Source organism: Panicum hallii, chromosome 2 (genome assembly GCF_002211085.1).
Source record: "Panicum hallii strain FIL2 chromosome 2, PHallii_v3.1, whole genome shotgun sequence".
Lineage (NCBI taxonomy): Eukaryota > Viridiplantae > Streptophyta > Magnoliopsida > Poales > Poaceae > Panicum > Panicum hallii.
Window position 1 is genome coordinate 49999515 of NC_038043.1, and position 253269 is coordinate 50252783.

The following is a 253269-nucleotide window of genomic DNA, read 5'->3' on the forward strand; positions in this document are numbered from 1 at the left end:
AAAGCATTCATCTTTCGTACCTTTTGAAGCCTTGAAGGTAGCAGGAGTGCGCTCCACCCCACCGGACTCTTGATCTTGGGTGACTCCACCAAAGAAAGGCAAGGAACCGAGAGCTTTGGCCGCGCCGAGTATCCTGGAGCTGGAGCAGGAACCGCGCCTTTCCGCGGCACAGATCTTGGGACTACCGCCGGGCGCAATGCGGCACGCGGAAGATGCGTCGCCTTCGCCGCAGCTTCCATCCGATCGCCCCGCGGCGTCGCTTGAGTTTTTAATTCTCGAGACTTCTTCCCTCCAGCGGGGGTGGCCGGCGAAGAAGTTAGTTGTCACGAAATTCTTTAGTTGACGTGCCGCTTATCAGAATTCACAGTCAACCCTCTGCACTTGATGCTTCTATTTTTTTTAAGCAGAAGAGGAATGATGTGCAAATATCGCTTTCCAAGAAGTCAAACTATTTCAATTTTAACCAAAATTATATAAAAAATCACTAACATTCATGTTTTTATCGTGTGTAGAAGCTGAAGCTGAATTGGTAAACTTGCTGATATATCATGGCTTCTACGATATGTTGTCCTCATATGAGAAAAATCCAGATGCATCAAACAACAGATATGTAGGGAATGTTTGCTTAGTAACATTTGCAAACCATTGCCACTTGGAGTCTTGTACCATGGTTAATATCGTTATTTTTGAAATGCAACTTTCCTGATGAGATATGCTTTTGAAATGTAACATAAGCCTAATGACAGGGCAATTAAATGTACTAACTTTTTGTCACGAAAATATATAACTTATATATATAAATAAGACAGGGGTATGCTCTAAGAGTATCTGAAAAGGTAGTAGCATATCTGAAAATGATAAAAGGTATTATTACAAAACAAAATGATTGTTTTTGACTCCAAGTTGTTACATTGAATATAATGGCGCGAAAGATAATTTGATCATGCCAGCACGTTAGCACCTCTTCAAACTGAGCAGCTCGACGGCACCTCCACCTGCGCACGGTACGGCAAAATGGGGCACGGCGGCCACACCACACAAGTTGATCGTGATGCCACGGCACATCAAAACGCATATTTTACAAAATCACATTTAGCACACTCTTACACATTTTATTTTACAAAATCACATTAAGCACACTCATACGTATTATATTATGATCATATATTTTTGCTATTAAAAAGAAAAACTCATTGACCGCATCTTCCAGCTTTCCAGGGGAGGAAAGAAAATCATCGAAGTCCACGTCAGCCTCCAGGCGCATCATACGACGCGTCGGTACACGTCATCCACAAAGCACCAGGACACCTTCCTCCTCTCTCCCCACACCCCACTTCCGTTCGGCGAAACAGAAAACCCAACGGGAGAAGGAGATGGAACCAGCCACGGCCGCCGGAAAGTCCCCTGATCCGATGCCGTTGCCGCCCCCGGAGGGTCCATCGCCGGTGGGGACCTCCTCATCCTCCGCCTCTGCCCCGGGTACGCAGGCGCCGGCACCGGCGCCTCCGGGGGCGCGGGAGGTCGCGGCGGCGATGGAGGCGGTGGAGCGGGACGCCGCCGCCATCGCCGAGAGCTACGCGTCCCTCTTCGCCTCCCTCCGCGTCGCCCTCTCGAATGTACGTACTCTCTCTTCGCAGACCAAAACGCGGCGAGCCTTCGAGCTCTGTTCGCTGCTCTGCTACTCCTCCTTCACATTCCCAAACGCGACTGATGGATTACGATGAATCTTACTGCTGCGACGCGCGGAAACGAAGGTCACCTCGACGTCGGCGGAGAACATGGAGTGCTTGGGCGACGTCGTCGGCCGCCTCCAGGAATCTGGTGAGGCCTCGAGACTGTTGGGGAATCTACTAGGCTCTCTCGAGTGTTCGCATGTATTGAGGTCGCACCTCCTTTACTTGTAGCAATAGTGATTGCAAGGTTTCCATAGTTTGATGTGCGAATTTCTATTAGATGTTACTTTTTGTGTTTCTTATGCGTTTTATTTCCATTAGAGTGGCTGATTTTTACGCTGGTTCGCCAAACCTAACACAACCCTCCATATTTTCTCATCGCGGGCTTGGGACCGGCAACGGCAGTGTTTCTTATGGGTCCCGATGGGTCCCGATGGCATCCCTACTGAGGTGTGGAGATGCCTAGGCGAGAGGGCGGTAGTATGGTTAACTAACCGTTTTAACCTAATTTTCCGGTCAAACAAGATGCCGGAGGAATGGAGGAGAAGTATTTTAGTACCGATCTTCAAGAACAAGGGAGATGTTCAAAGTTGTACTAACTACCGGGGGATTAAGCTGATGAGCCATACGATGAAGCTTTAGGAGAGGGTTATCGAGCATCGCCTAAGAAGATTGATAAGGGTGACCCAAAACCAGTTTGGGTTCATGCCTGGGAGGTCGACCATGGAGGCGATTTTCTTAGTACGACAATTGATGGAGAGATATAAAGAGGAGAAGAAGGACTTACACATGGTCTTTATTGACCTAGAGAAGGCGTATGACAAAGTACCGAGAGACGTCATGTGGTGGGCCTTGGAAAAACACAAAGTCCCAACTAAGTATATTACCCTCATCAAGGATATGTACAAGGATGCGATGACTTGTGTTCGAACATGTGATGGCGATACCAGTGACTTTCCAATTAAAATAGGACTACATCAGGGGTCAGCATTGAGCCCTTGTCTATTTGCTTTGGTGATGGATGAGGTCACAAGGGACATACAGGGTGATATCCCTTGGTGTATGCTCTTTGCTGATGATGTGGTGTTAGTTGACGAGAGTAGGGCAGGAGATAATATGAAGTTAGAGCTGTGGAGACACATGTTAGAGTCGAGGGGGTTCAGACTGAGTAGGACCAAGATCGAGTATATGATGTGCGACTTTAGCCCGACTAGGCATGAGGATGGGGACGTTAGCCTCGAAGGTCAAGTGGTGGCCAAGAAGGATACTTTCCGGTATCTAGGATCAATGCTTCAGAAAGATGGAGACATTGATGAAGATGTTAGACATAGAATTTCAGCCGGTTGGTTGAAGTGGCGGCAGGCTTCGGGCATTCTCTGTGACAAGAAGGTGCCACAGAGGCTAAAAGGTAAGTTCTATAGGACGGCGATTCGCCCGGCGATGCTATACGGTGCTGAATGTTGGCCTACAAAAAGACGACATGTCCAGCAACTGAGTGTAGCAGAGATGCGTATGCTGCGTTGGTTCTGCGGGCATACAAGAAGAGATAGAGTCCGGAATGAAGAGATTCGAGATAGTGTCGGGGTGACACCTATCGAGGAGAAGTTGATTCAACATCGGTTGAGATGGTTTGGACATGTACAACGGAGGCCTCCCGAGGCGCCGGTGCGTAGTGGAGTTTTAAAGCGGGGCGATAATGTAAAGAGAGGTAGAGGTAGACCTAGACTAACTTGGGACGAGACGGTTAAGAGAGACCTTAAGGAGTGGAATATCGCTAAGGAATTAGCTATGGATAGGAGCGCTTGGAGATTAGCAATTAACGTACCTTAACCGTGACCTTTGTTACTTTTTGTTTAACCCCTAAATCTTCCTTTGGCTTGTGCCCTTTTTGTGTTTCTTATTCTTATTTTCCGTGGGTTTCATCTCTAGCCTACCCCAACTTGCTTGGGACAAAAGGCTAAGTTGTTGTTGTTGTTGTTGTTGTTACTTCTTGTGTTTGGGGTTGTCATATATGATTCCATGGGCTGAGTCTCTAAACATCAATTATTTTGCTGGGGCTCCAGATTATGATTGTTACCCTTTTTATGTTTTTGCAGCACTTGAAGCATCTTCAAAAGGAAATAAATACATCAATTCGTGCTTGAGGTGATCAGTTTGACCAAGACGTTCATCTTTCATCTTGCCATGCATAGTGTGATAGTACAGTGTGTGGACTGTGGACTGCTTATTCTAGTGGGATATCTTGCTAACTAATAGCAGTTCTGGAAGTATTTGTGAACTGCACATTTCTGTAGTGACTAAAAGTCTTGCTGCATTTCATGATTACTGTGATCCTTGAAGCGAAAGAAGATATTATATGAAAAAAACTGTATTTCTTTTTCAGAATAATGTTCTTTATATGTATTTACAATGGTTAGCACATTTTGTGTTTCTTGATTCTTGCTAGGCTTTCCTGATAATATATTTCTGCAGGTTAAATGAGGAAATGAGAGGCTTGGAAGGCCTTGCTATGCAACTGTATCCTTTTGTTAGTTGACAACATGTAGTTCTAGTCACTATGGAATTGGTTAATGGCCATCTTAATATGATGGTCTCAATGTGTGTTACTTTTTCATAGTAGTTTAACTCTGTTTATTTCTGTCTTGTTAAATCTTAATTTTCTGAAAGAAAGATACTACGGAAGAATGTTGATTCATTAGATTTGGCTGTCAATCAGTTGCTCCGCCTCCCCTAGTCCATGAATATTATCAGTAGTTCATATAAGGTAACTACCACTGGAAATCCGTGACATGTTTCTTGAGCCACATCGAATTGTTTTTTTTTTGGTGGCTCATATGCTCTGAGAGTGCTTCAACGCCTTATTCAAGGAAAAGCTAATAGTAATAGCAAGATTTCCAAAGTAAAGTGTCAATTACCCACTTTAGGCTTTGGAAGAATTGATGCCCTACTGTACAGTACAGGTGCTTGTGCATCTTTTTCTTTTTTGGAAACTGTACAGCGGGGGAAGCCCCCGCCCTTGTGCATCTTTCGGTAGGCTCATTGAATTTATGTTTTTTTATATATACCTACGATCGCTAACTTATTTTGAAATGTTTGATGTACTCGATACTTCACTATAAGATAATACCTCATGAGTTATTATCCACAGCAGGTGCACATGTACTGATTCTTGCCACTATTGTGCTGCAGGTTGTAAGGAAATTGATACACCAAATACATGCCAAGTGTTTTAGTTCCGAGGCAACCAGGTGGTGGAATATGAAGGGGCTTATACCAACAAAGGATGACTTTTCCCTTCCATGGCATGATAAAATACTCCTAACTCTTGATTTGATTTATGCTTCCATCTTATGTGTATTTGTAAAAATACATGCCAAGTGTTTTAGTTCCGAGGCAACCAGGTGGTGGAATATGAAGGGGCTTATACCAACAAAGGATGACTTTTCCCTTCCATGGCATGATAAAATACTCCTAACTCTTGATTTGATTTATGCTTCCATCTTATGTGTATTTGTAAACAATGCTATGCAAGTATGCATTTATTGAAAAATATCTTTGTCTTCTTGTGATGTGTACATGGAGTTATGTTTGTAAATGGGTCATTCAGCCCATGGACTATCTCTTTAAATTGGGGATATATGGCACCAAAGGTTTTCCTGTTATATCTTCGCTCTGCCGTTCCTTATCTTTGTTTGCTCATCCTTGGATTTATGACAATGATCCCACTTGTGATAACATTAAAATATGTGTGGTATTTAGATCTGGACTTAATCTTTCTATTTTGCCAACAATTTTAACTACTCTCATTTGTTAGCGAAAATTAATAGCTTAAAGAGACAGATGCCTTGTGAGGTTAACATGAAAATGGTAACTTTCTCATTACCTTTCTTAGGCACCACAAAAATTGTGATGAAGAGTAACTTCTTATTTATTCCAAAGACCTTTGCTATTTTGTGCCTATATTCATACAATTGCTCGACCCTGACTGGTTGCTGGATAGCCTGATTACCAGCCATCTCTCGAATTTCTTTATATTTTCCGGAGTTTGTAGCACCAGAATACATATTAGAATGTGTACTCATTAAATCAGTAAAAAATAGCTACAAAACATGTCATCACCTGGTAGCAACCACAAGTAATGCCAGAACAAATGCACATTTTACTTTACCTCTTTTTGTACTGAACATAACTTGATATTTATTTTCAGTGAATGTTGAGAACCATTTTCTTTTCAGGTAATGTTTTGAGCTCCTTGATGGTTTGATTATACAGAAAAACTGATAGCTTGAAAGTATCAGATGTCCTGTTAGTACTTTTAACAGAAAAGCAATCAGAAGGCCATATTGATAATAATTAATAAGGTAACCGATTGCTTCATCACTCTCTGGAGGGCTGAATGTACTTCAAAATTTGCCCTTAGATGATACCCGATAAGGCGATAAATAACTGAGCTAGATATGTTAGAAACACTTTCTGGATTAGTTCTTTAGTATTGAATATTGTGGATTTATGTTAGGGCCTCCTTGACTTTTATGTTCTTCAGGTCCTAGGCTGCTCCTTCAAAGGAAGTGCAAAAAATGACATCCAGTCCTAGTGGTGCTATTAACTGTTTTCAGATACAGTAAGGTTCTGATTCTCATCTTCATAATGCAACACGGTTTTGATGCTCAGACATGGATACACTATAATAAGTGTTTATTTCGTTGAACATATATATTCACATCCAGATGGCATCAAAAGTCCCAGCATGAAAATTTTGACTCATTGGAGAAACTGTTGTTGAATCAGACATCTGACATACATTTCATGATATACAAAAGTTTGAATGTATTCTTAACTTCTAAGGCATGGAAGTTACCTGACGAAATTTACTTAGTTTGTTCTGTCACATGAAGCAGCAAATTGCATTTTATCTCACTTAGTACTATTATACAACAATAAATGGGACACAAGAAACGCATACAGAGAGGTACATTAGCTATCATCAATAGCTGTTCTCCAAGGAACTTTACAGCAAAGAATCTGTCTTTGCAGGTAGCCTCCTGAAGAAGTTTACTGGTGCTGCCGGCACCTTGTGGCGAAATCGAGGATGCCTCATCCAGAAGAACCCAAGGCAGAGTGCAATCACTTGGAATGGTGTCACATATAGTATAATGGCTGTGATCAGGCAAAATATTAGGAACATAGCCGTTGCCCTTGGGTCCCTCCAGCTCAGCAGTGACTGTAATCTCTCTCCCTGAGTGGCTATGTCTCCAACAACTGTCTGAATTCTCCCAGCAACATGTCGTAACCTATCATACCTCATCCTAATTAGATCTGGGCTTTTTGAGGTAGGGAATGTGTCAAATTCCTCATCAAGCTCATCTGGATGGGCAACATCAGCATAAGATATTCTTGTGTTCATGTGTGGTGGGAAGCGTGGCCGGAAGCGGTAATTCCACAGCCCTATCAAGAACATGTAGAGGAAGATTGTTGGCAGGATAAGGTCTGGATAGAACACAAGCATGACAAAGAGCACATGAACCAATACTGTGGTGACTGGGTTTTTCCACTGACAAACATCGCCAAACCACTTTCCCGCAGCAATGACTCCAGAGAAAACTTGCATAAGACGGAAGAAATTAGCTTTGCTCCGTCGCATGCTCCACAAGTGAGAGCGAGCATCTGACATGAACTCAACAACTTCCCTGCGAACTGGTGGCTCCATGCGCCCCAGGCGCTGCGCAACAAGCTGCACAGCCTGGTGGCGAAGCATTTCCTGCTGGACTATTGACAGAGGCTGCGTGTAATGCATCTTGGGCAAGAGGGGCCTAGAGTATGTAAAGAGCACATTGATCAGGGATGTGGCTGAGAACCGGATGGCAAGGTGGAGTTCACCCATCTTTTTAACTCCTGATGGGTGGAGGACAAGTAATGGGTATGTGTGTGTGTACACCCGGCCAGTCTCAAGTGTTGAAAGCCGAATTCGCACTTTCCCAATAGGTTTATCCATGTGGCCTGGGGAACCGTGGTTACTGTCTCCACTTATGTGGCAATTGTCAAACAGACCAATTGTGAGTACAGTTCCATGATCATAAACTTCCCATGTGTACTGCTCATTGAATCGAGGGCTCAAGTTGTCAACGATTGTGCGTGTCCGCACCCATTTTGAACCATACTTGGCAACACAATATGCATCACATGACCCTCGGTCGTTTCTGGTTTTTGTTGGATTGAGACCATTTGCACTTAAAATGCCAACTTCAAGCATGCCAATTGGTGGCTTCCACAACTGCTTCATTGTTGGCCGGAGATCACTGCAATATTGTGTGGACTCATCAAGCACATGATAACCACCTTCAAGGCAAACACGGAGGTTTACCTTTGCATAGAATTTGTCTTCCTTTAGCTGGTTCGCATCAATCAGTCCTGGTCTTCTCAGATCAAACCATGCTGGCCGTACTGGCTTGTGATCAGCCCGCTTTGGAATCCTTGTTATTGGTATCATAAGTTCACCAATCACCTCGTCTTTGTTTTGTGCTACACGGTCTTCTATTGTTATGATCAAGTCTTCCTCAAAAGGCTCTGCTGCGACAAACATCATCTCTTCATTCCACATGAAGTTTTTGGTTGGTGACCGAACTTGCCTTGTCTTCAACAATTGGTGGCCCAGCCTCACTTTTACAAATACATCAGGTATGTGGTTCTCCATTGGGAATATATCCTGTGCCTCAATTACATTGACCCTCACGTACCACATTCTTGGTGCAGGGTAGACCTTCCCACGGATATAGTTGTGAAGATGGGAATCTACTGGTGTTGATCCTGCATGGATGGCGCTTGGGAAGCATTCATCTGCTTGAGTACCATACCAGACTGCAAGCATCAGCTCTCCTCTGTCCCTCATGCCATCCTTTCCCACAAGACGATACCACTCTGGCGCCAATGGGCTGTCAGGAGGGACCCTTACAGGGACCTCATTCAGGTCAAGACTCACTCGACCAACATAGTCATCCCGAATGACATCCTTGTCCTTCACAACAACTTCAAGTGTTGTTGACTGCATGACTTCTTTAGGGAATGCAAACACCTCATCCCATTCGGGCTTCTGATTCTTCTCAAAGTACTTTGTTTTCATTTTGTAGTTTCCAAGGTGCACCTCGACATAAGGGTCAAGACTCCCAGTGATGTCCATGTTGGGCAGATCTCGGGCCTTGACCACTCGCACAAAGAGGTACTGCATCTTCTCAACGAGGTCGTAAGCCCCGGCCTTCTCACCAGGATACACCCGGCCGCCAATTACACGACCACCACCAAGCGTTGGGCTTGTCTCCTTCAGCTGGAAGTCGATAGGTTGCTGTGAACCTGGAGCATACATCCTTGATACCTGAGGCGGAGGGGCTCCAGCTTTATTTGCAATTGCAGAAAAGCTTCTTTGTTGCTGGTCTCCATATGAACCTTCATTGTAGTATGGTTGTGCCATTGGTGCCGGACGCTGCTGGTCTCTTGGCAAGTGCTGTAATTGTCTCACTGGATTTGGTCTGGTCTCTTGGAAAGGATTTGGAATGGAGTTGGCTGCTGCCTGCTCTTGCGCAGTGGTAGGTGTGCTTAACATATCGAATTCCGGACCTGGTGCAGACACCCTTACTGATGGATCATTTGTAAGGAAGACCCTTAGTCCAAGCTCACCACGTGCGCGCGATAAGATGGTGCGCTTCTCCAGGGGGTAGTGCAGGGGTGAGGCATCTGGTTGGCTGACAAAGGATGTACCCGATATGCGAACCTTGCCCAGACAGGCCTTGGAATTGTTGGCACGGTTTGCATGGTACACATAGGCCTCAAGGTGTAGCTCTGGGAGGCGGGATGGATCAGATATGTTGAAGTAGAACTGCTCATTCCACACAGGGTTGAGGTCCCCATCTTTGATGGCTGTGCGGAACTTCTGGTCATCAAACTCGACCTCAACAAAGGCATTGGCTGTGCCCTGTTCTTTCGGGAGGAGATCGTGAGCACTGAGAACCTCAACACCAAGCTTAACATTGCTCATCATGGTCCGCCACTGGATCTTGTAGCACAGAAGAGATGCGCCTTATTCTGAAATAAGAACGAAACAAAGGTTAGAAATCTTCTGTTTGATATTCTGAAATAAGAACGAAACAAAGGTTAGAAATCTTCTGTTTGAAGAAACTACAGCGACAGCTAGCATTATAACTACCAGTTTGGCCAATATTCCAGTTGAAGCAAGTGATGGAAGAAAGAAAATGTTTGTACAATGGACAGTTGTATCAGTAGGTTGGAAATTTTTTTCCTGGGGATGCCCAAAAGTTTTCCCATGGTCCCCAGGAATCAAATGTTGTTTGGAGCATGTCAGTTAGACAAGAGAGGTGCTGACAACAACAAAAGTAAAAGTGTGTTTTATTTTCGCGGACCATTGGATACACACATGTAGCAGTAGATAAGAAATTTGAGGCCCCAACTTCTGTTCTAGATTAGACATATGTACAGCTGGAAGCCATGTATTGTGACTGGAGTTTTCTGCTTCAAGCCTCTGAAGGCCATCACAACTTCTTTTTCTTTGGAGGATAGATTATTGCAACTTGGACGCACTTTAATCTATAATGAACTATCCTACGCAGGCCATTACTGAACAATCATCAGCTAATGAACCTCGCCTTTCGCAATACATTTGTTGGTGCACACATAGTCAGCAATCAGAGCTCAGACTTAAGAACACATTTTAAATCCAGTCCAGATAATGGCATGCGTCAACATTATGTGCCGATTCAATAAGCTACAACCATCGGCCACATTTTGCAGGCCAGATGCTGATGCGGAGAAAGAGAGAGGCCACCAGCCATCCCTTTTCCTGACTGTGACCGCCACCGTGACCACAAAGGATCACAATTATTGACGACGCTTGTTAACCGAAACTTCAGCTCAATTCCATGACAGAGCACACGTCTAGTATGAATGTGATGCTATTTATTTCCCTTGTGCCGCTTGTTTGCGCAGGAGACGCAACGCTAACAGGGAAAGGAGATCTGGAGGCATAAATGAAGCGAGCACGATCCTAACGTCCGAAAAGTGGCAACTGAATCTGTTCAGTTCCATCAAGAGATTAGGAGGGACCACGGTGCAGCTCCTTTGCTGAAGAAAGGTAGGTAGGCAGGCAGGTGATGGGAGGATGGGATGGGGGTGTCAACATTGAGGCAAGTGAACAAGTGCTCCATGATGTTGCCTGATTCCATCCATCCATCGCCCAGATACCAGAATAGAAATCAATCCACAAATATCCTATCCATTTATTTGGAGCCCTGTCTGTGGAAATCCGTCTGCTTCATTAATTACATGATTAATTGCTAAACTTGGTGTTGATCAACAAACTTGGACTTGGCTTCCACATTTGCCTTGTGATTTTCTTTCAGTTTATGCTCTGAATTTGGGGGGGTGGGGGGGGGGGGGGTGGAGTCAAGGACAACCATGTACAGAAGAAAGCAGATACTCGTAGCAGGTAAGATGCCAAATTCTCAGCGCATAAAAGTGATTCCTAAACGCTTTTGGTGGTACATCCCTGAACCTAGGATCTTCTTGCACCCGTTTTCATGCATCACATCAAAGAAAGGGGAATAAAAAGTTTGGTTTTGGATCCAGAAATCATCACCGAGCTGTCAACAGAATCAGCAAGGACGTCTTTTTTTCGAATAAATCAGCAGGGATGTCAACAGAGAGGATTCTGAGGAGGGAAGGGGAGCGCAGGAAGCAATCTGATTGCCCAATTCGCCCTCCTCCATCACCAGACAAGAACTTGGAGGAGCACACAAGAAACACACGCAAGAAGCTCTGCAGAATCCAGAGGTAAACAGCACAAGAGGATAGGACACGAACCTTCAGAAACTCAGAAGGCAGTAGCCTCGCTGTCCTTCAGCCGTTGAACAGGCAGCAGCTTCAGCCCTCGGTGGTTCCTCCCTAATCCCGAGAAGAAAGCGAGGACGACGATGACAACGAAGAAGACGAAGATGGAGACGAGGACTAAACTATCTGCCTCAGGCTCTGCTGATAGGAGAGAGGACAAGTGGCCACCACGGTGATGAGGAAAAACTCAAGAGGAGGAAGAGGAGGAGGGGGGGAGCTGCAAAACGTGCAACAACCTATCGCACTAGAAGAAAGAGCGAGGATGGAGAGCCGGAGCCTGTGGAGCGAGGAACACATGCATCTGCTGCTACTGGTGGTGGTGGTTCTTGTGGGGCGCGGTGCCGTCAGCTGCTGGTGCCGTGTTGGGCCTTAGAGCTTTCCGGGGGCAGGAGGGACCGAGAGATTAATCAACCGGAAAGAGGGGAGAACGAGCGGGAGCGTGTGAATTCGAGAGAATAATTAGAATAGTATCCAACCCATCCCACCCACGGGATAACAATAATAATATTCAGGATTTGTTAGTATTAATTAATTAAAACGCGTCCAGAAAACAAAAAGGATTTATCAGAGTTTTTTTAATGAAGGATGACCAGGTTAACAGCGACGGGTGAGTAGGAAAGACTGTGATTGATGGTATGGTGGGCGTTTTGCTGTGCTGGTGGCATCGCCTTCCTACATTGACAATTCAGTGAGGGTGCGGCCACTTATAGCACAGCGCTGCTGTTTTGGTCTCTTCCCCTGTTATCCCTTCTTTTCCTCCTCTCTTTCTTTCTTTTCATCTCTGGTGTCTTTACATTTAGAGTCCTTTTGCAATAATTGTTGTGTACTTGATTCTTTCTTTTTTCCTGGTCACGTTTACTCACCATGGCTGAAATTCCCAGGTCAACCTCGAGTCGTTTTAACGTTCTTGTTTGGATGTTGGAAAATGGCCTGGCTCAGTAAGTTGCCACACGCCAAAAGGAAAAGGTAAATTACTGTACTTGTCATCCTTTTGTTTTCTTGACTCAGCACCAGTCTTTGCATGCGTCAGCGGATGTGGATTAGTGTTTCTTGCTCTCAGTTTTGTTATGTGCTTGCTTAAATTATGCTCCCTCAATCAGCACGGTGATCATTAACTTGCTCTAATTTACCTAATCTCTGCACATTTTGCCAATAGACTGAATTGAAGTAGCTGCTGTCTACTAACAGTACGGCTGCAGTGGATGGCTGGACAGCTTGTGACTTTGGCAAGGAAAAAGAGGTCCCAAGGACTGGGACACCCACTTTTCCTGTTTTGCGAGGACAAAGAAGCAGCAGGAGTACGAGGGTGTGTTCGTTTCCGGGGGTCTAAAGTTTATAGGGGTCACATCAAAGAGAATCTTATCATTTAGAAATATTAAATAAAGTCTAATTACAAAATTAATTGCAGAACCCCGGGGCTAATTCGCGAGACGAATCTAATGAGGTATATTAGTCCATGATTAGCGGATGATTACTGTAGCATCATTGTGGCAAATTATGGATTAATTAGGCTCATTAAATTTGTCTCGCGAATTAGCACCTAGCTGTGCAAAAAGTTTTATAAACAGATTTTATTTAATACTTTTAAATAGCAAGATTCTCTTTGATGTGATGGGTCTAAAGATTAGAGGGTAGGAAACGAACAGGCCCTGAGTCCAGATCTGAGCGACGAACTTCTTCAAAAAAAAAATCTGAGGGATGAACACTGCAACTGCTACTGCGGTTGACGTTGACCTGGATAGACTCCACAACAATTAGCAAGGCAGGACATTTACTTGTTTATTTTCTTGGAGTTAAGAAAACACACAAATCACATGTCAGTCAGACGCGTTTAGAAAAGAAGACGGAGTTGTTGCAATGTCTATTTTTATTTTGAAAAGAAGTTGTTGTCATGTCTAAGGAAAGGGACAAACAAGGAATATTTTCCCTCCAAAATATAACATGCCTTCCGGTCTCAACCTGCCTGAAGAAAGCCGTTGCCAATGACCCAAATGTAACCCATGAGCCACTTTGCCCTGGTAAAAATGTGCTAGTCAGCATCATGTCTTACTGGTATTGCAGAGAAAGCAGAGAGCTGGTCAAGAAAATAGTTAAGAAAGCGGAGAGACTTTTCTACGTCAGGTTTGAACAATTTTTAAAAGAAGGGAATAATATGGCAAAGTGGCTTCTGCAGCCCTAAGTTCTAAGGATGGGACACCGAAAACACCACTTTTCCATCCCTGGAAACTTTCCCACTGCCATGTGGCACCGGGGCTAGATGATGTACATTCACACGTTGTTTCTACAAAAGAGATTCATTGATTGTTAGAATAATCCACCCATGACATAACACTTAACGCTTAATTAATTACCTCGCAGCATAATGCCACAAAAAAGTTCTTTTATAAGTAGTTTAGTTACATTTAGCCATACGTAATGTGTAGCTCGCAAGAATTTAGAAGAAGTGTTCGGAATGTACCGGCATCGCTTTTCTTTCATATCTTTACCAATTAAGTCCACCTGTGTTTGATTATTTCTGCAAAATTTTGCCAATTTGACTAGGGAGTGATCAGGTATAGGCTGGTGTGCAATTCTAATACCGCACATGTCATTTTCATTCCCTCTTTGCTGCCCTGTCGTCCTTTCTTCTCCTCCTCCCCTTTGATATCTCATCTTTATATGCTGTCCTTTTGCAATAATTGTTTGATGATTTTTCCTCGTGGTCATCCTTGCTTATCATTGCAAAATTGCTGTCCGTCAATTTACATCGAGGTTCCAGCTCTCCTGTTTGTATGTTGGAAAATATAAATGACCTAACCTTGCTTGCAATTTTTGCAAGTTACTATAATTGTTTATGATACTTTTTACTTTTTTCTTTTCATCTCTGATCATTATAGATTTAGAGTCCTTTTCTAATAATTCTTATGGTACTTTTTGCCCATGTTTACCCTCACTTACCATTTTCCAAAAATTGTCGGTCAATCTTAGATTCTTAGTCATTGTAACGCGCCCTTGTTTTCATAGACTAGTCTATAACTCTGCAGTTTTTCTATGGAAAAAAAAAAGAAATGTGGCTGTCCCTTTTTTAACAAGAAGATATTTGCTAGACACTTGCTCTTAGCCTTTCCCCCTCCTTGGCTCGACACTGGTCTTTGCATGTGTCGGTCCCTGTAATTATTAGTACTCTTGTTCTTAGTTTTGTTGTGCGCTTGTTTAAATTATGCTACCTCAATCTTCGCAACTATCTCCCATGATCTGTGTCGCCGTCTCTTCATGTGCACTTAGCTTGTAACGTAAACAAGTCTGCAACAGCTCTTGTTCTCAAAACTAAAAGGAAATACGAAATATCGTTCTTAGTTTGCCCAAATTTGATCAATCACTCTGCATTTTGCACTACTAAATTAAATTGAAACAGTAGCTGTCTAGCAACAGTGCGACTGCGGCGGATGGCTTGACTTTAAATTGCGAGGAAAAAGAGGTCTCGTGGACAGGACACCCACTTCCGCAATGGCAAAGAAGCAGCAGGGAGCATGGACCCAGATCCGAGCCATGAAAACGCTGCGGCTGCTACTGCGGTTGACGTTGACCTGGATTGACTCAACAGCAATTAGCAAGAGAAGACATTTATTTATTTATTTATTTCTGGGAGTTAAAGAAAACACATTAGTCACATGTCAGTAACACGCGTTTAGGAAAAAAAAAATACTATGGTGTTGTTCTAGGAGTAATGTCCAAGGAAAGGGACAGACGAGGAATATCTTCCCTCCAAAGTGTTGCATGTCTCCGGTCTTCACCCTGGCTAGGGATGTCAATGGGTCGGGTTCGGGTCGGGTGGAACCAAAACCCGACCCATGAGAAAATGATATCGGGTCGAAAACTAAACCCACACCCACACCCATGGGTGAAATTTTGCACCCACGCCCGAATCCGTCGGGTTTCGGATCGGGTGCGGGTGCCCATCGGGTTTTGCAATCAAATATGCAAGAGGGGGGGGCAGAGCAGGAGGCCGCCGGAGCAAAGGGGCGCCGGGGGGGGCCGTCGGAGCAGGGGGCACCGGGCGCGGGGGGTGGGCCGGAGCAGGGGGGCCGCCGGAGCTGGGGGGCGCCGGGCGCCGGGGGGGGGACCGCCGGAACAGGGGGCCGCCAGAGCAGAGGGGGCCGCCGGAGCAGGGGCCCGCCGGAGCGGGGGGGGGGCGGCGGGGGCCGGCGGGCCGCCGGAGTAGGGGCCCGCCAGGCGGGGGCGGTGGGGGCCGGCGGGCCGCCGGAGCATGGGCCCGCCGGAGCGGGGGGGCACCGGGAGCGGGGGCGGGCCGGAGCAGGGGGGCCGCCGGAGCTGGGGGGGCGCCGGGCGCGGGGGGGGGGGACCGCCGGAACAGGGGGCCGCCAGAGCAGAGGGGGCGCCGGGGGGCCGCCGGAGCAGGGGCCCGCCGGAGCGTGGGGGCGGCGGGCGCAGGGCGGCGGGGGCCGGCGGGCCGCCGGAGTAGGGGCCCGCCAGGCGGGGCGGTGGGGGCCGGCGGGCCGCCGGAGCGGGGGGGGGGGACGCCGGGCGCGGGGGGGGGGGCGGCCTGGCGGGTGGCGGCTGGGCAGTGGGCAGGAGGGCAGCTGCGAGTGCGAGGGGGTCAGGGGGCAAGGGGGTAGGGAGCAAGGAGCTAGGGCTTGTGAAGGTTTGTTGGGCCGGGCCAAAACATGTAATGGGCTGAATTTCGGACGCCCGATGGGCATCCATGGGTCTCATTTAAAACCCGAATCCACGCGAAATTAAACGGGTCAGGTTCGGGCAGACCCATGGGTGTAAAACAGCACCTACATCCACCCCCGTCGGGTCCGAAACCCGACGGGCACCCGAACCCGTGGACCCGATTGCCATCCCTAACCCTGGCTGAAGAAAGCAATTCCCAATGACCCAAATGTAAGTATGTAACCCACAAACCGCTCTTGGTATTAAAAAAAACTTTTGTAGTCAGCATCATTTCTTAATGCCGTTGCAAAGAAATCAGAGAGCCCGTCAAAAGAAGAAGAAGAAAGAGAGACTTTTATACGACATTGGTTTTGATAAATTTGAGCAAAGGGAAACGTGGCTTGTGTATTTCCATAGTACTCAAATTACTCAAATTGTAAATCGTTTTAGCAAATTTATAGATGCATAATTTTTATTATGAATCTAGGCATGCATTGCTATGCATCTAAATTTACCAAAACAACCTGCATTTTGGAACGGAGGAAGTACGTCTGAATGCACCGTCGTTTTTCTTCAATTTTGTTAACCAATTATGAGTCCACTTGTGTTTGATTATTGCTCCAGAAATTTCACCAGCTTGACTGGAGGTACAGGCCGGTGCCGTGCCGCCATAAAATTGTGCAATCCTAATACTAGCCCATGCCCATGTCATTTTCCTTCTCTAGTCTTCGCCCAACAAACTATGCTAATAACAATAATAGAAGAAAACTCTCCTGGCTAATGTTGCGGCTCACATACGTACTTACATGGGTAACCACACGATACCAAGATGAAGCGATTTTGTCGTCCCAGGCAGGGACGTGGACGCCCCCCGTACACGACGGAGCCGGCGTGGGGCCCACCTCCTACGCGCATTCGGCCGTATACGACGCGCTCTGCCTGTTCTCTCCCCGATTCCCTCTCGTCGTGACGTGTGATGAGCTGCCGGCCCATTTGTGGGGCCCACGCATGGACCCGGCCACGCCAGCGCGACACCGACTGCAGCCCCGCGGACTCGGACTCGCTCAACCCGACCCGACGACCCCACGAGTCGCTGCTTGCGGCTCCGGGTGTGGCGTCAGGCGTGCCGTGCCGTGCGCCCGTGCCGGTGACAATTTTGGACTGCCCGACCGAATTGACTTGGCTAGACAGGGTGTAAACGTAAAAACTTATGATAATATACTTTTAGAGAAATTAATGGCTATAAATAGTTTTGGAAGATTTTTTTCTTAAAAAAAATACGTGTTACGCTATGGAGTATGGACAGTGTGTATTGCAGAGGTCAAGATCTATGGGACTAGAGCAAGTGGGCCTAGCCCATCTCGACCAAGCTAACGATCTCCTCTCTCAATCCAACCAAGTAGCGGTGAGCCGGCCCAGCTGGATTAAAGAATTTTATTAATCAACTTCTTACATTAGCTTCCATAAAAAAAAACTTCTCACGTTAGCTAGCCTGTGGTCTTGGCTCTGTTGGGATACCAAGCCTTTTGTTATAAAATAATAAGGAAATGTTTTTTTTAGATTTTCTCCTTGTCGACTGATTTGGATGTAACAAGTTTCACAATTTTAGAAACAGTAAGCAATCCTTACGGACTCTGAAACTAAAAAAAAAAAAGCTGTTCTCCCCTGTTCTATGGAACATGATTTTTTTGAGCAGTCTAATGGAACATGAATTAGGAAGGGGCACTGTTGTCTTTTCTGAAACAAGGTGCAAATCATGGTGCTGCATGACTTGTGTTTGCCAGCATGCGTATTGCAAGCAGCCTAAACATAGATGAGCTCAGGCAAGGAGGGGCGACCAGATCAAAGCATCGCCGGCCCCGCAAGACGTGGCGCCAAGAAAGTGCTTCCTCTTGCCGTTCCCTCTCTTTCCCGCCCTTCCCTCCCGTCCTCTCCTCCCCCGCAACAAACACCCTGGTCTCTTCTCGATCTCCGATCCCTCCTCCGCCATCCCTCTCTCTCTGTTCGTGTCTCCTTTCGCAGGGCCGGGATCGGAGGAAGAGAGCTCGATCGGAAGCAAGCACGCAGCAGCCATGGTGACCGATCGATGCCCTCCCTCGATCTCTCCCCCTCCATTGTTAATAATTCCTCACCTCGCTCATGCGCGTTCGGCGTCGTGGATCTCGATCGATCGATGGCTCGATCAAATGTGTGGTGTGGACCGTGTGTGTGCAGGCGAACTCGGCGTCCGGGCTGGCGGTGAGCGACGAGTGCAAGGTGAAGTTCCAGGAGCTGAAGGCGCGGCGGAGCTTCCGGTTCATCGTGTTCAAGATCGACGACAAGGACATGGAGATCAAGGTGGAGCGCCTCGGCGAACCCACCCAGGGCTACGGCGACTTCACCGACAGCCTCCCCGCCGACGAGTGCCGCTACGCCATCTACGACCTCGACTTCACCACCGTCGAGAACTGCCAGAAGAGCAAGATCTTCTTCTTCTCGTGGTAACTAACTAATTGATATATGCTGCTGCATGACCTAGTTCCTTAATTTTACTCACAATCTACTCACGGATGAAAATGGCAACTGATTAATTACGATCGGATCAATTAATCACAAATCATTACTCATCACCATGTATACTTCATTCTCCATACAGGTCCCCTGACACTGCACGGACCCGCAGCAAGATGCTGTACGCCAGCTCCAAGGACAGGTTCAGGAGGGAGCTGGACGGCATCCAGTGCGAGATCCAGGCCACCGACCCCAGTGAGATGAGCCTCGACATCGTCAGGAGCCGGACCAACTGATCGCCGCCCATCACCAAGCAACAAGCAAGACTCCAAACAATGCTTCGCATGCGTTGTTATTATTTCACTATTTCAGACCCACCCACTACTAATTACCGTCCATGATGATCTGGACTATATACCCTTTTTTTTCTTCCCGTACCATATATACATTTTGAAACGTTTTCATTTTTTTTTCATCCTGATTATTCCATGCATGTTCACTTCTTGTAATCGTTCAATTCGTTCTTCTTGTAAGGAGCATATATATGGTCATGCCATTCGTTGGGCATAAGAATACATTCTGTTCCTGTAATATAGAAAAAAGAGCATTTTAAAGCAATGGTTCTCAAGTTACGTACTTTGCTTATGAACATTATTTTAGACCCATCCACTACCAGTTGTCCATGATGTTACCCCTTTTTATAAGGATAATGTATTCTTGGTGTTTTACCGCCACGCCCTCCGAGAGATACCGCTGAGACGGTAAGTTTGTAGATAGGGTGTCGCCGAGATCAGAACTCGAAGGTGCAAGGAACATAAAGTTTAGACAAAGTTTAGACATGTTCGGGCCGCCGAGAGCGTAATACCCTACGTTATGTGTGTGGCTTGTACTGCCTTAGGTGTTGATCGGGATGATCTTGGGTGTCTCTGCTCGCCCTTATATAGTTTTGGGGGATAGGGTTACACGGAAATTCTAAACGGATACGAGCTTAGGAGTACTGCCCGAGTACTTTTCGGGTAGTTTCCTTTTGTTCCGACTAGTTCTACTATGTTACGAGTAGTTACAACTGGTGTAGAGTGTGGACCATATCCCACCCCTTATCCTGTAAGATGTATGCCATGTGTACAGTCCCGTGGACCCGGATCTGACAGTACGGATCCAGTTAGTTAGGTCTATATAAGAATGCATTTTGTTTCTTGTAATATAGGGGGGAATTAAAGGAATATTTTAAGCAATGGCTACTATTTTAAGCAATGGGCTACTATTGATGTTACTTACTACCTCCGTCCTGTAATATAAGCCATTCCAGCAATTCTAAGATAAATTAATGGAGAGGACAAAAGGCACATGTATCCATATTTAATACCTTATTTTGTTGTCATTTTGCTGATTTCATGGCTGGCTGTGAATAATTAGTTATCAAAATATCTTAGGATGCCTTATATTGGATACTAATTTTGAATCCTTCAATACTTTATATTTCAGGATGGAGAGAATATCTTGGGAATAATTTTGTACCTCAAACTGATTTGTGTTGCCTTTTGTACTTGTCCTTAATTGTCTGGTTCCATGCATTGTTACGTAATTTTGAAATGATTTAACAGATCATTTCTACAATAAATTATCTTTTAATATGTCGTATAGAAATTGCTAAATCCTTTAATTTGTGCATAAAAAATTATGAGCTGCATGGGAACTACAACTCATACAATGGTGAGGAAATTATTAAATAGTCCTTAATTCTAGTTTTGTTCTTTGTCATCTCCCCTTCTGTTCCACGTTATCAAAAATTTTGTGTAAAATTGTATAACATAATCTATAAGACCGCTAACATATATCAATATATATATCAATATATATACATATACCCCAAGGAAGAAGAGAATTACCTAAACTTGAGAGAGTCACTACACGCCCGCTCATGATGTGCGTGTCGCTCCTCGCGCCGGTGCCGGCAGTGGCGAAGCCATCAGTATGGCGAGCCGTGGCGGCAGCCATATATCACACTTAGTACTTGTAGAATATATTTATCCAATCATCATTTACCACAATGCTTAATATTTTCATACAATTGTGACTCACAAGCTTATCAGTAATATATTTACGCATATTTGATGACAATATCTATATTTTATTGCATTGTAACCTCTTATCACATGTACGTGTTTCTTTAAACAAATTAGTAGCAGTAGATTCGCCATAGGTAAATTTTAATTCTGGCTCCGCTACTGGGTGCCGGTACATCTACTACAGGAGCTGCGGCCAAGGTTAATGCAAGCCAAGCGTGCCAACTGCCGAGGTTGCAGGTGAGTGGTTCCAGGGGCCAAGATTGCAGAGCATTTAGAAACGCAACTACGCAAGGAGTGATGGCGGCCGGCGAACGTCAGCTCTGCCATCCCAGAGGCCAAGGTTTGGAGGGAGTCTTGGACGGCGGCTTGGTGGCGGCATGTTGTAGCTGCAGGCACGATGGTAGGAGCCGCTAGCAGTGGACGGCGGACGAATACACTCTGCCTGCCACTCTGGTTGTTGGGGATCGTCAATCTGTCTGCCACTCATCGGGTTGGTCATGAAAGGTTGAAACCGCGCGGACTGGCTGCGGACGTAGATGGACAAATGGGCCGGGCCTAATGGGTGGTACGAGGTCCGACATAAAAAAACACGACACTAACACAGCCCAGCCTGATAGCTATAGTGTTGTGCCAACCCAGCACGATGAGTCGGGGCGTGCCTGGGCCGCAACCTCAGCATGTAGTGTCGGTCCAAACACAACACGATTTTTGATCCGGCACGATCTGGCCCGTTTAACAGCCCAACCCATCTCCATCCGCCATTCCTCTCTCTTGATCTCTCCCTTCTGTCTCTTCCCACAACTTTTCCCCCTTCCCAATCGCCAATCTCCCCTCTCGCGGTTTCTCCCTTCTGCTCTCCCCCCGCTGCCTCTTCCCTTCCCCCGCCGGCGGCCTCCTCCCCGCGCGTCTGGCCGTCGTCGCCGCCTCCTCCTACCCGCGCGCCTTCGCCTTCGCCGCCTCCTCCTCCTCTGTGCGCCTCGCCGTCGCAGTCGCCGCCGCCGCTCCTGCTGCAGCCGCCACCGCCGGCATCGGGCTCGGGCTGGCACGTCACGGGCGGGCCGACCGTGCTATCATGCCGGCACGGCACGACCGCGTGCCCTTCGTTCCGTGACTGGGCCGCGGCGGCGGCACGGCACGACACAGTTTGCCGACGGTACCTCGTCGTGCCGTGTTGGGCTGTGCCGTCCATCTGGCCATCTATAGCTGCGGAGGGAACGAAGAACCGAGTATCAGAGAAGCGGGGGCCATTCTTCAGTCACATTCACCTGATGGAGATGGATTTTCTCTTTCTCTAGATTCTTTTATGAAAGATTCCAACCACCCCGTTTTTGGAAACCTCCTGCGGCCTTCCTGCGGTTTTTCCTATTCTACTGTTCTCTGCTTCCGTTCCAAACGGCGCCATAGATCTCTCGGTCTCTTAACATCTCAACCAACACTGCGAGCGTCTGCGTCTCAACCACCGATTCCGCGTCTCAACAATCGCCGGCCGGCGACATGGCGGAAGCCATAGCCATATCCCTCTCCGCTAAGCTCGCAGTGGCACTGTCCCGCAGCGCCGCCCTCGGCCTCTCGCCCCTCTTCGGCGTCCGCTCTGAAATCGCAGCCGCCGCGCGGGACCTAGATCTCCTCCGCGCCTTCCTCCGGTTCGTCGACTCCCACCACGGCGCCGACGCCCTCGCCGCCGCGTGGGTCAAGCAGGTCCGTGACGCCGCCTTCGAGCTCGAGGACGTGGCGGACGAGTGCTGCTACCTCTCCGCCCACGGCCGTGCCTGGGGCTGGGTCAATGTCAGAGCCTGGTTCGCCGTCTTGCGGCAGCTGCGCAAGGCCCGGGAGAGGCTCCGCCAGCTCTCCGCCGCCAAGGAGCACTATGGCATCCGCCCAGCCGCTGATGGCCCCGCGCCCGCCGTCGGCGCCATCAGCCAGATGCTGGCGGAGAGCGCGCACTTCGTGGAGAAAGAGGAGATTGTGGGCTTCGCCGCACACGAGAGGCAACTGCGGGAGTGGGTGGTCGAGGACCCGGAGCCTCGGCGGACCCTGGTCTCCGTGTGGGGGATGGGCGGGGTCGGCAAGACCACCCTCGTCACGCGCGTGCTCAAGGAGGTGGCAACGCCCCACTTCGACTGCCACGCGTGGGTGGCGGTGTCGCAGCGCTTCACGGTGGACGATCTTCTCAGGAAGATCATCAAAGAGCTGCACCACGGCGGGGGCGACGCCGACGCGGACTACCGGTCGCGCGTGGAGGCCGTGCGGCGCCATCTAAAAGGGAGGAGGTACCTTGTCGTGCTCGACGACGTCTGGGACGCCCACCTTCTGGACAAGCTCCGCCACGCGTTCCTCGACGACGGGACCGGGAGCCGGGTGGTCATCACCACGCGCAGCAGAGACGTGGCCAACGCCGCGGCCCACGGGAGGACCATGATGCTGGAGCCTCTGCCGTGGCGCGAGTCATGGACGCTGTTCTGCAACGTGGCCTTCAAGGAGGCCCCCGGCCGGTCCTGCCCAAGCCACCTGCAGGAGATTGCTGCCAGCGTGCTGGAGCGATGCCGCGGCCTGCCGCTGGCGATCGTCTCCGTGGGAAACATCCTCGCGCTCAAGGATACGACAGAGTTCGCCTGGAGCAATGTCCGGGACAGCCTCGTGTGGGACAGGAGCAGCAGCGATCTTGGGATAGGGGAGGCAGCCAGCATACTGAACCTGAGCATCGATGACCTGCCGCACCACCTGAGGACATGCTTCCTGAGCTGCAGTATATACCCTGAAGACTTCCTGATCAAGAGGAAGATACTGATCAGGATGTGGGTTGCGCAGGGCTTTGTTGACGACAGGTTAGATCATCGTACAGCGGAAGATGTCGCTGATGACTACCTGGACCAGCTAGTGCAGCGCAGCTTGATGCAGGCTGTCGTCCGGAACGAGTTTGGCCGTGCCAAACGGTGCCTCGTTCATGATCTCATCAGGGAGCTGATTACTCTAAGGTCCAGGGAAGAGCAGGGATTCTTCCAGTTTGTAAATTGCAGGGTGACAGTTGATTCCAGCACCAGAATCCGAAACCTTGCACTTGACAGATGTGAAGCGGTGGACAGTCGGTCAGTTCCGAAGGTAGCCTTACTTCGCTCCTTCTGTGCATTTGGGTCAGAACTAGATGCTGCATTCCTGTCTCGTTTTAGGCTGCTTACCGTGCTGAACCTCTGGTTCATTGAGATGAACAAGCTGCCCGACTCAGTAACCAATCTTCACAACCTACGCTACCTTGGGATCCGCTCCACTCTTGTTGAGGAGCTCCCAAGAGATCTGGGGAAGTTGCAGAAGCTGCAAACACTGGATTGCAAGTTGTCCATGGTTCGAAGATTGCCAAGCAGCACAACCAAACTGAAGAGCCTGCGCCACCTGATGCTTTTCACGCGCGAGGCCGCTGACTTCTGGAAGGCATTTGCCGGCACCGCCGTTCAACTTCCTGAAGGCCTAGAAAACCTGACCAGCCTGCAAACACTTAAATATGTTCAGGCTGATACAGAAACGGTTAAATCTTTAGCAAGTTTGGAGAAGATGAGGAGCCTGGACCTGTCTGGATTGGATCCTAGCCTTACCGCTGATTTGCCATCGTCAATTTCCAGGATGAGATGCCTGCTGCGCTTGGGTTTGGAAATGGAACCTGACGCAGTACTAGACCTGGAAACAGTAACTCCACCCCCACTGAAGCTGCAAAAACTTGCTCTGGCAGGCAGGTTAGCAGGAGGGAAGCTGCCATCATGGACCTTCTCCCTCACTAGCCTCACACAACTACGGTTATCTGGCTGCGAAATTGCAGAAGATTCACTTTTGCTCTTGGCGGCACTCCCTAGGCTGGTAAATCTTAGTCTCATAGCTGCATATCACGGGAGGAATATGACTTTTGCCAGAGGTAGTTTTCCTACCCTTCAGAAACTCACCTTGCAGGACTTGCCTAACCTTGACCTCGTGGTCTTTCTTCAAGGATGCCTTGTAAACCTGCATGATCTAGTGCTTGCCCTGTGCCCAGAGCTAACTGAAATACCTCATGGCATGGAGAACCTCGTCCTTCTCCAAAAATTTGAAACTTTTGGAATGACAACTTTGTTTGTAGATAAGCTGAAGGAACAGAATGGTGATGCTGGTTATTACAAGCCTGCCAGTTCGGAGTTTCTTAGGGCACCTTGGCTTTCTAGATATTTGAGATGGGTTGGAAGAAACAATTGAAAATGACGAGGTGGTTGTTTATGTTCTTTGTCACAGCTGCTCTGAGTTTCTCGGTGCTGGAGCAATTTGCCAATTTGTACCCAAAAGTTGAACTTTATGGATTCAAAAATTCCTAAATGGCAAGAATGGACATTAATTGTAGATTTATCATGTGACATCCAGTTGTTCTTTTCGGTTATTACCTTGTCTGAAGTAACTAGCAGAACTAGGGACTGACCAAAGCACAAAGCTCTTCCACTTCCAGACAGCTGAAATATTTCATCAACACAGACAAACTGTATACTAGCTGGTATACCGCGCGTTGGTACGGAAGAACAAGTCTACACCACATATTGGCATTTCTATGCATAAATAGTATGAATCATTCTTCACAGATCGCTGGGTAACAATACAAATCATCGATGTGTTTAATGAACTCAGATAGGGATATTACACGTTAGCTGGATAATGGCAATAGTTCAAATAATGCACAGGGCAGTTTGCATCAGTTTACTGAATAGAAACAGCATGGCCTACAAATGGATTGAAAATGAATCTTAACTCGTGAAACAATTGTACCTTACAGAGGAAGGCAGTAGAAAGGCAGCAGAAAGTACTCCCTCCGTCCTAAATTATTAATCATTTTAAATTTTCTAGGTTCGTAGTTTTTGCTATGCATAGCAAAACTACGAAACTAGAAAAGTCAAAATGACTAATAATTTAAAACGAAGGAAGTACCACGATGCACTGCCCCCATGATTGTTCAGCTGTATTCAAACTCCAACGAAAGCAAGCACGCAGCAGCCATGGTGATCGATGCCCTCCATCTCCCCCCTCCATTATTCCTCGCATCATGCGTGTTCCGTGTAGTGAATCGGGATCGATCGATCAATGAATGGTGTTGCAATAGGGAAAGAGAACACAACACCACCTACGAGACGATTATAAGATCTACGCCTAACTTGGAAAGAGTAACTGCCGCAGGTTTGGTGCTGTGACAACACCACAACAGGCACATCACCAATTCACCATACACTTGGAAATGTTTTAACTGAATTGTATGGCGTCCCTTTTCGATCTGGGAGATGCATGATCAACAGGGACAAACATGCATCCACATAGCAATAAACAGTACGCCGACCTATTCAATCTTCATACAGCAACATTAATCTTGTTCAATGCAGGCATTAAGCCCGACTCTATGCAATTCAAGTACCAGCAGCCCAGAGCTGCAGAACTGCCAACTTTGCAGCGACAAACCCATTAGTTTCTCTTCTGCGGTTCCGCCAAAGGCTCGTCATATAGCTGCAGCCTGCAGGTTAAACTCTGCATGCCCAAATAAAATGCTGGAAGAAACAGGGCATGGCCGAGCGTGACCATTTACCACTGCTTTTGGAACACATGCTGTATATCCCAAAACAAATTTTATTACGATGGTAACATCTTTCTACATACACTAACCTACAGCATATCGAGCATGATATTATACAACTATGGTTGCTATACAAACCACTGGTAACAAAAAATAAAGGGGAAAAGGGGCCTTTATTACAGAACCAAAGAGTGTTATTACACCCATGCTCGCCTTTAACTATACAGACTTTTCTTGTAAGCTTTTATAGCCAGTAAACATCATACTTATATGTAGTATTGCCGATGTCTCTACTATTGCATCAGCAGAAGATTATTCACAGTAGCGTTTATGTTGTTTGTCCTCATCAAATCCTACAGTGAGAAGTATCAGTGCATGCGAATTGACAAGAATATCAGCGACCAGAAGTGAGGGAGATAAGACATGTACCTCTATAATTAGCTCGTCAGGGATATGAGGTAAAACTTCCCGTACTCTATCTACCATGGTGAGTACCTCCGAAAGACTTCCATTGCGAGTAGTGCCTGCAGCGCCTCGGAGCCGCAATCCAGCGGCAGCTGCATTATCAGGTACCGAGGAAGTGGATGGAACAAGAGAGGACCCTGCCATTGTCTCAGGCCATAGGTTCCAGGTGCCATCAGCATGACCGTAATTGTCGGTCACAGAAGCCAACTGCCTCATCATCATCTGAACTCCGGTTAGACCTACTGACCTCACTGCACTAGAGGAGCTGGGATTGTCCATCACAGGGCTTGACCATGGTGGAACCCAGCTAGCATCGAGACCTGCACCTCTGCATCACCAAGAAAGGAACATACAAGGAGCCAAAGATTAACATAACTGACGCAAAACTAACCATTATTTTTTAGTGAGCATGCTAACTAGGTATTTGATCAATTGCTGTTTGGGCATGTTGCTCAAGTTCATTCACTACATCAGCAACATTCTAATCCAAAAATATAACATGATACGCCTAATGCTGGCCCTTGGATCCTTGCTTCATGTTGTTTGGTCAAAGATGGAGTGAAAGCAAGCAAAAGACAAATATCAAGATCAGCTACAGGTTGACCAAATCATGTGATTTCCTCATAATCTTATATTGACACTGAACTGAAAGAAAAGAAAGTTATTTCAGCTAGGGTACACATGCTTTGCCACAAAAGACTATTACCAGCCTGGTTCGAATTCCCAACCATTTTTTGCTAAGAATTGGAAATAAGCCATCCAGTTACATTTTTAACTAAAATTTTGAAATTCACAGCTTGCAGGAAATGGTTATAAAAAGTTGGTGACCAAATGGAAACATAAAGCAGGCTTTAGGGTGATACACTGATACTTCTTGGTCGCATCACCTATTCATGCAACAACCGCTCTATTATGGCCTGTAACTAAACAGACATTTACTGTGGGGTATTTTAAGTAGCATGGTAACTGTATAGAACCAGCACACTGCCATTCATTATGTTTCCCTTCTATTCATTTCGATACATTGTAATTTTTAACACAAAGTTCCAATGTATTAGAGTCTCCCTTAAGTGCAATGATGTGGTCCTCCATCCCATTGCCCATGGTATTTACCATCCTGCACTAAGGCCATCAAGTGTAAAATAACATGCAAGCCACCAGAACCAATTGGGCAAGTGAGGAATTCTCTCTAAACAATTGGAATTAAGATACTAAGCCATCAGACCCAAATAGGTGCAGGAAATTACAAAATCCATCAACTAGCATTGACCCAAATGCTCATGCAGCTACGTGTCTGCCAAGGCAATCTTCTCTAGAACTGATGTTGGTTGGGAAAAAAAAAGATCACATCACACATATGTTCTAATCTTTATAATACATTTCTCAAGGGTAGTAAATTGCATATTCCGGTATGCTCTGATGAACTAGCTGCTAATGGCTAAGGTAAATAGTGCCATTCACACCTTTAATATATTGTGGTGAATAAAGTGAACACATAACATGAAACAACTGAACAATCCAAGTACTGATACCTACCTCCAGACAGCATCTGAAGGGTTCTGCTGTTCAACAGGATGTTCATTACCAGGAACTCTATGCTGATTCAACCCCATTGTAAGCTGTTCCGCAATTCGCTGAACATTCGCTACCTCAGCAGTTGTGGGCCTAGTATGCCCTTCAGACGACACAGAGAGGGGTCTCCGACAAGTTGGGCAGGAGTAACCTTCCATTAGTCCTTGATCCAACCTACGCATAACATGTGATTTCAGGAAAAAATCAAAAGCAGGATTCTTTACATATAGATACTACATACATTAGATGCCATGACATAGAATTCTTCAGCCAATGTCCTTTTCTTTAGAGCGAAAATTTTCCAACGCTACACCTTTCTAACCTCGATCTACTAATTCACTTTCCCCCTAGTTCATATACATGCAAAGTCAAATTTACTTCGATGAAGTAATCCCTGCTCTGAAATATAAGGGCTCATATGCATTATGCTAAAACCACTCTTGTCAAAGGGTGGTCAGATCGATCCACCAATGTTTTCGCAATAAAAATTAACACCTCTAGTTTACTCATTAAATAGGCAAGAATTGTAAGTGGACTGAAAAAAATTCATAGGTAAACATTAGGCCCAAAATTTTGGTAGCACACTAAGCTACACCATGGACACTAGAAATGGCCAATTTTGGATATTAAGTCCCTACCCAAACATACCATAGAAGTTTTTTCTTTCTTCACATATCTCATTAAAGCATGAAAACTCATAGGCAAATCAGGAGCATCAGTCTTGCAAGCCAATTTTAATCATAACATCAGCTAACCAGTTACAGTAATATACTAATACAAGTGGCACCTCCTCATGCAAACAGGAACATCATGAGCTTGCAGAAAAATGAGTCGAAAGGTTTCCCTTAAAGGAATACAACCTATGATTTCACTGCAAACTATTAAGTGGCAATTGCACCATATCAAAAGGTCAATAAGGGCATACCATGATCGCAAACAAGCTAGATGAAACAGATGATTGCAGGACAACTTTTTAGCTCGAGCCATTGGTCCCTATTGCAGGAACAAGAAAAAATTTCAGATACACAGGCAATGAAGCCCCATGTGATTCTATAGATCTAGGCAATTACCCTGCAGATGGCACACTCATCATCATATTCGCAAATTTCATCATATGTAGCATCTGGAAGTGCTCCATCGAGTGAACTAAGAGCCTTCCGTAACTTGATATAAGTCTTAATCCTCTTCAAAAATGAAACAATAAGAGCCTGGAAAGTTTTAAATGAATGGTATCAGCCCATCATATCAAACACTATGCTATTTTTGACAAGTGCAGTGTCACTTACACGCAAGTTCAGTAAGAGAACTGCATCAACCAGATGAAATGCCATACCACGAAGCCAAAAGATCATTGAGTAATGACCAAGTGACATCAACAAACTTATCAAGTCAATTGCAAAACCAAAATTCCTGGTAAGCTTTCCCCTCCATTCAGAAAAAGATCCTGCAGTGATGAAAAATGATCAGGTTCTGGTGAAGCAGTAAGAAATCAACAAGTGATGCACAGCATTTGAACTGTAGTCATACTCAACTTGAGCTGACATCTTCCAAAAGATAATGAAGCACAGTTTTTTTAAAAAAAAACTCGACCCGCCTGGGTAAGACCTCCCTGAAGGCATTGTGGATTAAGGTAGAAGACCTTCTCACGCAGGCCGAGAAAACCCCCGAACCCCTGCCCCACCCTTACACAGGGCACCGTCACCCGGGCCGTAACCCGTGCGAGAGCGGGCCAATCCACGGGCCGTTGCTATTTTCCATGTGCTTTGGCGTGTAGGCAGGCGAGGGGATTTTTTTAACCTCAGCCTGAAATTCGCTCCCACAGGGAGTCGAACCTAGGACCTGAGGAGTGCTACTGAGGCCACCTAACCATCTCAGCCAGGCACCTGTTTGCGAAGCAGTTTACAAATAGATCGAACCAACAAACCAGTAAACAACTGTTTTATTTTAACTTCATCCAATCATGAAGGTGCCATGTTGGCTACTGACACAGCCTCCAGAAACCAACTTCGAGTAACAATTTGCATTGCATTTATATGTAATATCAAGTAAAACAATATAGTAATATGAAATTATCTTTCAGACAAATGCGCCCATATTTTCAAAGGCAACCTATACTTCAGAAAGATATTGCAAGTTAAAGTTTAAAACCTGCATGCATTCCAGGATGTGACCTTTATTTAGTGGTCGTACCAATATTCCTCTACTACAGTTAAGAAGCAATCAACCACAAGATTTGCACATCAAATAATCTGTGCACCGCATTTGTTAACTAACTGTAGTAATTTAATCATCAGCTAATCACGGAAGAGGATATAGCGTCTTATCACCTGCTGCTTGCTTATAAGATTTTTGGAAATCAAGAAAGTCTGTGCCACTTTCCATTAGATGTCGCTGCGAGATGTCAAAAAACTGGAACCCATGCACCATGATAGACTGCCAACAAAAATTGCATGTGATAAGGCATGAGGAGATTCAGAAGTACTAACTGTATGCAATATGCATTTTTAAATTCATAGTTTATCTTTACTACTTAAAAAATTGAGTAGGTCATGGTAGGTTTGCCCAGATCCATCTTCAGCGATTTGATATGCATTAATTTGCTATATGTGTGTCTTTATGTGCAGGATGTGGGCTGATGATATGAATCTCTGTGGCTTGGAGATCTGCTGAATGTTTTACATGTTTCTTTATTTAAAGATAATAATTGCAGTGATAAAAAGGTGCAGAGATGTTTTAGATTGTAATAATTGTTTATTTGAGGTCCGTACCAACAAGATGTTACAGATGGGTACCTAGCTAGTATTAATCAATCTCAAGCTTCAAGGCTAAATGGTCACAGGAAAGGAGACTCAAGAGTGAATTTTCCAACAACCCTGATTGAATTACCTGCAGTGTATCGAAGGCAATACTAAGTGGCTCAAAGAACAGGAGCCAAAATAACTTGGAATTACAGGAGCTGCAGAACCCAACACAGAACTTCATCCTGGATAAGATAGATAAATAAAGCACGGGTCAGTCCATTGAACAGAAAGAATTTACTCAAACAAACACGCCTAAAGCTTGTAAAAATACTAAATACTACAATGTATAGAGACAGCATCAACAGTTTGACGTGGTAAATTGTCCAGTGGATAACTACAATATACAAGAAATAAAACAATAAAGCATAGGCAGTAAAAGGACTCTCCACTAATACATTTTTTTTATCAAACATGCAGGAGAACTGCGTGTCATTGCATTAAGAAGAAAACGAGTTTGTTACAAAACAAGGTCCCTAGAGCTCTCCATTAATAGATGATATTGCTGGTTACGAAATATGAAAGGGTGTGAGAATAGATAAAATGTCATGAATCTAAATAGTGAATGATCTTGTATGCTTGATGAAATCCAATACTCAAGGATTACCTTGTGCATATCTTTTAAAGTACCCACCGTACTATATGCAGGTTATAAATAAATGGATGAATACAAAATAACCAGGGAATATTACCATAGTAGATCAGCTGATAAAACCAAAAGCAATGCAGAGTACACACGAAAATATTTTGATGGAGTCGCTGAGGGAGACGCATTGAGCTGTTCAAGACGTTCTCTGGCCAATAATTGAAACATCTGGATGTAACATGCATTTCAGTTAAATGTGATCGGTAGAACCTCAGCAAGCACAAGTTGCAAACTGTACCTTCAGTGAACAAAGAATGACCAACCAAGTTGACCAAAGGATAATTTGTTGAGAACTAGGAGGCACAACCAGTGGGAGAAAAGTTCCCTGTAACAGAACATTAATTAATTGTGTCACAGAAGGCATCCTTGGCATTTAGTTAAATTACGGACAAGAACATAAATAAATAATTTACACATCAAAGAAAGAGGATGACAGCAAAGGAAACAAAAAATATCCAAAGGAGAACCCACTGCAGCTTAACGTTAGGAGTTGCAGAGTATAAAATATTTGGTGCTGCATGTCAAGAACAGCTGTTAAGACTTAGGATTGGTTACGGACCTCATTTACTGTTAAGACTTAGGAGCAAATTTAGCAGTCAAGAACAAACGTAGCAACCCTTTTAATCATCATAGAAACTCGTTTTTGTTCTTTTGTTGAAACTCATTGGTTGACAACATGAACTATGAACAACAGTACTAATGCAGCACATGCTGACATGATTATAAAAATAACATTTGCAGTGTTAGAAGTGTAAAATTATAATTAAATTGTAACCGGTACTTCCAAAGGCACTTTGATATAAAAAGAATACTAAAAACATGCACAATGGTGACTGGCCGATTAGGCAAATAATATTTTAGTAAACTGTATATTAGAAAAATTATGTTATACTACAGATATACAGATATGTACAACTGTACTGCCACATTTTTTTTGGTTGAAAGTCATAAACAAAAGTAATGTTACATTTTATTAGTAGTGCACTATCATGCTGTTTGAGTCTCATACTCACTAGGGTATTAGATGGAAGTGCCATCTTATCAAACATACATGGTTGAAGAAAGTGACTACATATAGTATATGAAGCAATGTTGTACTTCTATACAAATAAAAGAATACAAGGCTCAAAAATTTTTACTAGCAGGCAGATTGTTGGAAGCAACAAAAATCATTCAACTAGTCCAGTGCAATAGTTCTATTACGACGCACAGAAGAAGGGCAGAAAAAAATACAGGAGAGAAAGTACCTTGTATATTACATAGTTAATGATGTGCTCCAATACTTTTCTTGTCTCTAGAGAAGTTAGCTGAACAAAAAATAGAGTCTGCATGGAAAAAAGAAACAACATTAACGCTGCTGCATCATAAATAATGAAAGGCAGAAATATGCTTGACATATAGCTGAGGTGCAGCATCCAAAGAAAATCTATATAGGGGCTTGTGCACTAGCAAAATAACAAGAAGATTTCAAATGTTCAGCTCTCATGCTGAAGTCCACTTTGTATGAATAAACTTAAATCGTGAAAAGCCTAAAGGTTGTTGTGCTGGATCCAATAACTGATACTCCAGTTTTTGTTTTTAGCTCCCTACTGACTACCGCTTTCATGAAACAGTGACTGACTTGACCCTTCGCATAAGACTCTAAACTCAGTTCTCCAGTACGGTGAGCCAGCAGTTTAACCTCCTTTGCAAAATGAGAATAGATAATTACTTCTGTTGTACACCATGCAGCATATGTGGCACAAATGCTTCTGGACATAGCAAATGCTTGAATTGAACTAGAATAGGATTCAAAATGGTCCCTTCTGAGATACCTTCATATTGTACAATGCAAATCACAAAAATTGACCCAACTGGTACTCAAGTCACAGAGTTTGAAAGGGTCAAGCCATTGAGATTACAAGAAAGCTTCCAGTGCGCGAATTATAAGCCCTACAAGTTTCTGCTTCTAAACAGTCATCTATCAAAGATGATGCTTAGGGATCATTCATGGAATTCTTACATTAAACTCAAATATCTGGCACAAATTGATCTTGATGGATCACAGTTCAAAGATCTAACTTAGTTCTTGCTCATGTTATCTAACTTAGTTCTTGGTCATGTTATCCATCCTTCCTGACATTGCACTCACTATGGTCAAAATTTGGATACTGAAGTGCTCCCATTGCCCTAATATTTCTTTACTAATCAGCATTGCCACATGACTAACAACTAGCACCCTCCCAACTACCATAATGGTATGGCTATCGCCCCAGCAATAAAAAACAAAACATGAAGCTATCCAACTGCAAGAGGGAGTCCCATCCAGTGAATGGACGATAAGCATCCCATTACAATGACAAGCATCTGTCATTCAACTATACCATCAAAATTACATTCTAGAAACTTCCCCCTTTATGATTACTTAACTTTAATTCCCAATAGCACATGCATTTAGCTAGTTCGAACATTCCCTTGAAACAGGAAAGAGTACACCAATTCAACCAGCACAATGTTCATTCAAAACACCTCCACTCAGTGGGCCACTCCCAACTCTCTCATTAGGCAAGTTAAACAAATGGTACGATGACCACTAGACAACCAACAGAGGCTTTTCTAATCAAATTTGACACGTTAAAACAATAACATAATAGCCACTACAGCAGTATTAAATAGCACGCAGGTAACTAATGCGATTAGGCCCCCGGAACATGTAACCCAGCTCAATGAGCTCGATCAGTCACCTACACCATAACAATCCAATCTCCTTCATTCGAACCCGGGAAGGCATCAAATCGGGCAACCCCACGAAACTACCCCAAATGGAGGAGGAACAGCGGAGCCGAGGTCACCTTGAGCGCGAGAATGATGACAAGGAACGCGTTCGCTGCCAGATTCGCGAGGAGTGCGATGGTGACCCGCGACCGCAGCACGGCCCCGAGCCAGTCCCCGTCCCCGCCCGCCCCGGCCTCGCCGTCGAGGAGCGAGGACGCCCACCACTGCAGCGCGGCGGCACTGGCCGCCGTGGAGGCGGCCGCAACGTAGAGGCAGTTCACCGCCGCCATGCGCCGCGCATCGGTCGCCCGCCGCGGGAACGAGACGGCTGGGAACCCCCTAGCCTAACCTGCCCTAGCGCGCAGCTTCTCCGCCGCGGCCCTCCCTCCCGATCCCGCGCGCGGGGGAGACTTTGCTTGGTGCGCGCGTTGCCTCCGGCGCCTTTATTCGCGTGGGGAGAAAGGGGAAGGGAGGGGAGGAGGCGATGCCGCGAGGCCGAGGAGCGATGGCGAGGAGAGGGGGCCGTGACGGGACGCGAGGCGGAGCAGGACGGACCGGGGCAGGCGGAGGGGGACAAAATTATTGCGGCAGCGAGGGGGATATTTTTATTTTATTTAGGTTTTTTTTTCTCCGGATCAGATTAATTACCGGATAGAGATACGTAGACTAGATTTAATCCAGGGTTAGCAGTATTTATTTGACGGGGTTTGAGTCCGGACCTTTCGCGAGACGATCCTTCCAGACACGCGTAATTGCGTTCGTGCTCGCGCTCCGCGAAGCAGTATGGGCGTACGGCGCGAAACTTGCGCAGGCAAAGGTGGTTTCCGCAAATCCGCTGCTTCTGGAAGGCGTTGCCGGTACGGCGCGCGCGTGACGACGCGCCTGCGCGCGGTGGCGGGTCTCGTCGGGCGGGCCCCGCGCGTCAGCGGGTACCGGAAAAGGCGGGTTGGGTAGGTGAGCCCGTGCGGATGAGGCAGGCAGGCGTGGCAGGGGCCGTGGCCGTGGCGCGGTGGGTTCGGCGGCGCTGTCGCGAGCCGTGACCCGGTCCGGCCGCCGAGCGCCGACGCAGGGGGGACTTTTGTTCCGGTCCCTCGTTTGTTGGGGGGGCGCTTTTTCTAAGAATGGATAAAGCTTGTGCGTGTTTGATTTGGGAAGAAGAAATGGTCGCCGAAAGGAACATTTGATGTGCATGTACTTACCCTGACACACTTTGACATCGTGCTTGCTGTGGGTGCACGGCTAGATTAACTCCCCCTAAAGCGTCCTGACTCTATATTTAGAGGAAAGATTCCGTTCTCTATTGCTCCAGCAGCGTTCTCTAAATGGTACTCTAAAATAGAGAACGCTACAAGTTTCCTCTATATATAGAGATTCTCTCTCCTCTTCTCTATTTTTTCTTTACGTTTCAAACACTGAATTAAATAAAAATAAAATATGTCCATAGCGTTTGAGGTATGATAAATACGTACGTACAAAAATTTGGAACAAAATACGTTTCTAATATAGGGTTTAATGTATAGAGAACGAGATTTAGAGAACGTTGTTGGAGAGAAATGAGATATAGAGCAGAGAATCTTGTAGAGAATTCTGTAAATGAAGGATGTAGAGGATGGGATTTGGAGGATATCGCTGGAGACAGCCTAAACCAGTACAATGATCATCAGCAGGTGTAAATAAAGCACAAATTAAGAGCTAGGCCTTAAATCTAGGGATGTACCGACTGCTGCTGAAAGGAACATTTCGTATGCGAGATCTCACGAGTCACGATCACTCTCCCGGCGCACTTTGACATCATGCTTGTACTTCGTGATTTATTTAGAATTGCGGATAGTTATTGTTCATACAATGGTATATTAGGGTACTGTACTAACTAAAATTGACTTTTTGACAGGAAAAACGTGTATGGGTATAAAAGAAGACTTCTCACACACCAAACCACGAGTTAGCACTAGAGTCATGATCCGTTACCACTCCTAGTGCTAACTCGTAAAATTGAGACGTGACGTGTTGGTGACAAAGTGAAGCCTTTGCTAATTTACCAGTTCAAATATGTGGCTTCACCACTTTACCATCTCAAAGAATGGATTTTCCAAATTATCATGGTAAGCATTGCAACTTTGATTTCCATAGTATTTTGGGCTTTCTTATTCGTTTTATTTCCTTTCCTCAGATAATCACCTAAAAAGACTGTCCGTCGCGATATGAGGATCCAAACCAGGGGCTAAAATGTAAATCATCCCTTGCCTTAGTCCGTCGCCCGTCGGCGCCGTATTCCAGCAGCATCGGACCTCAACTTCATTTCCCGCCCAAACCCCCCAAACCGCTCCTCCCCACCGCCCGCCGCGCCGCCCTCGCCGCCACCCATCTCTCCCATGGACGCCGGCGACGGGAGCCCCGCTGCCTCGCCACTGGACGCAGTGGCGGCCGCCTTCAAGTCCCGCGTCGTGGAGCTTCAGGACCTCGTCCTCGCCCGCAGCAGTACGCTACTCCTCCCCGAATCCCCGCTCCCTAAACCCTGGTGGGTACGGAGTACTGACCCCACCCCCGTTCGCAGTGTTCCCGGCGACGGCGCTGCCGGACCTGGCCTCCGTGAACGCGTCGGTGACGGCGATGGAGTCGCGGGTGCAGGACATCCGCCGCCGCCTCCAGGAGGAGCTTGACGCCATCCCTAAGGCAAAGGTACGGCTTCTTCGCTCGATTCACCGCGGAAATGCCGGGGATGGAGCTTCTTTGAGTCTTCATGTGCCTCCGGATGCTGATCCGCCGGTTGCTTTAACAGAAGCCAGAACGGGTGCGATAAATATGCCATTTTCAAATTGTGTAGAACTGTAGAAGTGGTCGCCCTGAGTTTAGACTCTAGATTGGGGATTTCTTAGCCTTCTACTGTATCTGGTTGGATGATAGGTTCAAAGCTCAGGTTCGTGTCTGTAAATGGGGAAACGGGATCTTGATTAGTAGCAATTTTTGTGCTTGGAGAAATTGTTGCAGGAATTGGCCTATATTGGGGAAAATGGAGATATTCCCTACCTCTTCTATCTATTTTGTGCTTGCTCCTAACCTCCTAAAACCAAATTCGTTCAGTCCGTTAGCAATAGATGGTTGTTTTCTCAGTACTGACTTCATTGAATCCATATGCAGAAGCTAATCGAGCGGTCCTTGAAGCAACAAGAGAAGCTGCAGCACATGCTTGCCAACGTACCTTCTGGGATGCACGAGGGTGTCTTTGCTACTCATCTGGAACAGAGCTCATCAAGGTATCTGCTGAATAAGGTTGTATCTTCTGTTTCTGCCTTCATTTGGCCGTAAGCCCGTAACAACATGCTGTTTGTGTTTCAGGATGCTGCCTGATTGCTTCAATTACAGCTCATCTGTTCGTGAATATAACGAATGTGAGTTGAAGATTAAGGAGGAGCCAGTTGCTGCTCCCAAGGTAAAGCTACTTAAATCTTTGTGCGCTATTCAGGGATTCTAGTTCTTTTCTTCTTCATGAAAGTTCTGATTTTTGCCTGAACTTATGCTTTCTTTGATTGCTGAGAAGAAAGGAAGAGCACCTGCACCTCGCTGGTACATCTCAACAGAGGAGCTTGATTCGTTGTCATCGTTAGTTCTCAATCTGCAACCTTTTCCTTTTTCGGATCAAATTCAGCCATCTGTTATTATGACTGGATATGAAATATGTATTCCGTTGTTATTGCAGGTACATGAGGGGAAGACTGACTTTGGAAAAGGTTAATATCGCAATTAATGAAGTGGCTTCATATGCAGATGCCAATGCTCATCTTGTTACATGCCCTAAGAAAAAGGTTTGTTTAGTTTCATTCCACCTTTTGGCAGTGACATCTGTTTTTATTGTATGACTAGATGTTGACTATGCTGTCAGTGTTCTTGCAGTTGTCAGATGACATGTGGGATAAAGCTTTGGTAAGCCCAATCTAGATGCCATCAACCCAATTCATTTCCTCATTTTGTTCGAAAATTCATCCATTTGGATATTGTATTCAGGAACTAAGGGACATTGCAGCGACTGAGGCAGTAAAGGGGAAGCCTTTCTTCCTGGAAGTCGACATAAAAGGACCTGGTCTAAAACTTGACAACACAGGGAAAGCTATTCTTACAGTGAGTGTATACAACTTTAGCCACTTACTGTAACAATATGTAGAGCATTTTGCCAAATGATATATTCTTTTATCAGATATATTCTTTTACCATTTTACATCACTGAAGATGACTAATGATGGAATGTTTGGCCTTCATGCAAGCTGTTCTTTGTGAAATTTTGCATCATTTTGAATATATAACCAAATAATCTATATATGGACTGTCAAACTTGAACCGTCACTGAACAAGATAAGATACACAAGATAATATACTTTTGCATTGAGCATTAGATGAACAAATACACAAACACTTTTCATGTAACCTCATGCTATAAACCATGTGAACCCTGCATTACAGTCCAGTACCCTTCAGAACAGTAGTCCACAAGGTGCACTTGAAAGAGCGTTGATCTTGCAATATTGTTGTTTAAGTTCGGTAGCTAAAGAGATATAAATATATTTAATATGTGTTGCAATCATATTTCCTGGTTGTGACCTGCTCATTTTACTAGCAATGTAAGTCACTCTGTTACATTCATCTGCTACTGTCCTCCAGGTCCTTCGCCATCTTGGACGCATCCATGAAACCCGGATTGGGCATCATCGGGTCTTTATACTCTCAAAGCAGGCCTGAAGGAATCTCATTCGATTAGAATTGGTGCACATTCTGCAATATGTCAATATCCAGTAGCCTCCTTGCTTTGATATCGCAAAGACGCAAAAAGCATTTTGCATGTGCTTCCTGGATGATTCAGAGATTGCTGTGCTTTCATCAATATCTGTTTGGCTGCATGCTTTCGTTTGTATTGTGCTTGCATTGGTCCAAAACTCCCATGGCATCTATATGCTTCAGTCGCAAGCTTATCTGTGCAGTAGAAACTCAAATTACCGGAATGAAGAGTTTGCAAGAGCAAGCTCTAATTTTGGCTTTCATTTTCCCTCTTTTTGGAGCAGCTGGTTAGGAGAGTACACATGTGCAGAGATACCTGGATTCATGTGATGTTTCATTGATTGTGTACCAAGGTTTTTCCTGGGCAACTTATCAGTTCCTGACATCTTTGCTTGGAAGTGAGAATCCAGTACTGTCAAAGGTTTATAGAGGCAGCAGAAACTCGTTGCATGGCTGCTAGAAAAGAAGTAAAGCGAGAGGAAATGCCCCTTTTGTTGTTGATTTTTCATGTGCTCATTTGGCAGACCAGTCCACTTTCTTCAGCTGTTATTTGGCTTTGAAGCTAAACTTCTGACCAGCAAACTTTAGCTTTGCATTTGGAGCGAGAGAGTGAAAATTGAGAGACAAGCTGGAGCAACGAGCAAGTCATGTTTTCTCTTTTGGATTTTTTGTTTGTTCTTTTCCATATATGCAGCTTCCTGTATTTTGATCCAAATCCATCTCATCCAAATACTTTAATCGTTTGGCACAAGTTTGAGCTCAATAAACCAAATTTGAATCAAATTCACTGCAGCAATCAATCGGGTTTGAAAAGATCAAATGAAGAATAAATATGTATGCACCATCTTGGACTTTCTCAGTGTCATCCGTTCCTAAACTCTCAAAATGCTTATTTGTGTGGGCTTTTTAATGGTGCCATCCACGATCCAAAAATAATGAAGTGAATGATGGATTAACCAGCTGTGATGTCCTGTGTTCTAGTGAGAGAAGTGACAACACAGAAGAGAAGAGGGGGCCGGTGCGTCCACACACATTGTTCATGGGGGTCAGAGTACAACCCGTAGTTGGGTAGTAGACAAGTTTTGGCTCAGTTAGAGCAAGACGGTCACAGGTTGTGAGCCTAGAAGTGAATCGTGTTGTGCAGAGCCAACCTATTTTCCTAAGTGAAGCAAATGAAAGCGTGGATGCAGATTAGACTTGTCAGCGTATAGCGTAGTGTGGCTAGCAGATAGGGGAGCTGAGATTTGCGAAAATCAAAATTACAGGGAGGAAAATGGTGGTCCAAAACTGATCACAAATTGCCAAGATTAGTGAACGAGCTTTGTCTTTCACATATTCTCCTCCTGGATAGATCTTTCTGAACAGATCAAAGCAGATGTATCTGGTAACCCTGATGCTTAGTTTTCACTGAGAAACTGTCTGTGACTGTGATGCCAGGAACGCACTGAAGGTAGTTGTTCTTCAGGCTATCTCCAACCGTCGTTTTCTATATCCTTCTCTATATCTTTCATTTGCAGAATTCTCTACAAGATTCTCTCCTCTATATCTCATTTCTCTCCAACAACGTTCTCTAAATCTCGTTCTCTATACATTAAACCCTATATTAGAAACGTATTTTGTTCCAAATTTTTGTACGTACGTATTTATCATACCTCAAATGCTATGGACATATTTTATTTTTATTTAATTTAGTGTTTAAAACGTAAAGAAAAAATAGAGAAGAGGAGAGAGAATCTCTATATATAGAGGAAACCTGTAGCGTTCTCTATTTTAGAGGATCATTTAGAGAACACTGCTGGAGCAATAGAGAACGGAATCTTCTCTATACATAGGGTACAGAACGGTTTAGAGGGCACCGTTAGAGACAGGAAGCGCTAAGTGCTCTGGGCCTTTGCTCGGCTGCTCTTCGACAGCTTGGAAGAAAGCGAAACATCAGCATAGGCTTCTATGATTCTATCCTAATGTTCATCTTTCATCAGTGCGTCGGAGGCGCTGAAAGAAGCAGCTTCGCCTCTAAAACTGATGATGCATCACAAGCTGACCCCTGCTGAATGACATGAAGGACTAATCACACTCTGCTATCAGTGTGAATGTTGGTAATCTAGGCACGATGTGTTGTCCTGTAGTAACTGAAATAATCCCTTATTTTGGGTCTATGAAAAGGATTGTTATGAGTTGCATGGTAAAGATAATTTGTACAATGGTTGGGATCCTATGATCTAGCTTATCAGGTTGTCGACTCCTTCCTCAAACATGCTTCTCCACATAATCAATTTACAATCTCTCATTAAAATTTCCTTAATCTTCTCTTTGACAATTGCAAAAAGATATATTTCTCCTAAGCTAAACCATTTTAACATTAATTTTAATTAGAAGGCACTAAGGGCCCCACCCCGGTGTGTGTGTGTGTGTGTGTGTGTTGAACGGACACAACATCCCGCTTAATTTTCTCGTTATTCAACTCTCTATATCTATATATAGTCACCTTCTATATTCCTCTTCCTCTTTTTCTTCTTTGGTTAGTCATTACATGCAAAGCTTTCTCTCTCTTGCGCGATCTCGATCTCTCGATTGACACAATTCTAGCTGTGCCTCTCCAAATCAGGTGAGAATCCTCTACCAAAAATGTAAGTCATAACAACTAGATGTTTGCACATGAGGGATCTAATTCGATGCAATGCATGCAAAAGAAACTCTCTTCTTTTCCCTAATCGATTCCATTTGGTTTAAACCTACAAAAGATGATTGTATCTGGTTACGTGCATAAAATTGGGTCCCTAATGTACCAAATCAAGTCATTGACATGTTGCATGCTCATTTGGTTTCTAGTTATTGATAAAATGTGTAGGATCATCAGTGGGCGTGAATCGGTTAATATGTGCAGGAGATTGTGAATTTTAGGCCAAGTATTTCTTAATTGCATGGATATGGACGTCTGTTCTTGTTTACTTTGGAGCCATTGAGCACAACTCCATGCCTCTTTCTTTTTGATCATCTTGTCAAATTTCAACCTTATGGCATCACAGAGAAGAGAGAACCTAGAGCTTGTAGAACCGGTCCACTGTGTATGTGGTAATATATCTTTTAGACTCAATCAGGTGGACTTTTACCCAGCCAATAATTATATTGAGTCTTTGACTTGCTACTATTTTCTTGGTGCATACAGTTTCAAATGTTGTGATAAATGTCATGTTATTTTGATACCCTCACGCCATCTTGTAGTTCATCAAGCTATGTCTGTGTCATGCCTTGACCAAGCTGCAATTTATTTTGTTGCTTGTAAGTGCACCCCATTGCTCTTCTAATAGTCCTTTGAGTTTTGCCTCATGTAACCAAATGCTTCTTTCATTGGTAACCAGAAGTGCACTCCATGATTGTACTACTAGTCTATCGGGTTCCATAGAGAGGATCCTTTTTAAGAGTGAAAACGACCTTCCAATTGAGATTGTGTAACGCACCTGAAGTTTCAAACCCTGACATAAACTCGATGTCGACGCACGTCCACGTTCCTGAATTTTTGTGCCTTTTTTTTCCAACTTCTTTTGCCGAGCGACCAAGATAGATAGAATCTTAATCTGTTTCTTCTCTTGGAGTTATTATGTACCTCATTTTCCTCTTTGAGACAGTCTGAGGATGTGATTTGACCATTATAAAAATGAAGCAGTAGGGAGTTGCAAACAATCAAAGCAAACTAACAACCAACAAGATACCCTAACTTGTATGATTCTACAAGAACATTGGAGGACAACTTTGGTTCTTCGTCTCAAAATTGGAGAACATGCCTTGTATGATTAGAATTTCATCAGAGCATACCAATTGCCGAAGTTACAGCAGATGTCAGCGCTTACTGCATTGTCTCGGACAAGAGTGGTCACAGAATCCCATTCCCTCACTGATTCTGCCAATTGCCATTGATCTTCCTTGGTGCGTCTAAACCTCTTTAGTCATCGTTGTTGCTTGCTCGTTTCTTTTGCATAATACGCAGTACATTACTGCAAATCAGTATAGTCTTCATGGATGCCCACAGAATATTGGTGCGTAGCCGACCATGCTGTCTTGGATCCTAATTGACTATGATTAATTGAGCTACATAGATATGTTGCTGCCTTGATGTGTGTGTACGGAGGATTCTGTTGTTCGTCGTAAGACTTTGTCTCATTGGTTGTTGTTGACCTGAAGGCTGAAGCCACCCGTTTCATTAATCCCTGATTGCTAGCGTAAGCCTGTCTTGACTTCTAAACCTATATGTTGCTTGTTGCATCAGATTCCTCTGCAAGTCATTAACACTTTTTGATGTCTATGTAGACTACATATAAACATCGTTGCCTTTACTTTTGCCTGGTGGTGGTGATCTGGAGATTCAGGGCTTTTTGAAGTACGTATATGAACATCGTTTCCTTTAACTTTTGCATTTGTCTAAACAGGGAGCAGATGTATCTGATTGCTCTGGTGCTTTGATTTCATTGGAAATGGGCTGAGGCACTGAAGACAGGTGTTTATTTGTAGAAGGGAGGGACACTCTGACTAACATTCTGTGAACAAGAACAAGGTCTTCAATTATTTGGCAGCTTGGTAGAGAAAAATCAGCATGGGTTCCTATGCTAATGGAAGCACCTGTGCAAATGAAGACCCTCCATCAGCTGAGGAGATGAAAGAGCCGGCTTTTCCTCCAAAACCAATGCCACTACATGCCAATGGCTGGTTGAATGACATGAAGATATCCTCGCCTACTGCTGTCCGTGTGAACATCGGTAACCCCGGTGCTTTTGATCCGATCTACCGAGCTTGGACTGTGAGTTTTTGCCTTCTCTCTGAACTTGTTGCAGTAGTTTTGATATTGTAGGAGCTGTGATATTTGTCAATTCCTTGTCATTTGCAGAAGAAGTATCCTTCAGCAATGAACGCATTTGAAAAAATTGTTGCCTATGGCAAAGGCAAGAAGACAGTGTTGTTCTTGGACTATGATGGAACCCTCTCACCAATTGTCGATGAGCCAGACAATGCCATCATGTCTGATCAGGTAATATCATTGCAATATCAATCTCTGAAAGAGTTCCCTTCTCTTTGCCGAGTTTTGCTGAGTGAAAACATCTGTAAAATATCATATACATTTCCACAGATGCGCGAGGTGGTGAGGAATGCTGCATTGCATCTTCCCACGGCGATTATCAGTGGAAGGTCTTGTGATAAGGTGAACAAATTGTTGATTATCCTTTCCAATGGATTATAGTTTACTTCTAAGTATCTCATTCTAGGCTTTAACTCTGTTGAATCTGTTTAGGTGTTTGATTTTGTTAAATTAACCGAGCTGTACTACGCTGGTAGCCATGGAATGGATATCATTGGTCCAATGGGGAAAACTGGTTCTGTCACTGATAATAGAAGCTGCACTAACTCCGGTGCGAAGCAGGTGAGCACAAGCCTTTACCAATGGAGCCAATGAGATAGAATTTTGTCAGTGTTCACTATGCTTAGTACAGAGAACAACGGATGTTTCGTCAGTTTGGAGAATTTTCTTCTTACTATCTTTTGTAGGACAAGGAGGTGAAGATCTTCCAGGCTGCTAGTGAATTCAAACCAATGATCGATGAGGTATAAAATTTGCATGGTTTACAATTCCATATGATGCGATTCAAGATATTCAATGCAGCTCCATGTGATGCAGGTTTTTGGATTGCTCATCGAGAAGATCAGGGGAATCGATGGTGCAAAAGTTGAAAACAACAAGTTCTGCGTGTCAGTACACTACCGCAATGTCAACGAGAAGGTGGGCTCTCAGTTTTCTCAAAAATGATCTTGAGAGAAAAAGAACCACCTACTGACGGTGCTGCTGCTTCTAATCATTTGACTTTCAGGATTGGCCGATCGTTGCACAGTGCACAGATGATGTCCTGAAAGCCTATCCTCGCCTCCGACTGAGTCATGGACGAAAGGTATAAGCTGTAAATGAAAACACCAGCACAGCGACTCTTGAAAGGTGATCAACGGATGGATCTGGTTGCTGCAATGCAGGTTTTAGAAGTTCGTCCGGTGATAGACTGGAACAAGGGAAAGGCTGTGGAGTTCTTGTTGGACTCCCTAGGGCTAGCTGATTCTGACAATGTGCTCCCTATCTACATTGGAGATGATCGTACTGATGAGGATGCATTTAAGGTGCATAATATGGTTTTGATACAGAACAACCTTGTCTTTCTCTCATCTACATAATTCACTTGATGGTTTAAATCTGCAGGTTCTACGGGAAGATAAACAGGGTTTCGGAATTTTGGTGTCATCTGTACCCAAGGAATCTCACGCAGTTTATTCTCTTGTGGATCCATCTGAGGTAAATTCACTACTTTGTGTAGGGTGGGCTGCTACCATTTGCTGCACATCAAAGTTACACAATTGGATTGTTTTTATATATCGAACTGTTACATGATGCAATAGTTTTCAGGAAAAAAAAAACTCGCCTGCATTACTTGACTATGTGCTATTCCAATTGCAGGTGATGGACTTCCTGAAGAGATTGGTGAAATGGAAGGAGGAAGAAGCATTAAAATAACAATAAACTAGTTGATAATGTTTGTTGATGGTTTTAGGGTTAATTTCTGACAAAAAAAGGACTAGGGAACTGAATTGCGTATAATATTTATCGTAGACCCTGTAGCCAATCTCCTTATTTTAATCTGCAGTAGATTTGCTAAAATGCTCGTCTTCATGTAAAAGAATGCAAAGAATTCTGCACCAGTCAGTCTTATGAACAATAAGCTTCACCAATTAGTCCAACATTATGTTTGGTGGAGTTTCTTAGTTATTTTAGGTGGTTTAGAAGTTTGTTGAATTTCTTCACAGAGCAAACCCTTGCAAATTGCAATGCAAAACAAAGCAGACATTTATGTTTCCAATATTGAGTAAAGTCAGGTTGAACAAACTTCAGTGAATGTACACCAAATGCTTTTTTACAAGATGTGAAAAAAAGGAAAGTAAAACAGAGACTTCCATCTGCACCTTCAAAGAGATTATTCTGCTAAACTGTAAACACGTGCTGTTGAAGTCCCAGCACAAATGGCCTCCTTTTAAATCCAGGTAACCTCAGTCTTATGCCCTCTTGTTAGTCAAGGGATCGACAATGACTTGAGGTTTATAATCTGGTTTCAAGTACTCTGATAGCAAGGAAGCATACATATCGTAACGAGCAGTCATGCGGAAGGCCCACTTGTCTTTGATCTGGCGGCATAGGTTGAGATTCATATCAGAGATGGCCAAGCCATCTCGGTAGCGTGATAGTGATGGGGTGCAAGAAGCGTCCGGTGCTGAGAAATGGCTAGATCCATAGAAATGGCCGAAGTCTGCATGCTGAGGTTTCCCATCACCAGATGTGAAAGGATTTGGGAATACTTCTGTGCCAACCCGGTTAATTGATCCAACGAAGTAGCTGTTTGCAATTGCGGCGTTCCTTGCCTGAGGTAGAATAACAAAATATAAAAGATAATTATGCACTCCAAAGTTTCCAAATGCATTTACCAAAAATGTGTGTTATTATAGTGAAGAAAAGAGCACAAGAATTTTCTCCAACCTCAATAGGCCACATTGGTTCGCTGAGTTCACCAACAGTTGCAGATGGGTTGAACACTATTTCAGCTCCGTTGAGGCCAAATGCAAGCCAATTAAGGGGGTGATGTCTTCCATAACAAATGTTGACTCCTATTTTGCCGTAAGCTGTTTCAAACACTGGATGCCCAGTGTTACCCTCCATGTAGTATGTACTCTCATTGAAATCACCAACTCTGGGGATGTGATTCTACAGTAGTGTTTATTTAAAACTTTCTGCCAGAAGGGAGGAATAGAAAATGCAGGTTCAGAAAAAGAAAAATAAAGTGATGTGCATACCTTTCGATGAATGCCAATTATGTTGCCATTATTTCCAATAATGACAGCAGTATTCCAAATAGTCTCCCCATGGTTTACATCCCTTTCGAGGATTGGGCTCACAATTACCATGTTATACTTTTGTGCAAGTTCTTGAAGGAAATGAGTTGATTCTCCATTAACCGGTTCAGCAAACTCACACCATCTTTTCTCACGTGTGCAGAAGGCAAAAGGCATTGTCCAGGCTTCCTGAATTTTGCGGTATATATCATTAGAAACGTTCTTCCTCCTTTGGGGATATAACACAGCATCTTGAATTGTATACTATAATTTCAAATGTTCCAAAGAAATAGTACAAAGTACTCACTTGTAAGCACAAAATATTGACACCAGAAGCACCAGCTGCATCAATGATGGGTCTAATTTTATCCATGATAGCCTTCTTTTGCTCAGAAAAATGACAAGTGGTGGGAATAGCAATTGAGTTCTGAATTAGACCAACTCGAACAACTCGTGGTTGCCTAAGAAACTCTTTATCTGCACTAAAACGGAAGGCCTACAGAACAAGTAGATCACAGTTTAAATCTACCACCCAATATAATTTAATTTCTAAATGCTAGCACCTGACGTATTGAATAAAGATGCTACATCTGGCAATCCCACAATCAATTAAGAAAGAATCACTACTAAAGAAAACGACAAATTAGAGATAACCTGCACATCAAAATTATGCGTTTCTGCAAGAGTCATTGTGGCTTCAGGCAGTGCGATAGCCTCAAGAGGTCGTGCACAATTCAGCCCCAACAGCAACCGGCTTGCTTCCTGTTAACATGAAAAGATTGACAATATCAACAAAGTGAACATAAATGCCATCTAGATATCCTTATGTCTCAGTGAAATGTCTCAACTGGGAACTATTCGCTGGCTCGCTCTTTCCGTGGATACAGACATATTAGAATAGGGAGCTCTTTCTTTAGTCTAGTCATGAAGGAGAAAGGCTTTGAATATAAACAGCACTCTGACACGATTCGTGGGATTTTCACTACTAGAAAAGTCCGTCCGCGTGCCAAACCTTGTATAAAGATCAAATACTGGACATCAGGATCCCTCTAACTCATTTTAGTAGAAAACAGGTGAGCTCAGCAGGGTATAGCATATGTACAATTCGAAGTATCTACAATTCTGAAGTCAGACTGTACATAAATTTCACATCCATTGATCTTGCTAACTACCAATCAGTACCTCTGATACTCGCTAGGAACACTAGTTAAAAAAGGCACACAATTTCAATTGACACAGCTAGGTTACATAACCATCAGTAACATCAGTACGGGTCTTACAAGAATCATGTTTTAGGTCCACATCATAAATACTTAATTCAGTAGTACATTATCCATGGAGAAAGTGACTAGTTGTCGCACAACACAACCTTAATCATGAGGCCAATCAGAGCAACAAGACTCGTTCACCCGATTTTCTCGATTAACAGTAGTTCGATCACTCTTTCCGGGCCGTAATTTGGTTATCCAGGAGCTTGCCCGCGCACAAGGAAGCAACTGAATTTGGATACGGCATCCAATCCAAGAACCAAGAAACAGGCACGGACGACGACACGGCGGGACGAATCTAGCCGCCCCCGCCCGGTGGAGGAATAGAGGGTACCTGGAAGAGCTCGGGGGAGAGGTTGGCCTCCAGGAGCCTGTGCAGGGACTCGTACCCGCCGATCGACCCCTCCGGCGCCGCCTTCCCCTCCTCCGCCTGCGCCGCCTTGCCGTTGCTGCTCGCCATCCTCCTCTGCCGAATGACCACTCTTCCACCCAACTCCTCCGGATTGGACTGACTCGAGGGAGAGAGAAGCGAGCAGGACTCTTCAACTAGTGAGACGAAATGACAAAACGCATGTGATGATCTTGATTGGCTTCTTGCTTTGCTTCATCGTTGGATGATCAATCAACCAACCCACCCCATCCCCATGTGATTTGGATTGGCTTTTATTAAAATTGGACTTTAGAATAGATAAACTAATGATGTGCGTAATAACGTCCGTCTGATCCTGCAATGGTCAGCAACCATAACAAAAAGGCGTGCCAGCTATTAATACGTAAACAAGATGTGAAGGCGGAGTCAGAGGAATACGTTATCGGCCTCAAGAGACGCGTTCACCCCTCGATCCTAAACGGACGGCTCCTAGGCGGAGGAAGCAGATAGGCCCAACGCGACAGGCGATAGCTTACAGGACAGGCCCTGCCGCCGCCGCCGCCTAGCTGCCGATGGCGGCTGCCGCGGCCGCCCGGCTCCTCCGCCTGGCCCCGCGCCGGCTCCAGGTTAAGACCTCCCCGCTCGCCGCACTCTCGTTCCCACTCCCGCGTACGGCGCCGCTCGCCGCCGCCTCGGGGCGGCGGCAGAGCTTCTGCGCCGCGGCGCAGGCCTCCGCCCACGCCCCCGCTGCCGCTGCGGCCGCGGCGACCGGGCCGGCGGGGGAGGCCGTGGGGGAGTTCAGGAAGCGGATGCGAGTGGCGGATGTGAAAGGCGGGGAGGACGAGGGCGCCGCGTGGGTGGGCAAGGAGCTGGCCGTGCGCGGGTGGGTGCGCACCTGCCGCGCCCAGAGGACCGTCACCTTCGTTGAGGTGAGAGTGAGACATTTGCAACCCCGTTTTTGCTATGGCTCCCATCAATTGGAATGGCGCAGGGGTAATGCGTGCCGTTAGCAGATTTTACTTTTGCCGAAATGCTGGTGCATATGATTATCAGCTGGGTTAACTTGGTGATTTAGGACTCTGGAAGGGTGGAAAAGGTGCTTCCCTTTCGGGCATTGTTGGCATTGCTTCCCATTCTGGTTAATGTGAACTTTTGGTCATCATCACTTAATATTTCAGCAATGTTGGCCTAAATACTCTGAGTGAAATCTGGGGTTGGACACTTGCATTCAAATAGTTGAGGACTGTAGCTACCAGATCGTAACACCATGATCATGGGCCAGTGGAACCATTATGCTTATGCATGTCATGAAAGATTTTGTGATATTATGGACTCAAGTAGCTCTTGTCTTGCGTGCATGCATAGAATATTTATGGGGATTGGCTATTTGGAGGAATGATTATTAATAGTATTTTTCCTTTGGGAGTCTAATGCATTCTCAAATTTCAACTTTTAGGTCAATGATGGCTCTTGCTTGTCCAATATGCAATGTGTATTGACTTCTGACACAGAAGGCTATGACCAGGTACTATGTTTTACCCATTTACCGAAGGTTGAGATTGTTTACTTAATTGAACTTGTCTTAAATTGCATTCGTTGCAGTTGATTGACATAATGCTATAATACATTTTATTGTTCATTATTCCAATGATGGCTATCAGATAGACTCTGTCACTACCGGAGCATCTGTACTAGTTGAGGGAGTTGTTGCAAGCAGCCAAGGCGGTAAGCAAAAAGTGGAGTTGAAGGTTTCAAAGATCACTGTGGTAAATTTTCATTCTTTATAACTATTTTTAGTTCATGCATTCTTATGTCTGTAATATTAGCTTGTAAGATGTCAATAAGTTTCTTTCTGTTTTTTGCATATAAAAAATACAAGGAATACTTGTTGCATAGTGAGTTAATGTCTCATTTTGTGTAATATACAAGTTATGGTACTTTCTTTCCTATGCTACACTTAGACTAATTGGTCATAATTAAGCACGCTAGACGGTTAGAGAAATAACTTGCAGAGTCTGACAGCAATATTCTTTGTGCCTTTTATTTCTTTTCTTGTGTTCTAATGTTTCTTTTTTACTTTTCTTCTTGCAGATTGGGAAAAGTGACCCTACATCTTTTCCTATACAGAAGAAACGGGCATCAAGAGAATATCTTAGAACTGTAGCCCATCTCCGTCCTCGGACAAACACTTTTGGTGCAGTATGTTATTACTCACTGCTTGCTCCTTTTTTCTCCCCTTTCCTGGCATTCTGAACTTGAAAAGTCGCCAATTTGATATTCTTTTTAGTTCCTCATGGTGTAAAGGTGCATATGTTTTTTGACCATAAGATTGGAAATGATACATCTTCTTTCCTTCCATTACTCAACCAGAAATTGAAAAGCACTTTATCCAGTGTCATCCTTTATCTATTTGTATGATTAGTTCCCCAGGGTAGCTTACAAGTTAGTACACAATCTGTAAATATGGTTGCCTATGCAAATTTCTAGATTTGGCAATGGTATGGTTATAGAGGGTTCACTTAGTTTATTGCAAATGAGGGCCACTTGGACATTGAATTTCAAATTAATAGGTTATAAGCATTCTATGCTGATGATCTAGCTACACAAACCACTCGTAAAAAAATTGATGTGCGAAAAGTTAGTACTGTTGAGTGTTGACCATAAAAATCATTTGTCCTGTAATTATACACTCCTGTGGATTGCTTACTGTATCTGCGGGTATTTATTTAGGTGGCAAGAGTGAGGAATGCTCTGGCATATGCAACTCATAAATTCTTCCAAGACAATGGATTTGTTTGGGTATCGAGCCCTATTATTACTGCTTCGGATTGTGAAGGAGCTGGGGAGCAGTTTTATGTGACTACTTTGGTTAGTTTTTCTTCAATATGTTTCTTTAGATAGACTACTTGATTCCCTCAAGAACTTGATTGCTGTATAGAAAATATTCTGCTCATTTATGTGAAACTGAATTTATGCCTCGTTTCTATGTTTATCCAAATATTTCAATGGAGCTTATGCTCTGAATCAGAAACCATACAGCCTAACGAGCTACCTTATCCAGCTGTCATCAATTTTAGCATACACGTTGCATTTTTTTTATATTTTTTGGGACCTATGTGGCTTGTAGAACTTCCTTAAGTCCGTGCCTATCAAATATTTGGTGTATGGAAGTCATAGAAACATCCGCAGCAGGTTTAATGTTAGATCAGGATTCAGGTCGTACATATTATTTGGTGAATGCAAATGCAATCATTGAAGTTATGCCATGACTGTGATATCAGAATCATACTATCATTAGTCCATATGTATACTTTCATGCATATATTTAACAAATTCATTATTACTATTGGCATCTATTATCCTTTCACAAAACTTTTCATTAGAATGATATGTACCTCTCCACTTTGGCTCCTTGTTTTACTCCAAAAAAAAAAACTTTGGCTCCTTGTTCCTTGGTTTTGCTTATTGCATTCTGGTTTGAATGTATTTAATATTTCTGTCCAATTCTACAATTTAGCTTTCAAACAGTGCTGAAGGTGGTTCCCTACTCAAAGATATTCCTGCTACCAAGGATGGAAGGGTCGATTGGTCACAGGTAGCTTTTCCCCTTCTTAGCATGTTACCTGACTCACTCTGGTTATATGAATTGCTGCCCTATATTTAATTTTATTTGGTTTCTCAAAACTGTTCAAGTAATGTGACTGTTTCCTATGTTACTTATGTTAGGATTTCTTCTGCAAACCAGCATTTCTGACAGTTTCCGGACAGCTTAATGGTGAAACATATGCTTCGGCATTATCTGATGTAATTATTTTGCCATATTCATTTCAAACAGCTAACACACTGTTTGATAGCTTTAATCAATTTATTATTTCTTCACATTCATTTGTTGTTCCAGATTTACACATTTGGTCCAACATTTAGGGCTGAAAATTCAAACACAGCAAGACATCTGGCTGAGTTTTGGGTATTTGAAATTCTTGCTCCTGTTTTTCTCTCAGAATCCTACATAGACACTGAACTCACAGCTTCTTTTGCTGTTTTGTTGTTCTGAGTGAAGATGATTGAACCTGAGCTTGCCTTTGCGGATCTGAATGATGACATGGCTTGTGCAACTGCATATCTCCAGTATGTAGTAGGTGCCTTCTATTGATTTTTGATTGATGCTCAAGTCTACTGCTAGCCATTCTGCAGTGTAGCTTTATCAATGTTTTGTGTGTATTAAATCAGGGAAATTTCGAGCAGGGGTTTAGACTCACCTAATTATTGCTGTTTCATGCAGGTAAAGTATATTCTAGAGAACTGCAAAGAAGATATGGATTTCTTCAATACATGGGTTGAGAAAGGCATAATAGATCGACTAAATGTATACCTTCAATTTATAGCTTTCTTTATTTATCATTCCATGGCAGCAATGTAGCTTTGGACTTGGTGGCACATTTTGATTAAGAGGAATCTGACATACTGAAATCTCTTCTGCTTGACCTAGGATGTAGTAGAGAAGAAATTCGTTCACTTGTCATACACTGATGCTGTTGAGCTACTTCTTGGGTCCAAGAAGAAATTTGAGTTCCCGGTAATGCACACCTGACAGCTTTCTATGAATAACTTTCTCATTTTTGTCACAGGAAAATTTATCTGATGCGCTTACTTACAATTTAACTTTTACTTGCAATCATAATGGAGATTCAAGTATATAGTTTATGTATGAAATCATCTCTGGGCTTTCTACTACTGAACTCCACATGCCAATGTTCTTTTCCTGAGCTAGCATGGTGAAGGCAGAATTTGAAGTGACAATGATATGGAAAAAATATCTGACCTTTTTTTTGTACTATAAATCAACAGGTGAAATGGGGGTTGGATCTTCAAAGTGAGCATGAGAGATACATCACAGAAGTTGCTTTTGGTGGTCGCCCAGTTATAATTACAGATTACCCAAAGGTTTGCATTGTGCACTTTTCAGTGTTTAACTGGTCTTGAAACAAACTGGCGTACATTAAGATCCCTCTTTTCAACTTTGTTAGGAAATCAAGGCTTTCTATATGCGGCAAAATGATGATGGGAAAACAGTTGCTGCAATGGATTTGTTGGTTCCTCGGGTAGGCATATACAATCAACACAACATATATAAAATTCTTAGCTGTATGAATCAATGACATAAAATGGAACAACATCTTTTAGCTATTGCAAACAAACTGTGTTTCTGTTCAATGTCAGGTTGGTGAACTTATTGGAGGAAGCCAGAGGGAAGAGCGCCTTGATCACCTTGAAGCCCGGTTGGATGAGCAAAATCTGAACAAGGAGAGCTACTGGTGGTATTTGGATCTACGGCGATATGGATCAGGTTAAATACGTTAACCATGCTTGCTAATATTGAGGGATAAAAGCTGGATAATATGATTTTCTCTGTTTTTTCTATAATTACCATCAACAGTAGAAACTTTTGTTCCTGTGAACTGCCATGACAAACTTGTTCTTTTTTCTGCTTCAGTTCCCCATGCTGGTTTTGGTCTTGGATTTGAACGGCTCGTACAGTTTGCAACTGGAATTGACAACATTAGAGATGCCATCCCGTTTCCCCGAGTTCCTGGCTCTGCCGAGTTTTAGCGATGTGAAGATGTACGCAAATATATATTTTACGAAATTCTTGCCTGGGAGTTAAAGGAAAACACACCCGCATGGCCCATTACTATGCATTGTACAGAGTTGAACTGACACGTGCTAAGCTGAAGCAAAGCTATACCGTGGCATATTTCATTGTTTTGTGTAATTGACTTATATTTCATCGTGATAGTGATAGGTGTAGGATTTTTATTATTATTTTGTAATCTGAACACCAATTATTTTGTGAAGGGCAATTTTGTTTGTCCGGTGGCTTGGCATTTCGCCCATGCAAGCAATTGTAGCGTCAGGTCGCTCTGCATCAGGCCCCTTTTGGACCAAAGAATTTGTGGAGGAATTTTATAAGACTTGGCTGTTAGATGGTACTTATCTGGATGCACGGAACTATGGAAGGAGAACCATCTGTATGGATGCCATAGAGTAGCTTGGCTTGGTGTTAGATGGTGCCTCTGCGAGAACTGGTCCTTCCCTGGATTCAATTTCGATATGCTGCTAACAAGTAGCCTAAATTGCTGCATTACACGTTTATCTGTTCAGATAATTTGAGTAATTTGTGAGCTCAGTTATATCTTTTGCTTTAGTTTTTGACGTGTATTTACTCTTTTCCCATGTGACTTCAAAGAGCATCGTATTACCATGCTGATCTCGAATGCATGGTATCTGAATATAAGAAAGAAAGGGTGCTAGTCATCACCACCAAGTTTATCAACGTCTGCACTATATGTGACAATATCTGCTGTAACCTAACTGGCAAACAATTATAAGTCTGCTCCATGCGCACAAAGCCAACTACGTTCATGATGTTTTCATTATACTTGATGAGCTGCACAACATAAAACTAAAAGGAGGAAGGAATTATAGATTCAGTACCAAAGAGATTGCTCACTTAATTATTTTTTTACATTTTCACTATTATTCCAATTATCCAATAATTAGCTTAATAAACAAATAAAAACAAAAGTTCTTCAAAACTGGTACAAAGGCAGGTTCTTCATGGCTCAATGTGATATTGTGATGCCTACACCGGATCGGAGCCCCAAGTCAAAGTGACCCGAAAGATTCAAAATTCAAACGACAGGGGTCTCGGAAGTTAGTTGGTCCGGTGACGGAGCAAACGGAGCGTCCGCTGCTTCGCTCCCCGGAGGAAAATTCAGAATTCAAAATTCAAACCGTACCCCGCTGCCGCGCTCCCCGGAGCAAACGGATCGTCCGCTCGTCTGCCATCCGCGTCGTCCGTCGGGTACAAATTAATCCAGATCGGGGTCCATCTGCGCCCGCGCGAGCATTTCGTCGAACGCCTCCTCGACGGCGTCCAACAATCCGCTCTCGCGGAAGGCGCCGAGCACCCGCTGGAACTCCGGGAGACCCGGGCGCACCCCGTCGGCGTCCATCTGCTTCGCCGCGACGTCGTACGCCTCGGCCGCCTAAGCTGCGAGGTGAAGCCAGGTATGGTGCCTCTCCGCCTCTCGCTGCAGTCAGCTAGCCGCCGATCCCCGCCTTCTCCGCTGCAGTGATCATCGCTCGCGGGGGTTGTGTCTCCTCCGCCCGGAACGGCCCGGTCGACGGTAATGTTCCTGCTGCCTGCAACCCGATCATCCTCTTCTCATCCTCTGCATCTTGCTTTGCGTCGCAGTTGAAGAGCCACCGCCATGCGGCTGCGATCTCGGATGTGCACGCGAGGCTGCGCGCACCAGCGTGTTCTCGAGCCGGTGGCGGGGCCTCTGGACAGAGCTTCGTGACCTGAACTTCGACGGCGCGAACCACAACTCGCTCGACGCCGCGCTCGCCATGGTCTGCCCCGAGCTCGACCGCCTCCGCCTCCGCGGCAGGCGCGCCGCCGCGAGAATCTCCTTGCTGCTACGCGCCGCAGACCGGCTCGCGCCAGCTGAGCTCCAAGTCTGGCTGGAGTATGACTGCTACGACTGCAGCCTAATCGAGATGCCATTATTCAAACGCGCCACCTCGATCGATCTGTTCATCGGCAGGTACAACATTAGGCTGCCTCCCGCTGGAGACTTCGACAAGCTCGAGCAGTTGGCACTCGCCGGTGGTTACTGCTCTGTGAACCCCAGTGACTTCCTTCCCCGTTGCCCGCGACTGCGCAAGCTCGAGATGATGCGCAGCTAGAATTACTTGAAGGTCAACACACTCGCCGTTGACTCCAAGTCGCTCGAGGAGCTCAGGTGGGAGATCCGGCAGACTCAGACACACTGGCAACTGGAGGCTGTTCACATCGTGGCCCCCGAGCTTAGGAAGTTCACGTTGACAGCCTTAGAGGGTTCCCCGTTCCCCGTGTCGCTCTCGGCGCCGAAGCTAGAGGAGTTCTGCATACTGTTTAATTGTACACATTCTAGGATCGGGCCGGGCGAGACGTGGCTCCTCACCAACTTGCAGCTGGAGATGGCGAAGGGGTCGAGCAGCAAACACGGGCAGGGGCAGCTCCCTCGTTTCCATGAATGCGTGCTGTCTCTCTGCATAGGCCCCCACAAGGTACGGTGCACATACCTCCTCAGGGGGCTGCAAACCGTAACTTCGATTTAGAGCAGGAAGTAGCGCGGCTTCCGGTGACGGACTTGTGCGCCTTGGACCTGCGTCTCCGGACAGAGGGCCATGTCTTTGGAGCACTTGCGCTGGAGCTTCTCCGGATTCGGACCACCATAAAAAGGCTTAAAATAGTGGTGGAGGACAGGGTAACCATCCACCTAGCTTTCTCATGTACCTTCTGCAAATGCATGCACATTCTTTCCATATCTAGTCCCTTAACTCTTTCAAGTGTTAGTAATAACGAAACGTGCTTCCGTACTTTCTAGTTGGAGACATGCTCAGATAATTGTGACTGTGATCAAGACAGCAGCTGGAGAAATGAACAGATCTCCTTGCCAGATCTTGGAAGTGTTGGAATTTGAAGGCCTCCATGGGGCTGATCATGAAGCCGATTTTCTGAAGCTTCTATTCAGATCGGCGCCAATGCTAAAGGGAAAGAGAATGATCATTTATTAAACAGTCTGATAAGGTGCCACCAAGTGACAGAGGGTGCCAGGAGCTCTGCAGCATCTATAATTACTGTTTATCTAGTGCGATGCCAGATTTCATTACATCGATTGCCATAGTTCTCTATGCATGCTTTACTCGCTCCTAGATGTGTGAAAAGAGACTTCATTATCAATCCCTGCCTCGTTCAGAACTAAAAAATTAAAGAAAAGTATCCGACATTAATCCTATAGAAATTTAGGGCCTCAAGTGAAGTTCAAGCAACGCTGGTGTAATTTTTAGATGCCCAAACAGAGCCCAATAAGGCAAAGATGGTTACAATTATACATGGGCTAGAAGTCCAGCAGGGTTGGAGCTGGGCGTTTGATACAGTGATACCTGTGATCACGTGATGACACCCTTGATGCCAAGAATCCAAGAACTGCTGAGGAAAGCCTGCCTAACAGTCATTTTCTTAGACACGTTTTGACTACATGTTTGGTTTTAACACAGCTCGTCCTTAGACACACGTTTTGACATGCCAATTTTAACTTCAAAATACTTCTTTGCTTTTAATATAGCTCGTTCTTGCTTGCTTTCTCACGGAGATTTGCCAAATTCTTTTTATAAGTTCAAATAAATGCCTATTGTTCCCTTAAATCTTCGGCCAATGTTACGCAAAAACTAGATTATATGGATGCAGCACAGCTCATCTTTTCTTGATTGCAGATGCTGTACCATTATCCAGTAAGCATGATTCAGATGCTCTGTTATGTTTCTAAATTCTGACAACTCCCGCAGTCCCGCTAGGCTACACAGTCGCATTACAGTAAATTTTCACTACAAAAACAAGCATCCAGGTGCTACCTAACAAAATGCAAATGGAGAGGACTGCACCACTATACATTATGAGGAAGAGCTGATGTACCCTGACTGACATATTTGAAAGCACACTAATACAAGGGAAGCAAAACTCTGCTCAAGTTCAGAACAGCAGCGGCTTGTGCATGCCATTGTTCGCCGTTCCATCCATTTCCTTCCTTTCTGCAGCAAGAACCTGCCCTTCTTTCTTCTTTGCCCAAAGAACCACATACAGTCCGGAGAAGAGGAAAACCATACCCAATATGCTGCATTAAACATTAATACATCAATCCATTCTACGCAATCTATTCACATTTGGAGTCGGAAGACAAGCTGGGAGCTAAAATTCAGCTATGATTCGCAATGTTAAGCATGGATGGAATCTGGAACCTTCTAGTACCTTCCTGGCTGCATGACCCGCCCGAGGAAGAGCACGGAGAAGATGGCGGTGCCGACGGTCTGCGTGGGGCTGAACATGGAGACCATCACGGGGCCTTTCTTCTCCAGCGCCCACGTCTGGAACATGATGCACGCCGAGCTCACCACCCCGCCCTGCACCACCGACAAACCCCGGTCACGCCACGCTGGCCGAGCTGCGCCCACAGATCTATCACCATTTCGGCAGTACCACGAACACGAGGGAGAGGACGATCTGGAGGCTGATCTGGGGCGTCCCGGGGCTGAACCGCCCCGCCGTCGCCACCTGGAACGCCGCCGTCATCGCCGCGCCGATCAGCGACGTCACGGAGCACAGCGTGAACGGCGCCGGGAAGTGGAGCATGGTCGCCGCCTGCATCACGATCGTGCCCGAGAGCACGAGGACCGCGCCGAGGAGGAACAGGCAGCCCGCCACCCATTTCGCGGCGGCAGCGCGGGCCACCGACCGCGGCAGGAGGTGCCCCGGCGGGGCGTCCGGGCTCTGCAGGACGCTCATGGCCACGGCGCCACCCAGGCAGACCACGGTGCCGAGGATCTTGGCCCTCGTGTACCGGCACTTGAGATCAACCCTCTCGAACCTGCAGTTGCAGACACGAACAAACTAATGTACTGCAGCCGCAATGCAATTCAGTATTCATCTCACGGTGTGGATTGGATGGGCCACGGCCGGCGGGAGCTAGTACCCGAGACAACCGGAGATGACGAAGATGAAGCCGGGGGCGAGGTTGGGCATGGCGGAGGCGATGGCCGGGGACGTCATCTTCATGCCCTGCAGCAGCAGAGCCTGGAATCCTGTCACCCTGGAACACACCAACATGGATCAACAAGCTCATTTGAGATCGAGCAACACTTAATAATTGCTAGAGTTTCTTACCCTCCCAGAGCCAGCAAGACGAACTGGAAAAGCAGCCGGCTGGTCAGCTCCGACGGCCATTTCTTCCTGCTCCATCCATGCGCGCACGCATCGTCGTCAATCGCAGATTCGCAGAGCGATCAAAGAATGTAAAGAATAAAAAAGTAACGAATAATAATTCAGGGGGATGCATGCATGATCATTGATAAAATCAAACCTCTCGAGCTTGACGGCGAAGGGGATGGTGAGGACCGCGGTGCAGAGGCTGCCGAAGGCGACGAGGAAGAGCGGGTCCAGCCCCAGCGCCAGCACGGGCGTCACCACCACCATGTACGCCGCGCCGGCCAGCTGCACGCCCACCAGCCCCAGCGAGATGGCGCCGTCCTCCCAGCACCCGCGGCCGCCGCCGGCGGCGTCGTCGAGCGGCAGGAGCAGCGGCACGGCGACGGCGTCGGCGGTGGCGGGCGCACCGGCCATGCACGCGGCGGGTCTCCCGTAGCTTTTCCGATGGCGCGCGCGCGCTGTGGTGTGGCCACTCCGCACGTCGCGCGGGCTCTGGAAGAGTTTGCTATTCTGAGGAGCCGAGGGGGCGAGAGGGCTCGCTATGGTAACCGTCCACTGCCGAACTGAACAAGAAATGTCACAAGGGAGCAGTACCCGGCTGAATGTTGAATCGCAAAGACGTGATTGCCGGAGGGGAGGAGGAAGAGAACACACCGGGCCGGAGTTGGGGAAGAACGGGACACGGAAAGAGAGCTCGTTCGGATTGTAGAAGCAGACGATTTTCATACAAAATGGCTGGATTGCTACAGCAGTAATAAATAACAGTAAGAGAGGATGACACGGGCATGGTGACAGACTGACATGTTGTTCAGCTCATGGGCACTTCCTCAGTGGCCTTTTCGTTTAAGCTCCCTAGCGATTCCATCTCTTTCACGAACAATTCGGCATTCTAATTTCTAAACTGAGAACATGACGATCTGTTCTGAGTCGAGACATGTCTGTTCTGCATTGCTCATTTCTACAATCATTGATTAGTTGAACAAATTAACACCCACTGATTCACATTGCAAGCTATCAGACTTCTAATGCAATCAACTTCAAAGAAGAATCAAAGGTGCAACCTCGGTTCTACTTGAGGCAGGGCAGAAAGACACTTTGAGGTATGCGCACCTGTCTTTTCTCTTTTGAACTACACTGATTGTGCCACAATGTCACAGCAAATCAGAATTCAGAAAGCCGAACTAGCTGCAGTACAACCCAACATCAATTCGGAACAACCTTTTCCAAGTACTAACAACCATGCCCAATTTTTTTTCCTTTTGACACGAAAGGGACCATATATACAGGAAAGATCCAAGAAAGAACATTGTCGTCTGAAACAGTTGACGATTCAACCCAACTGATACTTCACTTCAGGGCCCTGCACAAGCTCCCCTCCCTCCCGTCCTGACTTAGGTGTGTCCGTTAGGCTGACCAAGGATTTCACAGTATCAGCACCAAATCTGCCTGCAAGGGCGCCTTTCTCAGCGATCACAAGTGATTTCTCCTTGACAAAACTTTGCAGTTTCTTGGTATCGATATCCAGGCGCTCTTGGTCTGCACCAGTTGAAAATGAAACAAGCAATTACAGTCATCCCTATTGTCTCGAAGAACTACCAAAATATAAATATTGGACCAAAGTTTTCTTGTGCACAGAAAGGAAAACAATGGCTTCAACAAATATTTCTTTCAATCTGCCAAAAATGAAGAGCACGTCGGTAAACAAAAGAATCTAGTGTATTCAGACTTCTTTACACCAAAGCCTGCATAACATACTGATTTTAACAGATTGTGTGCAAAAAAAGCTGCAAAGGTAATGCAAGATTTACAACCCAAGCATGATCTACCTGAATTCTGAAATCAACAGTAGATCCAGGCGTACCTTTTTCCAGAACAGTGTGCGCCACATGAAATGGAACACGAGCAAAAATATCTGATCCAGGAAACATTAGCCAGGTATGTTCTTTGGGGTCGTGATCTCCACAAGTCGGGCATACCTCCTTTATCAGCTGCTTGCCAGAGCTTCCTTCCATCTCTTTCATTATGACCTCAAAGGGTGATGGCACACTAGTTTTGGTTGTCCTAGCTTGTTTTCGGAGGGCTGTCAGGGACTCTCTATTAGCATTTCTTATTTTATCATTTTCCACCAACTGGCAGTAACAAAGAACAACACATCAGAAGAGTAACATCAAGACTCCCATCTGGTATGAATAGCTCAAAGCCAATAACTCATATGAACCTGATGCCTAGCCAGAAGAACTTGTTCTGCATCAGTCTCAATGTCAACCAGAGCCTCTTGAAGCTCCTTCATGTTGGGATCCATCATAGAGCTGAAAAATAATGGCAACCATTTTTCCATTATGTCAGTAAATTACACTACGAAGAACACGACATCGTCATATTATAAACCATCTGTGTAAATACTCAATCTTCACTTCATCATAGTCTCAATTCTATCTATTCGTCTTCTACACAATTCTGAAAACCTGAGTAGTATGTGCTTGTACAAAAGTAACACTAAGTTGAGGTAGCATCAAAAATTCTATTTAGCACAATACATTGGCCACATTGCTCCTAGCTGGTGTAATAACACACCTCACGTCTATATTATGATTTTCTAGCTAGTAGCTACTTTAATTTTAAATTTGATTGAAGCATGGAAGGGTATATCAAATAAATTAGAGAACTTTGGCTGCACAGCTTAGATTAAAGGAGGTGCTGCGCTAGGACCGACATGAGCTTGCAGAACCCCCACTCCTTGACCAATGGCATCCCACACAGCACCTGCTCATTTGACTTAACATGTGCCATCTAAATCCAAAATTTCACAATCCCAGTGATTTCATAATTCATCCTACAAGCTTCATTGATCACAAACAAGCTAGCCATGCAAGTGAATCTATGAGTTCTACAAGCACAATCGATGGAACCAAAGAAAATTACGAACCACTGGTTGCGTTGGACTATTCAACAGAAATGCTTTCCTAAATTGATCTCTAGTTTCACTGTCAAACTCATCAATTGATCGGCCAATTGCCTGATGAGCCAATCTCAGGACTAAAATAAAATGCACTGGAGGCTTAATTTGTTCAGCCATGCTATCACTAGCGCTGGGCACCATTCTATTTCTGGAAAATATGTACTCAAATCTATATATAAAATAAGAATAGTTGAACTGCTGATTACAACTTTAGAACTGCAAAAAATTGTGCTTCTCAATATTACAGTCTTACAGAGAGTCTATTTAGACCTGCGGGAATCTGAATCTTAGAGCAACTCCAGCAATAGCGCCTACTTTCTGAGTAGGGACTTTCCCTACTTTTTAGGGGCTAGTTTTTTACATGTAACTCCAGCAAATGTCCCTACTTCTTAGCCCCTACTTATTTTTCTCTTTTAATTCCACACCTCCTCTTGTATACTATTCATTTCACACAACAATTCAAACTCAATTATTTGTATCGCATATCAAATAAACTGTATTTAAATTCAAGATTTCAAACACAACAATTCATATTCAAATTCAATTTTCTTTCAATATAAAAATCACATAGGTCATCATCATCCTCCTCTTCCTCCCAAAGTATATGAAGAAACTGGTATGCAGGCCCTCTGATCATGGTGTTAAAAAGAACCTAGCATGCACAGTACTTTGTAGGCCTCAAAATCATGAACTACAATGTCTGTGGCACTAAAATGCTGGAACACCTTATCACAATCTATCAAAAGCAATGCAAGTGGGGCAGCAGATGCGAGTGGGGCAGGCAGCCGTAATGGCATCTCAGGCCTCTTGGCACAGAAAAACAATGCAATCAGCTCTAGTTTCTGGCGCAATTAGCCTCTTGGAATTCTCCACTCTCTTTGTGCTTTCATTCTGCCGCAACCACCACCTTCTTCAGGTGAACAAAGATCAAAGCTCGATAGCTAGTCTGACTAATTCTTGGTTATGGATGCTAATTTTTTTTTCTTTTATCTGGATTTTGTATTCAGCTGTTTGGTCGCCCCAGTGGCTCACTGTCAAGGGGCAGGTCCCATAGCTATGTGCACATTGCAATGAAAAAAAAAAGAGAAGAAAAAAAAAATTACCTTGCAAGATGTGGCTGTCGGCGTCGGGCCACCGGTGGTGTTGTCGATGGCAGCCGGCCTGCCTGGCGTCTGGCCGGCGGCGCGGCGCGACGAGACGTAGGGTTTCGGAGCGGGCGGCGGAGGGGAGCGGCAGAAGGAAGGGTAGGGGGAGTGGAGGGCAGCGGAGGCCGTCACACGGGAGGGAGGAGAAGCGGCGCGGCAGGGAGCGCCGGCTCCCCCAATATGCTGCTTGGTGCCGCCCCGCCGCAAGTCCGCTCGCCGGCGCCGCCTAGGGCTTTTTTTTTTCTGATTTGAGAAGAAGGGCTATTCAGTTGGGCTGGGCCACTTATGAGTTCGGAAGGTGGACACGACAGCGCCTCATGGGCCTGGGTTAGCCCAGCAGTATATAATAGGTCAAGCGGCCCTTCATTCCGGCACAAGCCTCTCCCGGCCCCGGGAAAAGCGCACACTCGAGGACGAGGAGTCGCGCGGCGCAGCAGAGAGGTGCTTGGCTCGGAGCGCGGCGGAGAGATGGAGGCCGCCGACGCCGCTGGAGCCGATGCAGTGGGCGGCGCTGGAGGAGGAGGAGGAGGCGGGGAGCGATCGAGCTTCGTGATCGGCCTCATCGAGAACCGCGCCAAGGAGGTCAGTCACGTCACGCTCTAAAAAACTCTCCGCATTCCCCCGGTTGTTGGATCAATCCGCTCGAATTGAGTTGATTTCTCTTGAGATTTCCGTTTCGTTCCCCGTCCCCTTCCCTTGACCAGTTCGTCCTTCAGGGGCTGGGTCGGGGTGTTCCTAGCTCGTGAGCCCGCGTGCGCTGCATGCCTGCTTCGTTGCAGTGGCGGAGGCAGGGGGTGGCCAGCAGGGGCCATGGCCCCTCCCAAGGTTGCAGACTTGAAGCAAAAATATAGCAGTATTCAGTAAAGGGGAAAAAATAGTTAAGGCCCAACTACCCTGTGGCCTCATCCGAGTCCCAGACAACTGCTAGATGGGAGCTCTTTCATTCGTGCATCCATCAAGCAGTGCTAGCCTGCTAGGACTTCTCAGATAGCGAACGATTATTCGAGCTCGCACGCCAACGATGTGCTTCCTTTTTGCAATTTGCAGCCGGGCACCAACGTTTGGCCCCACTAACTCAAAATCCTGGCTCCGCCCCTGCTTCGTTGGATCGCTTGCTCGAATTTGCTCTTACGGGATTTTCCTCGAACCGGTTCGTGTAGGTTTTTTCAGTTGTTTGTTCGGATCGAGCGTCCCATTCAGCATCTACGGGAGTTACTCATCGACGGTTTGGGTGTGTGTGTGGGGTGGGGGGGGGGTGTAAGTGTTGGGATTGCCACTGGGGTTTTCCTCCCTCATCCAGCTGTTCGAGAGAGTCGAATTGGGCTGTCACAAATGAAGCGGTTGAGGAGGGCAGAACTATTTCAACACCCTGCTGTTGCGTTGTCCAATTAATCTGGTCTGATGTTCTGATTCGCGTTGTCCGAGAGTTTATTTTGTTTCCTAGTATAGAGCACAAGCTCCATGCCTCCGTTCCATTATTTTATTACGATGGCAGCACGGTAACTGCGTTTAAGCAGCAATTTCTAAAGGACCTTGCGTACATTAACTTTGCTTTGAAAATGGATTACATGCCCTTTAGTTTACACCCTTTTTTACCCTATTGACATGGAATGCTAGCCTGTGTGCTACAGAACGAGGGAAGGGGCAGCAGAGAGGGATTGCAGGAAGCAGAAAGGAAGAATATCAACAATAAAGTTGGCATGGGAAACATAGTGTGTACTAATCGTTAAACTACATACAATACCTTGACATAATGATTTCCCTCTTTCCATTCGTTTTTACTGTTTACTAGTTAATGCAAATTTGGTATTCTAGGCTTCCATTTGTTTAAGAGGCATTTCAATTTGTGCACCCTCATGTTTTATTGTATCAATTCTTTGTTGTGCCGGTTTTGGAAACGTAAATTCTTTTGTGGCCTTGATAATATTTCAGTTGTGAATATGAACATGTGCTGTTGTCTCTCTGGTTACATGCACCCGCACATTGGATGATATGTTAGGAGTTATATGGTGATAAAAAAATAAATTAGGCACAAAGGATACATAGATAGAGCAAAACCATGGAAAATGCTATACTTTCAATGATTTGGTCATCCTTTTTTCTGAAAATCAATATGATCTGTTAAAATAAAAATGATATACCGTCACAGGTTGGTGTCGCAGCCTTTGATTTGAGATCAGCCTCGCTGCACTTATCTCAGTATATCGAGACAAGTTGCTCATACCACAATACAAAAACACTACTTCATTTCTATGATCCCATGGTTGTCATTGTGCCCCCGAACAAAACAGCAGCAGATGGCATGGTTGGAGTTTCAGAGCTGATTGATAAACAGTACCCAGCGAACAAAAAGGTAATGATATTAATTTGGAATTACTATCTGTATTTTTCAGAACAATATTTTTTTGTTCAAGTCTAAACATAGATAATTTTATAGGTCACAATTGCACGTGGTTGCTTTGATGATACAAAGGTATATTCCCCCTAACTGACCATCTTTCTTTACATTATCGCCTGATTGACTTCCCCTAATGTCATACATGTTCCCGCTTCTTTTAAGGGTGCTGTCATGGTGAAAAATCTTTCAGCTAGAGACTCATCTGCGCTTGGTTTAGATACTTACTGCAAGCAGTATTATCTTTGTCTTGCAGCTGCCTCTGCAACAATTAAGTGGTATGTGTGCTCAATACATCACGAAAAATCAGGCTTCAACTTTTATGGTTATACTCTGTTCAAGAATAGGAATAACTTCTGAAGCAATTGTGGGTGTATTTACCATGATATATCTCTTGTGCATCTGTAATATTGCTTCAATTTGTGTCCATGATGCCAATAGCCAAGTTACGACTTGATTCCAATCCAATGGTTACTGCCTTACTGGAGCATAAGAACTTACAACAGCTCTAGAGAAAACAACTCATTTTTAGAAAGTGCATGCATTTCCACGCTTTAGAGATATTTCTGTTTTACTACTAAAACAAAAAGGCATTGTTGTTGAAATATCATAATAACCCGTAAATCCTGCTTTGTGCTGTTCCATGCATAATGCAGGAAACATGCTCATCTTTAAGCACTTCCATTTGACATTAATGATAACCAGTTTAGGTGTTCCTTTATATTCATTCTTCCTTGATCTATTAAAAAGGGCTAAATTCAAGTTCTGAACTCCAGGAAGGCTCTCCGCTTGGCTTCATCTAGAAATTTTGAACATAGAGCTGTACTTATCACTTTATCTTATTGTAGTTATAGATAACTATGTGCTTTTTGAGGAGGTGACATCTCAGGAACAGTGGACCTAATGTGTTCAAATTAGATGGTGTTAATCCAATATTTGGTCTGATTTTTCATACACAGACAGTTGAGTACGTTATTCTGGAAGCTGGCCTTATTGTCCATTCGCTTACAAACTGTGTTGTGTTTCTCCATTGGGATTCTGTCGTACTATCCTTCCCTTCTTAATAACTGTTTTTTTTTTCAATTGGAATCTCCCTTTGGATAAAAGTTACACTTGTGTTCTGATTTCAATATGGTCATATCTCCTTTTCTGATTTCAGTTCATTTGTTTTTACAAGTTCATCTACTATCACATGAATCTTATGCCAAACTTCTTTAAATTTGTTACAGGATAGAATCAGAAAAGGGTGTATTTATTACCAACCACTCATTATCAGTAAGTTCTTAGGAATGAAGTTGTTATTGTGAAGCTTTTGTTTCACCTTCAAGTTAATCATTATATGCACTGTCTTTGTTCACACTGTTTGTTCTCTACTTGATGACCTCTTCTCTGTGTATGCACTGTCTCCAGAACGTTCTCTCCAAGTGGAATCCCTTTTGCCGATAGCGGCAACAAATTGTAAATTATAAGTAGTTTTTATGGTGTTTCAACTTAACTGATTATTATAGTGACTCTTGAGTAGTTAGTCCATTGCACTCATTACACTCTGTATACATTAGGATCTTGAGGTTTGCTTGAGGAAGCAGTCTTTGAAGAATTAAGCAGTCACTTCTTTTTTTGACTTCAATGCCCTTCGTTATCTTATTGCCAAGACTTAGAAGCATAATACAATAGGGTTCACTGCATTTAAACCACTCTAAACTTAACACACAACCATCAAAGATTTTTTTGTTTCCTACATTTTGATGTGTCCATTACTCCTTGTGTTTTACCAAAACAGGAAAACTGGGGGTTCAAAGTTGTTATTCTTCTTTTCTATCTATTATAACCATATTAGTCGTTATTGAAAACCTCTCTTTACTGTCAGGTTACCTTCAATGGGTCATTTGACCATATGAACATTGACTCAACTAGGTAATTCTTTTGGGATAATGCACCTTTGAGTGAAATAAATAGCATTAACCAAGTATGCTCAAACACTTGTGCACAGACCTGAATTGCCTTAACTGTTTGATATGCACTCTGCAGTGTTCAAACATTGGAAATTATTGATCCTCTCCATGCTGAGCTATGGGGCACAAGCAACAAAAAGAAAAGCCTCTTTCAGATGTTGAAGACTACAAAGACTACAGGAGGGTATGCCTTCAGACCATCAATTACAACCTCTTACACTTGCTGGCATCTGATAGTCTTCTGATAAATCATGTTATTTTTCAATTTAGAACCATTCCCACGTTATGTGTTCTAAATATATCATTCTAATACAAGCTATTCCCTGAGTAATCTTTTTTTTTTTCATTTAGTTGTATATTTAAGATCTAAGCACATGAAGCTATTCTCTTTGACATCTTTATTCCAGGGCTAGACTTCTGAGAGCCAACTTACTGCAACCATTGAAAGATATTCAGACCATCAATGCTCGTCTAGACTGCTTGGTGAGTAGGTCTACGATGTATTTATAAGAAAACACCTTCTGTTAAACACTGCTTAACATGTAAAACCAAAGAATATTACAACACTTCTTATTTTATACCTTATTATGTTGACATTGGAATGTTTATGATGGGCTTGCTCCCATTGGATTTAACTTGAAGCTCTGTGCTCTGAGGGCTAAATTTAATTGTGATACAACTGATGAATGTCTGGATGCACATTAGACATTTCAGATTTCTGAAGTCTGAATCATATCAGCTTCCCATTTTCTTGAGTTTGGTTTCTGGACAATTGTCAGATATACTGTCCTGTCATGTAATCATCTTCCCATCCTTTTGTGAGTCTTGACATGAAGAGCAATGGATTATGTATTTCATACTTCCTTTATCTATGGTTGGAAGTCCATACAAACTAAAATATTTCTTAAAAATATAATAAGATATGTCATAAATTATGCTGCATGATATGTATAGTAATGCACATGCAAGCAAAGTAAATTAAAATGTTATCTTTTTGTTCAAAATAAATGTGCATGCAAATACTATCTGTAATTGCTAGGTTCTGGTATTGCGATGTACTAGCTGCACGAGGCCTGTATTCTTCTTGTCAAAAAACATAGAGCAAATAGTCTTAGCTTCTAACTTGCAGACTGTCCTTCAATCATGATTGTACCAATTATATATGTTTCTTCATTTGGTGGAACAACAACCATGTACAAACGATATCTCAATATTTATCTGGAACATTTTTTTTTGGAAAGTGCCACCTCTTATAATATTCCTGTGCACGATCTTTAGTATGCTTGTGCAATTCTGAAATGTGGGATCTCATAAGTATTGACTTATTATTTAAGTTAAACTCAGAAGGGTACAATGATATGTTAGAGTAATAACATGTTTTCTAATTTAAAACATTAAATTATTTCCAGGATGAGCTAATGAGCAATGAGGAACTGTTTTTTGGCTTGACTCAGGGTCTTCGTAAGTTTCCAAAAGAATCAGGTTAATATACTGCTCTCCTCTCTTGTTGTACTGCGCTGTGAATTAAATGTGACTCTCACTGTCGCAAAACTCTCTTCTGCTTGCTAACACTAGATAAGGTTCTCTGTCATTTCTGCTTCAAGCCCAAAAAGGTTACAGATGAGGTATTGAAGCCTGCCAATGGTAGAAAGAGCCAGATGCTGATTTCTGATATTATTATTCTAAAAACTGCTCTGGACGCCATACCATTCTTCTCCAAGGTCTGACAAACCATTTTATTTTGCTTCTTGAAAAAGAAATGTGTATGATCACTGGAAAATAAGTCAATGTGTTTAATGTCATCATTCAGGTTTTGAAGGGGGCAAAGAGTTTTCTTCTTCGCAACATTTATCAGACTGTATGTGAAAATCCTAAATATGAAAATATGAGAAAGAGGTAGTTTTGTGACCTCCTGCTTCAAAGTGAAAGTTGTATGATCTTTTGAATCCACATAAGATTCACAGATCTATATTTGCTGGGAGGCTTTTGCCTCACAGTTTCAGTTAAGAAAAATGCACAGACTATCATTTGGTAGCACTATGATAAGTAAATTACATAGTGAAATATGAACTTGCTCACCCTTCACAATTTCATATATTCTTCTGGGTAGCATTGCACTGAACTTTTTTAGAAAGTTTAAATGGGCAATAACAAAAGTAGAAATAATTTTCACTAATTGATCTTGCTATGTTACCTACAAGTTTCAATATTTAAAACAAAGGTATAAAACTAAATTTGAAACGAGATATGTACCATAGTTTCTTCCAAATTCTGCTTGTAGTTATACTGTTTCACCTTGCAGCAGCACTTATGTTTGTATATTGTCAAGCATAATGATCATGTATGGTATCCTTAAAATCAGGTTGCTGTCTAAGATTTCTATATCTTAGCCAGTAGGCCAGTATTTCAGTGACCACAATTATATTCCTTGGCATTGTTAATAATTGTTGCCACACAGTCATGTACCTTTTTTAATGTTCTTATATTAACTTTTGTGGTCCTAGAATTGGAGATATCATTGATGAGGATGTGGTTCATTCAAGGGCTCCATTTGTAGCCTGCACTCAGCAATGTTTTGCTATTAAGGCAGGAATTGATGGGTTGCTTGATGTTTCTCGTCGATCTTTCTGTGATAACAGTGAAGGTGGCACTTCTTATGTACATCCATTCTCAAATTTGTATTGTTCACATTCTTAACATATTGTATTGCAGCCATACATAACCTCGCCAGCAAGTACAGGGAAGAATATAATATGCCGAATTTGAAGATACCCTATAATATTAGGCAAGGATTTTACTTCATTATACCCCAGAAGGACATTACTGATAGGCTTCCTAATAAATTTATCCAGGTATATGAACATCATCTTACAAAACAGCTTGTTAGCTATAATATATATGATAACCATTATTTGTTTATTCATGAATTCTTGATAATCAATCAGGTTGTTAGACATGGGAAGAATGTCCACTGCTCAAGCTTGGAACTTGCTTCAGTAAGTTAATTTCCCTGTGTTATTACTCTAGGCATCTTAGTAATTATATGATTTGTTGCCACACTTCAAACATTACTATAACTGCGAATGTGCTGGTTTAGCTGTATAGCTTTCTGATCACTAATACTTTTTTTTTCTTTCACAAGATACACTTCTCTTTTATCAATAGTGCATAACTGACAACCACGACTATACTTGGAATAGCTTTATGATCAAGTATTATGTATTCCATTTTGCAGCTAAATGTTAGGAACAAGTCAGCTGCTGCAGAATGCTTCCGCCGCACAGAACTTTGTTTGGAAGGTTGCTGTAGCAATAAACATTGATATTTTTGTTTCTATTGCATTTATTTCTTGATTGGAGTTCTGTTATTTTACTGGTTGATTTCAAGAATATATGGGTCAAGTGTATGTTCCACTTAAACTTTTTTTTTGAGGAAAATAAAATTATAAGCTTCTACCTAAAATGTGACGTGTATATAACATGTTCCATATATTGTTGTTGCACAGAGATAATTTGCTGTCGTCCTTCATTTAAGTGGAAGCAGTTAAGCTACACAGAAGGGTGGATGTCATTACTCTATTTATGTCTTTTGATCCCATGCTTCCAGTTTGCAGTGATGCTTTTTGCCAACCAGCATTGCAAATAATGCAAATCAACAGCTGAATCTACAACCTTGAATGCATTTTTTGCAATTTATCTCATGATTGCATGCAAATCAATTCTATTATCCTAACATTTGTTTTAAAAAAAAAAGAAGCTTATTTGCATGGAGCACTTGATTTTCATGCAAGCCTAAATTTTAACTACCATGCAAGCGTCTATAGAAATCTTTAAGCCGCCTAAGTCTCTTGTTTATCATTTTCAGGTCTTATTGACGAGATCAGAGAAGACATTGGTATCCTTACATTGCTTGCTGAAGTATTGTGTCTATTGGACATGATTGTAAATTCTTTCGCACATACAATATCTACAAAACCTGTCGATCGCTACACAAGGCCAGAGTTCACAGGTAGGTGACTTAGCTCCTAGTCATGTATTTTGTTACTCCCTCCATTTCGTTATATTAGGTCATGCCCACCATTGCACATGGACTGAGGAAATCCATAACCAAGTGGAATTCTATTGTGTCGACCATGCTATGTGTTATCAATGCAAGAGAAAGCAATCACTTCCGCTCACTTGAAACAAGCAAAAATAACAAAGATAAATGCTCTATACATGCATGCTTTGGTTGCACATTTTGAATTACAAGTGTGATGAGAAAAATAAAATTAAGTACGTGTTGCCTGGATATTATGGATATAGAGAAAATAAGGAACTACTGCAAGTGTGAATTATTTTGTTGTAGTGTTCTAGGAATCCATCTCTGGTTGTTCATAATTTTTATATTTTGTCTTTAATTAAGCAGATGATGGCCCAATGGCAATCAATGCTGGACGACATCCTATCCTGGAGACCTTACATACCAATTTTGTTGTAAGTTACCCTTTTTGTTGATTTCTCCATAATTACTTTAGAATCATTTCATTCTTATAATTTTTCTGGTTAAAATGTCCTTGGTCTTGTTTGTCATACAGCCTAACAATATCTTTCTATCTGAAGCATCTAATATGGTTCTTGTCATGGGACCAAATATGTGAGTGGCATAATATTATTATAATATTCTATCTAAGTTGGTGTTGCTGGCTATTCATTTATCTGTGGAGTTCATCTAGTCTCTGGACTGCTTGCTGTTGCAGGAGCGGAAAAAGCACATATCTCCAACAAATATGCTTAATTGTTATTCTTGCCCAAATTGGCTGTTATGTCCCAGCTCAGTTTGCATCATTAAGAGTGGTTGATCGCATGTTCACACGGATTGGTAACGGAGACAATGTTGAAAACAACTCAAGCACGGTATGCGTTTGAACAGTTTGCTCTAGACTTATAATTCCCATACTAGAATAAATCTTGGTCTCTTCAACTTTATTCATTGCCTTATCATACAAACTATTTATGGAGTTACAGAACTACTCTAGAAATACATAACAGTACAGTAATTAGATTGAACAGAACAGCTATGCACAAACAGTTAACTTGTATGGTATTTCCATGATATTTGGCACGATGATTGTTTTAATTTTGATTTCTTTCCTTTCCTACTATCTGCTATGTGTTTTTACTAACCTTGGGGATTTGAGAGATAAGCGCTGTTCATTAGGGCTTTTTTTTTGTGTGAGAAACACAATACAGACGCAGACGCTCACAAACACGCACGTAGCCTTCGTTAGGGCTGATGGATATATAGAGTCCTCATGGGCCATATGGACCTAGTATATATGGGCCCTGATATACTTAACATGTCTTAGCTTAAAATCTTAAAATTGTCAAACCTGGGCAAATGAAGACAATTGTTGTTGTTAAACTGTATGCAGTTGCTCTGCCTTTCTTAAATAGTCCTTATGCTTTTTGGTTGGTTGGAGCACGAAACTGGAAATGGAATAAAACCTCAGAGATCATAAGTTCAGTACACAAGTTTGTTCGTATTTACAAATTGCAGTCTGCTTTTTAATCGTACAAGGTTATGTAGGACTATTTGACGAAACAATTTGACATGTACAGTTTCTTTCCAGGAGGTCAGATTATTCATCAGTAGGCTGTAGTGTGTTTGTCACTCATTAGTAGTCTGCAGCAGCAGAATTATTCTTTTCATACTAATTTGATTGCACAAAGTGTGTGTTCATTTATTTATTTTACTAGTGAGTGCACATATTTCATGGGTATGTAGCAGCTGCCATTTGTTTATCGAGCACCTTAAGATTTTCTGAAAACAATATTATTAATGATGTATCTAATTACCATAATTTGTCTTTGCAGTTTATGACAGAAATGAAAGAAACAGCTTTCATCATGCAGAATGTTTCTTCAAAGTATTTCTACCGTACTGTTTTTTTTTCCTGTCAATCATGCAAGAGATCTGTATATTTTTTGTATTAAAGAGAACACTGTTGAAGATTGGAATTTGATATTTCTGGTATTTCTCTTGAACTTACAGGAGCTTGGTTGTTGTGGATGAGCTTGGAAGGGCAACATCTTCCTCTGATGGGTTGGCAGTCGCATGGAGCTGCTGTCAACACCTTCTTTCTGTCAAAGCGTAAAAACTAGTAACCCCTTATTAACAACATTCACAGGAAATGTTTTCTTATTCCTTGGTGCTGTAAATGCATGGTTTTTTGAATGAGGGTCCTGGCTTTTGTTGTTCTGCATTTCTTGCATAAAAAATTATAGTTTACACCTAAGTTAATTTCCTGAATCAAGTATTCAATTCCCTTTTCTAACCTCTGGGCTGCTTACAGCTATTGATGATCTGGTAAGCAATGAATACACACTTTTTCAGCTTATTGTTACCCTAGGCTATGCACTGCGGATTCAAATGATAGTTTTTTGTTAAACTAGTTACTAATATTGCAGTGGTTTATGGGTCGTGTAGAGGGTCTGGGTCATGTAGAGGAGCTGGTGTGAAGCCTCTGCATAGGTCGTTTTTCTGGGTGTAATTATAATAGGCGATCTGTCTCTTATGTAATGTTGCCAACCTCCTTCCACCTACTAAGAGGTCGGGGGTTGCTTTATAAATTATACGAGGCTATTTACCCCCCCCCCCCCCACCCCCCTTTCTCTCTATGATATAAAGATACTCAGCTCTCCTGCGTGTTTGAGAAAAAAATATTGCAGTGGTTTTATATCTGAAGTAGCTATGCATCAAGCCATGGTACTATCATGCCTGATGCTGCTGGCCATGTTATTTTTGGGTAATGTTGGTCCACTGTATCACAAATTCAGAATTCATGATGTGGTTTTTCTGCAATGGACTCAGAGTTGTAAATAGATGTTTTATTTAATTATTACGAAAATAATACTATTATTGGTCGAAAATGATACTTTATACTTCCTCAATAACAACATATACGATGCAGATACACTGTTTTTGCCACACACATGGAGGGCTTGTCAGAACTGGCAACGATGTATCCAAATGTGAAGATCCTCCATTTCGAAGTCAACTTGAGAAATGACCGCTTGGATTTCAAGGTCTGTACCCAGCACTGGCAATTTCAGGAATTTGGTTCTTCACGTCTGTTTTAACATTAACATTGTACCAACCGCTGCATCAGTTCCGCCTGAAGGATGGCATCCGACGGGTACCGCACTATGGGCTTCTGCTGGCCAGAGTGGCTGGTCTCCCTGCTTCTGTGATTGACACAGCGACGAGCATCACTTCACAGATCACAGAGCAGGTACCTACTTTTGGCCATAACAAGGCTATGTCATCATCTCTTGAGGTTATATATATATATATATATATATATATATATATATATATATATATATATATATATATATATATATGCCACGTAGGATGTAGCCAACTGCTGAACGCTTCACCCTGTGTGTATATTTCTAGGACACCCATTTCTATTTCCCATTTGCATAAAACATGTTTCCTTCACCTCGGGGTTGGTGATGTCTGTACTCAATTGAGCATGGAAATTTTTTTGTATTTGCCCTTTGCAGGAAATGACAAGGATGGATGCCAACTGTGAGGAGTTCAGGTCTCTTCGCATGGCATACCAGGTTGCACAGCGGCTTGTATGCCTGAAGTACTCCAACCAAGGCGACGACTACATCCGTGAAGCGCTGCGGAATCTCAAGGAGGGCTATGCTGCAGGCCGGCTAACATGAGAAAGAGGATGTTCTCTGCTAGAATTAGATCGGTATGATCTCAGGTCCTTATGTGACATGTTAGTATGGTGGTAAGAGTTTTATCTGTTGCTCGTGTGACACACTGCATTCTGTTGGTCCTCAGGTGTACGCCGCTGGCAGGATCCATCAGCCAACGCGTTTGTTCTTTTGTCCACGCCAACTCCTATTCATCAAAGGCACACCATTATGGTTGTAACCCCACGTGACAAGTAGAACATGTGAATTCCTAGAGCAAATCAGTTGTATATGATCTCAGCCACAGACCGTTTGCATGTGAAACACCAAACGAACAAGATTATTTCTGTCGATACATATTTGTAGATTTACGCAAACAATGTTGGCATTGTCTTCTGCCCATAACACAGTACGTACGTAGCACTTGAAAGATGACACACGGTTCATGAACTAATCCATGTACAGTAATCTCTCCGTAAAAGCAGCCATGAATGCTCGATCAAGAATATCAGCACCTCCAACTTCCTAATCACATGTTTGAGATAATAGGGAAGTAAGAACATAAGAAGCCCTCAAAAAATTAACTGGATTTTGATGTAAGCAGGAACGTTTACAAATAATCATTCGAACATACATATGAATCATCAGAGAAGTTTAAAGGATTTACACCAACCATGCTGGCAATTTTGTTTCACCAACAGCACATGATCGCTTGAGACTTTAGAGACAATCCATGAGCATTAGCAAAAACAGAGACTACTCATGAACGAAGAAGCAATGCATCCAGCGGAATCGAGCAGCAGCTAGTATCCATGAAAGTCAGCCCGGGCCTGGCGCTCCATCTCCGGCAAGAGGCTGCGGCGGATTAGGCGCAGGCTCTTCCCAGAATCCCAGCCGTGGTCGGCCTCGGCGCGGGCCGCATCTCCTTCCGCGCGGTGACCACGGTGGCGGTGTTGTCTGAGGCGGACGAGCCGGGGGCGGTGGACGGAGGCAGGGACGGCGGCGGGGTCGTCGGCGACGGCGAGGGCTCGACCATCCTGACGCGAACGGTGCCGTAGGGGTCACCAGGCGGCCAGTTGCCGTCGTAGACGACCTCGTAGCCTCCGTGGGTGGACGACACGATCATCGCTCTGAGCCAGAACACGAGGACCTCCCCGGTCTTCAGCGTCGTGGTCCTCGTGCGGACACCAACCGCCGTCCCGGGCCTCAGATGCGCGGAGGCGCTGGGAGACCTGGCCGAAGAGACGGCGGACCGAGACGGCGGCGTCGAGCGGGAGACGACGGGTTGGCGCGGCGAAGCGTGTGGCCGAGGCCGCGGCGCGTCGGTGCCGGAGCGGCCTCGGGACTGAGAGGCGAGCGGCGACGGAACTTCCTCGCGCGGTGGACGAGAACGTGGCTCCAGGACCTTGTCGCGGACGCCTTGGCGCGGGTGGGGAGGCGGCGCGGATGGCTTCTTGGCGGCCGAGCTCCTGGGCGCCAAGGGCTCGGGCCTCCTCCGCTGGAGCTCGCGGCGGATACTCCGCATGCCGGAGGAGGAGGAGAGCGGCGGCATCACCGCGGGAGCGGAGAAGCGCTGAGGGACAGATCGGATCGAGGAGTGGAGGGGTGCCAGAAGCGGAGCCGATGGGAGGACGAAGAAAGGGAGCAGAGGTGAATTTTGGGTTTGCGCGCGAGGGGAGGGAGGAAGAAGGAGGGCGTAGGATTTAAGCAGGCGATTCGCAGATTGGGCCGAGAGACGCGGTTTTGGGCGAGTCCGATCGGAAGTAGGATGGATCGGATTGGATGGATGGGCCACTTCCCGTGACGGGCAAGTCGATTGAGTTGAGAGGCCGGGTGGTATCCAGCCGTTGGGCTGGCCGGCTGGGGATCCATCTGTTGCTGGGTGGGACCGCGGCTGGTGGATGCTAGACTAGGCCAGTAGCCCATTAATTAGCCTACTCCTTTCCATCATTTGCCATAAACCCGTTTTAAGTATTTTGAGATCAACATTCTCGCTGGCCTATTTGATTTTCCCCCCTTTGCCCCTCTAGACAATAAATAAGATTTCTTTTTTCTCTCAACGAGAATTGAAACTTCCTTTTCCTTTCTCTAATCAATAGAGGATTTGTCCTCGAGGAACAGCTTCAGCCGACATCTATATGGTTCAAGGACAAAGCTTAATAGTTAAGAATTGACACCACAATCATTGAGCATGGCTGAACGGTAGATATCCTCTTCTCCGGTGCTATCGTAACATGACTATCATGTGCTAAATTATTATCTACCTTAAGATGCGAACCTACATGCACGAAACCTAGCTGCTGCAATCGTCCTGCCTACATCCGTATAAAGTAATAAAACTTGGATGATGCTTCAATGTTCCGATGATCCACGGTATCTGCTCAAACATCAGAGCCAGCGTGTATTTCTGAGCTGACCTGGTGCTTACTCCATCTCAAGTGACCTGGCAATGCGTGCACTCAATTCAGATTTCAAAACACCCAGTAGGTTTGTGTTTCCTCGAACCTGTAGAGACTCACCATGCATTACTAGCACATTACAAACTGTCTTTCCGACAAAAAGAATAGACCTCACTGGTTAAAAAAGATAAAGATATGTTGCTATCTACCCCCACTGATTAATCCTCCTCCGTTGTCTATAAACCAAACTGCTGAATACACACCATCAACTAACACAACCACTATACTACATTTCTCTTTATGTCAAGGCAACCTACGTGTATGGAAGCCGCTGTGTGTGTCTTATCAAATTATTGACTTTTGTCATGATGCTTCAATGTTCCGAAGATCTGCCTCAAGAACTGCTTTTCGCCACGGTATCTGCTCAAACAGGGCACACTAGAATGATTATCACAGGTAAAACAGAGTGATCGTATGTTTATGTGCTGATCTGGTGGCTTACATCTCAAATGACGAGATGCTCAGGCACATGATGCCAATCGCTATGTGAATGGGTACAGTCTGCTTAAACCTCTTCCTGTCCAAGAACACCCTCTCAGAGAAAACTGTGGTCAGACCAGAAATGAGTAAAATGCCCCATCCTGCTGGTACGCAGCGCCGGAAGGAGAATGAGCCCTGTTAACAATGTCATCGGGTGTTAACTTTTGTTAAAGAAGAGAACCTGGAGAGATCCCAATGTGAAACATCAACAAAAACTATACCTTGAAATAGTCTTTGATGAACATTGAAGAATATGTGATTCGTAGCAACATATCTTTACAGACAGTCAAGGCACAAATGAAGTTGTTCAGGGGAAAATGTATTCAAGAAAAAATAGAATAGTAGACTGGTGTGATTAAACAAAGGATACTGAAGGAATTAGCAGCAATTAATCCAAGAGCTCCAGCAGATTTAATCAGAACAACATTTAGAATTATGTAAATCACCGAGAATAGAAGCAACATATCATTTGACTGCTTAAGCTGGTTTTCATTTGCAACAGCATGAAGAAAAGCTTCAGATGTGCCTGAAAGCACAGACGAACATAATCAGCACAGTTTCATCTGTGCTAAGGAAGCACACACTAGCATTTCATGATAATTTATGTTAAGATAACCCAGCTCTCGAAAATATAAATGCATCACATAAACTACGTTAAACATTAGTAATAGCAATAATGTAAGTATGTAACCCAGTAATAGCTATCATATTTAGCAGGGACCAAATAGACCATTAAACTGTTATCTACCTACTGTACTATATGCATCAAAACTGAAACAAGATTTAACAACATAAGTAAAGGCAATTATCCGGAAAAAAAAACAGCTAGGACAAAGTAAAAAATAAATATACATTCATTAATTAATTTTATGATATATATAATATAAACATGGAATAATCATAAAGTTGATACTGAATACAAACCGTTCATTGCTAAGCTGATGATATAAAAACAATAGTAACGAAGAATAACTGAGGCTTCTCTATCACTGTGCCTTTCCCCATAGAGTAGTTTTAGAAGGGTATATGAATAACTAGGACCAAATGAAATGATCACCAAACCTGCACAGTTAGAGAATACATTAACTGATTGTGGACTTCTCAAAGGAAACAAGGACAATGAAGACAACAATAACTAAAAACTATTTTTAAGAAGAATGCAGGTGATCTGATTGATTGATTGATTGATTCTTACACAAGGTAAGAGGCGTGAGTAGATTAATGCTGGAATACAAATGTAACAGTGTCAAAATATGTACCTATTAGCATAATAAGCTTTAAAGCCCCAAGCAAAGAGCCTTCAAGATTGGATATATTTTGGGGAGTTTCTCCTGTGGATAAAGGTCATACAGGTAATATTAATCAACAGATACAATAACAGTACACCTATCCCAGTAAATTTTGTTAATATCGACTAGATGCTAAGTAAGCAAAACTTTATATAGGGCCTTCTCCAGATCAATAGCCCATTCAAATAATGTGATGAGTGCAAGGCCAAACACTTGAGGTAAAACAATAACTTAGCCAGCATGAAAATTCAAGAGTACAAGAAAGAACCTGCCAATCGGGCAAATGTAGTATATGAACTCTCCTCAAATGGCAAGAAAACTATCCGAACAACCAGACTCCCTGCAAAGAGAAAATAAAAAAGAATATATGTATATATTAGTTGAATCCACTACAATACTAGCAAGCAAAAGTAAATGAAAAAAATTGCTGTCATACTTGCCTAATTTATCCACAAGACCATAGGCGGCCTGGTTGTATGGAGTATCAAATGACACAAGAACAAATTTTTCGCCTTCTTGGAGGATCAACTTCCTGAAAGTCTGGCCTGTAAACAGCACGCACATGTGCAATAACTGTTTATCATAGTCCATCAGGTTCAATAACCTGACAATAGTTTGGCATCAATAAGCAAATGGAACTGAACTCGTGAGAAATCAAACCTAATGATACAAAAAAAATGCAGATACAAACTGAGAACTAACCTTATGGGAAGGAGATCAGAAATTTTCATATCAGTAAATAAAAGAAAATATGACAAATATCCAAAGAAAATGAAGGCCCCATAGACAACCTGGGACAAAGAAACTAGAACCAGCTTGTGCTGCAAAAAAAGAAATATCATTTTAGTGTTGAGCTTAAGGTATTTCATGACAACAGTAAGTTTTTAACCCAAAAAACAACAGTAAATTAGGCAACTAACTACAATAGAGATTCAATAAAGTAAATGACTCATGACTATTACCACTTTAATACGTCCTTTTACGAGGATGAAAGTTGTTAAACAACGGAAGAGTGTAGCTGCCGGTTCAGCATACACTCTTATATTATAGTACTTCTTTTTCTGGGAAATAATATACAATGGCTCTGCCAGTAACTCCAGAATACAAGCAAATCCTGTCATTTCAGGAAAAAAAATGTCAGCTCTTAACATATGAAAGTGTCAGAAGACAAGGTGTAACAGCATGCAAAGTGAAAGGGCAAGGTCTGAGGTTTTCATGCAACTATTTGTGTCATCCCAGTTCCTGAGTAGATGCTTAGCTAAAAAGACAATTGTATACAGTGATTATTTATTTATTTTCTTTTCAGTTTTGAAAAGAGCTTAGGGTAGGCTGGTGGAGTCATTAAAATCATGACTGAGTAGCTCCCTAACATAAATAGGTGTCTGATCCTCCAGACTGCACGGTGCACCATACACTCAGCGAAAAAAGCAAGTTCATGAGCTAAAATGTTACTTTCTTAACATGAAACACTGCAACCTCCAGAAGAAAGCACATAAAATTTTTTATTTCCTTAAAAAGAACTTTTAGCAAGTGTGTGGAGCTGATATCACTGTCAAACAACTAGATGTAGATGTTGATTCAGCGCTCAGCCTATTAGCTTGTCCTAGTTGATCCAAATAATCAACAGGTTAATTGGCACAAGAGAATTTATCCTCAAAGGAATACTGAATATCGACTATCATGCTCCGCATGAATATAGAAAAAGATGACATACCGATTATCAATATAGCTTTGGCATAGGGGTCAGATAGCTTCAATTTCTTTACCCTCAACACAAACAGGCTGCCGATAGAAGTAATTACAATGGCAAATGGAACTACCATCCAAGCTACCTTTAGTATTGCTTCATCAGTCAGCACATCACTGTAACAGAAAGATAAAGTCATCATTTCGAAAGGCTACTCCAAGGCAACAAGGATTAGAAAGAACACTAAAAGCAGAGTGAGTTGTCCTGAAATTCATAAAGTATAGAACTAACAAACTTTTTAATCCATATAGAAACTACTGATCAGAGGAGCGAGTGACGAAACACCAATCTCACATTTGTACAATTTGGAAACCTAGGAATTACATTAATCTGCTGCAGATGTAAGTTTAGAAATCCTAACATTTTCTAAATTGTTTATCTTAGATAACTATACAACAGGAAGATTTATGAACAATGAAGATTAAATTATAACAAGAGAATCGGTGGTTGGAGATGCCTATGAAAAGTATGATGTTACTGCCCTTGGGTTGGAGATGGGAGGGATAAGGAAAGAAATAAGGTTTAGACTAGAGTCACCTAATTTTATAGACTACCCTACTCCTATGTATGTTTGTGTGTCAATCGTGAAATTGACTTTTAAGTTTTAGCACAATTCACTTTTCTCTATTCCCTTTCTCTACAACATTAGGGCTCAGTTCTCTAATAGCTTTCTCTAGTCTCCCTTTTTCTTCATCACTCTTAAAAGATCCTAGCAAACAAGAGAATCATTTCTCTGAGATTTTTTTCTTCATAATCTCTGCATCCAAGATTCCAAACAGAGCTATGCATAAACACAGAGTACAAAAGTTTCACATCAATAAACAGAAAAGGCATCATATCAAGTAGGAGTAACAATCAGATGGCCACACCGATTTGTTCATATTAAGTGGTTGTGACAAGTGAAAATTCTTAAGGCATAATTGATGTACTGTTGATTAATCACAATAAATATATATGCCTCACAGTTGAACATAAATAGATGAGCCTCATAATCAAGCATAAATTGGTTCATGAACTCCATAGATTCATTTTAATACCTCTGGGAATCATTACGCAAGCATGCACGCCGAAACCCCTCCCGGCTTAAAAATAATATGCAGTTCATAAATAGAGGAAGCTGCAATGCGAATGCCTGCCAAAGTAACAAGAAAATAAGTAAATATTTCTATTCGATAATGTTAATCAACAGAAGCATCCATGAACATAGAAGAGCTATTGATTGAGTATGTGGCCTTGGTTACTACTGGACTATATGAAGAAAACAACATAACTTGCCTTAAACCACCCAAGCAAGTCATGATAATTCATAGTCATTTTTTTAAGTGTTAACAGATCCCACAAATTCACCATGAGATAGAACCACAATGTATCCACTCCTGAACTAGATCATCACCAAATTCCAAATTGAGAGTAATCAATACCTAACCACAAAGGAGCCTGAAATTCAGACAGGGCGTGCACAAAATTCTAAGGCCCACACGAGAACTACGACCTGAGTCGAAACCTGAAGACGAAATTCCACCGTCAAACTGTAAAAAATAACTCCACATCACGTGGATCCCCCAATGCAAGCGTTTGCATCCGGAGGCAACGGAAATCGTAACCCCATTACACTGCAGTAAAAGGAATGAACAAAGCAGAGGAGAGATCCACACCGACACCGCGCCGTCGTCCGCGCCGAGCTGGCGCACGAACCAGATGTTGAACACGAATGGGATAGCCCTCGAGAGGAACTGCGCCGCTGAAACAGACACGGGAAGCGTTAGATCCCCAAATCCCAGCATCCACCAGTCAGTAACCACCCGGCGACCGATCGATCAAAGCGGAGGTGGAGGCAGGGCCCGAGGCGAGCTTACCGAAGTTGTACTTGAAGACGCCCATCACGGCGGCTCCGGCCGCTGCCGCAGGGGGCGCCGCCGCGGCGGCAGCCACCCCTGCTCCAGCGAGAAGCGCCGCATCATCCATCGCCCCCGGCTTCGTCGGCGGCTGCAGAGTGGAGTGCCCCGCGCCCGGCCGCCCGGTGCTTCGCGCGGACGGAGGAGCCGGGCTCGGGCCCAGCGGCGGCAGGAGAGTCGCGGGCGGCAGGCCGGCGGCGAGGCGGCAGGCGGGAGTGGCTGCAGAAAAGCCCGCGGGAGTGGCCGCAGCGGCGCGTGTCAGTTTGTCATCGGCTCCCGTCCATCTGAGATGCGATCCGATCCGTTCAATGCTAACAGCCTCGGGCCCCTGTGGGGACGCTTTTCAGTTAGTCCTCGGTCCACAGTTGCACACTCCACACCATGCTGCGATGTGATCGCATCGGCATACAAGGAACAAGGTAAAACTGATGTGTTCTAAATTCCGGGAATCCTCTTGACGTCCATCACTTTGTTAACTAGTTGCATATTTATTTGCAGTATTGATCTTGACCTTGTTATTTGCGGACCACTGACTTGGCCCCGAGAACTATGGATACAAGTTATATATATTTTGAGTTATTAGATCGATCTAGAAAGTTGATAAAATGAACTAGAATAGCATCCTACGTAAATAATTTGGAAAGAGAAATGAACTAGAGTGGCATGGTATCATAATTAATTAGTTAACGAAAGAATATTATGAGGTACCAGAACTCAACAACCACGATACCATTATACACATACAAGATGTGTGCTGTGTCAACGGTGGCCATCCATTAAACAGATAGAAGATGTATGCTTTCTAAAATTTGGTACATAATATTTACATCGGACTGAAACTAAAATTTATTATTGGGTTTCTCTGCTCCACACAAATTCATTAGATGGCCCTTATCAACACACATCATCTCACCTTGATTCTTGCTCGTTCGTCCATGCTCAAATTGTTAATTTAGACTCTAGAGGCACCACTCTAGAGCCATCAGTTCACACTCCAGAGCTCTCCTGTTGTTCATGCCGGAACTCTGCACGGCAACCACCGTGGCTTGTATAAGACTAACTTCAATGGGCGCCATGCATATCTGCAAGGCAACCAGCGAGATGCATGGCTCCGGTATTTTGGTGGCTCAGCTTGTATGGGCTGTTCTCCAACGCACGCAGGCAATTTGCCTTTTGCTGGCCATCCAAAGTTCTTGGCGCCTGCATCGCGGTGGGGACGCCCAACTCTCCTGTGGACTGACCTTTGTATGGGAGTGATTTGCATCGCGGTGGGGAGCGCTTACATGGGTGCTTCTTCGGCAATTAACTTTATTATTCTTCCAATGTTTGAGCTGACTTGGCCTAGCCTCCGTAAGTACTCGTAGCATGCGATGCTTTTGTATAGATGAACATGCAACAATATATGTGAGCATCTGCATGTATCATGGTTACCTGTAGACGATTTAGCACTTACTTTTTCACTTATCGTGGAGTCGTATTCTATCCTGCCTCCCGATTTGTTATATGGCAAAAACTAGTTTTAAACCGGCCGTACATTTGTATATCCGCACGGCTACCTGCATCTGTCCATGACCCATCAATTTATTCCTCTCCCATCCTCTCTATCACCCGATCCTTCCTCTCCCCGTCCCTCCTCACCTCCTCTGCTGGCCCCTCCACCGCTGCCTCGCCACCTCCCGCGCCGCCCTTCCCTACCCCGTCGTGCCTCCCCTCCCATGCTGCCCCTCCCTTGCCGCGCCTCCCCTCCCCGCCTCCCTTCCTATGAGGCGTGCGGGGCTGTGGCAACAGCGTGCGGCGCGAGGGGCTGCAATGGCCCCACACCCCCTAAGCCCCACCCTCCTTGCTGGATCTGGCCATACGCAATTCTGCACTAAGAGGAGCGGCAACGGTGCTCGCAGGACTGAGCTCTACTGAGAGAACTTCCTGTCTCCCTGAAGAGAAAGGGAGGAGGTCAACGACCATGGTGGCCGATGAGATCTCCACACCAAAGACCCTTACTAAGGGGTGAGGGTCTCTCCTCTTCATCCCCGGGCCTGCTTAGCACTCGCCGTTGGATTCCCCATGGATGCTCTCTAATCTCCATCATCGAGATGAGAAGCTAGGGATCCAGGAGCTAGGCAATTTAGTGCATACATGCCAAGCATTTTATATCAAATTTACAAGCAATTTTTATATCCAATATGATTCTCCTCCCATGATTTTAGCATGAAGCAGAAAGATACTAAACTTTGAGTTATTTTCAGCTTGTCAGCATGCTTATTAGCTTTCTAGTTTATTTGTACGTTTGATTTTTGCCATCTCATTGGAAACTGACGAAGCGATACGTGTCTGTTTCTTACACAGCAAATATTTTCAGGTGAGATTGACGATCTGCATTAGTTATGATTTAAACAGCAAAGGATATGTGATATGTATAAATTGGTAAAATGTTATACAGAAATCAAAAGTGCCAAAGCTTGAGCGTTTTAGTGCACTGTACACATGCACATTATCTGGCTTGGCTATCTACTTGTTTTTCTAAATTGTGAAGAAAATAATTTAAATTATAGTTAGCCTTATTGAATTTGTCCATTGATGCACATGATATTGTTTAAAGTTAACTTTCTGCTAGGAAAATATCATCCATAGTTTACACACTCCATAATTATTTCAGCAGCTCAACAAACTTATTAGCAAACGATACTAAGTTTCTTTGTCTTATTTTGTCCTTACATTTGCTATTTGGAATTTTTTAGAATTAGCAATAAGGTAGTGTAGTTGATTAAGCACAACCATTCAGGGAATTTTGCCAATTTGGTAAGTTAAGTTTTCTTTATTCAAAATTATGAAATAAGCATCAGATATTAGATATTATAGTTTACACACTCCGTAATTATTTTAGCAGCTCAATAAACTTATTAGAAAATGATACTGAATTTCTTTATCTTGTTTTATCCTTACATTTGATTGTTTGGAATTTTTCAAGATCAGCAATAAGGTAGTGTAGTTGATTAAGCATAACCATTCAAGGGATTTTGCCAATTGGTAAGTTGAGTTTCTTTATATTAAAATTGTGAAAGAAGTATCAGATATTAGACATTATTAGAATTGGGATCACATATTAGACCACATCACTCCTTGCTGATCGTTCATGTTCATTATATTATTTTCTAGCATTTAAGTTGAAGCCAAGCAGTCTATTGATTATTCAATAGCAATTTAGAAATCCAGTGTACACACTAATATTGTATTTTATTAGGCAATAACACAGTTTATTGATTAACCATTTGGTTTACTAGAATAGAATTCATTTGTAGGTTGCCTATGCTAAATCAACAAGCAAGCAGACTGTGCATTCTAGTCTAGCATTGTTTGGTATGGAAAATATTATCACTAATGATATGGAGTAAATATCTGTGAAAAGCACTAACTCTGGATAATGTACATGTGAACCTAATCATAACCTAATCATAGTAGTTTTGTTAGATTTTTGATCTTGGTGAAGTTATTTTGGTGCGGACAAGCCCACTATTTTGTTGTATCTTTGTCTTAGAGCTATGTTGGTGTAATTAGTCCAATTTTCCAAAATAATTTAGTAGGCAATAATATATACTTCATTATGCAATAAATTACTTAGAATGGACATCTAAAATACTTAACTGGTATCTTACGATGTACATGAGGATGCTATCGAGGGAGAAGCCAGGGCTACATCCCATCCAGGTTTACGAGTACGCCCAAGCCCCTGGTGTAAAAAGCTGCACTGCACAAATTTATTATGCAGCTGCATGCCTGCATCACTGTTGTCATCGCACAAGTTCAGTCTGCCTACCTTTTCCTCCTTTTTCTTCTTCTTCTTCGTGTACATTCAATCTAGTACTGCACAGCGGGATGCCTCGGTCGGCTGTGTGTTTGACATTCTTCTGGAATGATCGATCTGCGCTTGATCCTTCTTTTCTTTTCCTTCCCCAGCACCGGCAGGCGGCAGCCGGGCTGCTGACCTGGCACTCGTTGAACTGTTGGCTCCTCGACGCCGGCTCCGACTGGACACGCGGGGCCCACAGAAACTCCCAACTGTCAACTGGGTCAACGCGCGACCCCACAGTCATCCACTCCGCGATTTCAAATCTCCGCCACCCACCGACCGGAGGGCCGAGCCCAACGGCCGCATATATAAACCCGCCGCCCGAATCCAGCAAGCACACCAAGGGGCAAGGGCAAGCAGAGCCATCCCCATGAAGCAGACCGAGCCGGCGCCCGACGCCGCGGAGCTCCGCTGCTCCAGGGCCTCGCCTCCCTCCGCCGGCCTCGCTCCCCGGCGCCGAAGCAGCATCGCCGGGTCTCCTCTTCCTCGGCTGCCGCAGCGGTAATTCCCTCTCCCAAATTCCTCGTCCTCCCCAGCTCTCGCGTAGCAAGCTGATGTCTCGTCGTCTCGTTCGATCCGCCGCTCCGATCGCTTCTGATGACGTGCGCGTGCCCCTCCTCTCGCTCCCGTTGCAGGAGTGCGCGTTACGGCCCGAGGGGTCCTCCACCGCGGCGAGGCCGCGGGGCACGCGCGAATTGCCGGGTCCGAGTTGCTCCTCGTCCTCGGCGCCATGGCGCCCGTCGACCTACTGCTCCTCCTCGATCCTCGGGCTTCTTTAGGCAGTGGCGGCAGGATCCGCGTGACGACGTCGATCGATTCCGAAGATGTCCGGAGTCTCCTCTTCGTCCCGTGCTCCGTGAGTGTCTTCTGAATTCTGATTTTGCTGGTGATGGTGTTCGGCTGAGCAGTTTCCGCGATGGGCTTGATTTTGCTTCGGATCTGGACATGCCTACTATCGATTTAGAGTTCAGTTCGTGCGTGCGTTCGATCAAACGCATGTTCGTGGTTAATCGCGTGTAGATAAACAAAATATTAGCAGAGTTGTGTTGGTTTTACAGATTAGTGGTCTGGATATATTGGTAGAATCAGCGATGTGAAATGCAGTATATCATGTTTGGTGGTTTGGATTGCTCTGAGATTGAGCGCGCATCCGTAACTCTGTGTCATATATCATGTTTGGTGGTTTGGATAATTGGATTTGTGTGCGGTTGGCCTTTTCATCTAATGCGTGTCGCTGATCAAGTTGTTTGTGCGGAGACAGCAGGGTTCTGATTGAAGAGCTCCTTGAGACCTTGACAAATGAAACCAGTGGAGTGGATATTGACAAAGGAAACGGTGCGGCTAGAACGAATTTCATGATGTTGCCTTGAGCTTGAGGTATGACCGCTTTGTTATCTCTGCCAAGGAATTACTCTGAGATAGACTTGTGCCTTCTAAGATATGTGTCGGTTGTCCGAGAGTACCTGTCCCAGTTCAATTGTTCGCCGGTATCTGCAGAGAACAGGGTTTTTATTGCAGTGTTCGTAAGATTTGCATGAGGAAGAACGTAAATAAATATGAATAAATACTAGATCTAGATTAAAACACGTATAAAGAATAAAATGTAGATGCATATCCTCTTCACAATCCAATTCTTATTTATGTAGCTCAAAATCATATAAAATATGAGTCCGATCCTTTAAACCTGGTCCTTAAATTATGTTTAAGATAAAATTTTAACCTCTTTACTACCCCTAGATGTGGTGCAGTGGCGGCGGCGGTCTTCTCGTTGCTCCTATAAACTCTTAAAAAAACTATCAACTCAGAGTTTTAATGTAATTTTACGGTAAAAGAATAATTGAAGTTTTGAATATAAAACCTGAAAGCCCTTACCCCTTGGCCCCTTGATTAAAAAAAAGGGGGGGAACCAAAGTAAGAGAGCATCAAGGCCCATGTAGACCTGCGCCATAAGGCCCAACTTTCTCGGCCCATCTATCCCGCACCGTTCCAAAACCCTAGACCCCCATCCGACGGCCACGAGAACTCCATCGCCTCAGTATAAGCTACCCCTTCACCGCCGCCACCCAGACCCCAGGCTCCTCTCCGCTCACTTCACCACCTTCCCCGGCGCCGCCGTCGCACGCATCCGCATCCGTCATGGGTGAGGCCCTCGCCCTCCTCCTCCCCGCTGATGTCTCTCCGGTCAGCGTGCGTGGATCCTGACGGTGTGTTGCTTCGTTTCTCGCGTTGGCGCAGGGGCGTACAAGTACGTGTCGGAGCTATGGAGGAGGAAGCAGTCGGACGTGATGCGGTTCGTGCAGCGCGTGCGCTGCTGGGAGTACAGGCAGCAGCCGGCCATCGTCCGCCTCACCAGGCCCACCCGCCCCGACAAGGCCCGCCGCCTAGGCTTCAAGGCCAAGCAGGTAGATCTCCTCCCCATCGGTATTGTTGATGCGTGCGTAGTTTCAGACTTCCCTGTGAGGCTGTGATGGGGATGGGTGCGGGCAGGATGGTGGAAGGCTTTCCCGTTGTTGTTTAGGATCGTGATTTACGTAGTCCTAGAAGCGTATGCTGTTTTGTCTTGACTAACTGTTTCAGCCTTGACGTAAGCCAGGCGTGTAGGATTTCTGATGCCAGTGTTTTTGGACGAAATGAAAAGGCTCGATTGCATTCCGGAGACTCGGCTTAGCCATTCAGTTTACCCTTTAAGAATGTTGTTGGGCATTTGTTTCTGTAAATTTATGATGATCAAGCATGGATTATTATTGAATTTTTGCTATGGTTCACGAATGGTTGCATTAGCTCCTAATTTTGTTGATTCAACCTGCTGCGAGTAACATCAATTCAACTTTTGGGATATTTGCTCATTGAAGTAGTGTTCATTAGACCCTTTTTAGTGATTGACCTGAGATGAGTTCATTCATTTTGGTGGCTTTTTGATGAGTTGGTGGTTGCCATGGTAGGCTTGATTATGAGTACAGTGTTGTCACACCATTTAGAATGTACCTATGCCTAGGCTTCCAGCCTTTGGTCTACAAGAATATTTGCTTATAAGCATGTTGAAATTCAACTCCATATTTTTCATTCTGTTTATGAAGCTTGCTAACTTGTTCTGTACATGCTTGACATGATTCTTTACTTCTAGTAGAAATGAAAAACTTGGTACTTGTTTATGTGATGCTCTTAAATAATTTACTCTGAAAATTTTGAGTAGCTGTGGGCTGCTTCTGTCATCATAATGATTTTGCTTAACTTTGTGTTCTTTGTATTCAGGGTTATGTTGTTTACCGTGTCCGTGTCAGGCGTGGTGGCAGGAAGAGGCCTGTGCCTAAGGGTATTGTCTATGGCAAGCCCAAGCACCAGGGTATCACCCAGCTCAAGTTCCAGAGGAACAAGAGGTCTGTTGCTGAGGAGAGGGCTGGGCGTAAGCTAGGTGGACTAAGGGTTCTCAACTCTTACTGGGTCAATGAGGTATGCTTGAGTTTGCTGGAACAAACGGGATATCATGAGAATTTCATCCTATCTAGTACTAATGCCTTCACTTGTTCTTGTAACTAAACAACAGGATAGCACCTACAAGTACTTTGAGATCATCCTGGTTGATGTGGCCCACACTGCCATTCGCAATGACCCGAGGATCAACTGGCTATGCAAGGATGTGCACAAGCATCGTGAGCTCCGGGGTCTCACCTCTGCAGGCAAGAAGTACCGTGGTCTGCGTGGCAAGGGCCACACACACCAGAAGAACAGGCCATCGAGGAGGGCCACCTGGAAGCGCAACCAGACCCTCTCCCTCCGCCGCTACCGCTGAGCTCATATGTCTTGATGCTCTCTTGCTGTGGAGCCCGTCCCATCCAGACTTTGATAGTATTTGGTACCTTTATTGCATTGTCAAATTTTGCTACTTGTGTTCCGAGCCCGATGAACTTTGTCATCAGTGTGTACTGTGGAGCGAATGCTGTTAACTATGTTTGCGATTCACCTGTGTTATCAGTCAACAAAGGTTTAGTATCGAATGCTATGTGCTCGTGTGATTCACTTTCATGTGATATACAGCTGTGGGGTGATTGTCTATCATCATCTGTTGCTAGCAGGCTGATGCTCGTCCGTAGTATATGATTGCTCACTTGGCACTTGGTTTCAGGTGAAACTTTTTCCGGAATAGATGAGCTCAATTTGTTTGCTTGCAATTTTAATGGCACAAATATGTGGACTGTGGTTTCTTGAATTCTGTCGTAATAGCATCATACCGGAAAACTATGTTTCATAGCCAAGCAGGAGTTTAGCCAAAAGAAAAGGTTTCCAAGCAACTTATCTGCAGAACCCGAGTTCATCAATGGACCAAATAAGTCCCTTTCTGTCCTAAGCAATATATTATTTCAACGTCAAAAAAAGAGCAATATATTTTTTCAGTAGTTTCTTACATAAGCTTATTTTTGCAAAATCATCAGCGCAGGCTCTAATGCAGAGGCACCGCCTCTATATTCAGTGCTTACGCTAAACGCTAAATTTTATAGACCTTGAGCTCGTGCGGCTATTCAATTCGAGACCTTTCGCAGTCTTTAGCCAACCATGATTAAAGCAATAGAATAATGCGGTGACCCAGATTGAAAACCACACCAAGGAAAACGACGAGAAGAACAATGAATCCTCGCAAAGATCGTCCTCCTGAATAGTCAAACGCCCATAGGCTGGCGCAGGCTGCGGCGAGCAGCCGTTAACCACGCCTACCATTCCCATCCCCATCCCAGTCCCAATACCGGACGGAAACAGGCGGCCAAGTCAATCAATGCAATGCACGCACGTCCCTGCCAGCCAGCGGCGGCGCCGTCTCCCTTCCGACCTCCCGCAGTCCCGTCCACCCATCCGCTTATCCCATTCCCATTCCCAATCCCCGGACCCCGCCCACCCCACACCACACATCCGGTTCCGCAGCCACGGATGGTTCTAGAACCGGGCGTCGACCCTCCCGGGGGCCCACGTGGAGCCGCGGGAGCGAGAGGCGGCGCGGCGGACGTCACCACCGGGAACGGGAAACCCAATCCCTCCCGCGTCTCGCTCGCCTCCGCCATTGACTCCACTTCCCCCTAATCCAGAATCCAACGAGCCAGCAGATTAGCAGAAGAAGCAGAGCGGCCCAAACAAAAACCCAACTCGTTTTCAGCTCGTGGAACGGGCGGCAGAGTCCCAGTCCTCTCGCTTTCTCCCCAGCGATTCGCGTCGCTTCCATCCGGTTCGATTCGGGGAGCCAGAGCCAGAGGGAGGGAGGGAGGTAATCGCCCCTCGCCTGCTCCAGCTCTGCGTCCATTTCCACTCCGCCCGCCGATTCGCCGGATCGGGCCGTCGTAAGTTCGACCCTACGTGTTTCCTCCCTGTCGTTTTGGTTCGGTCTGGTTTGGATCTTCGCCTGTTCCGTTCGGGAAGACTTCGGTCGGCGTGGAGTGCGTGATTTTTCTCGATTAGTTTTTTTTACGTTGTTAGCTCGAGCTGTTGATCTACTCCTGGGTCGGTTGGTTTGGTTTGATTTGGAGTTTGTTCGGGGTTGGGCGTAGGAGCTGGTTTGGTTTTGAGCTCGTTTTGGATTTAGGAGCAAGTAATCCGTGCGGTTCAGCGTTTCGTTTGTCGCTTGCGAGCTGTTTTACGGACTTGATTCAGGATACATGAGTGGTTCGGATTATCCTTTACTCGTGCTCTGCTTCTATTGAGTACGGGTTCGTTTTGAGGTTCTGCAACCGCTAATGGCTCGGTGGTCGTGCAGGTAGTGATGCCGCTGGCGGAGTCGCCCCAGTGGCGCCGGAAGGCCACCGATTTCTTCTCCACATCCAGTAAGTTTGTTTGGCGGTGATGCCTTTTTTGTTTGCTGTAAATTGGTTGTGCAATCATTTCTGTACGGATATACCTACTTCAGTGTAATCATGATGATGTTGTGATTGAGCAGTACTCCATAGAGTCTGTACACTGATAAAGAGAGAAATTATCATGCATGTTGGAACCGTTATCGAATCACCACAAGTGGAGAGTTTGATTGTGCATGGGGCATGCAGCTCGTATTTGTATCCTAGCATTTTGTTTGATGCCCGCTTTACCTGCAACCTCAACCTTACTGTGCTGATAATTTAATGCAGGCTTCAAGCTGAAGCAGGCAGGGCAATCAGCTGGGGATAATTTAGCTGATGTTGCTGGGAAGGTTGGGTCCGTGGTGAAGAGTCGGTGGGCTGTCTTCCAGGAGGCTAGGCAGCAGCAGCAGCGTCCACCGGGTGAGACAGTGCAGGAGCGTTTCATCACCGCTGCTGCCTCCACTGGGTTGCTTTTCAGGAAGGGCATTTCAGAGACAAAGGAGAAGGTTGCTGTGGGGAAGGTCAAAGTTGAAGAGGTAATCTATTTCTGCATTTCAGCAAAATTATTTTGACTTGCTAGTTGTTCGGTTTGGTTTCAACTGCTGTTAAGTTTTGTTCTTTGTGTAACCTATTTGTTGTGATCATTTAGAATTCTGTCCAAAACTATGTGATGAAACAAACAAAAAAATGAGCTCCGTATTTATTAGTTGCTGCAAATTTGCCTATTGTGCCCTATGCTAACGTAAAGTGGCTGAATAGTGCGCTAAATCATTGCCAGGGTAAAGAAGCACATTAGCAAGTAGCTATTTTAAATGCATTTCAGGGTAACAATTGAGTCTGTTGAGATCCTATGTTATCTTGCATTCCTTTTGTGATGCCTTCTGTTCATCATTCTTCATAAAAACAGTAGTGTTTTTATAGAAGTTGATCGTTTTCTGGTTTCATGTGCTTGCAGGCTGCTAAAAAGACTGCAGATAAAAGCAAGACTATCTTGAACAACATTGAACGCTGGCAGAAGGTCTATGATTTGAAATTCTTTACCTTGTAACACAATTTCACTTTTTTGGTGTACAATGCTGATTCTTATTTCTGACTATTTGCCCCAGGGAGTCGCAAGTACCGATGGTATGCTCGCAACTCAATTGTCCTATCCACGATGCATACCTATCATAATTGTCAAGGCAATTACATTTTCTTGTAGCATCCAGGCAGCTAATTTTTCATGTAACATCTAAGCAGCTTGTGTAGCATGGTGATAGTTCTACAGTCATAAGCCTTAAGTTGTATCTACATGATTAGTATCGTTGTTCTTCGCCTGGCTTGTTTAACTTATTCTTCAATATTTTTGTTAGTTTATTTCTGTTGTGTCTATTGGTGAATAGTGATCGTGAGAAGTGATCCTCTGAATACAAAATGCAAATAGTTGTTGAAGCCATTGTACAGCAAGAGCAGCAATGAACAATGAGAAATGACCCAGTATTGCCTTGTAATCTTTCAGTATTTGGTGTTCCTATTGAAGCCACTGTACAACGAGAGCAGTCTGGTAAAGCTGTGCCCTTGATGCTAGTGAGGTGTGCGGACTACCTGGTCATATCAGGTGAAGGCTGAAAGTTGCATAGAAATTTAGTTTCTCTCCATTTCAAATTTAGCACTGAATATGATATTTGAATCATTCTTTTCTCCTAGGATTGAATAATGAGTACTTATTCAAATCTGAAGGTGACAGAAAAGTTCTTCAGCAGTTAGTTTCTCTTTACAATGAAGGTACTGCCACCACTCAATCATATTTGAGCTTAATTCTGTAGCCACCATTCATTATCATGGGCCTCTGAGTAATTTTTTGTTTTGCAGATTCGGGTGCATCTTTACCTGAAGGTGTCAATCCTATTGATGTAGGTGCACTGGTGAAGTGCTACCTTGCCAGCATCCCTGAACCGCTCACTACAATTGCGCTTTATGATGAGCTTAGAGATGCGAGGGTTAGCATTCCTGATCTTAGGAACATATTGAAGAAGCTTCCAAATGTTAACTACATGACGTTAGAATTTGTTACAGCCCTGCTACTTCGAGTAAGCCGTAAATCATCACTCAACAAGGTAGATCTGATCCCTAATTTTGTTCTCTTGCTCTGTGCTGCATTTGCTACTTGTTGTTCTTTTTGGTTGTTGGATGCTATTGAAGGGACTAAAAGTAATAAATCTAAATTGAATATACAGTACAAATCAATTAACATGGTCACTGTGACATTTTTTGAAGAACAACACAATCAGATTCAGCACATGCCTAGAGCCACAGAATGTGGCATTGTATGTATCTAACATTTTAATTGTTTTGTATTTTTTTCTCTTTAGCTTTGACAATTGTCCCTGATGCTAGGAGATCGCAATTTGACTTCACGCTGCTTGGCTGACTGTTTGGGTTTCTGAAAGACTTTGGTAACAAATCCAGTTACAGCTACACCCTGTTTTGAATAATATGATGCAACGCTAGAAATCAGCAAAACTGTTCATAACTTATTTAGGAGTAGCAGGGACCGAACACTTAATCCATAGACTACCCAGTTGTTCGAGAATAAGGTGGGGATGCAGTTCTATCTATTGGTTTGATTGGCCCTAGATGTTTCTGCGAAAAAGCCCAATTACCATTGAACAAAACGTAGCTAAAATTTATAGAAGTTTAAACTCTAGAGACTTTTGAAGCATTGACCACCACAGTGTTTGAGGGTGCTAGATTAGATTTGCTTATATTTTTTTCATGATAACTTTCATATTACCAAAGTCAAAGAGCTTACATATGAAAAATTTCAATATTAAAAATCTCAATCGCAAGTTTCACTACTCGTCTTCCATTCAAATTCAGAAAAAAAATTCTTAAAAAAGGAACCACAATGGTTTGCTGAATCATCTGCAGTTTGAATCGCACATTTGGTAGCCATTTCTGTCTGACACGGGCAATATTCATGAGCAATGTGGTTAACAGAAGCTCAATTCATATTTGCACCTTCTTAACTGTCATACTTAACAGGGTTGAGACAGATGCGAGCACAAATGGGTTGATTAGATGATTGTCTTCTGTTTTGTCTGTACATTGATAAACCACATTGTATACTTTTTCATATTAAAGCATTTTATAAATTAGTAAATTACATATGTGAAGCATGATGATTTAATTTGGGTATTTCTTGAGTTGGTCTCTTTCGTCCTAACTAATATAAGTGAATCACCTTTTGGGTGGTACTTTAAAAAGTTTCTGTTACATATAATGCAGATGGACTCTCGTAGCCTTGCTGTGGAATTTGCGCCTTTGATCATGTGGCGGCAAGGCGATGCTGGCACGGATTTGCGTAACCACCTCAAGTTTACCTTGAAATCGCCCCCTAAAATCGTAGATACAACATCAAATACTGCTGCATGGGACCTGTTAGGTATGCAAATTCCACTTTGTTAATTTATTATTAACAAAATGTTATGTAGTGTCTCTAATGATTGTGGCATAGAGCATTTTAGTCTGTTCACAGTAGTATTCTTGGCTGCCCTTGTCTATATCGATTGTGGCATAGAGCTTTTAAGTGATCAAATCTGGAATTGGCTCATGTTAGCAAAGAAAGGTACTTGCTGCCCTATATCTTATGGTCCAATATGAATTAATGATTTGAGGTTGTCGCAACTGCCAACCAACTATCCAATCACGAGGCAAACGAGGTTACATGTGTGGGTACAAAGGCCCATCTGTGATATCTTAACTACTTTTGCATTACATGAATCGGTAGACATTTGGGCCACTATTGAAAGGCATATTTATCAGCATTTTGATTAGGCTTCCCCCAGTCACTGTACAGTGTACTAGCATGGTTTCAGGTGGTAGTTGTCTTTTAGGCCTCGTTTTGGGTGGGCCAGGGATGCCCCCCCCCCCCCCCCCAACACACACACAAAAGTTCACAGTTGGCTGTTCAATTTCAGTTTCTGACACTAGTACTACCTTTCGATTTGTTCACATATATTTCTTCTCTTTGGATGATGGAATGAAACAATTTCTTCATTGGCCAACTGTTATAAATCATTATTTGCATATAATTGATTGTAGATGAGGATGATGAGGATGCTTCATCCCAGATCCCCTTGGACGATGCTTCGCCCCCAGACTACAGCTCCATCGAGGTCATCCAGTGTCTGATCGAGCATCACAATGCCATTTTCACGGATGCAAATGAAACTGTGTGGAGATGATTAGTATCTTTTCTCTAGATCTCTCAGGTGTTAGCTCGTGTTATGTACAAGTTCCAGGTAGGAGGGTGGATTACTGCTCGTTATTGTTAGGATAAGCATTTTGGCCGGAACATTTTTGGATAGGTTTGTATATACACTAGTACTAATTCTTCACGGGAAGAAATCTCTGTAGGATCTGGTCATGCCTTATCAATAATAATGTACTTGGATGTGAACCAGATGGTCGCGGTGTGCTGATGAATTTGCTGAATTTTCAGTCGGTAGGTGTTGCATACGAATGCTTTCTTTCTTGTGTATCATTCACGGTTTGACTGGTATACATGTTGATGAGTTGGCGATAGCTTTCGTGTCTTTGGAACAAATCAATGTTGATGTTACCATGCGAGGTCAGACCTATATGCATATCGGAAGGTGGGATATCAAGTTTTCCTTGCGGTTTACATTGAACTCGGAGTGCTTTAGTAATTGAAATTGTGAGGTTTAAGTAGGTCGTTGAACTCGGAGTGCTTTAGTAACTGAAGTTGTGCAAGTGGACTAATTTAAACGCATGAGGTTAATATCATGGTTCGGCTTAATGTTACGAATGACAGACGATTAGCCGAGAAGCAACGCTAGCGGCCACCCTCTACGGGTGACGCGGCCGTGTTTTGGATTCGTACTTGCCCCAGCGAGTTGCAGCCATGTTTGTGGTGCAAGACAATTTTAGCTGCCCCACACTTTTTTTTTACCTCTCCTTTATTTTTCTGTAATATTTTGCAGCCATGTTTTTTTCTCCTAAGTTTATCGCCATGCAGCTTGGTTCACTACTAGCATTTTAAACTTTCACCTTCTATTCTCGTGCTACCATTTTCCAACTTTATAGAAGCCAACAATCAATTTATTCCCTATAGCAAAACCTGGCGTCCTTATAGTACAGCTTGTACTTGAACATCATTGAGACAATAAAACAAAAAATCTGTCATCCTTTTTTTGTTAGCTGCCATCTTAGTAAGCTTCCGACCATCTTACCCGTCATCCTCCAAGTTTATGGTCCAGAACACCATCAATCACCACGGTTCAGGTCAAGACTTTATCCTCCCTAAAATGAGCTCAGGATCTTTCTCTATGGTAGAAAACCTAAGTGCATGTGTTAATGTGTATGGTGGTATCGGAGACAATGACATATGGGCAATAAGATGTGACATCAACTTTATTTTTACTAAAACTGAATCCATAATTTTTTATGTCATTACTCTCTTTATTTTTACCTACATATCGTATTAGATTTATCCTAAGTCAAATTTGACCAACTTTAACTAAATTTATAGAAAAGAATAATAACACTTATAATACCAAATTTGTTTCATTGAATCCACCATAAAATATATATTGATAGTGAATAGGTTGGGCAGTATAGTTGTTGTTATATTTTTCTATAGACTTGATCAAAGTTAATCAAGTTTGACTTAGGATAGATCTAATACGACGTGTAAATAAAAACGGAGGAAGTATGTGGTACAATTAATGTAAAATGGTCTTCTTTTTACTATTGACTGATGGCCATGTATTAAACACAAAGTGTCCTCTCAAATTAACATGAAAATATTATGAAATTCTTGCATCCAAACATGTTCATCCAATATCAAATTTCTAATTCAGTAGGATTGTAGCTCCAGCCGGTAAAACCCTAACTCTCCTAAGTCATAAACCCTCCTAGCTTTCTCACCCTTGGCTGGACTGCTGAAGCCGAGGTCGAGCAATGCCGTAGACTGAAGCAGAGCAGCGCCGCCCCCGCCCGCCATGTCGATCCGCGCCGCGCTCCACCTCCGCCGCTTGTTCTCCACGGACGCCGCCCTCACGCCGCCGAAGCTGCGGAACCTACCCTACCGCCTCCGCCACGCCGCCGTCCCGGCCGCGCGCGCCGCCGTCTCCGAGTACCTCCACTCCACGCGCTGCCTCCCGTCCTCCCACGCCGACTCCATCGTCGCGCACTCCCCGCGCTCCCTCCTCTCCTTCCTCGCCGCGCTCCCTGCCGTGCCGGGCTCCCTCCCCACCGCGGAGCTCCCTTCCCTCCTCCGCCGCCACCTCAGCTTTCACCCGCTCAACGAGCTCCCCTTCTTCCTCGAATCAATCGGCGCGCCCGCCGCGGCGCCCCCCCGCTCCGACCTCATGTTCCTCGCCGACCACCCCACTCTGCTCGACGCCGTCGCCGCGCTCGCGCACTTCGGATTCCCATGGTCACGCCTCGGTCTCCTCTTCCCCGCCGTCCTCCTCGACGTGCCCCCGGACCTTATCTCAGCTCGCCTCACCGCTCTCGAGGCCCGCCTCCACCGGCTCCCGCGCGCCGCCATCATCGCTGCCTGCCTCACCTTCCCATCGCTTCTTGAGCGCGATCTATCCGATTGCGACCCACTCGTTAAGGATCTCGGCGCCACGTTCAGAGGATTGGGTCCGGATTTGGGGGCAAGCAATGACATTGACGCGTTCTCGGGCGTGTGCCGGAGGATGCGGATGTTCTATGATGCCGGGGCAGAGATTGGTAGCATTGGGGGACTTGCCGGCAGCAGCTGGAGAGTGTTTCTTGAGCTCAGGGAAAAGAGGATTGCTGAGAGGTTATGGTTCTTCAAGGATCTTGGGATGCCCGGGAAGGAGCTGGGAAGGTTCTTGCTAAGCAATGCCAAGCTTTTTGATCATGATTTCTCTGATGTAGTGATCTCGGTGCCAGAGTATCTGCTGAGGGTTGGTTTGGTGGAGGATGAGGTTAATGCGGCTATAGAGAAACATCCATATGTTGTTGGGAAGAACCAGCTGGAGAACCTCCCCAGGGTGCTGCGGGCAATGAAGCTGGAGCATCGGTTCCTGGAGAAGATCTCGGTTGGTGGGGAGAACTTGCGTTATTTATCACCTTATTTTGCTTTGGAGGTTGATAGCTATGATGCAGAGGTTGAGAGGGCTTTCTTGGATGGGATGGCTAAGGTCAAGGCTGACAAGAAAGCACAGCATGTGGACAGCAAGCTGGAGTTCTTGAAAAGCATTGGGTATGGTGAGAACGAGATAGCCACCAAGGTGATTCCTGTCCTTCACAGCACTAAGGATTTCCTGCAGGAGCGGTTTGACTACCTTCTGGAAAGAGGGGTGGAGTATACAATGCTGTGTCGGATCTTGACTGTTTTTCCAAAGGTGCTGAACCAGGGCAAGGATATGCTCAATGAGAAGTTGAATTATCTCACAGAGGAGCTGGGCTACTCCATAGAGTACCTTGATTGCTTCCCTGCATTTCTGTGCTTTGATTTGGAGAACAGGGTCAAGCCTAGGTATACAATGCTTCGGTGGCTCCGAGAGCATGGCCTACTTAGAAAACAATTAGCCCCTGCAACAGTGCTTGCTAACTCGGAGAAGAGATTCATTACTACTCTCCACCTTGTGCATCCTGCAGTTCCAAAGTTGTGGCTTGAGAGCTTCTCTTCAAGAATGCATATGGAGTGTTATCTCAAGAATATTTATCATCAGCATTCAGACAACAAATAGTTAGATGTCTGGAATCATATTGACATGATTGTTAGAGGTACAAAGTATTTTTTTTTCATGTGCATCCTTTCCCTGTTAGACATAGCAGCTTTACATTTGGGAAAATTCTTTGCTCCTGCATATATAGCAGTAAGCTGCAGGATGTAGGATGAAATGGGATATATACCAACTAGATAGCAGAACTTGATTTTTGGTAAAACTGTGCTGTAAATTTGAACTCTGTTCAGTCTTCCACTAGCGCTCCTGTGGCTATACAGTATGCACTGATTGGAACATGTAACATGTTGTATTCATCTCATCCCTGATAACAGCTAACTGCCATTTTTATCTGGTAGCACTAAATTGATAGTTTTTTTTTTCTGAAGTCGAATTGTGCTGTTGCTGCAATCAGTTAATCGTCTCTGCAATATTGCTGCTACCTGATCCAACACTTCTGCTCTCGCCGAGAGAAAGAGACAGGCTCAGTTTTCTTACATGAGTAAACTGCAAGTTGCGAAAAAGAAAAGACAAAGGCCTGTCTAATAGAGTTGAGCAGATCCAGCTCTGCACGCAGTAAGAACCAGCAAGCTTCAGTCGTGAAGGGTGAATGGTGAATCGCAAACCTGGATGCCGCCATAAACAGGGTGAATCAAGATTAATGTTGATGCAGCTTTCAACGCAACAACGGGCTCTGCAATTGTGGGTTTCGTAGCTAGATATGAACATGGCCTGGTTCGCCTCTCATCTTGGGAGGATTTGTTTCAATGTTTTTGATTCTGAGTAAGCTGGCATTCTGAGAGGTCTTCACCTTGCCCTCAGGCCTCAGGCAGGTGGATATCTGAACATGTTGTCATTGATACGGACTGCCTTAATGTTGTGCGTGCTTTGAAATCCAGAGCGGAGAACAGAACCCGTTTTGGTGATGCTTCTGAAGCCCAAAAGGAGGTGAAATCACTTGCAAATGAGATCAGGGAGGTTGAAGTTAAACATTGTTCTAGATCTTAGAATAGGGTAGCTCATTCTTCAGCTAAGAATTCTTGTGAAGAAGTCTCGCCCATTGTCGCGGAATCTCTAAACACGAATCCTGGGCTCAAACCATGCCATTTTATTGGGCCATGTCGCCTCTGTTTCTCGGCCATTCGATTATGCTTGAACGGCTGAGATCGTCCAAAAGATTGGGTTCCGGGATAACGCAACGCGCTGGCTTCGAGAGAGATCGAGCGGCGCTTCTGCCGATGCGCTCGCGGATGGCGGCAGCCTGGCGATGAGCAGGGAGGAGGAGCCTAAGGGGTCGCGGGTGTGGTGGTAGTCCATCGACCATCGCCCATCCTTGGTCGCAGCGACGGTGGATGCTGAGCCCACAGCGGCGCGGGGGAAGCCCGGCCAGCTCCGTCTCCGCCGACAGGTGCCATGGGCGACCGAGCAAGTAGCAACGGTAGTGATGAGCTAACTCCTTTGGCAATGCGAGAGGCCTCGAAGCGCAGCGACATCGAGAAGAGAAGCATTACGGTAACCCCCTTGCAGCATGGCAGCCCTCGACGCCGCGCAGCCGCAAGGGCTGGGGAAGCGAGACTATGAGAGTAAGTGCGCGTGCGTTAAGAGACGGCCGATGTTGCCGCGCAGCGCGAGAACTCCGGCCAGCAGCCGGCAGCGGCATCTCTCCTCGTCCTTGCCACCGGGCTCTTGGTCTCGGCGGCACCAGGTAGCACTGTAGCAGCCGCGAGCAACCCGGCAGCACGCGGGTGTCGCACACCTCCGTGCCACGAGCCTATGACCCGTTCGACGGAATGTTGCGCCGCCACATACAAGTCTGAGGTGCAGTCAACACGGTAGCAGCCGGTGCTTTCTATCCACTTCTCACTTCTCCTTCCATGCGACCTTTCATCTACTGGAACTTCCAAAGCAAAACATCTCATGTGGTAATAGATCAAAATCTCACTTATATATGTGTTTGCTCAGATCTTTTAATTTCCCCTCCAGATGTAGACGCAAGCCATCTTCTCTGGTAATTTATAACTCATACATATACTAGATCTATCTCGTTGTTAAATTTTCAAAGCAGTATGTAAAAGTTCATGTTCCTATCATCAAGGGGCAGTATGACGTCAATGATACCTATTAGGCTACTACATTTGTATTACTGATTGGATATCTGCCTTTTAATTTGGCATCAACAATTGGTTAGCTTAACTGCAAATAGACTGATGATTTGAGTATTACTTATGCGGGTAAACCTGATGAGAAATAGCAACATTATTGTTATTTTTTCCTTGTAAGTACTTGCCCAAGTACTAAAATGAAGCAACAGGCTGGTATTAGTTCTTAATCCACGTACATATCAGGATTGGAGGTTGGTCCAATTTTTAGCAAGTGATTGCCTCTTAATCTAGATATTAACTATTATAGTTGTGTTTACATCTTAATTATTATGAACCGATGCTGGTAAAGTTTGTATTTTTTTCTATGAAGAAATAACAAATGACAATACCAAATTCACATTTTACATATACTTGGTGAATACAAAACCCAGACTTAACAGTTATATTGATTGGCAATTTGAAATTTAGAAACCCAGCGGTTATAATGCTAATAGACACATAATTGATAGCTTAGAACACAGTATTCTTACATGTGCTTTTCCAATTTAATTTGATGTGAAAGTCTGAACTGACCATGGGACCAAAACATGAAGCCTTGAATACGTGAAGATATTATGGGGGTTAATACTGCAATAAAATCTGAACAAGATTTGCATGTACTCTCACAAATATTTCAAAAAATTAGTGTTAAAGAATCTAAAATAATTTTCGTTCTTGCTCATGAGATATGCATAGCAATAGTTGTACCCTCACATAGCAGAAAATAGAGAAAATTGGATTTATACCATCAAAAGATTCAAACTTTAGATACGTACCATCAAAAGATGGCAAGTTACTGGTATTTACCATTCCGTTAGCTTCCATTGCTTGCTTCAATTTTCTTAGCACGTCCAATATTTACCAAGTTCCAGTTTTGCCCTTAGCCAAAAACACATACCTAGCATTCTGACTGAACAGGCAAACGCACAAAGCTAAATATCATCCCTCCCAAAGAAGCAGGCGAGTGGCGGTGTGCACCTTCCTTGCAGACGCTTCGGCGATGCGCTCCCCGGCAATAGCTGCCTCCTCCGCCCTCCCCTTGCCGGTCCGCTCCTCGGTAGTAGGTGGCGCATCTTCCCTATCGATGCTCCGGCGACACGCCGATCGAGCGGCCGATACTCCCTCTCCTTCTGCCTGACTTGCGCTGCTTCCAAGTTTTAATTTGATTTTGCTTTGCGGTTCCCAAAAGAAAACAAATGGAGGCAGGAGCAGCAAGCGCATTTGCAAGATGGAACAAGGAGACAAATGAGTAACTCTGGTGGAGCAACAGGTAGGACTAGAGGAGCAGAGAAGTTCACATTCTGTTGTTGCATAATAAAAAGAGTTCTACCACTACACATGGTTATCCACTTAGGAAGACGCTCAGCCAAGGATACTATGGTCATAAGTAACATGAAGTTCACAAATATGGTAGGATTCTAAGAAGTGTTATATTTTAATGGTATATGTCTATAGTTGATTTTTTTGATGGTACATATGTAAAGTTTTGATCTTTTTATGGTCTAAATCCAATTTTTCCTAGAAAATAGGTTATCTAGATATTTGAAAAAAATATTATATCAACTTAAGATAATTAGTTTTATTGATGATGACCAGTAGTAACTTGGAGACATGGTTTGCTGGCTTAAAACTAGATGGTGTGGAAGTTTGACATTTCTAGAAGGCCAATAAATCATTGTTGTCAAATTTTATATTTGCAATTAGATGACCTTCGGTTTATTTTAATATAATTTTCTGATAATCTGCAGAGATAATTATCATGAACCTTTATGCTGAATGATTGCATCAATGTTAGTTCCCTGCTATGCACTATTTGGAGAATATATAGTTTCAATTCTAATTTCTCATTTTTTTGTCTTTGGTAAAATATCAGTTGCTATAACTATATCAACTATCATTTAAGATTTGAGGTTGAGCTGCTGAAACTAACACCATTTTCCGACTTAGAGAGCCAAAGATGATATGGAAGAACATACCATGGAATGAAGTAGATACCCAAAAGAGATCAAGCTATAAATGAATAGGGCTTTCAGAAAGTCTGCAAATTTCATCTCTCTTAATCTTTCTCTAGTATCTCAGTTTTTTAATATATTCTGTACCTCATCTTTATCACCTACACGTCCAACTACAACATTTGTAAGCCGAATAGTACCAAAGATTGTTTTTGTTTTGATTGCGCATTCCTATATATAACCCCATTGTGCATAGATGTTTAACTAATTGTTAAGTTAATTGTGAGGTACAAATACACATATTCGATTAAACACACACTCCTATATAGTTTCTCCATCAAATTTTAAAGCTCTTCGACCGCACACAAAATCATCAAGGTCAAACATGGCGCGGCCAGGCTGAGTTAATATAGCTCGACCTTTTCCCTTGAAAAAAAAGGCATCCAGCTATTTTTTCCTTCAACAAAAAGGCCAGGTGTTATATGAAAAACCGGAAATACCTTGTTTATCGGTTGCTGGAACGAATGTTCGATGTTTTAGAGGAACTGGGAAAAAAGGTTCGAACAGGCTGGCGAGAATGTTGATCTCAAGAAAATTCAAATGGGGATGATCCCAAATGGAAATAGCCAAATGGGTAGGCTAATTAATGGGCTAGTGGTCTGGTCTAGCAGGCTAGCAGCGAGATGGATCCCCCAGCCCAAAACAGCTGGAAACCCGGCCTCAATCCAATTCAACTTGGCACTCACGGAAACGGGCCCGATCGGACTCGCCCAAAACCGACTCGGCCCGATCTGCGAATCATCTGCTTAAATCGCACGCCTCCCACTCGCGCGCAATCCCCACACCCGCCTCTGCTCTCTCGTCTTCCTCTTCTCGATCGGATCCATCCAGCCCCAGCTCAGCGCTCTCGCCTTCCCCCCACCGCCTCCGCTTCTCCTCCTCCTCACCTCGATTCGATCCGCCCCGCCGCGCTTCTCCGATCCCGTGGCGATGCCGCCGCGCTCCTCCTCCGGCGGCATGCAGAGCATGAGCTCCAGCGCAGGAGGCACAAACCATTGGCGCCCAGGAGCTCGACTGCCAAGAGGAAGAGGCCATCCGCGCCGCCGCTAACGCGTGAGGGTGATCGCTACACGGGCCGGGAGCCAGGCTCTCGTCCACCAAACCAGGAGGATCCGTCGCCCACCGCCTCAAAGCCCCCGCCAGGCTCCGCTGGCACCCACGCGGAGCCGCGACCTCGGCCTCACCCCTCACCCGTGCGGACACCCTGCACGCCGCCGCCGTCCCGCTCCGCCCCATCCTAGGTCGATTCCACGTGCCCGACCACCCTCATTTCCGACGAGAATCTGAGACCTGAGACAGCGGTTGGTGTCCGCACGAGGACCACGACGCTCAAGACCGGGGAGGTTCTGGTGTTCTGGCTCAGGGCGATGGTCGTGTCGCCCACCCACGGAGGCTACGAGGTCGTCTACGACGGCAACTGGCCGCCCGGTGACCCCCACGGCACCGTCCACGTTCCGCGCAGACACGTCAGGATGATCAAGCCCTCGTCGTCGCCGACTACTCCGCCGCCGTCCCTGCCTCCGTCCAGCACCCCCAGGTCGTCCGCCTTCCACACCACCGCCACCGCGGCCGCCGCGCGGAACGAGGAGACGCGGCCCGCGCCGAGGCCGACCACGGCGGGGAAGAGCCTGCGCCTCATCCGCAGCCTCTTGCCGGAGATGGAGCGCCATGCCCGGGCTGCCTAGCCGGGATACTAGCTGACTGCTGCTCGGCTCCACTTGATGCATTGCTTGTTCACTCACGAGTAGTCTCTGTCTTTTGTTTGATTAGCTCATGGATGTGTGCCTCAGATCTCAGGCGACCATGTGTTATTTGGCAAAATTGCCAGCATGGTTGGTGCAAATCCTTTCAACTTCTGATGATCTATATGTATGTTGGAATGATTATTACTCAGTTAACGTTGTTGCTGACGTCATTAACCAGTTAATTTGTTTGAGCACTTCTTATATTCTTCTTGCTTCCTGATTATCTCTAACATGTGATTAAGCAGTTGGAGGTGCTGGTAGGGCTTTATCATGAGGTGAGCTGCTGGTATTCTTGATCGAGCACTGAATGCTGCTTTGACAGAGAGATTAGTGGACATTGATATTTCCGATTTTACTATACTTGCTTTTGATCAATCAAGTCGAGTCATGCTGTTGGTGGAGTCAGGAATGAGTCATTTTAACAATTTGTTGAAAGTATCTGAAACTATTTAGTTAGTTGTCTATGAAATATTTCTGCTATTTGATTAATGCATCAGCTCTTGCCGAGACAGAGCTGGCTACTTTGTGCTATATAACATGACAACCTGAGAGAGAGAGAGAGAGAGAGAGAGAGAGAGAGAGAGAGAGAGAGAGAATCCATTGCGATTAGCCTAAAAATCATAACAAAATGCAGATTGCTAATTCAGACTGCGGGAATTCATTTTTGCATAGACTATAGCACACTGCGCTTAATTGCTAAGTAAGTGCTCTCCACTTCTTCACTTTAGAGTCCTGGGTCCGGAGTCTGTGTCGGCGGTGGCGACGCGCTGAGCTCACTTATGAACCCAACGAGCCGCTGGAACTCCGTCGCAGATGAACCTGCCTCGGCCATGTCCCGCCTGACCTGCTCCGCAAGAGCTCGCACGGCCCCTCTGATCTTTTTTTTTGTTGAAATAAACCGCCCCCCTGATCTCGTCGGACTCCATGGCCTCCCTCACCATCCTCTCCACGACGGCCCTGTCGCACACGTCCTTCATGTCCAGCCCCGTCCTCCACACGGCGCTCACCAGCCGGCGGCCCGGCGCTGTTGGTTTTCTGGTCGATGTTGCACGGCCAGCACACCGTCGGCACGCCCTCGACGGCGGCCTCCAGACGCGGGAGGTCCCGTCGCCGGACGAAGCTCTCCAGCACCGGCTTGTCGAGGCCGCCACCGCCCGGGGAGGGGAGGTCGGCGTGCTCGAAGAGCTCGGGCACGGTCAGGTACGCCAGGAAGCTGCACGCGCTCGCCGCGCGGAAGGAGATTCCTGGCACGCCGAGCTCCTCCGCTACGTCGATGGCGAACGGCAGCATGCCGTCGGCGACGACGCACGTTCAGCGGCGGGAAGCAGCCGCACGTCGTGGTGACCGCGTGGCGCAGAGCGAGGCGTACGCGGCAGCGCCCGTGGCCCCCATGGACCCCAGGAGCACCCTTGATCCCGCGCAACGGCAAGTTTCATTTACTGGCCTAGTGGCCGTTGGGGAACGGGCTACTTTGCTCTACTCAGCCCAGCATGGAATGCACAGGACTGCAAGCAGGAGGATTTGGATAGGGGTGGGCATTGGTCAGACCGAAAAAGTCGGTCGGTTCTTGGGTTTATCTGAAATTTCGGCTATATGAAACTCAAGACTGATTGGTTCTTAAAAATCGTCAGACCGAACAATTCAGTTTCAGTTATCTCGGTTCGATCCTTGACACTAAATTTTGACAGCTCTCGGTGATCTTTGCTTGGTTCCTCTGGTGGCTGGCAGGTTGCCATCGTCACTTGCGCCACTCGTGGCTTCCATTTGTGATTTGCAACAGTTCGTCTCGATCTCTCGAGAAAGTAGCAACCACCACCCGATCGCGCATACAAGTCCTGACTGTGATCGAATTCTCCGGTTCTCTCCTTCTCGGATCCCCATATCTCTTGACATTGCCAAATCCTTGAGCCGCTGGAAAAGGACGACGACAACGGCATGAGATGGAAAATCGGCCGCCAGCCATTAACCGCCAGACACGTCGCCCTTACCGGCCGGAGCTCATTGCACTGCACGTCTGCACCCATTTGCTGCTAGGTACTGTACCACACAACTTGCTAAATGCTAAGGTTTTATCCCACTGCACCTTTCTCCCTGGCAGTATCTGAGCGATCGTATTCAGATTCAGGGCAAACATTGCCGACCGTTAGTGCATTCAGAAATTTGTGCGCACAATTGGCGGTGATTGCGTTGAGTACCATCCAACAAGTACTTACTGTTTATCAATTTGATAAGAACAAAAACAAACTGTTTATCAGCCACTGAAGAATGACCTCATACTGATAGAGTCTCTGACCCTTCTTGAGCAGGGGCGCGGGCTCAGTATTGATGCATGGGTATTCAGCTGAATACCCAAAAATTTTGGCAAAAAAACTTATATACATAGTATATAACATGTATATGTATTAAAAATAGAAAATAACATCACAAAATAGGCTTTCCAATCTTATATTGCCTCTTGGGCTCAAATAGCTCACTTCTCAATCTCATTTTGGTATTTAATTATGTGCTATAAATTTATATTTTATGCTGTCAAAATAAAATTCACCCTTTGTAAATTTTGAATACCCAAACCCCAAATCCTAGGCCCGCCCCTATTCTTGAGGCTTGGGAGGTTTGGGGCTAGTCTAATTCTTAAGTAGCAACCCAATCTTAACAATAATCAGGAACTGTTACAGAATAGCATGTGCGAGATGTCTGTCCATAGCCATGCATATACTCATTCTTTATTCTGGAGATCGTTCTCTGCAGCTGACGCGCTGAGATCCTTGATGAAGCAGACGAGCCGCTTGAACTCCAGCGCCGACGACCCGCCATCGGCGATGTCACGCTCCACCTGCTCCGCCAGGGCGCGCGCCGTTCTCCTGACGTCGGCGGACTCCATGGCCACCCTCACCGTCCGCTCCACCACGTCCCTCTCGCACACGTCCTTCATGTCCAGCCCGTTCCTCCACACGGCGCCCACGAACCGGCTGTTGATCTGCTGGTCGACGAAGAAGGGCCAGCACACCATAGGCACGCCCTCCACGACGCCCTCGATCGTCGAGTTCCACCCGCTGTGCGTCAGGAAGCACCCCACGGCACGGTGCCGGAGCACGTCTCGCTGCGGCACCCACGGCACGACGCACGACCTGCCCTCCCCGGCCGCGTCGACGGCTTCCCGGAGCGCCGCGTCCTGGCTCGCCCCGAGCATGTCCGGCCGGAGCACCCAGAGGAACGGGTAGCCGGTGGCGACGAGCCCGTGCAGGAACTCGGTGAACTGCTCGTGGGAGATGACCGTGAGGCTCCCCAGGCTGATGTACACCACGGACCGCTCCGCCTGGCTGTCGAGCCACGCCAAGCACCCGTCGTCGTGGCGCCACAGGCTCGTGGCGACCGCCGGCGCGGGGGACATGGCGTGGAGTGGCCCGACGGCGAACACGTCGCGCATCTCCCGCGCGAGGTGCGTGAGGGATGTCCGCTCCAGGGACGCCGTCGTGTTGAGCATGAGCGCTCTTGCCTTGCGGCTCTGCACGGTGGCCGCGACCACCGCCTCCAGCAAGGGGTCTTGATCCGTTTTGGTGAGGGAACGGCACTGGACCGGGAGGTCTCGCCGTCGCAGGAAGCTCTCCATCCCCGGGACGCCGCGGATGGGCTCGTCGAGGTCGCCGCCCTCGGGGAACGGGAGCTCGCGGCGCTCGATAAGCTTGGGCACGGACAGGTACGCCAGGACGGAGCACGCGCTCACCGTGCGGTACGCGATCGCGGGGACGCCGAGTTCCTCGGCGATGTCCCAAGCGAACGGCATGATGCCGTCGGCGACGACGCACGTCACCGGCGGGAAGCCGTCGGCGGTGCCCCCCGCGCGGCGCAGCCTGGCGAGCAGGTCGCGGTACGCGGCGCTGGCCGTCATGCGCAGGCCCTCCATGAGCTGCGGGATGCCGCCCACGTCGCGGGGGTCGTCGTCGGGGAGGCCGTCGGGGACGGACAGGAAGCGGAGGCGCGGCGAGGCAGCCGTGGCCTCGCGCGCGGCAGCGCCCAGGCGGCGGAGGTTGTGGTCGGTGTGGAGGAAGGTGACGTGGAGGCCGGCGCGGAGGAGCCCCGTGGAGAAGTGGAGGAAGCTGTTGAGGTGGCCCTGAGCCGGGATCGGGAACACCAGCACGTGCGCCATGTCCGCCGCATCCGCCATGTCCGCGCGATCGACCTGCACTGCAGTGGTCCAGCTCGGCGCGGCGATGGCGTCTATTTAAGGGACAGGATGCGGGCCAGGCAAGAGGCAAGGTCAGACACGTCACAGGACATGATCAATGGTGGAACCAGCCGTGCGGCAGCGAACCAGAGGCCGCGCGGCAGCAGCAATGCCACACGTGTGCCGCGCGAGCCCGGTTGGTGACGCAGAAGACCAGCCCGTTGCCGCCACAGTCGTCGGACTCCTCGGCTCGAGGAGGCGAATCCCGAATGCCCCGGGGACGGCTGCTCCAGCCCTCCAGGTAAAACGCTGACCAGAAATGGTGGGTGGAGGCGGCGCCAAGTGCAGGAGGATTTTGGGTAACCTGCCTCATTTAGTAAGCCTAACCAAGTTGTATCCTTTGTATCATGTCGTCACGCCTGAGTGCAAGTGAATGCGACCCTGATGTTATATCTCAGTCAACTGTTTTTTTATTACCACATGCTTTCAAAATTAATGTTCAGGTAAATAGTTAAAGTTACACTTGATTTGAGACAAAGATAATATTTTGCTAGCCGATTACTCCGTTAGATACACATCATATAGTTACATCTTTTAGTTGATTAAATAATTGTTGATCAAAGTTTGATAAAAAAAATCAGCGTTGTCATATATTTAAAAATGAAGGTGATACTTATTCGCCGTACTTATTACTAATCTCGTGCCTGCCGCCTCGTCCCTGAAGACAAGTATGGCAATCTACCCGGCAGAAAAACCAGAAAAACAATGCCAAATATCGAAACCAATGGATAAAAGGATAAATCCAGCTCGTCTTTTTTTAAAAAAAAAAAGGAAAATCCAGCTGGTCCACTGAACACAAATGTCACCATCCACCTGGCAGAAAAAGTTCAGCCTACGTCGTTTCTGCGCCTGCTCAAACGGGCCCACTAGCAGGCCCTACCGCCCTAGCCGGCCACACACACCAGTCAGTCAACTGGATAAGACGATAACTCAAGCCAAAAATATCATCACACACCGCTACACAAGGCAGCGCGCGCGCGCGTCGTCGTCGTCACAGCCCAGAGAGCACCGCCCTCGCACACCGCCGGAAAATGGGATCCACCATGCAGCTCACCGGCCTCCTCGGCCTCTCCTCGCCGCCTCTCGCCCAGTCCCACTGCTACAGCTGCAGCGGCGCCAGGAAGCAGAGCTGCTCGCTCCGCGCGCCGCGGCGGCAGGGGAGGCGCCTCCGCGCCGTGGAGATGGGCGCGCCCGGCGGCGAGCCTCCCGCCGGCGCGCCGGAGGATCCGTCCGTCGACTTCGCGTTCGTCAGCGTGAGTCCTACCCGTCCTCGATTAGCCGACGTCGAGGCAGGCTTTGCACACTGCTTTTTTCCTTACCAACTAGCTGACGTCGTCGCCGACGCTGCAGCCGCGGCTGCTGCCGGACGGGACGCCGGACGTGCACTACCGGACGGCGCGTGGCGGGCAGAAGCTCCGGGACATCATGCTCGAGGGCTACATCGACCTCTACGGGCCCTACGTACGTGCGCGAGCCGCTGCATACGCGGCCGCCGGCGGCGATGCCGCTCTCGCTTGCTCGCCGTGCCGCGCCTGCTCATACTGATTAGCTCTCGCTGCTGCTCTGTGCTACTGCAGGATAAGCTTCTCCTCAACTGCTCGGGAGGCGGCGTGTGCGGGACCTGCATCGTCGAGGTAAATCCAGAATCCATTCAGAATTAAGAATTCTTTTTTCTTCCGCTGCTGGAAATTATCCTGGCTGATGGCTGCGGGCCTCCGCGAACGGAAGGCCAAGTCCGGCAACTGGGCCTCCGGTTGGCCCAGTAACCGCTCGTCCGCGAGGTACTCAGACACAATCGTAACCGTTCCTTCTGGGTCCAACGGTTGGGATGACCGCTGGCCAGGACGGCAACTGAAATACCGACCGGGTGGACGGCAAATCAAATACCGTCCACCCCTGGCCTGGCCTGGGTGCCGCCGCGGGGACTCCTCGCCCGACGCCGGCGCGCGCTCGCCTCACCATTGGCGGTGACACCGCCATGTAAATGTGATACTTGCTCGTTGCTGTTCTTCCCTGCATCTTGGATCACCGTCTCGGCGGCGCGGCGCCACCCTCGTCGGACCGGACCCTCCCCGGACGCTTCCCGCGTCGCGCGCGCACAGCGGGCGGCCGCCGGCCGGCACGGCGGCACCATCATATCCTCGCGTCCACCTTCTTTTCCGGCACCAATGGCGTTGTATTGACCGAGACTCCCGGCCTTCTCCTCCCCAGACAGCGCTTTATGCTCGCCTCCGCGGCCTGCTAGTGGCCTCCCGCCTCCGCGTTCGTGGCCGTCACCTATGGATTAGGACTCTGAAGGCGTATCAATGTCTGCCGGCTGCCGCTGCCACTCAGGAGACTGATGCTGCAATTCACTTTCCTGAATCCTGTTGCAATGGCTAATTGACCCAAAGAGAAATGGGCCTAACACTTCGTCCCTTCACTAATTTTACAGGTGGTTCAGGGCAAGGAAATGCTTTCTCCAAAAACTGAAGTGGAGAAGGAGATGCTCAAAAGGGTTTGTACACACAACTCCCTCCTCTGTTCATCAGAAGCAGCCGCTGCAAAATCCTTTTAAAAAAATAATTCGCTGCAGCATGCTCTAAACTGACTGAACTTGTGTTCTTTGTGCTAAACTTTGTTCGGCACTCTTCAGAAACCCAAGACGTGGAGATTGGCGTGCCAGGCTACGGTCGGCAATGCAGATTCAACTGGGCAGGTATGACAAGATGCTTTTCATTGAAGCTTTTTCGACACTGTATTATCAAAAGTAAAAGAAAACCAACTATCAGTTCAGAATTTCGGTTTACAAAATTCATTCAAAGATTGCTGCGCGCACCGAATTCTGAATATATACTACAAGTGCACAATATTCCTGCCAGTGCTGCTTCGTGTTTTTTTAGAGTGAAATAGCATCGACAGCATGCCACTGATTAATTTGTTGCTATGCAGATGGTCATTCAGCAATTGCCGGAGTGGAAGATACATGAGTGGGACAAGTAGAAGTAACCAACTGGTCTTAAAAAGTACTCGTATGGCCTGCCATGAACATGGGGAGTGGAGAAGCAATTGATCAGTAGAATAACTGATGAAGATTTATGAAGCTTTCAATACTCCATACAAAAGATCTTGAGCGTCTCTTTTCTTCTGTAGCAACTAAATGGAGTATGGATGCAATTAGCCTCGTTCTGTAAATCGCTCCCTTGTTCGAAAATGCAACCGCAACGTGTTCATGATCCCTCCAAGGACTTGCATTTTATTCGAGAAAACTTTTCACAAATCTCCGAACAACTGTAGTATCATTGTTGAAGGTGTAGGCTGGATCGATAAAAAGAGCTCAATGCCTAGATGGCAGTATTGAGCTGCATACCGTCTCCACCGTACCGGGGTTTTTTTTTTCCCTGATAGGCAGCTGCTTGGACCAATTCAACTCAAAACCCTCTGATGATGGGATCCATGCGCAATGCCGCAATTCACTTGTACTTCAAAAGACAGAGCGGTGGTGCGTGCTGCATGCCTGCATGTCGCCCACATCCGGCGACATACCTATAGATGGATGGCACCGGCCCGCCGGCCGCCGGCGATGCAGACGGAGACAGCGAATATTTCAGGTTGATGCGACTTTTCCAACCCACCACCACCGGTCGAGGAGACTACCCGCTCAGAGCAAGTATTACAGGCGGCGAAGAGCCGGCGAAATCCAACGTGGCAGAGAGATAAAGCAGGAGAGAGAAGAAAATGGGCGCCTCGCGAGACGCCGGCTAAAAGCGGACGAAGTGCACTGTGGCGGCCGCTCTCCCACTCCGATACTTCCACGTCGCATCTGAGCATTAAATATCGGTGAGGTCCACCACCACTGCTCGGCAATTTGGATGACCTGGAGTTTCTTGCAGCCGGCGAGCGGGCGTATTCATTAACCTTGCTCTCACTGTGAAGTGGCCAAGCGCTAGCAACCAGGCGCAGAGGGACAACAGACCACCCACGCCACGCCACCGCAGCTGCCGCTCCCCCTCGCTCCCCCCTGCCGGTCGGCGGCCATGGCGGCGGCGGCGCACGTGCTCGTCTTCCCGTTCCCGGTGCAGGGCCACATCAACTGCATGCTCCACTTCGCCACGGCCCTCGTAGGCGCCGGCGTCCACGTCACATTCCTCCACACCGAGCACAACCTCCGCCGCCTCGGCGGCCGTGCCTCTGCCTCCTCTCCCGCCGGGTCCCCGCGGCTCCGCTTCCTTTCCATCCCCGATGGGCTCCCAGATGACCACCGCCGCTCGGTGGCCGACCTTTTTGAGCTCTACAAGTCCCTGGCGGCTGAGGCCATGGGCCCGTACCGCGCTCTGCTCACGCCGTCGCCCACCACGGGGAGCCGTGCTGCCGATGTCGGCGTCGACCCCACCGGCGGCTTCCCGCCCGTGACGTGCCTAGTCGCCGACGGCTTGCTTCCTTGGGCCTTCCACGCTGCCGAGGAGCTCGGCGTCCCGGCGATCGCCTTCCGCACGGCCAGCGCCTGCAGCCTTTTGGCATTACTGTCCGTGCCCAAGCTTTTCGAGCTGGGCGAGCTCCCCTTCCCTGCAGGCGGCGACCTCGACGAGTCGGTTCGTGGCGTTCCGGGAATGGAGAGCCTCTTGCGGCGACGAGATCTCCCAAGCCTCTGTCGCCGCCCCAACGAGACAGACGACGTCGACCCCGCGCTGCACGAGCTCGTCAAGCTCTCCGCCCACAGCGGCAAGGCGCGGGCGCTCATACTCAACACGACCGCCTCCTTGGAGCAGTCAGCGCTCGCGCACATCACGCCGCGTATGCGCGACTTGTTCGCCGTCGGCCCTCTCCACGCCATGTCGCCGGCGGCGTCCTGCAGCAGCCTGCTGCGCGAGGACGACGGCTGCACGGCGTGGCTCGACTGTCAGGCGGACCGGTCCGTCGTGTACGCGAGCTTGGGGAGCCTTGCCACCATCTCTCGCGACCAGTTCACCGAGCTCTTCTCCGGGCTCGTCGCCGCCGGTTACCCGTTCCTCTGGGTGCTCCGGCCGGACATGGTGGAGGCGAGCCAGGACGCCGCTCTCCAAGAAGCTGCCAGGGGCGCCGGAGGCAGCAAGGCCCGCGTCGTGGCGTGGGCGCCGCAGCGAGACGTGCTGCAGCACCGCGCCGTGGGGTGCTTCCTGACGCACGCCGGGTGGAACTCGACGCTGGAGGCCGTCGTCGAGGGCGTGCCGACGGTGTGCTGGCCGTTCTCCGCTGACCAGCAGATCAACAGCCGGTTCGTGGGCGCCGTGTGGAGGACGGGGCTGGACATGAAGGACGTGTGCAGCAGAGCCGTGGTGGAGAAGACGGTGAGGGAGGCGATGGAGTCCGCTGAGATCAGGCGGTCGGCCCAGGCTCTGGCGCAGCAGGTGAGGCGCGACGTCGCAGTCGGAGGGTCGTCGGCGACGGAGTTCGATCGGCTGGTCAAGTTTATCAAGAAGCTCAACACGTCGAGTGCCGGTCTCGGTCAATGACAAATGGACATTAAATGATGGGACGTGCACTGGCGTAAGCGTTCCATGGATGCAATGTGACAGTAGCAAGCAGCCGATCTATGTTCTGGCTCTGTTTTTTTTTTCTAGCTGATGGTTTCCAACTCTTTGATCGTACTGATTGGTCTATCCAGGCTCGGTTGGGCTTGGAATGGATTGTTCTTTCGTGACAAGAACGCTCCTGCTCCCCCTGTCCGCACACTCCGCGCTACCTGGCTCGCCACCCGCCGCCACTAACCAGTCCATTTTCACCGCTACCTGACCCACCAGGTTACAACCCGCTGGTACAGCTCCGGTGCTCTCTTCACAGTTCAATTTGATCCTTATACATATTTAATAAAATTGAATAAGATTAGAGTCCAACTCTATTAAGATTCGACCTTTAGATTATGTAAGTTAAAATTTAGATTTCTTTAGTACCCTATCCGCCAGCCGCTATCGGCACCTCGCCGCACCACCGCACGGTCGCCACCCAACGAGAACCCACCACCCCTAATCAGACATCTGACCATTCGAAGCATGCGACGCTCGAAAACTTCTTCCTTTTCAAGTGCGCTTGCAATGCACAATCTTTGAAATAATATGCCACAACACACGGTCCCTAATCTGCCTATTATTTTTTGTGGCCTGATTCAGCAATAGGTCTTCCTTTTATCTTATATTCAATAAAAAAATGTATTGAAAAAACTACCATATTCTTCGAGAGGGACTGCCTAAATCTATCTTAATCCATGCTAGCTTATCAAAACATACATTGCCGTAAAGAATATTTGGCGGATCATTCGCAATGCTGAACCTCGTTTAAAAATATCCAATGTCTCGGTGTCGTTTCTTATATGGTTTATTTGATCCATGATGCCTGCGATCTTGTTTGTTTCCAAGTTCATAGATTGCATGCCGTCAGCGTGCCGGTATTTGATTTCGATGGTTTTCTTTTATAGCCGTTAGCAGGAGCATTCTTCCAGTCTTGATCAAGTGATGTCCCAAAAAAATGTGCGCAAAGTTTCAGTCACCCCACTCACTAATTATATATTCCGGCGTAGGCCATGCGTATATGCGATGCGACTCTCTAATTTTAAAGCCAGCCGCTGCGTAGCGTAGGAGGCGGCGTGGAACGCACGGGCAGATCGAGGCACACTAGTCCAAACCGAGCGTTACGCCGGGCACAGGAAGCGTTCGACGGCCATGGCGGAGGCGCACGTGCTGGTGTTCCCGTGCCCGGCGCAGGGCCACATCAACAGCATGCTTCCCTTCGCCGCCGCGCTCCTCGACACCGGCGTCTTCGTGACGTTCCTCCACACGGACCACAACCTCCGCCGCGCCTCCTCCGTGGCCGGCTCGCCGCACCTCCGCTTCCTGTCCGTCCCGGACGGCCTCCCCGACGACCACCCGCGCTCGCTGGGCGACATGATGGAGCTCGAAAGGTCCCTGCGGGAGGTGGGCGCCGTAAGGTACCGCGCTCTCCTCGCATCCTTGTCGTCTGCAGGGCGCCCGAGCCAAGATGACAGCGACGGCGTCGATGACGACCAAAGCTTCCCGCCGGTGACCTGCGTCGTCGTCGACGGCCTGCTAACTTGGGCGATCGATGCTGCCGAGGAGCTCGGTGTGCCGGCGCTCGCCTTCCGCACGTCCAGCGCGTGCAGCTTCCTGGCCTACCAGACCATTCCCGAGCTTGTCGAGCTCGGCGAGCTCCCCTTCCCTGCGGGCGGCGACCTCGACGAGCCGGTGCGTGGCGTTCCGGGCATGGAGAGCTTCCTGCGCCGACGGGATCTTCCCAGCTTGTGCCGCCGTAGCGGTGGCACCGGCGGCGTCGATCTCGACCCCATCCTGCACGTGTTCGCCGAGGCCACCGCGCATAGTCGCGAGGTACGGGCGCTTGTGTTCAACACGACTGCCTCCCTGGAGGGGCCGGCGCTCGCGCACATTGCGCCGCGCATGCGCAACGTGTTCGCCGTCGGCCCTCTCCACGCCATGTCGTCGTCGGCGCCGGCGCCGGCCTCCAGCCTGTGGAGCGAGGACGACGGGTGCATCGCGTGGCTCGACGGCCAGCCAGACCGGTCCGTCGTGTACGTGAGCTTGGGGAGCCTCGCCGTCATCAAGCACGATCAGTTCGCTGAGTTCCTGTCCGGCCTTGTCGCCGCCGGCTACCCCTTCCTCTGGGTGCTCCGGGCGGACACGGTGGCGGCGAGCAAAGGCCAGCACACCACTCCCCAGGGATCCATCGGAGCGGTTGGAGAAGACAAGGCCCGCGTCGTGGCGTGGGCGCCGCAGCGGGACGTGCTGCGGCACCGCGCCGTGGGGTGCTTCCTCACGCACGCCGGGTGGAACTCGACGCTGGAGGCCGCCGTCGAGGGCGTGCCCATGGTGTGCTGGCCGTTCTTCGGAGACCAGCTGATCAACAGCCGGAACGTGGGCGCCGTGTGGAGGACGGGGCTGGACATGAAGGATGTGTGCGACAGGGCCGTCGTGGAGAGGATGGTGAGGGAGGCCATGGAGTCCGACGAGGTCAGGAGCTCGGCGCAGAAGCTGGCGCGTGTGGTGAGGCGGGACGTCAGTGAGGGGGGATCATCGGCGAGGGAGTTCCAGCGGCTCGTCAGATTCATCAAGGAGCTCAGCATGGAAGGTGCCAAGTCCGATCACCAAAATCAGGGGTGAAGGGATGTACCTATGGTACATACACTTTGTGATTTTTACGATCATTTTTTATGCTGTGTCTCTCTCAAAGATGATAATAGGGGAATGTGCGTGTTTGTATATTCATAAGGTTGCATTCATAAGGTTGCGTGTGTGTATATGACGGCACTGTGTTTAAAATAGATATATTCGAGTGTTTACGCTTAAAACTTTTATCAAGTGTGCAACTTCATCAAGACATTTTGTTCGGTGAAGCCCACTACGTTCCCATGTAGAAGGTGCAATGTACAAACATTCAAATTCGGATTTGATCTCTATAAGGGGGCTGTGAAGTTTAAAAGTGGTTGGTGTGGCTCTTTTTGTTTCTGCGTTGTGGTTTCTTCGTTTTGCTGCTTATGCTTGTTGCATGGTGGATTCTTTTGAATAGAGATGGTGTGCAGTTGGAGTGAGTGTAGTTGTAATTTTAAGAGTTCTTTATATTTCCATTTAATAAAACTTCGGCTAATCGAAAAAAGTTCAAAAGTGGTAGTTGTACTCTCAGAATTGGGAAGTACTTCTACCTTTCCTACCCCAGGGCCGCGAGTACTAACCGACAATTTTGCGCATTGCCCGATGCAAATACCGGGATATTATTTTCTTGTTCCATTTCTACGAAGAAAAATTTTGAAAATCAAGAGAAGCTTCCTCATCAAAATTGAACTTTCAAGAAAAATTGAGGGTACTAATTCATAATTTCTGAGAACTTTGGATTACTTACAGGTACCTACAAAATGTCGTGGACTAGCGTATGGAACTCACTCGGAAGTAGCCAAACGCATGCAGCCACGAGCAGACTCAGCAGGATAGCACCTTGCTGACGCTCGCTCCCGTGCCGGCCGGTGAAGAAGCGGCCGCCGGGCGCCGGCCAAACCAAACCATTAACTTATTCCACGATGACAACATGATTTTCTGTTCAAGAAGAAAAAAAACATGACTTGTTCTAATCTTATAGCCACCTGCCGCGTTGGTTGTTGGAGCTTGTCTTGCGGATGCTGAAACTCACACGTCTAGCCAGGATAAATCCAACCCACCACGGGGACACACATGTCGTCTCAAAAGAGCATCTTCAACCATGAGTCCTATATTTGGATATTAGGGACATATTTGATGTGTTTAGGACAAAAAAAAGTTTATACTCCAACAGCGGGATCTCAAATCGTGTCATTTACAACTAATCGGGGAAAAATTGGAGCGGAGGCATTGGGGAAATAAATCTCTGTCAGTTAGATTTCGTGGTAAAAGAGAGATAGGACCCAACCAATTGAGTTCTATATCTAGGACCCGGGAGACTGAGTTCTAAATTGATTTGCCAGTTTTTTGTAAAATAGGACTCATGTTGGAGGCTATTTTTTCTCTTAAACCCTATATTTTAAGATAGGATCCAAATTGGAATTGCTAATGGAGATGCTCTGACGCTCGCACCCGCGCCATGGCGCACCGGCGCACGTGCTCGTGTTCCCGTTCCCGCTGCAGGGCCACATCAACTGCATGCTCCACCTCGCCACCGCCCTCGTCGGCGCCGGCGTCCTCGTCACCTTCGTCCACACGGACCATAACCTCCGCCGCCTGGAACGTGCCTCCGCGTCAGGCAGTTCCGCTTCGCCGAGCCTCCGATTCTTGTCCGTCCCCGATGGCCTCCCGGACGACGACCCCCGCTCGGCGGGAGGCCTCTTGGAGCTCCTCCAGTCCATGCGGGACCGTGCTCTGCTCGCCTCCCTGCTGTCTACGGCGAGGCCAACCTGACCTGATCACCACGACGGCGTCGACGCCCACGGCGGCGGGTTCCCGCCGGTGACGTGCGTTGTCGCTGACGGCTACCTTCCCTGGACCATCGACATCGCCGACGAGCTCGGCGTCCCGGTCCTCGCGTTCCCCACGTCCAGCGCGTGCAGCACCCTGGTCTACCTGTTCGTGCCCAGGCTTTTCGAGCTTGGAGAGCTACCGTTTCCTGCGGGCGGCGACCTCGACGAGCCGGTGCACGGAGTTCCGGGGATGGAGAGCTTCCTGCGCCGACGGGACCTTCCGAGCCCCTTCCGCCCTGTCGGCGAGAACGGCGTCAACCCCAGGGTGCACGTTCTTTCCAAGTACACTTTCCACAGCGGCAAGGCGCGGGCCCTCATACTCAACACGGCCGCCTCCCTGGAGCGGCCAGCGCTGGCACACATCGCGCCGCACATGCGTGACGTGTTCGCCGTCGGGCCTCTCCACGCCATGTCCCCTGCGCCGCCGGCAGTCGCCTCGAGTCTGTGGCGCGAGGACGACGGATGCATGGCGTGGCTCGACGGCCAGGCGGACAGGTCCGTCGTGTACGTGAGCTTGGGGAGTTTCGCCGTCATCTCTCGCGAGCAGTTTACGGAGGTCTTGTCCGGGCTCGTCGCCACCGGCTACCCGTTCCTCTGGGTGCTCCGGCCGGACATGGTCGGGGTGAGCCAGGACGCCGTCTTCCAGGAAGTGGCCAGGGCGGTGGGAGACGGCGGCGGCAAGCAGACACGCATCGTTGAGTGGGCGCGGCAGCGAGACGTGCTGCGGCACCGGGCGGTGGGGTGCTTCCTGACGCACGCCGGGTGGAACTCGACGCTGGAGGGCACCGTCGAGGGCGTGCCCATGGTGTGGTGGCCGTTCTTCGCGGACCAGCAGATCAACAGCCGGTTCGTGGGCGCCGTGTGGAAGACGGGGCTGGACATGAAGGACGTGTGCGAGAGAGGCGTAGTGGGGAGGACGGTGAGGGAGGCGGTGGAGTCCGCTGAGATCAGGCGGTCAGCGGAGGCTCTGGCGCAGCAGGTGAAGCGCGACGTCGCTGCCGGAGGCTCGGCGGCGACGGAGTTCGAGCGGCTCGTCGGGTTCATCAGGGAGCTCAGCACGTCGAGCGTGACGTCCGGTCTCGGTCAATGGTAGGTGGAGGCTCAAGTGCTGGTGTTCGGTGTTGGAAATTCAGTCGTTTCAGCTTGTTTCGGGTTTACATTCAGAACTTTCAGAGGTTCAGTTAGTTAGCGTTGTTATCTACTTCAGTCAAATAACAGAACCCGATCTCGGGTGCGTCATGTACGGCCAGAATCGTGCCTTGTTCACGATGCGGCGGGTCACGTAGAAGTCGAGTCCGTCTTTCTCGTTGTGTCGTAGCTGAAGCCTTGTGCTCTACTCGTTCGGTCGTGGGATGGCGCGGCCTTGTAGGAGGAGTGGCGTGCATGGCGCCGGGTCTGTAGTGGCCACGAGCTGCTCATCGTCTTGTATATACATCAAGCAATAGAGTCAGAAAAATGCCAAGTCGTTGCGGCACCAAAACTCTCTGTGTTCTTGCTGTGTTCCAGGGAAACTGCGTGTGTCCAGTTCGCGTGCGTGTGTCTAGTGATCGCCACCGGTGAGGGGTCGCCGGGGCTGGTCCGGCAAGTGGTATCAGAGCGGTTATCGCGTTCTGGGAGTGTCCATGGCTTCGCGCACACCGCCGGCCAGTGGGCGCCGGGAGTCACCGTCGCCGCCGCGTCGGCGGCCGAGGCGCCGGGAGCACGTTGTCGTCGAGCGGCAGGTCGTCAAGGAGATCGGCAACACGGGGTGGCCGATGCTCACCAAGACCAACTACGCCGAGTGGTCGGCGATGATGAAGGTGATGCTCCGCCCACGCGGCCTGTGGGAAGCCGTGAACTTCGCCGACGTTCTGGAGCATGAAGACATGATGGCCATGGAGGCCATCTGCAAGTCAGTGCCGGCCGACATGGTGGTGTCGATGGCGAACAAAGAGAGCGCCAAGGCGGCTTGGGATGACATCAAGACGGCGAACCTCGGCGTCGAGCGCGTCCGCAAGGCCAAGGCGCAGACCCTGCGAAGGGAGTTCGACGGCCTCGTCTTCAAGGATGGCGAGAGCGTGGACGAGTTCGCGTTGCGGATCAACAATCTCGCCGCGCAGCTGAGGACGCTCGGGGACGACCACACCGAACCAACGGTCGTACGCAGGTTCATGCAGGCGCTCCCTCCGCGCTACCACCAGATCGCCATGTCGATCGAGACCCTGCTCGATCTGGATGAGATGTCCGTGGTGGAGCTGGTCGGGCGGTTGAAGGCAGCGGAGGAACGTCACAGCCTCAGTGGAGTTGGCAAAAATAGCATCGCACAACTCAACCTGACTGAGGAGGAGTTGATCGCACGTGTCTCCAAGAAGCTGCACTTGTCCGGCGGCTCGTCGAGCTCCGGCAACTCTGGTTCAAGCGGATCCGGAGGAGGCCGGGGAGGAGGCCGTGGCCGTGACCGTGGTGGTGGCCGCGGAAGGGGCTCCCGGAAGAAGTGCGGCGATGGCGCTGCACGTGGTGTTGACGCGCGTGAAGGCGGAGCTGTCGCCAACGACGAGTGCAAGTACTGCGGCAACAAGGGGCACTGGGCCCGCGAGTGCCGCAAGAAAAAGCGCGACGAGCAGGCGTACGCGGCCGAGACGGAGATTGAAGGTGCACTGCTGGTGGGGATCACGTCGATCTCTACTCGGCAGGCGCCCCATCTACCTGTGCCGGCGGCACCTGCTAACCGGGAGGATGCGGCACATGTTCAGATCGGCGGAGGAGGTGCAAGCACTCGCTGGATCATCACCGACGAGATGTCGAGCGCAACGGCATTAGTGGCGTTGGCGGCGCCCAGCGCTGCGACAGCATCGGCCGTGGCGGAACAGGAGGTGCACATCCGTGAGGACACGCTCTTTGTCCAGCTCGGAGAGAAGAACGGCGAGGAGAACACGCGCTGGATCCTCGACACGGGGGCGACGAACCATATGACCAGCATGCGCTCGGCCTTCTCCGAGCTCGACACGGGCGTGCACGGCACCATCCGGTTTGGCGATGGGTCCGTGGTCGATATTGAAGGGCGCGGTATGATTCTCTTTGCTTGCAGAACCGGGGAGCACCAGAGGCTCGATGGCGTGTACTACATCCCAAAGCTCACCGCCAACATCATAAGCCTCGGTCAACTGGACGAGGACTGCTACAAGATCCTGATCGAGGACGGCACCCTGCGCATCTGGGACCAGCGACGCCGGCTGCTGGCAAAGGTGCCACGCTCGGAGAACCGCCTGTACATCCTCGACGTCAATCTCAGCGTCCCGGTGTGTCTCGCGGCGCACGCGGACGACACGGCCTGGAAGTGGCACACCAGGTATGGGCACCTTAGTTTCCATGGCCTGAAGCTGCTTGGGAAAAAGGAGATGGTGCGAGGACTTCCACACATCGACCATGCCGAGCAGGTGTGCGAGAGCTGTCTCGCCGGGAAGCAACGCTGACAACCGTTCCCGGTGGCGAGCAAGTTTCGAGCGTCCAAGTCCCTGGAACTGGTCCACGCGGATCTGTGTGGTCCGATCACGCCGTCCACGCCGAGTGGCAAACGCTTGTTTCTGCTTGTCGTTGATGACAGGAGCAGGTACATGTGGCTGGTCCTCCTGGCGTCCAAGGACCAAGCTGCGGTGGCCATTATCCAGTTGCAGGCAAGACTGGAGAAGGAAGCTGGGTGCAAGCTGGGCACCCTTCGCACAGACCGTGGAGGCGAGTTCACGGCGCAGGCGTTCGATGAGCACTGTGCCGACGCGGGGGTGCAACGCCACCTCACCGCGCCGTACACCCCTCAGCAAAACGGCGTGGTGGAGAGGCGTAATCAGACCGTGCTCGGGATGGCGCGGAGCATGATGAAGGGGATGAATGTGCCGGGCTGGCTCTGGGGGGAGGCGGTGTGCACTGCTGTGTTCATCTTGAACCGATCACCGACCCGGAGCGTGGACGGGAAGACGCCCTTCGAAGACTGGTATGGTTCCAAGCCGGCTGTACACTTCTTTCGTACATTCGGTTGCACCGCCCATGTGAAGATCGCCGGCGGACACCAGCGCAAGCTGGACGACCGGAGCACCCCCATGGCGTTCATCGGCTATGAGCCGGGAACCAAGTCCTACCGGTTCTACAACCCACGCACCGGGCGAGTGTGCATATCGCGCGATGCGGTGTTCGACGAAGGAAGGCCCTGGAAGTGGGATGATGCGGTGGAGGATCAGCCGAACACGGCCTCGGGGGAGCCATTCACGGTGGAGTTTGTGGCCACGCCGCCGGCCTCGCCGGGACCCTCGACACCAACCATGGGTCCTGGAACTTCCCCGACGACACCTGTGCAGGAGGCTGCGCCAACTGACTCGCCTGCACCGGGAACACCAGCCGGGGCAGAGTTTGTGTCCCCTCCCACGGGGGAGCCGGTGCTGGATGCAGACGCCGACGACGCGCCGCTGAGGTTCCGGGTGCTTAACAATATCCTCGGCGATGCGTCTGTCCCAGGGGAGGCAGAACGTATCGTGGAAGGGGAGCTTCTCCTTGCTGTTGATGGAGAGCCGACGACGTTTGATGAAGCGCGCCATGATGAAGCTTGGAGGAAGGCCATGCTCGAGGAGCTGTCCTCGATCGAGCAGAACGACACCTGGACACTTGTTGAGCTTCCACAAGGGCACCGTGCCATCGGGCTCAAGTGGGTATTCAAAATCAAGCGCGACGAACAGGGAGCAATTGTGAAACACAAAGCGCGCTTGGTGGCAAAGGGGTATGTCCAAAGGTCTGGCATCGACTTCGACGAGGTATTTGCGCCGGTGGCAAGGATGGAATCAGTGCGGATGCTACTAGCCGTCGCTGCTCAGGAGGGTTGGTTTGTTCATCACATGGATGTCAAGTCGGCCTTTCTGAATGGGGAGCTCGTCGAGGAAGTCTATGTGCAGCAGCCACCAGGTTTCACTGCAGCTGGGCACGGCGAGAAGGTGTTACGCCTGAAGAAGGCGTTGTATGGTCTGCGTCAAGCTCCCAGGGCATGGAACCACAAGCTGGATGTCAGCCTACGTGAACTGGGCTTCGTGCGGTGCACCAGTGAGCACGGCATGTACACCCGTGGCAAGGGGCCGTCGCGAGTGATTGTCGGCGTCTATGTGGATGATCTGATCATTACTGGAGCCAAGGAGGGCGGTGTCGTTGCGTTTAAGGCAGAGATGAAGCGTCTGTTCAGGATGAGCGACCTCGGGTTGCTGTCCTATTACCTGGGGATCGAGGTGAAGCAGTCCAAGGCCGCCGTCACGCTCGGTCAGGCGGCGTACGCACGCCGGCTGCTGCAGAAGGCCAACATGGCAGGGTGCAACCCCTGTCAAACTCCGATGGAAGCAAGGCTGAAGCTTTCAAAGGATGGAACGACAGCACTGGTCGATTCCACTGAGTATCGCAGTTTGGTGGGCAGCCTGCGGTATCTAGTGCACACCCGCCCGGACATCTCGTTCGCGGTGGGCATGGTGAGCCGGTTCATGGAGAAGCCCAGGCAGGAGCATTTGGCGGCGGTGAAGCATCTGCTGCGCTACATCGCCGGAACTGTGGAATACGGGCTCGTCTACCCCAAGCTCTCTGGTGTCGACAACAGCCTCACAGGCTACAGTGACAGCGACTTGGGGGGAGACGTTGATGACAGGAAGAGCACGTCTGGGATCATCTACTTCCTGGGGACAAAGGCAGTGGCGTGGCAGTCCCAAAAACAGAAAGTGGTGGCGCTCTCATCCTGTGAAGCAGAATACATCGCGGGCGCCGGCGCGGCGTGTCAGGCGGTGTGGTTGACGAGGCTGCTGAAGGACGTGACTGGCGAATCTCCTCAGGCGCCTCGACTCAAGATGGACAACATGTCTGCCATCGCGCTCAGCAAGAACCCGGTACTGCATGATCGAAGCAAGCATATCGACACGAAATATCATTTCATTCGTGAATGCGTGGACAAGGGAGATCTCTTGCTGGAGTTTGCGAGCTCTCAAGAGCAGCTCGCAGACCTGATGACGAAGGCACTGGGCCGGTCTCGGTTCTGTGAACTTCGGGAGAAGATTGGCGTGGTCAATTTGGGCTGAACGACAGACTTTGGGGGAGATTGTTGGAAATTCAGTCGTTTCAGCTTGTTTCGGGTTTACATTCAGAACTTTCAGAGGTTCAGTTAGTTAGCGTTGTTATCTACTTCAGTCAAATAACAGAACCCGATCTCGGGTGCGTCATGTACGGCCAGAATCGTGCCTTGTTCACGATGCGGCGGGTCACGTAGAAGTCGAGTCCGTCTTTCTCGTTGCGTCGTAGCTGAAGCCTTGTGCTCTACTCGTTCGGTCGTGGGATGGCGCGGCCTTGTAGGAGGAGTGGCGTGCATGGCGCCGGGTCTGTAGTGGCCACGAGCTGCTCATCGTCTTGTATATACATCAAGCAATAGAGTCAGAAAAATGCCAAGTCGTTGCGGCACCAAAACTCTCTGTGTTCTTGCTGTGTTCCAGGGAAACTGCGTGTGTCCAGTTCGCGTGCGTGTGTCTAGTGATCGCCACCGGTGAGGGGTCGCCGGGGCTGGTCCGGCATTCGGTGTTCCCGGTTCCGGCCGGCGCACCTCAAATGCATGATCCACTTCGCCACGGGGCTCCTCCATGCCGACCGCCGATGATGTGTCTTGTCGTCGATGGCGTAATGCTGTTCCCCGTCAACATTCCAGGGCCCGACTATCTCGTCTTGTTGTGCCATTATGACCTCCTAGTTCTGTCATGTAATTTTGAATACTCTTTTCCACAAGTTTTTTAGATTGATAAAAAAATGGTCCGTCAATCTGATGACTCACCTAGTTCATTCCTGCTATGAATGCCAGTTTAAATTCTAAAGCTTACGACATGGTATACTTTGCCCGGATATCACCTCCTCCAAGTAAAATTTACCGCGTGGTACGTCAAATGGACTTCTGCATCTGAGATCATAAGTTGAACAAAGCAGAAAACGATTTTATTTCACTCATAAAATACATAAGGATACAGAATAAGTTTTGCATGTTCCCAGGTTCTAATGCGTATTGGACTCAACAGACTACATGTCCAAGAAAGCAAGGAGACCCCAAAAACAAAATCTGGAAGATTTGCAATGTGCAAATCCACATCAGAATGTGCCTATGCAGTTATCTCAGCATTCTTTGCACCTTCTTCCTCCTCTCTGATTGCCTGCCCTTTCTTCTGGGCCCTAATCAGAGCACGCCTTGCGCGGGGGCGCATCTCACGTATTTGCCGTGGTGGCATCACAAATGGCTCAAGAGGGCGATCATGGAATGAATGCTCATTTCCAGAAAATATCCTTAGTTTGCGATCCCCATCCTAGAGGATCAGAACAGCATGTGTTAAATTGTACCATGTAAAGCACATTCTACCAGAAAGGGAAAAAGACATGATTTCTCAATCAATATGATGTTCTCAAATATATAATCCGTAACACAACATTACAACTTTGTATGACATCTCAGCCACTTGTAGCAGCACCAAGGAATAGACTTGTTTGGGTCAGGCTAGTTACCTTCTATTAAAGTTCAGTAAGTTTCTGTGTTTGAGTTTTTACTCAGGCAGCCTGCGTGCTGTGGGTTTGCTTGTTCAGACCAGTAAGGTTCAGGTGGTTTCAGTGTTTGAGCTGCTGCTCTGTCAGCCTGCGTGTTGTGGTCCTGTTTGTTGGCTGTAGTCATTTGTCTGTGAATGATCAAGGCCGGAACTATTCCTTAATCTAAAAAAACAAAAAAACTACTTGTTATTACAGACATACCATAGATATATGTACGCTAATGTTGATCTAGACGCTGTCCAGGCAATTTTACCAGAACAAATGATCCTCATGAACAGATTAAGAAGACATAAATTTTTTTAGCATGCATCTACAATCCAGGAAATTTTATGTAATTAAGAAATAATGGAGGCATGGGCAACTTAAAATAATATTTCATCCCAGTAAGAAATTAAAACAAACCTACTACACACAATCCTGAAAATTAAAAGTTGAGTTGGCTAAGTGAATAATCTTTCCAATCCTTCTAGTATCAAAATGCTCCTTTGTAGAACAAAGATCACTCAGAATTATACAAATAATTTCCATGACACCAGTCTGCAAACTTTAGAATGGTCCTAGATAGACGAACAAACAGATTCAAACAGTGAGGATTCATAACCAACAAACACCAACATGGCTGGATGAAGAAATAATCGAGCTGAAATCTCAAATCCACCCATCCTCAGTGCGCTAATCATATACACCACAATTACACAAGCATATCGCAAAACAAAAGATCACGGTTGCACTAAACAATCAGCTAACGAATCCACCAAAAAATGGAGCGAGGATTACAGTAACAGCAACAAATCCGCCCAACCAAAACATAGATGCATAGGCACAAGAGTAGCAATCGATTGGAGAAGCGCAAACAGAGAGGAAGGATTCGGGGACCTTACCATTTCTCGGTTGGCTCAGTTGCAGTGGCTGTGCACGCAGCGGCGGGTTCTCCTGGGACGGCGAGAGGTGGGAGACGGGAAAGGGACAAGGGGCTCCCCTCTCCTACGAGAAACCGAGTGGGGCATCGCATGGACGGATGTGATCGCGTAGTCTTTTTGGATGGACGGCCTGGATCTGCTCCGTATTATTGTGGGCCTTAATGTGATTCGGCCCTAGCGTCCCAGCCGGCCGGTTCAGGAGTTGGGCTGGTCGAACGCTTCTTCAGTATAGTACGTTGCCTGTGCGAAGCATGCATGCCTGCCAGCATGTTCAGACATCTGAATATCCCATCCCCTATTGCATGCTCTTGCTGCAGCATTGTAGACAGTCTGCTTGTAATGGGACATCTGACGACGGCAGATCGAGAAGAGCAGACCTGGCATCCAGGCGGCCAGGCTCCGCTCGGCGATGGACACGCGCACGAAGGCCGTCACCACTTCGTCCTGACATCCCATACCATGCGCCACACCGCCGGGGCGCCGGAGTACTTCAGGGAAAGAAAGAAGGCACGCTCGCGACGCAGACGCGGTGCTTGCGTGTGAGCTCTGAAGCAACGACAAGTCCATTGGCCAGTGTACCAAGCAGGCAGAAAGGGAAGACATGAACTTTCAGATGTAAAACTCATGTGCTCGTCCCGGAAAACTTCCATGCATCTTCAGGTAAAGCCTACAAGCTTTCGACAGCAGATTTTCTGAATTAAGGAGCAACATAGAGCAATTCAACAATATTTTTTCCTTCCCATTAAAGACTCAAAAGGATCACCTGCAATGACATCGGTGTGCAGTTTTGCTGGCATTGCAATTCGATTAAATATTTGCTGCCAGCAAGCGTTCTCGTTCCCATTTATTTCCAGGCGCGGGAAGAGCTCGGCGGCTCGGCGCCCAGGCCAACATGTTCAGACAACTGAATGGTAGTTGTTCAGGTGTTTGCTATTTGAATCATAGGCGTGGATGGACCCAGGCAGCATTGAGTATCGCTGATGACAGTAAATCTAGGCATGGTTATCTGATTGATCACAAAATCATCCAACTGTGCCATAGCAATTCATCACACATGTCGTGCTCTAGCAGCTTCCTCAAAAGGGATAGGAAGACAGGGAAACGCTGCACATGCCTATGAAGAAACGAAATGTCCAGTACAGAGATCTTGTTGGACTGAATTTTCAGACAACCGCAAAGACGCAAAACCCATCTACTGTTACAGCAAGTTAACACTTAAGCTGCAACGGCAATTCCAAGCTCCTGAACCCCGTCAAGCAGTACGTGACGCCCATGGTGCTCGTGCACACGGCGAGCTTTCCTGCAGTTTCAACAGGAGCAGCTAGCATTCAGTTATCTGCCTGTGAGTGAAGAAAAGGAAAAGCAACAAAGATTGCCTCCAGTCTGTAAGCTGCCGTAATTCTTGCTGGATCTACTCTGATAGTCTGATGTAAGGTGCTGTAATGCACTTGCAACTAGAGTACTTGTCCCCCCCCCCCTCCCCCTCCTCCCCCTACCCCCCCCCCCCCACCCATTGCAAGTTTCTGCATTGCACTTGCAAGTGCCAACATATTCAGACTGCTAGCATTCAGTTATCTGCTCTTAAAATGCTCATAGGCAGAACGATGAAATGAAATCAATCTACCCTACCGAACCCGCGAGTGGCACACTGTGCGTAATCCACCGATAACAAGTGGGTTATTGGGCAAGACGAATCCAGGTCACTGTAATGCGGCGCTCGGGCCTGTAAGTCAAGAAGAGGAACAGAGATTTCATGGTGAAAGCTCTGTTTCACCTCTCATGCTGGAGGTAGCAGCCCCGGAAAGCTTCGCTGCCGCGGTACAGGTTCCAATGAGCAGAGACGACGGCCGCTTAAGCTGCCGTGTTCCAGGAGGAGGGGAGCCGCCGCCGCCCGCCGCCACCGTGTGCGTGCGCTCAAAATCTCACGGTTTGCCGCGGGAGCTAAACAGACGAGTGGAGACCTCGTTTTAGGGCAGCGCCTGATCGAAGAATGTTGGACTTAATCTGGTTGCAGTGTTTGTTAGTTTAGTCTACTTGTGTCCGGGATGTTAGTTGTGTACCTGCTCATTGTGTGGCATGGCTAGTGGCCAAGAGGAGCAGCCATGATGTGAGTACGTGAAGGTTTGTGCGCCAGGTGACAGGTGCTTTAGAGCAAATTAGCAGATGCATAGGTTAGCTGTTTTGATCCACTCATGCGGGTGGACTATGGCGTGGAGTTGTGGCCAAGTCATGCGGGTGGACTATGGCGTGGAGTTGTGGCCAAGTCATAAGTGAACGAGTCCTCCCGAGAAGAGTGGATCAAATAGCTATGCATGCAGTCGTCGGTGGTGATCTGCATGTAGAGGGAGATGTGCCTTACACGTAGGAGATGATTAGTGGCCACGGGTGAGTTTGGTCGAGCCGTGCGGCCAGACGTGGCTGAACGTGTGCGTGTGTGCATGCTTATTTAAGCATCATGTAATCAGCTTTGTGGAAGCGTGGAGAAGAGAAAGAAAAAGACGCTGGTGTGCGGTGCTGAAAAACTTTCGTGTGTACTTCTCTTTGTGTATCTCCGTGTTCCTTTTCTAGCTTGTGTTTTTCATCCAACGAGAGAAGCTAGCAAAGAGTGTCTGCTTGTGTTTGTATAAACACCATACAGAGATTAGAGTTTAGAGAGGAGAGAGCTCGTAAGTGGGCTGATCGGCTTGATTAGTTCTAACATTTGGTATTCAGAGCCTCGTTCGAGAAATGGCGAAGATCGGTGACGGCAGCAAGGTTGCTGCCGGCGGCGACGACGACAAGCTGGTGGTACAGCAAGTGAAGGAGGCGGGGTGACGCTGCTACCCCATGCTCGCGGAGAACAACTACGACGTGTGGGCTGTCAAGATGAAGATCTTCATGCGCGCTCAAGGTGTGTGGGCGGCCGTGGTGAGCAAGAGTGTTGCCGATGAGAAAATGGACCAAATGACTCTCGCTGCCATTGTCCAAGCGGTGCCGGAGGCGGTGGTGATGGCCATATCCGAGAAGGAGACGGCAAAGAAGGCGTGGGACGCTCTGAAGGAGATGAATATGGGTGAAGAGCGCATTAAAAAGGCAGTACAAACCCTCAAGAGAGAGCTTGATGGTATGTACATGGGTGATTTCGAGAAAATTAATAATTTTGCTGTTACCACGATCGTGAACGAGATTCGCTCTCTCGGCACGAAAGTGGAGGAGAACACCGTCGTCGAGAAGTTCCTGCATTCGGTCCCCGACAAGTTCCAACCCCTCATCAGCACCATCGAGCAATGGAGGATGTGTCGGAGATGTCGGTGATGGAGACGATCGAACGATTGAGGGCGTTCGAGGAGTCTTCGAAAGGGCGGTGTCATGACAAGGAGGGTGAGCCACAGCTGCTGTTCGTGAACGGCGAGCCACGGCTCACACGTGCCGAGTGGGAGGCTAAGGTTGCCGAAGAGAAGAGGAGCGGAGGTGGCTCCAGCAGCGGCGGCAGCGTCGGTACAGCGGTAAGTTCGACAAGTTCAAGATCGACTGCCGCAACTGTGGTGAGTTCGGACACTTCGTCGACGAGTGTCCTGCTGTGAAGAAAGTGGTGAAAGGCGTGGCGCAACTCGCCATGGCGGACGCCGAGGACGAGCCCACGCTGCTTTAAAGGCCCACCAGGAGGTATGGAATAATGACAACAAGATTAGGGGGTGATTGTTTGAAACGCCCCGGCCTAAACAACCGGAGCTAAACATGTATTTAAACACCAGAAAACAGTCTCTGGTGAAAATACATTACACAAGTGGTGCCACAGTCATACATAGCCTTATTTAATACGTTCGATTACAATAATAATATAAACTAGAAATACAATAGTTGCGATGATAAACGCAAGGGTAAACTCTTCATCGGACATGGGGGCTTCTACCACAACGGCACCACTCCAGACTTGGGTATAGGGCACGAACTACTCGCCTTCCTCAGGCACGAAATCAGGATCCTCTGCAACAAGTCATAAACGGGTGAGTACAAAAGTACTCAGCAAGTTCCACCTCACCCTACGGGAGGGGAATGATATGCGCGATGCACCTTAATCACAATGCATTAGTAATGCAACTTAAGTTATACAACTCTTCCCGACACAACCCACAGTAGGTAGCTCACTAGTTGTCAGGACCACACCGTAGCCTGTCCATTCCGTGGACACGGACCATTCGAATGGATTCTACACTCTGCAGAGGTCGTACACTGTACCCACAAGCTCGACTGCCCGAACGGACAACCGACATAGCCGACACCCAGCCGTGGTCACGCCCCAGCCCGGCCGCACAAACCCTCGGGCCCTGACCCCAATGGTCTATACCCGTGAACCATCCCTGCGACCGTCAGGCTAACCAGTGGGATTAGGCTAAGTCCGGCCCATAACGGAACCTGTGGTCGTACTAAAGTAAGCTAGGTGAGATGTCAAAACAACTCGGTCCTTATGGTTTACCAGGGCAGCAACCATTCCTCAACATGTCAACTCGAGCCTACCTCCACGGTAGCACTCACCTGCCAGTCTACCACCACGGTAGCGCCGGCTCCAACATACCCAGCTGCCCTAGCCTCAACCAAATCCCTTCATATCCTAGTCTCAACTCTGGATATGCATAACTACTCACATGCATGTATGAGCACACTCAATCACTCAAGCATCGGTATATGTAATCGATCCTAAACCAGAGCTACAACTAGACGTCCTCACATGGATGCAACCGCTCACGTAGGGGTCGATGAAACTTGCCTTCGCTTACGTACGCGTCGGCGACGGCGGCTTCCTGCTCGTGGTACGGGTCTTCTGGCTCCGGCCCGCTGTACTGGCCTTCGTACTCCTTGGACGGCTCCTCCTCGGTCACTCCGTGATCTACGGGCGGAAACGGCACAACCGGCAACAAACACAAGCAAGCTTTAAAATAAGCTCAAATGGAGATGAAAATAGGGGAAATAGATAGTACATGATTTGAGGAGAGGATCAACTGTTGGAGCTTCGTCTCGTGAGTGAACTGGGCTCGGGAGAAGTGGTTTAGCTAGTGAAGTGAAACGGCTCGGTGTGCTTGGGCTGATGATGGAGCTCATCACGGCCTCGCTCCTTTTATAGGCGGGGAGAGGCAGCGGCGTCGCACAGGGACGGGCGACGGCGTGGGCTGCGGCAGCTCGCCGACAGCTCCCACAGTGGCAGCACTGAAGACGCGAGCGTCGAGGCGGCAAAGCCGGCGAGGACGCTGCAGCGGCGTGGGCGGGGTGGGGACGCGGAGGTGGGCGGCACGGCGCGGTGCCGGCGGCAGTGCGCGGTCGCGTCGTGGGGCCGGTGTGTCGCGCGTGCGCGAGCGAAAGCGAGCGCGGGTGGGGGACGGCAGGGAGAGGCGTCGGCTTCCTTTATAAATGAGGTGAGGCGGTTTGCGCGGCGGAAAAATATCTCGGCCGGCGCTGTGTGCGACGACCCTGATTTATGGCGAGGTGGAGCCTACCAACAGATGAATCACAACCTATATACTAAGTACTCAAGCTTAACCAGGAGACTAACACGTACCTTATTGGAGCGACAAAGTCACGAAGGAACGCACAACCTTAAGTGGCTAGTCCAACACTAAGCTTACCACAACTTATCTAACTTGCTCATGGGTGGATGGCAAAAGAAAGGGGGGGTCCTATTTATAGATCAAGGGGGATGGTGTTGCTAGTGAAGATAAAGAAAGCACCGGAGAAGGAAAACAGAGGGGAAAGGGAAATCGAATTCCCCAAGGACTTATGCGCAATTTCAGAAAACTGCAGGGGCTCATCTGTAAGGCAAAATTTCCCATCAATCCAAAACTCAAATGAAGAAATGCCCAAAACGAAAGTTGAAGAGTTTTTCGAACTCTACAACATTGCTTTAGGGCTCAAATTCAAAAACTCAAAACTTATGTTTTTACACACGAATTTTTGGAACAAAAGTCAGATTTGAATTGCTTTTGTCCTAAAGAGTAAAACTTTATAAAATTCAGGACCTAAATGCAAGCATTTATGACACGTCATGATGACGGGATAGACTTGTCATAAATGTTGGATAGACATGTCTTTATGACGGGATAGACTCGTCATAAATGTTGGATAGACATGTCATTATGACTCGTATTTTTACTTTAGTCCTGAGTAGATTTAAAAGTTACTTTTTGTAAATCAATATCTTTTATAAAATTACGCAAACACCCTTACTTTGCATTTCTTTCAATAGTGATGAAAACTGGGATGTTACATTGTTAGACTTAATCTGGTTGTACGTGTTAGTGTTTGTTAGTTTAGTCTACTTGTGTTCAGAGTATTAGTTGTGTACGTGCTCACATCATGGCTAGTGGCCAAGAGGGGCAGCCATGATGTGAGTACGTGCAGGTTTGTGCGCCAGGCAACAGGTGCTTTAGAGCAAATCAGCATATGCATGGGTTAGCTATTTCGATTTACTCATGCGGGCGGGCATTGGCTTGGAGTTGTGGCCAAGTCATCGAGTGAACGAGTCCTCCCGACAAGAGTGGATCAGATAGTTATGCATGGAGTTGTTGGTGGTGATCTGCATGTAGAGGGAGATGTGCCTGTAGGAGATGATTAGTGGCCACGGGTGAGTTTGGCCGAGCCGTGCGGCCAGACGTGGCTGAACGTGTGCGTGTGTGCATGTTTATTAAAGCATCATGTAATCAGCTTTGTGGAAGCACGGAGAAGAGAAAGGAAAAGATGCTGGCGTGCAGTGCTGAAAAACTTTCGTGTGTGTCTGTGTATCTCTGCATTCCTTTTATAGCTTGCGTTTTTCATCCAACGAGAGAAGCTAGCAAAGCGTGCCTGCTTATATTTGTGTAAATACCATACAGTTCAGAGATTAGAGTCCAGATAGGAGAGAGCTCGTGAGTAGACGGATCGGCTTGATCAGTTCTAGCAAAGAACAAAGAACACGTCTCTGCACTTCCAACCGGAATGGAGACGGCGAGGACGGTGGCAGACGCAGGTGGGTTAGGGGGTATTATCAAATATTTAATCTATAATTTATAGAAGAACCTCTAAATCAGATCGTGATTAATAATCGCGATCAAATGAGGGGGTATTTTAAAAATGTTTCATCCGCCATTTTACAAAAGGACTCCGATTTTGTCGGGAGGCGCCGGATCAGCCGACGAGCCCGCGCCGCCGCGGCCGACCTCCGCGTCTCCGTCGTTATTCGCTCGCCCAACGCCCAGCCATTTCCCCGGCTCCTCTCGCGCGCCGCTCGCCGCCCAAGCTCCAGCGGAGATGCTGCCGCCGCTGTGCCGGCGCGTCGGGAGCTTGGTGCCCTGTGGCGGACCTCCTATATAAAGGCCGGCGAGGCGGCTAGCTCCCGCCGCCAGCTCTTGCTGCAGGATTGTAGACGTCCTGCGTGGACTGGGAACATTTGACGACAGAGCGAGAAGAGCAGACATTGCCTCCGGGCGGCCGGGCTCCGCTCGTCGACGAACCCGCACACGAAGCCATCACCACTTCGTGCTGACATCCCATGCGCCGCACCGCCGATGTACTAGTACTACAGGGAAAGAAGGGAGGCGGGCACGCGACGCAGCCATAGCGCATGCGTCTGAGCTCTGAATGAAGCAACGACATGCCCAGCGTACCAAGGAAGCAGAAAGGGGAGACAAGATCATACTAGCATGAACTTTCAGATGCAAAACTCACGTGCTCGTCGAGGAAAACTTTCAAAGTATGACATGCATCTTCAGCTAAAGCTTACAAGCCTTCGACAGCAGATTTACTGAACTAAGGAGCAGCACAGAGCAATTCAGCAATTTTTTCCCTTCCGTTAGTGACAGAAAAGGATCACCTGCAATGATATTGGTGTGCAGTTTTGCTGACATTGCAATTCGATTAAACATTTGCTGCCAGCAAGTGTCTCGTTCCCCATTCATTTCCAAGCGTGGGAAGAGCTCGGTGCCCATGCCAATATGTTCAGACAACTGAATAGTTCATGTCGTTCTGTTCGTCCAGAGGCTCATGGAACGTCAATGGCAACATTATTCAAGGTAGTTGTTGTTCGGATCAACGGAAGTCTTGGCGTGGATGGATCCAGGTAGCATAGATGGCAATAATTCTTCTATGTAATTTGTAGATGGACCGTTATTGCTCGTTAAGCATAGCATAACACGGTATTAATTTTGACCTTTCCTTTCCCTAACAAGAACTTCTGTTTCGGATCCTCGGAATGATCTCTCTCTCATGAAAAAAAAGGATGACTATAAGCGGACTACTTCATTCTCGATGAGTTCTTTGATCAAACCAACCAATCACGCTAGCAGGCGGCGCGGCGAGGAGAATGACCTGATTGTTCAAGAGAACAGGTAGGATATCCAGGTCCAGGGTGGGTCAACGGTCTCTCTGGCTCTTGTCAAATTGCCAAACGCGCGGCCTCCGGTTGCTCCAAGCCATTCAAAGTTCCATGGCACATTGGCACCTCGCCTCACAACCATGCATCTAAAAATGGCAGATGGCCGGCCGGCGCCCCCGAACGAGTATATAGCATCATCTAGCTTGCTAGATTCGCTCGTTGATCGTCCAGCCATTCATGTCTGCAGGTTCGCCGTGGACTATGGCGCCGCCGCCTCTCCTCGCGTCGCTGGTGCTCGCCGGGCTCGCGCTGCTGCTGGCCCCCGGCGTCGCGGAGGGCAAGCCCCACGTGAACCACGGCAAGTTCAAGGATGGCCCGTGGACGGTCGGGCACGCGACGTTCTACGGCGGGCGCGACGGGTCCGGCACCACGAACGGCGGCGCGTGCGGGTTCAAGGACGAGCTGGCCAAGGACTACGGCGCACTGACGGCGGCAGTGAGCCCGGCGCTGTACAGCGAGGGCGCCGGGTGCGGCGCGTGCTACGAGGTGAAGGGCCCGGAGGAGGGCGGCGGCGGCGGCGGCCCCAACAAGTCCGTGGTGGTGACGGCCACCAACCAGGCCCCGCCGCCGGTCAGCGGGCAGAAGGGAGAGCACTTCGACCTCACCATGCCGGCGTTCCTCCAGATCGCCGAGGAGAAGGCCGGCATCGTGCCCATCTCCTACCGCAGGTACCAAAAAAATTGGAACGATCGCATCGCATTGCATTTGCATCCGCTGATCGATGTTGATCTCTCCAATCCAATCAGGGTGGCGTGCGTGAGGCAAGGCGGGATCCGGTACACGATCACGGGGAACAAGAACTACAACATGGTGATGGTGACGAACGTGGGCGGCGAGGGGGACGTGGTGGCGCTGTCGGTGAAGGGCAACAAGCGCGTCAAGTGGACGCCGATGAAGCGCAGCTGGGGGCAGCTGTGGACGACGGAGGTCGACCTCACCGGCGAGTCGCTGACGTACCGGGTCATGACCGGCGACCACCGCAAGGCCACCTCCTGGCACGTCATGCCGCGCGACTGGCAGTTCGGAAAGACCTACCAGGCGACCAAGAACTTCTAGGCCGGGGCGCCGCTAGGCATATGCACCGTTGCATTGTATTGTACCTCCTCTCATGCGTAACGATCGACATGCATGAATGGTCTGAAGCTCCGTTGCCGGAGTTAAACGGTTGTGAAGGAAAAACTAAACAGAATTGCTAAAATCCACTTTAAATTTGTGTCCTTGTGTTGTGCTCACATGCATGCATCTTCTCCAATACTCCAACCTATAAAAAAGTTTCTTGCAATGTTAACAGAGTCTGAAAGATCTTGACAGGAAGCCGGGGCGGCAGGCTAAGCCGTGGTGTAGTGACGATTGAGAGATTGTAGAAGGCGGGCGGGACAATTGGTAGGTGGGTGGAGTCGTTAATTGATTATGGAGGAAAAGCACTGGGCTTCCATGGACACGGATCACTTCTCCTCCTAGGCCGCCGGACCACACAGGCCCTCGCGTGGCCCGTGAGTTACGGCCCAGTTCACCAATCGTTTTCCCTGGTCGTGTCCCATTTCTTCCACGCCCACCAGTCCAGCGAGCGCGAGGGCGGCCTCTAGTCCAGTACGCTAGCGCTGCTACCCTGCCGCCGTCCGGCGAGGCGGCGACGATTCCGGCGCGCGACACGTGACTGCACCTTCTACGACCCAGGGGGCGAGCTGGTAACCACAAACGCTCTGATCTTGGTGTGGGTTTGTGTTCCCCTTTGATTTAGTTAGGGTTTTGGCCGCGCCAGTTCACCACCCTTCTCAAGCTTCATCATTTTCATTTCTACTAGAGGTTATGCGGCGCGAGTGGTTTGGTTCATTCCAATTGGGGTGGGCTGCTGGTCTTGCTCCGAAATTTGATTTTTGGGTTTGGCTGGCATAGGAGGATCGATTAGAGGCGCCATCGCTCGGGGTACTGACGTCTGTATTGTGTTCACCTGACGTATTGGGGTTGGCTGCCTCTCCTGGATCGGCCATCACAAGCATATCCGATCTTTGTTTCCCCCCTCTTTTTAGAAATGTGGGAAAATGTTACCGATTTATCATCTTTTTATTCGACACTCCACAGTGGGTATTCGATCTCTTGTTCTCGAAATGCAACGTGAATCTCTTTATCTGGAATGTTTAGATTTAGGTGCGGTGCCGCATGTTCTCAAGTACGAGTAGGCTTTTGGAATTCGCAGGGTAGCTGGCTAATTATGTGGGCGCATGCTTGGTGACAAGAGTAAAATTGCATTAATTTCATCGAGCAGTAAGAAATGCATTTGCGCCTGGAAACAACAGTAGCATCATCACCTGCATAGATGTCTTGTGAGGTTGGGTTTGAGCAGCTGTAATCACCTGTAGCCACCAAACCACTTGCCACATTATATCCAAGTACAAAGAACCATATATCCAAGTCGCTACAAGCAAAGGGATATGTATTTATTGCAGAAACTTTGCATCCATTGGCCGTTGTTGTATTCCTTAATTATGTATACTATGATACAAGGATGCAATTTGGCTCTGCTATTCACAGCTATTGTTTTTTTTTCCCTGGAGCAGATTCCTTTTTGCAAGATGACACAACCACAATCCTGGTCAGATCTCCCAACAGAGCTCGCTGGCCTGGTTCTCTGCCACCTTCCTGCCTACTCTGACTGTGTCCGCTTCGCGGCTGTATGCCGCCATTGGAGCTTCTCTGCCATGCAGCATTGCCTGCCTCCACCTGTGCCATGTTTGGCGTTCCCTGATGGTACCTTTTTCAGCTTACCTCACAGCGAATCCTTCCAGTTCCCCGAGAACATGGGCTATCACAGCTCCTGTGGGCTGTGGCGAGTGGCTTGTCTTCTTATGTGATGGCACCTACTCCTTGAAGAACCCCTGCTCCAAGGTCACCTTGACACTGCCTAAACTATCTTGTCTCTGCCTCATCGAGGAGCCTGAGGACATTGTCAATTTAACTGTCACCCTGGGGGGAGAGATGCCCCAAGAATCTCTGGACATGGATGCTGAGATGCCAGTGTACAAGTTAGTTGTGTGCTCGTCCCTCCTTGTTGCTGCCATTGTTAACCTTGGGCCTGTGTATACCATTGCTTTGTGCCGGCCAGGTGCTAACTCATGGTTTGTAAGTAGACTTCTTCTCAGGAGAGATCAGCACATAGACATGATGCTCTACGGAGGTAAGTTGTTTGTCCTTGATGAGTTCAAGAACCTTGTGGCCATTGATGTTGGAGAGGACAACGATAATGGCAAGCTAAGCATCTCTCAGGTTGAGTGCCTCATTGAGACTCCGTCTCTTACCTTCAGTTTGATGCAGAATGGCGTGACTTCCATCAATCATGTTCTGGTTGAATCACATGGTGCAGTGCTTATGATCCGTACGACATTCTTTGGTATGCCATCTGATGATAACACGGGATCAACTAAGCCAGTAGGGATTCAATTCAAGGTGTTTTGAGGCAGACTTCCATTCGTTAAGGTGGGTGGGTGTGACAAGCCTTGGTGATGATAAGGCACTGTACATCAGCCAAAGCTACTCGCGATCTGTCTTTGTGTCTCTGTACAAGCTAAAGGGGAACTGTATCTTCATCCTGGATGATGGCACTTGCGACTGGTTCTGGAATGGCAAGACAAATTCTTATGCTATGCACAGCATGACTGACGGCAGGACCTACTTACCGATGCCCTCAGGTTCGTTCAAGGGTGGGAAGGCACCAGCGGCATGGCTCTTCCCTACCTCGTTAATGTGAGAAGCCTTGCAGTTGCAAGTGACCATGTGGCTGATGTTGTATACTATCCGAACTTTCAATTGGCCATTTACTTTCTCCATACGATATCCCAGGATGTTATATGAGCTCTGGGCGCTTTGTTTTGAGCCTTGTGTTACTACTGAAAAATGGAGGCTGGCAGTGGCCGTCTTCCTCAGCATTTTTATTTTCGGTCATGTGTTGCTATTTGCTACGTCAAGCTGATGCTTGATTGTGTTCTTCTGTGAGCTAAGCTGGATCCGAATCAACTGGTATCAATGCTTAATGCTGTTTGTCATTGATGCATCTGCATGTGTCTGTATAACTTATTATTACTGAATTTGGCTTCATTGCTTCAAGGCACCAGCACTATTATTTACTGAATTAGACATGTCCTTTCTCATGAAATGGCACCAAGGAGATTTCATTACTCAATTATAACAGGATGTGCAGAACCACCTTGTCCCAATGAACATTAAATACTTCCCTTACCATTTTTTAAACCTGATTTATGAATGTTGTTGCCTCGATTTTTTACTAGTCATCTCTCTGATACAAGTTGCTTTGTTTTGTATGCTCAACATATCATTAGATCTGTAACTTGGCCATTTGGACCGAGAGGTTCTTTCCCTGCTTTTACTAAGGACAGATGTAGTGTTAGCTGGATGGAAGCAATCTGGAAGTAATCGCTTGGTGATTCTCTAACCAATGCAGCAGGAGTGGCAGTCACCTTTCAGGTTTGGATTCAGAAAATTGCGATGAAGAAACTAACTGCAAGTGATTGGACCCTAAATTGTGATAAGATATTTATTTGTGCAGCGAAGGATGTATACAGTGAGCCAGTGAACATGAACACTGGTGCTAACTTGCTTAGCCGCCACCTTCCTTGATCGCTTGCTGGACCAGAAGGCTCTGATGTCCTACTACCTACACTGATGAACTACTGCTATACATTCACTTAACTAACAGCAAGCTGCCACACACGGCGCCACACGGCTTGCGTAGTGGCACGGCATAGCCACGGTGCTCAGGAACGCCTGCTCTAGCTCGGCAGAGGCGCCTCTCCTGAGCAAGCACATGGCGTACTCCATGACCACGGCGTCGCAGGGCAGCGTGATCCTGCCGTCGTCGCCGTCACCGAAGCCGAACTCCTCCCGCGACATCCGCAGGAGCTCCGTGAAGACTGCCGTGCCAAGGCATGCCAATGGCACCTCGAACCGCGCCCCGTCGGCGGTGTACACCGCGCAGTGGCCCTTGCTCGCCATGGAGGTGCAGCACTCGTCGGCCTCCGTTGCCGCCGCCGCCGCCGCCCCCCAGGTGAGGCGCTTCCTCCCGAGCGCCGCCATCCTCTGCCACTTCTTGGACAGCTGAGCGATCCTCTTCGAGCTGATCATGGTAAGGTTCTTCTTTCTTCTTTGCTGCAAACTGGCGAGCTCTGAGAGAGTTAGAAATGCTTTGTTTGAGATGGTCTTCGGAGGCCACCTGACTCTGAATATATAGCTCGCTCGACTACATGGGTGGGATGATTGTGAGCCTGGGACATGGCCATGAGTGCAATGTCGATGCGGCCCGGGTGTTTGGCGCTTGTCGGTGCCGGTGCCGGTGCCTGTTGGGGTGTTGGAGCACGAGGGCCCCGTGCTAGTTGGAGCCAACATGAAGTGAGGAAGGGACGAGGACCTCATGCTAGTTGAAGCCGACATGAATTGTGAGGGCCACGATCGTTCAGCTAGCAGTTGTGCCATCAGATGCATCTGGCATCAGTCCGGGTCCATTCCAAAACTGCTTTCTTCAGGCTGAAACCAAGGCACCGCACATAGGAAATGGAGACAGGGAAGCATGGACTGAATGTTTCGGTTGGAACTAAAGGCTTGAAAAATTCAAATAAAACGGAGAGGCTGAGAGCTAGTTGTCGAGCTGCAATCTTTTAGGTCCTTGTAGGGAACTCAGGAACTGCGAGAAGGAGCGGGGGCGAAATGGAGTTCACATGATGTTCTGCTGATCCACCAGACCGCAAGCTGAAGAAGTGATATGGAGCTGTCGAGCAACTTGTCTCTGGGGCGTTGAACAGACTTAAACCTGATCGCTCAGAAATGATGTGTTGTGGGCACAAAAACTTTCATATATCTTAAGATAGGGCACAGAAATCACAGATGACAGCAGCTGGTACTGACAAATTGGACCCGATGTACATGTGGTGCTCAACTCCTCATGACCCATGAGACATGGCAGCATGGCAGCACATATCGTGATATCCTAGCGATCCAATCATCCAAGTACTTGTACTAGTGGCTCCAACAAGTGCCAAACAGATGGCCCCAGAGAAAACCAAACCAAATCAAAATCACACGCAGCTTCCCCTTGCAACACTGCATGTTCCGAGTTCATGACCTTGTCTCTTGCTTGTCTGATATGATTGCTCCACTTGAATTGAATCATCTCCTCTTTGCCTGACCTATAAATCCATCAGCTTAGCGCCCAGCACTTCACCATTCCATCGGCAAGGCAAGCACCACACCTGGTAGCTGAACACCACCTGATACGAACAGAAGTTCTCTGAATTTTCAGCCAAAAAAGTAGGAGCAACCATGGTCAGTGCCAAGAGACTCGTTCAAATGGCAAAGAAGTGGCAGAGGATGGCTGCCCTGGCGAGGAAGAGGCTCACGTCGGCGCCGGGGAAACAAGCCGAAGGTTCGTGCGGCGCATCAACGTCGTCGGTGGCAGGCAAGGGCCACTGCGTCGTGTACTCCTCCGACGGGAGGCGGTTCGAGGTCCCGCTGGCGTACCTCGGCACGGCGGTCTTCGGCGAGCTGCTGAGCATGGCGCAGGAGGAGTTTGGGTTCGCCGGCGACGATGGCAGGATCTCGCTGCCTTGCGACGCCGCGGTGGTGCAGTACGCGATGTGTTTGCTTAGAAGAGACGCCTCCGAAGAGGTTATGAGGGCGTTCTTGAGCTCCATGGTCAGGCCTTGCCACCAGAGTGTCAGCGGCGTGGCGCCGTCGATGGGACTCATGCGCCCGTCAGCTGTTTGTGTATAGCTGTCATTAGCTGCTGGTGTGTAGTAGTAGGTTTTTGTTTAGCCGGATGTAAGATTATCTGATTATGGAATCAAATGAAATGGTAGAAAAGATTCTTGGTTTCATACATGTCCTTTTCTGAACTCATCTTGTTGCATGAACGACATGGTAAAAAGCAGAAAGAAGTCGACGTCGGCCGACGGGCTCCTGGGAACAGAAGGAGAGGGCGTCGGCAGTACGCATGGCAGCACATTCTGATATCCTAGCGATCCAAGTTTTCTCAAGCATATCTGTAGTCTCATGGTCGTCATCAGCATGAACAAGCATATTTCAGTTGAGTAGTACCTCGGCACGGCATCGTTTCCCTTACATGAAAAATAAAATCTATATTAGACAAAAATAAGGCATGTTCAACAGTTGATAAAATCTATTAAAAATAAATCAGAAAATTAATTTCACAAAATAGTGTTGAGATCCAAATACCAGGTGTTAATTCAAGTGAAAAAAATGAACATCGGTAAGTGATTCATAGAATCGTAGCTCCGAATCTGACCAGATAGATAGGATATGCATTCTCAGATTGGAAAAAAAAGTGCATGCCTAGGATGCGAATCTTCCCAGATGAAAGATAAAATGTGCATTGTCAGATTGGGGAAAAAGACTGTGTGGAAGAAAGAAGCTTACGGATAATTTGCAAGATGTAGTGCCTCCGTGCAACCTCTGCTGGATCCGTGGTTGACGATGTGGATTGGGGAGGGTGTCGCCGCTGGGATGGGGCCGGCGAAGGGAGGATCGCGTCGCCAGCCGGCATCGTGTAGCCGGCGGGCGGACCTCATGCGGTCGGTGGCTAGGCATCGCTTGGCTAGCGACGGGGGGGCGGGGTGGGGGCAGGGGCAGACTCGTTTCGACCGCGGCGAAGACGGCAGCGAGCCCCCTACACTGCCCCTCTCCCTCTATTTTTTGAAGGCCCTCTGTTCGAATTGTTTTGGTTTTTGTGTGAGAAAAGCCCACTCTACAAGAAGCGCCGAGACTGGAAAAAGATAGCGCTAACAGACGGCCGAGCGCGCGCGTTTCCCGCCAGGAAAGTTCCCAAGAGCTCCGAGCTAGGTAGCGGTGGAAAGAGCTCTTGGAACAATAATTCACTTACTACGTTACATATTATATATTAAGAAAAGAGATCAGATTGTGCGGATGCTAGGGTAGCGGTTGTTTTTTTTAGAATTATATAGTCAACGTCAACGTCCACGGTGTATGCACACTCATTCTTATAAATACACGTATGCAAACCGTAACCTTAGAAGCATCTCCAAAGGACTGAGTCGGCACATCTCGATATTCACGAACTCACGCAGGCGTCTCACACCGTCAATGAGGATGTTGCCACCTACCATTGAAAGCATAGCATCGTTAAGTCCTATCTAGAAAAATGCCAGGCACACAAAACTCAAGAATTTCCTTTGAGGACGTGATCGTCTAACGTTGCCTCCTGACAAATCTGACCGTATCCGACGGTGAGCAGATTATGCGCTGCCCTCCTCTGGGCTTTGGCCCAACGGGAGCACGACCTGTTTCAGTAGAAAACAACCACGGTGTTCCTTTCTGGTAGTACAGATCATCAGCCTCCTTTGAATCATGTTTAGATAGTTTTGGGTTGTGTGTAATATTCAGTAGTATGCAGCCTCTGAAGTAGCAATTATCAGCAATACCTTTTGTGGATACCATTGATAATAATATCACAGAACCAATTTATAATACAATGGCAAGCTTGGCCACACTGGCACAATGTCAATCTTTATAATTCCTATACAGTCACAATTTGCATAGCACTTGCATAATTTACCGGACTCAAAACACAATATGCAGTCTTCTCGGTTCTACTGACCACCAGCCTGCCTGGCCATGAAGGACCATGACCACCGTCTACAGCCACGAAGCAGATCGTCGCGGTGGTGGAGAGGAATCGCCGGCATGGCCAGAAGCGCCGCCGACGCGACCGGCCACGGCACGGCAGATTGGGCGGCGATGACGCTCATGCACAGTGGCGCGGAGGGGAGCGCTGGCGCTGGCGCGGTGGAGAAGCAGCTGATGCGCCATGCCACCGGATCGGGGAAGGGGTGGAGGGGAGCGCCGGTGAGGTGGGAACTCACGAGCATCTCGGTGACGGCCTGGCAACGACGGGCACGCTAATCCGGGGGAGAATTCCTTATTTGGTACTGGAAGATGACTTAATACCTTATCTAATCCTAAAAGGCAAACAATATCTTATTTGACATCAACTTCCAACTTTTGTGCCTAATTTGGCACTTCTGTTAGTTTTGCTGTCTAGTGGCTGTGAAATGATGAGTTTGCACCTTACTAACTTTTTAGCTGTATTGTTTGGCACAATGTATCTTAGTAACATGTCATGATTAACTAGGAGTTGGGGTAGCATATTTTAGCACATTTGAACATATTTTAGGATATTTGAATGAGATCACAAGGAAGTAGGAACCTGACCGAGCAATACATACATGACCACAAATTCACAAATAGGCTGAACGTATAAATAGATGACATCTCTAAATAGCCTCGACCCTCGAGCGCGTCTCCCTGTCCCCGCGCGACCATCGCCGGTGGCCACGGGCGTCCTCATCGCCGGCGACCGCGTCCAGCCTCATCGCCGGTGAGCCCTCTCTTGCTCCTCTGCCCTTCCCTCTCTCCTCCCCCTCCCTCCCTCCCTCCCTCCCTCCTAACCCTAGTTGGATTTTTCTTCCAAGAGATATGCATTAGAAAGATCCGTGGAAGACCATGGCGAGCTGCTGCTTCTGATCCGTCAGTCCTTCCTCTTTCCTGAACGATCTACTACAACACACATCGCAGATCGAACTGCCTGTCCTAGGTAGATGCTAGATACTCCATATGGCATATCTTTCAAATTCTCTTGTTTGATTCAATTCTTTGGCTGGATGAGTTGTTAGATTCTTTAATTTTTGTCTTGTGTGATGTGGTTGAGATGGATCTGTAGAGTATATGATTGATTCAGTTCTTTGGCTGAATGAGTTGAGATGGATCTGCTTGTTCAGAAGTGAAATAGAGAAGGAGATTTAGACAAAAGAAACTGCATCACTAGAGTAATTGCGGGAAGGTACTGATGCATGTGTGTGCTTCTGTATTAGTCCTTTGCTCATCTGGCTGAATGAGCGTGTTTGCCTGATTGGTACTGCCGGCCTCTTTAGGCTTGCTTGAAAGATCAATTTTTCATGGAATTAAAATAATGAGGAACTGACGACAAGTAAAATTATCTTTTCTGTGGTCTATGCTTCTAGTTCTGGTGTTCTATAGAATACTTATACTTATGAGCACTGAAGATATAAAAAATGCAACTATTTAATGCGAAATTGTACTGCAGATATGTCAAGGAAGTGCAGTTGACTTCTATTTAGAGTATGTTTGTACTAAGCTGAAATTATATTAAACTATTAATATAAAATGTACTGAATTGAGAACTCATTTCTATTGGTGCAAGAATTTTTATTTTCTGCAATTATGGGACAGCAGCTAAAAAACTATGGAATTCTTTGTCTATTCTGAAGAACATACTGTGTATTTGGTTGTGGTGTGCATACTGTGTTGAGAGAGATTTGAGTGCTGCGTGAACTCTAGACCAACTTGAGTTTAGTAGTTGACCAGCTGTCACGATTATGAAAAATAACTAAGGTTATTTATTCAATGATAACAAATTAACAATCTGTTCTAAACCGTGTAATTCATCTTTTAACGATCTGGTAAATCTTTGCTGTATTATTGTTTGTACTATAGATATGTCCCAAAATACTTTGTGGTGATTGATGACATTCTGTAGTGACATATCCTATTTGCTAATATCTCTTTTTTTCGCTCTCGCTTGAGGAATCAACTGATGGGTAAAGTGTGGGACTGAGGCAAGGATGGTGCTACAGCTCTCCTGGAGGATCGCGGGGATGGCCCTGAGGATGGCAGCAGCACTGGATCCGATCACGGGGATGGGATGGCTCTGAGGATGTTAGCAGCAGTGGATCCTATGAGCAAAGGAGAACTTCCGTTGGTCCACGTGCGGTGCAATTATTGTCCACTCGTGCAAACTTCCATACCAGAGGTATCTACAGGGCGCAGGAGGGGGCAGCACAAGAGGTATATACTAGCTACCATATGTTATATCTACCTTACATATGCTTCATGCCTCTTACATACTTTACATATTGTTTTAAATTAAAACCCTTCACATTCATGCTTTCATGTGTAGGAAGGAATGGTGGATTTGGTACCCATTGGACCATATAGGATTCTAGAGGTTTATGGCACCTTGGGCTTATGGTTTACCCAGCCATCGAAGAAGGTTGGAGTGTTATTATGGAGGATGATGAAGGTGAGGAATACACACAAACCAACACACGAACCATTGATGGAGGCCTTGGCCGCAAGTTGGAGATCACGTACTTGGTGATGCCCAACGCCATTGAGACCCATGTTGAGGTCAGGTTGAACCTCAAAGACCTCGGTTCGAGAAGCCGCGCCGTGTATGGTAGCATCAAGGCAAGTGCCATTGACCATGGGGAGCAAAAGCGTCCATCTCTTCAGTTGTTACCTAGGGAGGAGCTTGTCCTTTCCCTGTGGCTCCACGTGCATTCTTCCACTGAGTCCCACATGTGATTGCATTGCCCTATCGTCGACATTTCAAACTCCATATAGAGGTGGACCTAAGAATAATCACAACCTGCGACAGCTAAGAAGAGGGTAAGAATTTGAAATTCTGTCTAGAATTCACCCGTAGAGTTACGAGTCTAGAAAGAGAAGTTGATGGTGATCAAGTTGAAGTGAACATCACCTGGTACCTAGATAGGGTAATTTAGTGAACATCACCTGGTACCTAGATGGTTATCATGTTGAAGTGAACATCACCTCTACCTAAAACGGAGGTAGAAGATGACTAAAATAAGTGAAGGGATGTGCCACATCTGGAACTTTGTGTGTGTTTGCAAATCATCATATTATCTATTTCCTTTTCTGTTTGATCTATACATACATGTAGTTGAACTGAACTAATCATGCCGTTGGGTGAGTGGGAACCAAGAATAACGAAAGTTTATACTATTCGGCAATGTGCTGCAATTAATTCTAATAAGCCATGCAATTAATTCATGTATTTGAACTGAACTAGTATTCGTGTCGTTGGGTGAGTGGGAACCAAGAACAGCAAAAGTTTATATTCGGCAATGTACTACAATTAGTTTTAATAAGCCTCAACTGCTCTTCAAGTTAAGACTCCCTAATGGATAGGTTATCATTTATAGGGCGTACGTGATTTCACGGTTTTGACGATATACAAGTCGCGGGGTAGTAAATGGAAGGTAGGGATGAAAACGGTCGGAAATGATTGTCGAAAGGCTCCATCACTTTTATTTTCATATTTTTTTATCGAAAATGAAAACAATACGATATTATTGATAATGAAAACGGCATCGGTTTTACGGTAATTTCGGAAACAAAAATATACGATCGAGAATACATTGATAATTATCGAAACTTATTGAAACGATATTTTGGAAAACGATAAACTTGTCAAACCATAGAGCACAACACTAACCATACAACTTGACACATCTCGTACACAAGTACTGATGATTAAGATATTAATCCAAATATCCAACCATCCATAGTCACCATGAATTCAGGTCGTTAGCTTGTGATCTGGTGTTAGGATTCATGGGTCATGACTCTCTAAAAATATAGATAGCAGAATCTGCTGGCATTATATGTGGATATGGTATTTCTACAGTAAAATATGGTAGAATACCACAAAAATGCGGTATTTCTCGAAAATGATAGGAAGACGCCCAAATCATTTTCATTTTCACTTCCATATTTTTTACCATTTTTATTTTTATTATTTCGGTAATTGTTTTCATTTTCATTTCGCCTTCAAAATTGATAAAATCTCGAAAACGGTCCTCAAGAATCGGGAATTATCGTTTTCGTTTTCATTTCTAATAGAAGGGGTAGCTTCGTCAATTGAAATACGAAGCATCTTTTGCATGCAGATCACGATTTTTGGGCGTTTTGGCGGGCGGACCACGCGCTATAGTTGGTTGAGCCGGAGTTTTTTTAAGAAAGACACCAGAAAGTGTCTCATATCCGATTCATATCAAGGAAGATATGCATGCTTGCGTGAATATAACACGACGCTCAATGCTCCATTAATCCTCCACCTCGTTCTCTAAACTTCCATATGAAAAACTCTTCTCCACGTCTAACAAAAGATAATGGCGGGAGTAATACATGGCTCACCTGTCTCGTAATGTTTTTTGATTTTGTTGTCTAAGTCGGCTGTAAGCTACAACGTGCTTCTCATCTCTCTTCTTTTCTCTCTTATCAATATTAGTTTTCAGCCTGCTTACAACTTCTTATTATAATTAATTTTAATGAAATAATGAAGCAAAAGCAAGGTCGCAAAAAAATTCCAATCATTTCACATTACAGAAGCAAAAGCGCGCGCTGGTGAGTGGTGGTGACTCGTGGTGTCATTTCCCATGCCCCGCCGCCAAAGCCTCCCATCACATACGCGCCAGTGTCATTAACATTAATCTCCCATGCAGTCCCCCTTATCCCCCAACCAATTCCCATTCCTCGACGGCAACGGCCAACGGCACAGCATCGGCACGGCCTCCCGCCGCCATGGACGACAGCGACCTCGACTCCGCCGCCGCCAAGGCCTCCACCCGCGTCCGCTGCGCCGCAAAGCGACGACGACCACCGCGGCGAGGTGCTGCAACCCGCCCGCTCGTCCAAGTCCCCGCGGCTCGCCTCCGCCTCCCACGCCACGCCACCGCCGCCATCGCCACTGCCGCTGCCGCTGCCCCTGCCCCTTCCCCTGGACCCGCCACCGACCCATACCTCTCCCTACACCACGTCCGACGCGGCGGCGGCCAGGAGCCGGCTCGCGGTCGTCGAGAGCCCGCCCCCGGAGCCCTGGGGGTTTCCCATGGGGAGCTCCATCGCCGCCGCCTACGACGGGGGCCTGCTCCCCTCCCTCTCCGTGGCCAACTTCAGAAAGTACCAGGAGGTAGCCCTCTCGGTGAGTCTCTCACTACCCGGCAAATCACATTCATGTGCTCCGTGCTCGTGTGCCGTGCTGACTGCTGTGCCTGTCGAATCTTACTTTCTCCCGTATCCTTAAAATTTGCAAGCTCACAGAGCCCATTTCAGGGATTTAGTAACTGGGAAAGTTTCATCGGGCTGCCTTTTTTTTACTAATAGTAAGTAGCAGTGACATAATTACCGAGATGTGAACCCGTAACTGGAATTTGCAAATAACGCGATCAAGCAATCTCCACTGAGGATCACTCACGCCTGACGCCTAGCAGGTTACAGTTGAGCTCTTTTGTATATTGAAAATCAGATAAACAGTTGTACCTCGTGTTAGTTATGTTCTGTTCTAATTTATGACTCGAAGGAAATGAAGGAGCTGCACTTACTTTCTAGCCTAGGATTTTCCTATGGGTGTATAGAAGTTAATGCCTTATGTATATCTGCTTTTTCGTGCTGTAATTACGTGGTAGCTGTTTGTGGTGATGTTAGGGTTAAGACTAATTATCTGTGTGAATGGTCTAGCTATATTTGTTTGCTCATTGGGAAATTAAAAAGGCATATTATCAAACTTCTCTTCGATGTGGTAACTTTCTAAAGTCCAGTAACAATTAATTTTGGTTTAGTTTGCTGCATTGTCTCAATATTAAACGAGATCTTCTCTCATTACCTCACACGTATGCATTCATTATGTAATCTTCTGCACCCAACTACATCTTGGTAGCATTACATACAGATAAAAGGTCGAAGTCGGACTGCTTGCTTGATATTATTGTTCCTAAGTGGACATGCTTATTGATTTGAATCTGAGAATGGATTCCATGGAGCCCAGGATTCTTCCTACTTATGCAAATTCCTGGAACAGTTCCGATCCTTTTTTTTAACTTTGTGAGTTATGACAAAAACAAATATTAGGATCTTCTGAAACTCTATGCTGGGTTATAACATAATTTTCCCTGCTCATATTCAGATTCTGGAGAAAAGTGACTACACCTCTATTAATGGGAATCCATACATAAAGAAATCAGGTCATTAACTTTATTCTAGTGTGACTGTGAGTTGTGATTTTTTTTATGGAATCATCATGATGCTCAGTTCTCCAACTCTTTTTAGGGTGGAGAAAAATATCTTGCTTCTTTAGAATATCATTTGAAATCAAGGACCACTCCATTGAGTTTGATGAAAACCACAATGTCAACCGCGCTGAATTTCTTGTTCGAGCGTCCATGATGTATGTCCTTGTTTTGTCAGTTGAAAATAATTTTCTGTCAAGTTCACCTGCCCTTGCCACTTCTATAAGTATGTTTTACCGGACACTATTGACTCTTTCTTCCTATTGTATTTGAAGTGGTGGCAGGTTCTCAGATGGTTGGAGCTCGTGTGATCGAAGAGAGAAAAGGTTTAACAAACCAAACCATGACATTCCCAGCACAGCTGAAACCAGAGCTAAGAACAGGCTTGCCAGGTAAGGAAGAGTTCAACACTTCTCCACATTTTTTTGGCTCGTTTACTTGATGCACCCTCCAGTTTGCGCTGTAGTTTGAACAAGCAGAAATTCATTCTTGAGATTTGTTTATATGAGAATTTCCACGCACCAGTTATTGAACAACACAGTAGTACTAGGATGTAATAAAGACAAACAGGGAGCTGATGATCTATTTCCAATTATCAAAGAAAGAATGCCATCATATCTTATGTTGTGGGTAAATTTTTTGGTTCAAGATTGCACCAACCAAAACACCATTATGAGATCAATGCAGATTTTGAAAGACCTAAGGAGCTTTGCCCACAGATTCTTGCTAGATTCAAAGTCACCCAAGTTCAATGGAATCTTGCAGGAATGAATGCACCATCTGACTTCTAACTTTATATATTGACATGATTTTTGGTATGACCGTATACTGATTACATTTGGTATTGACACCATCTGTAGATTTTTTCTTATTATCTACAGTGCTGTGTTTTCTGACCTACATTTAAAATAACTCAGTATGATATATTTTTTGTCAGAAAAATCCTTGGAAATAGGTTTGGACCATGTCTATTGTGTCTTAATTGAAATTTTATATCAACATTTTTTGTTTTATTGCATGACTACAAGCGATATTTGAACCCATAATCATTCTTGTTGTAAATATCTTTACTAGGATCTTCTTGGCATTGGAAATAACCGTCCAGGGTGAGATGTGGAAGAAACTTGATGACAGTTTTGGTTCAGATACGACCTCTTCCACTATTGCCAGAGACTGATATGGCAAGCCAAAGGTATTATTGCCTTATACTGGGCTATGATCCGATCGTTACAGCACTTGTTCAGAACATTAAAGATGGCATTCTGTTAAGGGAGTACTAGAATCTTAATTCCTCGTATCTGCTCGTTCAGCTTTTTGTTGACAAATCTTTCTTGTATATATATAACTATGGCCATATTGTACTAGAGGTTTCTGATCTTAATGTCAAAAGATACGTGTGAAAGAAGTGCAAAGAGACGATTGAGAAGAATCCATCCAAGAAATAACCCACATCCATAATGTCTATGCAGAAATTTGGATTTTTGACACTCTCAACAGGTGGGTTCGCAAATTAGCCACTACCAAGATGGATTTTCCAAAATTGCCGATCCTTGACTCTTGATTGACATGCCATTGGTTTTCAATTTCTTTTCTGATTTACCTGCAGTTCAAAAGACCAAAATGTCCTTAGCTATGGGAGCACGTGCTTGATCCTCAACAACCTCACACTTTTCCTTTTTTTACTAGTAACTTTTTCTCCATATTTCCTTTTGAAAGTTGTCGGTTATGTAGATGACTTTTTACACACAATTTATTTGAACAACTTCTCTAGAGAACTTCCTAAAACAACTTTCTATAAAGAACTCCTGCTTGTGGCTGCTTGGCCCCCACACTCCCACTCCACTTCTGCCTCAGCAGCATGAGCAGGCGACCAACAACGGCCGCACGGCTGGTTCCGCCCTCAGACGAGTGATCGAGTCTCCACTCCACCTGCGCCGCGCCTTCACCGCACCGAGATCAACCTCCTGCCACCGGCCGCCGCGGCGATCTCTGGTGTGTGACCAACCAGACTCCTCCCTCCTCCCCCATCAACGCGTGCTGCTTGCTCCCGCCCGGTCAATGCCATCCTTGGCTCCTTGCCCTGGCGGCGTGCCGCCGTGTTCAGTGGCAGTGCACGCGTGGTGCTCGCCGTATTGCCTCTGCGTGCTTTATGCGGTGTCTCTTCCCGGATTCTTGGATCCTAGCACCTTCTTTTTACCTTTGATCATAGTGTATGCAGTATGCTGCTCTAACGGATGCTATTCTTCTCGCTGCTTTTTGCAAGATTGGCTCGGATGGCAGAGGTGGCGCAGCGTTCCGGCCCGCCGCCGTCGTGGTCGGACATCCCGTTGGACCTGGCCGGCCACCTGCTCCGCCTCCTACCGGCCTGCGCGGACCGCGCCCGCTTCGCCGCCGTGTGCCCGCAGTGGCGCGCTGCCGCTGGTCGCGCTCCCGGACGGCACCTTCTACAGCCTCCCCTACGGCAAGCCCTTCCGCTTCCCTGGCTTTGGCTGCGCCGGCTACAAGATCGCCGCCTGTGGCAGCTGGCTTGTCTTCCCGCGCGACGACGGCTGCTTCTTGGTCGATCCCTTCGCGGGGGCGACGGTGGAGCTGCCTGCTCTGTCTCGCGTCCGGCTGCGTCCCCCAATGCAGTTGCAAAATATACTACGGTTGAGGGGGCAATGGGACGCCTTTGCCACCCTTACGTCACATGGATGCACCTTAAGGACATGGAGAATGTGCCCATGATAAGGAAGCTGATCTTGTGCTCGCCAAACCTTGTCGCTGCATTCGTCGGGATTGAACGTCCCAGCCAGATTCTTGTGTGCCAGCCAGGGGCCTCCTCATGGTCGGTCCGTGCAACATCTTTGAAGACATGGCTCTCTATCAGGAAAAGCTGTACGCCCTTTCTCATTATGAGGACCTCACTTTCATGAACATTGGCCAACACCCAAGGACCGGTGATCCACAGGTCTCTCAAATTGGAAAGGTCATTAGGGGCGATCGGGTCGTTTTGCCACTTGATGGTATCTGTAGAAAGAAGCTCTACCTAGTTTAATCACGTGGTACATTGCTGATGGTACGAATTAAGGTTTACTTAAGAGAGATAAACGACATGATACTGGCTGGACGCAGTGAATTTGAGGTGTTTGAGGCGGACTTCAAGCACTAGCAGTGGGTGAATGTGACAACCCTAGGGGATGACCAAATGCTTTTCCTTGGACGATGGTGCTCCAGGGTTGTATCTGCTTCTCAGAACGGGATGTCGGGTGACCTTATCTTCTTCTTGGATGATATGCAGGATGTCAGAAATTACACCTTTGAGGATACTTCTGTCAGTGTCTACAACATGAGAACGAGCGAGGTCTCCTCCCCTCTGCCAATGGTCTGGAAGCACCAGATGATTCCTGCATCATGGCTGTTCCCTTGGAACTGAAGTAAATGTGTTACTATGCAATCTAGCAGCGGATCACTAGTTGTCTAAGAGCATCTCCAGCAGATTTGGTAAAACTGGATACCTAAACTTACTTTTAGGTATAGGAGAGAGAAGATTTGTATATAGCTTTTGTGCTCCTCTCTGGCAGATGGTATCGTTGAATGAAATGATCATACATAAAACACAAGTCCACGACATTAAGAACTACATAATTTTGAAATTCAAATTCGGCAAGCATAGTTAATCCAAATGATGCAAATAAATTGCAAAATGCAAGTTCAACCAACAGCACACATCATGCATCAATTGTGTTCTTCACTTTCATCACCACCAATGTCATCAACAAATTCATCCTCAGAGCCAAGTTCATCATCCATTGTATTTGCATCAACATCATCAAATGTTTCTTCATTTATTTCACATATGTTGATAAAAGACTCATCATCCATACTGGAAGCACAAAATATTGTAAAATTTCAGAACCATTCCCCCATTCATTTAGCATCAAGTTCATTTGCATCTTTTCAGTACGAATGGCAAAAGGGGTGAACTTTTACCTTTGGGGAATTTCACCAAGCACCTCCTGTGCAAATGGAGAAGGGGAAATCTGGGATGGGGAGGCATCGGCTTCAAAGGAGTACATCGGAGGCGCCGGCAGAGCTTCAAGCGGAGTCGGTTCCGCGGCGGCCCTCCTCTCCTTGCATGCGGCTGAGGCCTTGCTAGGGTTGCGGGGCGGCCTTTTCCTTCCCTGCTTGACCCCGGCCCCTTCCTCAGTGCTAGCTGCTGGCACGTCGGAGCCACCCGCGGGCGCACCAGACACGGAGGCGGGCGACCCGGAGCCGGCCTTCCTAGCAGGCGGCACCAGCCCCAGGCGCCGCTAGACCTTCGGATTGGGATCGCCCGGAGCTTGGCCGGAGCGAGGGAAAGGCGGCGGAGGGGCTGCGGGAAGGGCCCCGTCCTCTTCCATGGAGGTCGCGCCCGCCGGAGATGGGGAGGGCGGGGGCGGCGGCGGTGCCGGCGGCATGGGAGCGGAAGGGGCGACGCGGCTGTGAAACGAGTCGGGCGAGACAGTTGGCGTCTCCCGCGTGTGAAAAGGAGTTTTAGCAATCTATGCTTTGCTTTGGTATATTTGGGTCAGGGAGAGAGAAGTTTAGGTAATTTGCTAAAAAATTTAGGGATGGCAATCCATATACCAAATCTGCTGGAGCTGTTTTTAGGTAGATTTTTAGGGATATGTATCTATATACCAAATCTGCTGAAGATGCTCTAAGCATGGTACGAATAACTCATATGCAAGAGGTTAGCTCCATTAACAATATCTGTCTGGCCTTAGTGTGGTGGCTACTCTTTTGAGCAAATGTGGTGATTAATGTGCTTGTGCAAAGTAAAAATACATTGATCCATGCACCGTAACTATTAGAACATTGTAGTTAATCATTGTGATGATCTTGTTATGAACTTGTGATGGATCTTGTGTTCTGTCACTTGGGCTTATTTAACCTTGGTGTGTTAGCATGTGTAGTGCTCCCCTGTGCGGACCTGAGTGCATGTTGAGATCATTTCTAATAATATGGTTTCCTATTACCACTATTTTCTACTAGAATATATATCTTTAAAATCTAATAAAATTGTGAGACTATGAAGGTATCTTTCAAGACATCTTTTACATATGGTATTCATGTTTCAAAATAAATATTTTAAAAGTTATTGGGACCATTTTTCTTAGGCATTTTTTGGATGGACAGTCGGATGTTTAGGGTGCTATAAGTTATCAAGAGATAGTAGCTCATATTACTGGGAAAAACTTTGCAGAGTTTCGTTAAGATTATGGTTGGCTCTGAGATTTCTTTAGTCACAGGCATACCTAGTAACTCACTCTTGTATAAGGTTCTTCATGACGTGTATATGGTCTTGTTTTTCTTATTAAGCACTCATTTTGCATACAATCTGATCCCTCTCTGCAGTTCTCGATCGGAATTCGATTTTCATCATCATGAGAACATACAATCTCAACAATTGCTTCCATCGATTTTGCTAGTTCTTTTCTTGCTTGCATTGATCGTGGGAAGATATCGTCAAATAAAAGAGAGGAAAACGTGGCCAACATATTGCAAATTTTGCTTGCAAATCACCTGGATATAGTCAGGTGGAATTGATTATTAGCATGTACAACCTTATTTGTACTTGCATCCACACAAACCAGGACTACAAAGCACAGTGCCATTTCCGCCCAACTAAAACCAGCAAATGCACACCAAATTAGAAGGCTAACGGCAGATACATTTGCCACACTGACCACAAGCATCAGATGGTCCTAAAATGTACAGCATCAGCAAGCTACGGCTGTTCCTTCCAATATACAAGAATTAGAAGAACTAGCAACCCCTACAATGTGTGCCAGTCCTAACTAATTTTGACTGAACTCCACCTGCAAAATACAATGACAGGCACAAACGTAAGAAATAGCTATTACAGTGCCTACAAATTAGAACTACTTAGTGTTTGTAACGTTAATTCCATGTGCAAGTGCCTAGTTGAAATCCTGTATAGGGATTCGGAACATTTGACGAAAGGTAAGGACAACTAGAGTAGGCACATATTCATACAGCAGAACAACAGCAATAGTTGAAAGCACTTGTTCCTGTGAACCTAATTTTTTTCAATAGAATGAAGCATTTTCAGATGTTGGTCAGTATCAGCAAGGGTGAATTCCTTACCTTGGCCTCCTCATGAGCAACCTTCATCCTCCGGTACTCCTGTTGTGCCCGGTGAGAACGGAACAGGGCTTGGACACGTACAACTGATCTGTTAAACCTGTTCTCAGCTTGTTGCCGGCCAACCTGGTAGTAATCCTCCTCTGCAGTGCTTGCTGCTTCTGTATCTGTAGACATTGCTACTGGCATTCCAGTTGCAATGCCACGCAGGCCTTTTCTCTTCTTCCTCCATCGCAAGATAGCTTTCTCCACGACTCCAACGGACCATATTACCTTGCGGTACTGCCTTCTCACTTGGTGACCTCGGTATGCAGCCTGAGCAGATGTTTGGGTCATTAGACCACATGATACATGAGATACATACAGGATAACATGTTGCAAAAAATTTCAGATGGCATCATCTGGTGCTTGCTAACACATGAACAAAATGAATCCCTGGGAAAAGGAAAAGTAGCAAACCAAAACACACAATAATAACAGAAGCTTTACTTGTATTTTTATAGCTTGTCTTCGCATGTTCATGAAGTTCCTCCTCATCTGCCATGTTCGGAAATGACTTTGTATTCGTGCGGCAGCTCGCATCATTTTCTTTCTGTTGTAGTTCCGGAATGCATGCTGAATCCTCATAGCAGCAACTATCGTAGCTGCTTCGATCTCAGGATTGGCCGACTGAATTGCTTTTGTTTGAAGCTTAAGAGTTCGTTCCCTAAGAGCAGCTTGGATATTGCTGGCAGCATCAGCAGCATTACGGTAGGCTGCTAAAGATTCTCGTAAGCACAATTCTTGTTCAGTAAGGTTTTCAAATTCCTTGGAAATTTGTTTTATTGACTGTGTCCTTGATGTAGATTTCTTATCCTTGGATAGTGACATGGCTTCAAAATGAGCAGTCAACCCTTTCTCAGCAAGATATGCAGCTAAGCCATCAAAACCTTGTCTTGCAGCTATATCAGCAGCAGTGTGTCCACCAGGATCATCATGAGTAGGATCTGTAACCAAGCTCGGATTTGCTCCAGCAGACAAAAGAGCAGCAACCATTTTTTCCCTGGCAAAAGAATAATTAAAAATAAGTTAGCACCAGATGACTGAAAATCTAAAAGATAATTTGATCCCAACAAAAATGTGCGTGAGATAGCATATTGTCTACTACAATAGTAATCACCATGAAGATCAACCAGATGTCCACTGATAGAAAACAAAGTTTTTGAGATCCACTTACCCATGATTCCTACCAACTGGTATGGTTTCTTGTAAGTTCTGACTAATTGACTATGTTTGACTTCTATAATATATAACATCCAAAGTGCAAGAACTCATACAAGACATGATTTCTTTCCACATTTTTCTATTTCATGTAGGCATGTGATAAACACACCCCAGTTGCAAGAACTCATACAAGAAATCAATATTTTCTTCATTTTTTTTTTTCTGTTCGTGTTAGTCAGAGAATCGCGAAAATAGAGGATACCTCCCATAGTACGCGGCCCAGTGCAGAGCTGTCCAACCAGAAGAATCGCGAAAATCCAAGGAGAATCCTGACAAAGAAAATAATCGAATGGCCCAGGTATAGCCCAAGAAAGAACACAGATGTATAGGTCCTTGTCCTAGATCATCACGGTCTGTTGACTTATGTCCTTCAATTATTTTTTCCACAAGCCATTCTTGTAATTTATTTCGCAACACAAGTTCAAGCAAGCTCTCAGTAGCAGGAATGTTAGTGCCTTTAGAATCAGTAACGTATTTGAACAGATTCATCCATTCTTTCTCTGTTGATGCTGATAAGAGATTGGAAACTCTGCTACCTTCTACAAGGAACTTTGGTGGTATCTTTTTCTGGCTTGTAGAGAACAATAAACGAGCTAGTCTCATCTGCATCTGAAGCTTCGACTTTTTGGGTTCATCATCATCTGAGCTGCCCAGCATTCTACGGTACTCAAAACTCAAAACCTCACTAATTGGAGTTTTCCCATCCAAAGTCAAATAAAGATTCACTCGTCCAGGCACATGTGGTCTAGCCATGAAACGGTAAACTCCAGTTTGGACAATGTCTGCGGTAACGCATTGCTCACCAATAACACAGTATAGATTGGCCCCAGACAGATGTTTGTAGTTGTCAAGGAAGTATCCAACCACGAGGACCTACAATTAAGTTAACATTAACATTTTTGCAGAGTAGTGAAATATAGATCTAAAAACTGATAAACTCACACAGGCATGTATTTAAATTGCTCTCTAAGACTTTAAAAGTATATTGCAGACCTCACCCCCACCCCTGCTCCACCCAACCAGGGGATACATGATACTGGTTGTTGTTACAATAAGCGATCATTTGAGTGGTTCATAACATAAGAAGGTGAAGTAGAACATTTTCCATGCAAACTGAGCAACTGAAGAGGGGGAAAAAACAAGCAAGCATGAAAACTCAGTATGGGATGAAAGGGAAAAAAAAACCTTTGTATCGTCTGTACAATAAGCCCATTCTGAGGAGATCTCAATGATGTGAAATGGCATTTCATCGATCACTGGTCGAGTGATGGGTATGGCTGAGCTTGGATTATTCACTAAACAAGTAATATCATCATCCAAGTACTTCCACAGTCCAAGACTGTTCTGCCTAGCAGGCACATCACTAGGCATGTTACCATCCACTAGAGTTTTAATAATAGAATTTGCATGTGGCTTTGATTGAGAATCCAGATCTGATGTTAAAAGGGATGGAGATTGGTTCACTTGATGTTTCAGAGCTCCATAGTAACTCTCTGATACTTGATTGAGGCCAGGATTGGCAGCATAAGCTTCTGAAACTACATTAGCTGGTGAAGAAAAGATAGCCTGCAAAAAAAGAAAACAGAGATGCATCTGATCCATCATGGCAGACATAGAACGATACAAGAAAACAAACAATCGTGAACCCACGCCCGTGCATAAATACACCATTCTCGAGCAAATTAAGGGCCACAATTGAAGTGCACTAAGAAAAGTAAAGAAAGCTAAAACAGTGAAGCAAATCAAGGGGCATAGTTATGTGAATTTCGCAATGCAAAGAAATAATTCCATGCAAGATTTCAACAATAAATGTTGCAACTTAAAAATCTTTAATTATTGTGGCTCACTTAAAATACTAGTAGGAAAAAGTATAGAAGAAGCAGAAATTAAGAGTCACAGTTATAGTGCTTTTAGCAATGTGAAGAAGCAGAGTAACTCCATGCAAGTTTTCATTCATGCACAATTGCAATTGAAAGAACATAGGTTATGGTGGCAGACTTTGCTCACTTACATTACTTCTGGCATTGGTATTCAAGATACTATTTCCAGAATCCCTCATCCCATCATTAGTCTGCTGATTGGGTGTCAAAGATCCACCTGTTTTATACAATAAGCAGGATTACAATCTCTACAACAGTTTATACCAAAATATTTTTGCAGTTATGTCAAAAAGAAACCCCACCACGGACAGAAGTATCATTCTTCATAGATGACTCCAATAGATCTGCCCAAAATGATTCAAGGCTAGAATCATGATCGTCTGTTTCTGCAATATCACCAAAACAGGTACAGTAGTATACCTCTCGAAAATAAAGATATACAAGTCAAATTCGTAAGATGTAAAACAGCAAATTTTAAAAAATTTGGCATCCATAGTCAAGTATCATAAACTAAATGCTAAACAGGTCTAGTTATCAAAAACTGTATTTACATATTTTCGAAATTTTCAAAAAGTTATAGATGTCGAAACTGGCATAGAAGCACACATATAATCAATAACTAAGAAACGTTTGGGATCTCAGAATGTCTCACCACAAGAAATCGCTCCGCCACCATGTGAGTTAATTTCTTCTGGTGCAGCAGCAGCAGCACAAGAAGATAGCTCAGTACGAGCAGAGGCCGAATCTGTTGATATTATAGGAGAGGTGTAATGAATAATATTGATTGGAGGCACTTCTGCAACTTCAGCTTCTATATGTGGTGGTGGTATGGCATTTTCCTGTTTAGTATAAAAAAATATTAGCAGACAGAACATAATAAAACATGTACTCCCTTCGTTCCAGAATGTAAGACATATAGTATGGTGGATTTAATGAACTAATTTGACCAAGATTTAGAAAATACATTACGATCTACAATACCAAATAAATGCAGTATCAACACATATAGTATGGTGGATTTAATGAACTAATTTGATGTTGTAGGTGTTGGTGTATTACAGAAACAAGATATGGGTAGAGAAGGAACAGACCAAACCTCAGATGTTTGACGATAATGCACAAGAACTATGCGCTCCAACTCTCTGAATAAGAAACAGCCAAGAATAATGTCAGCAAAGATAGCTGGTATGGCATTTGTACCCAAGTTTGCATCTGATACAGAGAATGCAAAAGACTCAAGTCATAGTTGTGGTGGAATAATATAAGGAAATATATGCCACCATAAGCTTCATATTATGTAATCCTTCAACAAAACTCTTGTCTTACTAACAGATCAATTCCACTCAACTGAACATAATGTGACAACAACATGCACTCTTAAGAACTAGCCGAGTTGTCCACACAACTGCATGGCTAGATATTACGACTTACAAGACATTATCCATCTAACAGTACCTATATTTATCCGATTAATTTATAACTTTGTGCTCTGGCTCGATAAAATAAGCGATGTCAAGCCTTTTCCTTTTTCTACCAATTTATGACATTGGATTTACTTAATTTATTTACCACACAGTCCTTGCGGATGTTTCAAGTCTGCAAGTGGACAAGAAGCATGAAGGCATCAAACTAAAATATTGATTCTGTTGCATAAAGCTAATTCATGATGTCCGCGCTCCGGCATGCTGCTTCTAGTACGAATCTATTTTTCAGCATAAGCGAATAAGGAAAAAAATATCAGATTGCTCATATACAGGACAGAAATAAGATTCAGTGGTAAAAAAAACTCAACCATGGGGAGAAGAGGTCCCCCTGCCTTCATCTTAAGAGAGGGGAGTACCAAACCCTTTAGGGAGGTACTCAAAACAACATGCGAGCACCCAGATTCGAGCCCGGGTGGGATGCCTCTCAACCGGATGCTCCACCGGTAGCTATCAATCAGTTCTGAGGCTCAGTGGTATAGACATAATCTTGAAAGCTGTGGTTGAAATCTTACTTGTCAAGCAGCCAGTAGCATCTACGAAAGAAATTTGGATCTTCCTCGCCTCGAGCATAATACACATGAACCTTTTCTTCATTACCAATCTACAAAATAAGACAAGTTACCAATAATGGTGGGAGGTACTAGAATAATGAAATGCAACAATAAGCAAGCAGCCAATTTCAGTTATTTGCACAAATTACCTTTAATTTTTCATGGGCTTCTTGGACAGTCTTGCCATCCTTCTTTTTCTTCCAATTATGGCCATCTTTACGGAAGTTTCGGACAACTTTACGATCATACAGAACAACAGTACCACCTGATTTAAAAGAAAGTTACAGCGGTTTGGAATAGCAGACCAATTCTCTGATAGAAATATGGTGGAACTTAAATATGTAGACATTGTCTAAAGGTAGTGCAATCAGATGTAGGAACAACTTAGCACAGGTATAATGGTGGCAAAAAGAAAATACAAGAAGCACAAAAGGACAAAATGATTCCCCCGTGCAAACCATGTTATTATAGAAGATAATACAAGTTACGGTGATAAATTAGCAGCGAAAATGTGTTTTAGTGACAAGTATCTGCAAGCTCATGGAACAAGTAGGCAAATGAAAGACCAATGCCAATGTGAACAAGTAAAAGTGCTTTCACAACAAATGACATAGCACCAAAAAAGATCATAGCAAGCAAAGTTAATCTTGAATTTAGTAATTTACAATCAATACCGTAAAAAACACGTTCATTTCAACATATGTTTGATCTGTTATGATCCCAGCTATGGTTTGAAGAGTAGAAACTAAAGCAAATAAAGACATGTGCAAGAATCAGATGCATTGCTGCTAAACATGAAGGCAGAAGATTATCAAGCATAAAGGAAGAAAACTTTTAATAATTACGACATGGAAAAGACTGATTGAATTCAATGAAGTAGGTCTCTCTCCTACTCCAAAAAGGCAAATGTGCATTCATTCATCTCATCTCTTGTGAATACTAGCACTAGATCAGCCATAGCGTTACCTCTCTAAACAATAAACCAAGTGGCCTTGAACTGAGGGATAATTCCAGTATTTATTCCACAAACGAATCAAATTATTCAGCCTCAGAAACACAACCATCTTATACAAGGTACTTCACACACGCACACAAACTTCGGTTCTGTTCCCTCTTATTCACATTTGCCATGAATGCAAGGTCAGGGTTTCATGGTGAATGCAGAACACATACTTGCGGGCTTGTCGACGGGCTGTGCATGGACCTTGAACCTCGCATGGTTCGCCAGCACTGCATAGATCTCATTCGGCCGGAACCAGCGTGTTCCGGCCTCAGCCATCAGCTTGTCAAAGTTCAAGTCTGTCCAGCAGCCAACAAGGAAACATACACAAGCAAAAATTTAGTGCAAGAAGCAGCACAAAGCTTCCTTCTTTGAAGAGGACATGATTGGAAAGAAGGTAACATAAATTACTGTTACTTTCATTGAGCAAAGAGAGCTGCCAAATCCCCAAACTAAAGCTAAGCGCGAAGATGATAACTAAGCAGACCAAATTTGGGGGAACGGAACCAAAAGAAGAATGTGATGGATGAACTGATAAAAATTAGCGGCCAAACGCCCATAACGCATTCGATCAAGTTCCGACAGAAGCACACGAATAGTACTATTCCAATCAAGCGACAAGACCGAAAAACAGGTTGAATCATCGCCAACGCCCAACAGCAAAACCCATACAGCCCGAAATGGGAAGACACGTGAGCAGCGGCGACACTTGGAAGAAGAGCCCCGGGACCCCAAAAGTGCCAGGCATCAGATGGAACCAGCTCCGGAGCTCAATCGAACCGCATCAAAGGAAAGAAGCTTAACCCACTGGAATTACAGAACCGCCAGCACCAAACAGTACCAAAAGAAAATAGCAACAAGAGATAAGAGGAGGCGAGCGGTGAACAGAAAACCCGCGCTCGAGCCGGGGGGCGGAGCGGGTCGACCTGCGCAGGTGAGGAAGCCGTGGATCTCGGAGGCGACGAGCGGGTCCCGCGCGCCGGCGCCGCCTGCCATGGCCGCGCTCAGCTGCTGCTTCCACACACTCTCCTGCGCGTTGTCCCTTGCTCTCACCGGGGGAGAAGACGACGAGGAAGTAGACTTCAGAAAATCGCGAGAAAAGTCATAAAGGAAAGGGAAAATTTCACCAAAAAGAAAAGAACAGGCGATAACCATAAGAAATTAATAAACAAATTTTGCTACTCTGTGTGGGCCCACACGCAGAAACGGCACTATGGGACCCATGTGTCAGGAGAGGAGTGGTGTAGTGGGTGGTTGGGTGCATGTTTGGCATCGACTGTCCTTTTGGTGATAGAAGGATCTGGCAGTTGGCACGGGAGATCACGGGATCATACACTTGTGGCTGGCCCCACTTGCCAGCTTCACAAAATTGTGCGCAAACAGGAGTTTAGGATTTTTCATCGTTTCTATAAGCAACAATGTATAGTCGCTTGTGTACACACTACGGAATTCCTTAAAGGGCCGCACTTTTGTACTTCAATTAATTAAGACTTAAGAGTGTGTTTTACAGTACCAAGTCTCCACTGGATTTTTCTTTTTATACTTCGCATCTTAGTTTGCTTTTATTTTGTTTTGTTTCAGTTCAACTTTGCTCCGAAGAGAATACATAGTAATCTTATCACTTTAATCTCATGCTTATAAAAAATATAAGTGTATGTTTATCATCTATCCTCCACATTATAAATTTATATTCATTATACATCTTCCACATATGGAAACAAAACACTAGAATGGATCAGATTTGTGCTGGCGAACCTTGGGAAAGCAAAGTGGACCGCTATGCACCTAATTCATTTGTAGCGGAATTTTGTTTTCTAAATAGGGGAGGGTTTTTTTTGCCACTAACTGAGTCATTCATCTCACATGATTTGGTGCTTGGGCCCACACTTCAGCGAGAGATGCCACTACGAAAAATAAAGCTAAATCTAATAAAGTAGTAATAAGAATCTTTTTCTCAAAAGTACAGTGGCAAAAGGTAATGAAGCTCGTCCTTTTGACCACGAAGAAAACTGAGCCCAAATAATTGTTGAGAAATAATCTAGAATTATTGATGGAACAAACCGATTTGACAAGAGAGATATATACACTATTGGACAATAATATAATTTACGACATGACAAGGGCAGACAATCAGTGCTTCAGGTTGGAAAGATTATGTCCAAGCAAATCAGTCTGAAAACAAATGATAGACGAGTTGACAGCCTATTGATCTATCGCTACTTCACGAGTCAAAGATCCGGGCGCATTATTTCGTGCCGGGGAATTGGCTGCTTTGATACATGTTCAGTTTGATCATCCCGTGCAAAAGCTGACCCATCTCCTCCTGATTAGGTTCTTTGTATGCCCGTCACCACATAGATCTACCATACGTCAACATAACATTAATTAATATAGTAGTGATCTTTTAATGACCAGCTCCTCCCATTTCATTAATTATAACCGCTTAGTTTGATTTCAGAATACGGGAACTGATTAAGCCGATTCTTACATGAAGGAAAATGTGGCATTATTCCTGCGTTGCAAACAGGAAATCGTAGTACGTGCATATAAAGTTTGCGAGGTGATTCCAATGAAATCTCCATGATTTTTTGCAGCGTGACAAAAACTCAAAGCGTGTGCTGTACGGTCTGAACGGCGACAAACAGTGCCCTGGACGGTCGGACGGGTGACAATCAGATGTGCTTCCTGACCCTGCATATAATAATCAAATCGATCGATCTGCTACTACAAGGACAATCAAGCACAGCTTTCAGCGACAGTGCTGAGACTGGGCCACTGGGGCTAGGCACACACGGGCACAAAATGTCGTGGCGTTCGGGGCACTCCTCTGCTCTCCGGCCGACACCGACGCGCCTGCTTGCCACTCTAGACTAGAGTCTTTTTTTAAAAAAAAAATTCTGAACCTTACGGTTCGGCGTATATTAATAAGAAGAAGAGAATTGATCTGACGTGAACTCTAGACTAGAGTGCGGCTGCATTCAGCAGCCTGGCTCTCTACTTCCTCCCATCACAAATATAAATCTACCCAGCATGGTTAGGTTGACAATATTTGCAACTACGCTAATGACAGCCACCATGCAAGACAAAGCTATTTGGCCGCAAATTCTCAGGTGATTACTGAAGCCAACAGGCAAGGGATAGGGACATTGCATTAGGCGAGAAATGTTGCCCCCTCCAAAAACAACAACAACAACAATCGAGATTCCAGATCAAGGCCAAGCTACTGAACAATATCAATTTTTGTGCAAGTATATATATTAATAATTGGTGGAGGTAGCACAGGCTACAGAGATCGAGCTTAGCTTACGAGGAGGTCAGTAGACAGTGGCAGCCTACGTACCGGTCTAACGTGGTGACGTGCCTCCCATCTTCTGATGAATCGAGCTTGACACGCCTGGGGGCCGGTCTGAATTTTTTAAAAAAAACATTGCTCTCTGCTACTAGCAGATACCGAATTGTACCACGTGGGGGAATTGTTGATGCGCTCTAGCCGCGAACAAGCCGGGCGGGTGGTGCCAGCATTCCGCGTGTGGTCAGCCCACGGATTTCTCCAGCGAAGGGTGGCAAGACAACGATACGATAGCCACCGTAGTAAACGAGAAATGGGGCAGAATCAAGTCTGTCTGAACTGAAACCAATCTTGCGCCAGTATGGAGAAACAATTACTTCTTTGCACAAAAATACTCCCTATAATTTCTCTGCCAATACGATAGTTAGATTGTATGACAGCTTCTCTGAAACACTAAACACGTGCCGCTTAGGGACTCACAGTGTTCCAGTGTTCGTCACTGCACGGTGGCGACAGTGCACTACGTTCAGACATCCATCTCGAGGACATGCAGAGTTGCAGACAACAATAGCGTGGCATTCAGAGCAGCGTCCTCTTGGACTGTTGGACAGCGGCGTGCCACAGCTAGCTACCAGTACAGCAGCAGCATGTCATGTACTTGCTGATTAGAAGTATTGCCGAGGTTTGATTAAAAGCATCGCTTATGGAGATGAACAAATCAGCCGGCTTGTGGGCCCCGTTCGATTCCGGAGGACTAGAGTTCACGCTCTATCGTATCAAAGAGAATTTTACCATTTAAAAGTATTAAATAATATCTATTTATAAATTTTTTTGCACGGATAGGTGCTAATTCGCGAGACGAGTGATGCTACAGTAACCATCCGCTAATCATAGATTAATATATCTTATTAGATTCGTCTCGAGAATTAGTCTAGGGGTTCTGCAAATAGTTTTGTAATTAGATTTTATTTAATGCTCCTAATGATAAAATTTTCTATGATGTGACAGGGCTAAAATTTAGCTGTCTCGAACCAAACATGTAGTACTACCAAATATCAACAGTGACTTTCACTCTAGGCATGCTCAAGTAGAGCAACGTTACTAATGATGAGTGCACTAGTGTAGGCGTGTAGCGCACAGCTCATTAAATTCTTCCGCTTGTATTAATTTGGCTTGTAAGTGGAGAACATGATTTAGGATGACATGGAGCTATTCCTAAAAAAATCTTAGCTCTTTTTTTAAAAAATAACTGCAAAGGAGAAGTTAGGTGGTTGTTCAGATTTTGTGACACACACAATATAATAGGAGAATAAGTACATCTGCACTCTACAAATAAAGGCAACAATGGCCGATTAAATTTAACAGCGGCGTGCATGGTAGAAGTAAAACCTTTGAACACCTGTAACCTGCATCCGCGGATGTTTGAAGCTTGTGGCAGTTTTGCGGAAGTGATTTCATGAAATGAGCCAAATACTCTTACGTCTATGTCTCCTTGTTCGCTCGCTCATAGAATTTGCCTTAGAGAGTCACTAAAAATCATTTTAGTGACATGATCACTTCATAAAACAACTCTATATTGGAGGGCTCTACCAAACATGCCATCATCAATAATCATCTGCACATGCTAGTGTCCGATGAGGCTTTTCTTAGGGCAAGTGTCATGCTTCTGTGGTCTGGTTAGCCACAACAGCCTGCACTACGTGATGCTTCCCCAAGCTCGTACCTCCACGTGGCGTGTGTGACTAGGCGAGACGCATATAGTTAGAACAAATCCCACAAAAGCTGACACACTAGGCGCGGAAGCTGCAGTGCTATCTGTTTCTTTGCCTTTTCTCTCGTTTGGAGGAGCATCATATTCAGTGAACAGTAGTAGTAGTAGCCACGGCCAGATCAGCCGGGCGAATCTCTGGCCACAACCCGCGACACGTCAGCAGGAACACAGAGTCCTGACACAACATGACGACACATGGCTCCATACACCGCCTAGAGATCGGACTCTCCGGTGCTTCTTCTACCTAGCAACAGAAATCAGACGCGAACCAAATTGTCGGCAAACAAGCCGCTGCTCCACTGTGCCCACGCGCCGCTGACCATCCTGATTCTCCCGGACAAAGAAGCCGGCGGCTAGCCGATCCGAGGTCCTTCCGACCTTCCCCCGTATGAACACAATTCGCTCCACTCGAAATCTCGAATCTGCTTTGCCGTACTCGGAACGAATGGATTCTCTCAGAATTCAACTTATTTATTAGATATTGGTGAAAATTGAAAGGAAGAATTGTTTGCACGTGCGCGGAGCCTGCTGCCAGGTGCCACAGAGCCGTGCTGTCACGCCGGGTACTTCCTCACATGGTCCGTGACCATGGCTCAGCCAGATTTCTTCGCCAAATGATCGCATCAACTCTTGTCACCGCAGTCCTTTTATCTTAGAACATCGAGCAGTTAATGAGCTTGAGACCAATCCCAGTCTCCCAGTGAAGAACACGACAGATTGGGCTATAATGTATAAGGTCGTTGCCATCTATTTCAGGCTACTCAGCACGTAAGTAGAACTTTTAAAAAACTTTGCGCAGGTATATAGCATGACTCGTAGTATAAATTACTCAAACTCAGGTGACAACTTCAGATAAGCCTGATTGCATTCTTTTCCCAGATCATCCAAGCAACCACGTCAGCCATCACTAGTACATATTTAGATAACATAATCTGTAGGGTTACTTCTCTATCACCTCCAGTTGGAGTGATGATCAAGTCCAAAACAGCCAGGGAAAAGGATTGCCAAAAAAGAAACAAAAAAGGCTCCGTTCTGGTGGGAGGACAGCTACAGCGAATGGATCGCTTGGATAAGATAAATAAAACGAACTTCCTATCTAGAACGAGGTACATCCATCAAAAGTTTCGATCCAGAGGACCCCAGAATAAACAAGTGATGAAAAAAAATCCTGTTATTTGTGTTGCTGAGAGTGATAGGTATCCACTGATCCTGCTGTTTACCAATCTTCACATGAAACCCCGATGTACCATGGCAGTTCATCGTGCGGGCTTCTTTGGGCTGGGACTGGGAGTTGGCGGCAGCAGGGATGTGAACTTGAAGTTTCCAGAGAACATAGCATCTTTGTCTGGAGAAGAGAAGTATACAGTGAGTTTAATCTATTCAAGAAGAATATGGTTTATGCTTTTATATGTGAGAGTTGCAGAAATCAAACCAGTCAATGATAGACAAGTTGCCTCCCTTCGTGTGTATCTTGCCAATGCCTGATAATTAATAGAATAAGCAGTTTTAGATTTGTGAAAGATGACTATGCTTTGATAGGGCAGCTGTCTCCATCAGGAAAGGAGCTTACCTGGACAGCAGGGGCAGCAGCCGCATCCATAGCCTCTGAACCTTCCTCAGCATAAATATTCCTAACATTCAATAGACATACCCATCACATATAATGTCAGAAGACTTCTAATGTAAAAGAAAGACAGCAACACAACTACGACATAGCTGCCATGGTAGCTCCAGCAGAAAAGAAATTGATTTCATATTTATTTTAAAAAGAAAGTTAACACATTAATAAATTGAATCAAATTCCTTTCAAATGCAAAATAAAGTAATTTAGTATTTGACACATCTCTTCATATAAGTTGCTCAGTGTAGAATCCATAAAACTGCTGGAATGAAGAATGATCTAACTGCGACAGAATCACCGAAACAGTTTTGCTGTCTCGATCACTTAAGGAACATTTGGGTAACTCTCCATGAAGGGCCATTGGAAAGTGCTCGTTCACACAGCCTGATACTTATGCATGAGTGTTACAGCCAGAGTCAATTGATATATGCCATGTGTGGGCCAAAAAAAATGAAGGAAATCATGCTCAAAATTGTTAGGTATGTCCAGGCAGAACATTCATTCTGTATTGAACCCAACCCTTGCAGTAAATTGCTACTTGGGCAGTTAGGTAGAGACTGGCATAATTACCTCCAGATGATATTTACAAGATCATCCTGACGAGCCTCTGGGCTTATCGCAGCATCGTACTTCACAATGTTTCCATAGAATATTTTCTCTAGCTCTTTCATCCATTTTGTCAAGAGCAAGTTAACCTGTAGATGCATTGCCATGTCATCAATAAGCTTTCACAAGAGGAAGAATGCACAAAAAGTAAAGAATCCTCTTATCGTTCAAGAGGAACTGAAGATATGATTGAATACTAGGACTCAGTGCTTTAAACATTAGGAGTATCGGTCATGATTAGAAGGGGACAGCTGGTACTAAAAATATGAGAAATATACGCACTTCTGTTCTTGGTTTTCTGCATGAAAATGAATTACATGAAGCGAAACCAATGCTAGTAAGTTGCTATCAGTTGAGCATTCAGTCAGTACTGAAACTGCAGGTGATTGATGTTTCCATTTCGCTATGAAATCATATCCGGAAGCAAAAGCGACGGCAGCAAACGTTGAGAATTAAAAACAAAAAGAACGGCAGGACAATTTCCACTGTACAATATCCAAATGTTGGTATTCAGATGTATGAAAACTATGAATACTGCAACCCCCTCCACCACAGATCCGATATTCAAGAAAGTGTCAAACTGTGTGTAGGATGGTAAAGCATACTTACCAATCAACAGAAAGATCATAACAGATCAAGAATCAAGATGATGTAATGCACACAATCTAACCATATGCATCAGTTCTATAAGAAAATAGCCAAACAGCTTACCCCAGCTTTTGAAACTCTGAGCTCCACATCATGGTTGTACATTTCATAGATGTACTGTCCAAATTTAACACCATCCTTCCCTTCTTCCTTCAAGCGGCGTAGAACAAGCCACATATGGAGAACAAGCAATGAAAATGTTGTTTTAAATGTTTTCTCCAACTGAAAAACTGCAAAGGTACATAAAACATATTTGTGTCTCAATATATCATGATCATAAGAGGATAAAAGAAGTTAACTAAAGCTCAATCATCATGATACCAATTTCTGCCTGAACAAAGATCACTCCTCTGGTTTGGTAAATAAGTCTGAGTGCAATGTTCTCATTCAACTTCACTACACCTAATAGCAACTTATAGCGCATGCTGCAGAGCAGGGATAATTGCATTCTTCTATGAAAAAAATTTGTGTACCAGTAGCAGCTACATATTGGTTGGCTGGTGCATCCCCAAAAGCTACTAGTTTTTCAGAGAAACAGCTAGTAAACTTCTGCCAAACAGCTCAGAATGCACAATTATGCATCCATATATGAATCCCAAGCACTTCAGCGCACCAGGAATTCAAGATCAAGTTCTTATTGCTCTAAACTGATGTAGATCAATCATTCAGATATTCATTTTCACCGCTAGCATATTCTTCTTACAAATAATTAACAGATGGTAGCCTTGTATTAAAGAAAAAGATCAAGAAACAAACACCAAATGCAAAAACCCTGTAATAAGCAAGAAAGAAACTTGCTGTCAAGCAGGAAGATTTACCATCATAAATAGCAGGAGCATCAACTTGAGAAGTGATTCGATCATAAACAACATTTGCTCCTCTAATGGCCTTGCTTTGCTTGCTGTAGAACAACAACAGTGTGAGCATGAAACGCTTGATGCCTTCATACTGTGGATCTGCTGCTCTAAGAGGGGAGTCAGGTGGCAACGCTAATGAACAGGGCTTGGACAGGAACATAGAATTCAGTCTGACCTGCCAAAGAGAAAAGTAAACATAGGAGTTAAAAATATAAATGTTAATCAAAACTTCAAATCCTTGTCAAAGGGAGTAATAAGTAGCAATGAAAAAAATGGTGATGTATAAGGAAGTAATAATATGTTGGACTCCATATCCTGTTATTGTAATCTCACATCAAATGCGCATCTTACATGCCATAAGCTTCAAAAGTATATCAAGCCTATGCACATTTCTAGAAGTCATTGAACAATCTAATGATGGCAAGGTGGAAATGTGCAATACAGTTGTCCTTTAACCAAAACAATGGAAACAACAACATATACAACCGGAATTAGGACAATACAGAACCACAGCATTGCCATTTTGCGCACTTTGATCCTGTAAACAGAGTACAAGCGTCATCAAGGACCTCCTAAGGATGTAAATGTGCACACCACACAGTCCTCTCAATATACAGAGCACTGCCAATTTGTGCTACTAACCAAGTTCCAGAATAACAAACCACCGGTTGCCAATCAACACTGGAGGAATTTACGCGCCACAACTCCACAAGCCAACCTTTCCGCACGAACAGGCCAACAGAAACAGGTGATTCAATTGCTACTTACGTGGATACGCCACAAACGCAGCCTAAAATGCCCGAGCTCAAATCAACTCCATCCTCTAATCTCAGTAGCTACTCAGAAAAACGAGCTCACCCTAACCATCCAGATCACACGGGCAGACACAGGCTGGGCAGTGGGCACACAGAGACCCCAAGGGGCGTGCACGAGATGGGAGGGCGGCAGTACCTCGGCCCTCGGCCCCGCGGAAGCTGAGGCGGCCGCGCCAGGGCCGCGTGATGTGGCGGTGGAGGTGGCGGCGGCAGCGGCGGCGGACTTGGAGAAGGTTCTCGAGAGGGTTTGGAGCGGAGGCGGCGGCACAGTCGGAGCCTTCGCGCAGGCCCTGGAGAGGACGCGGGACTCCGCCGCGGCGTTCCGGGATGCTGCGGCGGCGGAGATGCGGAAGGCGGCCGCGCGCCACCGCGACATGGCTTCCTTCCGCTCGCGCCTCGAAAGCCCCTCCCCGGCGATTCGGCGGACGGCGGCGGCGCGGGGGCGGAACAGGAGGGGGGAGATGGCTATGGCTCACCACCTAGGGAAGCGTGGTCACGCGACGCGGGGTGCACCAGCAGATGCGACGCGGCGCGCTTCGCTCACTGGCACGTGGGGCCTCCCGGCGTCTCCTCCGCAGCCTCAGCCTGCGGCTGGGCGCGGTCCACCTCGGCCTGTGAGCCGAGCGCCCCTGCACGGCGCACGCAGCTGGAACGGAACGGAACGGGCTGGGTGACGTCCGGTTGGCTCCTCGTACTGGAGCCTGGAGGCGAGCCCAAAACCCAAAACCCAAACCCAAACCCGCCGATCAGCTTATCCCCTTCCGCAGCACACGACGAACTGCGAGAGGAGGCAGAGGCGAAGCGAGCCAATTGGGGAGGAGATGGAGCCGATGCCCTCCTCCCGCTCCGTGCTCTCCTCCTGCAATCGTGAGCCTTCGTCCTCCTCCTTGCTGGCCATATTGCTTGTTTAGATGCGCACGATCTTGTTCGTTCCTCCGTTTTCATGCACACTCCGATTCTGAAAGGGATCCCATTCTGAAAACGGAATTCTGGCTTGCGGTTATTGCAGGGATGGTTGTTCTTGCTCCGTCCAGGAGGGTATCCGCGAGTGCGAAGCGGAAGGAGAAGGGAGTAGTATGGTAAACTGTAAACCCTCGTTTAGCCATTGGAAATGCTTTGCTAATGCCATGTGTGTCGCTGTTGCGCAGTTTCTCTTGGTTGATAACATGCTTTGCTTGGTAAACGGAAAGTGTTTGTTCTTGGCACACATGAGTACATGACACATCTTCGTAATCAAGTGTTCTGTTCTTGACACATCGAGAGACCTCCACCACCACTGCACACCCTCTTTTTTTAATCAAGAATTGCAGTGCTGTTACTGTGTACAATGGTGAACTGAATGGACATTATTGCTGTGGAAAAACTCTCAGTATTTTGGGTGATGAGAAGAACGTGGAAGAGGGGAAGATCCGGAGGAGAGCAGCATTTTCCTTGCTGCTGGCTTCGCCGGTGCTGTCAGTGGCGTTCTCAGCCTATGCGAAGAGTAAAAGCATGAACCCTTACGACGAAAGGCGGCTGCTTCAGCAGAATAAGAAGATTCAGGAAGCCAACCGTGCCCCCGAAGACTTCCCAAACTTCATCAGAGAAGGTGAGCAATCGTATTCCTGGTCGTGGCTTACAAGTTATGGGCTATAGACTATGTTATATTGTATATACTTTGATTGGATGTCATTATATTTTTTAGATGGATTGGATGTAATTCTAGGGAAAACCTAGTATTAAGCAGATGATTTTTCACTACCAAAGAAAGTCTGTAATCATGTAGAATTTCTTTTCTACCTATTGGCTGTTGCTAATTGATTTATTAGTCATAAGAGAATTTTGGAATATCATATTGTCCAAGATTATATAATTTGTAACTTATGGTGTCACCTTTGGTAGTCCCTAGTTTTATCTTTCAGTATATGAATAACGTGAAAAATAACATGGAGACAGTATATGTACCACTATGCATTTATAATGAGTGCTATCTTGCTGTCTGCATATTGATAAAATTGTAGGTACATCTACTTTTGGTTGGGATAATAGCACATAATTTTTGTTAGGAAGTGCATCATTTTTTGGTAAAAACTAAAGAATTTGCAAGTAAGATCAAATTTGTTGTGGTGACACAAGAGACATTTGATTCTGGGAAACTTAATGATAGTATTATTTCTCTTTCTGTTAAGTGTCACCTAAAGTTTCCTTGTAGGAATGATAGGATAATACAATGCATTGATATCTTTAAGAATAACCTTCACTGATGATCAGTATAAAAAAAACCTTCACCGATGATCTCTGCACTATGCAGAACAAATGGGAGCGCTTCTTTTTACCTTCAGAATGAATAGAAATGTAAAAATTAACACAGGGCAATGTAATGCATTTCAGGTTTTGAGGTCAAAGTAGTGACATCGGACAACTACATAACACGGGACTCTGGACTAATGTATGAGGACATAAAAGTTGGTACAGGCAACTCTCCAAAGGATGGTCAGCAGGTTCTTCCTCCAAAGCGTCGATCTTATTTTCCTCTGTTCAGTTACTATTTCTTCATGTGTTCTAGATCAATATAATCTTGGTGTTCTGGGATATTAATTATATCATTTATTCGTCTATTATTTGATATGGTATATTTGAAGATGTGTGGTTGTGTACGAAAATATTGATTTTGGCTCACTTTCACTGTGTTGCTACTTGTTATGTTTGGCTTAGTTGGTTTTATCGAGTGTTCTCCTTAAGGATGGTCAATGCTATCACATTTTCTGTAACATCTATAACTAAGGAAATCATTTTACATTGCTGCAAAATATGTTACTAATATGGTTCGGTCCTTTCAGTTATATTTATAAGCATATTTTCTTTTGCATGATACTGACTTCCTTCAATTCAATTACAGATTATATTTCATTATGTGGGCTACAACGAAGCGGGTCGAAGGATAGATAGCACCTATATTCAAGGTTCCCCTGCAAAGATTCGGTTAGGGAATGGAACACTGGTTCCAGGAAAGTATTCACTGTCTCAATAGTTTTTTAGCCCTAGGCCTGTGATGCAGCTATCACTATTCTTAGTGCTTTCTGGTTTTCTGCATTTGTAAAGCCAGCTTGAAAAATATAGCCTGATGAATTTGCTGCAATGGGGAGTTGTAACAGATCACAGCTGATTTTAGACATTGATACTTCAGGTTTTGAAGAAGGCATACGGGACATGAAACCAGGTGGTAAGAGAAGGATTATAATACCTCCAGAGCTTGGTCCTCCTGTAAGTTACTGTCTTTGTTTGCATAGTATGCTTGAACTTATTTACTTCCTTTCTATAAGTATGGTTGCTTTGTCCATTTCTCCATGTACATTATATTGCAGTAATACTCTTTACCCTCTTCCTGACATAAGAGTTAATAGGGATTCTGTTAAGGAAATAAATCATCATTATTCTAGTCTATGTGACATGTTGGCTGCATGAATGGATTGATGTGGCATTTTGTTAGTCTTACTATATTTTTCTCTTTTTTTTCATGTTGAAACATTAGGGGAACGACCTTACTGAAAGGATAAGCAAAAGGACACTTGTTAAAAATATTTTTACATCAAAAGAAAAGGAAAAGTGGAAACAACAAATAATTTGAAAAGTTTCCAGACCGTTGTACCATGTCAACCTCAACAAGAGGAGACTCTAGACATTAAAACAAGAACAATATCCTCACTTAAACCTGTTTGGAAAATGTACAGGTACGTGGACATCCTATTCTTTATGGTACAGGCCTATCTGAACTAAAAAATGGTTCCCTAAACTAAAGGGATTGGTTAAGTAAGCTGAAGCACTCATCTGGACCTGGTTTAAAGAAGTTGTCCTCTGTACCTGTTTAATGCTCCAAATTGATTAGTATATGTGGCTTTTATGATAGTGAAATGATTGATAGAAAGAACAAACATAAGTACCAAAAATGGAAGAGGAAAATAGTATCTGAGAAATGAAAGAGGAAACCATTTTCTGGCGTACATTGACTCAAAGAGAAGTTTCTCTCAGATTATATCCCTTTTGGGACCTATCTGATTGTAAATATCATCTCCATAAGTGCAAACAGCACTAGCAAATTATTAGCTGTCATCATGGTACACTGTTCCTGATATACCCATTGCATCCGTTACAAGGTCGGGCCATCGACATTCTTCAGCGCGAAGCAGTTCGAGGTGTTCGACGTCGAGCTCCTGGCGGTGCAGGACTGCCAACGGAGGACGATAGCCTTTTATTCTGATGTTGTGTGCAGCTGAGCATCTGCTGATATCCCATCAAAGCCTCACCACCGGGCAGCACGTTTCCATCATCTTCCTGCATCTTTGGCTGCTGACAGGATTTTTGCTGGTGGTCGGGGTTGTTGTGTAATTGTATAGCCATCTGTTGTTTCTGCGACAGTAAAGGTTACTGGTAGACTGACAGTGTATTAGCTCTTCATTTTTTGTCTTGAATATCATGATAATGGCATATGCGCGCATTTGGTGCGTCTTTTTAGAAGGTGGCATGCGTACCTTGATATTGTTGTTACTACTACGACCAAGCTACACACCGTCTCAGCTCCTTATTCAGCTCTAGTGAGCTGTCTTGAGTATCTTGAAGTTACTTACCTAGAATTTTTTTGTTGAATTGAGTTGTTTCGATCCTGGAAGGAAAATGATCTGAGACCAGTATTTCTGAATGGATGGTGTACGCCAACCACAGTCAGTGCTCCTCCACTCATGCGAGGCGCTAAACTATCCATGGCGGCATGAGGTAATCTATGACTATGAGCCCATGGAAAAGGCAGGCACGTGGGTCAGCTCGAGCCACTTTGCAAAGGGATGGACGGATGGCCCCACGGGCGAGGCGTGAAAACGAACAAGAAGGCCCTTGTCCCGTAGCGAGTAGCGAGCCCTCGTCGGCGGAGCCCGCCACGACGCACTCTGTACGGGCCCGACCTGGCGTGGGACCCACACGTGCCAGGTAGAGGGGCACAAAAGCGTCGCATCCGCCGCATATGTTACATGGAGTACTACGTACTTACATACACTAAAATAAACCTTGCATCTCCGTATCATTTCATCATAATAAAAGGTTGCAAAAAACCATGCGTTGCAACTCGCTCTCCTGTACCCGTATTTTTTTACTCTGGATTATGACTAATCTATGATCAGATTAGATTCTTAGGAAGCCATCCACACACGCGGCACGTGTAAAGAGGAACGATGTAGTACACAACAAGGAACTGATGTATGGACGCTCGAAAAGAAATAAGGAAAAGCCTAGATGCATTGGGACGTCTCTCGATCGAGCACTAGTTACCGGATATATTCCGACGCACGAGTCTAACATTTCTTTCCACGAGATCCTAAAAGAATTGTGCGCACACTCACGGGCATCTCCAACCAAAGATTGTAGTCCATACCAAGCAGGCTGCAGTTGCACCGACGCAAGTATACTACTAGTAGCTTCAGTTGAGCAGAGACGGATGGCGATGGGTAACCAACCCGTGGTGCGGCAACGACGATACATATCCGCCAAACCGACAGGCTGGTGACGCAGATCCGCGTACGTGCAGACAGCGACCACATGACCGCCGCCGCCGCATCCCACGCTCCATCACTGCCCGGTGATTACCACCGCCGGCGCGCTGCCCCGTCGGCGTCGGCCTGATTAGCAGCAGGGGTGCCCCAAGAAGCTTGATTAACTTAATCCTTGGCCAGTGATTAGCGGACCCAGGTCAGTTGATTCTTCTTAATCTCATGCCACTCGACAGACCCTACACCTTCTTTGCACCTGCAACATTTTTTTATTTTTTTCCGGTTAATAATCTATCTTGCTTGGAGATCTCCGCAACGTCTCTCTACTTTCCGCTGCGCGCGCGCCCATCGAGCCCTTCCATCCATCCATCCCCGCACTGCGACGCGACACCCCACGCCGTGCACCCACCCGGAATTTAACCCCCGCACGCGCCGCACCAACCGCCACCTCTCCCTGCCGCCGGGCCCAGAGGATGACGGACCGGTAGGGGCCACTCGTCAGTGATTCGTATAACGTTCGCTTTTACCTTTCGCCCCCCAACGGCTGCCGCTTTCTAAAGCGACGCGGTACCTTCTCTCTCCCCCCCCCATCTGCCATCTCACTTGTGTACTCGCTGGCAGTAACCACTCCGCTCCGCTTCGCTTCCACACTACTCCACTGCGCTGCTCAGCTGCTCTGCCTCTGCTAGAGCGCGCAGGGCGGCGCGGCAGCGGCGGCGATGCCGAGCTCACGGCGGACCACCGGCCGCGGCGGCGCCGGGGCGGGTGATGCGGGAGGGGGCGACGCCAGGGACGTGCCGCCGTTCATGGGCAACAACCGCGACCACAACCCGCGGGAGCTGCGCTCCTGGGCGCGCCGCACGGGCTTCCACTCCTCCGCCTTCTTCTCGGGGGAGTCCAACTCCTCAGCCGCGGCGCCGCAGCCCCCACCACCGCCTCCGCCAGCCACCTCCCGCCGCCCGGCGCCGGAGCGGCGGCGGGACCCGTACCCGGACACGGAGGACGATCTCGAGCCCGCGCCGCCGCTGGACCTGGAGCGCGGGCCCGCGGCCGGGCGCGGACGCGGCGGCGGGCACGGGGGCCGCCAGCGCCGCCGCATCGACCTACGCGGCGAGCTCGAGATCCCGCCGGGCTTCGGCCGCGAGGAGGCGGACCCGGACGCGGGGAGGGGAGGAGGCGGGCGCGGTGACGCGCGGAGGAGGAATGGCGGCGTCGAGAGGGATCAGGCGGTGCCCAATGCGGGCCGGAACGGGAACGGCGCGCTAGCGGACGCCGAGGCGCGGAAGAAGGCGGAGGAGGCCGAGGCCAAGCGGAAGGCGGAGGAGGCCGAGGCAAGGAGGAAGAAGGAGGAGGAGGAGAGGGACGCCGAGCTGGCCGCGTACTACCAGGAGCAGTGGGCGAACGAGGAGGAGGAGGAGGGAGCTGCGGAAGCTGCCGCGGCCGAGACGGCGCCGCTGTATGGGGCGTCGGGACTACGGTGCGGCGTCACCGAGAACCCCGGGTGGGGTGAGTTCGCTGGTTCCAACTTTGTATTGCTCCATTTTCCATAGAGATATACTAATATAATGGCGACTTGCAACCTGCATTTTGCGCGAGTCTGGTGACACTGATGTTTCTAGGAGTAATTACTGGTCCTCCTGATAGTGATAGTGGTCATACTTACTGCAATTTATGTCCAGTTATTTGCTACTCATCGAAGTTGGTTTTGTTGATCATAATTGTCAATGTGGCTGGTTTCCATTATATTTCCTTGTGCCAATTGGAATTTAGAAAAGTTGAAAAATGGAACTGAGGTATGCAGTGCAAATTACCTATAGTTTCTTAAAACTATAATACCTGAAAAGCATTTCTTAGTATAAGAAACTAGGAAATCACTAATTTTGGCTGTGCATTTTCGCTCTATTTGACTATGCATAACATATCTAATATTTTAGATTATGTCATGGGGTAGGCTAGTCCTGCATATACCTGATAGGCTGATACTACTTGAATTCTTTAAATTGCTGTAGTTATCTTGAAACATTAGAGGGAGACCAACTATTTTATTGATCTGTTGATGTTGCCTAGATATCAAGTCTAGTAAACATAGAGATATTTATTTGGATTTATATTTCATATTTTATTGATGTAGGGAAAATAATATTGTCCATATTTGACATGTGATTCTTTCAGTGTTTGAAAATTTTGATGTCAATCCAATTATAACTCCTGGGATAACTCTTGACGTAATTCTGTTTTTCAATTGCAGCGCCCCTTATATTTTATGGCATACAACATTATCTGTCAATAGCTGGTTCACTTGTTTTTGTTCCTTTGATACTGGTACCAACAATGGGTGGATCTGATGTATGACTCTTTCCTTATTTCCTTTATTGCTCATTTGCTCTTATTTGCATTAAAACTACAGTCAAATAATAAATTCCTTTGATGTGGCAGGAGGACACTGCAACAGTCATTTCCACCATGTTATTAGTCTCTGGTCTCACTACAATACTTCATACTTTTTTGGGTTCTCGGCTTCCACTGGTTCAAGGAAGCTCTTTTGTATATTTGGCTCCAGCGTTGGTAATTGCGAACTCTGAGGAGTTCAGAAATCTTAGTGACAATGTATGATTCTATCTTAGAGCTCCTTTTACTTTACCTGCACTTTCCTCCTGCATCATATAAAGATTTCTGCGATATTCAAATGGGATGTCTCGTCTCTCATGTAGCATGTCAAGCTCTACTTGTCCTGGATATAAATGCCAATACATTTCGGATTCAAATTGGTGGCTGTCTGTAAAGTGGGGATTGGATCCAAATCTTTAGGAGTTAGGAGCATTACTGGAGCAATCTCACTCTTCCATACAAAGCCCTTTGTGGTGATAGTGGGAAAGCATCCATTCTTTTTTCGTGTACCAGCTGTTCAGACAACGGTGTAGAGCGAATGTGCGCGTAGCGCATTGGTAAAGGCTGCTCAGTGGAGCGCCTGCCGCCCGCGTTCGAGCACTGCTCGACGCAGGGTTCGCACCCGGAGTCAAGAAAAGGCCACTCGCTGTGCTATTAACAGGAAATGCGTGGTCCACTTACGGTTGCAGCGTGATACGCGTTCGCAGGTGCCGCCTCACCATCAGTGGCATGTCCTGGATAGCCAGGGTTCGTGGCCTTTTCTCGACCCTGCGGAAGAGAAAAACTTCTATCTTTCGTGTCAAACCTCGGGGGAGGTCAATCCTCCAGGGGTCGAGTTTTTTTAGACAACAGTGCAGACTATAGAGCTTAGCATGCTTAGGTATCTCTGAATGGAAGTAGTAATTGCATTTAAATATTGCAAATTGACATGATATCTTTGAAGGGAAGTGAACAAAAGCGCTATTTCACAAAGTGCATGTGCTCCGATAAGTTATGCTCCAAGTAAAAACATCTCTTGACACTCAGTTGTTAAATCTTGACACCCTTTCAAGTTTTTGTACTTCCCTTCAAATATATCATTGACTTATCAAAACTGATGGCTAAATCCACTTGTTCTTATACTCCTAATTTCGGGGTGATGCTCAACCTCATGTTTCCCTCTCGCAGTAGGGCAGCAGTTTATTGTTCACGCTTTCAAAATTTTTTCCATCTCTACTCCCTACCGACCCTAATCAAGATAGATATTCACCAGCCAGATCTTCTGACAGTAGCCACGACCTTCATATAATGATGTATTTATGTGGTCGTATATAAGAGGCTATGTTGCATGTGGAGTCATGTTGCAAGCCAATAAATGATGTGAGATGGTCTGTGCTTTGCATTGAGCTATGCTTTAACATTCAGCAATAGTATATTCATCTAACTGGACAAGGATTTAGCCTTGAAGATTGTTATGAGCAAACATTTTCACCTTTCTGAAGACAAATGAGTCTAATAGTTTAAATTTGTTATGTGTGATGCAGAAATTCAAGCACATAATGAGAGAATTACAGGGGGCTATACTTGTTGGTTCAGTATTCCAGATAATGTTAGGATATACTGGTCTTATGTCACTGTTTCTGAGGTATGTCAAGAAACATAGGCACCCAACTTTTACAGTCTCGAACACACAACACAAAAAATGGAATATCTTTTAACACCTAACTGCATATTTACAGGTTAATAAATCCAGTTGTCGTGGCACCAACTATTGCTGCAGTGGGTTTGGCGTTTTTCAGTTATGGTTTCCCTCAGGCTGGCACCTGTGTAGAAATCAGCCTGCCCCTCATTCTGTTGGTTCTGCTGTGCACTCTGGTATATTCTTGCCTTTTGTTTGATATGATCAAGACTTTTTCATTTTTTACCATTTTATTTTCCTTCCTTCTGATTGCTTAATGTTTGTTTGTATGTTAATCGTTTCAGTACATGAGAAAAATATCCCTGTTTGGCAACCGTATCTTTCTTGTGTATGCGGTACTTTTCTAACCCTGTCCTGTAGACTCATATTACCATTTATGCGGTACTAGGTTGTGTTCTGATTCTGACTGCATTGGGTTCGGTATTGGCAGGTGCCCCTCAGTGTCGCAATTGTATGGGCTTATGCATTCTTCCTAACTGCTGGTGGAGCATATAACTTCAAAGGCTGCAGTTCAAATATACCCAGTTCAAACATACTGTTGGATTCATGCAGAAGGCATTTAGAAACCATGAAGCGCTGTCGCACTGATGTTTCTAATGCATGGAAAACTGCTGCCTGGGTGAGGGTTCCCTATCCGTTCCAATGGGGCCCTCCTACATTTCATTTCAAGACGGGTATCATCATGATAATAGTCTCGCTAGTTGCTTCAGTTGATTCGGTAAGTAGTTTTTATTAGCAGGACTAACCACTCTTCAATAACTGTTGAATAATGCTTAGATGCTCATGCATTGACATATCGCTACATATGCAGCTTTCATCATACCATGCTGCTTCACTGCTGGTAAATTTAAGTCCACCAACACGGGGAGTTGTCAGCAGAGGGATTGGGCTTGAAGGGATTTCAACTTTCATTGCTGGAGTGTGGGGTACAGGTACCGGATCAACAACATTAACGGAGAACATACACACCCTTGAAACAACCAAAATGGCCAGCCGGAGGGCTTTGCAGCTTGGGGCAGCCTTGTTAGTCATCTTCTCATTCTTTGGTATGATGTGACACTTCTGTATATGATGTGACACTTCTCATATCTCAGCATTTATTTATTAATTGTGGGCTTCCTTGGATGTAGGTAAAATCGGAGCTCTCCTTGCCTCTATACCTGTTGCCTTGGCTGCCTCCGTTCTGTGTTTCACTTGGGCACTAATCGTTGCACTCGGCTTATCCACATTGCGATACACCCAAGCAGCAAGCTCCAGGAACATGATAATAGTTGGATTTACCCTGTTCATCTCACTGTCAATCCCTGCATATTTTCAGCAGTACGAACCCAGCTCCACTCTTATCCTGCCAAGCTATCTTCTTCCATATGCGGCAGCATCAAGCGGACCAGTCCGCACAGCCAGCAGTGGGGTGAGCTCTCCCCCTTCCTCTCCATCTGCGTAGCTCGAATATCTTCGCGCTGAATTATGCTCTAACAGTCCAAATTGCCTTGCAGCTGAACTATGCGGTGAATGCGCTCCTATCCATCAATGTCGTGGTGGCTCTCCTTGTGGCGCTACTACTCGACAACACGGTGCCTGGCAGCAGGCAAGAGCGAGGGGTGTACATCTGGTCAGACCCAAAGTCCCTGGAGGTGGATCCTGCAACCTTGGAACCCTACCGGTTGCCCGAGAAGGTCTCGTGCTGGTTCAAGTGGGCCAAGTGCGTCGGCATCTAATGGCTATGTGCATATTACTGATGAGAGGCACGGCGGTGAAGATTCTATTTATTCCATTGCTACCACTCTATTGTAGGATTCACTATATGGAATATATATACGGATGATACGTAGTTAGGGGCCTCTCTAGCTGCGGTTAGCTTCAAGGCCCTGTTTTCCAATGTTAGGTTAGGACAGCTCTTGTAAAGTTTCTGTTAGTGCACTTTATCGTTTATGTTAGAGAGGACATGATATTGCGTCTCGCGTCTGTCTACGGTGAACTCTCCCAAACACCCTGCAAGATTCAGGGGCTTCAGGGTCAAGGGGCAAATATAACTGTAACAATCTGCGGCTGCCGCAAATGAGGCACAGCATAATCCTATGTTTGCAGCATTTAATAAGGTATACGTAAAATCAAACATCACGAACAGAATCTCCAAGCAGATCAGGAAACACATCTATGCAGAGTTTACACGACTAATATAGGTCACAATCTAGGGTACAACAATATTTCAACAAGGAATAGCAAGGTTGGGTTCAGTTGTTGGTTGGGGCCAGCTTGCTGTATGAGCATCCTTTCCTGTTACACACCGTGCGGAACGGGTAGTTTAGGTTGTTGCACTCTGGGCAGGTCCAGCTTCCTTCAGGGGCATCCTTGTCCTTGCGAGATGAACTCATGTTAGCTCCCTGCGAGAGTGGAACAGTTATTATCGCAAAACATTTTTCTCAAACTTTCTTGCTAATTTGCACAATGTTTAAAACAGAAAGGCACCCTCATTTCTTCCAAATTACTAAGCCACATGAAAATACTACAGTACCACACAGAACATTCTTTAGAAAATAAAAGTTAGTTGTTGTATTGACCATAGTTATAATCATGCTTACAGGAGTTGGCCTTGGGGCTCCACATTTCTTCATGTTGCAGGTGTTTCTGAACGAAAAGTTAATATTGTCACATTTGGGACAGGTCCAGTCACCCTCAGAAAGTCCATCAGGGCCTACAGATGAGAACTCGCATAAAGAAATAGCTGAGAAATCAAAAGAAAAATGGAACAAAACCTATGTTGTCATGCTGGAGGCAAAGGGGGAAAGAGAACTGCAGCAATTTAAATATGAATGAAATATGACAACGGTTCTAACACAAATGAAAAGGGTGATCTACTCCCTGCAGCTCTCAACACAGTGGCCTGTGGAATGAACCGATTAATTACTAAACATACTTCTAGGCTTCAATTATACTTAAAGGCTACACAATAATGAAATAGTAACTGAATCGTTAAACTATTAGCCACCAACTTATGATAATGCAAGTAAATATAATTTGATCTTCAATGTTATGACGCTTATATGTGTCCAAGACATGCTGCCACATCAAGACTGAACTAATCCACTAGACAAAGATAGAAATTGAGCATTAAGGCTGTTAACAATCATATGAACGACAAGGTTGTAAAAAAAAATTGTGATGCATCACTTGATGCATCAATAAACGTAATTAAAACTACAAAAAGGCTGGTGAACCAGAATACAAGGAATCAAAAGTAGAATGATGTGAAAAGGAGATTTTTGCTTACCTCCACGGCGCTTTCGTGAAGCAATGTTATCATTGTTTTCCACTAATGCTCCACCAGACCATGGGCTAGAAACCTATTGCAGACATAAGGAACAATTGCAAGTCCCCCCAAGAAAAAGACGCCAATATAACAAGCTTTGGGTTATATTGAAGACATACCGGCATTGGAGATCCTCTAAACCCATAGCTATATCGACCTAGCTCAGGTCCAGGGCCATATCCCATGCCTGCGGCATTACCAACAAGAATCATAAGCTAATCAAGTAACTGTTGAATAACTGCAATCATCAACTGTGGAAGAAACACAAACCACCCATCGGTCCAGGTTGACCATATGAAGAGAAAAGGCCATATGAACCAGGAGCTCCTACTGGTGGACCATAACCATATCGCATCCCAAGGTGTGGATATGGAGCACCATAGCTACCAGAACCAAGCGGGATTGGAGATGGCGCCCCACCACCCCCTCCGTAAAATAGAGGTGACCGATCATACCCAGCAGAAGGAGGTGCTGGCATCATTCTCTGTATAACAAACAGAAGTTAGTAAAAAAACACCTCAAACAGTTGATAATCCAGACATGAGGCATAAACCTATTTGCCTTCATGTTGCTGTCATATAGAACACGCCAATTCTTAAGCAATCAGTACAATAAGTATTCATCATAACTTCTTTACTAGTAGACGATGACAGTTGATCATTTACATCATACATAGCAGAAGATTTCTAAAAACTGTGAATAAATACAAAAACATACACACGCATAATTTCGCAGGATGCAAAAGAAAGGGGGAACAACCAAATAAAACTCTGGACCTCCAGTGTTTGACATATGTTCACCGAGACACTACAGATCATTAATGACATTACTTGGGGAGAAAATCTATGACAACTTACTGGACTTGGACTCGGTGATGGACGGGGTGCACCGCAGGCTCCACGGTTGCAAACATTTCTAAAACTGAAGTTGACATTACCACACTGAGGACAATTCCAGTCCCCCTCCCTTACAGACACTGAAAATAGTAGAACCTTTTTGTAACCACCAAGACTCAAGTAAAACATGACAGTGTAATTAGTTTGCTTTCCCAAAAGGGTGGCAGAAGAAGACAGTAAAATACACAAAGGACATTTCAACTCCGGGAGTTTTCCTCCCAACAATGCTAAGTAGACCATGAAACTGATAATCAATAAACACATGCATGAACTTTGCGCATTGACAGCAACCACTGCAAACTAACTATGTTGGCAATTCATTATATGACATAGCAGTCACATTCCTCAGGTGATAACCTTACAAACTTGAGAAACTAATTTACACAAGCACAAGGACTATTCAGAACTAAATTTGTTAAAATTCATTGTGCCACCACATACCCGATGAATGAATGCAAATAATTCAGCATGGGGACTTCGTGCAAAAATGGATCAACTAAAATGTTCACCTGAACCCAGACTGCCTAACGAGCCTAAGCTAAACAAAACAAAACAAAATTCAATGCCAAAATACAAACGAATTCCCACCGAACTCACAGAAGACCAGTGAATTAGCAAGCCAATTCTCGAGCACTCATTCTCTTCATTGCGCTGAATTATACCGTGATTAATCAATCCCTAATCCTACGACCTTGACAACAGAACCCTGCCCGGGAGGATCTCCAATTCCCAACTCGACCAAACCCTAACCTAACCACAAGGGCGTAGCAGCGAGCGAAAACAGATCACACCGATTCAGCGAAGGAGTTCCCCGAGAATCTCACCGTCGTTGCGCGACCTCTTGGACAGCGCGCCTCGGTTCTCCACCTGCGCGACAGCACCGAACTTTACCCAAATGAATCGATCAAACAGACAAAACGTCAGATACCAAACCCTAGGCCGAGGCCAGGGCCACAAGCCCACAACCGGTCGGAATTGGAGCCGAAGGGCAGGGGAAGTACCTTGGCGGAAGCCATCGGCAAGGAAACGGAACACGACGGCGGCGGCGGCGAGAGGACGGGAGGGAGGAACCGCTGCGGGAGAAGGGGGAAGAGAGAGAGAGAGAGAGAGAGAGAGAGAGAGAGAGAGGGGCTCACAAATTTATTTGTTTATTTATTTTGATTTTGATAGATAGGTTGGGGAGCGTGAGCTGTACGTGGATTCGCTGCGCTGGCCACGCGCCGAGCCGCGGCGGCGCGGCGCGGTGACCAGCGCAGTGAGTGGGGTAGGGTGACGCCTCTAAGGTCCCACCTGTCAGCGTCGGTGGCCGACTGGCGAGGCCGTAGCATAGTATGCATCATGCATTGGTGACCGATTATTTTAGAAAGTCATTTTAAATGAAGCAAAAGGAAGTTTTGCTCCTCTCTAGACGTGTGCTAGAATTCAAAGGAAACCTGGGTGACGGCGATTAATTTGTAAGCCTAGGCGTGCTTGATCGGCAGATTGCCCCCAGCTGGTGGCCGCCTCCGCCGCGTGCTCGAGGCCGTCTTCGTCGTCGCTCCCCTCGCTCTGCGGCTGCTCGGCGGACTCCGTTGCCGCCGCCGCCGCCTCGATCATTGTCCCCCGCATGAATAGCCAGGCGGCATCCGCAGCGGCGGCCTCCTCATCCTCGGCCGGGCTTGCGGAGGAGGCCGCCGACTCGTCTCGCTCCCCCCACCCCCCTCGAAGTCAATTCGGTCTCGGCGCTAAGAGCATCTCCAGCATCTCCAACGGATTAGTCATTTTTAACTTTCTATTTACACTTCAAAAATATTTCTCCCCATACTCATACTCCAATTGCTTGCTCCAATAGAATCTGCGTTACCCACTTTCTAAATCCCAACAACTTTTTTAACCCTCAATCTTCACGCACTGACATGTGGATCCCACACGTCATCACCTTTCTTTCCCCTTCTTTATCCTCCCCAACCTCACCCTCTCCTTGCCACTCCCCTCCACCACGACCCCTCCGCCTATCTCACGCTCTTCCTCTCCTCTCTACTGCCCCCTTACCCCGGCGATGGCGGGCGGCCCCTCCTTCCCCTTCCCCTTCCGACCTCCCCTCTCCTCCCCCTCCGCTCGCCCCTCACCTCGTGCCTGTGGTGAGGAGCGGCAGCGAGGTGAGGCGCGGCGGTGGCGGCATCCATCGGGAGCGAGGCGTTGCAGCGGCTGAGGGCGACGACTGCTGCGCGTGAGAGTGGGGCACGGCGTGACGGGCGGCGACGCGGGGGAGAAGAAGAAGTGCGCCTGGGTGGCTGGAGTGCGGCAAGAAGACGGTAGGTGTGCGGGAGCGTGAGGGCAGCGCGTGAAATCGCCTGGCGCGCGCAGCACGAGGGAGATGGCGAGTCCAAGCTGCTCAATATACTTGGCTAGCGAACGGGGAAGGTAGCGAATTGGATAGAGAAGCTTGAAACATAGAGAGACCGTTGGATCTCGGCTTTAACAATAATTTTTTTAATTTTACCGAACAAAACCAGTACGAGGTGGATGCACGAGCAGTTTTGCGTGTGGTGGAGCATCGTTTGGTTCCCCGTATCAACGAGATAGCACGTGAATTTTCGTGCAAATTAGCTCGAGTCCGCATCACGTTTCTGGTAAACATGCATGCCTCATGAGTCATGATAAGGCAAAGAATACACGCATGGCCACAGATCGTTTTCTCATCTTCTTCCTACAGAGAACATGTTTCCATGAGAAATAGCATGATTTTTGTTTATTTTAGGAAGAGGGGTTCTAGATCCAATAATAAATAGCGAGAGAAAAGGAAAGGAAAGCCAAATGGAAAATATTGACAAAATCGATGTTCGAAGGCCCACACTAAGCGGCCCGGTCCACTTCTGCAGCCACCAAAAGCCAAGAGGCCCGCTTCTCGTCTCTTCCGGCCCGGCGGCAACTCGGCTTTCCATTTCTGCCCTTTTCTCTCTCCGTCCCGGCCGTTGCCGTTGCCGTTGCTCTGCGCCGCTCTCCTGTCTCCCCACCAGACCACCAGTAGCCGCTGGGAGAGCGGACCCGCCGCCGCGGCCATGTTCTCCTGGATCCTCCGCGGCTGCCGCGACGAGTGCTCCGCCTCCGACCAGCTCAAGCAGGTCTACCTCCTGTCCCCGGAATCTGTTTTCCCCAATCGAATTCGAAAGAGTCAGGACAGGAAAGTTTCTCCTTTTTTATGTTCCTTTCCGCCATTCGAGAGTATAGGGTAGAGATTGACTTCTGCTACATAGATCAGTCACTTCACTCCTCGCCAGAACAAATGAATGCGTGCTGAAACTGTGAGATAGACGAGTGGGCAATTCGTGCGTGCCTCATTCTGGATTTCTGGTTGTCTCCACCCCCCGCCCCTCCGGTTCCTGTTTCGTTTCACCTACTCTGCTGGGGGAGAAATTCACCTTCTTTGCTGTTCTTTTCCTTAGTGAAACGAAACGCGTGGCACTGCTGTTGGCCGATGCCATTGTACGAATTGAACAGGGCCTAGATTTGTAAAACAGGAAAAGCAGGCACCCACTGCATGTGTAGATTAGTGCAGCTACATAGGCTATGTCCTGTTCTCTCTCTTTTTCCCCTGCTAGATCCATGTGTGGGTTTTTTCTGCTGTCCCGGTTTTCGTTGTAGCTTGTGGCGTTCAGACTTTTATGGTATACCGTACATGATGGTGATGTTAAATTCCAAAGTGACAAAAGGTACTAACAGCCTACAAAAGAAGGGGAAAATGTACTAATAGCTGAGATCCAGCATTGCCGACATAAATTTACATAGTTGTGTGTTCAAACATTTTTGTTGTTCGTCATTCCTCAGGCATCCACCATACAGCAGTTAGGTTTTGTTATTCTTGATCTGAAATGTTGTTTGATTTGTTTCCCACCCTTAGGATAGATTGCGTCCTGAGTACTGTGTAGTCCTGCACTTATGCTTACTGAACTGACAGCCCTTATCATTTCGTCCATTTTGTTGTGCTTCTGAGCTAATTGTTAACCTGGAATTACTGATTAGGTAAAGGAATGAGATCTGATCTGATCAATGTATTTCATTTCGTGCTACTCAATTGGTCGCTTATAATATACTCTGGCTCTGTAGGCTCGTGATGTCTTCGTGGCAAAAGAGGCAGTCTTGCAAAAGAAGATTTCTCAAGAGATGGAAAGGGCCAAGGAGTTCACAAAGTCAGGAAACAAACAAGCAGCAATGCAGTGCTTGAAGAGGAAAAAGTACTATGAAAGCCAAATGAGCCAGGTTGGAAGTGTCCAGTTACGCATTAATACCAAGGAGAAAATGATAGCTGATCACATGGGAAACAAATAACACAAAGCGAGATTGCAGCTCTGGAACTAATGTCTCAACTCACCTTTGTTTTGTTCAGATACGCAGTCTTCAAATCTTGTGAAAAGTCAATCGTTGCTGTTCTCTGCCACACTGACACCAAGCTTAACATTAATGTGCCCTTAACATAAGATGGTACATTTCAGAAAAGACTTTCCTATTTCCTGTTAGCACTAATCCTGACTTGCAAATGTGTTAGATTTGTTTAGGCTGTGGTGCGTGTGTGCGTGCGTTCTATCAGCTAGGTTGTGTTTGTGTGAGCAGATTAGCTGCGCGTCTGTTGAGTGGGTTCCCTGACCATGTCATGCGGCGAGCTCGGGCGTCGTCCTGGTCTCACGGAAGAACGAGCAGTTCACATTGAGAGAGAGGACCGAGTCATGAGGGGAGTCGTGCGTTCGTGCTCGCGAACGTCGCAAGGAGGGAGGCTGGGCAGTGCAGGCGTCTATAAAACGACCATATATTCAGTTCGTTCAGTTGAGTCGAGCCAATTTCAATACAAAGATCACCGGCGTTCGTCGCCCGGCAAAATCCTTGAGTGCCTGTCTTCGATCTTGGGCGGTTCAAAGCAAGACTTACTTATTTGATAGATGATGCTGTTGGATTTGCAGTGACATATAGGAATGTTTTTGAATCCAAATGAGTGGCCCATCTCATGCGTGCAGCGTTCGTGCTGTGAGCCCCAATTTCTGCCTTTTCACCTAGATTAACTGTATTTCAACCGAACGCAAAAGTCCATTTGATGGTTTAGCTTCTTTGCACTCTCTATACAGCAAGGTTGTGAATATGGTGTTTTCTTCACTTGAGATGAAGGGTGTATATTCCTCTCTTTGCAGACTCTCCTGGGCAGCAAGAGAACATCCATGACTGGTATAAGTTGAAGGATTAGAGCAGGAGTTGCCGACCTGGACACTTGTACTATTTATATCTAAGCACCAAAACCCTGCATGTGAATATCCCACCTGATGAGTGGATCTATTTCTGCCTCCCCTTCAAAATCTGCAATACCTTTTTTATTCTCTACTGTCTCTGTTTCTGATGCATGCCTTGTGGTGCTGTACAGCTGTGTAACTAGATCTTGATTCCATCTTCTAATAAGTGAATGTCTAACACTTCAACCATCTTAGACATGTTCTTCTCCTTTTAAGACTAAAAAGTGCTGAAAAGGGAATATCTTGAAATTTATTCCGAAACTACTTATCATTTATTTGTTCTTTCGCAAAATGATCTGCAAAATATTATGCTTTTTTCGTGTACAACAGCCATTTGTTATCCAAAAATGTTCCCTTCGCAAAATTGCCATCTATTTGGTCATAGTTTAGTCAACTCCACTGGTAAATGCAGTTTCTTCAAGGAAGCTGAAAATGGTCGAATGTCATTTCTTTTATTACGTACGCACGAAGCTAGAGCTTAACACACAGTTTTTCAAGGAAAGAAAAGGTAACATATATCACCTTAATTTGCCCAAAGTTAAAAAGCCCTGCGTCGCCGCTGTACTATGTTTGCAGTTGTCCTGTGCGTGCGGTCTGAACGTCTGACTGCCAGTAAACTTATGCCAAAGGGTGGCAATCACAGGCAGGAAAAAACCAACAAATCTCCTGAAACCACCTGAAAGGCAAGACATTTCAACAGGGACCTGTTATGCCACAGCCCCAGATACGGTGAATGATGGGATCATCATCACAATCACAGATAACCGAAGCCACCAGAAAACTACTCAGCCATAATCATAACAGCACTAATTCAGCCATCCGCCATTAACTACTAAATAAATGCAACGTTAAGAGTGATGACCTCCTTGTACATCCCTACCAAAAAAACGAGCAGTTTGGGCATAATACAATAGTAACCAAGACTCGCTTCAATGGAGGCACAAATTTTCTTCAACTCTGGCGTCAAAAAGTTTCAATCAAGGCATCAGCAGTTCACATACGGGGAAAGAGGGGTAAGGACTTCATTGAAACTACGCTGGTGGTTGTCGCCTCCTGCAATACCATAGCGCACCAAATTAGTACTACATATTTGGACAATAGAAGACAATATAAAGGATGGAGACTACTGTCAATGACATGATAACTCAGTGTAGCTCATGTAGAAGTACAACATTTGCACGAGAGTTTGGCAACAGCTTATCCAGTACTGACAGCGTCCATAAGCATGCCTTACATTAGGCTTACGTTCTAAGTGACAAACATTATCTCCAAATAGATACAGAAATGCTAGCTAAAACTAGCAGGATAATACACAACTTTGCAGTAATCCAAAGTGACTCTTAGTTCATTACCTTTTTGGCCGGATGCGGTCCTCTTCAAAATCCATTATTCCTCCAGATTCAGAGAGAAAGTCGTCATGCCCCCGTAAGTCAATGTCTGCCTGCTTAAATTGTTCAACTTCTGCCATCAAGTAAGAAACATGGTTTGGCAACACTATTTAATAAAATAGTTGCCATTACAAATAACAACAACAACAATAATCTAATCAGAGGGCAGTCAGGTGAAAGGAATAGGAAAATGAGGATAATAAAGCATGACGTCATCATAAGATGCAAATCTATATTCCTTTCTGATTCAATTTGTTTAACAAGAAAAAGTAAATACTAAAAACTTCAGTTTAATCAAGCTCACCTTGATTGATTTTTTGGCTTCTTCCACTCTGTCTTCAAATTCTTTCTGGTGCTTCTTGTTCACCTCACTCATTGTGTCAGCCCACTTGATTTTCTCCTGAATTTGATGCAACAGGCTATCTGATGTTCCCAACCTGTGCGATGTGAAAATATTAATGAGAACTTGTAAGAAGAAACTACAATTTCCTTGAGTTGCATCACACAATGCGATAAGGATAAGGAATACAGGTATTTAGTAGATATGACATATTGGTAGATTGCTAGTGATGTGCCAAAACTAAAATCATCAACATTGAAGGATGCATCACTACCATATGCCATAGTGAGAAAGCAGAAGTTGATATTATCTGCTACCAATTTAACAAAATACCATAAGCTAACAGAGAAACAATGGACCTCTATCCAGTTGAAAGGAAAAACTTAAGAATAGCATAATACATAACACCTTGATTTTTAATTTTTTTACTCAAACAGACAACAGGTTTTAGGAATATTGTGCACACAACTTCAGAACATCATCCTACGGCAACAAATTATCTCATAAAACTAGTATAGGTGAGCTTCTTGTAAGACGCCAAGAATAGTAGAGCAAAGAATCAATAGAAGAATAAAACAGATAAACAATTTGTCAATCCCATGACAGATGAGCCACAATATGACCTCAGAAGGTTATGTATGAGAAATAAAAAATTAAAAATAAATGGGATATTACAAAAACATGCAATCACATTTCCTGGAAAGTAGAAATGTTTGTTAACAAGCATTCACATTTCCTGGAATGTAGAAACATTTCTTAAATAAGCATACACACCAGTCAGACAAGGTGTCTATCATGTTGTTCAGCTGATCAGGTGTAAGATCCCTTCCAGCTGCAAATTGTACCTGATGCAAAGAGACATGGAAAAAAAAGGTGATCACTAAACAGAAAGAAACAATATTTAAAAAAATGCTGCAGATAGCCAGATACAGGTTGCAAGCATCTTACCTCAAAGCACCTTCTCAACTGATCCAGTTTGCCTCTAACAATACCCTAAATAAACATACAGAATATTATAAACCTGAAATACTGGGGGTGACGCTAATAGTAACATAAAGACCACATAAACACCACCAGAAAGAAGAAAATTCCACCAGGAATCCACAAAGCGGTAAGATATCAGATGAGTGGTAAAGGAAAAAAAAAACTTCAAATGACGCATCTATTGAAGTGCCTAAATTGTATGAGGATGTAAGGACTCACCGAGTACATGCACTCATTGATGAGGAAGTCTTCAAGTTCTCTTACATTGGAAACGTCCAACTCTTGCATGAGCTGATCATAAGGTAGTATCTGAAGGTTGCAGGGAAAAGAGGAAGTATATTAGGATTTGTACAGAAAAAAAAATATATAGCATGGAGTAGGAGCCAAATGGTAATGCTGCAAGAATGTTTCTTCCAATGCTTAGCTAAGCATAACAATAAACAAGAAAAAAATATAGGTCCATGCATTTCATAAGACTAGATTTGACACGCATAATGTATGGTAAGATCTTTAGTCATTGACCAAAGAAAAACACCATGTTTCCACTTCAGAGTTGGTTTCTAGTAGGCTACTACACATAACTATTTACCCTAAGAAGAACAAAGAGAACTAAAACCCTAGATAACAAACATGCTAGATGGGTAAGTGTCATTCACATGATTGATGGCCACAAATAAGCATCAATTTGCGTTCAAAGAAAGAGATGCTATAGATGATCGCTCCAAGTATTACATAGGGTTAGTAAGAATTTGCACCTTAGTTGACTCTGCCAGAGTTAGCACACTGAGTTGCTTTAGCTTTCGGATTTGATCAGGCAACAACGCAGGAAGGGATCCAGAATTACCTACACTTACACAAAGATACATTAGCTAACAAAACAATGTACATATATTGCTATACACCAGTACCATAACAACTTCTAAGTAAGGCAAATGTTGACATCAACCACAAAATGCTATGCAGCTGACAGCAATGGTAGATCAGTCAAGCAGAACATTCCAGCAATAACAAGTGGAGTGCATGGTACGACATAACATAAAACTATATAAGCCCATAAGTGCATCCCTTACCAACTTTATGAACAGTTAAATACACATTCATGAACCATGTAGTTGGTTAAAAAGGAAATTTGATCTCAGCAGCTCAAGCTCTGTTTGCTAGTGTGGCAATGTGATATGTTCTCAGCTGGTTGACCAGAAAATCAATTTTAGATTTGAGTCATCAGCAGCACTGGAGCCCTCTAAAATATTGTGTGTAATTATAAATGATCTCATCAATACAGCATTATTACCCACCCAATGGCCTCCATCCAGAGCATTGAAACAAATTTCCGATTCCAGACGCCATATTGATCCACCCAAAAAACGCAACAGACCAAATATAGCACCACGGGAAAGCCACAGGCGCACAGCCACGAATGCAAAGGGCAAAGCAATGTAAGAATTGCAAAGGCACAGGTCGCCATCTTACTCTTGTAGTCCTTCAAGGTGCCGTAGGCAAAGAGCCGGAGGACGTCCAGTGACGACGCGTACTGCGTGCCAGCGAGCTGCGCCAACAAACAAACGAATCAACCAGTCGCACACTCGCGTCAGATCGAGCCGCACACCACCCAATCGCCCCGGGGGGAGAAATAATTAAACACTAACCCTACCCCGGCGGCGAGCGCCAGGGCATACAGCAGAGGAGGAGGCCGAAGGCGGGCGTACCTTGGAGAGGGCGGGGAGGGTGAGGAGCTCGGAGAAGGCGAAGAGGGCCGGGTGCGAGGTGGCCTCGAGCACCAGCGCGGCGAGCTGCGGCGCCGACGACAGCGCCGCCGCCTGCGCCGAGAACTGCCCGATCAGCTCCGCCTGCCGCCGCTCCGCGTCCATCGCCATCGCCCCGCCGACGAATCGGGGGGGGGGGGGGGGCGGAGCCGCTAGGGTTAGGTTTTGGAGGGTTCGCCGGCGCCTCCTGGGGTTTCGCTTTCCGCCTTCGCTCTCGTGCGGCTTTCGGCGGTTCGGGGTCCGGGGATTTTGGTTTTGTGGGGCCCGGGTTGCCGCGTAGCCGGACTGATGACGTGGAGCTACCGTCGCTTGCGTCACCGCGTAGACGGGATGGGCCGTATACGACATGAGTATGCGACCTTCCGGTATGTTGGAGTGAGACTTCCTCCAATTCCCGAATCCACAGCAAATTTGACTTCGGACCTGGGGACAGTTGGCCTATCAACCTTGTTTGATGCATCCACTTCTTTAATGGGCCATCAGACCTTTTCCTTCCGCGAACGGCCATTGGGCCTATTTAGAAGTCAAATCAAAACGGAGAAGAAGAAGAAGAAGCTGCTGTTAAGCTCTTATGAAGCTTAGACAATCAACTATAGTTGACCTTAGTTATACTAGTACAGGTCGTAACCAAGTGGAAGGAAAGTGAACATCACAAGCAGAACAAGTCAACCATTCACTCGGTATAGAATAAGATTACGGAGGTGTGACATCAGTATTGTTTTTTTTCTGGACTTTGGATACCTCCAATTGGTATGGATGTGCCTGCGATCATTATATTCTGATCGGATGTTTGCAATGGAAGCGCATTGTCTCTCCAAGTGTGCCGTCGCACCGCGCTTCTGGAGACACCGTCAGTTTCTAGAGCATCAGTGTGGTGTGTCGTCCACTTTAGGCCTGGCTTAACACACCCATGCATGGACCTCGAACTCGAATAGTCGATCCAAGACAAAGCACGGCCAAACGAGGGGGACTGGCAAAAAGCCTTTACCACCTCTCCGTGTGACTGTGTTCTCCCTTAAGTTAAACTTGATCTCGGCCAAATTATCCATCGGTATCCTCGCCGTCCCTTCCTGTCGGACAAGGACACCGAAACACAGCGCGCCACCCGAGGGGCGCGCCTGGTCGGGCCCACACGGCAGCTGCAGCGGGCCGGAGCTGCCTGGCACCGTTCGCGAACCGCCGCGTCGCGTCACGCCCGCAGGTACGCCGCGGTCGCGCGCGCGCGGCGGAGGCGGGCGCCGACCGACGTCCCACCGACGCCCCCCCGCCGGTGCCGCGTCGCCGTCGCCGGTGGCCCCGCGGCCCCGCCACCGCCGAGGACCTCACCTCCTTCGGGCCTCGGCAAAACAAAACCGGCACGCTTCGTGTTGCCGGTTGCTCCGCCCCGACGCCGAGGCGGCCGAGCCCGAGCCCCGATTTTTTTTCTCCCCCGATCGATCGGAACCTCGCCGTGCCGTGGCGTGCCGTGCGGGTGTCCCATCCTATCCCGGCCGCGCCACTCAACCGTCGCGTTAATGCTAATTGCTAATCATACGTGGCGGTGTTTTTCTTCTTTATATTATATATAGGCGCATGCATGTACACACGCCGACGTGAATGTGATGTTTGAGGAGTCGCCGTACGTGTATTTATTATGAAATATTATAGTCGGCACTTTGTGGGTGGTTTTGGACTTTTGGTATTTTACAATTCTATGAACACCGGATTTGGCCGTGTCAGCTGGTGTGCTAGGTAGGGACTGCAACACCAAATGACGACGGACTAGGGTGGTGGTTTGGATTTGGATCATCCTGCCTTGTCCGTTCTTTATTGGAATTCATACTATATTCTTCCTAGCAAGATACGTCATACTTGCCACCTTTGTTAAGTATTGCATGTAATGATGTTGTGGATATAGTTCCATAATGTGAACCACTATTAGTATTTTACGAAATTTATGCTGACGTGGACACGCACATGAGGAGTGCAGATATTATTATTCACTCTACATATTTATCTCTAGGTAACGTGATGCTAATAACATGTCAGTAGATCATTTAAAGGAAAACTAATATGTACCAACTAAATGGAGTACCTGAGGTGAGGCCGCGGGAAAGGATGACAAGTTGACAAAACAATCAATACTATTGCATCTAGTGGGCCCTGGGCGGGGTCGCCATTGGGGATGGCCGGAGGAGAGTAGCGGCGAAGCACACGGAGAAGAGACCCTTGACCTCAAGATAACTCATTTTTCTACGATGGATGAACTCTCAGCCAGGATAATTGGATCCAGCAAATGTGCAAAACCGACGGCCGAACCCACTGGCCGCTCCCTTCCCATGCTCCTCCGGGCGTCGCCGTCATCTTCGAAATCGAAAGTCTGGAACGGCCGAACCCAACCAACAGCAGCACTACAGCAGAGGAAGGCAGAGGAGCACCACGAACGAGACCCAGACCATAACGCCGGAGCCCGGAAGGGCCGGAACACGTCACCGTCACGCACTCATCACCGCCCTCGCTTTTATTATTTCAAACCCCCCTTGCCCTCACTTCACCTACCCTTCTCTCTCAATCTTCCGACCACCCTCGCCTCCCCGTCCCCCTCACTTCCCGGCGAGAGGCCGGCCCCCCTCCGGCGCCGCGCGGCCGCCTTCTGGACCCTGCCTTCCCCGCGCCCGCCGGCATGGCCTCGCCCACCGTCGCCTCGCAGTCGCCGAGCCGGGCGAGCCCCGCCGACACGCCCACCACCGCGCCCTCGCCAGCGTCCCCGCCGCGGCGCCTCTTGTCGGCGCCGCCCGCCGTCGACGCGTCCGGGGGATCCTCCCCGGCCTCCGCCCACTCCGGGGACCAGCTCTCCGCCCACGACGCCTCGGTGAGTGCCGCTCGCTTGCGTGCGAATTCGATCACCGCCGGAATCGCACCCCCGCTCTTTCCCCGTTTCGTGTCTGATGCCGCGGCTTTTTTTGATCGTGCAGAGCCCGATGCTCGCGAGCAGGAGCGAGGAGTACAGGCTTCTGTTCCGGCTGCCTCCCGACGAGGTAATTCGACGCGCGGGCGATTGGGGGTCGAGTGATCCCTAGCTCTTTCCCCTGTTTCTGCGATCTAAGCTGTTGACTTTGGGCTGTGATCGTTCCTTTCTGGCGGAATTTGGGTGTTCAGCTGGCCGTACTGGGGCTGAGGGGATTTGATTTCGTGGGGGCTTTGACTTTTGATCACCGGTCGTTTTCTAGGACAAACCGCAGCATAATTAATTCGCTGTTTTACTGTTTGCTCTGAACCATGGCGAGATCGTCCTGTGGTATTTGGTTTGGTCGTCTAAATGTGCCATGCAGCAGTACTGTTGGTTGAATTGTGAGCGAATGTAGAGTAACCTTGCAGTAATTATTAGTGCTGATCTTTTCGAGGATTTACATTTATTCCATACTAGTAGGCATTTAGTAGTTCCTTCGTGTCTTCGATGTCTTAATTTGGTTGATATCTGATTGAATCACTGTCCAAAAGTACGCTTTTTAGTGATGAAACTTAATTGTATTACTGATAGTTGATTGAACATCGTCTGATAGGGATTTTGAGCAATAATTGCCTGTTGCAATATAAGTCTATCTAACATGGACTGTTGCCATATATGCCAAGTTTATCTTTTGATTCAAGAGCAATTTTGTGGGTTTGATGTGGATCATTTTTATGGAGTATCATGTCCACTTGAATAAAAGGACAACACTGATTTCCATGCATGCCATTTGGATGTCCCACTTTCATTTTTGCAAGTGAGCATGCAACTTTTTGTTTGCTGTTTACTCAACATTTGGTGTTCTCCAGGTTCTTGTGCAAGATTTTAACTGTGCGCTCCAAGAAAATATTCTGCTTCAGGTGATTTTTTTGTAGCATAGTTCTTTCTTATTTCGTGCAAGTTCCTATATAATCACCGCCATAACTATATGATAAAATATGCATGTATCTGTCATCCATCCCTGGTATTGTTTGTAACGACCTGTCACCTGTATTTGGTGAAAATTGAACTTCTGTTTGTGGGATCTCGTACCTTTCATATGAACACCAAGAATGAACAATTTATATAGTGGTCAGCTAACACGCTCCAAATCTTGTTCTGATTGAATTTGGTTTACCAGTTTAGGATATATATTTATATTTGCTGAACAGCTATTCAATTAAACTTTGCTTGTCAAATAATTTGTTTTTCCTATGCTAATGTGGCAAGCGTAATCTTCTTAATTGAATTAATCTCCAAAGTGCACGCTGTGCACAAATACTTAGATTTACTGCTTACATGATGCCACAGAAGTTAAGAGATCTACTCTGTCAATGCATTTTTATTTGATTTTTAGACTTATGCACACTTTATTAAGGAAGAAGACATAATTTGAGCACATGCTTCTATTAGTATTTTGTTGCTTTTCTGCTAATTATATCTCCTATTCTGAACTGACAAATAGATGAACAGATTTTTTTTTTTATGTTTTCTGAATACGCAGCAATGTCTCTGCTCAAAACCTTACAGCCTCAAATGAAAATGAACACTTTACTTCTGAAACATCAGACAAAAAATTGGAGGGGATACCTACTTAATGTTAAAGTCATCTGCTACCCTTGCTACCTTACATGTCTGACTTTACTCCTTCACGCATATTATACCTTTCTCTCTCATCAATAAGCCAGTGCTTTGTGCCTAAAATCTACCAGGTCGTTTGCCAATTGTAAAACTGCTGCACTGAATTGCAAACTTAGCTAATTTTATTTTTTCAGGAAATAAATGTAACTTAATCTCAGCGTTCTTGATGAACTTTGTTACTAAATTTTTGTTATCTTGCAGGGGCATATGTATTTATTTCTTCACCATATATGCTTCTACTCAAACATATTTGGATATGAGACGAAGGTTATAAATGATCTAAAGACAGTGTCACCATATATACTGTTCTAGCTTGCTTAGTTGCACTTTCAGAAATGCTGACATTGTTCCTTTTTATCCAGAAAACAATACCTTTGCAGGAGGTAACTGAGGTTCGTAAAGCAAAAACAGCTGCCATTTTTCCTAATGCCATTGAAATTGTTGCTGGTAGTAAAAGGGTAAGGGACTTATCATTGTCTAAAGTTCTTGTATATATACATTATGAAATCTCATGGACTCATGTTCTGTTACTTTCAGCACTTTTTTGGATCTTTCTTGTCACGTGATGAAGCCTATCGAATTATAGTAGATGGTTTCGAACAGCATGTTAGTGATGCAAGGTTGCTCCTTGAACGTCAGGTTAGCAGACTTGTTTCTTCATGACCACATGGTTACTTCAATTTATTGACATGGAGCTGCGACTTAGGAGTGGTAGTTTGTTTCTAAGCTGTTGTTCACATGTAATCTTTTAACACACTATAGGAGACAAAGTCAGCAAGTAGCAGTGAAGAAAATGGTTATGTTTTATTGGAAGGAACAAAGGAATCTAAACAAGATGAAGAGCCATCACCACAGGACAGGTTTTTTGCATGCTGAACAAAAATCTTTACACTTGGGTTTCAAACTGGAATTATTTTATCCATAATTATTTATAGTTCTTGATTTAAACGTATTGGACTGTAGGTCTGTTAATGGCACAGCTGTCTCAAGTAGTAGTGCCGATGGTGGTGATTCCAACGTCAATATTTCCAAAAGGTTTTCAAAAGTTGAGGAGAATGGAACCGAAGACAACATCATTGCACTAAACACATTCAACTTCAGGCCAGTTGACGAGGCTGCTCCTAGTGGTCAGTTGCGATCTTCCTTTTCCTGTTCACTTTTATATCATTAATTGTTTGCTACTCACTCCTTACATGACTGTTTTACTAAATGGTCATCATACATTTTTTCGCAGTACCTGAATCTTATACTATGATTGCGGAGTCAAAGTTTCAGGTTTGCAATTTTTTTTTATGTAGTATTGACAATAACTTTACACCACTAACATCCTGAAAACAGGTACCTGTGGAGGTCCTTTTCAATTTCTTATTGTCAGATGGTGCTTTTGACTTTTTGGATGATTTCCACAAAAAATGTGGTGACAAAGGTTAATTCCATTTATCCTTTCATTATACAGTGAACATCTTTCAGTCAATTAAAGTATTTTGAATTGTGACCTGGATGAGCTGCAGATTTTAGTTGTTCCAAATGGCGTTCAGATGAGCAAGGAGGACTCGTGAGGGATGTCTCATTTTTGCATCCAATAAAATTTTATCTTGGTATGTCAAGGGTTCTCTTCTAACAGTTTGATTGCACAAATTGATCGACATCGAATATCCTTGTTCTGTGACTTGCTTTAGGTTTTCTTAATGTCCATTTTGATTACTCTGACTCGTCTTTAGGTGCAAAATGTGGGACCTGTCAGGAGGTTCAGAAACTTCGTGTTTACAAAAACCGGTTAGTATAAGATAGTTCCATTTACAGCCAATCAGAAAACTGTGTTCTCTAAAGCTTTTGATGGTTATGGAATGGAATAAAAAATCGAGATGTAGTGATAGCACTTATTTCAGTGTCAGTTTTTTGTTGGTTTGATTGGACTTTGCTTTGTACCTGAACAAATTTCATGTCTTAATTTCTTATATTTGGACCTCAGTTCATTTAGGTTGCCTTCTTGGCTGTTTATGTGCATCTCTTAACTTTGCAACCTGATGTCCCGTGCTATCTTTTGCGTAATATTATCGATTTGGCATCCAGAGATGATTTGACTAGCATTAATCTGTTGTTGTTATTGTGTATGGTTTTACCACATGTTTGTTTCTTGTAGTTTATGTTTCCTTCCTGAAGATTAATTGATGTTGAAACTTCCTGATGTTAACTTGCTTGCAGGCATCTAATGATTCAAACCTCTCAATCAATAGGCGATGCACCATATGGGGACCATTTCACAGTAGAGGTAAGGAATCCACGATGTTATAATGTTAATTTTTATTTAGCTTGGAATTTCCCCTTTTTTTGAATGTAACAGTTTTTGAATACTCATTTCTCTTCTATAAACTTTTGTTGTTATATGCCATATACATTGATTTGCTCCTAGCCTTAACTCTGTTCATCTTATTTTTACCTGCAGGGGATCTGGGATGTTGAACAAGATAGCCTAGATGGGAACTGTTGTTTCCTTAGGATATATATTAATGTAGCCTTCTCAAAGAAAACCATATTTAGAGGTAAGACACGTCCCTTGTATGCTGAATGCTCTAGTGAGAACCATATTTAGAGTTCAGATGCATCCTTGTATCCTGGATTACCCAATACTTCCAATATATCACTCAATTTGCTTATATGCCTTCAGGATCCACCCCCCATCGGCTCTAGTTTCCGTGAGAGTTTTGTTTGAGTTGAGCCAACATAACCGGGTTGTTTGGCTCTTATAAGCTCATATGTTTTTTTATGGGAAGTTTCAGCTTATTATTGATAAACCAAAACATAATTTGCTAAGGAAACCCCCAGTGTTACAGCTTATATGAGCTCTATATTTCCGAAATGGTGGTGCACTTTTTTCTTGACATTTTTGCTTTTCTTTTATAATGGCATAGTTGGAAAAAAAATACAAAGTAATACATCCGAGTCTCACAATGGTTTGCCTGGTTACCAAAGGCACATGCAGTTATGATTTGTAAGTGGAGGAAACCCCTGCAGTTCAATATGTTATATGCTTGATTTAGCCAAGTCGTTTCTTCTGATTGGTCATGCAATTTTCAATGAAATTGAAGGGTTTAGTTTATAGGAATGAATCACTATGAATAGAACTGTGGGGTGATGTTGAGACTTATGCACTCAGGTCTTATACTGTTGATCAAATTTCATGGCTACTCGAGTTTTGCCTTTTGTGTTTGAACTATCTTTACATGTGTATGTTAGTGCAATTAGTTTATTCCAACAACCAATCATAAATGATATCATTTATTTAGAACGTATCGTGTCACTGTTGCTTATTCTTTAAACCACAGGGAAGATAGACCAGTCAACAAAAGATGAATGCCGTGAAGTTTTCGGGCTCTGGATTAAACTCGTATGCCCTTTCTGATACTGTGACAATATTGCTAAGGGCTATTTTCCCTTTCAAGCTGTATGTAATTTTTTCCCATTTCATGTTTTTAGGGTCATGATCTTTTGAAGCAGGAGAATAATCGACCGAAAGGTATAGTTCATGTATCTATTATGTCCTCCAGTTTGAACTTTGCTTGATCCAAATTGCATCCTGTTTCACTGCGAAGACTTTAAGTTATGGAACAATTAAATGACTATTTCTCCATCCACTCTTTCAGGCGCTTCCAGCTCAACCAATGCTGGTCTTCCGTTAGGGGCTACAGACAATGTGGAAAATGCTGTGGAAAATGCAGTTCCAATGGCGAGTTCCGCACAGGATGAATCTGGTGTGAGAAGCCTCACTACTCCTATTCAAGATCACCAGCATAGAACAGGAAGAGATTCTTCTACAACATCCACTTCACAAGAATTGTGGGGTTCACTAACATCATACATGAGATCGAGCCAACTAGGCCCAGTGCTAGCAGTGGCACTGGTGGCTTTCATTATCCTAATGCAGGCAAGTATTTTGGATTCTGTACACTTTTTGCGAAGGGTTATTTGGTCTACTGCTGGTTGTTCTTGCTAGTTGTTTGCGCATTCAGTAGTTTGATTACAGAATTTTAAGTTGCAGTTAAGGATGGTGTTACAAAATTGAACAAAGGAAGAATCTGAACATAACCAGTAGCATCAAAATGCAAAATCAAGCAGTCACTCATTTCTAACTGTTCTGACACACAAACTTCTGTTTCAGGTAACCATCATAGTCCTACTAACAAGATCCCCCCAGGTCCAAATGGCACCTCATGGGATTTCCACGGGCAGTTTAGGATACAGCAAAGAAAGCATAGAGTGGGTGCAGAAGCGCCTCAGCTTACTAAGCGAAGAGATGCAGCTAGCGGAGGTACACATGGAGACAATGAGGCACGAGTTTGCCTGGCTCAGGTCACATCTGGAGAGACTGGAGAGGCTGAGGGGCAGTACATGACTCGTGGGTGTACATGAGGGCATCAAGGGCTGATGGCGAGGTCGCAGCGTGATCACGGACGCAAGTACTGCTCAGAGATGTAATATTCAGTGTTATTTTGTTCTTTGTTTCTATATATAGAGAGCGTACAGGAGTGTTGTAGATGAATTGCCGTAAGGCAAAATCGCAAAATCCCCCTATAGCATTTCGATGTAAATAGTTGGACCTCCCATTGTGCTGGGATGTACTTTGCGTGTCATCTTCACGCAAGGCAATCACACTGGTGTATACAAGATTTATTATCTATCGCTTGATGGCACAACATTGTAAACAAAAGCTTCTGTTCGGTTTACGAGAGTGCCGTAATTGCTCTGGTTTTCGATTTGATTCCATATTTCACCTGAAACTGCAATATGAACAGATTTGCAAGAACAGATTGTTTGCAGGAGGTGCGCACTTAAATGCAGGGCAAATCCTTTGTTTGCGTTGGTCTGTTTGCTATTTTACCATTTGACGCACCATTCTCATGTGCAAACAACAAAGAGATGTCGCGAAAAGTAAACATGACTGATCATACAAGGATCAGCGATCTCACATTTGAGGCCTTAAGTTTAAGCAATTTGTCGCCAGAGTTTTGACCCAGCAGGAACCATAAATAACGTCATACATCACAGTTCAAAACCATGAATGAGTGTTCATCTGATTCAGCTCGGTTCACAACCAGGAAAGAGTAGCCATCTAATTCACCTCGGTTCAGATGTCAAGAGTTCAAGACTTCACAAGATCTTGTTGACCTCACAAATAACTTCAAAATCAGAATGATCCATGCAGGATTCGAGTAAAGGAAGAAATTTTAGTGTTCCTTTGAGATGGCAAGATGAAAAATATAAGACAGGCATATAGGTCATGATAATTAACGGCAGGCACAGCTCATAACAAGGTTCCCAATTTCTGAAGTACATAACACATTCCAGAATCTAAACAAGGCGCTCTATTCGAGACCAAAAAACACAAGCTCAGATGAGTTCTCGGAAATATCCTAATACTTTCATCATACTCCCTTCAGTAGAAGAAACCTAGCACCTTGCCACCAACATTCTTCCGCCGGGCCTCCTCATGGTCCATAATACCAGCAGAAGTTGTCAGCACTATGTAGCCGAACTGCATATCAACACAGAGAAAGCAAAATTAGCAAGGTCAAGTGTGCAAACAATCCCAAACAGGATGTTAAAGAAACGGAACAAACTTACCTGACGAGATGGGAGCAGCCTGGCAGTCCATCCTTCAATCTCCTTTACACCAACATCAAAGCGAGGGCTGATCACACCACATTTGTTTAGTCTTCCATTCAGTTCCACCACAATCTTCCCAGCACGATGGTCATCCACGTATTCGAACTCACCAATGTAGCCTATATAATAGAACGCTAATCAGGGACATCCTCAGAAATAACAAGTGAAATGGAGCACCCAATTGAGAACTAACCATGACGCTGCATGACCATCAAGAACTTGATGATAACCTTGGACGACGGCCTGATCATGACCTGCCTTTTCCCCCTCTTCTCAGCATTGTACATGGACTTCAGCGCATCGTTGAGCACACTGACCCTCACCATGCTGACGTTACCTGATGGGGGAAACAGTTGTAAAGGCAACATGGTGGAGAGAGCATATGAAACAACCATTTACATCTATTCAACACAATCATTGGTACAAGGAAGAACAGCACAAGTAACCGTGTCATCATATCGATGCAAAACGATGTATAGGTATTACTTCAAAAAAAAACAATGTACAGGTTGCTAACTCAATACAAACATTCACCGAAGAATAAATCATCCATTGCAAGATTGAGTTCATTGCAGAAATGGTATGGCATAATTCATCATGTATTACTGTCGGAGATAATAATAAAGTTCTCTTCAACTGCTCCGATTTAATTTTAAGTATCAGAACAGCTTAATCACATGAACCCTACTGTTAAAATTGTCACAGTAACAACAGATTATTGATGGTATTAGCTTTGGTGCTTGATAAACAAATAACTAGTCACTCATCCCATATACATTTGTTTGTTTCATCAATGATCAATCAGATTGCACAGGCTGAATCTATGGTTCATCAACAACAGGCCATCAACTAAACATTAGCACTACCCCTACCAATATGCTCCAATTAACAAATAGTAATGAGCCCGCTGTGACCAACAACAATAAAATTCCTGACCAGTGCACCATCTAATTAACCTGTCAAGCTTCCAACGGATATCTACAATAACCAGCATTCAACAGGGTTTGAGATACCAGTAAAGCACCCACACAGCTGAGCAGCAAGCATATAGGCCTGCCCAATGCAAAATCCAACTAACCTTACGATCACCCTACACAGTATGTGATCCCTCAGTAATCACAACAATAATCCCCCACACTGTATGCGATCCATCTAACAAACCCCTGTCCAGAGCAACAAGGGCGCAACACCAGCTGCCTGCTGCACTTGTTCACCAACTAACGGAACAGCCTCCCTGGACCCGGACCAAGACTTAATTCCATCCCACCAGAACAGCAAAATTACAAGACAAGCTTCGCGGATCATGAAGATGTGCGACACCCAACACAGCCATAGCCTAAATGGAAGGCACAGGAATCGAAATCAGTTACTAGTCACACTGTTCCTTCAAGGACCAAGCTACCACGCAGAGGCAACAATCATACAAGACCGGAGCAGAGCCATTACCATCTCACCGCGAAACAGAATCAAAGAGCGGGGCATGGGACGCGGAGACTCACCTCGACGGACGGCTGGACCGCGAGGAGGGCGAAAGCGGCGGCGGCGGCGCGGGAGAGGAGAGGCAAGGCTAGGGTTTGGCCCGGCGCAAGGCAGTGCTGGTTATAAGGGCGCCCGCTGGAGCGAGGGTTTCCTTCCTGGCCGTCGGATTTACGTGTTACTAACGTCTCGGTTAAACCATGGCCGTCCGATACTACGGGGGATTCCAACCGAGCTGAGCTCGCTTTGTGGACGCAGCGCTGGACTGGACCGGACCGGACCGGCGCCAAAAAGCTCTTCGGTGAGAACACTGAAGATGACCGTTAAGGCCTGTTTGGTGTGGCGCCTGGGACGCCACACCGCGCCTAACTTGTGGCGGCCAAAACGGCCGCCGCATCCGCGGCAAAAAAAAGTTAGGCGCGGTGTGGCAGGTGCGGCGGCCCTCCAAACAGGTCCTAAATGACAGGGTTGTTCTCCTACTGTTTTTTTTAAAAATAGAAGAAGAAGAAGAAGAAGATGACCGAATTTTATAGCATTTCAAGTGCAAACGGAAGCCTGAGCAGAGGTCTTTGCAGGTTAGTGAACGTCGTGATTGATTGAGACGGGAACAACTTTTTTACCAGTACTAGCAAATATGCACGTAGAAATAAACAGCTGAAGACTAATGCATATATTATTGCATTGTAATACTAAATATGATTCAATAAGATCGTCAGCCACCTACATGAGACCACCAACTTTATACTCTTTCACACTATGCCCGGATGGTATCGTTTGACCACACGAGGTATCGATTGTTCGATTCTGATTAGGATTTGGATTGACGGACTAATACATCATTGCTTACTTTAAAAATAAATAAAGTAGAGATAGAGATTACCGATCTTCTCGTCTGGTAGAATTACTGGTCTGTTCAGTGATTTTTTGGGATCACAGACCTGACTGCCGTTGCCGTTTCCAGTTCAGATAGGCAAGAGAAGCGACGCAGCTGATTATACACAAGAATTTGCTATAGCCGATCAACCACAATCCAGTCTTCAGAAGAAGCAATTCCTCCCAATTTCGTGGTGACAGTACAAGTTGGAGCAACAGGGATATCACGAAACTGCAGACCACTGGGTGTGTTTGGTTACCGAGGGTTAAATTCTGTCACATTAAAAAAATCTTATCATTTAAAATTAGTTGCAGAATTTCTAGGCTAATTTGCAAGATGAATCTAATAAGATCATTAATCCATGATTAGCGGAAGATTACTTGTAGTATCACTGTTGCAAATTATGGATTAATTAGGCTCATTAAATTCATCTTGCGAATTAGCACCCACACGTGAAAAAAGAAATTAAATAAAGATTATTCTTAACTGGGCTAAAGTTTAACATTGGAAACCAAAGGAAGTTTCTTCTTCTCGGCCTAGTTGTTGCCACTGCTCATCTATTCCACTCTGAGTCTCTGATGACAGACTGCGCATTAGATCTTGTCCAACGGGTAGCGATGTTATTGGCTTTTGAAACCAGCAAAATTCTGCCGCTAGTGAGTAACTCGCCGCTAGCTCTCGGATGCATTCATTTTCTCTTTCTTTATTATTTCTCGCGTCCACGTCAGCTGATGACGTCGTCAATACAGCTGGAGGAGGCCTTATTACTCTCGAGCCTGCAGGCGTCTTGCTCCTGTGATATTCAGCTTGGTACATATGTAGATCCATATCGGTCGACCAAACGAAGGCCTCCGGAGGTCATGGAAAAAATCGCGACGCGTAAGTTCACGTCAGCCATCGCGTCTGGTTTACGCACTAAAAAACCGGCCTTCAGTTGCTAACAGCGGTCTTGCCGCGTGTCTGTAGACCGTCGGAGTCGACCTTGCCTCTCAAAAAACTCAAGTCTACAGTAACTCCCCACGTAGTTCCGTCTTCCCGCACGCCGCCTCGCGAAATTCCTCACCTTCTATGTTGAGCCATGAGCCCGCTATTGCTCTCTCAGCCACCGCTCCCTCTACCTGTCCGGCTATCCCGCTCCCAAATCCTACGCCTCCCTCTACGGCTCTACCTGCTCCCGTACATGGCACCGCTTGCCATCCCCACGCCCTTTCCCGACGAATCCGCCGTTGCCGATCCCTTTGGGCGTCGTTCACTCCTACGGCGATCTCTCTATTGCGGGGGGCTGCGCATCGTCATCTCCGTCGGCGCCCTCCTGTCCTCCGATTTATGCATCAACGCTGCCTCAGCTGGTGGTTGAGCGACATTGGGCCGGGCACTAGGTAGATCCTTGGGACCTGTGCCGCTGTGCGGTGTGCGCGCCATGGCCGCCACGGCCCGGTGGATCCATGAGGCCCCGCCAGGGTGAATGAAGCTGTTGATGCTGCAGATGGATCCACCAGGACCACTAGCAACAACAGCCGTTCTCATACTCTTCTTAATGGTACGGAAATGCATCACAGCCTAGGATTGATTTCTCTATTTTCTAAGAACTCTTAACTCAGTAACTCACCTAGATGAATTTTCGTTTAGTAGCCTTAGTGTTGGAGATTCTTCACCTGTTTTGAGTGAGAAAAATATGATTCTTCCATTTCTCCCTATTAGTTGGTAGTTGCTTATAATCTCTTATGCACATCCACGTTTCTGTTGTGGAGGTGATTATACTTTTGAGATGCATCTGAAGTTTTAATCCACGTGCTTTTATACCTCTGATTGCTAGATTATAGGGTTGTTGATGGCATGCCTTCCTGCAGTTCTAGAGGGAAGTGACAAAACTGACTGAGTGTATCCATGGAACCTTGATGTTTCTTGTGCAGAATCTGTAGAATTTTTTTTTCTCTGCCCATGTTGGTTACTTGAGTAAGTGCCTAGGTTGCATAGTCCATCTGACTTTGTTCCTGCACTAGTTCATGCTGTCAATTTCCCTATCCGTGTATCATTCTAATTGTATTTACCGTAGAAGATTTATACATAACTAAACAAGAAGTGATACTTGGGCTTTCAGGTTTCTCCATTATATTTTCCTTTTTGGGTTTCATGAAATATAAGTATAAGAGTCTTTTGTGTTTGTTGCAACCAGCTCTTGAAATTTCTTAAAGTTAGCTGTTTGTTGAGTACAGTACTAAATTGTTTTTCCTCTAAGGTGCATCTTCTTTTTTTTTCACGCATAAAGTCATGTTTCTCACTTATTAGGATGCATCATTGTTATGGATCATAGTTCATGTTATCTGTGTCTGGGTTTCAAAAAGGTCAATAGTGCCACTATCTGATCAGATTTGGCGACCTAATGCACAGATTCAGCTGACAAATTTATCAGTTAATGTCATGTTATATGCCTGTACTGATTTCCTCTATTTATTCCATCTATTTCAGTTTGCCTTTTGCTGCTGGGATGCAATATGAGGGCTGACATGACGAAAGCAGAGATATTGCACATCCTTGCTTTTTCTCAATCTTACATTACTTCATGGTGTTCATTAGTGATTGCATGAAACCATGCAGTGGTTTTAAATCAGTGCTTACCTCAGCTATGAAGTGATAGTTAATCTATGCAGATTCAGGAATTTTATCTGTTAACCTGTCTGTGCTCCACATGGTTTCATACTAATTTTGTGGATGATAAACAATGTGTTTTTTAGAGTTTGTCGTGCTCTGCTTTCTCAATTTGTAGATGAGATCTACTGTTAACATGCTATCATGTTTTACCATGAAGAGATAGTTCTAATACCACAATGGGCAATATTACCCTCTTACACATTGAGCAAAACCTATTTATCAATTCAGCTTTACTGATTAGTTAGACAAGGGATGTATAATGAATTGTCTCAACTATAGGCAACAATTTCTATTTGTGTTTTTGGGGTGATCTATTTACTGAAGTTGTCTTTGCTCATAAGTTCAGTATATTTGGTTTGATAAATTTAATTGGTTTGTTGTTGCATTTCCTCTACCATGACACTTCCTGACCAAAGAACGTGTGTAGCTTACCTTGCTGCAATGTGGATGCTTTGAGATGTTTCAAGGTACTGGCCCATTAGAATTCATTTGTCCATTGCCTACATGTTGACTGGCAACATCATGTACAACAATTCTTTTTTCCTCATTTTTACCACTGAAAATTGCCATTTTCTTATTGGAGTGCAGCACTCAAACTACGATTACCTCAGCTTTGTGTTATGTTTCCACATACCAATCAATGAGACCAGAGCACAAGATTGACATATTCTTTGTCGCCCAATTTTGTTGATGGTTTGCATTAGCTGACGTTAGCCTTTTCTTTTGTACAAAATTTGGTTCATTTATCCATCTTTTGTATGGCTACTGTAATACCTGCTCGATTAAGATCATTTGCGCAATGATTTCACAGTGATCTGTATTGAACACGCCCTAAATCGCGAGAACCTCTCCGATATCTGTATGGATACTTTGTCATGTATATTTGTGTTCTTCCGTGCCTTCCATCAAGATTAGTTTCTAATTCATAAATATGCAAAGAACTACCGGGCGAGTTAACACATTGCATGCACATCATAGGCTGTCGTTCACAACACCAGCCGCCAAAATAGCAAATCGACGAAACAGTCCTGCGCCGTGAGTCATTAGCACGTAGATCAGAAGCAGGCGCGCCGGCGCGCCTCCTTTCCAAGTTTGCTTATGTTCTTCAGTTTGTTCTAATTCTTAGGTACTGTATCCGTCTCTATTTGAGAGGATCACCAACTGTTTCCTCTCCTGTTCCTGCATCAGTAAACACATCTTTAAAAAAAATAGAGAGATTTCATTTCAGATGGGGACAAAATTTGCACACCAGATAAAAAATAGGTGACACAGGTGATCATATAGACAGAACAACACTTTGTGTACCCTTTTATAGATCTGAAAATATTACACAGAAGAAAAGAATCACACAGAAATCTGGTGGTACTGAAGAACCACTTCCTAATCACAAGTAAATTGCCTAATATACTGCATTAGCACAGAAGTGCATTAAGACCCCCGATTAACTGACATCTGATAGAAAGGAAGGATAGCATACTCTTTCGCTGAGTTGGCTCGAACACACTAAATGTATCTATATTCGCACGCTTCTGATACTGTCGCAGAAGACATCACCTGGACATATAGAATAATTTCGTGCAAATTCAAGTTTAAATAAGAAACTCATATTTTCTACTCCGATTGTCCAATCAAATTTCAGTTGTACCGTTATGTTCCAGATCTTCAAATCCAGATCATATTTTTCAATAGAATATTTTTATTTGTTCGAGAACATTTATTCTAGAATAAGTTTTTCTAGAACATTTTATTTTGTTCTCGGGATAATTTTTATTTCTTAACTCAGAATATTTTTTATTAGAAAATTTTCATTTGTTCAAGGATACATTTATGTTTTTGAATTCAATAATTGTCTCACTTTCATAATGAAATTGTTCCACTTATCAAATTATTCTAAATAAAAAAATTATCTAAAAATATTCAAGTGTGCTCTTATTTTAAACATCTTTGTACGATCAGAATTAGTTTAGATGGTTTACGAATTATAAGTTTTTTTCCTGTGGACACGTGGGGCACGAAAGCAGCCTGAGGGATATTGCACGCGGTCATGCGCTCTGGGAATAGAATTCCCCCGTCTGTCTGGCAATTCTATTTCTCACGCGCTAGTAGGATGCGAGCTATCGCATAAGAGGAGATGTAGTGTGAATTTTTCTTGCCCGCAGCCCATAAGGATGTAAGGTGAGGAACTTTTTCATTTTTCGTTTTTCTCTTTATTTATTCTCATTGGCTGGAAGCCCACCACTGCTATGACATCCATTATCCAATAAAAGTTAAGGTGCTGATGTGGTAGATTCCATGCAAATTAGTATGCGAAATGTAAAAAAAATTGTAGTTCACAAAGTAATTAACCAAAAAATTCAAGTGTACCATTATGCTTCTTTCAATGAGATCTTTAGAGTTAGATCGCGTTTACTATATCTGAAATAATTTTTTTGAAATATTTTTAATTGTTCTAGAACTTTTGTTCCGGAACAAATTATTTTCTAGAATAATTTTTTCTTGTTTTTAGAGCAATTTATTTTGATGTAATATTTTTATCTGTTCTCTATTTTTTCATGAAATATTTTTATTTGTTCTAGAACACTTTCTAGTTTTTAAGCTGAAACTAGTGAGTTGACGAGTTATTATGGAGCAATCCACTGTAGATTGCATGGGCAGTGCGTACGTCTCATTTTTCTTTTCCACAGCACAACGGCCAATCGCATGCAGTACAACGGAGCCTTTTTCTTTTCATTTATGGCTCGTGTAGTGTGGAGTGTAGGCCGGCGGTTTCTGCGACAGCATGGCGGCCAATCGCAAGCAGCGATGAATAGACACCTCCACGCAGGGGTACGACAGCCGTATATACGCACACACATACACGTTAGTGGTACTCAGATAGTATGTTTCCTTTTCTATTTTGCCTATTGGGTTGGGCCTACCTAGTGATCTGGCGGGCCTTTATGCATGTACTAGTCCTATGGCCTAGCATTTGGCATCGTGATAAAGTGGGTTGGACCTAACTCGCGATCAGTAGGCCTATCGGTAGAGCGTTTGGCCCGATTGCCCGAGAAACACGCAAGGTGAATTTCCAAATAAAAATATAAAACCTCACCAAAACTGGTTGAATTTTCAAAATAATTAAGAGAAAATAATTTCAATATTATGAAAATTGAGGAAAATCATATAGTGAATACAACATCCTTAGATCTTTCTTTTTTCAGTCATGTAAAAGAAATATCAAGGTATTCAATATTGTGACTCTTATCTTGTTTCAGTCATGTTGCCCTCGTCGGATCTGGGGTTACGGAACTGCGTACATGGCGTACAAATTCTAGATAAGGGATGGAATATGGCTCACGCTCACATCAGTTGTAACTACTCGTAACGTAGTAGAACTAGTCGGAACATAAGAATAGAGTACTACTTGGATAGGACTTCTAAACTCGTATCTGTCTAGAATTTTCATGTAACCATATCTCCACGGACTATATAAGGGTGGATAGGGACCGTCTCGAAAAATATCAACATCTAAGTCAATACAAACCACCACACAGGATGTAGGGTATTACGCTCTCGACGAACCGAACTTGTTTAAATCTTGTGTTCCTTGCACTTTTCAAGTCCTGATCTCGGCGACACCTCACCTATAATCTACCACCTCAGGGGTATCCCTCGGTGGGCTTGGATGTTAAACACCGACAGCTGGCGCGCCAGGTAGGGATGTTCATCGAGCATCCACCGGAGAACTCGATAGCATCTTTTGACTTCACCAGCGCCGTGCTCGACGAGGGCACAACGTTCATCTTTGGCTTTTGGATCTGCATCGCCAACGGCTCAGGTGGCTTCAACATCCACCTAGCCGACACCAGCAAGCTGGAGGCCTCTGCAGCGACCCGATGCAGCAATCTCGACGAGTTCATTGACAACCTCGAGGAGATGCTCATGATCTCGCCGGGGAGATCGAGAAAATATCTGTTTTCGACACGACTTCAACTCATGCTGCACCAGTACTTCTCAGATCGAACTCAACCCGATCTGAGGAGGGGCGTACCCGATTCTCGTTCGGGTTACGCAATGCCGCCTCGGTCTACTAGGAGGCTATGCGGTTTGAGTTCATCTCTGACTTGGAGGAGGACTTAGATCGTCTGCTTAAGATCGGAGATGAGGGAGCCACCGCTTGCCGGGAAACCCCTATCTTCGACAACTACTCGGATTCAGACAACAACCCCGAATTCTTTTCGGAAAGTCACCTGGGTTTGACCATAACTACTATGCCGCAAGGCCGGTTCGTGTACTGGAAGGGCATGGATCCCTCTGAGCTACTCGAATACGACTCCCGTCTTATGGCCTTCACACATGAATTGCCTTCCCAGGAAGGCAAGCCCCTTTCTTGCATCAATGAACAGGAAGAGGGCAGCACAGAGCTAGTTGAGTACAGCCATACGGCTGAGACCTCGCCGGATCGCCAAGTCTACATGGCTTCCCTCCGCAATACGGAGGATGACGAGCCGGGTCCAGAGTACGACGCCGAACTACTCGCGGACGTACCCGCCGACGAGCGCACGATGGACGCTCTCTACAATAAGAACGAAGAGCATAGGAGGAACCGACGGTTGAAGAACGCCAAGCGCGCTAAGCGCATGCAGAACACGGAAAACTGTGCACGCAACCCGCTGTACGGAAGGAACCTCAACAACGCCTTCGTAGTGGCCGAAGATTGGGAGTACCGCACCCCGATCGGCGCTCCTAGTTCGACAACTACCGCCAAACCCCCACGTGCAAAGGCTGCAGTACTTACCCAGCGCGCGCTCGTGCAACTCGATGAGCAAAACTCAATGTCTTCGACACGGAACACCCTCTCGAGATCCGAGCATCACGGTGACTCTGCACAGGTCAGTCGCACCCCCGAAGGCGGAGCCAGACCCCGAGAGGGGGGCCCGACAATCGCCAGCGCAGGACAATCAGGACAGCCACGGCAATCGCTAAGGTCGGCAGTCCGCGCGTGGCAATGTCGACCAAGAGGTGCAACAACCACCGCGACCACCTCGCAACCAGCACAATGCAAGGCCTCAAAGCGAAGCCCAGCCCGAGGCCAGTCTACAGAATGCTCTTACGGATGATTAAGATCAATGATGGTCGCAACGCACGACGCGTCATTTAGGCAAGGCGAAGGGACCGACCTGGCAGATACCACGACGCCGACGATAGTGACTGCTTCCCCACGTTCACCTCTAACATCACCGATCGTTCCTTACCTAAGGACTTCAAACCAGTCGGCATCCTCAAGTACGACGGCAAGCAAGACCCACGCTAGTGGATTCGCTGCTACTCCATCGCCATCGAGGTGTCAGGCGGATCCAACTCCACCAAGATGCTCTACTTCCCAGTAGCCTTGGAATCCGTGCCTCTCACTTGGCTCGAGAGCCTCAAGCGAACTCCATCGACTTCTGCAAGGATCTCAAGAGGGCCTTCATCGATAACTTCTAGGGATCCATGATCCGAGCAGGTACTTACCATGACTTGTCCCAGATTAAGCAGGAGATGAACGAGACCTTGAGGTCCCACACCGGCGCTTCTTCGAGATGCGAGCCACCATCGCCAACATCACCGACGAGGACGTCATCCGCTGCTTCCAGGATAGCTTTTTCTCGAAGCACACCTACCACGACTTCGGACGCAACCACCCAACTACTACTGTGGAACTCCGTGACATGATGGCACGGTGGGCCGACTAGGAGAATAAGGAGAACGAGCGCTTCCCCAAGCGCAACAACGACAAGCAGGGCAACAACAACCACCACTCCGACAAGGCCAGCGGAACAACTCGGGAAACCCCCGAAAACGCAAGCCAGATCATGAAGTCGTGGCTGTTGAGCACAATCCACGGGGCAAATCTAGGTCATAAGTATAACGCTTGTGGTAACTAAATCTAGGTGATAAGTACAGCGTAAGATGTGCTGAAAAAAATACCAAAAACACTCCATGTTGGTTAAATTTCTAGAATGAACTGATGTTTCCATTCTATGGCAAATGAGATCGCAACCCTTTGGAATAAGCGCGACGTGTCCGTCCTCATTTTTTGTTAGCCCAAGGCAACTCGCTAGTTTCACCCACTTTAATGTTGTATCTGGACTGTTAATATGATACCCACATTGTCAATCCATCCATGGCCCTCCTATTGTTCCTAACTCCAATAGTCTCGCTACATTAATGAGCCACCATCTACCACCCGCAACATTCCCTCTAAGTTTGCGCTCGCACCCTGGAACCTGAAGGCCTAATAGCTTATCATAATTTTTTTTATTTATGTACCAATTCAAAGTAGAGTGATCTTCCTGTCTAAACACTCATTCCAGCAATCTTTAGGCTACACATAACCAAGTTAACATAACAAAAATATATACTATACACCTTTAACTTTTTTCTCTCTCTCTCTCGAACTACACACGTTTAACTTTGCATCGCATGAAGCTAGCTTTAGTTCCAAATCTTCAATTTCCTCTCTCTGCGATAAATATATATTCTTATTGTTAGATAAATAGGCATTTTTGGGTATATTTTAATTTCGAAATCATATATACAATTTATTAATAATTTTATGACAAGGCATGTGAACGTGTTTAAAATTAACAAGAAATTAACGATGAATTCAATAAAATAGAGGAGTATCAGTCTATACCTCGAGGTACGTCCAGTGCCGGAGGCACCGAATGCATTGTTACCGGCTGGAGTAAACATACTCGACTAGCCTGCTTGAAGTAGCCGAACGAAACCGGTGTAGTGCAGATATCCTTCAGGAATAATCGTACGAGTTGTTAAGTATGAGTTGTTGGAGTAGTCAATCGAGCTTCAAGAGGTACTCGATTAAGGCACCGAGTAGTTGTACTTGTTGAGAAAGCAGTAGTACTCGTTGAAGAAGTAGTCGCATAGCTTCAGGAAGTAGTCGATCAAAATACCAAGTAGTTGTACTTGTTGATGAAGGAGTCGTACTCCTTGAGGAAGTAGTCGCACAGAGCTTCAGGAAGTAGTCATACAAGCGACGAAGGGGTGGTACGGGCGGCGATGTCGACGGACGGAGTTGGTACGCAGGAATGGATGGTGAACAATACGCCGGTGAAGATGTCACGATTCTAGGCGAGCAGTCGCGTAAAGACGCTCCCCAAAAACCTGATTGCCTCGCTATCCTGTGCAGGATCTTCAGCGGGCAATGGTTCCGGAGGCACCTGCTCTCGTCGGAGATGTGCCGCAGCACCGGCGATGGGAATGCAGGAAAGCAGCAGAGGGAGGAAGAGAGGTGTATTCGCATAACCAGAAAGAGGATAAGACACCTGGTGATATAGATCAGAGTCTGGGGACAGGAGGATGCACTTAGTCGTCATCAACACCATCAAATGAAGTAATAGCGATTAGCTCGCGTAGAATCAATCACATGAAGAATCCTATGAATGAATCGCGGTCATAATGGCCATTACTTCGTTCAAAACATCCGCCCCGCACCACAGCACTTCGCTGTTGAAATCCTCTTCCGCTTTCATTACGGAATTACACAATAACTCTCTAGCATTTAATGGTGGGCTTGAACTCTTTAATTGCAAATATTGGGCTAAAGGCTCACATATTCCAACAATTATTGCATCAATTGGAGATACATTATCTGTTTTACAATTAGGCATTCAACTATTTAGAAATACAACCATACCTCAAAGTCATTTTCATCATCCTTTAGTTGCACGACCTTCCTCTGACTAAAGCAATTGGAAATACATTATGTGCTTTGTTTATAGCAATTAGAAATTCAGTAATTTCGAGAGTCATACCTCAAAGATAACTCGTTCATCTTACTAGCCCAAGTTCGTCCTTAATTTCTCAATTTCCATATCCGAGGCCGAAGCCTAAGATGAGGGTGCATGGGACGAAGGCGAATAGTCCTGACTGAGTGGGTCTTGAGGGGGACATAGACCGAAGCCGAATAGTGCTTAGATGTTGCTTATGTAACAGGTTTCTTACGCCACTCAGGAGATACGATAAGATAGCAAATTTTATCCTGTATAAAGGAACGATCGAAGCTTAATCATAGAACATATATAAATATAATATAATTATGTAATTATAATTATACAAAAAAAATACACCGAGATGTAAAATAACATTAGCTCAGGACCACTTTCCAATGTATATTTTCTTTCTTACGACGGTCTGCCATATAATTTTTCTTTAAATCTGTTGTAAGTTTCTAACTATCAAACTTTTCGACATATTTCATATTTTTTTTATAAACTTCCCCTCCTTACCGTTGTCGTATTGTGCTCAAGCATAAACAGATGAACATATGCAGAGCAGGACACGACTGTGAAGACGCTGCTGTGCGTCTTCATATCACATGTCTTGATGATGGCCTGCTGCACATTGCTGGTCGCGTTCGTCGGTGGAGGCCACATCAGCGACGGTCCTCCCCTCCCCTCGCTTCTTCCCGCCCGCCCGAGCATCTGGAAGGCTCACGGAGCTGCGCATCAAGCGTTGCCTAGCCGGCAACTCCAGCCTTGGCGGTGGCAATACCCACGCTGCGCCCACCCCGCACCTTGCGGTCGCCGTCCGTTGGTCGCATGCCTAACGCGCCGGACGCCGTGCTTCTCCTGCAGACGGCGCGGGCAACACGAGCAGGAGAGATGGAGACGAGGTGGGGTCCCATGGCACCGGTGAAGTGGATTGGGAAGTGCTCCTCCTAGAGATCTAGACCTCCATGGCCGCAGCTACGCCATTCATGGGGCAGGCAGGCGGCCGACGGGCGGAGGTTGGCCGGGACACGGCCGAGCTGAGCCATTCGCCGGCTCACCATTTGCGTCGGCTGCGTGGACTTCAGCTGGCGTCTGATGCGAGCAACGGGAGGAAACACGAAGCATTGAAGAGTTCGATAGTCAGATGGAACGATGCCTGGGATCCAACGGTTGAGTTTTACAGGCGACGTGGTCCAATCGTGGCTCCAGTTTATGTTCAGATTTCATCTTAAGGAGATTCGACCGTTAAAAAACTTGTTTACTAGCTTGAACTCATACATTTGGTATACAGTATGTACATGATTACACAGCAAATCGACATTCTTTAAGCTAAGTAATTATTATCAGCAAGAAGTAAAAATAGTGTAAGGACTTAGATACTGATCTACATGAGAAACCTGTACGCTTTCCATCATGGACATGGTGATTGCGGCGTCGGCTCGATCAGATCGCACTCGAAGTTGGTGTGCTCCAGGAACGGGCCTAGCCTGACGAGCCTCGGGATCACCACGCCGTCGCGCACCGCGCAAACCGCAGGGTTCTCCCACTGCACCAGCGTGCCCACTAGCCCTGCGCGCGCCGTAAGTGGGAACACGCGTGACCACCTCTCCGCCTCGTACGCACGCATCGCCGCCTCAATACTATTCGTGCCCCCGCTAGCAGCGGGTGCGAGGCGGCGTGCTAGGACGACGGCGTCCTCGAGCGCGCAACACGCGCCCTGGCCGAGGTTGGGCGTCATGGGGTGCCACGCATCGCCGACCAGCACCACACGCCCGCCCCTCGACGCGCTCGGCGCCCGGCCCGGCCAGAGCCACCGGTCCACGAGCGGCGTCCGCACCACGGCGCCCTCGGGCGTGCTGTGCATCACGGCGAGGAGGTCGGATGGCCAGCCGCGGACGAGGTCCAGCGCCTCGCTCTTGAGCACCGCCGGGTCGGTGATCTTTGGGCCTGGCAAGAACACCAGCAGCATGCCATGCGTCGTCAGCAAGTGATGGCATGCTAATAGAAACTGTTTTGCACTCTTTCTCTTCGTGTCAAAAAATACAAACATTTTCTTTTCTTTCTTTTTATTCAATGAAAGCCCCAATGCTAGAATCATAGCATTTGTAATCTGAATATACCTGGATCTTGTCTGTTAAAGCAGATGAACCAGTAGACTTTGGTCGGGGAGACCGGGACAAAGCCAGCACGGACACCTCGGCCGTAGATGTAGTTCACCTTGGGCTTGAACGGTTGTCCGTCGGCGTACTCCGCGAGCCCCCGGAACGCCATGTGCCCGACGTACCGAGGCTCTGAGAAGCCCATCCACCTCGCGATCGGCGAGTTCACGCCGTCGCAGCCGATCACAATCTGCGTGTCGCCAACTCACCTTAGTTTTCATGAATGTCAAAAGGGTTTAAAAAAAAGCCCTTCTGCTGTCCATCAGCAGGGTACCTTCAGAATTCAAGCAGCATTTACCATTTCTGATCTTTGAATTTGAAGAGAATTACTCAATTTACTCAATGGACCTTTTTCACTAACCTTGGAGAGAATTTGTCTCCCATCCTCGAGTTCCAGCAGGGTGCCATCAGGCCCCTGCTCTGCAATCGATTTCAGTTTGGATGAGAATGATATCGTGCCTGGTGGCAGCTTCGAAGCAAGCGTCTCGAGAAGCACTCTCCTCTCCACCGCTCGCACCTCCTGCCTGCCAAAGTTCCCAACAAACAGCGAAGGGAACACTCAGTGTCGTCAGTACGTAGCCATCATGCACACATTGCAAATTCAATCACTAAGTTCGAGTTTGCAGTCAGAACAGGAGCACAAAACTTGTCTACGGATGTATGAAAAACAGTCGAAAAATATCACAACCGTAGGGAACTTCAGACTACTGTGGTATGACTGACTGAAACAGTCAGTGGCAATAACTGGATTAGTTCAATTTCACTACCTCACTGTTGTTGTCTAGATGTAACATGGTAGCACATCGACACGTATTTGTATTTCGGTATTGAATAATCAAAGAAAGTGTGTGATCAGCCTGAAGCCCTGAACCTATATATTGACCATTCGACGTTTCAGGAGCCCTGTCCGAGATTCTCTGCAGACCACAAAAAATTGGGTTCATACTACTTCAAAGTGAGGTAGTGAACTGAACTTTTCAGTAGTATAAGTGATTGCTATAGTGTCTGCATATTATGAATTACTCCTTTTAACTAATCGGGTGTTGCGATGAACTTGCAATTTGTGTGTCCTGGTAACAGTCTAGTTCTAGTACGGAAAGCTGTAAAAAAAGTTCTAGTACGGAAACCCCACCACGAATTATTAACGACAGGAGACAGACATCGCACTTACCCGGGGGCTTCTTCCTCCAAGGAGAACTCGCGCAGATCCCGCCCGCCCGCCGCCGCCGACCGCATCCTCATCCTGCGCTCAGCTGGAACCTCACAATGCAGCTCAGAACACACACACGAACGCGACACAACAGCAGTTGCTTGAATCGATCACGCAGGAGGAACGCACCCCTGGATGCGCAGGTACTTGGCGCGGAGCTCGTCGGCGACGCCGATGGCGTCCAGGACGCGCCACCCGTTCTTGAACAGCGTCAGGGACGTGCCGCCCGCGCGCAGGGTTGCGCCCTGCTCCAGCACGGTGGCCCCCACGCCGAGCCGGCGCAGGGCGAGCGCGGTGGCCAGGCCCGCGACGCCCGCGCCCACGATGACGATGTTCTCATCCGACCGCTGCGTGGTCGGCGAGGCGGTGACGGTGGGCGCGGCGGCACTGTAACGGCGGCGGAGGCGTGGACAGGGGAGTGGAGGTGAGCAGAGGGAGGTGGAGCTGGCCAGTGCCATGGCGATGGCGATGGCGATGGCAGGAGTTTCTTGGGCAGGAGCTGGAGAGTTTTTTTTTTGATCGCCATAAGACTGTCGAGAGCTCCAGGTTTGGTCTCGGTTTGGAAGGGTGGAGGACCTGGAGCCACACGTTCCTGACCAGGAGTAAGAGAGCATGCACAAGACACGTCCACGCATGACTTCACTGCTAGAAACTCTTCAATTAAAAATTGAGAAGAGCATTCTTCTTTCGAATTCTTTTAACACTCTAATGTCTCGTCCGAGATGCGGAGACTCGGGCGTCCCAACTTTTGCAATCCATCAAGGCTGAAGGTGATAACTGGATCTTGGCCGGCAATGAGCACCTCAGTAGTTTATTTTGCGAGTAGTCGCCTAGCTTAGCTGTGCTGCTTCCTCCTACGGTTGTTCTAGCTTGCGTAATTAGTACAAGTCTGTTCTTGTGTGGTCGTGGCGAGCTGCTCGGCACTCGCGTTGTATTAACTCTACTTTATTCTTCTTCTTAATACAAGATACGCAGCTCTTCTGCGTATTCGAGAGAAAAAACACTCTAATATCTCTCTAAACGTCCCAAAAATATATTCTGGTAATAGCACCATGGCTTTTTAATTCTGGTAAAGAAACTCACCATTTTGAAAAAAAAAGTGGAGAAACAAACTCTGCAGTTCACACTTGGCGACCGGGAACGGAGACCTGCAAAAGCTCAAACACGCCTCAAGGCAAATCAACCTGCATTGAATGACACGCAAGTGTTGGAATTTCGAATTAGGGTGTAAATTGGTGATTCTTAGGTGCATCTATTGCTTTTCTAAAATGATATTCTATTTTTAAAAAGTAGCATAAATATTTGAACTAAAAAGATTGGAGGTGCATCTAAAGATCACTAATTTGCAACCTAATTTTGAATCACAGTTGTTGTTTCGCTTTCATAAATTTTGAATGTCAAATGAGAATAATTAGATTCATTATAAAATATATTTTCACAATTTACTTATTTGATGTGTTATATGTTATATTGTTCTCTATAAATTTGATTAAACTTAGATTAGTTTGACTTAGAATAAACTAAAATATCTTATATTTTAGACAGACGGAGGGAGTATGACATCTGGAATTGTTTGGGTGCAGTACATTAACTTTTTCCAATGCTAAAATGCATTCTATGTCAGCACTAATCACCTGCAGATAAGTTGAGGCATCTACAGAGCTGACTGCAGAAAAGTGCCGAGACCCAAAACATATTTGTTACTTTAAAAGATAGGTTTGGTGCCTCGATCTGATTTAGGTATTTCCTTTGAGTCTTCGAGCTCGAAGTCTTCATATCAACTGTAGCGATCCAATTCTCGACAGAATCCACAGGTTCTCTAACAATTATCTTTGGGTTGAGACACCCTGGGTTGAGACTGGTAACGGGCCCCCATTATGCCATCCAGCGCTCTCACGCCAAGCCACGTGCCCATGGCTGCCATGGCCACCGTTGGTGGATTGTAATGGCAATTGGATTATTAACGTCCAGAGCTCCCGGTTTGGAAGGCTGGAGGAGCTTGTCACGTACGCACGTGACTTCACTGTCTGTGATGTAATTTCACAAGATCACTTGTATGCTTTGAATCTCTAACTCAACCTCCTGCTAGAAATCTTGTGATGGCATTTAATTTCTTGGTTCGATTTAAGTTCTAGAACCATCAGCATTTCTTTTTCAAACTAGGCCACTGGCCTTAAGTCCATGCGAAGTTGAAAGAATCAAAATGTAGGACATACCCAGTGTAAGAAACATATCACGTTTTTTCTCTCACAATAACTCAATAATTCACGAGAACTAGCTGGTTCACATGATGTCATCCTGAGTTCCCCAACATCTTTACCAGCGTCAGGTGACAGCTAGAACCTGTCTGAATGGAGGAAAAAACAGCAATTCATACTCAGTAACCAATAGCTCAAAAACTGATTAAGTCAACTGGAAGTGCAATTCATAGTTCATACTCAGGAAGCAATAGCACAAAACTGGTAAAGTCAACAGAAATTGCGCTGATGTAACACGCCAGAAAAACCGGTCTGCTTGTTTTATAGTAATTTCATAGCATACCAGTAACTGAACATTCACAACGCATAAAGGTGGGATCCGCTAAAGCAAATAAACTTGCACTGACCTCAAGTTTCTAGCAAATACCAGGTCGACATTTTATTTCAGATCTCATCAATTGGTTTGCAATCACAGTACATTAAAATATTAAAGTAGGAACAGAGACAAAAAAAAACACGAATGCCACACAAGTTCAGGGCTTCAGGCACATTTAACTGTTATATACCAAAAAACACTAGACATGACTCCACAGCTAGAGCCAACTGATAACTTTAAGGCAAAACTCAATTTTAAAGGAAACAACACTTCCAGTTGCTTCTCCACTCTGCAACACCTTCAGGGAACCAAAGAGCAATCTCCTTCTTTGCGTTGTCCACGGAGTCACTTCCATGGATGACATTCCTACACAAGATGTAGCGCATCGAGAGAATCTCTTTCTTTTTACTCTTCATGCGTCCATCCTTAAAGTGTTGATTCATTTTATTACCTAGCCTAAGTCTACCCCAGTAGCATGACTTCTATATCAGAAATTCTATTCAGTAATTTCTCACAATGCTCGTTTAATTCAAAATTACTAACAAAAATATAGCCCTATAGATCTAACAAAAACTGGCCTGCATGTTTTATTTCAGATCACATCAGTTTGTTCACAATCACAGTGCACGAAACCAGGCACAAAGGCTGAAACTCATATGCCACATAAGTTTAGCAACATTTAACTATGATGCAGCTTGCAGCATAAAGCACTAAAGTATGACTCTATAGCCAGAGCCAAACATAACTCAGACAAAACTCAGTTTTGAAGGAAGCAGGCGTCCAGTATCCCCAAGCTCAAGCCTCGTAGATCCAGGGATGAAGGTTGCTCTTCCATTCAGCCACACCTTCCGGGAACCAAAGAGCAATCTCCTTCTTTCCATTCTCCACCGAGTCACTTCCATGGATGACATTCCTACTCAAGAGGTGATAGATTTAGTAGAGCATCAAACATGCACAAATCCAGGAACATTGATCCATTCAATGGTGCACAATCACGACTACGTTTTGCATGATATATATGGAACGAACTGCCATCTGATGATAATCTACTCTGAACAGACCAATTATCAGCAGCAACAGCTTATATTATTTGTCTGTATATTTTTTCTGTGAAAATTCTGTGTAAATTAATATTTCATAAAGGATATCCCCACTAATACTGATTGTTTGGGACATCTTATATTTGATTGACGATGATAATTCCACCAACCCCATATATGTAAACTGAATAGTAAACTGCCATGACAAAGCACTATTTCACTTCAACAGCAACAAAATTATAAGCGTCCAAACTAAAATCCATGATATAAAGTATAATTAACGGCAAAGAAAGGAATGTTCACCTGCCTACTTCCACAGCATAATCACCACGGATTGTACCAGGAGCAGCCTCCCAAGGCCTGGTGGCCCCAATGATCCTGCGGCCGGTCAACACAACGTCCTTCCCCTCCCACACCATTGCGACAACAGGGCCAGAAATGATGTACTCCACCAACCCAGCGAAGAAGGGCTTGTCAGAAAGGTCAGCATAGTGCTGCTGTGCAAAAGACCTCTCCACATTCATAAACTTCATCCCTGCATTATAGCGGCGATTCAATAAAATAATTGATTAACACAACCTCCTGGAACACCTGATATTTGCAGTGTTATTCACGTATGATTAATCAAGGTAAACATAAGGAAAGTTGAACAAAATTAGCCATCTTATAAGGAAAACTGAAATAGACGAATCCTCCAAATCAAAAAGTTTGTTTTAGGAGATCAGAGCCTGATGGAAGCACCGACTGAATTCTACTGTAAGTACCATGTCAGTTTAGTTTCAACAGTAGGATGAATATTTTTTTAGAATTGATATCCTAAATCTTTCAGGTTCTTCACATATTACCGATCTGCGGTTTCTAATTCATGATTGGACTTTACGACGCATCAGCAGCTGCACTTAATTACAGGATACTAGGACCATCAGCTGTCCAGATAAAAAGGAACCAATCATTGGCCCATAACAGAAAGATCTTGGTTTTCAATCAAATCAAATCTCCACACAATATTCCTGCCATCACACCCCCAATATACCTTTTCAGACGGTAATGACACGCGCCAAGACAAATTCTCACGAAACACAGCCCAACGTATAGTAGATAATTAATCGAAATTCAGATATCATCGGTCTGCGCTTTCCAGGTCTACGGAGATCAAATCTTCGCCGAAATCGCAGGCGAATCCATGAGGACAACTAGGACATAAAACAGAGCATGCCAATCAAACAGAGAGCAAAAGAACACCACCCTTACCCTTGAGATAGAACCCTTTCTTCTCGAACCGACTGATGATGTCCCCGATCTACACAAGAAACTCCCAATCAATCAATCAATAATAAAGAAGCACCGCCAAACATGACGCGACGAGACCCAGACCAAACCAGGTTTCTTGCAGACAGATAAACATCAAGCCCCCGAGATTAACTAAATCACCAAATTCTTCTCTGGAAAAGAACACGGGGAACAGCCGAACAGGTGCAAAGATTACCAGGCCCCGCTGGACGCCGTCGGGCTTGATCATGATGAAGGTCTGCTCCATCCTCGCGAGAACAGCGGCGACGCGGATCGGCGAGGCGAAGGCGCGACGCTGTGGGAGCGCAAACCCGGAGGCGATGAGCGGATGAGGGAACGGAATGGGAGGAGTCGTGGGTGGCGAAAGGGACGGGCGGGCTTGTTGTATGTGTGGTTTGGAGTTCCTTTTCCGCGGTGGGAAACGAATCGCCCGCGAGATATTCGCCCACCGAGAGAGAAACGGTGTGCTTTGGCAGAGGTTTCGGCGTCCAGTTGGCTGGCTGCTTTCAGTTTCAGATACTGACGATACACACACACACTCCGGCCACTCGCTTTGCAGGACTTTGGTGGGCTCAAATGTTTTGTCTTCCTTGCAGCCCAGGATAGCCCGGCCATGATCCAAGCCCAAGCCCAACACCGACAATTATGACATAGGTTGATTGATCTAGAAAAAAAATATTTTTTTTCATTGGAGCAGGCACGTCAACGTCAGGGAGATGCATATGAGCATATCTGCAGACATCGCTGCCGATCAATGGGTTGCTCCCGAACGTGTTGCTGACATCGTGACGAGCGTGTGGCTCCTCTATGGCGTTCTCGAACATCCCGTACGACCTCAGCGATCGCTTGGCAATGTCGGCGGTGGTCGTCCAGTCCTCCGTAGAGTCGTAAGACTCCTGCAGGCTGCAGCACGAAGTGGAGGACGTGAGCTTCGTTCCTGTGGAACCCCGGGAACTCCGGCGCGTGCCGCGGCAGGGGGGAGCGCTGGTACTCCCGGAGTCCCGGCTCGCCCAGAGGTCGGCGAGCTGCAGCGTGTGCTCCTCCTCCCACCGCGTTGCCGGCGGCGTGCCCAGCGTACGTCCACGTGGTGATGGTGCAGCCGGACTTGCCGGCGTGCAGGAACCGTCCGTCGTCGACGTCGACGAATCTAAGCGAGCCGGCGGCGGCCACCTCCTGCATCACTCCGGCGCGCCAGGGCCGTTGGTGTAGTCACGCCGGACGTCGATCCCAGGGAACGGGACGAAGCGGAGCTCGGGGTCGGCGGCGGCCACGTCGCGGAAAAGGATGCCTTTGTGGTAGTCCGCCCAGCACATGAGCTCGCCCAAGGAGAAGACGGCGTCTTCGTGCCAGCAACGCAGCTCGACGTCGGTGCCAGGGTCGTGGAGCACGCGGAGCTCCCTGAACTCCCACCGGCCACCGGCGGAGGAGTACTGGAGCAGCTCAGCCATGTCTGGCTCCAGAGTCCCCGAGCGTCTCTGAAGTATGGGAGTATATGGGAGATTCATCACAGGTAATTAAGCGGGTTCACACGAGTCCATTCAGACGAGGCCGTGGTGAGCCTCCACGGGTCAGAGACTCAAGAGCTACCCATGACAAAATAAGGAACACAAAATATGCATTGCCTTCCTTTTTCGTTTAGGGAAACACCACAAAATAAGGAACACATGAGACCCCAATAATTTTTTCTGAAGAAAGTTTCACGGGGAACTCTGGCACCTGCCTTTTGTTCGGGAGAGCTCCTCGACTGCATAAAACCCTCTTCGTGCCTCGTGAAAAAAGGCAGCACCCGCGCTTCAGCTCGCCCTTGCACCTCCATAGAAAACCCCCATCTCCGGCGAGGGCTTGCGCCGAGCCTCCGATAGCGTCACGAGGTGAGCTCCTTGAAAAACTCTTGGCTTTCTTGATAACAAGGTTTGTTGATTAGTCTTCGAGAGCTGCTTTTGATGTGCGTGTTCCTGTTCGTGGGCTTGGGTTTACCTCTTCTTGAAATTGAGACACTTGAGTTTTTGTCTCCCACTAATATGCTAGATTTCTTAAGCTAGTAATACCGCAGCCTGCATTTTTGTATCTTCTGGCATGGAGATTAATATCAATTTCAGAGGGCTCCTGGGACGAGGAAGCGGCGGAGCCATGGGCAACTCATGCGCCAAAGGTTCTGGTACGGACTGATTCCTTACCTAGTTCAGCTTATTGCTTGCATCATTCAGTGCGCCAGAACATTTTTGCATCATTAAGATTCAGAGCGCCAAAGGTTTCTCTTCTAGATTGCAGTACTGGCTTTTGCTGTTGTTTTGATCTTTCGTACTTTCTCCTTGTTTCTTCTCCGGCAGAGCATAAAACCTTCAAGCGGACCATTGACGGCTTCTCCTCCCTTCTTGACAAGGGTGCAGGATGGACAGACTCCAGCGTGTTTGAGTTCATGGGCGTGAACTGGTACAGTTTAGATACTGCTCTTGTTGCATTGCTTAGTTCCTGCAACTAGAACTGCTCAGATTGACTTTAGTTTACATCCTGCCTGAAAAACTGAATTGCTTCAGAAGTCTAGTCTAGCCAACAATGAAACGCCGGGTTTTGTAAAATCTCCCAAAACTTGTTGAGGGTTGGTCATAGATTTCCATAGGGACCTTTCAAAAGAGATAACATTGCCGGCAGGCATCCATCTCATGAACAGATCCTCAGTGCTGTATCTTGATTCGTTTGCAGGTGCCTAAAGCTGAACCCAAAGGACAGAAAGAGAAATGATAAGGAGCATGTCTCTCTCAAGCTTAAGCTGACGCGAACTTCAGTGAAACCTGACACTGTCATAGAGGCATCTTTCAAGTTCTTGATATATGATCAGTCCTTTGGAAAGCACAGGGAGCATCTAGGTAAATAAAGTAGCAGCTTATACCTGATAGAGATAACTGATTGCTTCACGAACACTGAATCAACATTCCTGGTTACACAGGAGATATAACTTCCAACCTGTTTTTATGTTCTTTTTTTCCTCTGAGAATTCTTAACAGTGCTATACTCATCGACTAAAATGCACCCTTGCTAGGCTGCCAGCTATTACTTAAAATTTTTAATGATTTTTTAGCACAATCTTTTGTTTGTTCATGCCTCCATTTAGTTTTTCCATGTAAACATCTGTGCTTTTATTCCATTTGCAGACATCTTGTTGCGGTAAACACTTTTTCTGAAAAATATTTCTGCTTGAATTTATCAGGTAACTACAGCTTCCAGGCTGCAAGCACAACTTCTGGCACCTCATGCATGATACCCCTGAAGAAACTGAAGACCTCTGGATTTCTTGTCAACAACAGCTGCACCTTTGGTATCGAGTTCATCAAAGTCGCCACTGTCAAAACCAGTGCGCCGTTAGAAACACTCTTTGCCACGAAGATGAACGTTTTCAACGAGGCCAAAGTTTACAATTGGGAAATTCAGGACTACTTTGCACTGAAGAACCCGAGCTACTCACCGGAGTTTGAAGTCGGTGGATACAGATGGTAATAGCCCCTTCAGTTCACAATGCTTGACATGAGTACATGAATGGATGTCGATAATGCCGTCTGAATTTTCTTACCATCCTAAGCATGGTTTAATACTGCAATGCTTTTGAAAATTGACCATCAAAGAGTAAATAGTAGTTGTATGCACATCATTAACTGAACTGTGGTTTGCTGTTTGATTTTTAGGTTTATCAGTGTGTCCAACTAGTGACGGAAACCACCTGTCGTTATATCTTAAGATGAAGCGGCCAAATGATCTCCCAAAAGACTCTGGGAACCTGGTCGAATTTACCTTATCCATCAAGGACCTGGAAAATGGCAAGGACAAGAGATCAACAGGTTCGCATCTTAGCAGAAGTTCGCTTGATGGACAGCGGATACTCGACTATGATAACATATTCAGATATTCTTAACTTCTTTTACTGGGAATTGCAGGACGGTACCAGTTTTCAAACAACGTTACTTACTGGGGATGTAGGAAGTTCATCTCTCTAGAGGATTTCAAGGACGCGTCAAAAAGCTATCTCATCAAAGGCAAGTGTTGCGTTGAGGCTAAAGTCGCAGTCGCTGGCCCCTCCAAGACAGAGTAGTAGTTTCAGAAATCTGTGAGAGCTGATGAGATTATTCTAACTAGCACCAGCTATATGAAGTGTTCCATAGCACCGTGACATATTGGGACTGTCTGCTTGTTTGGAACTTTGGATATCTCATATCTGAACATATCAGCCCTTCAGGCTCCGTTCTGTCAAAGACACCCCCAAATCTACGTGCTTTTATGGTTTTGGATGAGACCTTAGTTAAACTATTTTTTTTCACTTAAGGTTGGTCGAGTAATCTACCTTGATTGCAAAATCGTGCAGTTTAATGTTTTTTCAGTTCTTTTTTTCTTTGCGTCATATTTTTTTTTTACTGTCGGGACTATTTTTGCGCTTCTTGTGAACAACACATTAGTTGCTACTCATACTCAACGCAATCTAAAATTTCTTGAAACCTTGAATTGGAAGGCTTAATTTGCAGAAACTTAGCAAACCAATATATTTTCTTTTGTGATCAGTTGCATGCAGCAGAGGCTCACAGGCCACAGCATTTGAGTCATGCCGAAAAAGTGATGATGAAAGAGCCGTGTGGAGACATTTTGGAAAGGATGAATTCAAACAGGCTTTTGCTCACAGATTCACACAGCAACCTTTTTCAGGAAGTAGAAATTCGCACTGCACATCCACTTTATGATGCACGCCATGTCCATCCACTCAAAAAAAGAGAGAGAACTTGTTGTTCATCCATACCTTTCGGTAGTACTCCTATACGAGGAACATGCATGAACATGGCGTCACTTCCATTTCTGAAAAATAGCGTGTGACCATGTGTGCTCCTCTGTGTTTGGTTCACCCATTTTTGGGTGTGATCCGATCATACTGCAAACGAATTACATTAGTTAGTGTTTGGTTTGAGCGCTATATATGTAATCAGATACCGCGCGATCGGATAACGGCGCTGTACAAAGTCGTTAACGCTCGAAATTTCCCGTATCGCATGCAGGTGTAACGATTCGATCTCCATTTCGCTTTCTCCCGATAGACTTGGCGGTGGCGCCGTGATGGAGGAGAGGACTGGTTTCTTCACGACGAGGAACTGCTTCACCGCCTTGGGACAGACCCCACGCATATGCACCTGGCGCACTCGAGCTCCATGAGCCGTCGCCGCAATGGCCGAGCCTGCAGCCAGCAACCTGCCGAGCAACAACGAGAAGCATAGCTCGAGCGACGAGCTTGAGGCATTAGACCGGGTCCTCGCAACAGGCGCTACGACTGCTGGAGCTAGGCCACCATTAATGGCGATCACGCGAGAACAAGCCTGACGTGGTATCCCACCAGCTACGGCATGGAGCACGGCGGCGGCGGCGCAGCATCTCGCCCAGTATGGATAGGAGCGAAGCGGCGACATAGAGGAGCGTGGTGCCGTCGCCTAGCGTGAGCATTAGCTGTGCCGCTATGGAATGAGAGAGAGAGAGAGAGAGAGAGAGAGAGAGAGAGAGAGAGAGAGAGAGAGCAGAGAGCAAGAAGAACAGGAGGCAAGTTCATTCGCGTGTTGCGAGGGCGTCAGGGCGAGCAGGTCCGATCATTGCGGGGCGCGATGGTGAGCATGCTGCTTGCCTAGCTTTGATTACAGAGCTGTTTTATCTACTCGAACCAAACAAAACGGGGGATCCCTTATTCTGTAATCATTCCCTCTGCAATCTGATTCCATTTACGTTTACGTTACGATTTATAAACCAAACAACACCTAAGTGTTAGTCGTTAGAATTCGCCCTGACTGATTGGTCATTGCTCACAATTTGGTAACAAAAAAAAACAAACAAACAACGATCATAGGCTCATAGCAAAACCTGGGCAATGTCATTTGTGACCACACCCTAATTTTGAATGACTAAATCGTTTGTCCGCCCGAATCGTGGCTGGGTTTGTTATTATATAAAAATGTTAGCAAGGCTAAACAATTTTTCGGAGCATGCGCAGTCAAATTTTGGCTTCGAACAAAACAGGGGATCAAATTTGCTAGACAAGGCCCAAATTTGGTTCGTTTCATAGGTCCTTCTGAGTGAGCGATGGCTCAAGTCTCGCAACGTTGTAGATGCGCATGTAGTCGCTGAAGGTAAGGGTGGGGTAGCACGGCGGGCTGCCCTTGCCGACGAACTCCACCGCCGGGACGACGAGACAGTCGGCGGTCGGCCTGATGAACGTTGCCACCGACGTCCGCGCCCGCGCCGAGTTGGTCGCCGCGCGGTGCTCCACGTTCTTCAACGCCCCGTTGGTCACAACCTGCGTCCAAATCAAACCAGCCAAGAACCGATTAGTGCAAGCAAGAAGTGGCGTCGTCGTTCACCTCTGGACTGGAACGAACAATCTGAGACGAAGGCAGCCAGGAAACGATCGATCGATTTGATAATTGATAACCCACCTCGAGCTGCTTGCCGAAGTTGACGACCAAGGCATTGGGCACGGGCTCAACGTCGACCCAGTCGCCATTGTAGGCGAGCTGGAGGCCGGGGACGACCATGCCCGGGAGGAGCAGGGTGATGAGGTTCCTGTCGCGGTGCGGCGGCAGGCCGAGCGCCGCGCTCGGGTCGGGGCACGGCGGGTAGTGGTTGACGCGGTGGACCAGGTCGCCGCCGCTGATGTCGCCCTCGAAGTATCCGGGGCGAAGCCCCATGCCGTGGCACAGGAGGCACAGCAGCTCCATCCCTGCGCCTCTCGTCGCCGCCGCGAACTTCTCGACGAACTCCCGGAACCTCGGGGGCTTGCCCGGGCATCACTCCGTGCTGTCGCCGACGGGGAAGGCGCAGGTGAGGTGGAGGCAGTCCCGCCAGTACTTGACGCCGCCGGTGTCGTAGGAGCTGCCGGAGAAGAGCCGGTTGGGCCTGCGGCTGTCCTCCGAGTAGAGGTGTGCCTTGTCCGCCGCCGGCAGCCGGAAGAACTCCTCGCACACGGACTCCATGTCGCGGATCGCCAGATCAGAGACGCCGTGGTTGACCACCTGCAGTGCTTGCCCCTATACATCTTAGTTCTAGCTAGGATGCTAGTTGCGATCAATATGTAACGATTTCACGGGGAAGGATGCTTAATTAGGCTCGGGTATGTTCTGACCAACCTGGAAGAAGCCGAACTCCTTGCCGGCGTCGACGATGGCGCGGCAGACCTCGTCGCGGCTGCCGGAAAGGTCTATGACGGGCAAGGAGACAGCGGCGGATCGGAGGTGGCCGCCGTGAGACGGTCGGGAGGGATGACGAAGGCGTCTGGGAGCGACATGTAGGACGGGGCCAGGTGGAGCAAATTCTCCATGGAATTGGGGGAGGGAAAGGGAACACGGGATCCTGCCAGAGATGAAGAGCGCGCAGGCGCAGCAAGAAGTAGTAGCGAGGAAGAGGCCTTGGGAAGCGACGAGTCGTACGGCAGTGTCACGAGGGGAGGGTATAATCAATCAAGTGACTCAGCACGCAATACAAATAAAGTTCATCATCATTTGTTCTGATCATGTTTGAATATACCAAAAGCGACTGTACGTCTGTACTTGGAATCTTCGATAGCTAGCTGCTTGTGGTTGCCATACACCAACCCAGGATAGCTATATAACTAGTCCAACTTGTTAGTCTTAGCATAAGCAGTTATACTATTTTTATCAAATCAATATGTAAGAGTTCTACTTGCTCCATTAATCCTTATCTCACCATCACAGTATCTCACTTCTCTTAGATGAAATCTACGTACCCTCTCCAACTGTTGCGGTCGGACTACTCTATCCCTAAATAAAAAACAAATATTTAACTCCTCCAACTTCGCAAAACTATTTATCTAACCCCATATTTGGTGCCGCGATGGCGGCTGTAGTCCGCCCAGTACACAAGCCCTGCATAGGGTGAGGAGAAGCAAAGGGACTAATCTGCAAATATTTGGGGAGTTTGGTGTAAAATATCGGATTGCGATTATTAATGGCGATCCTATTTAAAAGGTTTATTGCAAAATATTGGATCGCATTTAATAACTACGATCCGATTTGCGGGGTTTATTGTGAAAAGGTGGATCAGATTTAGAGGGTTTATTGCAAACAATGGGATCACAGTCGATGGTCGCGAAACAGTAAAGGGTCATCACATTCGCTGGAACCTGAGAGGCGGCGGAGGGAGGCGGAAGGACACTGGCGGCGGAGGCTCCGCAGGACGGCCGCCCTCCTAGGTCGTCGCCGCTGCTGTTTCGCATTCGCAGCAGGTGAATCGCAGCCCTCGGTCTCCGCAACCGCGGGTGAGCGGACGAACTGGGGAAGGGGGTTAGCAACCGTGGGAGGCAGAAAATCCGTATTGCGCCGGGGGTCGAGCGGGCAGGCGCCGCAGCGACGACGAGTTCACTGCGGAGATCATCTCCGACGACGTCGAAAGCCATGCGGATGAGCAGGACGTCGCCGTCGGTTGCCACGACGGTGGAATTCTTGTACAAACGGTCACAGGAGACGACCTCGATATAGGAGACCCCGGGCGGGGTTCTCGAGGTGCAGGGAGGCGCGGACGCTTTCGCCGTGCTCGTCACGGAGGCGGCGCCCGTGGGGGAGCGCACCGCAGAGCAGCTGGAGCCAGAACCACCCGCGACGGCTCGCGGATCGAGAAGCACCGAGCCGCAGCGCGCGCCGGCGGCAGCCGGGGCGGAGACGACGTCACCTGAACATGAAGGATCGCGCTGCTGCGTGGCGGCGGCGGCGTGATGCCGGCCATGTCGAAGCTGCCTGAGGCCGGAACGGCGGCGTGGGCCTTGATTATGGTTGAAGAGGAGGAACATATACGCAGCAGCAGCCAGATACATTTCAAATTTGCTTAGCAAATCAAAGTCGCCAAAATTATGCTTATATATCACCAATTTAGCAAGGGAACATCTACCTGGTGTCCAAATGTTTTGGGCCAGTCAAGCACCCAAATTTCTTGGATCCAATAGGCAATAGCCCATCCTTCTCATTAACATCTTTGCAGCCACAACTTCTTGAACGTGTGGCCTCGTTGTCCCTGTCCCGAGCCCCCGACTTTGGTTGAATTTTGCCAAATTTTGTTAACAAACCAAATCTTGTGAAAGATACTTTTTCCCCTGCACCGTAGCACTGAAAAGAGTCAGATATATATGGCTTAATGAACTACATCAAGAGATGCCCTTCCTTCCCTGCAACAAAAATCTGATAGGAGCCAGCAAGGAAATTTGCAGGAACAAACTGAAATTTTAAAGAAAGCAATTAACGCCCAAATCGCTTCTATTCAGTGCTAAGTTCTTAATTTACATCTCACTCCACTTGACATAGACAGGGCGTTTCTTATTCGTGAACCACAGACTTCACACCCACACATCATGTCACCAGGAAGTACCTCAAATAAAACATCACACTCAAACTAACACACATCACTCATACACCGCAATGACACACTCAAACCAGGGACCAGGTACAACTGCAGCTCCATCAAAGCAGGGATCGCAGCCCTCATTTGGACGTGGCTCACAGCTTGACACCAGGAACATGAACCCACTCAAGCTGAACCACGATCAGGCCACTCTCGACCTTCTTCAGCTTCAGAATCAAGTCCTGGACAACCTTGCCATCCTTCCACTGAACATGGCTCTCACCGCCAAGGTAGTTTACACCGACTGGATAGATTGTCTTGATCCTGGTTCCATTAGTGGCATGGCTCAGATCCAACTTTGCAGCATCGTATATGTCAGTTATGTTGATCTCAGCCACACCCATGCTGTCATCTGCTGTGAATTTATCCTCATCAAAAACTTCCTGCACGGTATTAGCAATTCAGAAATCAATATATTGCTGGTCATTGCATAGTTAGAAAAGTTTGTGGTCAACTCAGTACATATCAGCAGTGATTATCAGTGGACATATGACAGAAATGGTTAATATCATCCATATTTTTAAAGAGTGAAGACATTTTCTGTTTTAGATTAATAAATTGTTAATTCAAAAAATTAAATGGTCTGTTGCTCACTGCCATAGCATTCAAATTATATATTTTGATAATATGTATAGTTTCCGGAGAGCAAAAGTGTTGAACCAATTGAAATAGCAAACTTACAAGGTGCACTGGCTTTGTAGGATTTGTGACTGAGAGCTGCAGTACTTCATTCCAGACTGGATTAGGATTCTTCTTCTGGACACTAGTCTTCACCTTCTGTACCACCAGAAAAGAAAAAATTTCCATCAGGCAAATATAGAATAACAGAAATATATAAATTGGATAGGCATCCAAGACGTTGGAACTGAAGTCAACTGGATAAAATAGAACAAGAGCTTTCACTAAAAACTAGTCAGCGCATTATATTATGCATTCAGCTGGCAGTCATGCAGTTCAGTAACAATTGACCTAAGTGCTTGACACCACACAAGCCAATCATACAGAAACTAAAAAGTTATAAAAATATAATAAGGAAAATAAAAATTCATGAGTAACACGAAGAGAAGTCATGTTAGCGAAATACCAAGTGTTTACCCCCCGGGAAAATAAAAAGGCTAGTAAGTAATTCACCAAGTAATATGCCATTTCGATCCTGGAAGTAGTATGCAGATCACAGAGGTACTGATTAAGTACATGTTCAGGCTTATCTTCTGCAAACTTGTGCAGGATCAGCTCTCAGTTAAGTAGAAATGTTATCACCCAGTTATTATTTGTTATTTTTATTTCGAGGTGAGTTTGATGTTAACATTCACCAAACTGCACCAGATGGGGGACTAGTTAAGCGAATCCATGAGCAAGCCACAACTGCAGTCAACAATTCATTCCCAGGATTTCGATTCCCGCATCGTTAAACAGGAGTGAATGGATCACTCGACAGTCAATCCACAGACCAGCGACAGGAACAGGATCCTGTGATGAGGCGCAACGCGAGCAGATTCGCAGCCCATACAGACAGACAGAGACAGACGGGCACCTAGGACTAGGAGATCGCGCCATCGCGGAAGATCGACGGTCCCGACCCCGATCCCCATCGCGCCGCGGCGCTGACAGTGGACCCACGCACCCGCCTGCTGCGAACGGGCCCCCGTCCGCCGGAGGCACGGCCGCCGGGACCCGGGCCCGATTGATCACCGGGGGGATCCAGCAGGCAATGCTGCGGAGAAGAAAGGGGACGAGGCGAAGGAGGAAGAGGGAGCGGGGAGTGGACCTGGGCGCCGTACTGGAGAACGACGTAGGGGTCGCTGGTGTGGGTGAGCGGATCGGCGATGATCAGGTTGTTGCCCCGCAGCACGCGGACGTTGAGCTTCCCGATCACCTCCTCCTTGGACGCCGACGCCATCCGCTCGCGCTTGGTCCGGTGGCGAGTGGGAGCTGAGGAATGGGGGGACAAGTCGATGCGGGGCGGAGGCTCCGACACTGGGGAGGGGGTATGGGTCTTGGTCACCGGTGGATGCGGCCAACGGCAGGCGGCCGGCGCCGGGTTTTATAGGCGGCGCGGGCTGCCAGAGGGGCCCGGCCCTGCCCTGCCTCGTGGACAATGTTGCAGCCAATAATTGTGTCTTTTCCGTTGACGGAGAAAGCCGAAATTGATGTTAAATTTCTAGTGTTATGGAACAGCATTTAAAGTTTCTATACGAAACGAAAATGATACAATCTTCAAATGAATAGATATTCATATGTGACTCCAACCTGGGTATGCATGTTCCATCACGCATAAGCAATCACAGGTTAGTGTTTTAGGAATTGAAAAGGTTGGCTTCCTAGCCAAATTATTGTAGGAAAAACATGGGTAAATCTGAAATGCACACGCGCACGCACGCAAAAAGGAATACCCCCCCCCCAAAAAAAAAACATCAATTCGAGCTGTTACCTGTTAGCTGTAGCTTTGGATTTCGCCGTCGTCTTCTTGTCACCACTTTCTTGTTTTCAAGCGTTCACGGTTTCTGAAAAGAATCATGGGTTTTTGACATGTGCAGGCAAAGACATAGGGGACCGTACCCACACATGATTTTGATACCCACTGCCACTAGATAGCAACATATCAAGGGACGAGAATTATTATGGCCCATCTTTTTTTTTCCTTTTTGGCACGTAATGAAAATTGGAGCGAAGTGTAGACACGAAGACGGAAGAGAGCGCTGAGCACGTGTTGCTCGCCCTCACGCACACAGCCAGAGCATCATCTACTTGCTGGGAAGAGACAAAATTGTAACCCAACAAGGCCACAAGGGTTGGTGTGCAGGCGCTCTGAATTCTGAAACAGGCAAGCACACAGGCAAGGGGTCGGTGACCTATCTATGCTGATTGCTCTGTAATCACATCAGCAGATGATGCCCAAAAAAATTGCCATGCTAAAGTGAACCAAAATTATCTGATCCTGACCCCATGCAGAACCACAGTGATTTTTCACGGAATTAGTGATCCAAATTTTAACATCCGATAGCAATTGATCTGCCATGAATCATGCATGGGCGTGGGTGTGGACATCGCGACCCGCAGCAGTGTCGTTTTCCGCCAGGATCACGGCCCGATCTCCCCGGATAACCTCGCGCCGATTGTTTACTATCCTCGTGGCTCCCGCGCTCGGAACTCGTCGCCGGGGAGCTTCCTCACCCGCCCCGCCACCTGTCGCCGGCGACCTCACTCCCAGCTCAGTAGGTGCGCGGCGTGCCAGCTCAGATCCTGACCTTGCACACGTCCAGCTCCGGCGACGTCGCTGCCGCCGGATTACAGCTGCGGGCGGAGTATTCTTTGCGGCCTTGCGCAGCTCGTGTGCCGTCGCCGTCCGTGGACTCGAGGATCAAGTCATCCTCAGCCGGCGTGTCATGGGACATTAATATGATAGACATGACATACTACTGCTCACATACACCATGACAAATTTGCATTTCTATGTTCCACGAAACGTTTGTCCAGCTAATTAAATCTATCTAGTTCTTAACTACTTGGGCTTTACGCCTGGTTTGTTAGTTTAATTTGATGTGCTTACCACTTTGTGTCTTAGTATATCTGTTCGTTTTCTTCTTCTTCTTCCTTTTTTTCAATTCTGCTTTGCGCTATCGTGAGAAGTTTTCTCCTTGTAGGATTTACGTACCAGAGAGTGTCTTATGCTGCTGCAAGGCTTTGTTGCATCGCAGATGCTTATACTAATTTGGCTTTTAGTTATACGATGCCTAGGATAAGTTAACCTAAACATTATATATTTAAAAAATGGATAAGTAACGATGAATTGCGGACGAATGATATGGTGCCAACTCTGCAAACCGACTTGTTAATGTACAGATAAAATGCGCATCACATGGCAAATAACCACTGTCGCTTGATGAAGGCCGCCACTAGTTGGGGGTCATTTTCGACCAGCTGGCTCTCTGGCCCTCAATCATGCTACACGGGTTAGCAAATCAGAGCGCAGAACCACGTCGTACCACCCTCTGAACGAGCATGTCCTACCCAGCTAACACGGCTTATATATCGTGCGTGCAACGGATAGCTCGACGAATCACGAGATGTATTTGAATATTTCCAAAGTCAGTTCCTTCTACCAGAAGATACTGAAAAGCTATTAGCACTCGAGAGAACAAACGCAAATTCTATCGAGCAACGATTTGTTTTTTCTTTTCCCTTTGCCAAGAAAGGACAAAACAGACGCAAAGTTTTGCGAGGATTTGTAGAAAATATATATTAACATCTACAATACCAAATAAATGCATAAGACATAATTCATAGTGGATCTAATAGGACTAATACGATGCTGTAGATGTCAGTATATTCTTTCTATAAACTTTATCGAAGTTAGAGAACTTTGATGCAAGACAAAACCAGGACGTCTTACATTTTCCATTGGAGTGAATGGTAACATTTGTTTACAGGATGTGATGCTTCTTAAAGCACTCAGATCAATATTATTGACAAGTTTGAACAATACCCGAAGTTGAGATTGTGGCGTGAGTCTGCCGAGAAAACGGTTTGGATGTTCAAAAACTCAGAAGGCTTGAACTCTTAGCAGGCCAACCTCTATCGCGGGCCCTAAATAAAACCCTTCACCCATAAATAAGTAGCAATGCCGAGAACATGTATGTCCAAGGCCCGGCCCGACCTGCGGCGTCTCTGCTCCCCAATTTGCGGCCCATGAAGATGATGCCAACGTGGTCATGACGCCAGCGCCACGAATTCAATACTGCGCGCCAAGGCAAACGGAGTGGGCACGAACGCCGCCGCCACTAACGCGCGAGCGTGCCATCCACCACTCCGCTTCCCGGCGTCAAACCCATAACCCGATCGCCATGGGCTTCGTGCTAAAGCTCCGATCCAATCGCCACCCCGTTCTCCTTTCGCTTTCGCCCCTGCAGCGCGCGCGCGCATACGTCCAGCCATGGCGAGGAACTCCATCTACGGAGCCTCGTGGGAAGAGGCCTTCCAGTGGGAACGCCCGCAGCGCCCGGATGAGCCGGAGGTGAGGGACGTGGCCGTCGATCCCTTCTCGCTCCGGCAGTTCTCCCGGCTCAACATCGACAGGCCCCTTCCCATCCCCTCCGTCTCCGTGGACGACCGCGGCGCCCACGTGTCGACGGCCCGGTTCGGTGACGATGCGAGCGTGCCGGCCACCGCGGTGGCGGCGTCCCCGCGCGCGTCGATCGCCGGCAGGCTAAAGGCTCTGGCCTCCCCCATCGGGTTAGGCGTCGACGATGCGCTCCCGGCCGCGCACTCGCCGCCCTCCGCGGCGCTGCCAAGGAGCAAGCTGTCTGCCGGATGGGAGAAGGAGCTGGCGGACGCTGGGTTCGACGTTGCCCTGACCCCTCCGTCGGACCGGAAGGCGAGCGAACCGCAGCGCTGGGGCAGCGACGTGCCGCTCATCGCTGCCGCGGACGCCGAGGAGTACTCCTTCGGCGGCGCCAAGGACGGCCGGGGCAAGCAGGCGAAGCACGCCGGGAAAGCGCCGTTCACCTGCTGCATGTACGTCCCGGTCCCAGGGCTCACCAGGAGGATCAAACCTCCGACATCCACGACGGCGGCGGCGGCAGCGCGCCCGTATCCGACGACCGTGGCGGCCGTGGAGCCCGACGACCCAGGCACGTGCTCGGCGCGACGCAGCACCATGTCGCTGGCCGTGTCGCTGGAGCGGTTCGACTGCGGCTCCCTGTCCACATCATCGTCCTCGCGGGGCCTGCGCCTCGAAGACGGGGAGGCCGCCTCCTCGTCGTCCTGCTTCGAGCTGCCACTGGAGCTCATCCTTGGCTGCGACGACGACGAGGAGTCCGACCTGCCGGTGTGCGCCGCGTTCTTGTTCGACAGCGACGGCGTACGGAAGAGCGTGCTCAAGAGGAGGCTGGAAGCTGGCGCGGGCATGGAGCCGCGGCGCCCGTCACTGGGGAAGGTGTCCACGGACTCTCCCGACAGGATCTCGACCCATCACGTCCTGGTCTCCTTGAAGTCGAGGTCTCCAGCGGCATCCACATCGCCGTAAAAGTCCCCGGCGTCGACGACTAAACTATTTGAGTGCTTGCTAATGCATGTACATAATTTGCAGAATTTTAAGCGATACCACAACTATCTGAATGTTGATCACGCGCATCCCAATTTTTTCCTGCTCTCACATAGCCTCGTATCCTCTACTCTGAATATTTGAGGAAGTTCTTCTGAACCTCTGTACACATGATCTCTGAAGTCTGAAGCCCCAACTCATGTTTGCACTCCTGTCCGCCGCCTGGTACTCGGCGTGTAGTTCACAGGACAAGCATTCATCCAAGTATCCAGTGAAATATTAGCACTTGATCCAAGAATGAAACCTAAAAAAACTATCTGGTGTAGTGGGGGTTTGTGACCAAGACAGTCAGTTTGACCTTCAGATTGGTGAGCAAGGGTTATTGGCGACGAACGCATTCCGCAACCACCGCCTCGCTGCTCCTTGAGATACGCCGGCAACAATGCTCCCTCACCGTCCCTGGCGCCGCGAGCTCTTGAATCGCCGGCCTTGGCCCTTGGGCAGGCGGGCAGTATCTCAACTCCTGACGGGGAAGCGCAGTTAGCAGCGGCGCGTCAGGAGGTCAGGAGAATGCGGCTAGGCGCGTGAATTCGATAGGGATGAACGAGGGGTGCTTCGTGACGCGGCGCGGGGCTCGTGGAGGCCGCCGGCGGCGCGACCTCGCCGGGTAGCGGAGCTGCGGGGTCAACAATGTCGCCGACCGCCAATTTTGCAAAATACTTTCTAATTTGCATCGCGATTATAATCGCCATCCGAATATTTATAATTTACCTATATTTTACACATTGACCCGCCATTAATAATGGTGATCCGAATATATACATATACACCCCCCCCCCCCGGGATTTTGGTAAAGAGCCCCCTGGTTCTGGTTGGCTCGTCCCTTCCGGCGACGGCTGCTGCAGCTGGTATCCTCGCTGGCTCGCTGCCGGAATCCGCATTCCCCGTCCACCCCTCCGTTCAGCCTCCGCTCCGCTGCCTACCACAGCAAAGACAGGACAGGTAAGGGCATGAGGGTGCGGTTCGTCGTCCTCCAAGCGTAGCAGAGCCAGCTTGACTTCACGCCGGGAGCCCAGCCATGGCGGCTCGTCCCGTAGGTTGTTTGGCACGGGATTTGACCTGCTATCGTGTTTTTGCTGTAATTTCGTTGAGAGTACCAGGCATGCAACTCCAATCGGTGCTGTACCAAATCATCGCTGGCCGACATAAGCAAAACTAGGAAAAAAGATCTGTTGGAACTGAAGAAGCCATCATCAGGAAGACATACATTTGCATCATCTTCGTATGCTTGCCTGAGCACTTGATCTTTGAGGAAATTGTGATGAACTCGTCTGCACCTGGTTCAGTATTCCTGCCTCTATGGTACTTGCAAAAGGGAGGGTCCTCTAAACTCTGAAGATGTAACCAGGATTAGCATCTGATTCAAGTATTCAAGGTATTATTATCTCTGATCCAGAAATTAACCAAGATCAAATTTACTAAAGTAAGAAATGAGCACAGAGCACTGCTGCCGCTGCCTTCTGCATTTGCCAAATGCCAATGTCATTTCAAATTATAAATAGACTTCGTTTCCTCTAGGGATGAAAGCAGGAACGGGAAAACCCCGACCGCTACCGTAGACCGAATAACCGGACCGAATATCGTATTTTCAGAAAATAAAGAAAACGGAAAAAATTCCGGGAAAATACGGCAAATTCAGGTTCGAAATGAGGAGAGCCTTTCTCCTGACCGAATACTCAGGTGCCGTATTCTGGCCGGGATGTTCCCGTTTTCCCGTAGCTTAGCTAGACACTTGCTTCTCTAGGGATACCGCTCAGTCCCTTTATAACTTACCTGTGCGGCGCTGCGACTTCACTTAGGCGAGGTGGGACTAAGCTGTCTGCTCTGTGCACACCGCTACCTTACCTGCCTCTGTCCCTGGGCGGCTCGGTAGGGACTGGTTCATGACGCGGCCCACGTGATGGCCCAGGCCTTCTCACGACGGGGAAGGAGCAGGGAAGCAACAAAGGAGCAGGTTTGGTCCTTTTCATTTCTTTTTCTTTTCTATTTTTTCAATTACCTCCTTTTTGTTTCCCCAAGTATTCCATTAAAACTTATAAAGTAAATTCACTTATGTTTTCTATAGGAATATGCCATGCAAAAGGTTACATACCATTTACTCATATACCAATACGTGAAATACATAATTCACAAATCACTTGTATTCTATGGTGTTATCTACTTATTTATCATACTATGCCTATGAATTTTACATAGTTGTATATTGTATTAAGTTAGACGTTTGAAGTGGTTATATGTGTCAGTGATCCTGATTTTAAATACAGTTTTCTGATCGTAATCAACTTGTTTCCGATCGAATTGTTTTGTTTCCAATATCCTGTATAACCGATTTCACATTTCCGACCGAGCTCTCCCGATTTCGTTTCTATTCCCGAATAAAAGTATGAAAACAAAAGTGGTTAGAGGATTTTCCTGACCGCTCCCGACCACTTTAATCCCTAGTTTTCTCAAAAACTGAACTAGTTTGACACTGAACTTTTTGCAGCAACAGGTGTACATCTAATTCATGGAAGAGACAGAATTTGCAGGAGGGCAATCAGGACACGGACAAAATTTGCACGTCAAGGACACGGACACTGAAGAGCCAAATATTGAATTTCATCCTTGGCGGTGTTCATGGACACACGCTGACGTGGTTTCGTTAGATGTATTTTCTCAAGTAGTTCGATTTCCTTGGGCTTCATCCTTCAGATCATAAACCAGTTGGCCTGTTAAGCCAGACGTACGGCGGCGGCGAGGCCAGCGAAGCGGCGTGCCGCGCCCGCGATCTCGCCCGCTGGAGCGGCAGGACGACAAGAACTAGTGGGATACGGCGTGTTCGAGCTCTCCAGGATGATGTCGCGCAGCTATCGCAGGCTTGGAACGCGAGCCGCAGCGGCCGTATCACACTATCCCAGGCGAGCTGGAACACGTCCGATCCGGCGCACCATGGTGAGCCCGTCGACCAGCTAGGCGCCGTTGGCGGCTAGGGTGAACGCCGCAGAGGCGGGGGGCGTACGATGGCCTTGGTGGTCACTCGGCGAGCATGGTCTTGTGGATGCCGGGCGGTGTCGCACACGCAGTGCGACGGGTCGGCGCCGAAGCCTGCGAGGATCTCCGGATGCGCCGGCGGCGGCTCTACGGCCGGCTGCTTCTGTGCCTCGCATTCGCACCCAGGACCCGGCGATGGCATCAACTCATCATGTGGCCCTCGGTGTCCCAGGCGAGGGAGCCCGCAAATGACGATGAACGCCAGCTGGTGTCCGAATCGATACGAGATCAAGTTAAAGTGGCACGCATGCAGTTGATCTTGTTTAGGTTAATATTTCACACAGTATGCGCCAAGGACTTTTGCTGGCTTTCAAAACCGGCTACAGATCGGTGCCCCGGTTGAGGAAGAACTGGCTACACATCGGTGCTAGGAAGTACAGATCCAGTGCGTGCGTGCATGGCCGCACGTCACGGGTTTGGAGCTCGCCGGAGGGCGGCGGCGAGGCAGACGAAGCAGCGCGACGGGATGACGAGAGGGCGGCGAAGCGCTCAGTCTCATTCAACGTTCCGTTTGTACGGGGTCTCCATTGCTTAATCTCGACCGTCGGCTGTGGATTGAACTGCTCACAGGCATCTGGGGTGGACGGTAAATGAAATACCGTCCACCCCTGGTCGTGGCCGGCCGGGCGCCAGCCAAACTGCGAGGCGGAGAGGGAAAGCCATGTCCCATGGAGAGGAGCCGAGACGGGAAAACCTATTTATTGCGCGCGACTAGGCTCGCGCGTCGCAGAAGGGGCCACTGTCTTTCTCGTTGAGCTCGGGTCCTTCAGGGTGGGGGTTGCCGAGGTCCAGTAGCCATCAGCGACCTTAGAAGAGGGGGTGGGGGTGGTAGGAATGGCCAGCGGTGGTGGTCGGTTGCGGGGCAGCGGCGAACCGGTGGATCCAGATATCTTGGTCAGAATTGCAAGATTTCAGCAATACAATAGTGCTTTGTGGTATATGATAAGTGAATTTTATAAAAATTCACAGGGATCCACTTTTTTCAATTCAGTTTCTCTAGGGTGAGGCATATAATTCTGCAGCCGTGAAAAAATACCTAGTATGATCATATGTCCAGATGATAAAGTTATCAAGATTTTAAATTCATCATAAAATACCTAGTACGATCACATGTCCAGATGATAAAGTTATCAAGATTTTAAATTCGTCATAAAATCTGCATCGACAGTCCATGGTGTCGGGGCCACTGAGGTACCTTAATGCTTTGGTTGCGCGATGTAATTGATAGTGACGTCTTCTAAACTGTCCACGCTAACTTCCTATGTGCCATTACTGCCGCAACCAACTCGTCTCGGAATACGGGTGGGTCCAAATATCTTTGTCGCAATTGTAAGATTTCAACGATACAAACACTGCTTTCTTGTCTATGATAAGTGAATTTTAAAAAAATTCATAGGGTCTCACTTTTTCCAATTCAGTTTCTTTAGGGTGAGGTCTATAATTCTGCAGCCGTGAAAAAAACTAGCAGGATCCCATGTTCAAATGGCAAAGTTCTCAAAGTTTTACATTCACCACGAAATCAGCATCGGCAGTCCACAGTGTCGGGGCCACTAAGTTACCTTAACTCCCTGGTTGCACGATCTAATTGATACCAACGTCTTCTAAATTGTCCCCACTAAACTAACTTTCTATGTGCCATTCCTGCCGCAACGAACTCATCTCGGGACACGGGTGGGTCAGGACATCTTCATCGGAATCGCAAGATTTCAGCGATACAAAGCAGCACCTATGGTAAGTGAATTTTATAAAAATCCACAGGGGTCCACTTTTTTCAATTCAGGTTCTCTAGGGTGAGACATGCAGTTCTACACCTGTCAACAAAATCTAGCATGATCCTATGTCTAGATGGCAAAGTTCTCAAGATTTTACATTTCACCATGAAATCTGCATCGGCAATCCACGGTGTCGGGGCCACCAAGGTAGCTCAACGGCTTGGTTGCACGATTTAATTGATACTGACATCTTCTAAACCATCCACGCTAACTTCCTTTGTGTCATTCCTATCGCAACTAACCCGTCCCGGAACACGGGTGGGTCCAGACTGTAACACCCTAGGTGTTTAGGTGTTTAGAGCCCTAAGCTAGAAAATCTAAATATAGCATCATGCATAATAACCCAGAATTATTGAAACAATACATCTAATTATTTGTGTGCATATGCATGTGCACGAATGTGTATGTGCATGTGTATGTTTGTGTGTATGTGAGATTTGTTTCTTTTGTGTTTATAGCCTTTTATGAAAAATGTAGTATAAAAACGCACTCATATTTTTAGTACTTACAACTTACAAAGTGTACTTCAAACACTATTTGCAAATTCAAAATTTAACACAAGAAATGACTAGTAATTCAAATCCTATTAGTCTTGAATTTAAAATAACTTTTAAACCGTGGCTCAAATGAACTTTTAGCTAAAACAAAATTTGTAGATTTTCAAATTCCCTACAGCTTTCATGTTTAAAGTTTTTCAAGTTTCTGTTTAAAATTTGTGAAAATTTAATTTGAATTTCAACCCTTCACTCCCTCCCTCTCTCCTCTCCCCTCCCCTGCCATGCCCTGGCCGGCAGAGAAGCACCGCCACGCGGCAGGGCATCCCTACGCCGGCGAGCCGCGCCAAGGCACGACCCACAACAAGCTGCGATAGGCCACCGGCTAGGCTTGCTGCCAGCGATTTGCCACGCCCCGAATCCACCCATGCCCGATGCGCGCGCCACGCAGCCGTCGATTTCCGACGGCCGAGCCACGACGCGCCGGCGACGCCGCACCCTTGCCATGACCTTGTCCCGGCTGCGCCTCCCTCCGTTGTGTCACGTCCAACTCCACCTCCGCTTCCCTGTGCACCTATAAAAGGGTTGCACTGAGCCCTTGCTCACACGCGTCCGAGTACCACCACCACCGCGCCATTAGCGCCGCCACTCGACCTCACCGTCGAGTCCCACTTTCCGCTTCTCCTCCGCCGAAACTAAGGCTCTGTATAGGTCGCCCTCGACTTGCTGGTACTCTCCGACCTCCCCACGCCGTCCTCCCTCACCGGACCGCCGCCGCCCACCGTCCGCACCTCACCGGAGCTCCTGCTTACCGCCGGCAGCCCAACTCCGGCCACCCCAGCCCCAACAGATCACACCAATAGGATTCCCTCGACCTCCTCGTGCTCCCCCACCCCTTTCCTCTCGCCGCCGACTAGTTTCCTTGCCGGGATTTGACCGCCAACCATGGCAGCCCCGCCCAGAGACTATATTGCAATCATCAAGTTCTTTTTAGGGTCCTTTCTGCTAGATCTAGGGACCTATCTGCGAGAACTCTAATACTTTTGCTTCCAAGAGGCTATCACTTATAAAATATATCTAAAATCATAGAAAAATAAAAAAAATATAAAATAAAATTTGTTCTGACCCTCTTCATGCATCCAACTACTTTTGCACAGATGGATGAACAATTACAAACTAAAACTTGATCTAAAATTAATTTTGTTTTAAATAGCCTATAAATGTATCTCTTGATATAGGACAGTACTGTGAATGATTTTTGGATTGTAAGCTATTCTCCGCTTGTTAAGACTTCTGTAAAAATTTCAAGACCAGAACATATATGTACGAGTAGTTTTTGTGGGATCTTATTTGATGTACTATTTTACTAGAGTTATTTGCTCATGCTGTTCTACTGATATTTTAAGATTGAAATTTTTACAGTAGAGTAACCTTGATGCATAAATGATATGGATAAAGTTTGGAATTTTTTACTTCTGTCTAACTTGCTCATATGTTTTTAGTTAAAAAAAATTACATTAAATCAAAGTAACTAGTTTTGTTGCTTAGAAAAATAAAAAATTTTAACCAAAGACTAACTTTGAGTAGATTATCATGTTGGAAAAATTTTAGATACATAAACTTTGTTGAACTACTTGTACAAACAAATTTTGATTATTGTAGATGTATCTTGACTTATTTTTTATGCCCTGTATCTTGTACATTGAAACCTAAAAAATTTACAATAGACTCACTATAAGTTTAGGTGTACTCAGTAAAATGTTGAGCATCAGTTTTTGCATGGTTTGTTCTGTATAAATGGATCTTGATCCAGCAGTAGTTGTTTATTGTATTTTTCATGATTAATCTGCTGAATAAAAATGCTGGAAATTTTACAGTGAGTTTGTGCTTAAGTAATATGCTCTGCATAAAAATCTCAATACCAGATACTATCTCTACGAGTTATTTTGTTTTAATCCATGCTTACTTTTGAAAAAATGACCGTTTATAAAATAACAAAACCACTCACTTACTTAATGAAGTTAATTAATCTAGACACTACTCGATAAATGACTGGCTAAGAAAAAGAAAATTAAGTGCTTTACAACTTAACTTAAGTTTTGTTGAATTATAACTTTATAGAGAAATAAGTTATTTATCTTGTACCATTAAAACCACTCATACGTATGCATTCATATAGAATCGACGACTCTCACCGACGGAACCTACGAGCTGGTGCCAGAGTCCAAGTGTGAGCAACGTGAAGCTCAAGTTAATCTAACTAAAGTTGCTGAGGACCCAAACCAAAGTTGGGAAGAGCCCAAAACTAGCTTTGCTTAGGAAGGCGAGCCCCGGAGCATAACCCCTGCTTTTAAACTTATACAACTTTTATTTATATATGGTACTATGCATTAAGTTTGTAGAAGTTGATTGAAACCCTAATTGCATGATCCTAGTACCTATAATATGAGCACTAGTCTGTGTTGATCGCTAGATTGCCATGCTAATATGACTCTGATAAAAGTCGAGCGATTTCCTGTCACTCGCGAGATATAGGAGTTGCCTGTTTTACCTATGTTAGAATCATAAGGTCAACGGACGGGGCTATATTACGATATTCCTGCTGATGGTTGAGGCTCCGTCTATTTAGCGAAAATGCTAAGATCACAGTGTGCGGTAGTGGTGGTTAAGTTTTTGAACGTACTAACCACATGCCGAGAATATGATAATCAGTACGCTTAAGTACCTGATTAAACCGGTG

General features: G+C 46.3%; 40 protein-coding genes, 3 long non-coding RNA genes and 4 pseudogenes across 61 annotated transcripts; 27 read left to right on the forward strand and 20 right to left on the reverse strand.

Annotated features, from left to right (window-relative positions):
* Positions 1-1285: 1285 nt before the first annotated feature.
* Positions 1286-5358, forward strand: LOC112881846 (pertactin autotransporter). 2 transcript variants are annotated; one of them, XM_025946738.1, is made up of 6 exons: positions 1286-1616; positions 1755-1821; positions 3770-3818; positions 4146-4190; positions 4345-4437; positions 4863-5358. In XM_025946738.1, the coding sequence occupies exons 1-5, from the start codon at positions 1374-1376 to the stop codon at positions 4370-4372; spliced, it is 432 nt and encodes a 143-aa protein (XP_025802523.1). In that variant the 5' UTR covers positions 1286-1373; the 3' UTR covers positions 4373-4437; positions 4863-5358. The 2 variants fall into 2 exon arrangements, with proteins under 2 accessions (XP_025802523.1, XP_025802522.1); XM_025946737.1 differs by having other exon boundaries at positions 1287-1616; positions 4341-4437.
* Positions 5359-6415: 1057 nt separating this feature from the next.
* LOC112881845 (FT-interacting protein 1-like) lies at positions 6416-11988 on the reverse strand. 2 transcript variants are annotated; one of them, XM_025946735.1, is made up of 3 exons: positions 11801-11988; positions 11538-11702; positions 6416-9746 (listed from the first exon to the last, which is right to left on the reverse strand). In XM_025946735.1, exon 3 carries the CDS (start codon positions 9700-9702, stop codon positions 6682-6684), a length of 3021 nt encoding a protein of 1006 aa, XP_025802520.1. In that variant the 5' UTR covers positions 9703-9746; positions 11538-11702; positions 11801-11988; the 3' UTR covers positions 6416-6681. The 2 variants fall into 2 exon arrangements, with proteins under 2 accessions (XP_025802520.1, XP_025802519.1); XM_025946734.1 differs by having other exon boundaries at positions 11538-11988.
* A 6212-nt stretch (positions 11989-18200) lies between these two features.
* Positions 18201-19191, forward strand: LOC112882553 (actin-depolymerizing factor 2). Its single transcript, XM_025947632.1, has 3 exons — positions 18201-18295; positions 18435-18700; positions 18856-19191. The coding sequence occupies exons 1-3, from the start codon at positions 18293-18295 to the stop codon at positions 19004-19006; spliced, it is 420 nt and encodes a 139-aa protein (XP_025803417.1). The 5' UTR covers positions 18201-18292; the 3' UTR covers positions 19007-19191.
* A 1959-nt stretch (positions 19192-21150) lies between these two features.
* Positions 21151-25139, forward strand: LOC112879860 (disease resistance protein RPM1-like). The gene has a single exon (XM_025944278.1). The coding sequence runs from the start codon at positions 22274-22276 to the stop codon at positions 24992-24994; it is 2721 nt and encodes a 906-aa protein (XP_025800063.1). The 5' UTR covers positions 21151-22273; the 3' UTR covers positions 24995-25139.
* Positions 25140-26382: 1243 nt separating this feature from the next.
* Positions 26383-35140, reverse strand: LOC112879861 (E3 ubiquitin protein ligase RIN2-like). Its single transcript, XM_025944279.1, has 12 exons — positions 34658-35140; positions 33074-33151; positions 32065-32151; positions 31873-31994; positions 31269-31365; positions 30710-30815; positions 29669-29826; positions 29453-29590; positions 29308-29375; positions 28347-28556; positions 26775-27138; positions 26383-26698 (listed from the first exon to the last, which is right to left on the reverse strand). The coding sequence occupies exons 1-12, from the start codon at positions 34868-34870 to the stop codon at positions 26639-26641; spliced, it is 1701 nt and encodes a 566-aa protein (XP_025800064.1). The 5' UTR covers positions 34871-35140; the 3' UTR covers positions 26383-26638.
* A 1759-nt stretch (positions 35141-36899) lies between these two features.
* On the forward strand, positions 36900-39610 carry LOC112882786 (spindle and kinetochore-associated protein 1 homolog). Its single transcript, XM_025947931.1, has 9 exons — positions 36900-37058; positions 37135-37259; positions 37719-37834; positions 37917-38010; positions 38119-38180; positions 38278-38383; positions 38472-38501; positions 38583-38696; positions 39234-39610. The coding sequence occupies exons 1-9, from the start codon at positions 36953-36955 to the stop codon at positions 39309-39311; spliced, it is 831 nt and encodes a 276-aa protein (XP_025803716.1). The 5' UTR covers positions 36900-36952; the 3' UTR covers positions 39312-39610.
* A 4097-nt stretch (positions 39611-43707) lies between these two features.
* LOC112879878 (probable trehalose-phosphate phosphatase 10) lies at positions 43708-46101 on the forward strand. Its single transcript, XM_025944301.1, has 10 exons — positions 43708-44139; positions 44227-44367; positions 44467-44538; positions 44629-44757; positions 44883-44939; positions 45013-45114; positions 45203-45280; positions 45360-45500; positions 45580-45672; positions 45835-46101. Exons 1-10 carry the CDS (start codon positions 43936-43938, stop codon positions 45889-45891), a joined length of 1074 nt encoding a protein of 357 aa, XP_025800086.1. The 5' UTR covers positions 43708-43935; the 3' UTR covers positions 45892-46101.
* Positions 46102-46221: 120 nt separating this feature from the next.
* Positions 46222-49219, reverse strand: LOC112879876 (beta-ureidopropionase). Its single transcript, XM_025944300.1, has 6 exons — positions 48861-49219; positions 47913-48020; positions 47566-47754; positions 47220-47447; positions 46906-47130; positions 46222-46790 (listed from the first exon to the last, which is right to left on the reverse strand). The coding sequence occupies exons 1-6, from the start codon at positions 48984-48986 to the stop codon at positions 46428-46430; spliced, it is 1239 nt and encodes a 412-aa protein (XP_025800085.1). The 5' UTR covers positions 48987-49219; the 3' UTR covers positions 46222-46427.
* A 163-nt stretch (positions 49220-49382) lies between these two features.
* LOC112879875 (asparagine--tRNA ligase, chloroplastic/mitochondrial) lies at positions 49383-54886 on the forward strand. The gene is made up of 15 exons (XM_025944299.1): positions 49383-49825; positions 50353-50421; positions 50558-50662; positions 50988-51095; positions 51627-51764; positions 52414-52491; positions 52623-52700; positions 52795-52863; positions 52957-53031; positions 53179-53262; positions 53386-53472; positions 53745-53840; positions 53924-53998; positions 54117-54243; positions 54391-54886. Exons 1-15 carry the CDS (start codon positions 49469-49471, stop codon positions 54504-54506), a joined length of 1662 nt encoding a protein of 553 aa, XP_025800084.1. The 5' UTR covers positions 49383-49468; the 3' UTR covers positions 54507-54886.
* Positions 54887-58261: 3375 nt separating this feature from the next.
* LOC112879433 (WAT1-related protein At5g47470-like) lies at positions 58262-60594 on the reverse strand. Of its 2 annotated transcripts, none has more exons than XM_025943679.1 (6): positions 59861-60594; positions 59665-59730; positions 59474-59590; positions 58984-59368; positions 58753-58904; positions 58262-58618 (listed from the first exon to the last, which is right to left on the reverse strand). In XM_025943679.1, exons 1-6 carry the CDS (start codon positions 60430-60432, stop codon positions 58477-58479), a joined length of 1434 nt encoding a protein of 477 aa, XP_025799464.1. In that variant the 5' UTR covers positions 60433-60594; the 3' UTR covers positions 58262-58476. The 2 variants fall into 2 exon arrangements, with proteins under 2 accessions (XP_025799464.1, XP_025799463.1); XM_025943678.1 differs by having other exon boundaries at positions 58981-59368.
* Positions 60595-60807: 213 nt separating this feature from the next.
* On the reverse strand, positions 60808-64065 carry LOC112879434. The gene is made up of 4 exons (XM_025943681.1): positions 63769-64065; positions 61925-62015; positions 61568-61835; positions 60808-61242 (listed from the first exon to the last, which is right to left on the reverse strand). Exons 2-4 carry the CDS (start codon positions 62009-62011, stop codon positions 61037-61039), a joined length of 561 nt encoding a protein of 186 aa, XP_025799466.1. The 5' UTR covers positions 62012-62015; positions 63769-64065; the 3' UTR covers positions 60808-61036.
* A 134-nt stretch (positions 64066-64199) lies between these two features.
* Positions 64200-76231, forward strand: LOC112882047 (DNA mismatch repair protein MSH4). 5 transcript variants are annotated; one of them, XR_003226585.1, is made up of 25 exons: positions 64200-64392; positions 65960-66163; positions 66248-66283; positions 66371-66483; positions 67435-67480; positions 68073-68119; positions 68234-68341; positions 68565-68640; positions 69567-69639; positions 69733-69878; positions 69968-70053; positions 70662-70801; positions 70870-71009; positions 71103-71153; positions 71393-71456; positions 72022-72165; positions 72565-72632; positions 72734-72792; positions 72896-73052; positions 74013-74076; positions 74191-74289; positions 74492-74505; positions 75110-75224; positions 75308-75430; positions 75708-75785. XR_003226585.1 is itself a non-coding variant. In XM_025947017.1 (25 exons), the coding sequence occupies exons 1-24, from the start codon at positions 64279-64281 to the stop codon at positions 75873-75875; spliced, it is 2430 nt and encodes an 809-aa protein (XP_025802802.1). In that variant the 5' UTR covers positions 64200-64278; the 3' UTR covers positions 75876-75907; positions 76000-76231. The 5 variants fall into 5 exon arrangements, 3 of the variants coding, with proteins under 3 accessions (XP_025802802.1, XP_025802803.1, XP_025802805.1); XM_025947017.1 differs by lacking the exon at positions 74492-74505 and adding an exon at positions 76000-76231 and having other exon boundaries at positions 74013-74065; positions 75708-75907; XR_003226586.1 differs by lacking the exon at positions 74492-74505 and having other exon boundaries at positions 75708-75805.
* A 485-nt stretch (positions 76232-76716) lies between these two features.
* On the reverse strand, positions 76717-77403 carry LOC112881212 (serine/arginine repetitive matrix protein 1-like). The gene has a single exon (XM_025945893.1). It carries the CDS (start codon positions 77401-77403, stop codon positions 76717-76719), a length of 687 nt encoding a protein of 228 aa, XP_025801678.1.
* Positions 77404-78288: 885 nt separating this feature from the next.
* On the reverse strand, positions 78289-83980 carry LOC112879566 (protein RFT1 homolog). 2 transcript variants are annotated; one of them, XM_025943842.1, is made up of 14 exons: positions 83683-83980; positions 83482-83567; positions 82864-82958; positions 81794-81942; positions 81042-81193; positions 80782-80900; positions 80520-80683; positions 80348-80419; positions 80050-80121; positions 79715-79852; positions 79161-79316; positions 79012-79064; positions 78753-78925; positions 78289-78670 (listed from the first exon to the last, which is right to left on the reverse strand). In XM_025943842.1, the coding sequence occupies exons 1-14, from the start codon at positions 83789-83791 to the stop codon at positions 78601-78603; spliced, it is 1608 nt and encodes a 535-aa protein (XP_025799627.1). In that variant the 5' UTR covers positions 83792-83980; the 3' UTR covers positions 78289-78600. The 2 variants fall into 2 exon arrangements, with proteins under 2 accessions (XP_025799627.1, XP_025799628.1); XM_025943843.1 differs by lacking the exon at positions 83683-83980 and adding an exon at positions 83248-83330 and having other exon boundaries at positions 83482-83543.
* A 5576-nt stretch (positions 83981-89556) lies between these two features.
* Positions 89557-91582, forward strand: LOC112883636 (60S ribosomal protein L15-1). Its single transcript, XM_025948974.1, has 4 exons — positions 89557-89705; positions 89801-89967; positions 90818-91015; positions 91110-91582. Exons 1-4 carry the CDS (start codon positions 89702-89704, stop codon positions 91353-91355), a joined length of 615 nt encoding a protein of 204 aa, XP_025804759.1. The 5' UTR covers positions 89557-89701; the 3' UTR covers positions 91356-91582.
* A 952-nt stretch (positions 91583-92534) lies between these two features.
* LOC112881726 (uncharacterized Rho GTPase-activating protein At5g61530) lies at positions 92535-97827 on the forward strand. Of its 2 annotated transcripts, none has more exons than XM_025946558.1 (10): positions 92535-92816; positions 93303-93369; positions 93670-93917; positions 94337-94399; positions 94488-94506; positions 94880-94978; positions 95068-95145; positions 95233-95477; positions 96649-96805; positions 97465-97827. In XM_025946558.1, the coding sequence occupies exons 2-10, from the start codon at positions 93309-93311 to the stop codon at positions 97605-97607; spliced, it is 1113 nt and encodes a 370-aa protein (XP_025802343.1). In that variant the 5' UTR covers positions 92535-92816; positions 93303-93308; the 3' UTR covers positions 97608-97827. The 2 variants fall into 2 exon arrangements, with proteins under 2 accessions (XP_025802343.1, XP_025802342.1); XM_025946557.1 differs by having other exon boundaries at positions 92540-92889.
* Positions 97828-99190: 1363 nt separating this feature from the next.
* LOC112882129 (transcription termination factor MTEF18, mitochondrial) lies at positions 99191-101456 on the forward strand. Its single transcript, XM_025947117.1, has one exon. It carries the CDS (start codon positions 99387-99389, stop codon positions 101112-101114), a length of 1728 nt encoding a protein of 575 aa, XP_025802902.1. The 5' UTR covers positions 99191-99386; the 3' UTR covers positions 101115-101456.
* Positions 101457-107551: 6095 nt separating this feature from the next.
* LOC112883448 lies at positions 107552-108641 on the reverse strand. Its single transcript, XM_025948748.1, has one exon. It carries the CDS (start codon positions 108276-108278, stop codon positions 107766-107768), a length of 513 nt encoding a protein of 170 aa, XP_025804533.1. The 5' UTR covers positions 108279-108641; the 3' UTR covers positions 107552-107765.
* A 790-nt stretch (positions 108642-109431) lies between these two features.
* LOC112883447 (7-deoxyloganetic acid glucosyltransferase-like) lies at positions 109432-111465 on the reverse strand. Its single transcript, XM_025948747.1, has one exon. It carries the CDS (start codon positions 111151-111153, stop codon positions 109705-109707), a length of 1449 nt encoding a protein of 482 aa, XP_025804532.1. The 5' UTR covers positions 111154-111465; the 3' UTR covers positions 109432-109704.
* Positions 111466-112164: 699 nt separating this feature from the next.
* LOC112882642 (photosynthetic NDH subunit of subcomplex B 3, chloroplastic) lies at positions 112165-114431 on the forward strand. The gene is made up of 6 exons (XM_025947737.1): positions 112165-112466; positions 112564-112674; positions 112791-112847; positions 113648-113710; positions 113849-113911; positions 114145-114431. Exons 1-6 carry the CDS (start codon positions 112245-112247, stop codon positions 114193-114195), a joined length of 567 nt encoding a protein of 188 aa, XP_025803522.1. The 5' UTR covers positions 112165-112244; the 3' UTR covers positions 114196-114431.
* Positions 114432-114616: 185 nt separating this feature from the next.
* LOC112882641 (7-deoxyloganetic acid glucosyltransferase-like) lies at positions 114617-116875 on the forward strand. Its single transcript, XM_025947736.1, has one exon. It carries the CDS (start codon positions 115230-115232, stop codon positions 116682-116684), a length of 1455 nt encoding a protein of 484 aa, XP_025803521.1. The 5' UTR covers positions 114617-115229; the 3' UTR covers positions 116685-116875.
* Positions 116876-117887: 1012 nt separating this feature from the next.
* LOC112882921 (7-deoxyloganetic acid glucosyltransferase-like) lies at positions 117888-119595 on the forward strand. The gene has a single exon (XM_025948118.1). The coding sequence runs from the start codon at positions 117888-117890 to the stop codon at positions 119355-119357; it is 1470 nt and encodes a 489-aa protein (XP_025803903.1). The 3' UTR covers positions 119358-119595.
* Positions 119596-120812: 1217 nt separating this feature from the next.
* LOC112881213 lies at positions 120813-122644 on the forward strand (annotated as a pseudogene).
* Positions 122645-122799: 155 nt separating this feature from the next.
* Positions 122800-124629, forward strand: LOC112881214. Its single transcript, XM_025945895.1, has one exon. The coding sequence runs from the start codon at positions 122800-122802 to the stop codon at positions 124627-124629; it is 1830 nt and encodes a 609-aa protein (XP_025801680.1).
* Positions 124630-132956: 8327 nt separating this feature from the next.
* LOC112881215 (expansin-A26-like) lies at positions 132957-139099 on the forward strand. Its single transcript, XM_025945896.1, has 3 exons — positions 132957-133140; positions 138231-138711; positions 138790-139099. Exons 1-3 carry the CDS (start codon positions 132957-132959, stop codon positions 139097-139099), a joined length of 975 nt encoding a protein of 324 aa, XP_025801681.1.
* Positions 139100-139600: 501 nt separating this feature from the next.
* LOC112879638 lies at positions 139601-142087 on the forward strand. The gene is made up of 2 exons (XM_025943982.1): positions 139601-139731; positions 140602-142087. Exon 2 carries the CDS (start codon positions 140789-140791, stop codon positions 141494-141496), a length of 708 nt encoding a protein of 235 aa, XP_025799767.1. The 5' UTR covers positions 139601-139731; positions 140602-140788; the 3' UTR covers positions 141497-142087.
* Positions 142088-142747: 660 nt separating this feature from the next.
* On the reverse strand, positions 142748-143234 carry LOC112881216 (auxin-responsive protein SAUR36-like). The gene has a single exon (XM_025945897.1). It carries the CDS (start codon positions 143177-143179, stop codon positions 142748-142750), a length of 432 nt encoding a protein of 143 aa, XP_025801682.1. The 5' UTR covers positions 143180-143234.
* An 840-nt stretch (positions 143235-144074) lies between these two features.
* Positions 144075-144820, forward strand: LOC112879639 (auxin-responsive protein SAUR36-like). The gene has a single exon (XM_025943983.1). It carries the CDS (start codon positions 144371-144373, stop codon positions 144818-144820), a length of 450 nt encoding a protein of 149 aa, XP_025799768.1. The 5' UTR covers positions 144075-144370.
* A 2561-nt stretch (positions 144821-147381) lies between these two features.
* On the forward strand, positions 147382-149797 carry LOC112882442. Its single transcript, XR_003226668.1, has 4 exons — positions 147382-147461; positions 147556-147677; positions 148688-148948; positions 149061-149797. It is a non-coding gene; the product is annotated as an uncharacterized LOC112882442 (long non-coding RNA).
* A 1601-nt stretch (positions 149798-151398) lies between these two features.
* Positions 151399-154552, forward strand: LOC112879612 (annotated as a pseudogene).
* Positions 154553-154824: 272 nt separating this feature from the next.
* LOC112879611 lies at positions 154825-156388 on the forward strand (annotated as a pseudogene).
* Positions 156389-156742: 354 nt separating this feature from the next.
* LOC112879613 lies at positions 156743-157556 on the reverse strand. Its single transcript, XR_003226117.1, has 2 exons — positions 156946-157556; positions 156743-156838 (listed from the first exon to the last, which is right to left on the reverse strand). It is a non-coding gene; the product is annotated as an uncharacterized LOC112879613 (long non-coding RNA).
* A 938-nt stretch (positions 157557-158494) lies between these two features.
* Positions 158495-166362, reverse strand: LOC112880382 (calmodulin-binding transcription activator CBT). 2 transcript variants are annotated; one of them, XM_025944965.1, is made up of 13 exons: positions 166207-166362; positions 165454-165579; positions 164430-164545; positions 164242-164330; positions 163342-163387; positions 162898-163084; positions 162548-162631; positions 162377-162462; positions 161551-161931; positions 160568-161238; positions 159592-160144; positions 159106-159417; positions 158495-158816 (listed from the first exon to the last, which is right to left on the reverse strand). In XM_025944965.1, exons 1-13 carry the CDS (start codon positions 166274-166276, stop codon positions 158796-158798), a joined length of 2742 nt encoding a protein of 913 aa, XP_025800750.1. In that variant the 5' UTR covers positions 166277-166362; the 3' UTR covers positions 158495-158795. The 2 variants fall into 2 exon arrangements, with proteins under 2 accessions (XP_025800750.1, XP_025800751.1); XM_025944966.1 differs by lacking the exon at positions 166207-166362 and having other exon boundaries at positions 158526-158816; positions 163342-163457; positions 165454-165479.
* A 4825-nt stretch (positions 166363-171187) lies between these two features.
* On the reverse strand, positions 171188-175433 carry LOC112880671 (ubiquinol-cytochrome-c reductase complex assembly factor 1). Its single transcript, XM_025945406.1, has 7 exons — positions 175024-175433; positions 174034-174247; positions 173279-173445; positions 172532-172656; positions 171911-171971; positions 171773-171821; positions 171188-171685 (listed from the first exon to the last, which is right to left on the reverse strand). Exons 1-7 carry the CDS (start codon positions 175261-175263, stop codon positions 171597-171599), a joined length of 945 nt encoding a protein of 314 aa, XP_025801191.1. The 5' UTR covers positions 175264-175433; the 3' UTR covers positions 171188-171596.
* Positions 175434-175595: 162 nt separating this feature from the next.
* On the forward strand, positions 175596-179400 carry LOC112880672 (peptidyl-prolyl cis-trans isomerase FKBP20-2, chloroplastic). The gene is made up of 7 exons (XM_025945407.1): positions 175596-175754; positions 175897-175966; positions 176258-176475; positions 177258-177367; positions 177766-177874; positions 178054-178130; positions 179021-179400. The coding sequence occupies exons 1-7, from the start codon at positions 175709-175711 to the stop codon at positions 179138-179140; spliced, it is 750 nt and encodes a 249-aa protein (XP_025801192.1). The 5' UTR covers positions 175596-175708; the 3' UTR covers positions 179141-179400.
* Positions 179401-181055: 1655 nt separating this feature from the next.
* LOC112880748 (nucleobase-ascorbate transporter 11) lies at positions 181056-186413 on the forward strand. The gene is made up of 10 exons (XM_025945503.1): positions 181056-181909; positions 182652-182749; positions 182840-183010; positions 184315-184415; positions 184510-184645; positions 184754-184804; positions 184900-185187; positions 185281-185515; positions 185600-185880; positions 185966-186413. The coding sequence occupies exons 1-10, from the start codon at positions 181123-181125 to the stop codon at positions 186185-186187; spliced, it is 2370 nt and encodes a 789-aa protein (XP_025801288.1). The 5' UTR covers positions 181056-181122; the 3' UTR covers positions 186188-186413.
* Positions 186414-186521: 108 nt separating this feature from the next.
* Positions 186522-189831, reverse strand: LOC112880749 (ranBP2-type zinc finger protein At1g67325-like). Of its 2 annotated transcripts, none has more exons than XM_025945504.1 (8): positions 189677-189831; positions 189500-189560; positions 188637-188755; positions 188050-188263; positions 187899-187966; positions 187741-187813; positions 187052-187164; positions 186522-186853 (listed from the first exon to the last, which is right to left on the reverse strand). In XM_025945504.1, exons 1-8 carry the CDS (start codon positions 189689-189691, stop codon positions 186704-186706), a joined length of 813 nt encoding a protein of 270 aa, XP_025801289.1. In that variant the 5' UTR covers positions 189692-189831; the 3' UTR covers positions 186522-186703. The 2 variants fall into 2 exon arrangements, with proteins under 2 accessions (XP_025801289.1, XP_025801290.1); XM_025945505.1 differs by having other exon boundaries at positions 189500-189542; positions 189677-189821.
* Positions 189832-191558: 1727 nt separating this feature from the next.
* LOC112883021 (vacuolar protein sorting-associated protein 32 homolog 1-like) lies at positions 191559-194499 on the forward strand. The gene is made up of 3 exons (XM_025948239.1): positions 191559-191779; positions 192762-192914; positions 193835-194499. The coding sequence occupies exons 1-3, from the start codon at positions 191717-191719 to the stop codon at positions 193877-193879; spliced, it is 261 nt and encodes an 86-aa protein (XP_025804024.1). The 5' UTR covers positions 191559-191716; the 3' UTR covers positions 193880-194499.
* Positions 194500-194691: 192 nt separating this feature from the next.
* Positions 194692-198546, reverse strand: LOC112883020 (COP9 signalosome complex subunit 7). Of its 5 annotated transcripts, none has more exons than XM_025948233.1 (9): positions 198349-198546; positions 198113-198188; positions 197398-197486; positions 196862-196951; positions 196607-196651; positions 196433-196503; positions 195623-195755; positions 195283-195371; positions 194692-194983 (listed from the first exon to the last, which is right to left on the reverse strand). In XM_025948233.1, the coding sequence occupies exons 1-9, from the start codon at positions 198514-198516 to the stop codon at positions 194962-194964; spliced, it is 783 nt and encodes a 260-aa protein (XP_025804018.1). In that variant the 5' UTR covers positions 198517-198546; the 3' UTR covers positions 194692-194961. The 5 variants fall into 5 exon arrangements, with proteins under 5 accessions (XP_025804018.1, XP_025804017.1, XP_025804022.1 ...); XM_025948232.1 differs by having other exon boundaries at positions 195283-195374; XM_025948237.1 differs by having other exon boundaries at positions 195283-195388.
* Positions 198547-200935: 2389 nt separating this feature from the next.
* Positions 200936-207765, forward strand: LOC112881649 (protein VASCULAR ASSOCIATED DEATH 1, chloroplastic). The gene is made up of 18 exons (XM_025946439.1): positions 200936-201256; positions 201360-201422; positions 202204-202254; positions 203216-203281; positions 203377-203472; positions 203552-203653; positions 203777-203874; positions 203978-204141; positions 204249-204289; positions 204353-204440; positions 204526-204612; positions 204736-204790; positions 205220-205286; positions 205461-205557; positions 206341-206402; positions 206492-206531; positions 206659-206939; positions 207174-207765. Exons 1-18 carry the CDS (start codon positions 201068-201070, stop codon positions 207405-207407), a joined length of 1881 nt encoding a protein of 626 aa, XP_025802224.1. The 5' UTR covers positions 200936-201067; the 3' UTR covers positions 207408-207765.
* Positions 207766-208229: 464 nt separating this feature from the next.
* Positions 208230-210332, reverse strand: LOC112883619 (40S ribosomal protein S15a-1-like). 2 transcript variants are annotated; one of them, XM_025948952.1, is made up of 4 exons: positions 210178-210332; positions 208872-209015; positions 208637-208797; positions 208230-208547 (listed from the first exon to the last, which is right to left on the reverse strand). In XM_025948952.1, exons 2-4 carry the CDS (start codon positions 209002-209004, stop codon positions 208449-208451), a joined length of 393 nt encoding a protein of 130 aa, XP_025804737.1. In that variant the 5' UTR covers positions 209005-209015; positions 210178-210332; the 3' UTR covers positions 208230-208448. The 2 variants fall into 2 exon arrangements, with proteins under 2 accessions (XP_025804737.1, XP_025804736.1); XM_025948951.1 differs by lacking the exon at positions 210178-210332 and having other exon boundaries at positions 208872-209088.
* A 1702-nt stretch (positions 210333-212034) lies between these two features.
* LOC112879649 lies at positions 212035-214589 on the forward strand. 2 transcript variants are annotated; one of them, XR_003226128.1, is made up of 3 exons: positions 212035-212568; positions 213498-214147; positions 214264-214589. It is a non-coding gene; the product is annotated as an uncharacterized LOC112879649 (long non-coding RNA). The 2 variants fall into 2 exon arrangements; XR_003226129.1 differs by having other exon boundaries at positions 214269-214589.
* Positions 214590-222679: 8090 nt separating this feature from the next.
* On the reverse strand, positions 222680-225339 carry LOC112879663 (monooxygenase 3-like). 2 transcript variants are annotated; one of them, XM_025944019.1, is made up of 5 exons: positions 224933-225339; positions 224765-224836; positions 223955-224117; positions 223555-223783; positions 222680-223381 (listed from the first exon to the last, which is right to left on the reverse strand). In XM_025944019.1, exons 1-5 carry the CDS (start codon positions 225259-225261, stop codon positions 222846-222848), a joined length of 1329 nt encoding a protein of 442 aa, XP_025799804.1. In that variant the 5' UTR covers positions 225262-225339; the 3' UTR covers positions 222680-222845. The 2 variants fall into 2 exon arrangements, with proteins under 2 accessions (XP_025799804.1, XP_025799805.1); XM_025944020.1 differs by having other exon boundaries at positions 224765-224846; positions 224933-225072.
* Positions 225340-227941: 2602 nt separating this feature from the next.
* On the reverse strand, positions 227942-230080 carry LOC112882077 (nucleoside diphosphate kinase 1). The gene is made up of 4 exons (XM_025947057.1): positions 229904-230080; positions 229669-229717; positions 228721-228952; positions 227942-228290 (listed from the first exon to the last, which is right to left on the reverse strand). The coding sequence occupies exons 1-4, from the start codon at positions 229952-229954 to the stop codon at positions 228173-228175; spliced, it is 450 nt and encodes a 149-aa protein (XP_025802842.1). The 5' UTR covers positions 229955-230080; the 3' UTR covers positions 227942-228172.
* A 1757-nt stretch (positions 230081-231837) lies between these two features.
* On the forward strand, positions 231838-233855 carry LOC112881217. Its single transcript, XM_025945898.1, has 6 exons — positions 231838-231865; positions 232038-232140; positions 232411-232574; positions 232916-233200; positions 233388-233540; positions 233637-233855. The coding sequence occupies exons 1-6, from the start codon at positions 231838-231840 to the stop codon at positions 233789-233791; spliced, it is 888 nt and encodes a 295-aa protein (XP_025801683.1). The 3' UTR covers positions 233792-233855.
* A 1696-nt stretch (positions 233856-235551) lies between these two features.
* On the reverse strand, positions 235552-237125 carry LOC112882502 (annotated as a pseudogene).
* A 1834-nt stretch (positions 237126-238959) lies between these two features.
* Positions 238960-241163, reverse strand: LOC112879338 (protein C2-DOMAIN ABA-RELATED 8-like). The gene is made up of 3 exons (XM_025943573.1): positions 240899-241163; positions 239812-239907; positions 238960-239513 (listed from the first exon to the last, which is right to left on the reverse strand). Exons 1-3 carry the CDS (start codon positions 241028-241030, stop codon positions 239226-239228), a joined length of 516 nt encoding a protein of 171 aa, XP_025799358.1. The 5' UTR covers positions 241031-241163; the 3' UTR covers positions 238960-239225.
* Positions 241164-253269: the final 12106 nt, after the last annotated feature.

What these genes read in the sequence shown, in the direction of transcription:
- LOC112881846 (XM_025946737.1), top strand. Translation starts at nt 1,374, where the DNA reads ATGGAACCAGCCACGGCCGCCGGAAAGTCCCCTGATCCGATGCCGTTG. An exon ending in TCCGCGTCGCCCTCTCGAAT is followed by an intron (nt 1,617 to 1,754) that starts GTACGTACTCTC and finishes GCGGAAACGAAG; the next exon opens with GTCACCTCGACGTCGGCGGA. An exon ending in GAAGGCCTTGCTATGCAACT is followed by an intron (nt 4,191 to 4,340) that starts GTATCCTTTTGT and finishes ATTTTCTGAAAG; the next exon opens with AAAGATACTACGGAAGAATG.
- LOC112881845 (XM_025946735.1), bottom strand. Translation starts at nt 9,702, where the DNA reads ATGATGAGCAATGTTAAGCTTGGTGTTGAGGTTCTCAGTGCTCACGAT.
- LOC112882553 (XM_025947632.1), top strand. An exon ending in AAGATCTTCTTCTTCTCGTG is followed by an intron (nt 18,701 to 18,855) that starts GTAACTAACTAA and finishes TTCTCCATACAG; the next exon opens with GTCCCCTGACACTGCACGGA.
- LOC112879860 (XM_025944278.1), top strand. Translation starts at nt 22,274, where the DNA reads ATGGCGGAAGCCATAGCCATATCCCTCTCCGCTAAGCTCGCAGTGGCA.
- LOC112879861 (XM_025944279.1), bottom strand. Translation starts at nt 34,870, where the DNA reads ATGGCGGCGGTGAACTGCCTCTACGTTGCGGCCGCCTCCACGGCGGCC. An exon ending in ATGAGTGTGCCATCTGCAGG is followed by an intron (nt 29,376 to 29,452) that starts GTAATTGCCTAG and finishes TTCCTGCAATAG; the next exon opens with GGACCAATGGCTCGAGCTAA. An exon ending in CTGACGAGCTAATTATAGAG is followed by an intron (nt 26,699 to 26,774) that starts GTACATGTCTTA and finishes TTCTCACTGTAG; the next exon opens with GATTTGATGAGGACAAACAA.
- LOC112882786 (XM_025947931.1), top strand. Translation starts at nt 36,953, where the DNA reads ATGGACGCCGGCGACGGGAGCCCCGCTGCCTCGCCACTGGACGCAGTG. An exon ending in TTACATGCCCTAAGAAAAAG is followed by an intron (nt 38,384 to 38,471) that starts GTTTGTTTAGTT and finishes GTGTTCTTGCAG; the next exon opens with TTGTCAGATGACATGTGGGA. An exon ending in ACATGTGGGATAAAGCTTTG is followed by an intron (nt 38,502 to 38,582) that starts GTAAGCCCAATC and finishes TATTGTATTCAG; the next exon opens with GAACTAAGGGACATTGCAGC.
- LOC112879878 (XM_025944301.1), top strand. Translation starts at nt 43,936, where the DNA reads ATGGGTTCCTATGCTAATGGAAGCACCTGTGCAAATGAAGACCCTCCA. An exon ending in CGATCTACCGAGCTTGGACT is followed by an intron (nt 44,140 to 44,226) that starts GTGAGTTTTTGC and finishes TGTCATTTGCAG; the next exon opens with AAGAAGTATCCTTCAGCAAT. An exon ending in GACTGAGTCATGGACGAAAG is followed by an intron (nt 45,281 to 45,359) that starts GTATAAGCTGTA and finishes GCTGCAATGCAG; the next exon opens with GTTTTAGAAGTTCGTCCGGT.
- LOC112879876 (XM_025944300.1), bottom strand. Translation starts at nt 48,986, where the DNA reads ATGGCGAGCAGCAACGGCAAGGCGGCGCAGGCGGAGGAGGGGAAGGCG. An exon ending in CGCATAATTTTGATGTGCAG is followed by an intron (nt 47,755 to 47,912) that starts GTTATCTCTAAT and finishes CTTGTTCTGTAG; the next exon opens with GCCTTCCGTTTTAGTGCAGA. An exon ending in TAATTGGCATTCATCGAAAG is followed by an intron (nt 47,131 to 47,219) that starts GTATGCACATCA and finishes ACACTACTGTAG; the next exon opens with AATCACATCCCCAGAGTTGG.
- LOC112879875 (XM_025944299.1), top strand. Translation starts at nt 49,469, where the DNA reads ATGGCGGCTGCCGCGGCCGCCCGGCTCCTCCGCCTGGCCCCGCGCCGG. An exon ending in GGACAAACACTTTTGGTGCA is followed by an intron (nt 51,096 to 51,626) that starts GTATGTTATTAC and finishes GTATTTATTTAG; the next exon opens with GTGGCAAGAGTGAGGAATGC. An exon ending in GCATAATAGATCGACTAAAT is followed by an intron (nt 53,263 to 53,385) that starts GTATACCTTCAA and finishes TGCTTGACCTAG; the next exon opens with GATGTAGTAGAGAAGAAATT.
- LOC112879433 (XM_025943678.1), bottom strand. Translation starts at nt 60,432, where the DNA reads ATGAAAATCGTCTGCTTCTACAATCCGAACGAGCTCTCTTTCCGTGTC. An exon ending in TTCGCCGTCAAGCTCGAGAG is followed by an intron (nt 59,731 to 59,860) that starts GTTTGATTTTAT and finishes TGGATGGAGCAG; the next exon opens with GAAGAAATGGCCGTCGGAGC. An exon ending in GTCATCTCCGGTTGTCTCGG is followed by an intron (nt 59,369 to 59,473) that starts GTACTAGCTCCC and finishes CTGCAACTGCAG; the next exon opens with GTTCGAGAGGGTTGATCTCA.
- LOC112879434 (XM_025943681.1), bottom strand. Translation starts at nt 62,011, where the DNA reads ATGATGGATCCCAACATGAAGGAGCTTCAAGAGGCTCTGGTTGACATT. An exon ending in TTCTTCTGGCTAGGCATCAG is followed by an intron (nt 61,836 to 61,924) that starts GTTCATATGAGT and finishes TGTTACTGCCAG; the next exon opens with TTGGTGGAAAATGATAAAAT. An exon ending in GCACACTGTTCTGGAAAAAG is followed by an intron (nt 61,243 to 61,567) that starts GTACGCCTGGAT and finishes CAACTGGTGCAG; the next exon opens with ACCAAGAGCGCCTGGATATC.
- LOC112882047 (XM_025947017.1), top strand. Translation starts at nt 64,279, where the DNA reads ATGGAGGCCGCCGACGCCGCTGGAGCCGATGCAGTGGGCGGCGCTGGA. An exon ending in ACTACAAAGACTACAGGAGG is followed by an intron (nt 68,342 to 68,564) that starts GTATGCCTTCAG and finishes TCTTTATTCCAG; the next exon opens with GGCTAGACTTCTGAGAGCCA. An exon ending in TAAGTTTCCAAAAGAATCAG is followed by an intron (nt 69,640 to 69,732) that starts GTTAATATACTG and finishes TGCTAACACTAG; the next exon opens with ATAAGGTTCTCTGTCATTTC.
- LOC112881212 (XM_025945893.1), bottom strand. Translation starts at nt 77,403, where the DNA reads ATGCCGCCGCTCTCCTCCTCCTCCGGCATGCGGAGTATCCGCCGCGAG.
- LOC112879566 (XM_025943842.1), bottom strand. Translation starts at nt 83,791, where the DNA reads ATGGATGATGCGGCGCTTCTCGCTGGAGCAGGGGTGGCTGCCGCCGCG. An exon ending in TCTGATCTCCTTCCCATAAG is followed by an intron (nt 80,684 to 80,781) that starts GTTAGTTCTCAG and finishes AACTATTGTCAG; the next exon opens with GTTATTGAACCTGATGGACT. An exon ending in TGGTCTTGTGGATAAATTAG is followed by an intron (nt 80,420 to 80,519) that starts GCAAGTATGACA and finishes TTCTCTTTGCAG; the next exon opens with GGAGTCTGGTTGTTCGGATA.
- LOC112883636 (XM_025948974.1), top strand. An exon ending in TAGGCTTCAAGGCCAAGCAG is followed by an intron (nt 89,968 to 90,817) that starts GTAGATCTCCTC and finishes CTTTGTATTCAG; the next exon opens with GGTTATGTTGTTTACCGTGT. An exon ending in ACTCTTACTGGGTCAATGAG is followed by an intron (nt 91,016 to 91,109) that starts GTATGCTTGAGT and finishes ACTAAACAACAG; the next exon opens with GATAGCACCTACAAGTACTT.
- LOC112881726 (XM_025946558.1), top strand. Translation starts at nt 93,309, where the DNA reads ATGCCGCTGGCGGAGTCGCCCCAGTGGCGCCGGAAGGCCACCGATTTC. An exon ending in CGATTTCTTCTCCACATCCA is followed by an intron (nt 93,370 to 93,669) that starts GTAAGTTTGTTT and finishes AATTTAATGCAG; the next exon opens with GCTTCAAGCTGAAGCAGGCA. An exon ending in GGACTACCTGGTCATATCAG is followed by an intron (nt 94,979 to 95,067) that starts GTGAAGGCTGAA and finishes CTTTTCTCCTAG; the next exon opens with GATTGAATAATGAGTACTTA.
- LOC112882129 (XM_025947117.1), top strand. Translation starts at nt 99,387, where the DNA reads ATGTCGATCCGCGCCGCGCTCCACCTCCGCCGCTTGTTCTCCACGGAC.
- LOC112883448 (XM_025948748.1), bottom strand. Translation starts at nt 108,278, where the DNA reads ATGCTGCCGTTCGCCATCGACGTAGCGGAGGAGCTCGGCGTGCCAGGA.
- LOC112883447 (XM_025948747.1), bottom strand. Translation starts at nt 111,153, where the DNA reads ATGGCGGATGCGGCGGACATGGCGCACGTGCTGGTGTTCCCGATCCCG.
- LOC112882642 (XM_025947737.1), top strand. Translation starts at nt 112,245, where the DNA reads ATGGGATCCACCATGCAGCTCACCGGCCTCCTCGGCCTCTCCTCGCCG. An exon ending in TCGACCTCTACGGGCCCTAC is followed by an intron (nt 112,675 to 112,790) that starts GTACGTGCGCGA and finishes GTGCTACTGCAG; the next exon opens with GATAAGCTTCTCCTCAACTG. An exon ending in AGAAGGAGATGCTCAAAAGG is followed by an intron (nt 113,711 to 113,848) that starts GTTTGTACACAC and finishes GGCACTCTTCAG; the next exon opens with AAACCCAAGACGTGGAGATT.
- LOC112882641 (XM_025947736.1), top strand. Translation starts at nt 115,230, where the DNA reads ATGGCGGCGGCGGCGCACGTGCTCGTCTTCCCGTTCCCGGTGCAGGGC.
- LOC112882921 (XM_025948118.1), top strand. Translation starts at nt 117,888, where the DNA reads ATGGCGGAGGCGCACGTGCTGGTGTTCCCGTGCCCGGCGCAGGGCCAC.
- LOC112881214 (XM_025945895.1), top strand. Translation starts at nt 122,800, where the DNA reads ATGGCTTCGCGCACACCGCCGGCCAGTGGGCGCCGGGAGTCACCGTCG.
- LOC112881215 (XM_025945896.1), top strand. Translation starts at nt 132,957, where the DNA reads ATGGAGACGATCGAACGATTGAGGGCGTTCGAGGAGTCTTCGAAAGGG. An exon ending in CAGCAGCGGCGGCAGCGTCG is followed by an intron (nt 133,141 to 138,230) that starts GTACAGCGGTAA and finishes TCATGTCTGCAG; the next exon opens with GTTCGCCGTGGACTATGGCG. An exon ending in GTGCCCATCTCCTACCGCAG is followed by an intron (nt 138,712 to 138,789) that starts GTACCAAAAAAA and finishes CAATCCAATCAG; the next exon opens with GGTGGCGTGCGTGAGGCAAG.
- LOC112879638 (XM_025943982.1), top strand. Translation starts at nt 140,789, where the DNA reads ATGGTACCTTTTTCAGCTTACCTCACAGCGAATCCTTCCAGTTCCCCG.
- LOC112881216 (XM_025945897.1), bottom strand. Translation starts at nt 143,179, where the DNA reads ATGATCAGCTCGAAGAGGATCGCTCAGCTGTCCAAGAAGTGGCAGAGG.
- LOC112879639 (XM_025943983.1), top strand. Translation starts at nt 144,371, where the DNA reads ATGGTCAGTGCCAAGAGACTCGTTCAAATGGCAAAGAAGTGGCAGAGG.
- LOC112880382 (XM_025944965.1), bottom strand. Translation starts at nt 166,276, where the DNA reads ATGGCAGGCGGCGCCGGCGCGCGGGACCCGCTCGTCGCCTCCGAGATC. An exon ending in AAGCCCATGAAAAATTAAAG is followed by an intron (nt 164,331 to 164,429) that starts GTAATTTGTGCA and finishes CTTATTTTGTAG; the next exon opens with ATTGGTAATGAAGAAAAGGT. An exon ending in ATTATCGTCAAACATCTGAG is followed by an intron (nt 163,085 to 163,341) that starts GTTTGGTCTGTT and finishes TATACTAAACAG; the next exon opens with GAAAATGCCATACCACCACC.
- LOC112880671 (XM_025945406.1), bottom strand. Translation starts at nt 175,263, where the DNA reads ATGTCGCGGTGGCGCGCGGCCGCCTTCCGCATCTCCGCCGCCGCAGCA. An exon ending in TGCTCCTGCTATTTATGATG is followed by an intron (nt 173,446 to 174,033) that starts GTAAATCTTCCT and finishes GTACCTTTGCAG; the next exon opens with TTTTTCAGTTGGAGAAAACA. An exon ending in CTGCTGCCCCTGCTGTCCAG is followed by an intron (nt 171,822 to 171,910) that starts GTAAGCTCCTTT and finishes ATTAATTATCAG; the next exon opens with GCATTGGCAAGATACACACG.
- LOC112880672 (XM_025945407.1), top strand. Translation starts at nt 175,709, where the DNA reads ATGGAGCCGATGCCCTCCTCCCGCTCCGTGCTCTCCTCCTGCAATC. An exon ending in AAGGAGAAGGGAGTAGTATG is followed by an intron (nt 175,967 to 176,257) that starts GTAAACTGTAAA and finishes AAAAACTCTCAG; the next exon opens with TATTTTGGGTGATGAGAAGA. An exon ending in GAATGGAACACTGGTTCCAG is followed by an intron (nt 177,875 to 178,053) that starts GAAAGTATTCAC and finishes TTGATACTTCAG; the next exon opens with GTTTTGAAGAAGGCATACGG.
- LOC112880748 (XM_025945503.1), top strand. Translation starts at nt 181,123, where the DNA reads ATGCCGAGCTCACGGCGGACCACCGGCCGCGGCGGCGCCGGGGCGGGT. An exon ending in TCAGAAATCTTAGTGACAAT is followed by an intron (nt 183,011 to 184,314) that starts GTATGATTCTAT and finishes TGTGTGATGCAG; the next exon opens with AAATTCAAGCACATAATGAG. An exon ending in TGGTTCTGCTGTGCACTCTG is followed by an intron (nt 184,646 to 184,753) that starts GTATATTCTTGC and finishes TAATCGTTTCAG; the next exon opens with TACATGAGAAAAATATCCCT.
- LOC112880749 (XM_025945504.1), bottom strand. An exon ending in CAAGAGGTCGCGCAACGACG is followed by an intron (nt 188,756 to 189,499) that starts GTGAGATTCTCG and finishes TACTATTTTCAG; the next exon opens with TGTCTGTAAGGGAGGGGGAC. An exon ending in TCAACCTGGACCGATGGGTG is followed by an intron (nt 187,967 to 188,049) that starts GTTTGTGTTTCT and finishes GTAATGCCGCAG; the next exon opens with GCATGGGATATGGCCCTGGA.
- LOC112883021 (XM_025948239.1), top strand. Translation starts at nt 191,717, where the DNA reads ATGTTCTCCTGGATCCTCCGCGGCTGCCGCGACGAGTGCTCCGCCTCC. An exon ending in CCTCCGACCAGCTCAAGCAG is followed by an intron (nt 191,780 to 192,761) that starts GTCTACCTCCTG and finishes CTGGCTCTGTAG; the next exon opens with GCTCGTGATGTCTTCGTGGC. An exon ending in ATGAAAGCCAAATGAGCCAG is followed by an intron (nt 192,915 to 193,834) that starts GTTGGAAGTGTC and finishes CTCTCTTTGCAG; the next exon opens with ACTCTCCTGGGCAGCAAGAG.
- LOC112883020 (XM_025948232.1), bottom strand. Translation starts at nt 198,516, where the DNA reads ATGGCGATGGACGCGGAGCGGCGGCAGGCGGAGCTGATCGGGCAGTTC. An exon ending in CCCTCCCCGCCCTCTCCAAG is followed by an intron (nt 198,189 to 198,348) that starts GTACGCCCGCCT and finishes TTGTTGGCGCAG; the next exon opens with CTCGCTGGCACGCAGTACGC. An exon ending in ATAGACACCTTGTCTGACTG is followed by an intron (nt 195,756 to 196,432) that starts GTGTGTATGCTT and finishes CACATCGCACAG; the next exon opens with GTTGGGAACATCAGATAGCC.
- LOC112881649 (XM_025946439.1), top strand. Translation starts at nt 201,068, where the DNA reads ATGGCCTCGCCCACCGTCGCCTCGCAGTCGCCGAGCCGGGCGAGCCCC. An exon ending in GAGCCATCACCACAGGACAG is followed by an intron (nt 203,875 to 203,977) that starts GTTTTTTGCATG and finishes ATTGGACTGTAG; the next exon opens with GTCTGTTAATGGCACAGCTG. An exon ending in TGACGAGGCTGCTCCTAGTG is followed by an intron (nt 204,142 to 204,248) that starts GTCAGTTGCGAT and finishes ATTTTTTCGCAG; the next exon opens with TACCTGAATCTTATACTATG.
- LOC112883619 (XM_025948951.1), bottom strand. Translation starts at nt 209,073, where the DNA reads ATGGTTGTTTCATATGCTCTCTCCACCATGTTGCCTTTACAACTGTTT. An exon ending in GATGGTCATGCAGCGTCATG is followed by an intron (nt 208,798 to 208,871) that starts GTTAGTTCTCAA and finishes TCTATTATATAG; the next exon opens with GCTACATTGGTGAGTTCGAA. An exon ending in GGCTGCTCCCATCTCGTCAG is followed by an intron (nt 208,548 to 208,636) that starts GTAAGTTTGTTC and finishes GTTGATATGCAG; the next exon opens with TTCGGCTACATAGTGCTGAC.
- LOC112879663 (XM_025944019.1), bottom strand. Translation starts at nt 225,261, where the DNA reads ATGGCACTGGCCAGCTCCACCTCCCTCTGCTCACCTCCACTCCCCTGT. An exon ending in GGAGACAAATTCTCTCCAAG is followed by an intron (nt 223,784 to 223,954) that starts GTTAGTGAAAAA and finishes GGCGACACGCAG; the next exon opens with ATTGTGATCGGCTGCGACGG. An exon ending in CTTTAACAGACAAGATCCAG is followed by an intron (nt 223,382 to 223,554) that starts GTATATTCAGAT and finishes TGTTCTTGCCAG; the next exon opens with GCCCAAAGATCACCGACCCG.
- LOC112882077 (XM_025947057.1), bottom strand. Translation starts at nt 229,954, where the DNA reads ATGGAGCAGACCTTCATCATGATCAAGCCCGACGGCGTCCAGCGGGGC. An exon ending in ACGGCGTCCAGCGGGGCCTG is followed by an intron (nt 229,718 to 229,903) that starts GTAATCTTTGCA and finishes TTTCTTGTGTAG; the next exon opens with ATCGGGGACATCATCAGTCG. An exon ending in TATGCTGTGGAAGTAGGCAG is followed by an intron (nt 228,291 to 228,720) that starts GTGAACATTCCT and finishes CCTCTTGAGTAG; the next exon opens with GAATGTCATCCATGGAAGTG.
- LOC112881217 (XM_025945898.1), top strand. Translation starts at nt 231,838, where the DNA reads ATGGGCAACTCATGCGCCAAAGGTTCTG. An exon ending in CTCATGCGCCAAAGGTTCTG is followed by an intron (nt 231,866 to 232,037) that starts GTACGGACTGAT and finishes CTTCTCCGGCAG; the next exon opens with AGCATAAAACCTTCAAGCGG. An exon ending in AAAGCACAGGGAGCATCTAG is followed by an intron (nt 232,575 to 232,915) that starts GTAAATAAAGTA and finishes TGAATTTATCAG; the next exon opens with GTAACTACAGCTTCCAGGCT.
- LOC112879338 (XM_025943573.1), bottom strand. Translation starts at nt 241,030, where the DNA reads ATGGCGTCGGCGTCCAAGGAGGAGGTGATCGGGAAGCTCAACGTCCGC. An exon ending in TTCTCCAGTACGGCGCCCAG is followed by an intron (nt 239,908 to 240,898) that starts GTCCACTCCCCG and finishes CTGGTGGTACAG; the next exon opens with AAGGTGAAGACTAGTGTCCA. An exon ending in CTACAAAGCCAGTGCACCTT is followed by an intron (nt 239,514 to 239,811) that starts GTAAGTTTGCTA and finishes AATACCGTGCAG; the next exon opens with GAAGTTTTTGATGAGGATAA.